Source organism: Pecten maximus, chromosome 1 (assembly GCF_902652985.1).
Source record: "Pecten maximus chromosome 1, xPecMax1.1, whole genome shotgun sequence".
Classification (NCBI taxonomy): Eukaryota; Metazoa; Mollusca; class Bivalvia; order Pectinida; family Pectinidae; genus Pecten; species Pecten maximus.
Window position 1 is genome coordinate 17,368,222 of NC_047015.1, and position 288,358 is coordinate 17,656,579.

Genomic DNA, 288,358 nt, shown 5'->3' on the forward strand with positions numbered 1-288,358 from the left:
ATGTCATCCAGATACATACTATACAAATATTCCCATAGCATCATCATTATAAAACAGTCTGATGGGCGTGCGTCATGTCAGCCTCTCCGTTATAACTGATCTAGTAAGGAGGGGTAACATATCATGTCAGCCCCTCCGTTATAACTGATCCAGTAAGGAGGGGTAACATATCATGTCAGCCCCTCCGTTATAACTGATCTAGTAAGGAAGGGTAACATATCATGTCAGCCTCTCCGTTATAACTGATCCAGTAAGGAGGGGTAACATATCATGTCAGCCTCTCCGTTATAACTGATCCAGTAAGGAGGGGTAACATATCATGTCAGCCTCTCCGTTATAACTGATCCAGTAAGGAGGGGTAACATATCAAGTCAGCCTCTCCGTTATAACTGATCTAGTAAGGAGGGGTAACATATCATGTCAGCCCCTCCGTTATAACTGATCTAGTAAGGAGGGGTAACATATCATGTCAGCCTCTCCGTTATAGCTGATCTAGTAAGGAGGGGTAACATATCATGTCAGCCTCTCTATTACAGCTGATCTAGTAAGGAAGGGTAACATATCATGTCAGCCTCTCCGTTATAACTGATCCAGTAAGGAGGGGTAACATATCATGTCAGCCTCTCCGTTATAACTGATCTAGTAAGGAGGGGTAACATATCATGTCAGCCCCTCCGTTATAACTGATCTAGTAAGGAGGGGTAACATATCATGTCAGCCTCTCCGTTATAGCTGATCTAGTAAGGAGGGGTAACATATCATGTCAGCCTCTCTATTACAGCTGATCTAGTAAGGAGGGGTAACATATCATGTCAGCCTCTCTATTACAGCTGATCTAGTAAGGAAGGGTAACATATCATGTCAGCCTCTCCGTTATAACTGATCCAGTAAGGAGGGGTAACATATCATGTCAGCCCCTCCGTTATAACTGATCTAGTAAGGAGGGGTAACATATCATGTCAGCCTCTCCGTTATAACTGATCTAGTAAGGAGGGGTAACATATCATGTCAGCCTCTTTATTATAACTGATCTAGTAAGGAGGGGTAACATATCATGTCAGCCTCTCCGTTATAACTGATCTAGTAAGGAGGGGTAACATATCATGTCAACCTCTCCGTTATAACTGATCTAGTAAGGAGGGGTAATATATCATGTCAGCCTCTCTATTACAGCTGATCTAGTAAGGAGGGGTAACATATCATGTCAGCCTCTCCGTTATAACTGATCTTGTAAGGAGGGGTAACATATCATGTCAGCCTCTCCGTTATAATTGATCTAGTAAGGAGGGGTAAAATATCATGTCAGCCTCTCCGTTATAACTGATCCAGTAAGGAGGGGTAACATATCATGTCAGCCTCTCCGTTATAACTGATCCAGTAAGGAGGGGTAACATATCAAGTCAGCCTCTCCGTTATAACTGATCTAGTAAGGAGGGGTAACATATCATGTCAGCCCCTCCGTTATAACTGATCTAGTAAGGAGGGGTAACATATCATGTCAGCCTCTCCGTTATAGCTGATCTAGTAAGGAGGGGTAACATATCATGTCAGCCTCTCTATTACAGCTGATCTAGTAAGGAAGGGTAACATATCATGTCAGCCTCTCCGTTATAACTGATCCAGTAAGGAGGGGTAACATATCATGTCAGCCTCTCCGTTATAACTGATCTAGTAAGGAGGGGTAACATATCATGTCAGCCTCTCCGTTATAACTGATCTAGTAAGGAGGGGTAACATATCATGTCAGCCTCTCTATTATAACTGATCTAGTAAGGAGGGGTAACATATCATGTCAGCCTCTCCGTTATAACTGATCTAGTAAGGAGGGGTAACATATCATGTCAACCTCTCCGTTATAACTGATCTAGTAAGGAGGGGTAATATATCATGTCAGCCTCTCTATTACAGCTGATCTAGTAAGGAGGGGTAACATATCATGTCAGCCTCTCCGTTATAACTGATCTTGTAAGGAGGGGTAACATATCATGTCAGCCTCTCCGTTATAATTGATCTAGTAAGGAGGGGTAACATATCATGTCAGCCTCTCCCGTTATAACTGATCCAGTAAGGAGGGGTAACATATCATGTCAGCCTCTCCGTTATAACTGATCCAGTAAGGAGGAGTAACATATCAAGTCAGCCTCTCCGTTATAACTGATCTAGTAAGGAGGGGTAACATATCATGTCAGCCCCTCCGTTATAACTGATCTAGTAAGGAGGGGTAACATATCATGTCAGCCTCTCTGTTATAGCTGATCTAGTAAGGAGGGGTAACATATCATGTCAGCCTCTCTATTACAGCTGATCTAGTAAGGAAGGGTAACATATCATGTCAGCCTCTCCGTTATAACTGATCCAGTAAGGAGGGGTAACATATCATGTCAGCCTCTCCGTTATAACTGATCTAGTAAGGAGGGGTAACATATCATGTCAGCCTCTCCGTTATAACTGATCCAGTAAGGAGGGGTAACATATCATGTCAGCCTCTCCGTTATAACTGATCTAGTAAGGAGGGGTAACATATCATGTCAGCCTCTCCGTTATAACTGATCTAGTAAGGAGGGGTAACATATCATGTCAGCCTCTCTATTATAACTGATCTAGTAAGGAGGGGTAACATATCATGTCAGCCTCTCCGTTATAACTGATCTAGTAAGGAGGGGTAACATATCATGTCAACCTCTCCGTTATAACTGATCTAGTAAGGAGGGGTAACATATCATGTCAGCCTCTCTATTACAGCTGATCTAGTAAGGAGGGGTAACATATCATGTCAGCCTCTCCGTTATAACTGATCTTGTAAGGAGGGGTAACATATCATGTCAGCCTCTCCGTTATAATTGATCTAGTAAGGAGGGGTAACATATCATGTCAGCCTCTCCGTTATAATTGATCTAGTAAGGAGGGGTAACATATCATGTCAGCCTCTCCGTTATAACTGATCTAGTAAGGAGGGGTAACATGTCATGTCAGCCTCTCTATTATAACTGATCTAGTAAGGAGGGGTAACATATCATGTCCGCCTCTCTATTATAACTGATCTAGTAAGGAGGGGTAACATATCATGTCAGCCTCTCCGTTATAACTGATCTAGTAAGGAGGGGTAACATATCATGCCAGCCTCTCCGTTATAACTGATCTAGTAAGGAGGGGTAACATATCATGTCAGCCTCTCTATTATAACTGATCTAGTAAGGAGGGGTAACATATCATGTCAGCCTCTCCGTTATAACTGATCTAGTAAGGAGGGGTAACATATCATGTCAGCCTCTCCGTTATAACTGATCTAGTAAGGAGGGGTAACATATCATGTCAGCCTCTCCGTTATAACTGATCTAGTAAGGAGGGGTAACATATCATGTCAGCCCCTCCGTTATAACTGATCTAGTAAGGAGGGGTAACATATCACGTCAGACTCTCCGTTATAACTGATCTAGTAAGGAGGGATAACATATCATGTCAGCCTCCCCGTTATAACTGATCTAGTAAGGAGGGGTAACATATCATGTCAGCCTCTCCGTTATAACTGATCTAGTAAGGAGGGGTAACATATGTCAGCCTCTCTATTACAGCTGATCTAGTAAGGAGGGGTAACATATCATGTCAGTCTCTCTATTATAACTGATCTAGTAAGGAGGGGTAACATTTCATGTCAGCCTCTCCGTTATAACTGATCTAGTAAGGTGGGGTAACATATCATGTCAGCCTCTCCGTTATAACTGATCTAGTAAGGAGGGGTAACATATCATGTCAGCCTCTCCGTTATAACTGATCTAGTAAGAAGGGGTAACATATCATGTCAGCCCCTCTATTACAGCTGATCTAGTAAGGAAGGGTAACATATCATGTCAGCCTCTCCGTTATAACTGATCTAGTAAGTAGGGGTAACATATCATGTCAGCCTCTCTATTACAGCTGATCTAGTAAGGAGGGGTAACATATCATGTCAGCCTCCCCGTTATAACTGATCTAGTAAGGAGGGGTAACATGTCATGTCAGCCTCTCCGTTATAACTGATCTAGTAAGGAGGGGTAACATATCATGTCAGCCTCTCTATTACAACTGATCTAGTAAGGAGGGTAACATATCATATCAGCCTCTCTATTACAGCTGATCTAGTAAGGAGGGGTAACATATCGTGTCAGCCTCTCCGTTATAACTGATCTTGTAAGGAGGGGTAACATATCATGTCAGCCCCTCCGTTATAATTGATCTAGTAAGGAGGGGTAACATATCATGTCAGCCTCTCCGTTATAATTGATCTAGTAAGGAGGGGTAACATATCATGTCAGCCTCTCCGTTATAACTGATCTAGTAAGGAGGGGTAACATGTCATGTCAGCCTCTCTATTATAACTGATCTAGTAAGGAGGGGTAACATATCATGTCAGCCTCTCTATTATAACTGATCTAGTAAGGAGGGGTAACATATCATGTCAGCCTCTCCGTTATAACTGATCTAGTAAGGAGGGGTAACATATCATGTCAGCCTCTCTGTTATAACTGATCTAGTAAGGAGGGGTAACATATCATGTCAGCCTCTCCGTTATAACTGATCTAGTAAGGAGGGGTAACATATCATGTCAGCCTCTCCGTTATAACTGATCTAGTAAGGAGGGGTAACATATCATGTCAGCCTCTCCGTTATAACTGATCTAGTAAGGAGGGGTAACATATCATGTCAGCCTCTCCGTTATAACTGATCTAGTAAGGAGGGGTAACATATCATGTCAGCCTCTCCGTTATAACTGATCTAGTAAGGAGGGGTAACATATCATGTCAGCCTCTCCGTTATAACTGATCTAGTAAGGAGGGGTAACATATCATGTCAGCCTCTCCGTTATAACTGATCTAGTAAGGAGGGGTAACATATGTCAGCCTCTCTATTACAGCTGATCTAGTAAGGAGGGGTAACATATCATGTCAGCCTCTCTATTATAACTGATCTAGTAAGGAGGGGTAACATATCATGTCAGCCTCTCCGTTATAACTGATCTAGTAAGGAGGGGTAACATATCATGTCAGCCTCTTTATTATAACTGATCTAGTAAGGAGGGGTAACATATCATGTCAGCCTCTCCGTTATAACTGATCTAGTAAGGAGGGGTAACATATCATGTCAACCTCTCCGTTATAACTGATCTAGTAAGGAGGGGTAATATATCATGTCAGCCTCTCTATTACAGCTGATCTAGTAAGGAGGGGTAACATATCATGTCAGCCTCTCCGTTATAACTGATCTTGTAAGGAGGGGTAACATATCATGTCAGCCTCTCCGTTATAATTGATCTAGTAAGGAGGGGTAAAATATCATGTCAGCCTCTCCGTTATAACTGATCCAGTAAGGAGGGGTAACATATCATGTCAGCCTCTCCGTTATAACTGATCCAGTAAGGAGGGGTAACATATCAAGTCAGCCTCTCCGTTATAACTGATCTAGTAAGGAGGGGTAACATATCATGTCAGCCCCTCCGTTATAACTGATCTAGTAAGGAGGGGTAACATATCATGTCAGCCTCTCCGTTATAATTGATCTAGTAAGGAGGGGTAACATATCATGTCAGCCTCTCTATTACAGCTGATCTAGTAAGGAAGGGTAACATATCATGTCAGCCTCTCCGTTATAACTGATCCAGTAAGGAGGGGTAACATATCATGTCAGCCTCTCCGTTATAACTGATCTAGTAAGGAGGGGTAACATATCATGTCAGCCTCTCCGTTATAACTGATCTAGTAAGGAGGGGTAACATATCATGTCAGCCTCTCTATTATAACTGATCTAGTAAGGAGGGGTAACATATCATGTCAGCCTCTCCGTTATAACTGATCTAGTAAGGAGGGGTAACATATCATGTCAACCTCTCCGTTATAACTGATCTAGTAAGGAGGGGTAATATATCATGTCAGCCTCTCTATTACAGCTGATCTAGTAAGGAGGGGTAACATATCATGTCAGCCTCTCCGTTATAACTGATCTTGTAAGGAGGGGTAACATATCATGTCAGCCTCTCCGTTATAATTGATCTAGTAAGGAGGGGTAACATATCATGTCAGCCTCTCCGTTATAACTGATCCAGTAAGGAGGGGTAACATATCATGTCAGCCTCTCCGTTATAACTGATCCAGTAAGGAAGGGTAACATATCAAGTCAGCCTCTCCGTTATAACTGATCTAGTAAGGAGGGGTAACATATCATGTCAGCCCCTCCGTTATAACTGATCTAGTAAGGAGGGGTAACATATCATGTCAGCCTCTCTGTTATAGCTGATCTAGTAAGGAGGGGTAACATATCATGTCAGCCTCTCTATTACAGCTGATCTAGTAAGGAAGGGTAACATATCATGTCAGCCTCTCCGTTATAACTGATCCAGTAAGGAGGGGTAACATATCATGTCAGCCTCTCCGTTATAACTGATCTAGTAAGGAGGGGTAACATATCATGTCAGCCCCTCCGTTATAACTGATCTAGTAAGGAGGGGTAACATATCATGTCAGCCCCTCCGTTATAACTGATCTAGTAAGGAGGGGTAACATATCATGTCAGCCTCTCCGTTATAGCTGATCTAGTAAGGAGGGGTAACATATCATGTCAGCCTCTCTATTACAGCTGATCTAGTAAGGAGGGGTAACATATCATGTCAGCCTCTCTATTACAGCTGATCTAGTAAGGAAGGGTAACATATCATGTCAGCCTCTCCGTTATAACTGATCCAGTAAGGAGGGGTAACATATCATGTCAGCCTCTCCGTTATAACTGATCTAGTAAGGAGGGGTAACATATCATGTCAGCCTCTCCGTTATAACTGATCTAGTAAGGAGGGGTAACATATCATGTCAGCCTCTCTATTATAACTGATCTAGTAAGGAGGGGTAACATATCATGTCAGCCTCTCCGTTATAACTGATCTAGTAAGGAGGGGTAACATATCATGTCAACCTCTCCGTTATAACTGATCTAGTAAGGAGGGGTAACATATCATGTCAGCCTCTCTATTACAGCTGATCTAGTAAGGAGGGGTAACATATCATGTCAGCCTCTCCGTTATAACTGATCTTGTAAGGAGGGGTAACATATCATGTCAGCCTCTCCGTTATAATTGATCTAGTAAGGAGGGGTAACATATCATGTCAGCCTCTCCGTTATAATTGATCTAGTAAGGAGGGGTAACATATCATGTCAGCCTCTCCGTTATAACTGATCTAGTAAGGAGGGGTAACATGTCATGTCAGCCTCTTTATTATAACTGATCTAGTAAGGAGGGGTAACATATCATGTCCGCCTCTCTATTATAACTGATCTAGTAAGGAGGGGTAACATATCATGTCAGCCTCTCCGTTATAACTGATCTAGTAAGGAGGGGTAACATATCATGCCAGCCTCTCCGTTATAACTGATCTAGTAAGGAGGGGTAACATATCATGTCAGCCTCTCTATTATAACTGATCTAGTAAGGAGGGGTAACATATCATGTCAGCCTCTCCGTTATAACTGATCTAGTAAGGAGGGGTAACATATGTCAGCCTCTCTATTACAGCTGATCTAGTAAGGAGGGGTAACATATCATGTCAGTCTCTCTATTATAACTGATCTAGTAAGGAGGGGTAACATATCATGTCAGCCTCTCCGTTATAACTGATCTAGTAAGGTGGGGTAACATATCATGTCAGCCTCTCCGTTATAACTGATCTAGTAAGGAGGGGTAACATATCATGTCAGCCTCTCCGTTATAACTGATCTAGTAAGAAGGGGTAACATATCATGTCAGCCCCTCTATTACAGCTGATCTAGTAAGGAAGGGTAACATATCATGTCAGCCTCTCCGTTATAACTGATCTAGTAAGTAGGGGTAACATATCATGTCAGCCTCTCTATTACAGCTGATCTAGTAAGGAGGGGTAACATATCATGTCAGCCTCCCCGTTATAACTGATCTAGTAAGGAGGGGTAACATGTCATGTCAGCCTCTCCGTTATAACTGATCTAGTAAGGAGGGGTAACATATCATGTCAGCCTCTCTATTACAACTGATCTAGTAAGGAGGGTAACATATCATATCAGCCTCTCTATTACAGCTGATCTAGTAAGGAGGGGTAACATATCGTGTCAGCCTCTCCGTTATAACTGATCTTGTAAGGAGGGGTAACATATCATGTCAGCCCCTCCGTTATAATTGATCTAGTAAGGAGGGGTAACATATCATGTCAGCCTCTCCGTTATAATTGATCTAGTAAGGAGGGGTAACATATCATGTCAGCCTCTCCGTTATAACTGATCTAGTAAGGAGGGGTAACATGTCATGTCAGCCTCTCTATTATAACTGATCTAGTAAGGAGGGGTAACATATCATGTCAGCCTCTCTATTATAACTGATCTAGTAAGGAGGGGTAACATATCATGTCAGCCTCTCCGTTATAACTGATCTAGTAAGGAGGGGTAACATATCATGTCAGCCTCTCCGTTATAACTGATCTAGTAAGGAGGGGTAACATATCATGTCAGCCTCTCTGTTATAACTGATCTAGTAAGGAGGGGTAACATATCATGTCAGCCTCTCCGTTATAACTGATCTAGTAAGGAGGGGTAACATATCATGTCAGCCTCTCCGTTATAACTGATCTAGTAAGGAGGGGTAACATATCATGTCAGCCTATCCGTTATAACTGATCTAGTAAGGAGGGGTAACATATCATGTCAGCCTCTCCGTTATAACTGATCTAGTAAGGAGGGGTAACATATCATGTCAGCCTCTCCGTTATAACTGATCTAGTAAGGAGGGGTAACATATCATGTCAGCCTCTCCGTTATAACTGATCTAGTAAGGAGGGGTAACATATCATGTCAGCCTCTCCGTTATAACTGATCTAGTAAGGAGGGGTAACATATGTCAGCCTCTCTATTACAGCTGATCTAGTAAGGAGGGGTAACATATCATGTCAGCCTCTCTATTATAACTGATCTAGTAAGGAGGGGTAACATATCATGTCAGCCTCTCCGTTATAACTGATCTAGTAAGGAGGGGTAACATATCATGTCAGCCCCTCTATTACAGCTGATCTAGTAAGGAAGGGTAACATATCATGTCAGCCTCTCCGTTATAACTGATCTAGTAAGTAGGGGTAACATATCATGTCAGCCTCTCTATTACAGCTGATCTAGTAAGGAGGGGTAACATATCATGTCAGCCTCTCTATTATAACTGATCCAGTAAGGAGGGGTAACATATCATGTCAGCCTCCCCGTTATAACTGATCTAGTAAGGAGGGGTAACATGTCATGTCAGCTTCTCCGTTATAACTGATCTAGTAAGGAGGGGTAACATATCATGTCAGCCTCTCTATTACAACTGATCTAGTAAGGAGGGTAACATATCATGTCAGCCTCTCTATTACAGCTGATCTAGTAAGGAGGGGTAACATATCGTGTCAGCCTCTCCGTTATAACTGATCTTGTAAGGAGGGGTAACATATCATGTCAGCCCCTCCGTTATAATTGATCTAGGAAGGAGGGGTAACATAGCATGTCAGCCTCTCCGTTATAATTGATCTAGTAAGGAGGGGTAACATATCATGTCAGCCTCTCTATTATAACTGATCTAGTAAGGAGGGGTAACATATCATGTCAGCCTCTCCGTTATAACTGATCTAGTAAGGAGGGGTAACATATCATGTCAGCCTCTCCGTTATAACTGATCTAGTAAGGAGGGGTAACATATCATGTCAGCCTCTCCATTACAGCTGATCTAGTAAGGAAGAGTAACATATCATGTCAGCCTCTCCGTTATAACTGATCCAGTAAGGAGGGGTAACATATCATGTCAGCCTCTCTATTACAGCTGATCTAGTAAGGAGGGGTAACATATCATGTCAGCCTCTCCGTTATAACTGATCTAGTAAGGAGGGGTAACATGTCATGTCAGCCTCTCCGTTATAACTGATCCAGTAAGGAAGGGTAACATATCATGTCAGCCTCTCCGTTATAACTGATCTAGTAAGGAGGGGTAACATATCATGTCAGCCTCTCCGTTATAACTGATCTAGTAAGGAGGGGTAACATATCATGTCAGCCTCTCCGTTTTAACTGATCTAGTAAGGAGGGGTAACATATCATGTCAGCCTCTCCGTTATAACTGATCTAGTAAGGAGGGGTAACATATCATGTCAGCCTCTCCGTTATAACTGATCTAGTAAGGAGGGGTAACATATCATGTCAGCCTCTCCGTTATAACTGATCTAGTAAGGAGGGGTAACATATCATGTCAGCCTCTCTGTTATAACTGATCTAGTAAGGAGGGGTAACATATCATGTCAGCCTCTCCGTTATAACTGATCTAGTAAGGAGGGGTAACATATCATGTCAGCCTCTCCGTTATAACTGATCTAGTAAGGAGGGGTAACATATCATGTCAGCCTATCCGTTATAACTGATCTAGTAAGGAGGGGTAACATATCATGTCAGCCTCTCCGTTATAACTGATCTAGTAAGGAGGGGTAACATATCATGTCAGCCTCTCCGTTATAACTGATCTAGTAAGGAGGGGTAACATATCATGTCAGCCTCTCCGTTATAACTGATCTAGTAAGGAGGGGTAACATATCATGTCAGCCTCTCCGTTATAACTGATCTAGTAAGGAGGGGTAACATATGTCAGCCTCTCTATTACAGCTGATCTAGTAAGGAGGGGTAACATATCATGTCAGCCTCTCTATTATAACTGATCTAGTAAGGAGGGGTAACATATCATGTCAGCCTCTCCGTTATAACTGATCTAGTAAGGAGGGGTAACATATCATGTCAGCCCCTCTATTACAGCTGATCTAGTAAGGAAGGGTAACATATCATGTCAGCCTCTCCGTTATAACTGATCTAGTAAGTAGGGGTAACATATCATGTCAGCCTCTCTATTACAGCTGATCTAGTAAGGAGGGGTAACATATCATGTCAGCCTCTCTATTATAACTGATCCAGTAAGGAGGGGTAACATATCATGTCAGCCTCCCCGTTATAACTGATCTAGTAAGGAGGGGTAACATGTCATGTCAGCTTCTCCGTTATAACTGATCTAGTAAGGAGGGGTAACATATCATGTCAGCCTCTCTATTACAACTGATCTAGTAAGGAGGGTAACATATCATGTCAGCCTCTCTATTACAGCTGATCTAGTAAGGAGGGGTAACATATCGTGTCAGCCTCTCCGTTATAACTGATCTTGTAAGGAGGGGTAACATATCATGTCAGCCCCTCCGTTATAATTGATCTAGGAAGGAGGGGTAACATAGCATGTCAGCCTCTCCGTTATAATTGATCTAGTAAGGAGGGGTAACATATCATGTCAGCCTCTCTATTATAACTGATCTAGTAAGGAGGGGTAACATATCATGTCAGCCTCTCCGTTATAACTGATCTAGTAAGGAGGGGTAACATATCATGTCAGCCTCTCCGTTATAACTGATCTAGTAAGGAGGGGTAACATATCATGTCAGCCTCTCCATTACAGCTGATCTAGTAAGGAAGAGTAACATATCATGTCAGCCTCTCCGTTATAACTGATCCAGTAAGGAGGGGTAACATATCATGTCAGCCTCTCTATTACAGCTGATCTAGTAAGGAGGGGTAACATATCATGTCAGCCTCTCCGTTATAACTGATCTAGTAAGGAGGGGTAACATGTCATGTCAGCCTCTCCGTTATAACTGATCCAGTAAGGAAGGGTAACATATCATGTCAGCCTCTCCGTTATAACTGATCTAGTAAGGAGGGGTAACATATCATGTCAGCCTCTCCGTTATAACTGATCTAGTAAGGAGGGGTAACATATCATGTCAGCCTCTCCGTTTTAACTGATCTAGTAAGGAGGGGTAACATATCATGTCAGCCTCTCCGTTATAACTGATCTAGTAAGGAGGGGTAACATATCATGTCAGCCTCTCCGTTATAACTGATCTAGTAAGGAGGGGTAACATATCATGTCAGCCTCTCTATTACAGCTGATCTAGTAAGGAGGGGTAACATATCATGTCAGCCTCTCCGTTATAACTGATCTAGTAAGGAGGGGTAACATATCATGTCAGCCTCTCCGTTATAACTGATCTAGTAAGGTGGGGTAACATATCATGTCAGCCTCTCCGATATAACTGATCTAGTAAGGTGGGGTAACATATCATGTCAGCCTCTCTATAGGGCTGATCTAGTAAGGAGGGGTAACATATCATGTCAGCCTCTCCGTTATAACTGATCTAGTAAGGTGGGGTAACATATCATGTCAGCCTCTCTATTACAGCTGATCTAGTAAGGAGGGGTAACATATCATGTCAGCCTCTCCGTTATAACTGATCTAGTAAGGTGGGGTAACATATCATGTCAGCCTCTCTATTACAGCTGATCTAGTAAGGAGGGGTAACATATCATGTCAGCCTCTCCGTTATAACTGATCTAGTAAGGAGGGGACATATCATGTCAGCCTCTATTACAGCTGATCTAGTAAGGAGGGGTAACATATCATGTCAGCCTCTCCGTTATAACTGATCTAGTAAGGTGGGGTAACATATCATGTCAGCCTCTCCGTTATAACTGGTCTAGTAAGGTGGGGTAACATATCATGTCAGCCTCTCTATTACAGTTGATCTAGTAAGGAGGGGTAACATATCATGTCATCCTCTCCGTTATAACTGATCTAGTAAGGTGGGGTAACATATCATGTCAGCCTCTCTATTACAGCTGATCTAGTAAGGAGGGGTAACATATCATGTCAGCCTCTCCGTTATAACTGATCTAGTAAGGAGGGGTAACATATCATGTCAGCCCCTCCGTTATAACTGATCTAGTAAGGAGGGGTAACATATCATGTCAGCCCCTCCGTTATAACTGATCTAGTAAGGAGGGGTAACATATCATGTCAGCCTCTCCGTTATAACTGATCTAGTAAGGAGGGGTAACATATCATGTCAGCCTCTCTATTACAGCTGATCTAGTAAGGAAGGGTAACATATCATGTCAGCCTCTCCGTTATAACTGATCTAGTAAGAAAGGGTAACATATCATGTCAGCCTCTCCGTTATAACTGATCTAGTAAGGATGGGTAACATATCATGTCAGCCTCTCCGTTTTAACTGATCTAGTAAGGAGGGGTAACATATCATGTCAGCCTCTCCGTTATAACTGATCTAGTAAGGAGGGGTAACATATCATGTCAGCCTCTCTATTACAGCTGATCTAGTAAGGAGGGGTAACATATCATGTCAGCCTCTCCGTTATAACTGATCTAGTAAGGAGGGGTAACATATCATGTCAGCCTCTCTATTACAGCTGATCTAGTAAGGAGGGGTAACATATCACGTCAGCCTTTCCGTTATAACTGATCTAGTAAGGAGGGGTAACATATTATGTCAGCCCCTCCGTTATAACTGATCTAGTAAGGAGGGGTAACATATCATGTCAGCCTCTCTATTATAACTGATCTAGTAAGGAGGGGTAACATATCATGTCAGCCCCTCCGTTATAACTGATCTAGTAAGGAGGGGTAACATATCATGTCAGCCTCTCCGTTATAACTGATCTAGTAAGGAGGGGTAACATATCATGTCAGCCTCTCTATTACAGCTGATCTAGTAAGGAAGGGTAACATATCATGTCAGCCTCTATGTTATAACTGATCTAGTAAGGAGGGGTAACATATCATGTCAGCCTCTCCATTACAGCTGATCTAGTAAGGAAGAGTAACATATCATGTCAGCCTCTCCGTTATAACTGATCCAGTAAGGAGGGGTAACATATCATGTCAGCCTCTCCGTTATAACTGATCTAGTAAGGAGGGGTAACATATCATGTCAGCCTCTCCGTTTTAACTGATCTAGTAAGGAGGGGTAACATATCATGTCAGCCTCTCCTTTATAACTGATCTAGTAAGGAGGGGTAACACATCATGTCAGCCTCTCCGTTATAACTGATCTAGTAAGGAGGGGTAACATATCACGTCAGCCTCTCCGTTATAACTGATCTAGTTAGGAGGGGTAACATATCATATCAGCCTCTCTATTACAGCTGATCTAGTAAGGAGGGGTAACATATCACGGCAGCCTTTCCGTTATAACTGATCTAATAAGGAGGGGTAACATATCATGTCAGCCTCTATGTTATAACTGATCTAGTAAGGAGGGGTAACATATCATGTCAGCCTCTCTATTATAACTGATCTAGTAAGGAGGGGTAACATATCATGTCAGCCTCTCCGTTATAACTGATCTAGTAAGGAGGGGTAACATATCATGTCAGCCTCTCTATTACAGCTGATCTGGTAAGGAATGGTAACATATGTCATATAACATTGTTGATGATGATGTTGGAACTCCTACTGCTGAGTTAAATGATGACCTTGAGTCTATTAATAATTGGGCTAAGAAATGGAAAATTGATTTTAATCCTAATAAAACAGTTGCACTAACTGTAAGTAAAAAAAAAATAGGATACATCCTCCTTTAGTTTTTGATGATCAATTAATTCAACAACATTCATTCCATAAACATTTGTGACTTATATTTAATTCAAAAGGTACATGGGGGATCATATTAATGATATTTACAATAAAGCATGTAAAAGACTAAATCTATTGCGTATGATAAAGCATAAGGTGGATAGAAAAACACTTATGACATTATACTGTTCATTTGTCAGACCTATTTTGCAATATTCAGATTCTATTTGGGATAATGGCACTATTGGTGAATCTAAATTATTAGAATCTGTTCAGATTGATGCAATGAAAATTATCACTGGTTTAAGAAGTGGCACTTCTCATTATAAACTATATAAAGAAACGGGTTTGGAAAAAATAGAATCAAGGCGTCATAAGCACAAATTAATTTTAATGTATAAAATCATAAATCACATGACCCCTGACTATCTGTTTAATATCATCGAACCATTTATAAATCAGCAGCAAAATACTCGTAACCTGCGTCATCATAGATTTTTTAATATACCAAGATCAAGAACCATTATCTATGACAGTAGTTTCTTTCCAAGCACTATGCAGGCATGGAATAATCTTGATCCTTCACTAACCAAGGCTGTAAGTCTAAGTTCCTTCAAAAACAATCTTAATCGAACTTTAGCAAATCCTAATAATGATGCTATATCTACTAAATTTAAAAACTGTATACCTCGTAAATTAAATATTATCTTGTGTCAATTAAGAAATAATGCAAGTGACTTGAACCATCATAAATTAATAGATCATCTGATCCCTGATTCAAGTTGTACCTGTGGCTCACCTAGTGAAAATAATGATCATTTCTTTTTTACTTGTCCTAATTTCTCTAATTCTAGGTATTTAATTAATGAAATTAATGACCGTATTGGTTATTCGAATTCAATCGTATTAACTTCAGGTGACAATACACTATCGGATGATATCAATGAATTTATCTTAACTACTGTACAACATTATATAAATAGTACAAACAGATTTTAGTAATTATGTTGAATAATTAAAAATGTATTAGTACAGTCTGATAGTATAAATAAGATTACAAGTTATACAAGTAGTATTCACTGAGGCTGAGTACACGAGTACACATCTTTAGATGTGTTGTGTGTGAGTGATTGTGAGGGTGTGTGTGTGTGTGTGTGCAAGGATGTATGTGTGTGTCATGTAGGATGTAAGTATGCAAGTCTGTATCATAAAGAGTACATGTTTATAGAATCGATTATAAATTATCATTCTACTCTGAATATCTTTGTAATATAACCAATGACGCTTACATTCTTTCAACTATTCCTTTATATATATATATATATTCACTTTACTCTGTATATATGTGGTACCTTTGGAGAGGACTTATATAGGCTTGCCTGTTGTCCAATCCATTTGTTTTATTGCAATAAAATTTGAAATGAAACATATGTCAGCCTCTCCAGTCACAAATGTGAATTGTTTCTGTTTTTTTTTTTGTTTTTTTCCCCCGTTTTTTTATGCGCGTTTGTGCGAGTGAAATAACTTCCAAAACTGCAAACTCATATATTATGTGTAAAGAATTTTTTTTTCTGAACGAGGGCCTCGCAGCAACCAGATTTAGTTACGGATAGTAACTTTTTGTGTTTAAGTACAGTATAACCTTCGTCCAACTGAGTCGGCACTGTCTTTATAGTCTTTGAGATGTTCCATTTTGGATCATATGGAAACCCAGCACACTTCACTTGTCTAGAGAGCGAAGTCGGGAAGTTATTTTTATCGAGTTAGTCCCGCTTGGTTAAGTGGGAGACCCCAGCACACTTTATCGGTTTGGTCCCTCTGGTAACTGGGAGATCTGGTAAAACTTCATTAGAGGTAAGTTGAGTTGGTTTTGCCATTGAGTTGCTCCCTTGTAGAGTCAGTATTTTCATCACTTAGTTGATCCCCGTTATATACATTGCCAGCGTCATCTGGTACTGGTGTAGATAAATGATCAACGATTTGTTCCTGTGTAGGTAGAGTAGAATTCTTGGTCCAGAGTTGTTGTTCCATTGTGTGGTTAGGAATTCTGTTGTCCTCGAGTTGTTCCTCTGTTGAGCGAGTATCTATGTTATTACATTCCTGTAATGAGGTCACGATTGTATTAGCGGTAGCTCCTTCATCATCTTTGTGATTCAAGTAAAGACTCCTCAGCCAAGCTGTTCTCTGTAAGGATACATGTGGAAACTATGTTAAATATATGACATTATGTTGATTTTAATCTTATATGTAGATAAGAATCCCCGCGTTATATAAATCCCCGTGTTAAACATACTTTTGAGTTGACCGAGCTTACACCATCTTCAACAAAACGGTTGGCCATGCAATAGTTTTAACAGATTTATGGTAATGGATGTTATAATAACCACATATGATAGTTATATAGAGTGTATATCATAAAGATGTATCATAGTTTACACTTTGGAGGTATGTGTACATACTTGTACATGTATATAAATTGTGTCGTAGCAGCAACGTTAACATATTGGTAAACTATAGCAGTACCTTAATATGTATCGAAATAGAGGTGAAATAAAACAGGGAAGCAAACATAAAGAGAAAAAACCTTGATGATACAGTAAGGGCTTACAAATGTTATGATAATAGATGTACCATCACAAGCTAGTTCTACACACCTCCTGAAATCGGACTCCACCATACAGACGTTTCCGTACTGCCCGAGGAAGACAAGGACAACAGTGATCAAAGAAAGGTAGAATGTAGCGGACGTCAACATCGGCAGGGTCCGGTCGTCCTGGTCAACATCACAACAATAAATGTATACATGTACAGCTCTATCAGAGTCAGAGAAGTAAATAAATCTCTGAAGGTTGCACGGATTTGAATAATAATGATGTTCTAAGCAAGCCAGAAAACTAACAGTACACTGCGTCGAGTGATACAAGTAAGAATGGGTGGCTTTGTCCTTTTATGTTTTTAGAGTAAAACTAAATAGAATTAAAGTTCATTGTCCAAATACAAAGTTAATATTAACATTGTAATTGCGTCTGACTGCACGTGAATTATCTGAGTGTGTACCGTCTGGTCGGAAAATCAAATGAAACTGGATCCCTATACAATCTATCATTACCACCCGTTAAAGCTAAATTTCTTGCATTTGCGAAAGTAATATTTCATTATAATCATAAATAAATGCTGATACCTTACTACAATAGTAGAACCTGATATATTGGCGTACCTCAGAAAGGAGGACTTTCTTAGTAGGAGATACCTTAATGATATTATGATTTAGGATTGATAAATTGTTTGAGCAAATTTCGTTATTGTAAAAGGTTTAGACATACCGGTCAGGACAGATACCAAAGACCCCACAACAATTGTCGTCAGCATACATAAGGGGATCAGCCAGAAGTATGATATGGAGTACAGAACGTCAATACCCTCGCTGTAACAAACAGAAACATCAATATAGATGAATAATGAACAACGGGCTTGTTGGCGTCAAATATATATATAAACATATACCATATGTAAATCGAGATTTCACTGGTGACGCATTATCATTTACAAGAATTGGACCTGTTAAACTAATCTCAATCTTATTTAACATTTATATTTTAACACCAATATATCGATAATACTTGTGCTCTAGATCTCCTATAGAGACGGTCGAAGTTAGGTCTTGTGACGGCAGTGTTGTGATGTTCCCTAGGAACAGACTGTGGTTATGACTCCAGCACAGTTCTGTGGAGACTGGGGGTAATGTCTGTGCTCTGGTGCGTGTCGGGGAAAAACTCTGTCCGAGGGCTATCCACATCACAAGTCCCATACCCGTCAATCCTCCGGTAATAACTCCCTGGCGGTAAAAGATCAATTTCTAGTATCAGATCAATTGAGTTTAAGAGAGCTACGGTTAAACCTAAAGGAGGGGTTCTTCCAGAATTTGATTTCAATTTTTTTTGGTGAGGTGTCTGTATAAAGATTTAAAGCCTCTCTTTATAACCATGACATTATAACAAAAACTTTTTAAATGGTAGAGTTTATACCCTAATGATGATATAAAGTCAGAATCAATACCGTAGTTTTCCATAATTGCAATTAAAAGCTGGAAACTGTTCACTGATGAAGGGGGTGCTCCATTCTCTATATGTAAATGAACCACGGAAAATAAATCATGCACACAAGCGCAAAGTGGTTTGTTTAAAAGAATGGCGGAATCAAAGCCACGCACCAGAAGCCTGAAGTCGATCTGATGTACCGGTTGCTTCCGCGAAGGGCAAAGACCACAATATCATCTACGATTTACAGGGTCAACGTTAGTCTGTTAGACACAAATTAAAGATACCTTTAACGTGAAAGTCGCCATGAATTGGCAGTGAAATTTCTCGGCATTTGATAAACAAACCAGTGCTTTTCTGTTTATCATCCGGGGTTGTAACTCAGCGCAAGCAGGGCTGATTCACGCTCTGTTTTTAGATGTTTGATTTAACCTAACAGATTTGACGGAAATTAAGATAAACCCATGAGGGATCATGAAGTTTGATTTCAGGTTTTATATCTATAAACAAAAACAGGCTTTGTAAAGACACTGGATTTGTGTTCCGTATAAGCATAGAGACGAATGCTGTCAAACTGACAACACATTGAAGGACCTGTTGACAAAAGGTAAAGATCGAATGATACAGACAAAGAACCAGAATTCATCTCTAGCATTGAAAATGTCCATACAAAAATGTGTTCGTCTTACAAAAATAAAACGTATGTTTGTTTTCCAAAAATAGTTTGATTATATTAGGAATAGGTCATGGAATTCAAAAATATCGATGCAAATCCAAAAAAGTATTTGAGAATATTCTAAGGGAGGCTCGAATGACCACCACATGGGCTATAACTGGAATTCAGGAGTATACTGTAGACATCATGATTAACATAAAGGTATATTTCATAATTGCCATCGTGAATGAAGTGTTCATTGCCATCGCTTGGAGCTAATGTTACGTGACAAGTAAGTGTGTCTAAATGTTTCAAATAGCGATCTATGTTGGTCTAGAAACACGAGTGAATATATGTCAACCATAACGAATTATGACTTTGCTCCGTCGTGAGAGCTCTCTATGGTTCAAAAGCCAAACAGTTTGTTTTTGTACGTCAAGAGTTTTTTGTGTGAAATTTCTTTGTAAGTCCGATGCTTATTGATAAATTGGCGTATCCCAATGAACCATATTTTTAGCGTTTCCTCAGGCATATCGATATAGCGATACTTTACTTGAGTTCTAAAAATGTCCGATTATGAAAGCGACCGTCAAGTTTTGCCTGTAGGTAAGTGTGTCGACTCCTTCCAGGTTAGGAAGCTTATTGTCAGTAGTTAATCCTGTGATTTGAATTTATTCGTTTTAGCACTACTGTACCTAACTCGCAATTTGTTTTGAAAGCTGCTTTTGTATAAGAACATTCACAAAACAAAATGTTTTAAATAAACTGTATGACGTTTTGAGAAAAACAAAACATACCTTACTGTTAGCCCAGGGACAGTAGGCCGCAAAGAAGAACATCCCGGCAGATGCTCCACCGAAACTAGACAACATGCTGTATATGATCTGTTCAAATTAAACAGAAAGCAGATTTCGCGTTTAGTGAAAACCTGTACAAATTCAACTTATAGCGATCTTACCACAAATTATATATAAATAGAGGATATTGAATAGCTTCCTGTTCGCATTCGAGAAAAATATCGATATTCTCTCATACTCGTGAAATATATTCAACGGGAAACCATTCATTTTTTTTTCATTTTTTAAAGACGGAAAAAGAGAATGAAATCTGTTTCTGTGACGTTATTCCATTATGACGCTACGCTACATAACATGAGAGCGCAATTGTGAGTAGATAGACTGAATTACCTGCCTTAGTACCATTTCTCTCCGCATGGCTGCGCTCATGAATACCAAGACGTATTTTCGAAGCGAAGCCTAGCAGAGAGTAGAAAAACTACGGCAGATAATCCAGTCTATGTGAGTGGACTGCTTAATCAAATTTCAACGTATTTCTGTTGTTTCCTGGGAAGTTTTGCTTACAAACCTTCTGTGAAATGAGAAATAGCCACTTATTCTACATTAGCTTCTGTTGGATCTTAACAGAAAAATCGACGGATTTCAATGTGGTGAATAGAAAAACCTGTTTTGATTGGTAAAAAACAAAAGTTACATCATCTCTGTGATGATACAGAGAGTCTTTATCATAATTGTGATGATATCAGCAGTGGCGAGATATGTTTTTATCGTTGATAATTTCTGATATTTCACAGGTATTTAACAAATTGAGAATACACACCCCACTCTGCATCTTCTATGCCACTTTGAAGTCCTTGTTATTTAGATTCAACTTTGTAATGTAATATTATAAATCGAAAGAGATTATTTATCGTTTTCGGTACTACATGTGTTATAGAAGATTCTTATCATATGTATACCTCTGACAAGGGGCCTTCTACTTTTGCAATCAGGAAGGAAACACCTATTCCCATGACTCCGTACACTGGTACTGAAACAGAATATCATGGACACGGTTCATAAACTTGTATAAATGGTCATTTTTATGAGAAAAACAATCGCATAGGACATATCTTTCATTCAGAAAAGTGATAAGGTTGACTTTTCCTCTTGTTAAACTGAGATTTATTTTTACCTATTTTAAGCAGTGAATTTTGTTTCTCCCTAGCATGGAACTGATCTTTTATTATCAAGAAAAAGATGTGTGCAAAAGATACAGTATATTTCAAAAGGGAGACAAATCATGACGACTCGCAAAACTGAAAGTAGTCTAAAAGAAGTTGTTACCGGGGCAAAGTTGGCTTTCCAGCTCGGTATATGTTTATGAGGATTCATGGGCACAAGATCAGATCACATGTGATCTGTCCTGTCGTTTCTACGTGGAAAAGGTAACAAAGATAGCGGAATGTGGTCGTTTTATACCAGATGTCTGTGTTTTGACAAAAAGACTCATAATCACATATGATGTGTTTCTGTGCTCCTCACAGAGTTGTGAAGAGAAGAGCAATTTGATCGAAAGAAAAATTAAAGAACGATGTCAGGAAATCATGGAATGCTACGAATCAAAGAACCAGAGTTATTGGTTATAAACATGAAATAGCGCAGGGGCAGAGCAAAGCAAGACGGGAGATCAAAACAAGTACAAACAGGAAACCAAATACTGATCTCGTAATATCAGAATTAAAGAAAAATGAACAGAAAGAAAATAACCTTATCGTGTTTGGTATCCCCCAACAACGCGACCCACGCGGAGAGATAAGAAGCCGACACGTAGGTAATCAAGGAAATGTACTGTACTGGATAAAGTTACATTGCTACAGAAAGAGAATTATCCAACAATGTTTTAGGGTAGGTATAATTTAAGAAAAGTCTTAAGCCTAACAAAAGGGAAGACCCATTCTCATTACCATAAAATCTATAGAAATAAAAATTGATTTTCGGCGACATCAACTGACTTTGAAGTTAAATGGGAAATTCTTCTGTTCAGGTACGGAGTGATCCAACAAATAAAGGAAAGGGGAAAAAGGAAAATAGAAGCAAAAAATAAAGTAGATACTGAAAGAGATGCGTTTCTATATGGAGACCATGGACCACCCTGGGACAGAACAACCAACGCCTTCACAAAATTCATGAGTCTTGTTAATATTAAAGTATCTGTTTAGCATTCTGTTGCCTTATATTTGTATCCGAATTCACGATATCGATCCTGTTATTTTCAATATTTACTTTGCGTAGTTAGGATTCGATTTAAAGTGTATGTTTCTAGAATGATATAGAGGCATGCTTTGCCTGTGTCCGTCAATTAACTAACTACGTTGTATGTATAGCATAGCAACACAATAACAACGACCTAACCCAACCCAAGTTTATGATCCTGACGCTCTATGAATGGTAACTAGAGCGATAACAATGGTGTTCATTGTCAAGACTTGTGATAAGATAACTGTCTACAGGTAATATATGTGTGTAGTTTCATTTATACATCAAATGAAGAAGTTCGGGATTTTAAACGTAATAGTTTGTCTGAAAGCAATGACACGTGGCGCGCTGTCAAAAGGTACTGTCAGCTTCACAAAATATCTGCAACAATTAATGAAACAAATGAAACAGAGGACGTATTGATGGACAGATGGAACAATACGCCGGATGTGGGAAATAGTATTCAAGTTTCCGTTTAATTCTAGACAGAGCCAAAAATAGATGAAGCATATGTTAAACCTTACTGCATAGTTTAGCTATAAGTGTAGCTTTGGCCTCTGAGATGTCCTTCGCAAGAGGTTGAACGATGTCCACCACTGTCTGGGCAGATAAACTACTCAATAATGACGTAATGGCACTGTAAAATAAGTGTAATACAATGTTAGACATGAATATTACTGTCAGTGTTTATGTCGTAACAATTTTTTCAAAGTACACCATGAGTACTGTGACATGAACTTTTTACATATAGGTGATGAAAGCGAGAATTTGTCTTGATCAACGTGAGAGCGCCGACTGGACTCAATTGTTGCTTGAAAATGAATTCGTTTTTTTTTTTTCAATTTCTAATAAAGGATCTAACCAAATATTAAGGTGATATTGTCTATAGGGAAAAGGTCATCATTCGCTAAAGGACGCACTCATGAAATCTACTAAACCGCCTTTCAAAAATACACGTTTTAAAAACATAACCCCTACACAGACCCAGTTATTGAACCATACATTGGCGAACCTAATGGAAATGAAAGTTACATACTACACCACCAAATAGAACAATATTACTTTCACAGAGTGAAGAAACGCAAGTTGGTTTTCTACCTCCGATTTATATGTATCGTTCATCTGGGATGACATTCATTAACTTTAATCAGAAAAATGAATAGTAAACCATCTGAATACGTTTTCAGTAGCATTACCTGAGTGAAGCGCTTAAAACCGCTGCCACGAATACCCCTGCCATTCCAGGCATTTCGCGGAACAATAACACCACCAGGTAGGGGAGGATCTGCTCATATATATAAAAGTGTGTGTTATAGATCTAAATAACAAACAAGAAGAGGTTCATCAGACCAAACGAAAGAAACATCTTCATTTTTTCCACATTTCGGAACATACCTGGTTCGGATTGTCGATTACTCCAGACTTCAAGGGATCACATCTGGTTTTATAGAAGAAAGCAAAGGCAAAAATCCCCACACTACAGGTGAGCAAGAAGTTGAGAACTGTTGTCATCGCCGATACCATAACCACTCTGGAAGGATTTTATAGTTTATTGACGAAATAACTTTAAGAATTTTAAATCATCACAAAAGAATTGTCCTTTTTGTCATTGACATTTGGAAATGACTATTGAGTCTATTAAATTCAGAGGTATCTTTATATTTTTATATTATGGTTTTTTTCAGCATCACGTGTTGCTACAATTTTTATATTTTTACATTCTCCCTGAATGACATTCATATATAACTTATATGTACACAAGTGACGCCACTTCTCCTTAACTAAAGCTACAAAGATATATACAGTATATATGAGTTAAAACTTACTTTCGTGCATCCTTCTGAGTAGGAACTGAGCATAGGTAGTTGGCAGGTGAGAGAGATAAATGATCCTATGATTAGTGTCCAATAGGAGTGTCGTACAGTAGGATTAGGACTGGTGCTGAAATATAAAATACCCATATCAAACACAACATTGACCAATAATGAGTCGGTAGTGAGCCGAAAGTGAGTCGACAATGAGTCAGTAAATTGCTGGTGTTGGTTAGTTTGGGTAGTTTATCGCCAACAGCAGGACAGAATTACTAAAAATATATATTATCACAGTATTCCGAAAGAGTCAATCATTGTCATCAATGCCCAGACGAAATAATAACCCCGAGAAGTAAGGAAATTAAAAAAAGAACAATTAGATACACGAATATTATAATAACCAATGGCTGAATACTTACAACGGTAATCGCAGCCGCATCCCGTCGTAAGCCATATCAAAGACTGACTGAACACTGCCGACCTCTATTGTACACTGTTGAAATAAGTGATAGTAATTGTATATTGGTCAATAAAGAGTCTGATACACTTAGTATTCTAGTTCTCTTTGTAGTGACATGGGCTAATTCAATATACACTAATTTGAACACGATGTGACATAATGTTGATTGTCTGGACGTTTCATTTCTAATCGAATAAGTGACACATTACAGTCATTTTAAAATATACCTGTATGATGATACTGAATATTCCAACAAAGACAACCAGGAACTGGAACACGTTACTCCACACCACCGCCTTAATACCTCCCTGTAAAATATAATGTAATGTCCCTGTAAAATATAATGTCATACCTCTCTGTAAAATATAATATCAAAATCCTGGTAAAATAGAATATCTTCATTCTTTGTAAATATGTCATATATACCTTTCTTATATTACATATTTACTCTACGCATTTGTCCATACACGTACCGTAGCCGTACCAATGATGGCTGTCAGGGTTACCGCCAAGACCGAGGCCCACATTGGAAAATCTGTGACTGTGGTAACAAAAAACAAAACAAAAACGACACATACATAGAAAAGTAGAAAATGTAGTCAATGTAATAAAAATGTAATTCTGACTAAAAATCGATATGTTGATTGAAAAAAGGCGAATACAACGGAGGCTTCGCAGGGAACCATCTTTACTTATTTTTCAAAAGTTATAAAAAAAAAACCAACAATAACCTGAGTGAAAGAAAACCATAAGAACTCGTTTTGTAACCTCTATGTGTTACTTAGCTCGTTTATGTCATTCTATGAGTTATGCTAGGAAAAAGTCGGGGATATGAAAATATACATACACAAGTGTTGAAATAGATCTGGGGAGGTCATCAGCGGCCAAAGATCACACACTATGTGTGCTCATTATTATTATCTATATCTGAATTGATAAAAAAATATAATCATATCATATACCTGTCTCAATGGCTATCCCTGGTCCAAACAAAATGATTCCAATGTAGACGATCTAAAAAGGAATTAATTGCCACCATCAACCTCAGAAAAAGAAAGAATTCGGCGATGTTTTCACATATTATTGTGTGTTGAATGTAACAATTCGTATTGTGTGACACGGTATGTTAAAAATGAATGTTTCCTGATGACGGTCGTATATAGTTGGCGCCGTGTAAATTTGATTAAATGTATTTTCTAGTCGATTGTAATCAGGTGGGGTACCGTTTTCACGTGAAGGAATTGCCGCCCGTTTAGTTTTCACAGTACACATACTACTACCATATCTCACAAATTCATATTTTCTATGCAAGCGCCTATGCTGCAGACCTGTCATAAACCTAGTAAACATAGAAATTGTGTACCAATGTCATTGTACAAGCTTAGAGGGGGCATAGTGAGAAATATATTGACTGACTGAAGGGCCTGTCACACTACGACGTTCTCACCAGCGTTCGAGTAACGTGTTGCGAAACGCAGAGGAACGTCGAGAACGTTGGAAACAAGTTATAAGAAAGTTAGACGAGCGTCGACAAACGTTTAGGAACGTTGAGGGACGCCGACGAACGCTGAGGGTGAAAAATATTTTTGGGTGTGCACAAAAATTCACGACGTTCTACCAAAACGCTACTTACGCGTAAGAGGAACGCTACACGAAAGTTGGCGGGCGTTACTCGAACGTAACTCGAACGTCAGGACGTTCCCTGGACGCTAGGCGGACGACGGTCCATCAGGATCGAGTGTCCAGCGCGTGGCTAGCGCTTGGGTAACGCCTGTGTAACGTCCGTCGAACGTCTATTCAGCGTGTCGCCAACGTTTCTCAGCGTTCACTGAGCGTTCACTGAGCGTTATTAACGCTCATGCAACGCTCTTTTAACGTATGTCAGCGTTCTGAATTTTTTCCAACGTCAGTGTAACGTCCATGTAACGTCCTTGTAACGCGCCTGTAACCTACTGGTAGCGTTCAGGAGCGTTTGACAGGAACTTGCCATATATACATGTAAGGGGCTTGCAGAGGCCACGCCAGCCCTGTTGGAACTTTCACAGAGTCAAAAGCCCTCAGAAGAATGACAGAGAACGCAATGGAACGCTAGATTTTGCTGCTATTTTCGACCACAAATGTCACCTGACGCTGAGTGAACGTTGTCTGAGCGTTACCCAAGCGTTACAAGAACGTTATAACAACGTTGACCTAGAAACTCAATTTGAAGAACGTCGACGTTCCCCGACGTTTCTCCAATTTTTCAAAACGCAACCAAACGTCCAACAAAACGCTATAGTGTGACAGGGCCTTAAGAACGCAGTGTGAACACAATAGTATCCATTCCGTCTGAGCTAACCTTCTACTGCGTTAATGAAGTCAACACTAGGTTTTGTTTAAGCCACTGCCGTCCTTACTACGTCCTTTTAAAGTTCTTACTACGTTCTGACTTTTTTTAATATGTTGAAAGTTCGCCCATGCTCTCCACGTCCATGAAGATTACGTACATTTTTTGTACTTATCGGTTTCTACTGTGTTCTTACTACACACGTACGATATACAAGTTCTTACTGCGATCTTACTACACATGTACGATATACAAGTTCTTACTGCGATCTTACTACACATGTACGATATACAAGTTCTTACTGCGAAATACTACTACACATGTACGATATACAAGTACTTACTGCGATCTTACTACACATGTACCATATACAAGTTGTTATTGCGATCTTACTACACATGTACGATAAACAAGTTCTTACTGCGATCTTACTACACATGTACGATATACAAGTTGTTATTGCGATCTTACTACACATGTACGATATATAAGTTCTTACTGCGATCTTACTACACATGTACCATATACAAGTTCTTATTGCGATCTTACTACACATGTACGATATACAAGTTCTTACTGCGATCTTACTACACATGGACGATATATAAGATCTAACTGCGATCTTACTACACATGTACGATATACAAGTTCTTACTGCGATCTTACTACACATGTACGATAAACAAGTTCTTACTGTGATCTTACTACACATGTACGATATACAAGATCTTACTGCGATCTTACTTCACATGTACGATATCCAAGTTCTTACTGCGATCTTACTACACATGTACGATATACAAGTTCTTACTGTGATCTTACTACACATGTACGATATACAAGTTCTTATTGCGTTCTTCACAATTTTTCTGGAAGTGGTTGATCGTTGTAGGAAAGTGGCCGTGAGTGCTTTGGGCTTTAACCTCTGCGTAAATTACTTGATGGCTTTATCTATATCATTATGTTAAAGGCAGTATATATTTTCAAAGCAGCAAGACATCAGACAATACAAATGTTAAGTATAGGCTTTACTGTTGAAACTAATTAGACAAGAACACATTGATATAATACATTGTATGTCTAATCTAGTAAGCAATGTATAGTAAAACTATCCCGAATGCAGTATAGCTACGACAAGAAATGACAAAGAATCGTTGTATATACTGTACTTTATAATACAGCTTACCAAGCTTAGTAAACATTACGTTACTTTAGTATATCTGATTACATACAAAACTTACATGTATAAATGAGCCGTATGAAACATAAACCATAGGTCTTATGTTACATATATAATGTAAATAAAAAATGCATGCAGTGTAATAATGAACATTACATGAATCGAAATAGCTTGCATTGAAACTAAAATAATCTCGACTTACACATTTTATAATTTTACGAAAGACGAAATCCTGATTAAATTAAGCACAGACTTCTGAAACATCAAAATGATCCTTTTAAACAATGTTCATTCATTTCCTTGTAGACTCGTTCTCCAATGTCTTAACACAAACTTATTATGTAATATTCTATAAGACATTGTTTACATTTCCCTTTTTATTATTCAATTTTACTCTAGAGAGAAGCATACACTAGTTGTCCAAAGTCCATGTTACTTACATTGAATAAAATACCTATACTGCTGGCGACCATCCGAGGTCCGTTGCTCTGGAAACGGAGCTGAAAATACTAAATCGAAACGAACATTCACAAATAAGCTAGGTACGTCTGCTAATATCAGAATCTATTAGAGCATAATGTCACCCGGGCTTCTGAAGAATATTGGTATGTCTTCCTGAAATGGCTTGAGTACATTGTATAACAAAAAATCCCATAAATCTTGTAAATTTAAAGTTGGAAACAGAATATTTCACATTTAGGTTATGGCGCCAAAACCTCTCATCCATAATTGCATCTCGTTATACCGCAAGCTTTTGTAATAAGTTTAATCTCTCATGAAAATTGTGTTTTTTCTTATAAGCATTTGCATACAGTAGGTGCAGAGACAGGAATTCAGACAGTTTATAAAAGCGACAGACCAATCAAGCACGTTTCGCTTTTCATAAAATATGGTATTTGTTGATCTTAAAGATAGGTCGAAGTTGATGGAACCTACGTAATCGATGTGACTTTTGTCATTTTGACAATATTTTCTCAAATACAGGCCTGTCTTTTTCATCCAAATTTTTAAGTGAAATCTTTAGCATGGGTATTCGATAAGACTAAAAAAAATAATACAACAATTCAAGAGAAGGATATAGTTTTTTTTGTTTTTTGTTTTTGCATATGCCTACAGCTTGCCAGAAAATCAAGGGAAGTCTTTACGAATAAAAAGACATTATTGTAAGCCAAATAACCCATCTTGTCCTGTGGGGAGAGGTAGGTGTAGAGTAGAGGTGGAGAGATGGTCTTACCTCATAGACACTGGTAATTTTAAGGGGGTGAATAAGTGGAATAATGGAACACATGGCGAACAGATTGGAGAGTACCAGTCCAATGGCCTGCCACATGAAGGGAACACCATACACATACATCTCTGCTGGGTTGCCGAGCAGCATGATAGATGACTGAAAGGAGACTGTCATCGACAAGGCCACTGGTAGGATGTTCAACTTCCTGTCCGCCAGTATATATTGCTTGATGGTGTCTTGTTTCGGTTTGCAACATGCCTGGTAAACGCCGATTCCTATGGATATCAGTAGGATCGAGACAAAGACTACGTAGTCTAAAGCCACAAATCCCTGGACCTCAGAGTCGGTCATCATGTCCGTTAGGAAACCAGAAAACTGCACCGTCGGTAAGTTTTCGTCTTCTGATATAGATAAAACCGATGATATGAATGAATTGATGAATTAATGACTTAATGATTTTAGTATAATTGTTAAGTAGTAATAACTACAGTACAGACAAGTAAATTGTCGACCTTTCGACGCAATCTGCCCTTTTATCAAGACACAGGTAAATTACATACGATCACATATAGACATAGAACATGGAACAGTTACACAAATATATAATGCGTATAAACAACAATAAATATCGTTATGTTGTAAAAACGAACCCCCTCGGCCGATAATTAATTCGAGGGCCTATTATGATTAATTAGAAAACATCTTAGGTGGTGAACAGATGGTAAAAGTAAATAAATAAATAAATAGATAAATAAAAGGTTTAACAAAATAACATCGCGAGTTGATTCGATGTGATTGCAGCGTAATGGAAGTCAGTAGAGTCAAAATAGGCCTTAATATGTTCATTAAAACAACAGAAAATACCAACATACAAATTGAAACCTTAGATAGCTTAAAATCGATGGAACGAGGGCAAAATACGAAAAACAGCATATAGACCAAGTGTTCCGGAAGAGTAAGCAACATCTGCTTCATCTACAAAAGTCGCCATACTAATCCAATCTGAGTTTAGTCGACATTCTCAAAATGAGAACTAAGATGTGGCAAAGAAACCACTGGGTATGTCAACAATCATCACATTTGATGTCATATCACATAGGAAAACGTAAATGACATCATGATGACGACCTTAACACTTTCCAATGGTTTTCATCAACCTGCATCACTCGAAACTTTGTGTTGTTAATTTCCACATCAGTTGTCAACATCTGACACGTAAATCCTGATAATTGGAAGAAGTCTTTGAATGTTTAATCAACTGGGACATTGGAAAAACATATGCATGCAAAGCAGGACGTTTGTATCTAGAAACGAATAATTCACAATTGGGAAAATAACATATTCAGGATAGCAAGAGCTAAGAAAGAGGGACCAATTCATTTACGCACAGTACATACAACCCAAGCAATTATACTATATTTCCTATTTTTAGAGGTAGCGCGGATTTTTTGAAAAACAGCTAAAGAATGAAATCTATACTCAATAAAAAGAAAATCATAAATTGTAAATGTCAACCAAAAAATCTTAAGCGTATCTTATGTGCTTCAAAATTTGATTCTGAAGTAAGAGAAACATCTGTCACAAAATGTATGCAAAAGCGATGTAAAACATGCGATATTATCATAGACTGTCAAAGTTATACATTCAAAAATGGTTTTCATTTCAAAATTAAAACTGATATGAATTGTACTTCAAAAAATGTTATATATGCTCTAATATGCAGTAAATGTGCATGGAATTACGAAAACGTATGACCTTACAACGCCAGCAAACAAAAACGAACGGAACACTTGCGATATTTGACGGTTAACAAACACTGTCATATATGTGCTGATGACAATTTTGCCAATTTACCAAATGTCCAACTCTGATGTATTACAAAGAGAGAATACAGAAATGTATTTTATACAGCTAATGAAGCCAATGTTAAATTATGAACGTGATAGGACAAAATAAATTATGTATACAATAGATTTCTCAGTAACTTAACGAATGTACATGTACATGTACATGTATATTATCTTGTACATTTTGTATGTACTGTTTTTATGTACAAATATGAATTTTATGTTTGAAAGTGTTTACTAACGCAATTTACTATTGAAAGTTTACATTATTTCAAGTTACCGCATCTATTTTACATGTACTATACGGCAAAATCTTTGTATACCAAGACCAGTTTTAGTACGGAGTACGGATCTATAGATTTGTTGTACAGATCTATACGATGTAATTGCTCCAATCAAGTTTTTAATGGATTGGTTTGTTTAAACCGTATCATATAGTTGGTCTCAACCCTTTAAAACTGGACAAATAAATGTTTTATAAATTATGTACCCTAATATTATGACGTCATCAAACTATGACGTCATAAAATGATGTACCGAATAAAATTCATAATCCCCTGAAGAGCGGCACGATGTAGCCGCGAAAGTACTAGGGAGACATCAGATATGTGTTTGACTTTTTTTTTTATATTATTACCCTTTATCAAGACACAGGTAAATTACATACGATCACATATAGACATAGAACATGGAACAGTTACACAAAAATATATATCACAGCTTGTGAGTTTAACTCTGCTTAGTCAGATCAGCATTCAGTAATAATTGCGGCAGGTGGAGCTAAACAGTCCCAAATTGATCAGTTTACGACACACTATTGTATGTGATCATATACGTCATTTAACAAGCCATTCAGATGTCCTTGGACATGTTTTATTTTCTTGCTGATTGATATAATCTATGTTGTGACAAAATGTCCAACCACGATAAAAAAAATGCAATGATAAAGCACAACTATGTATCATCCAAAAGGCACGAAAATAGGTATTATATATCTTAATGAAGTAACGGGGTCTAGGATCTCCTAGGTACTGCCATAAGTGACCTCATTAATCGTCACAATATAGACGCTGATTCTATAAAACACGACGCAGAATGTCTGGTTATTTTATCTTATTGATTCTTGCATACGCGCCCACAAACAGTACCGTTGCCCACTATTTTCACGTGCACTTTATGTACGCCTGATGTCGGGTGCCTCCCATGATAAGGCGATATGCCGTTTGAATAAAACTGTGAATGCTGTAAATTTTTCTTTTTCAAATCAATGTCGATCGGCAGACCTTTAAAACAACTTAGCAAAGGGCACAGTTGCGACGTATTTAATAAGCAATTGCATGTAAATATATTTTTAAAAACTTTTTCCCTCTCTATATATTCAGAAATGTTTATGCAATTGAAATAGATATTTTCTTTATTAGACTTGAAATCACATTAAAAAAAAGAGTGAAAACACTTTTTTTGGTTTGTTTCTTTCTTCGCTCGATCGATTTCGAACTAATAATTGGCCAGATAATAAATGTAAAGTTTGAGACGCTGTCTCTGAATTAGATATTATATTGTACCAAGGTACGCGCGATGTTGTCGATGACGCCCACAATTAATGCAATACCACACAGGTTTTTTCAGCTCGCTCGCTTTCTCCTAAAACGACTACACGCATAATGATTTTTTTCCTTCCCAGTTTATACTTTCGATAGTTCATACATTAAATGTAAGGAAACATCAATTCACTATGACTTGACAGGTAAAATATGTCATGTTTTCATAAGTCTATAATTAAAAATGTTACCAGTTTATCTATTAAACTCCAGAATATTTCATTATTGTTGTTTGTGTCACATTTCTCGATAATAGAACGCCAACCAAACTGCATACAGGGATATGTGATCTTACACTCGTAGCTATGTTATAAAGAGTTCAATAATTGTATATGCCATGAGTCTTTAGGCGATTCGCATATAAAATTATTTAACGATTTAACTAGAATACCAGTAAAGAAATAAAATCATTTCTATATAAAACAGGCGATTTCCGCCAATAATGATTGTTCTCTACAGAGATAATCGCGTGACATCACAAATTCATTCTTAGATTACAGTTGTATTATAAAACATGTGTCTTACGATATATATGACATGGCCGTATTACATGGTAGAACGTGCTAGTTATATCGGGAAATTTACCAGAGATGTTTGAGGATTATCGAACTTAATCTGGGAAAAATGGGATTTAGATATTTTCGTTTGGAAATGAAATGCGAAATGAGCCCTCTTTAAAGGTTTACGCAGCAGACTATGCCATGGTAACAAAACACTTTTCCAGTAGTTATAGGACTTATCCGGTAATTCATACCCTATAGTAGTTGTATTCGTTGCCCTATATTTTTATTATACATTAATGTATTAATCCGGTCTAGTACTAACATTGATTTATATCTAAGCACACTATCAAAGGGACTATAACTGTCAATGTATAATCACTAAACGGTGATTTCTCCTTATATATATTAACGTGTATTAAGGTTAAGCTATCTCTGAGACTATACCGTAAACCTATAAATATATGTTTTAAAAATTGTTTACCTAGGTTAATGTTTGTCAAGAATACTACACAGAGAACACCTAATGGAGTAACGTAGATCAGAGTGAGATCGTTCTGCTTACGAAAGGTAACATGCGCATTCGGACACTTCATTATCATAATCAAGGGAAATTCTTTGTTTTATAATATATTTTCTAAAAATATTACGCCTGAAGATATTTCCCATGAGTGATTTTTACAGTTATAGTAGCTTTAACACGAGGTTTTAAATAAAAATGCATAGCAAACGATACATATCCTTTCGCGTACCAACACGAAAATATGTTTCTTATCGACTTTAAAATGTTACAGACAAGCAGTGTTAACGTCTAGGTCGATATCCCATTTAGCAGTAGTAAATCATTCGGCTGATAATTACATTTTCGGCACTAAAAGTATCTGGAACGGCATGTATATCATAGTTTGCTTTGGTGAAGATTTTTCGAAAAACGAACAAAATGAGATAATACTATTTTTGAAACATTCATAGTAGTCAATCGACGGTTTTATGGTAGAAATACATTGGTATTAATTATTTCATTATTCTATATAAACATGTACATTACCCAATAGTGAATATATCTACTCCAGCTGTAACGGTATGCCTATATAATGGGTCTAAACGACAATAAATATCGTTATGTTGTAAAAACGAACCCCCCGGCCGATAATTAATTCGAGGGCCTATTATGATTCATTAGAAAACATGGTGGTGTACACATGATTAAAGTAAATGAATAAATAAATATACAAATAAAAGGTTTAACAAAATAACATCGTGAGTTGATTCGATGTGATTGCAGCGTAATGGAAGTCAGTAGAGTCAAAATAGGTCTTAATATGTTAATTTGAACAACAGAAAATACAAAAACAAAAAAACATACAAAATGAAACTTAAGATAGCTTAAAATCGATGGAACGAGGGCAAAATACGAAAAACAGCATATAGACCAAGTGATCCGGAAGAGTAAGCAATATCTGCTTCATCTACAAAAGTCGCCATACTAATCCAATCTGAGTTAATTCGACATTCTCAAAATGAGAACTAAGATGTGGCAAAGAAACCACTGGGTATATCGACAATCATCACATTTGAAGTCATATCACATAGGAAAACGTAAATGACATCATGATGACGACCTTAACACTTTCCAATGGTTTTCAACAACCTGCATCTATCGAAACTTTGTGTTTTTAATTTCCACATCAGTTGTCAACATCTGTCACGTAAATCCTGATAATTGGAACAAGTCTTTGAATGTTTAATCAACTGGGACATTGGAAAAACATATGCATGCAAAGCAGGACGTTTGTATCTAGAAACGAATAATTCACAATTGGGAAAATAACATATTCAGGATAGCAAGAGCTAAGAAAGAGGGACCAATTCATTAACGCACACAGGAGAAGCTAAGTTCCTGTAATATTATTCCTTTTGTAAGTACATACAACCCAAGCAATTACACTATATTTCCTATTGTTAGAGGTAGCGCGGATTTTTTGAAAAACAGCTAAAGAATGAAATCTATACTCAATAAAAAGAAAATCATCAATTGTAAACGTCAAACAAAAAATCTTAAGCGTATCTTATGTGCTTCAAAATTTGATTCTGAAGTAAGAGAAACATCTGTCACAAAATATATGCAAAAGCGATGTATAACATGCGATATTATTATAGACTGTCAAAGTTATACATTCAAAAATGGTTTTCATTTCAAAATTAAAACTGATATGAATTGTACTTCAAAAAATGTTATATATGCTCTAATATGCAGTAATTTTTTATATTGGTCAGACTTGCATGGAATTACGAAAACGTATGATCTTACACCGCCAGCAAACAAAAACGAACGGAACACTTGCGATATTTGACGGTTAACAAACACTGTCATATATGTGCTGATGACAATTTTGCCAATTTACTAAATGTCCAACTCTGATGTATTACAAAGAGAGAATACAGAAATGTATTTTATACAGCTAATGAAGCCAATGTTAAATTATGAACGTGATAGGACAAAATAAATTATGTATACAATAGATTTCTCAGTAACTTAACGAATGTACATGTACATATATACATGTATATTATCTTGTACATTTTGTATGTACTGTTTTTATGTACAAATATGAATTTTATGTTTAAAAGTGTTTACTAACGCAATTTACTATTGAAAGTTTACATTATTTCAAGTTACCGCATCTATTTTACATGTACTATATGGCAAAATCTTTGTATACCAAGACCAGTTTTAGTACGGAGTACGGATCTATAGATTTGTTGTACAGATCTATACGATGTAATTGTTCCAATCAAGTTTTTATTGGATTGGTTTGTTTAAACCGTATCATATAGTTGGTCTCAACCCTTTAAAACTGGACAAATAAATGTTTTATAAATTATGTACCCTAATATTATGACGTCATCAAACTATGACGTCATAAAATGATGTACCGAATAAAATTCATAATCCCCTGAAGAGCGGCACGATGTAGCCGCGAAAGTACTAGGGAGACATCAGATATGTGTTTGACTTTTTTATATTATTACCCTTTATCAAGACACAGGTAAATTACATACGATCACATATAGAATAGAACATGGAACAGTTACACAAAAATATATATCATAGCTTGTGAGTTTAACTCTGCTTAGTCAGATCAGCATTCAGTAATAATTGCGGCAGGTGGAGCTAAACAGTCCCAAATTGATCAGTTTACGACACACTATTGTATGTGATCACATACGTCATTTAACAAGCCATTCAGATGTCCTTGGACATGTTTCATTTTCTTGCTGATTGATATAATCGATGTTGTGACGAAATGGCCAACCACGATAAAACAAATGCAATGATAAAGCACACCTATGTATCATCCAAAAGGCACGAAAATAGGTATTATATATCTTACTGAAGTAACGGGGTCTAGGATCTCCTAGGTACTGCCATACATGTAAGTGACCTCATTAATCGTCACAATATAGACAAAGGGACTATAACTGTCAATGTATAATCACTAAACGGTGATTTCTCCTTATATATATTAACGTGTATTAAGGTTAAGCTATCTCTGAGACTATACCGTAAACCTATAAATATATGTTTTAAAAATTGTTTACCTAGGTTAATGTTTGTCAAGAATACTACACAGAGAACACCTAATGGAGTAACGTAGATCAGAGTGAGATCGTTCTGCTTACGAAAGGTAACATGCGCATTCGGACACTTCATTATCATAATCAAGGGAAATTCTTTGTTTTATAATATATTTTCTAAAAATATTACGCCTGAAGATATTTCCCATGAGTGATTTTTACAGTTATAGTAGCTTTAACACGAGGTTTTAAATAAAAATGCATAGCAAACGATACATATCCTTTCGCGTACCAACACGAAAATATGTTTCTTATCGACTTTAAAATGTTACAGACAAGCAGTGTTAACGTCTAGGTCGATATCCCATTTAGCAGTAGTAAATCATTCGGCTGATAATTACATTTTCGGCACTAAAAGTATCTGGAACGGCATGTATATCATAGTTTGCTTTGGTGAAGATTTTTCGAAAAACGAACAAAATGAGATAATACTATTTTTGAAACATTCATAGTAGTCAATCGACGGTTTTATGGTAGAAATACATTGGTATTAATTATTTCATTATTCTATATAAACATGTACATTACCCAATAGTGAATATATCTACTCCAGCTGTAACGGTATGCCTATATAATGGGTCTAAACGACAATAAATATCGTTATGTTGTAAAAACGAACCCCCCGGCCGATAATTAATTCGAGGGCCTATTATGATTAATTAGAAAACATGGTGGTGTACACATGGTAAAAGTAAATGAATAAATAAATATACAAATAAAAGGTTTAACAAAATAACATCGTGAGTTGATTCGATGTGATTGCAGCGTAATGGAAGTCAGTAGAGTCAAAATAGGTCTTAATATGTTAATTTAAACAACAGAAAATACAAAAACAAAAAAACATACAAAATGAAACTTAAGATAGCTTAAAATCGATGGAACGAGGGCAAAATACGAAAAACAGCATATAGACCAAGTGATCCGGAAGAGTAAGCAACATCTGCTTCATCTACAAAAGTCGCCATACTAATCCAATCTGAGTTAATTCGACATTCTCAAAATGAGAACTAAGATGTGGCAAAGAAACCACTGGGTATGTCGACAATCATCACATTTGAAGTCATATCACATAGGAAAACGTAAATGACATCATGATGACGACCTTAACACTTTCCAATGGTTTTCAACAACCTGCATCTATCGAAATTTTGTGTTGTTAATTTCCACATCAGTTGTCAACATCTGTCACGTAAATCCTGATAATTGGAACAAGTCTTTGAATGTTTAATCAACTGGGACATTGGAAAAACATATGCATGCAAAGCAGGACGTTTGCATCTAGAAACGAATAATTCACAATTGGGAAAATAACATATTCAGGATAGCAAGAGCTAAGAAAGAGGGACCAATTCATTAACGCACACAGGAGAAGCTAAGTTCCTGTAATATTATTCCTTTTGTAAGTACATACAACCCAAGCAATTACACTATATTTCCTATTGTTAGAGGTAGCGCGGATTTTTTGAAAAACAGCTAAAGAATGAAATCTATACTCAATAAAAAGAAAATCATCAATTGTAAACGTCAACCAAAAAATCTTAAGCGTATCTTATGTGCTTCAAAATTTGATTCTGAAGTAAGAGAAACATCTGTCACAAAATATATGCAAAAGCGATGTATAACATGCGATATTATTATAGACTGTCAAAGTTATACATTCAAAAATGGTTTTCATTTCAAAATTAAAACTGATATGAATTGTACTTCAAAACATGTTATATATGCTCTAATATGCAGTAATTTTTTATATTGGTCAGACTTGCATGGAATTACGAAAACGTATGATCTTACACCGCCAGCAAACAAAAACGAACGGAACACTTGCGATATTTGACGGTTAACAAACACTGTCATATATGTGCTGATGACAATTTTGCCAATTTACCAAATGTCCAACTCTGATGTATTACAAAGAGAGAATACAGAAATGTATTTTATACAGCTAATGAAGCCAATGTTAAATTATGAACGTGATAGGACAAAATAAATTATGTATACAATAGATTTCTCAGTAACTTAACGAATGTACATGTACATATATACATGTATATTATCTTGTACATTTTGTATGTACTGTTTTTATGTACAAATATGAATTTTATGTTTGAAAGTGTTTACTAACGCAATTTACTATTGAAAGTTTACATTATTTCAAGTTACCGCATCTATTTTACATGTACTATATGGCAAAATCTTTGTATACCAAGACCAGTTTTAGTACGGAGTACGGATCTATAGATTTGTTGTACAGATCTATACGATGTAATTGCTCCAATCAAGTTTTTATTGGATTGGTTTGTTTAAACCGTATCATATAGTTGGTCTCAACCCTTTAAAACTGGACAAATAAATGTTTTATAAATTATGTACCCTAATATTATGACGTCATCAAACTATGACGTCATAAAATGATGTACCGAATAAAATTCATAATCCCCTGAAGAGCGGCACGATGTAGCCGCGAAAGTACTAGGGAGACATCAGATATGTGTTTGACTTTTTTATATTATTACCCTTTATCAAGACACAGGTAAATAACATACGATCACATATAGAATAGAACATGGAACAGTTACACAAAAATATATATCATAGCTTGTGAGTTTAACTCTGCTTAGTCAGATCAGCATTCAGTAATAATTGCGGCAGGTGGAGCTAAACAGTCCCAAATTGATCAGTTTACGACACACTATTGTATGTGATCACATACGTCATTTAACAAGCCGTTCAGATGTCCTTGGACATGTTTCATTTTCTTGCTGATTGATATAATCGATGTTGTGACAAAATGGCCAACCACGATAAAACAAATGCAATGATAAAGCACAACTATGTATCATCCAAAAGGCACGAAAATAGGTATTATATATCTTACTGAAGTAACGGGGTCTAGGATCTCCTAGGTACTGCCATACATGTAAGTGACCTCATTAATCGTCACAATATAGACGCTGATTCTGTAAAACACGACGCAGAATGTCTGGTTATTTTATCTTATTGATCCTTGCATACGCGCCCACAAACAGTACCGTTGCCCACTATTTTCACGTGCACTTTATGTACGCCTGATGTCGGGTGCCTCCCATGATAAGGCGATATGCCGTTTGAATAAAACTGTGAATGCTGTGAATTTTTCTTTTTCAAATCAATGTCGATCGGCAGACCTTTAAAACAACTTAGCAAAGGGCACAGTTGCGACGTATTTAATAAGCAATTGCATGTAAATATATTTTTAAAAACGTTCTCCCTCTCTATATAATCAGAAATGTTTATGCAATTGAAATCAATATTTTCTTTATTAGACTTGAAATCACATTAAAAAAAAGAGTGAAAACACTTTTTTTGGTTTCTTTCTTTCTTCGCTCGATCGATTTCGAACCAATAATTGGCCAGATAAGAAATGTTAAGTTTGAGACGCTGTCTCTGAATTAGATATTATATTGTACCAAGGTACGCGCGATGTTGTCGATGACGCCCACAATTAATGCAATACCACACAGGTTTTTTCAGCTCGCTCGCTTTCTCCTAAAACGACTACACGCATAATGATTTTTCCCTTCCCAGTTTATACTTTCGATAGTTCATACATTAAATGTAAGGAAACATCAATTCACTATGACTTGACAGGTAAAATATGTCATGCTTTCAATAGTCTATAATTAAAAATGTTACCAGTTTATCTATTAAACTCCAGAATATTTCATTATTGTTGTTTGTGTCACATTTCTCGATAATAGAACGCCAACCAAACTGCATACAGGGATATGTGATCTTACACTCGTAACTATGTTATAAAGAGTTCAATAATTGTATATGCCATGAGTCTTTAGGCGATTCGTATATAAAATTATTTAACGATTTAACTAGAATACCAGTAAAGAAATAAAATCGTTTCTATATAAAACAGGCGATTTCCGCCAATAATGATTTTTCTCTACAGATATAATCGCGTGACATCACAAATTCATTCGTAGATTACAGTTGTATTATAAAACATGTGTCTTACGATATATATGACATGGCCGTATTACATGGTAGAACGTGCTAGTTATATCGGGAAAAATAGTATGTAACGCTTGATACATTTTTACCATAGATGTTTGAGGATTATCGAACTTAATCTGGGAAAAATGGGATTTAGATATTTTCGTTTGGAAATGAAATGCAAAATAAGCCCTCTTTAAAAGTTTACGCAGCAGACTATGCCATGGTAACAAAACACTTTTCCAGTAGTTATAGGACTTATCCGGTAATTCATACCCTATAGTAGTTGTATTCGTTGCCCTATATTTTTATTATACATTAATGTATTAATCAGGTCTAGTACATTGATTTATATTCAAGCACACCATCAAAGGGACTATAACTGTCAATGTATAATCACTAAACGGTGATTTCTCCTTATATATATTAACTTGTATTAAGGTTAAGCTATCTCTGAGACTATACCGTAAACCTATAAATATATGTTTTAAAAATTGTTTACCTAGGTTAATGTTTGTTAAGAATACTACACAGAGAACACCTAATGGAGTAACGTAGATCAGAGTGAGAGCGTTCTGCTTACGAAAGGTAACATGCGCATTCGGACACTTCATTATCATAATCAAGGGAAATTTTTAGTTTTATAATATATTTTCTAAAAATATTATTTCCCATGAGTGATTTTTACAGTTATAGTAGCTTTAACACGAGGTTTTAAATAAAAATGCATCGCAAACGATACATATCCCTTCGCGTACCAACACAAACTCGTTCGAGATATTTTGAAATTTTAACAAAATATGTTTCTTATCGACTTTAAAATGTTACAGACAAGCAGTGTTAACGTCTAGATCGATATCCCATTGAGCAGTAGTAAATCATTCGGCTGATAATTACATTTTCGGCACTAAAAGTATCTGGAACGGCATGTATATCATAGTTTGCTTTGGTGAAGATTTTTCGAAAAACGAACAAAATGAGATAATACTATTTTTGAAACATTCATAGTAGTCAATCGACGGTTTTATGGTAGAAATACACTGGTATTAATTATTTCATTATTCTATATAAACATGTACCTTACCCAATAGTGAATATATCTACTCCAGCTGTAACGGTATGCCTGTCCAGGTATCTCCGCAAGTGTATTGAAATACGTGTTATCCAATGAAATGATTGTGAAGTCGGTGACGTGTTGTGGGTTGAGATAATCCTGCTCGTTGCTATCATGGGATCACACCCAAGGCCTCTGATTGGCTGCTTTATGCGTACGAGCAAAAATCAAGTCAATCTAATATTCAAGTGATTGCATTTAAAGTCCACTAAATATGAAAGTTGATCGAAATGAACATGACTATTTAAAGGTACAAAACGAAGCAATGCATATCGTTAACAATCTAATAACCTACTTACATGCAGAAAGTATTAGTACTAAGGATGTAAAGGTGATACCGAAAGAAAGTATTAGTACTAAGGATGTAAAGGTGATACCGAAAGAAAGTATTAGTACTAAGGATGTAAAGGTGATACCGAAAGAAAGTATTAGTACTAAGGATGTAAAGGTGATACCGAAAGAAAGTATTAGTACTAAGGATGTAAAGGTGATACCGAAAGAAAGTATTAGTACTAAGGATGTAAAGGTGATACCGAAAGAAAGTATTAGTACTAAGGATGTAAAGGTGATACCGACAGAAAGTATTAGTACTAAGAATGTAAAGGTGATACCGACAGAAAGTAAGCGAGAGTTGGATTAGTGTTACTCGTAAAAACGTATCCTTAATATTACAAGTAGGGGCTTAAATTTAGGAACATCTGTTTTACCATTTCAACCACCTTTGTTGGGAATAAAATGCAGTTGTACAGTTTTCGCTTTGTTTTCAATTTAGCTTTCAGTTCCTGATTATGATTAATAAGGAGAGACAAAAGACAGGTAATTCACCTTGTGTCTGTGTAAGGGTGTTATTCCGGTATGTATTGTTTTCAACATCTATTGTATATTCTTATGGCTGGAGGAATATGAAGTTTGTTGAACTGAAAAGAGCTTATACCTGATTTTGGACATTCAATGTTCCATCCTGAATTTAACATACAATTGTAGCTCTATCTGAGTTACTGAAGGAAAGGAAGCATTTGGTCTAATCCCATTAGTTAAATATTACTGTCATATTTTTCTGTAATTATATACTACTGTTTCATCCTTGTTGCATCAACAATAAAATGTTTTGAAAGGAAGATATGAATGGCCACGTAGTTCTATTATTATAAAAAAAATCGTCTTGAAAAACGAACCGCAATACAAACATATTTTATGGTCAGTGTTTGTTTCGTCTGAACAGGAACTGTTATAGTATTGGTTTATTTCTATGGCATTTTTGTGGGCTGTTGATGCATGTTACTTTAAGATACAGAGAAATAAATGAAAATGTCAAGTGCGTCAATATACAAACAAAATTACAAAATTCGTGTTGGTTTAAACTGTATTTTATTCAATGCCCATCAATGTCAAAAATTGATACATAATGAACAATGATGATTCGAAATCAATTTCATAGGAACTTAAATCAATCAGACTCCTTATTGTAAATTGGTTGTAGGACAGTAGAGTTACATACATCAAGGTGGTAAAGAAAGAAGAAGAATAAATACATCGGGGGAAAAGAGAAGAATAGGTAAGAGAGTGACTGAAAAAAGTTTACAGTATATAGCCAAGAACAATTTAGGTTACTTTTAGAATAAGAATTTAGGACAGATGTCATTATTAAACCTGTCAACCAAGGTCATTTATGAGATAGAACCTTACAAGCACAACTATTTTGAAGTAAACTTGGAGCAACAATGTGCCTTCTTGTGAGATAGAACCGTGTCGCATTATCGAAGTCACAATTATTAACTGATAATATGACTAAACTTACATTTGATTGAGAAAATGGGTATAGATTTGAAATAAATATTGTCTTTATCCGCTAGCATAAGCCGAATATACACTTATTCTTAGTTACAAGTATACCAGTATTTGACCAGAGTATTATGGTATGGCGTTGTCCTTCCATCAGTTCGACATTTGTCATTTGTCCAGAGGTGTCCTACATTTTCCGCCAAGTTTCTATGTAATTTGGTAGAGTTTACCATCATGGTATCTTATTGTGATTCCCTGAAATGAGTTAAGATTTTACAATGTTTGTAGAAGTTATTGAACTTTGTTTATTCCAGTAATGGATTTTTGTCTAGATATTTCCTCCTACATTTTACATCCAATCTCTTTCAGCCTTTGTAGGCTTTATATACATGATATGTAATTGTTTCTTTTAATGACATTTTGATTCTGCTTTATTTAAAAAAAGTTATTGCACTTTGATTTCTGCTTCTACATTTAAGTCGATCTCTTCAACAGTTAGTAGGCTTTATAATTATGATAAGTAAATGTGTGTTGTTTCGGTTTTTGTTTGTGTTTTGCTTCTTTTTTCATTAAATGTTGGACATTTTGATTAGACAATTTATGTTGTTTTTTTTATATCTAATTAATTTTGATATCTTATATATATATTTTTATGGGACGGGCTTATTCCGCCCTACTGTTCTCTTGTTATATATCAAATATCGAATATAAGGAAAGCCTACAAAATGATTTATTAGTTGCACTGCGAATTCTGTCATAAGCAACTCATGTGATATTCCTATGTATACCTGCACGTCATTATATTTTACTCCTCATTCAACACCATCCACCTACTATTCTCTCATCAGATAGCATTCTGTATCACATTCGTTGTGATTATGATTGTGTTATTATTCTGATTTACTAATTAAATTTGAATCCAACTCCACCAACACTCATGTTATTTGAAAAATCGATTGCCCTTGGATCTTTAAGATGATAAAATTCATTGTATTTCAGTTGAACTAAGGCTTCGTTTCTGATTGGCATGCCAATGTTTGTCAACTGACTAGTGACATGAACTGGTCAGGATTGTTTATCACTACATTATCTATATGAAGCTGATTATTTTTCATTGATATGCAATAAGCCACTAGCCATGAACTGATTTCAATTCTGTCCTCCACAAATATGATATAGTAGGTGACTTTTTCACCTAATAATTTCCGCAGCAACAGAATATGTATTACAGTTTACCAATTTTCGCCCTTTGAAGAGGTAATAACCCATCATCACGCAAAGAACCTGTACAATTGTACACGTTACACGTGTAATACCTATCCTCACACAAAGAACCTTTACAATTGTACACGTTACACGTGTAATACATATCCTCACACAAAGAACCTGTACAATTGTACAAGTTACACGGGAAATAACCCATCATCACACAAAAAAACCTGTACAATTGTACACGTTACACGTGTAATAACCTATCCTCACACAAAGAACCTGTACAATTGTACACGTTACACGTGTAATAATCCATCATCACACAAACAACCTGTACAATTGTACACGTTACACGTGTAATAACCTATCCTCACACAAAGAACCTGTACAATTGTACACGTTACACGTGTAATAATCCATCATCACACAAAGAACCTGTACAATTGTACAAGGTACACGGGAAATAACCCATCATCACACAAACAACCTGTACAATTGTACACGTTACACGTGTAATAACCTATGCTCACACAAAACACCTGTACAATTGTACACGTTACACGTGTAATAACCTATCCTCACACAAAGAACCTGTACAATTGTACACGTTACACGTGTAATAATCCATCATCACACAAACAACCTGTACAATGGTACACGTTACACGTGTAATAACCTATCCTCACACAAAGAACCTGTACAATTGTACACGTTACACGTGTAATAACCTATCCTCACACAAAGAACCTGTACAATTGTACACGTTACACGTGTAATAATCCATCATCACACAAAGAACCTGTTACACGGATAAATGCCATTATAATCTAAAATACCAGTCAAACCAAACACAGTGACAAACAGGTTACACGAGCCTTGCAAGCATATACAGGGATAAAACACGTTGTACACAAGGGATGATATTTCTAACGCTTAGTTAAGTGCAATCAATGTGATATAACACTATTCAGAACTTCCATCTTATAATCACAATCAGGTGCTATAAAGACACTTTCAGATGAAAATCGTAAGTGTCTGTGATCCTGACCACAACACGGTTTTACGTGTAAGTTAGAAACAGGTTTAAGTGATGAACTGTCCGTTTATGCATTAGTTTACATATTTAACTAGCCATATTACTGATTACAAAGAGGTACTAGATATACACTTTGATCAGAATGTGCCATTAAGGGAGACATTTTGAACTGGAGGGGCGGGAGTACTGTCGTGCCTCAATATGTACCGATACGAATGTTTTACTGCACAATACAATTTTGTGATCAACTTGGACCCAAATTTGCGTTATGAAATATCATCTTTACATGTCAGTGTGCAATGCTGCCGACACTACAAAGGGCAGGTAACTCATCCAAAACTCATTGAGAATAAACGAATGTAGTAAGGGAACCAAACAGATGCACGTACAGCCCAATATATATCACTGGATACTGCAGTGTATACGGAACAATATTTTACATTTCAGTGTTATTTTTATGGTTATAGCTATAACTAATAGAAAGTTATGTTGATTTCTTGGATATGTTCATCTTCGCCTACTGGGAACTTTGGTAATCAATGAGTAGCCATGACATATTTCTAAATATCTTACTTCATTCTAAAATTGAATTGCTTAACATACATGTAGGACTGTGCACGTGTTCCCTGCTCCCCGTTTTACTAGATGCTAGTTCAGTAAGAATATTCATTGCGTTTGTCCCTCTTGGGTAACTGGGAGACTCAGCAAAACTTCACTAAAGGTAAGTTGAATAGGTATTGTCATTGAGTTGCCCCATTGTAGAGTCAGTGTCTTGACCACGTGGTTGGTTCCTTTTTTCGTTTTGAAGTATGTGACCATTGGTATGTTCCCGGTTTATCACTTGTGAAGATAAATGATCACCGATTTGTTCCTGTCTAGGTAGAATTAATATATCGGTACCGAGTTGTTGTTCCACTGTGTGGATATGGCCTGTATCGTCCTCACGGTGTTCCTCTGTTGAGGGATTATCCATCTTACCCTGGAATTGTTCCTCTGATGACCTAATTTTTCCGTTAGCGGCAGTTCCTTCATTATCAACATCATTTAAATCAAGATTCGTCAGCCAAGTTTTTCTCTGTAAGGATATGAATTGAAACTACAAAATCCCACATGAAATAACCAAAAACGATACTTTTTATTACAGCGGAGGCAGCCATTGTTTGCCCTATTAATTAATCTTGATAAGTCGTTTGTCCATATTATGTCATCGCGATCGGCAGCAAATGAAAAAGAGTCCCAGGTTTATATTCCACGAATGCTCAAAACATGCGATATAAATGTAAATTAAATGAATGTATCAATTAAAGTAAATCATTCTCATTAACCAGTATATGTGTAAATATCCTTTTTAGTTATCTGCATTTTTTTAGATCAACAAATTATTTTGATTAAACCGCACGTCCATGAATTAGTCGACACATGCTTATTTAAATGGATATGATAATAGCCGTATATGATATTTATATCATACTAACCTGCAATAGATAACCTTATATTTCATGTGTGTTGCTGAGCATGTCGTTGTATGTTATAAAGAGAAATTGATTAAAGGAAAATAGGCAACTAAACATAAACAAGAGATAAACCTGAGTGATCAGGTAATAGTAACCATACAAACCTCCTCAAATCGAACTCCACCATACAGACGTTTCCGTGCTGCCCGAGGAAGACATGGACAACAGTGATCAAAGAAAGGTAAAATGTAGCGGACGTCAATATCGGCAGGGTCCGGTCGTCCTGGTCAACATCACAAAAGGAAATGATGGTATCACAGAAATGTTACACTACTTTACTATTAATAAGACTAATCCAACTTAGTTTCCTTTTCATCTATCAATATAAAATCCTGTTTGTAATTTGAAAACAATACTTTAATTGAGATTGATTTTTCCAATATATATATATATGTAGAAGTACACTTCACTCGGGGTCACTCGTACCCCAGAAAGGTACACAAAACGGAAATTTGTTTTCAATGACGTCAACGTAGAAACTTCTTGCAGGATAATCAGAATAAACGACTAGTATGTTATGATGCCTGGTTACTTTTTTGTGCTCGACGAGATAAGCTGAATGAATCGACAAATCGTCGTCATTTCGGTGCACCAAAATGAACCTTGTATTGTAGCACACTAGCCATGTATTCTTTATACATGTATATTGATACGACATAAAAAAAAAAGAACATTTCAATGGCGCAGTGATGGTCGGCCCGATACCCTGACATGATCATTGTGGAAGTCGTCTATAAGATGATATGAATACCAGGGTATTCATATCATCTTATAGACGACTTGGTATTCATATCATCTTATAGACGACTTCCACAATGATCATGTCAGGGTATCGGGCCGACCATCACTGCGCCATTGAAATGTTATTTTTTAAGAACGCCGATGTGGTACAGCGGTATAAGCTGCGGGTATTTCTGGCTAGGCGATTGGGTGCCGTAGATCGTGAATTCGAGGCCCGGTCAGGACACGAGTCAAAAAGTTGTCTTCCTTCGTCATTTGTGTTGCTAAGTTATATATCTATTTATTAGCACAATGTATCATAGACACTATGTGTTGATGATCCGAAGATATAGATTTTAATTTCCTGTCGTAGGTGTACCGAGAGAAATATATATATATATAACTTAGCAACACAAATAAAGAAGGAAGACAACTTTTTGACTTCTGACCGGGCCTCGAACTCACGATATACGGCACCCAATCGCCTAGCCAGAAATACCCGCAGCTTATACCGCTGCGCCACATCGGCGTTCTTAAAAAGAACGTTTCAATGGCGCAGTGATGGTCGGCCCGATACCCTGACATGATCATTCTGGAAGTCGTCTATAAGATGATATGAATACCTATATATATATTTGTGCTTTACTTACCAGTCAGGACAGACACCAATGACCCCACAACAATTGTCGTCAGCATACATAAGGGGATCAGCCAGTAGTATGATATGGAGTACAGAACGTCAATACCCTCGCTGTAATATGGAGCAATGATAGAAATATTGTCTAACTTACCATGTTTGGTATGTGGTACATTGAACAGCCCTATCCTTTAACTATATATACTATCCTTGTCAACATCTTATCATATTTTAGGTCACGTTTCAATATAACGTACTTGTTGATATGTACTCCGTTATGACAAAAACGTTATTCTTCACATAACCGGCCGTGAATTCGCCCGTGTAATAGTTTTGTATGTGTCACTAGTTCCTTATACTTGGGCCGATTTACATTGGTTGCGCGGATCAGAAATTGTTTGTGACGTTATAATATGGAAAATAACATGACGTCACAAATGAAGAATGTCGCAATAAAATGGTTGTCCCTAGTTGATTAAGCCCTCCATATTTTGACTTTACAACCTGTCATGTATGTTTCTGAGCCAAGGCTCTCATAGTTAAGCAATATATCAAACATTATTCTAAAGCAACAAGAAAATATACATTAGTCTATCAATAATACTTCTGTTCTAGATCTCCTATGGAGACGGCCGAAGTTAGGTCTTGTGGTGGCAGTGTTGTGATGTTCCCCACAAACAGACTCCGATTATAACCCCAGCACTGGTCTGTGGAGACTGGGGGTAATGTCTGTGCTCTGATGCGTGTCGGGGAAAAACTCTGTCCGAGAGCTATCCACATCACAAGTCCCATACCCGTCAATCCTCCTGTAGTAACTCCCTGACGTAAGAAACATCAACTCCCGACATTAGCATGTGTATCCTACTGTGTGTGCTATTGCAGATTTGTAGATTCTAAGATGGAATTGAAATTTAATCGAATCTGACAGAAGTCATTATCTTAAATGTCCTGTTATATCTTACATCAAATACATAAAAAGAAATTATTATCATTATCTGAATATACTTCACACGTGTTTATAGTAGACGCCTACCTTACTGTTAGCCCAGGGACAGTAGGCCGCAAAGAAGAACATCCCGGCAGATGCTCCGCCGAAACTGGACAACATGCTGTATACGATCTGTTTCAAGTGAAAATTAAAACTATCAAACGATTATCTAAATTGACATGAAAAACTGGAAAGGAAACAACACGTGAAAAGGTTACAGATACTGGAGGAGTTTGTGGAAAGGAAGTGTAAACATTGTGGAGAACAGAAATCAAGCACAATCGTTAAGGAGGGATGAATTAAAACCACCGATGCGGTACAAGTTATTCAACACAAAACACCAGACAGAAAAACAATTTTGATTCAAACGATGATGTAGCGAAAGTAGTTAAAAACGAAATCAAGAGAAGAGAAAGAAAGATATTATTGTTTTTGATATAAGGGAAACAAAGACACCAGAAAGAAAATGGTGAAATGAAAACAAAAAATAGACAAAGTAACCAAATTCCAGCGCCGGGAAAAATAGAACATTAAAAGAATCACCAAGCACAATTTTAGTGTCATTTGGCAACTTAATATATAAAGATTTTAAGAAATAGTAAACAATAAGGGACAATTCAAACCGTCAGAAATAAGAAAAAGTCTAACCATGAAAGAGAGATGCTGTCTCAAAATTACAAAAGGAAGTAACGAAACGAACCTAAGCATAGGAATGCACAGCTTCTGATCACTCGTGAGTGGATAAGGCAAGTATGCGTATGACAATAAAAACAATGATCAATTCTTAATTCTCTATTTTTGATGTCCAAATTTATGCGGTGCACTAAATTAGAGGATAAACAATTCTCTGTGTATGTATTGGACTCTATGCAACTCACCGGAAGCTAGGTATAAAGGACACAGCGAGGTTTTAATATGATTTGAATATAGAGGCCAACAGGCTAGGTCCTTTATATTTATAATCATATTCCCCACGTTTCTCACATTTTATCTCGAATGTCCCCGACAGAAAGAGGCTCATTCCTTGATAAATATGCATACCTCTGACAAGGGCCCTTCTATTTCTGCAATCATGAAGGAAACACATATTCCCACCACTCCGTACGCTGGTACTGAAACAGGAAAGCACGAATCTATCAGATTAAACAGACACCGCCAAGCTCCAATGATGACGAGATATTTTTCAATAGCATACATAATTATATCACATATAACTGTACATCTATTGATTTCGTTTCGTTACTTTGTCGGTTCGAAAACAGAATTTGATTTGAATATGTCTTTCATTGCGACATAGAGCATTAAAAGATGTCGACCCTCACCGCATAGTTTAGCTATGAGAGTTATTTTGGCCTCTGAAATGTCCTTGACGAGGGGTCGAACAATGTCCACCACTGTCAGGGCCGATAGACTGCTCAGTAACGATGTAATGGCACTGTAAAACAAGTGTAACACTATGTCTTGTCTTAATGGTGTATTAGTATTAAATATTGTAATTTTAAATTCTTTCATGGTATAAATGATATATTTTGCCACAATTCTACGTCAAAATAGACAAAATGCACACAAATTGTGAACGAAAAATAAACAAATTACACGAGTACAAATTTACAATATGTGCCTTTTTCATCGATTTTACCCGCCATGTCAACGTAGATTAAGTCCAAGCAATGTTGCAGTCAAAAAAGGATAATCATGGCAATGTCAGGGTCTCACATTTACAGTCGGAGCAATTACAGCGAAACAATTAGACGCCTAACGAGTATCCATCACGTTACCTAAGCGAAGCACTAAAGACAGCGGCGATGAATATTCCCGCCATCCCCGGTATGTCACGGAACAGCACCACCACCAGGTAGGGTAGAATCTGTAAATGTAGATGGAAGGTCAAGAAAAACGTGCCTGCAATATCTCTGGTATAAAACCCTTACCTTATTCAACATTGGTCAAAATATGCATATGGATATAAAAGCATATATTGTAATTACGGTGAGAATCAAATATATCTGAACATTTCATAATACTTTTTTTTTTTTTTTTTTTTTTAGTACATATAAGTTTAGTAAGATAGGATAATAAGATAATCAATAGAGGATTCTCTTACAGCTTCTCATATCAACTATCTTATCAATAACCAAGGTACCTGGTTCGGATTGTCGATAGCTTTTGACTCCAAGGGATCACACCTACTTTTATGGAAGAAAGCATAGGCGAAAATCCCCACACTGCAGGAGAGCAAGAAGTTGATAACTGTGGTTACCGCAGATACCATTACCACTCTGAAAGGACATTTTTCAACTGAACGCCCCATAAAAACATAGAATATCATAATAAACTTATCAAAGATAGGTATGTTTCACAAGTGATTTTTGAAAAGTCAAATTAGAAATCATTATTTTAAAAAGTGCCTGTATATCTGATGGCAATGTTTATATTACAATCATTCCTTAAAATGCCTAAAAGCATTATTTGATTTCAGGAAAGTCTTAAGTTACGGAAACGTTCTTTAGTTTTTGGAATGACCTTTATCGTACTCTGTTGAAATGATATATACGTATGTTATCCCAATAACTACACGAGTTAAAGTTCAATTAATATTCAAATAAACAATATATACACTATCTTCTATATAGGGTTACAATTAGTTTAATACTAAAACACAAAAATGCAACACAATAACTTTACTTTCAGGGATAATTATAAAATCTGAGGTCTAGAAGCATTCAGGAAAACTAGGACTTCTATGGAATAATGATATTAGCGTTGTCACGTACTTCCGTGCATCCCTTCGGGTTGGCACTGAGCAGATCCTCTGAGTGGTTGTCTGGGTAGGTAGGAGGTAGGCCAGAGATATAGACGAGCCTATGATCAGAGTCCAGTAGGAGTGTCTCACTGTCGGATTGGGGCTCGTGCTGAAATATATACCTAAATATAATATACACTAGCAGAATAACACATAATTATATATTTCGCGTGTCTCCACTTCCTCGTATCATTTAGATTAAGTCAACATGTAGTATTTATTGTACATTGTATTTTGTTGTAATTACCTGAACAGATTTAGATTTTATTACCACGATGTATTTCCCCAAATATGAAAAGAGAAATCAATCTCAACCCCCAGTGAATCAAAACCTTTAACATTGTACAATTAATTAACGAAGTCCAATTAACGGTAAACTGTTTGTGAAATACAAAATCTGAGATGTGGTTAGGGATGCCCAACCATGGATGAAAGTGTTTTCCAGGTTTGGCTATGACAACTCTATTACTTTGTGAGAAATTAATCGTCGCAAGCGAGATAAAAACGACTACTTAATCAGATTATCATCTATTTTTAAATAAGTATGTGAAATCAAATAAAAAGGGAAACAACTAAGTCAGTGCATATGAAATTATAGTTAACTGTTTTTTTATCCGGACGTATACGTACAATGGATACCGGAGTCGCATCCCTTCGTTCGCTATATCAAACACTGACTGCACACTGCCGACCTTTATCGTACTCTGTTGAAATGATATATACGTATGTTATCCCAATAACTACACGGGGTAAAGTTCAATTAATATTCAAATAAACAATATATACACTATCTTCTATATAGGGTTACAATTAGTTTAATACTAAAACACAAAATGCAACACAAATATTAAATGTTTAATACTAAAACGTTTGGTTTTAAATGCTTTTGACCGGTTATGCCTGTATCCTTATACTAATGTTGCAATGTTTTCAACGGTATACCTGTATAATGATACTGAATATTCCAACAAAGACAACCACGAACTGGAACACGCTACTCCACACAACCGCCTTCATACCTCCCTGTAAAATATAATGTCATTTCCCTATGAAATATAATGTCATACTTCCCTGTAAAATATAATGTCATACCTCCTTGCAAAAATAAAATGTCATATCTCATCTCTGTAAAATATATTCTTCCTGTAGATATAATTTCATACATCCCTGTAAGATAAATGTCATATATCACTATAAATATATGTATACATACCCGCAAATTATAATATCATACCTCCCTGAAAAATATGATGTAATTCCTTCATGTAAGGGTAATGTCATACCTCCCTGTAAAATATAATGTCATACCTCCCTGTAAAATATAATGTCATACCTCCCTGTAAAAAGAATATCAAACCTCCCTGTAAAATATAATGTCATACCTCCCTGTAAAATATAATGTCATACCTCCCTGTAAAATATAATGTCATACCTCCCTGTAAAAAGAATATCAAACCTCCCTGTAAAATATAATGTCATACCTCCCTGTAAAATGGAATAGCATACGTCCTCGTAAAATAGAATGTCATACCTTTATGTAAATCTAATGTCATACCTCCCTGTAAAAAAGAATGTCATACCTCCCTGTAAAATGGAATATCAAACCTCCTCGTAAAATAGAATGTTTTATTACATTTTTACCAGTGAAATATCAAAAATTATTTATTCTATAAAAGTGATAAAATATCTAGTGAAAAATATCACTTTTGCTGATTTGACCAATCAAATTAATGATTAGAAAATACCAAAATAATTGACCAATCAGAAAGCCCGACATATATGTCAGCACCTGGACAGGGGGAACTACTATTTTTTTAGGGAACTGTAGGCCTAGTTAGCATACGGGGTAGGTTTGTCGTTGATAAAAAATGTAATAAACAGAATATCTAACGGTGTCTTCAGTAATACCAAATATATTTCACTCGTGTGGCTAATATTTTGATATTTTTCACTCGTGCTGCGCACTCGTGAAAAATATCAAAATATTAGCCCCACTCGTGAAATATATTTGGTATTACTGAAGACACTGTTAGATATCCTCTATATATCTTCCTGTAAGTCTCTTGTCATACCTTCCCGTAAAATAGAATGTCATACATCCCTGTAAAATGGAATGGCATACGTCCTCGTTAAATAGAATGCTATATCTTCCTGTAAGTCTATTGTCATACCTTCCCGTAAAATAGAATGCCATACCTTTATGTTAATCTAATGGCATACCTCCCTGTAAAAAAGAATGTCATACCTTCCCGTAAAATAGAATGTCATACCTTCCTGTAAATCTGATGGCATATCTCCCTGTAAAATATAATGTAATCTCTCCCTTTCTTTAATGTGTTCATTTCACTAGGCTTTTAATAAAAAAAATGTTGGTATTGTGGAACAGGTTTATTCTTGTAAAACTATGAACTAAAGAAAGATATTATTAATTATGTTCACCAAGAAAAGTACACGTAAATACCACTACAACACAAACTCAACAGATGCTGTATAGTAAATTATCAATTACCTCCCTTACATTGTGATTAACCTCATACAATGTTTTAATGGATTAGTCAGCCTTAATGTTTTCTTTATTGTTTCCAGAAGTTAATAATGTGATTGATTAATAGACAGAATACGTCTGAAGGTATCAAATTATAAGCTCAGTGAAAATAGGACATTTTAATCTGATAAGTCATTCCTATGCGAATAGCATTGACTTCCAGCTTATTCCAGCTGGTTGTGTGAAACAGACGCAATTTTACAATTGCTTTTTCATATTTTTCGGGACAGGAGAAAGCTTTATCAAACAACGCTGTAAACAGACATGATCAATGATGTGTTGATTTTAAACACTTCGAAAGCTTCACAATCCTGTTTTAAAAATATCAATAATCTTCTATAGAACCAAAAATGAAGACTGTAAAATCAACTCTGTAAATGTCAACAATCGGACATACCACTTTGACTTTGGAAATCCCCACACGTCACAGACTAAGTTAGCTAACATACTGCCATAAAGTGACAAAAAACACAAAGCGTCAACAGCATAGACTCATATTTCAGTTGAAAAGAATATGGAGATTCCTAAACATGTGACGCAAACGTTTGATTAAAATTTCAATTTGGATTTGAGTTTCACTCCCAAATAAGAAAAGGATTTATAGACTGAAGAGCGACGCTGTTATATTGCCATTTTTATTTTTCTTGTTTTTTAAACTCCACCATTTTTGTTTTCGATGAGTTAAATGTCCAGTCCACTTCCAAGTACACCGTTTGGTAGTAAACGATCCAACATATCATGTTGTAAACCGTCAATACTTTCCAACAACAGCGTGCTTGAGTAATACTAATAATGTTTACAGCCTAGAAGGCTGAACACCATGATAAAGAAATTCATATCACAGTCATTACATAAATACTAAAACGAATCGGGAATTTCCCTTGTAAGATTCCGGTCTTTTATCAAAACAATCTGGCAGTTCCAAGTCTACTAATAACACATGGATTGATACACTTATACAAAGATACAAAAATTTGATCGCATTCAAAACCTTACCCCTGTCTCCAAGTCAAATGCCTTCTCAAACAACAATAAAGTCTGCTAATATTGCCGTTTCTTTTGGTCTTCTTGGAGAGGATGACAAAATGCATTATCTTCTCAGTATTAAAATCTAGGAAAGGTCACTGTTTTCTCATAAATTAATGGCCGAAACAGAGTAAGATGAATTATCTTGATGTGATTTTATTACTGCCCTGTTATATTGGTGGCATACAGACAAGAAATCGACCTCAAGCGTGTACGTAAATGATGTCACCGGAAGCTTTCAGAAACCTTCCGGCAGCGACCATGTCTTTAATGCGAGTTCTCCGCAGTAAGTTACAAGAGGACGTTTCCTGTTAAAAAAAGTAAATGTGTGATCAGATTACTAAAATTCTATGTTGTTAAAAAATAATGACGTTCAATAATGCCTAATGTCAGGAATAGAAAAAGGGAGAAAAAGTTAAACAAGGGGCAATATCTCTCAGTGTGTACTGAGACATCACAGGGGCAAAACATGGGCCAGAGTATACCGAGACATAGCAGGGGGAAAACATGGGACAGCAGCTTTCAGACAGAGTGTGCAGAGACATTAAAGTGTCAATGCAGCCGTTGTAACATTTCGTCTTTAAACGATTTCAAGTCTAGTCTGTACATTGTTTCTGTAGTGGCAACTTAATCACTTGTTGTTGAGATGTTAGTTGCATTTCCAAAAAATGTACTTGAAAAAGCAACCATCACAGGGGGGAAATGTCGAATGTCCATGACTTGAGATCTCTTATGATTTTAGATACTACATATGATGTTTGATCATAACAATAATGTGTGTGTGAACTGTACTGAAGTGAATATAAATCCTGATTGAAAATGTGCTATGATTCGCTTAGACGGGAAACCAACCATACCAAGTTGTTCTTCTTAAATGCATTGTATCACTTACGAAAAGAAAAAAATAAACCATTATAAATTTTCTTTACAAAAGACACGTTAATGTTACAAAATTAACAATTACAATTATTAGTTAATACTTCCAAAGTGCTTTCCTTCTATGTCGTCTATCGTGGAAGCTGAAATATGTTCTGATAAAATTCTCTCACTAAGCATGCTGTTCAAATAAACAAATACTCGAATAGGTGATGGTTACAATAATACACATGTTCTAGAAATTGTTTAAAACGACATTCAATAGCAATCTTGCACCACACACTGAAATATATTTTGTTCCTTGTACGTACCGTTGCCGTGCCAATAATGGCGGTCAGAGCTACTGCCAAGACGGAGGCCCACATAGGGAAATCTGTAACTGTGGTCACGAAAACAATGTAAGAAATAATGATATCTATAAAGGTAGATGTATTTATTATCATACCTCTTTTTTGACCTGGGCCAATGTCAGTTCTGTACCGTCAACACCTCCACGTTTGCTGTATTTCTACAGTTAACCAAATCGACACGAGATAAATCACAAGAAATAACTAAATAAAAAAAATGCTAGCTGATATCACATACCTGCCTCGATACTATTCCGGGCCCAAACAGAACAATCCCCATATAAACGACCTGAAATGAAATTAATTCAGCATGAATTACTAAATTGTTATACAAAAAGTCCATGAACATTACCGGCGACTTGATTAGCTGTGTGACATGTTGGAGCAAAGAATTAAATGTGATTAATTTCCATAATATTTATGAGTACGCTACCCAACACCGACTGTGTTTTTATGACAGTTATATATCGCCCTTGACGCGCTATGATAGCTGTTTACATCTGCGTTCGCATTTGTTGATCTAAACCGAAAAAATAAATGTGGCACCACTTGAGTTGTTGTTATTCTTTATGTCGGACTTTCACCTATGATGTAGTTCATGTACCGCGGTGGTCATCAAATGGTAAAGCCTTTAGGAACCTTTTGATTGAAATTAAATATTAAGATTACTGAAGTACAAATCAATCTAAATCTAACTCGATAGGCATTTTATAAATGTTTTTTACATTGTACTTTTATGCCGCCTTGTATACAGATATATACCATTATACAGGGTATGATATTGAATACATTTTCTCACATACTTCACAAGGTTATCCTGAGGTTGGGTTAAAGTCAGGTGGCATGCGCAATATGACGCTGCTCACAATAAGGCAAGCCTCGTGCTGATTGGCCAAACTCTTACACTCGGGTTGAGATATCCCTGCCCATGGAACAGACCCATGTTAGATTCTAGTAATCCCTATCCCTTTATACAGAATGTACATTGTAAAGGGTATGATATTAAACACATTATATCTAGCCCTATATACAGAATGTACAATGTACAGGGTATGATATTAAACACATTATATCTAGCCCTATATACAGAATGTACATTGTACAGGGTATGATATTAAACACATTATATCTAGCCCTATATATAGAATGTACAATGTACAGGGTATGATATTAAACACATTATATCTAGCCCTATATATAGAATGTACAATGTACAGGGTATGATATTAAACACATTATATCTAGCCCTATAAATATAATGTACATTGTACAGGGTATGATAATAAACACATTATATCTAGCCCTATAAATATAATGTACATTGTACAGGGTATGATATTAAACACATTATATCTAGCCCTATAAATAGAATGTACATTGTACAGGATATGATATTAAACACGTTATATCTAGCCCTATATACGGAATGTACATTGTACAGGGTATGATATTAAACACATTATATCTAGCCCTATAAATAGAATGTACATTGTACAGGATATGATATTAAACACATTATATCTAGCCCTCTATACGGAATATACATTGTACAGGGTATGATATTAAACACATTATATCTAGCCCTATATACAGAATGTACATTGTAAAGGGTATGATATTAAACACATTATCTATAGCCCTATATACTGAATGTACATTGTACAGGGTATGATATTGAACACATTATCTCTAGCCCTATATACAGAATATACATTGTACAGGGTATGATATTGAACACATTATATCTAGCCCTATATATAGAATGTACAATGTACAGGGTATGATATTAAACACATTATATCTAGCCCTATATATAGAATGTACAATGTACAGGGTATGATATTAAACACATTATATCTAGCCCTATAAATATAATGTACACTGTACAGGGTATGATATTAAACACATTATATCTAGCCCTATATACGGAATGTACATTGTACAGGGTATGATATTAAACACATTATATCTAGCCCTATATATAGAATGTACAATGTACAGGGTATGATATTAAACACATTATATCTAGCCCTATACATAGAATGTACAATGTACAGGGTATGATATTAAACACATTATATCTAGCCCTATAAATATAATGTACATTGTACAGGGTATGATAATAAACACATTATATCTAGCCCTATAAATATAATGTACATTGTACAGGGTATGATATTAAACACATTATATCTAGCCCTATAAATAGAATGTACATTGTACAGGATATGATATTAAACACATTATATCTAGCCCTCTATACGGAATGTACATTGTACAGGGTATGATATTAAACACATTATATCTAGCCCTATATACGGAATGTACATTGTACAGGGTATGATATTAAACACATTATATCTAGCCCTATAAATAGAATGTACATTGTACAGGATATGATATTAAACACATTATATCTAGCCCTCTATACGGAATGTACATTGTACAGGGTATGATATTAAACACATTATATCTAGCCCTATATAACGAATATACATTGTACAGGGTATGATATTAAACACATTATATCTAGCCCTATATAACGAATATACATTGTACAGGGTATGATATTAAACACATTATATCTAGCCCTATATACAGAATGTACATTGTACAGGGTATGATATTAAACACATTATCTATAGCCCTATATACTGAATGTACATTGTACAGGGTATGATATTGAACACATTATCTCTAGCCCTATATACAGAATATACATTGTACAGGGTATGATATTGAACACATTATATCTAGCCCTATATACAGAATGTACAATGTACAGGGTATGATATTAAACACATTATATCTAGCCCTATATACGGAATGTACATTGTACAGGGTATGATATTAAACACATTATATCTAGCCCTATATATAGAATGTACAATGTACAGGGTATGATATTAAACACATTATATCTAGCCCTATACATAGAATGTACAATGTACAGGGTATGATATTAAACACATTATATCTAGCCCTATAAATATAATGTACATTGTACAGGGTATGATAATAAACACATTATATCTAGCCCTATATACAGAATGTACATTGTACAGGGTATGATATTAAACACATTATATCTAGCCCTATATATATAATGTACAATGTACAGGGTATGATATTGAACACATTATATCTAGCCCTATATATAGAATGTACATTGTACAGGGTATGATATTAAACACATTATATCTAGCCCTATACACGGAATGTACATTGTACAGGGTATGATATTAAACACATTATATCTAGCCCTATAAATAGAATGTACATTGTACAGGGTATGATATTGAACACATTATCTCTAGCCCTATATACAGAATGTACATTGTACAGGGTATGATATTGAACACATTATATCTAGCCCTATATATATAATGTACAATGTACAGGGTATGATATTGAACACATTATATCTAGCCCTATATACGGAATGTACAATGTACAGGGTGTGATATTGAACACATTATCTCTAGCCCTATATAAAGAATGTACATTGTACAGGGTATGATATTAAACACATTATCTATAGCCCTATATACAGAATGTACATTGTACAGGGTATGATATTAAACACATTATCTATAGCCCTATATACAGAATGTACATTGTACAGGGTATGATATTGAACACATTATATCTAGCCCTATATACAGAATGTACATTGTACAGGGTATGATATTGAACACATTATATCTAGCCCTATATACGGAATGTACATTGTACAGGGTATGATATTGAACACATTATATCTAGCCCTATATACAGAATGTACAATGTACAGGGTATGATATTAAACACATTATATCTAGCCCTATATACAGAATGTACATTGTACAGGGTATGATATTAAACACATTATATCTAGCCCTATATACAGAATGTACAATGTACAGGGTATGATATTGAACACATTATATCTAGCCCTATATACGGAATGTACATTGTACAGGGTATGATATTGAACACATTATATCTAGCCCTATATACAGAATGTACAATGTACAGGGTATGATATTAAACACATTATATCTAGCCCTATATACAGAATGTACATTGTACAGGGTATGATATTAAACACATTATATCTAGCCCTATATATATAATGTACAATGTACAGGGTATGATATTAAACACATTATATCTAGCCCTATATATAGAATGTACAATGTACAGGGTATGATATTAAACACATTATATCTAGCCCTATAAATAGAATGTACATTGTACAGGGTATGATAATAAACACATTATATCAAGCCCTATAAATAGAATGTACATTGTACAGGGTATGATATTAAACACATTATATCTAGCCCTTTAAATAGAATGTACATTGTACAGGGTATGATAATAAACACATTATATCTAGCCCTATAAATAGAATGTACATTGTACAGGGTATGATATTAAACACATTATATCTAGCCCTATATAACGAATATACATTGTACAGGGTATGATATTAAACACATTATATCTAGCCCTATATATAGAATGTACAATGTACAGGGTATGATATTGAACACATTATCTCTAGCCCTATAAACAGAATGTACATTGTACAGGGTATGATATTAAACACATTATCTATAGCCCTATATACAGAATGTACATTGTACAGGGTATGATATTGAACACGTTATCTCTAGCCCTATATACAGAATGTACATTGTACAGGGTATGATATTGAACACATTATATCTAGCCCTATATACGGAATGTACATTGTACAGGGTATGATATTGAACACATTATATCTAGCCCTATATACAGAATGTACAATGTACAGGGTATGATATTAAACACATTATATCTAGCCCTATATACAGAATGTACATTGTACAGGGTATGATATTAAACACATTATATCTAGCCCTATATATAGAATGTACAATGTACAGGGTATGATATTAAACACATTATATCTAGCCCTATATATAGAATGTACAATGTACAGGGTATGATATTAAACACATTATATCTAGCCCTATAAATATAATGTACACTGTACAGGGTATGATATTAAACACATTATATCTAGCCCTATAAATAGAATGTACATTGTACAGGATATGATATTAAACACATTATATCTAGCCCTATATACGGAATGTACATTGTACAGGGTATGATATTAAACACATTATATCTAGCCCTATATATAGAATGTACAATGTACAGGGTATGATATTAAACACATTATATCTAGCCCTATATACGGAATGTACATTGTACAGGATATGATATTAAACACATTATATCTAGCCTTATATATAGAATGTACAATGTACAGGATATGATATTAAACACATTATATCTAGCCCTATATACGGAATGTACATTGTACAGGGTATGATATTAAACACATTATATCTAGCCCTATATACGGAATGTACATTGTACAGGATATGATATTAAACACATTATATCTAGCCTTATATATAGAATGTACAATGTACAGGGTATGATATTAAACACATTATATCTAGCCCTATAAATATAATGTACACTGTACAGGGTATGATATTAAACACATTATATCTAGCCCTATAAATAGAATGTACATTGTACAGGATATGATATTAAACACATTATATCTAGCCCTATATACGGAATGTACATTGTACAGGGTATGATATTAAACACATTATATCTAGCCCTATATAACGAATATACATTGTACAGGGTATGATATTAAACACATTATATCTAGCCCTATATATAGAATGTACAATGTACAGGATATGATATTGAACACATTATATCTAGCCCTATAAACAGAATGTACATTGTACAGGATATGATATTAAACACATTAAATCTAGCCATATATACAGAATGTACATTGTACAGGGTATGATATTGAACACATTATATCTAGCCCTATATACAGAATGAACATTGTACAGGGTATGATATTGAACACATTATCTCTAGCCCTATATACAGAATGTACATTGTACAGGGTATGATATTGAACACATTATATCTAGCCCTATATACAGAATGAACATTGTACAGGGTATGATATTGAACACATTATATCTAGCCCTATATATAGAATGTACAATGTACAGGATATGATATTAAACACATTATATCTAGCCCTATAAACAGAATGTACATTGTACAGGATATGATATTAAACACATTAAATCTAGCCCTATATACAGAATGTACATTGTACAGGGTATGATATTGAACACATTATATCTAGCCCTATATACAGAAGGTACATTGTACAGGGTATGATATTAAACACATTATATCTAGCCCTATATATAGAATGTACATTGTACAGGGTATGATATTAAACACATTATATCTAGCCCTATATATAGAATGTACATTGTACAGGGTATGATATTAAACACATTATATCTAGCCCTATATACAGAATGTACAATGTACAGGGTATGATATTGAACACATTATATCTAGCCCTATAAATATAATGTACATTGTACAGGGTATGATAATAAACACATTATATCTAGCCCTATAAATAGAATGTACACTGTACAGGATATGATATTAAACACATTATATCTAGCCCTATATACGGAATGTACATTGTACAGGGTATGATATTAAACACATTATATCTAGCCCTATAAATAGAATATACATTGTACAGGGTATGATATTAAACACATTATATCTAGCCCTATATACGGAATATACATTGTACAGGATATGATATTAAACACATTATATCTAGCCCTATATACAGAATGTACATTGTACAGGGTATGATATTGAACACATTATATCTAGCCCTATATACAGAATATACATTGTACAGGGTATGATATTAAACACATTATATCTAGCCCTATATACGGAATGTACATTGTACAGGGTATGATATTAAACACATTATATCTAGCCCTATATAACGAATATACATTGTACAGGATATGATATTAAACACATTATATCTAGCCCTATAAATAGAATATACATTGTACAGGGTATGATATTAAACACATTATATCTAGCCCTATATACGGAATGTACATTGTACAGGGTATGATATTGAACACATTATATCTAGCCCTATATACGGAATGTACATTGTACAGGGTATGATATTGAACACATTATATCTAGCCCTATATACAGAATGTACATTGTACAGGGTATGATATTAAACACATTATATCTAGCCCTATATACAGAATGTACAATGTACAGGGTATGATATTAAACACATTATATCTAGCCCTATATACAGAATGTACATTGTACAGGGTATGATATTGAACACATTATATCTAGCCCTATATACAGAATGTACATTGTACAGGGTATGATATTGAACACATTATATCTAGCCCTATATACAGAATGTATATTGTACAGGGTATGATATTAAACACATTATATCTAGCCCTATAAATATAATGTACAATGTACAGGGTATGATATTAAACACATTATATCTAGCCCTATATATAGAATGTACATTGTACAGGGTATGATATTAAACACATTATATCTAGCCCTATATACAGAATGTACATTGTACAGGATATGATATTGAACACATTATCTCTAGCCCTGTATACAAAATATACATGCAATTATACATGAATACAATACATTTCAGAAGTACTCAATAGTTTAACAAAAAATCTCAAGGAAATTAAAGCAAAATAATTTGATAACAGGTTATATATTCTGCAATACTTACATTAAATACAATTCCCAAGCTCGTAGCGACTATCCGAGGTGCTTTACTTTGGAAGCGGAGCTGAAAATACTAATACAGAAACACACGGTGACAAACTAATATATATATGTCAAAAAGTAAAATATTCACTGGTGGGGTTGAGGTAAGGTGGATGGGGAGGTAAAGGTGTGGGGTAGAGTTGGAGAGATGGTCATACCTCGTACACACTAGTGTTGTTGTGGTGGGGAGGGGTCGGTGTGGGCTGGAGTTGGAGAGATGGTCTTACCACGTAAACACTAGTGTTGTTGGGGTGGGGAGGGGTAGGGGTGGGGTTTGGTGGGGTGGGGTGTTGAGGGGTAGAGTTGGAGTGATTGTCTTACCTCGTACACACTGGTGATTTTGAGGGGATGGATGAGTGGAATGATGGAACACAGGGCGAACAGATTGGAGAGTACCAGTCCAATGGCCTGCCACATGAAGGGAACACCATACACATACATCTCTGCTGGGTTGCCGAGCAGCATGATAGATGACTGAAAGGAGACTGTCATCGACATTGCCACTGGTAGGATGTTCAACTTCCTGTCCGCCAGTATATATTGCTTGATGGTGTCCTGTTTCGGTTTGCAGCATGCCTGGTAAACGCCGATTCCTATGGATATGAGTAGGATCGAGACAAAGACTACGTAGTCTAAAGCCACAAATCCCTGGACCTCAGAGTCGGTCATCATGTCTGTAAATTGAAAAACGACAGATTGGAAACATAGAAAACATCAAATTCAACATACACATTGGTAAAGTTGGACTATCTATCTAATTTTTAAAGAAAGCACGAACTATGACAATATAAATGAGTCCTAGCTGCTCTTTTGTCTTTCAATGGTTGTACATATGTTACCCTTTGCCGCCCTGCCATTGCGATAACGATTAAACTTCGTTCATGAGCATGCTTGATTTCTCTTCCTAAGTCAGCGTCTGAATTATGTTACATATACAATGTATGACTGTATATAACAAACGTTTTATCTAATAAGTTATCATCTTAGTATACATTTAAACGACATTCATTCCAATTTTATTGAATAAAAAGTGGTTGAGTTCATACCAAGTCGTTTTTAGTTTGAATATGATGATATGGATTATGTATTGTCATTTACTGTGTACATTTTCTCTCCGCTCAGCCTCAATGAAACTAGAAAATTCTGATCATCTCATTTGCCGATGAAGACTGTGGTTCGCGTTCTAACCAGTAAATCACTTGTTGCCGGCGTGTGGATACATTTACGTTAACGATCTAGTTTTACACCGTCTCATACTTTAATATATGTATCCTTGAATTTTTGTACATTTTGTAGCATTGTTTGGAACATATATACAAAATGCCGGCATAGTGTGATTGTGTGTCGAGTTCAAGAAATGCTCGTTTCAATAGAGGCTATTTTATTGACTCCGTCACATTTATCTATAGGAGTTTCAACTAATCAGATTGAAGGTTACATACGCTTTATAGAAACTGCATATCAACAACAGTGCCGACGAGTGATCTAAAAAGCGTTTTTCAGAAATTACATAACCCAACTATAATATATGTCTAATACTACATAACCCAACTACAATTTATATCTAGTACCACATAACCCGTGCCCTGCAGGTAGGGCGTAAGAATTGTAACTGCTGCCCCCATTGCATGGTCGAAAGAGGCGACTAAATTTGGGATATTATCTTTTCTCTTCTTTCTGAACAACTTTCTTCTTCCTAATGTCTCCCTTGACAATGCCTCACTTTTGGCCTTTAGTTAAGCGTTCGCCGCTGTGAGGAAGGCTTTGGGTTCTGTCCCCTAGCCGAGACATACCAGAGTCTTTAAAAATGGTAGTTGATACTCCTGCTTAGCACTCAGCATATTAGGAGTGGGATGACTGGTTCGCCCGTTGTCAGTATAATGTGACCGGGTGGGGTTTGCTGCTGGGTGTCTTTGACAGTATGCTTCAGTGAGGTGGCACTATAAATCGGCAAAAGTTCCGGCCTATCACAAGGAGACTTAACACGAACATACCGCAGCCTCCCGAAACACACATACCCAATCACCACACGCATGCATGTCGCACGCATGGGAGGCCGTCCTTAAATGACCTTAGCTGTTAATAGGACGTTAAACAAAATAAACCAAACCAAACCAAACTACATAACCCAACTACAATTTATATATACATAGTACTACATCACCCAACTACAATATATATCTAGTACTACATTTCCCCGACTACAATATATATCTAATACTCCATCTCCGACTACAATATATATCTAGTACTACATTTCCCCGACTACAATATATATCTAGAACTACATTTCCCACACTACAATTTATATCTAATACTACATTTCCCCGACTACAATATATATCTAATACTACATCTCCGACTACAATATATATCTAGTACTAGATCATCCGACTACAATATATATCTAGTACTACATTTCCCCGACTACAATATATATCTAGTACTACATTTCCCCGACTACAATATATATCTAGTACTACATTTCCCCGACTACAATTTATATCTAATACTACATCTCCGACTACAATATATATCTAGTACTACATTTCCCCGACTACAATATATATCTAGTACTACATTTCCCCGACTACAATATATATCTAGTACTACATTTCCCCGACTACAATTTATATCTAATACTACATCTCCGACTACAATATATATCTAGTACTACATTTCCCCGACTACAATATATATCTAGTACTACATTCCCCGACTACAATATATATCTAGTACTACATTTCCCCGACTACAATATATATCTAGTATTAGATCATCCGACTACAATATATATCTAGTATTATATCATCCGACTACAACTTATATCCGACTACAATATATATCTAGTACTACATTTCCCCGACTACAATTTATATCTAATACTACATCTCCGACTACAATATATATCTAATACTACATTTCCCGGCTACAATATATATCTAGTACTACATTTCCCCGACTACAATATATATCTAGTATTAGATCATCCGACTACAACTTATACCCGACTACAATACATATCCAGTACTACATTTCCCCGACTACAATATATATCTTGTATTAGATCATCCAACTACAATACATATCTAGTACTACATCTCCGACTACAATATATATCTTGTACTATATTTCTCCGACTTCACTACATATCTGACGTTGTCATTATCTGGTGCTTTATTTAAAGAGTTTTTAATTGTTTTGACTGAATGACACCGATAACGAGGGTTTTACCCGCACATCTTGTCACAGTGCTTCGTCATCGACATTTTTTATTTGTTTACTAAACATATCATACATATGAGGCCAGTATATTTCACTGTGTGTTAGACGTATCTTCTTACCTGTTTATTTCGAAGCCAGTCGACCATGGTGGACGGTAAACAACGTCTGTAAACAAGACGTTCCGATGGATTGTTTTAAATGAAAAAATCCTTAAAATATATAGAAGTACCATGCTCTTCAGGCTTGAAGTGAGGGCAATGATAAGGCTCATGATATCATTACATAGTCGATGAACTCCAGACAGGATTTCGACATTCACAATAGCGGTTTCAATGTTTAAAATATGTAATAAGCCAACCACGCAAATGTGTAATCATTTGTAGGGGATTTTATATAGAGAGGTTCCCCAACGAGTGGAGGTTGCTAATAATTTGTTCCAACTTGAATTAGTTAATTTTCTAATTTCGAAAAGACACTCGCTTGAGCGATAGCGAGTGTTTTTTTCAAAATTAGGAAATTAACTTACGAGAGTTGGGTAAAATTGTTAACAATCGTCACGAGTTTGGGAACTTGTTTATCCCTTAACGCCCTTATTTACTAATCCAAGCTTGTCGAGTTCAAATTCTCCCATCGTAGCAGTTAAGTTCTGTGAGCTGAATCACGACGCGACAAAATATAGTTCGTAAAGAAGGAAAGCTTATTATCTATTTTAGATGCACGATTCATTCTTCTGTACTATATTTGTAAATTATATAATTTTACAAAACGACATATTAGTTTGACAAGCCTTGTGTCTGTGTGTTTTATTGATAGGTCACTTGCTTAAATGTATCTAAAGACGACACCGTCATTGGTAAGTCGAACGTCACCGCTGAATGTTAGACTTTTGATTGATCATTGCCAGATTTGAATATCGGTCCTTTCCTGGATTTCGTAGGTATGGTATTACTGATTATGACAATGATAAATGTTCATCTTGAAATATATTCATTCTTTTGGAAACCGAGCAGGAGTACTGAGCGATGTGTGTGTTTTAAGTTTGTTATTGGGTTTACACGAAATCTCTTTTCATTTTGCGGACATAAGACAATTGTTCCAAAATGGATTTTTACGCTTTTGTTTTTGGGATATATATTCGTAATAAAGGTATATGGAATGATAAGAAAGTCTTTATTTGTTGTTGTTGTTGTTTTTTGTTTTTTGTTGTACATTATCCGTACCGAATGACACCGACCCAGCTTCTGCGCGTACCAGGGAAAGGGAAGCTCTAGGCTTACGTTAGATGCCGTGACCGTTTCATTCAAACGACTACGAATTAACCATGTTGTCGTACATTTGTTCATTGAGCTGATAATTCATCCATAGCTTTCGGGGTCCACAACATATCGATAATCACGGGGGAGGTAGGGTGTCAGCTTTGGCACGCTATGATCAATGCAATATCTCGCTACATTGCGTAGTCCACTTAACCACCATTAAATTCTATTTACTTCTATTTTGTACGACTTAAAAATCAAGATCGACCTTTCCATGAGGGCAATCCGTACCCCTTCAGTATTATAACAATTCAGTCCCATTTTGATGACCGATCCTGACAAAAACAACTTCAATTTAAGGATATTGCTGGACAACATCTAGTTTCAGAGAGTAAGACTTCGATATTGATACTAAATCTGATGTACAATCGTCTGTACTAGTGTAAATTGCAGTGTTTACATATGCACCACAAATATTTATACGATACATATTTGTTGTTTAACCGGTGTAAAAGGTAAGTAAAATCCAGCCGATCATGCTACAACATTACCCGAGTTATTGATGGTGTGGTACAACATTACCCGAGTTATTGATGGTGTGGTACAACATTACCCGAGTTATTGATGGTGTGGTACAACATTACCCGAGTTATTGATGGTGTGGTAAAACATTACCCGAGTTATTGATGGTGTGGTACAACATTACCTGAGTTATTGATGGTGTGGTAGTTGTGTATGTCCGTTTCCTCCTTGTGTTCCACTCAATATGTAACATCTAGTAACTATTCTATATATAGAAGTAGACAAGCTCCCTCGTCAGCTCGCTTTACTAGAGTTTTCAAGAAAAGGTAGGTAAAGGATAACAAATAGACCGTATCCTAGGGTTAATAGTAGGCTTTACTGTCTTTATACTGTCTATAGGTACACATACATGTATATTTTTTGTTTAGAATGTGGAACAAAAGAAGCTGTGAGCATTCGTATACCCGCTCAAGCATAGCGTATGATATAAAGCTTAAGGCGTATATGTATTTTAAAACATTTTTGTGGACATTTCAACAGTAAAATATTTCTCTAACTCAACCAAACTGGCGTTATATCATTGTATAGACATCAATAACTTACCTTACAGAATAAACACATAATCTTCTACTCTTGACGAAAACGAACAATATGATTTTGATGCATAATAAATATTCCACCAACTAAAAAAAATGTACTGTGTGTGACCTAATCGGGATATTGGTATACCGATCCAAGTAACGACAAGTAGGGTTTCAGAGAAACTATCGACTGCAGCAGATCCCCATAAAATGGCCAGTTACGTTAGTGTTCCCGTCCCTGTCACTCCAACTGTCCCATGTTTTTCGGTCGGGTGGTGGCACGTTATCTACTAAGATTTAAGCTCATCTTGTCTTATTAACATGTTTAATAGTACCGCATGCAGCTCTGAATTAAATATTCTATAATGTAACTTTCTATCGTACTACATCTTCGGATTGATGGCACTACGCTACGCTACACTTATAAAGTAGTGCAATAATAAATCGTGGGTATCCGATGATGATCTTTTTGGGGTTACGGGGGTTTCCCTGTGTCACGTGATGCTTCAGTAGATATACTTGTATATTATATACTAAATAGTTTTGTACAATTTCTACTCAAGTTGGACTCAATGGAACTACCAAATAACATGTTTCCTTTGTCCATGAATTTGACCAGCTTGGCATCAATCTGTGCGTATTTAAAAGAATTGCAGTGCCCTCTTCTGTCCGATCCTGTAGGCCTAACCCAAACGGACATTAAGCCTATGTTGAATTTTTTTTTTTTAAATAGGCTGATTTTTCAGGAATAATCATGGGTCAGAAATAGCATGCATCAGAGATTATACGAGTTTTGGAGGATATGAATGGGACTTTTCTAGATCAACATAATAGGCCTCATTCACATTCAGACTTTGAGAATTTCAGGAGATTTTCAGCAAAAACACAGGGTAATATCCCTAATTCAAGCCTCAAATTAATCCCAGATTTTGCTCATAATGCTTTAGATATGCTCATTTATAGTCACACTCAATGTAACATTATCCTTTAAACGGTCCGACTCTACCCAATCTTTGTAAATCGCCCGAGTGGAAAGTATACTCATCCCAGTGTGTCAGGCGGTCAAAATAACGCCTTCACTAGAGCCATACAAACTGTTTAATCGATTTAAAGTGTTATCAGTAAACGTTTGATAAATGAAGACTGATCCTTAATCAGATGTAGAATATGGCGATTTTTTTAAGGCTTGGCTTCTTAATATTGTTTTCCTATCATAAACGAAGACGAAAGTAAGCTATAGTTCCATCCCTTGAATCTTAAACTAATAGTAAAGATGTGTTGGAAGTATTAAAATGAGGTAAGGCTCCTGGTACAGATGGTATTAGTTACCATCAGTTACAACATAGCGCAAATATATATATAAACCTTCAATATGTCATTGTCCAAATATTACATACGCGACTTTGTGGACACCAGCCATAGTAATGTCCTTGTCTAAATGTTATATACTCGACTTTGTGGACACGAACCATAGTAATGTCCTTGTCTAAATGTTATATACTCGACTTTGTGGACACCAGCCATAGTAATGTCCTTGTCTAAATGTTATATACTCGACTTTGTGGACACCAGCCATAGTAATGTCCTTGTCTAAATGTTATATACTCGACTTTGTGGACACCAGCCATAGTAATGTCCTTGTCTAAATGTTATATACTCGACTTTGTGGACACGAACCATAGTAATGTCCTTGTCTAAATGTTATATACTCGACTTTGTGGACACGAACCATAGTAATGTCCTTGTCTAAATGTTATATACTCGACTTTGTGGACACGAACCATAGTAATGTCCTTGTCTAAATGTTATATACGCGACTTTGTGGACACGAACCATAGTAATGTCCTTGTCTAAATGTTATATACTCGACTTTGTGGACACGAACCATAGTAATGTCCTTGTCTAAATGTTATATACTCGACATTGTGGACACCAGCCATAGTAATGTCCTTGTCTAAATGTTATATACTCGACTTTGTGGACACGAACCATAGTAATGTCCTTGTCTAAATGTTATATACTCGACTTTGTGGACACGAACCATAGTAATGTCCTTGTCTAAATGTTATATACTCGACTTTGTGGACACGAACCATAGTAATGTCCTTGTCTAAATGTTATATACTCGACTTTGTGGACACCAGCCATAGTAATGTCCTTGTCTAAATGTTATATACTCGACTTTGTGGACACGAACCATAGTAATGTTCTTGTCTAAATGTTATATACTCGACTTTGTGGACACCAGCCATAGTAATGTCCTTGTCTAAATGTTATACTCGACTTTGTGGACACCAGCCATAGTAATGTCCTTGTCTAAATGTTATATACTCGACTTTGTGGACACGAACCATAGTAATGTCCTTGTCTAAATGTTATATACTCGACTTTGTGGACACGAACCATAGTAATGTCCTTGTCTAAATGTTATATACTCGACTTTGTGGACACGAACCATAGTAATGTCCTTGTCTAAATGTTATATACTCGACTTTGTGGACACGAACCATAGTAATGTCCTTGTCTAAATGTTATATACTCGACTTTGTGGACACGAACCATAGTAATGTCCTTGTCTAAATGTTATATACTCGACTTTGTGGACACGAACCATATTAATGTCCTTGTCTAAATGTTATATACTCGACTTTGTGGACACGAACCATATTAATGTCCTTGTCTAAATGTTATATACTCGACTTTGTGGACACGAACCATAGTAATGTTCTCGAATGAAAAAAAAAAAGAGATCAACGTCTGCCTTCAAATTACATTATTACTCTAAGCTATAGGACATGTTTTTAAACGAGTAACTGTCAAACATATCCACAATGGAGGAACATACACACACTGTTTTGTCAATTATCACGGATCAACAATTTTTCAAAACAACGAAAATTTTGTATTTGTGATTCTTTTTCGAAATGTCAGTTTTTGAAAAATAAAGTTTCTTAAAGTCAAGGCTCGGTGATCGGTCTCATTTTTATTCTTTATCTATATCGATGATATTTCTGAAAATTTGATGATACTTCTTTGATATTTGGTTCTAATCCTTACAACGAAATTGATCAAGTGATGAATCATGATCTCCAATATATAAATGGTCCAATCAATGGGTAGTAACTTTTCATCCAATAAAACAGATCTTTTTCTCAAATATTTCTCACATAAAAAAACTCAAGATCTGAAGTTCCTGTTTGGTGACAGCATTCTAAAAGTTTCTGATAACCATAAGCATATAAGGGTACCTTCAGTGTTAAAGCTGAATGGGGTGACCATGTTGAAAATATTAACAAAAGTGCATCAATAAAAAAAAAGGCTGAAATACAATTAAAATTTCTAGTGAACAGGAAAATTCTTAGTAAATTCATTCTATCTATCAAGGAATACGCGTATGAACTTTCGAGTGGATTTTCAAAATTTAACATTTATTTCGTAGAAAAACTTCAAATGGACGCTGCTATATCTGGGTTGCCGGTATATGCCAGTACTCAGTCTCTGTTTTTTTTTCATATCGGATAAGGTACTCTAAAAATTAGAAAAGAACGAAGAAATCTTACTTTATTTTACAAAATGTACTCTATCATATCTTTATACGGTACTAGGTTTAGTAGTTGATAGAATTCCATATCCTCTATGAAATAACAGCACTTATACCATGCATAACTATAGCCTAACTAGTACTAGATCTTCTTTCATACCAGCAATTACAGAAATCTGGAACAATCTTTCTAAAACTACAAGGAATCAGGCTACAGTTGGCATATTGAAAACTGCCATAAATCCGATACATAATAAGCCGTCGTGTTTCTTTTAACTACCTCGCCTTCTTTCGCCAATGGCTAACCCTGTAAAAACTCATCATTATTTTATCCAATGTCCACAGTGCAGGAACATAAACAAGAGGCCCAGAGGGCCTGTATCGCTCACCTGGATTTCATGAGATATGAAACAAGAATGATGATTAAGTATATTTGTCACTGGTATTGCTATGTCAACATATCATAGGCATTTTATATGGGTACGTGAGGTTTTTATGCCAAAAAATGCATTAATCCATGAAATGAAATTGACTTTTGGCGCAACCCCTGATGCTACCATACAAATGTGAGCGATATCCATTGCTTAGTTTCAGAAAAGAAGTTGTTTAAACCAATTGACCCCTTTTGACCCCGCCCTCTGCACCCCGGGGTCAGTTCCTTCCGTTATAAAATTTTGAATCCCTACCCAAAAGGATGCTACCAGTCAAATATGAGCTGTTTCATAGAAGAAGTTGTTCATATCAATTTAGCCGAATTGACCCCTTATGGCCCCGCCCCTCAGCACCCAGGGAGGTCGGCCCCATCATTTGTACAATTTTGAACCCTGACCCCAAAGGGATGCTCACAGTCAAATACGAGCAATATCTATTGCTTGATTTCAGAGGAGAAGTTGTTCATATCAATTTAGCCAAATTGACCCCTCTTGGCCCCGCCCCTCAGGCCCCCGTGGGGTCAGCCTCACCATTTGTACAATTTTGAATCCCCACCCCATAGTGATGCTACCAGGCAAATATGAGCAATATCCATTGCTCGGTTTCAGAGAAGAAGTCGTTTATATCAATATAGCCCAATTGACCACATTTGGCCCCGCCCCTCAGGCCCCTGGGGGGTCAACCCCGTCATTTGTACAATTTTGAATTCCCACCCCATAGTGATGCTACCAGGCAAATATGAGCAATATCCATTGCTTGGTTTCAGAGAAGAAGTCGTTAATATAAATATAGGTATATTGACCCATTTTGGCCCCGCCCTCAGGCCCCCAGGGGGTCAGCCCCACCATTTGTACAATTTTGAATCCTCATCCCATAGTGATGCTACCAGGCAAATAGGAGCGATATCCTTTGCTTGGTTTCAGAGAAGAAGTCGTTTATATTAATATAGCCAAATTTATTGGTGACCAGAGGAGGGATTAACAGAATGTGTATGTCATGTAGTAGTTTAAGTCTAACTGGTTTGAAATCATACATAACTTAGATGAACCCTTTGAATCATTCGAAGTACACTTCATCTATTATCTTCCCTGTCGTCTTTCAATATACTCTTGTCTTACTTTTGCTAAGCTCCTTTCTTTAACTCAATTTAATTATTATCAGTTATGTATATAGAGGATATTGAATGGTTTCCCGTTTAATATAACATATATTTCACGAGTATGACAGAATATCGATATTTGCATGAGTGCAAAACACGAGAATACAAAGGTCCGCTCTGTTTGGTCAAAAACGGAAAACTTATATTTTCACTCCAAAACTTATATTTTCACTGTAAAATCTTATATTTTCACTGCTCATCGCTGCAGTGAAAATAAAAGTTTTATTTGTTTGATAAATTTCTATATTTCAGTGACAGAAATGCAATGAATGTCGTTATCACCAGAGTTGTAATACAATAGTTGAGGAGAAGGCTTTTATACGTTGTTATAACTTGTGCCCAATCCATTTGTTTATTCGAATAAAATATGTTTAAATAAATAACTATAACTATTGATTGGTCCGATGTCGGCTTTCCTGTTATTATCAAATTTACAATTGTGGTGATCTGTATTGTCAATGTAAGTTATAATGTATAATGTTGTGTTAGATAAAATAATACGTAGTGTAAATCATTATATAGACTGTGATAGTCCAACGTACCTATATTATATTTTATATTTCTGTTTTGAAGAGCCTGCATGATCGTCATACTTATGATGATGTATGTGTCGTAAATAAAAATGATCCAGAACTTAACACAGGCATTGGTCTTATTTTGTGGAACGAAAGCCAACCTTTGGAATGGTAGGACACTGTTATAGATTTAAAATAGGTTTCTATCAAACTATCGCTAACGCGCGTTATTCAATTTGTCTGCCTTCCTGTGAGAATTATGGGACAATAACTTTCTATTACTGTAGTGTATGTCGTGCCATGGGGATACATAATTATACGGTATGTATCTGTGTATTAACCGAACTCAGCATTCCAACACGCCAGACAATACCCAGACAAAGGCTAAGGATAGATAGTATTTAAATGAACATATTTACGAAGGAATAAAAATGCACAACTGTTTATTTTATACAATTATTCTAATAACATAGCATACATGATGATAATGGTCACAACGAAACGATCGAAAAAGCACACAATATGACATGTATTTGTTAGGACTTTGTTAGCGACGTCAATATTTGTAAGATCCCCCGACGTGGAGCATTCAATTAGATAATTTCAGACCTATCAATCAGTTTAACTATTAACACATATATACGTAGAGCCGACACAAGCAACTATTTACATGTCTATGTTTCCACGAATGAATTTCACTGGCACCTGTATATTAACACTTCCAATGACCACCCATTATAGCGCTCTCCCACTCACACCTTAATACCCTCTCATGATTAACACCTTCCACACCTACATCTTCCCACACACTCACATCCATTTCCCCACACAATAACACACACTTAAAACACACTACTCGTGGTACAACACTGGAGGATGACGCACCCTAACAATCACATGCATGTCTTAATTACCTTGGTCGATAAAACAGGCTGCAATGACATTTTAACTAAATTTACGACACAATACTTCATTGGTGTTTCAATTACAGGTGTCGTAGTGTCACTGGCTGATAGTTGCTTCTCGTTCAGTCAGTACCAGCTACAAATCTACATAATGTTTGGCATTTCGTACCATTTCAGCATTATTTGTATAACTGTTTGACGTGGAAGAAAATGATATTAGATCTTAACGAATGATAACACAATATGTCAGATCATTAAGATACATTCAGCATCCAATAGTTCGGGGGTTTATGTACCCGAAGTCCTCTGTACAAGCTACGCAAGATATTGATAGTCATCCCCGTTAGTGTCGACCTCGCCCTGGGGAAACCACTAGGCATGACCTGTTGGTTTGGTTTGTTTTTGTTTAACGTCCTATCAACAGCCAGGGTCATTTAAAGACGTGCCAGGTTTTGAAGTTGGATAGTACCCGGAGAAAAACCACCGGCCTACGGTCAGTACCTGGTGACCTGTTGGTTCCTCGCAAGAGCTAAATAAAAGTAATATTACCTTAAAGTCACAAATACATTGTACAGAGCGTATTTTTTATTCCTTGTTACTTATGGTGACTGTTACCTGTATAAAGTACCTCTAGGTATATTGAAGGCACCGATGAGAACTTTTACTGTGTATAACACGCTCACTTGGATACATAATATAATGTTTACACGAGATAAACATCTTCTCCCTTGTGTAAAGCATATACACAAATCAATAATATATATATAAAGCTGTTTATATGGAGATCAATTGACACTTGTGTTAATGTTACACTAAGCAGGTATCTATCTAGTGTCTAATGTCTACTGGTTAGAACATTATCTACTGACGATACTGTGTACGTACCTAGTGCAATGTCTACTGACGATACTGTGTACGTACCAAGCACAATGTCTACTGGTTAGAGCATTGTCTACTGACGATACTGTGTACGTACCAAGCGCGATGTCTACTGGTTAGAGCATTGTCTACTGACGATACTGTGTACGTACCTAGTGCAATATCTACTGACGATACTGTGTACGTACCTAGTGCAATGTATATTGGTTCGATCATTGTCTACTGACGATACTGTGTACTTACCAAGCGCGATGTCTACTAGTTAGAGCATTGTCTACTGACGATACTGTGTATGTACCTAGTGCAATATCTACTGACGATACTGTGTACGTACCTAGCGCATTGTATATTGGTTCGATCATTGTCTACTGACGATACTGTGTACGTACCTAGCGCGATGTCTACTAGTTAAAGCATTGTCTACTGACGATACTGTGTACGTACCTAGTGCAATGTATATTGGTTCGATCATTGTCTACTGACGATACTGTGTACGTACCAAGCGCGATGTCTACTAGTTAGAGCATTGTCTACTGACGATACTGTGTACGTACCTAGCGCATTGTATATTGGTTCGATCATTGTCTACTGACGATACTTTGTACGTACCTAGCGCATTGTATATTGGTTGGAGCGCCGTCTACTGTCTGTGCCTTGTGTACCTAACTAGGGCAACGCCTACCAAGGATACACTGTATTCCTAGCTAGGGCAAACGCCTACCCATGACACTGTGTATCTCACTAGGGCACTGTCTACCTAGTGAACTGTGTACCTAAGATAGTCTACCTAGTGTACTGTGTACCTAGGACAGTCTACCTAGTGTACTGTGTACCTAGGACAGTCTACCTAGTGTACTGTGTACCTAGGACAGTCTACCTAGTGTACTGTATACCTAGGACAGTTTGGTTTGTTTTTGTTTAACGTCCTATTAACAGCCAGGGTCATTTAAGGACGTGCCAGGTTTTGGAGGTGGAGGAAAGCCGGAGTACCCGGAGAAAAACCACCGGCCTACAGTCAGTACCTGGCAACTGCCCCACGTAGGTTTCGAACTCGCAACCCAGGGGTGGAGGGCTAGTGTTAAAGTGTCGGGACACCTTAACCACTCGGCCACCGCGGCCCCCTACCTAGGACAGTCTACCTAGTGTACTGTGTACCTAGGACAGTTTACCTAATGTACTGTGTACCTAGGACAGTCTACCTAGTGTACTGTGTACCTAGGACAGTCTACCTAGTGTAATATGTACCTAGGACAGTCTACCTAGTGTACTGTGTACCTAGGACAGTCTACCTAGTGTACTGTGTACCTAGGACAGTCTACCTAGTGTACTGTATACCTAGGACAGTCTACCTAGTGTACTGTATACCTAGGATAGTCTACCTGGTGTACTGTATACCTAGGACAGTCTACCTAGTGTACTGTATACCTAGGACAGTCTACCTAGTGTACTGTATACCTAGGATAGTCTACCTGGTGTACTGTATACCTAGGACAGTCTACCTGGTGTACTGTATACCTAGGACAGTCTACCTAGTGTACTGTATACCTAGGACAGTCTACCTAGTGTACTGTATACCTAGGATAGTCTACCTAGTGTACTGTGTACCTAGGACAGTCTACCTAGTGTACTGTATACCTAGGACAGTCTACCTAGTGTACTGTATACCTAGGATAGTCTACCTGGTGTACTGTATACCTAGGACAGTCTACCTAGTGTACTGTATACCTAGGACAGTCTACCTAGTGTACTGTATACCTAGGACAGTCTACCTAGTGTACTGTATACCTAGGACAGTCTACCTAATGTACTGTGTACCTAGGACAGTCTACCTAGTGTACTGTATACCTAGGACAGTCTACCTAGTGTACTGTATACCTAGGACAGTCTACCTAGTGTACTGTATACCTAGGACAGTCTACCTAGTGTACTGTATACCTAGGACAGTCTACCTAGTGAACTTTGTACCTAGGACAGTCTACCTAGTGTACTGTATACCTAGGACAGTCTACCTAGTGTACTGTATACCTAGGACAGTCTACCTAGTGTACTGTGTACCTAGGACAGTCTACCTAGTGTACTGTATACCTAGGACAGTCTACCTAGTGTACTGTATACCTAGGACAGTCTACCTAGTGTACTGTATACCTAGGACAGTCTACCTAGTGAACTTTGTACCTAGGACAGTCTACCTAGTGTACTGTATACCTAGGACAGTCTACCTAGTGTACTGTATACCTAGGACAGTCTACCTAGTGTAATATGTACCTAGGACAGTCTACCTGGTGTACTGTATACCTAGGACAGTCTACCTGGTGTACTGTATACCTAGGACAGTCTACCTAGTGTACTGTATACCTAGGACAGTCTACCTAATGTACTGTGTACCTAGGACAGTCTACCTAGTGAACTTTGTACCTAGGACAGTCTACCTAGTGTACTGTATACCTAGGACAGTCTACCTAGTGTACTGTATACCTAGGACAGTCTACCTAGTGTACTGTATACCTAGGACAGTCTACCTAGTGTACTGTGTACCTAGGACAGTCTACCTAGTGTACTGTATACCTAGGACAGTCTACCTAGTGTACTGTGTACCTAGGACAGTCTACCTAGTGAACTTTGTACCTAGGACAGTCTACCTAGTGTACTGTATACCTAGGACAGTCTACCTAGTGTACTGTATACCTAGGACAGTCTACCTAGTGTACTGTGTACCTAGGACAGTCTACCTAGTGTACTGTATACCTAGGACAGTCTACCTAGTGTACTGTATACCTAGGACAGTCTACCTAGTGTACTGTATACCTAGGATAGTCTACCTGGTGTACTGTATACCTAGGACAGTCTACCTAGTAGAACATCTCTACCTAGTGGACTGTGTGTCTACCTAGAACAGCGTCCACAGCCACGCCGGTCACACTCTGACATACACAATTCTTCTACAGCGTCCGGTATAGACATCAATAGTTGATAAATAGCTAGCTCCATTCCCATTCGTACTAATAATTACTTATTCTGTATCTGCTAAATATAGATCTATTCTCAAACATATACTACACAATTATTTATGTCTAATACTTACATTCGTGTCTGTATCAATCTCAATATCTCAACACTATTAATTGATGTATACATATATGTATGTATACAAAGTGTATAAAACCTTATCAATGTTGTTTCGAAACAGAAACAGTACCAAGTGATCTTTAGGATTTGACCGCCACAGTTTACTCAAGTCGACTAGAATATTAAACACTACGTTTACCTAGGAAGTAATAATCGTACATATACAAATTGTATTTGGCAGGATGTGTGCTGTGGATACTGGGGTATGAGTTTAAAACACTCAATGTTTTAATACGGTTTATACATCACCGCGGAGGTTATACGTCAACGATTGTACCAAATGAAACATACATGTCACGTGGTATACACTTAATGTCACGTAATGAAACATTTTAAAATATATAAACAATTTGTACATGAAGACGAGGTTATAGTGATTCCCTAAATGATTTAAGCTGAAACAGACAGGCAATTAGCGAGTTTATCTCACTTATTATTGTTCTGGTCGTGTATCAGTTAATAATATATGAGATACCACTGGCCAAGTTACACACGTCAGTTCTCATACATTGGACTGGCATTTATATTGTATTGATCATTCATGCTTTAGTATTATAGTCAGTACACAAATGTTCCTGTGATATTCAGCACCGGAGCTCATAGGCTAGTAATCATTTCACAGTCCGATCCTTCCCGCTCGATCTCTTCCTCACTACTAGCCTCGATCTGGGATTTTCTTTCACGAGTACGATCTCTACCCATGCGCTTTTTCTCCAAAGGCAGTGCTTCTTTAATGTCCTGAAAATACAGTGAAGCATAGTTATCAATTTTCTTTCCGTAATCTGCCTTTCAAAAGTTCGTTATTTCCAGACAATATCTAACCTATGATTCCAACCTGCGATTTTTTTTTTGCTTCAAACACGATTTTATTATTACAATTATCATTATTTCATGGAAATTGGTCAAGAACTACGATATAAAGAGTGCAGTGGATAAATATGCAATTTCCACCAGGAGAGTGGGGACACCGACCATTTCCACTCGGAGAGTGGGGACACCGACCATTTCCACTCGGAGAGTGGGGATACCTACCACATGAACAATGAGTTAAGTGAGTTCAAGAACAAAATAACACATATAGAACAAACTTTTGCTGCCGTAGTGAAAACGCCAGCTGATACAAAAACATGTAGTGTGATAATACGAAATCTGCACGAAGAAAGGGACGAGACGTCGGAGAACGGAGCGGCGATAACCCTGCGAAAGGTGAACTCGATGGTCCGCGACGGATTAAAACTGGCTAGTATAAACGTAAAAACTGCTCAGCGGAAAGCTTCCAGAGGTGACAAACCTGGTATTGTGATGGTAACATTTCACACACAGAAACAAAAAGAAGACGTTATGAAAACCAAGCAAGTTCTCCGGTCAACACGGAACTATAAAAATGTGTACATTGACCATGTGCTTTCCAGAGAGGAACTTAACACTCAGTCCAATCTTCGAACAATTATCAAGGAGGTAGGGAAGGAACGGGACCTCAAACTTATCGGTAACCGCGTAGTTAAAACAAACAGAGATGGTTTCGGTGAAGCAACCCCCGGCCATGGGCCACAACGGAATCCTGGTCGGTTCCAGGGTGGACGGTCTCCACCGAGGCAAGATCCCCAGGGGCGGAGGAGCCAATCACCACACGGACAACGCTGGCGGGATAACGGAGAAAACCGACGTGTTTTCAGGAGGTAGGACAGATTCCGACTCGCTTTCTGGAATGTTGGTGGTCTATCTATGAGTGACAATGATAATTCTCGTTTCCGGTTCTCTACTATTCTCTCTATGGATTGTGACGTTTTCACTTTATGTGAAACGTTTCTACGTGATAATAACGTTATCAATTTAGACGGTTATACGTGGATAGGAAATAACCGTACATCTATTCATCGCAACGCTCGACGTGGAAGTGGTGGGGTAGGAATGTTAATAAAAAAACTCTCTATATGCAAGATATACATTGGATGTTGTTGACAAGTCTAACGAGGATATACTATGGGTGAGATTTAGGAACAACATCGACAGAGACCTTTACCTTTGTGTATGTTACCTTCCTCCAGAAGGAACTACACGACCCGTGGACAGTGATAAATTCTATGGCACATTGTTAGAAAACGTATATTCGTTCCAGAATTTGGGATCCGTGTGTATAACGGGGGACTTCAATGCCAGAACTGGTGATCTCTCGGACTATGTTGAGGGAGTGGATGTTGTTACTCCCCGGGCACATATAGACGACGGCGAGAACCGTCTTGGTGTAGCGTTCATCGACTTTTTAGTTGACACCAACATGTGTATGTTAAATGGGAGACTAGGATCAAATGATAACTTCACGCATGTGTCCACTAGAGGTCGGTCCGTTGTTGACTATGTCGTGGTGCCACACGAACAGTATACGCAATACACAGATTTTAAAGTACACATCATGTCCTCTGTGATAAATCAAATACCCAATTTGGTGGCAGACAGCGCATCGGATCACTCCATTTTAGAATGGGTAATGTGTACATGCAATTCCACTTCCGGAACTATCGAGGAACCGGGCCTTGAGCGTAAACGTCATATTATGTCTACAACGCCACACGACTTTTTACAAGATGACGCGACGCGGGATCTCATCCAAGCAACGATCGACAAAATCGACAACGATCTCCATACATCGAACGATGTCAACTCAGCCTATGCGGATTTTATTGCCCTTGTGTCCGGTGAAATGGATAAAAGAATTAAAGTAAGCTGCTCGTCAGGCAACCGTCGTCCGGGTGGTAAATCTAGAGCGAAGCCTTACTGGAATACGGAGTTACAGCAACAGTGGGATATAGTGTGTAAATGTGAAAAGGAATGGCTTTGTTGTAAACATAGCAATTCTAATAAAAGGCGGCTAAAGGAAGTGTATTGTAGTGAAAGATCAACATTTGATCGTTTAAATAGAAAAGCCAAACGTCGGTACCAACTAAGTGAGCAAGCAAAACTACATGATTTACATAAAACCAACTCCGGTGAAATGTGGCGGGAAATAGGAAAGCTTGGCATGGCCAATAATAGAATGTCTAAAATTCCAATGGAAGTGGTCAATGACGGAAGTGTAATTTGTGACGTTCCGGGTGTCCTCCGATGTTGGAAGTCTAAATATGAGTCGCTCTACAATGCGACGCCTGTTGATTCTGGTTTTGATGATGTACATTTGGATAACGTAAATCGTCAGTTACAGGAGCATAATTTTCAAAGTAATATTGATATATCTATGTTAAACATTCCAATTAATTATGAGGAAGTTCGAAGTGCGGTTTTTCGAGCAAACCTCAGGAAATCCATCGGTGCAGATTGTATCCCAGCGGAGGTCCTTCGTAACAAAGCCTGTGTTGATATGTTGTTCAAAATATTTTCATATTGTTTTGAGCGCAGTGTTATTCCTTCGGAATGGTCAAAGTCTATTATTAATCCAATCCCGAAACCGGATACGCAGGATGCCAGGGATCCATTGAGCTACAGAGGATTATCGATATTGTCTATTCCCAGTAAAATTTACACCGATATTCTTGGAGTACGGCTCAACAATTGGTTAGAGCGAAATAACGTCATTTCCGATGAACAAAATGGTTTTAGAAGAAAGCGGAGCTGTTTGGATCATTTACACTCCTTGTATAGTATCGTCAATAACCGTAAATTATCTAAACTTTCGACATTCGTGTGTTTTGTCGACGCGAGGAAAGCTTTTGACACTGTAAACCAAAAATGTCTTTGGTTCAAGCTGCTATCCATTGGTGTTTCTGGGAAAATGTTGGGAGCAGTACAAGCCTTGTATCGTGATGTTAAATGTGCAGTGAGACTTAATAACCACCTATCGGAATGGTTCACTGTGTCACAAGGGGTAAAACAGGGCTGTAATATCTCCCCGACACTTTTTTCTATATACATCAATGACCTTGTGCATGACATAAATGGTCTGAACTGTGGCATACCGGTAGATAACATTTACATTTCACTCCTCCTATACGCCGATGATATCGCGCTGATGGCCCCGGATGAACACTCTCTCCAACGTATGTTAGACAGTCTCGGCGAGTGGTGTAGAAAGTGGCGCTTACAGGTTAATCAGTCAAAAACCAAAGTGATTCACTTCAGAAACCCGTCGGTGCCTCAATCTCTCGTGAGCTTTACCTGTGGCGACCTTGACATTTCGACCGTGGACCGTTATAGGTACCTAGGACTATGGTTCACTGAACACCTTGATATGACTATTACTGCACGTGAACTCTCAAAATCAGCGGGTAGAGCTTTATGTGCCCTATATACTAAATTTATACTAGCTGGTGGAATGACATATTCAGTTTTTAAATCATTGTATGAATCGCTGGTTGAGCCTGTTTTATTTTACGGCGCGGGTATATGGGGCCTAAATACGTACAAGTTTATACAAACTGTTCAAAACAGAGCATGTAGATACTTTCTTGGCTGTGGAAAAAACGCATCAAATATCGCAACGCGTGGCGACATGGGCTGGGATTCCTGTATGGTGAAACAAAAACTTGAAGTGTGTAGATTGTGGCTAAGACTTCGTAGTACAGATATGGACAGAATAACGTATAAGATACATGCATGGTCTCTGTCTACTCCAAAGAGTTGGGAAACCAAAACTAAGAAATTTCTCCAGGATCGTGATCTTACAGACTTTTTAATACATGATGTTGATAAAATTCATTGTTTAAATATTGCTAAAATAGTATTAAGTAATGAGGATAGAGGAAACTGGTATAGAGATTTATGGAATGATATTGGTAATGAGAACGGAAACAAACTTAGAACTTACAGAAAGTATAAATATTGTGTTACACCTGAATATTATGTCACCACGATTATCAGTAGGCACCACCGTAAATGTTTAGCGAAATTTCGCTGTGGTAACTTAAAATTGAATATAGAGACCGGTCGGTACACTGTTCCAAAAACTCCATTACAAGAACGAGTTTGTCGATTATGTAGTTCAAACCATATTGAAGATGAAACTCACTTCCTGATTGATTGTGATTTTTACGATGATTTAAGAAATACTTTGTTGGAGCAAGCAGGAGTGTTTAATCCTACTTTTTTTGAGCTTGACTCCCAACATAAACTTATATATTTAATGAATAATAATGCACTACAGTGCTCATTATCATCTGTTTTATATAAAATGTACAGAAGACGGCAATGCTTTTAAGGGTGAGATATTTTAGAAATTGTGTCAGATTTATCTGATTTTATCATAGTTGAATATTTTATGAATTGGATCAGGTTTATTGTACATTTTAAAATTGTAATATATTGTAAGCAAATGTGACAATACTTTAGAATATTTTAGCATGTATTTCTTAAATTTAGTTAATGCATAGCTCTTATTAGATGATGATATGACAGTGTCTCATAGGTCGAAATCGGCCGGGTGTTTTAATAACTCAGTGATGAAAACTGTATTTTATGTATTGTATTGAAACATGTGACACTTGAATAAACTATTTACTTACTTCCTACCTTTTCCACTCGGAGAGTGGAGGTGTCTACCATTTCCACTCAGAGAGAGGAGACACCTATCATTTTCACTCGGAGAGACGGGAAACCTATCATTTTCACTCGGAGAGAGGGGAAACCTATCATTTTCAATCGGAGAGTGGAGACACCTACCATTTCACCTGAGAGGATGGAGACACTTTCCCTTTTCCACTAGAAGGTTGCAAACATATTTTTTCCCGTTTGGAGGGTACAGGTATATACCTTTTCCGTTTGGAGGGTACAGGTATATACCTTTTCCGTTTAGAGGGTACAGGTATATATATTTTCCAATAGAAGGGTGCAGACACCTACCTTTTCCACTAGAGGTGTTGACGCCAATGAGTCGATGGAGCGTTCGTCTACTTCTGGATCAATTCCCGGAGTTGATAATGTCTTAAGTTTCTCATTAGCCTTCAGTACATTTCGAATCTGACAAAGAACAATGACATTATGTCTAACAACGTGCAAAGATAAAGTATACATAATTAGTTTGGTTTGGTTTGTTTAACGTCCTATTAACAGCCAGAGTCATTTAAGGACGTGCAAAGTTTTGGAGGTGAGGAAAGCCGGAGTACTCGGAGAAAAATCACCGGCCTACGGTCAGTAACAGGCAACTGCCCCATGTAGGTTTCGAACTCACCACCCAGAGGTGGAGGGCTTGTGATAAAGTGACGGGACACCTTAACTACTCGGCCACCGCGGCCCCCTAAATAATTAGACCGGGAAAGAAGAATGTCATTATGTCTTTTAACGAGGTGAAGGTAATAAACATAACTGAACATCAAAGACAATACATAATACAAAACATGTCCCTTTCACTTGCATACCGCCACTTAACACAACCAACAATAAATGTTAATATATACTAGCGTTAAAAAGAAACGCAAGTTCGGTTTTTCTTATATAACTTTTAGACACGTGTTCTAAATTCAATTTAATATCCGACTTAGCTAACTCTGTGCACTGTGAAAATATTCTTAAGTTAAAATCCAGTCAAACTTGACCCCAACGACGCTGCATGCCTGCAGCATAGTTTCAAAGGAAGTGTGTATCCGTGGTACTCTTGAACCATTTGTGCTAGTAAATATTTACAAATCGAACATTGGAACAGTACAGAACAGTTACACATTTCTTTTAGAAACAATTGCACAGCGAAATGTCGCGTTTGAGTTAAGTCGATAGGTATAGGGCCATTCCTCTGATAATGCAGGGACATTCGCTTTGTAGCCCAGCAATATGGTGTTCATTAGATAATAATATCCCGTCACCGATTGCAGACGGCGACGCAGACGGCACGTCAAGTTGTCGGCACTCATGGTCGGCCAGCGTGTCCAAGAACGGTTAGAAGTCGGATGCGGGAGTTTCATTTCAGGCTACGACGTCCCTATGTTAGTCAGCCACTTACGCAGAGGCGACGCCAACATCGAATGCAGTGGCTGCTTGCACTTGCACATCATCGGTTTGGTTTGGCCTATTGAAGATGCGTGTTGTTCACTGACGAGTCTCGCTTTACGCTTAACATACTGGTGGACGATACCGTGTCTATCGACGTCGTGGTGAGCACAAGTCTGACGCTAGCATAACGGAAAGCGACAGATTTGGGGGAGGGTATGTTATGGTATAGGCAGGGATATTTCAAAGCCTGAAAACCGTGGTAATCAATGGTAATCTTACAGCAGTAAGATACCGGACTCAGGGCGTGAGACCCACACGTTCCTCCTCTTATCCATCAATCAACGAAATCTTACGTTGCATCAGGACAACGCTAGGCCCCATATTGCTAGGGTTTGTCGTGACTTTCTGGCTCAAAACAACGTTCCAGTTCTTGATTGGCCACCCACCATACTGTCAGGATAACTATGTCTCCAATTGAGCATTTGTGCGGCGAGCAAGTCAAGAGGGTTAGGAAGGGCGTCAACGTCCCATATACCGTCGCTCAACTCACACAGGCCCTTATTCAGGAGCGGAATAATATTCCTCAAAGGACAATAAACACCTTTATGGGGTCAATGTTAAGGAGAGTAAGAGCAGCGACTGATACCAGGGTGGGCACACACGCTACTGATTTGGATAAGGAATCGGCGTATGGTACCATTGTTTTAGCGTTTGTGATAGGACAACAAAAATCATCAAATATATATTCAGTAACGATGAAATAATCGATAAACCCACACCATGAACACATCATTAAAGAATCAGGTAAAATTATAACTATCGAAAATTAACTTGCGTGTCTTTTTTCCGCTAGTATATTACCTATATACGTGACGTACATATTTTAGTGAGGCCTATACGACACGTGGCGACCTACAATGTATGTAACATACAGATTTTAGTGAGGCCTATACGACACGTGGCGACCTATGTAACATACAGATTTTAGTGAGGCCTATACGACACGTGGCGACCTATGTAACATACAGATTTTAGTGAGGCCTATACGACACGTGGCGACCTATGTAACATACAGATTTTAGTGAGGCCTATACGACACGTGGCGACCTATATAACATACAGATTTTAGTGAGGCTTATACGACACGTGACCACCTATATAACATACAGATTTTAGTGAGGCCTATACGACACGTGACCACCTATATAACATACAGATTTTAGTGAGGCTTATACGACACGTGGCGACCTATATAACATACAGATTTTAGTGAGGCCTATACGACACGTGACCACGTATAATACCGACTAGTGTATACGTAACATCAATGTGAACCAACTTTCCATCTATTTTCCGTATCTGTTCCCTTCCCCCTGTCTCCAAAGTTATCGTCTACTTTTTTCGAGCAAAAGAATGATATTTAACTCTATTTCTCCTTTTAAAGGGCATTATCACAGCGATACTACGGCCGCAAACACCTAGGCACTATAACAGAGAATAACGTTTGATAATTACTATCTGTATATAAACATGTAGAAGCTGAGTTCTGTGTTACACATCCCGCTACCACCTACTTTAATCATTTTCTTTGGTGTTAATTGGAAGGTGAAAACAGTGGATTGACGAAATAGTGTCTAATTGTACTTACATATAATATTTACTTAGTCTAAGGTAGATTTCAACACTCACCTCTTCATGAAGAAGGTTAAACACCGTGAAAAACATCGCCTGAAACACGCATTAAAGCAATTCATAATTATAGATACACAGCTTAGTGTCGGGTTACCCCGTAGTAAAACATATTACATCCACTTCGTCAGACCAATTTGTACTGTAAACCTATAAATAGAAATGTAAGAGCTGAATAGCACAGGGTAAACCAACCCCCTATCAATAAAAATACAATAGCTAAAAAAACACAGGGAAAAAACCCCTATCAATAAAAATACAATAGCTAAGAAACACAGAGTAAACCCCCCATCAATAAAATACAATAACTAAAAAACACAGGGAAAAAAACCCTATCAATAAAAATACAATAGCTAAGAAACACAGGGTAAACCCCCATCAATAAAAATACAATAGCTAAGAAACACAGGGTAAACCCCCCATCAATAAAAATACAATAGCTAAGAAACACACAGAGTAAACCCCCATCAATAACAATACAATAGCTAAGAAACACACAGAGTAAACCCCCATCAATAACAATACAATAGTTAAAAACACACAGAGTAAACCCCCCATCAATAACAATACAATAGCTAAAAACACACAGAGTAAACCCCCTATCAATAACAATACAATAGCTAAACACACAGAGTAAACCCCCATCAATGAAAATAGAATAGCTAAATAGCACAGGGTAAACCCCCTATCAATAAAAATACAATAGCTAAGAAACACAGGGTAAACCCCCTAAATATGAAATATCACAGCTTGATAACACAGGGTTAACCCCCTGTCAATGTATATGAGAGGAATAATTAAGAGTTTCGATTTCGTTTAAATCTAAACCATTTTTTTTATTGTGAATTGTTCATGGATAATTTCAGTATATTGAGCCATACCTGTAAAACATTCATCAGAGCGTAGAGGTACTTGATAATCGAGTCGTGCATCTTAAGGGACAGGAAGGCGAAGGACCAGTTAACTGTGACCAGTATAATCTGTGTCCACATCCCTTTCATTTGTATTCTGCAATAACAGTTATGACAGCCGTGTATTGCTAAGATGAGTTATGCTAGTCCACAAACTTTGCGATTAGAAGAAAATCGTGTGATCAATAGCCAGGATAACCCTTTTAAATAATTAACTCGATATAGATAAAAAAAAATATCATATATATTTAGAATAGGTATTGATTCGAGGTTTTTCCTCTACAGAACACTGTATCAATATTGTGGTTACAATTGTTTATAACCCAGAACTTATTATGATGAAATGTTGTGACATTTTATTAATTATTATAATTGAGGCTACTGTATCCTTTGCCAAGCACTTACGTGAGAACTTTGTTGGTTTTTTCACTTTTAGTATACGAGTTTTCGTTGTGTTCCTTCGCTGTTAATATCAAAACCATGATTGCCACCTAAAGAAAAGAGACACTGTTACTCACAATGTCATAATTACCTAAGTCGTTTACACGTGCCCTCGGTAAAGAACTACATATACAAGGTATTGTATCCTTATATCATTGTTAATCTTCGTTTATACTTTGCCCTAGTTTCATCAGCTGTGAGTTAAAATCCCTGATTTGTTTACAATATGTCATCAGCTGTGAGTTAAAATCCCTGATTTGTTTACAATATTTCATCAGCTGTGAGTTAAAATCCCTAATTTGTTTACAATATTTCATCAGCTGTGAGTTAAAATCCCTAATTTGTTTACAATATTTCATCAGCTGTGAGTTAAAATCCCTAATTTGTTTACAATAATCTCTCGTTGTTCCTATTGTAATACTTCCATGATTCTGGATTATGTGTAGTTGATTTTTTTTCTTCACTATCTTTTTATTTAAAATTAAACAATGATAAATCATACACAAAGAGCATGTTTTACGAGGTGTATCAACTCTAACTCAAAACATCAATTTTCAATAGGAAACAATTCTGTTGAGAATTTTCCATCGCAGTGTATGCAGCGTTAACACTGAATTCTACCCACCGTAACTATACCAAGTGTCGGCCCGACAAATAACCACAGGTTGTCCCATGCGATCCAACACCTAGAATCACACAAGGAATACGTCAAACTAACATAGATAACGATGTACAGGGGGTTTCATCGTATACTTCTGTTGTAATAATGGGATGATATAAAGTTACAAAAATGTTTAGATACTTGTAAATTATGAAAAATTTGAGATATTTTATAAAATTTGGCAAACGTACGTTAACAGCGCAGAGTATCTGATAAGCATGTATTATATTTTAAAGTATTATGACAAAACTATGTTACAAAGCAAATCAGAAAAATATCAAAACTGACATGTTTCGATGAATTGCAAGTTCAATCTCCCAGGTGGAAAACCTTGGCTGTAACAGTTATTGAGCAGCTTTAGACGTTCCGCCCCGGGATAACGAATTCAACTTTGATATGTAAATCCGCGCAAAAATGACATATGCACAAAGATAACAAAGCAGTGATTTAGTAAAGTGTAATTAGTGTGATCAGTCTTTTGTTTATTTCCAGTTACAACTCTGTACTTACATATCTTTAGCGTAGTACGTTTCACCTTGCGATCCAACAAAAGCACCAACAAACACGCCTGGAAGGACTAAACGGAAAAAAAAGGTTTTGAGCTATTTCTCATACAGGGATAGCAAATCATCTTGAGTGTTTTTATTTCATTTTTTATGTAACAGAATGTCAATAAAAAAACAACTTACTCCATCCTAAAAATGTGTAGCGCAGGAAAGAGCCGGAATCTGAGAGGTCTTGATGTTGCGCATGTGCAGAGTATGTCACTGTGGTATATAGGTTAAAAGTTTCGTTCATCAACCAAGAATATGTTGAAAGTACGAAATAGTGGATTAGGACAGCAAACACCTCGCACACGACCTGGAATGTAAAAATGTAAAGTAAAGATGTAAAAGCAGGGAATAAATGCATAACAGAATTTAACAGACCGTAGGCTTACGTACAAAATATTACCAAGGGATTACCTCACGTACACATTGTAAGGTACACAAAATATTAGCAAGGGATTACCTCACGTACACATTGTAAGGTACACAAAATATTACCAAGGGATTACCTCACGTACACATTGTAAGGTACATCAAATATTACCAAGGGATTACCTCACGTACACATTGTAAGGTACACAAAATATTACCAAGGGATTACCTCACGTACACATTGTAAGGTACATAAAATATTACCAAGGGATTACCTCACGTACACATTGTAAGGTACATCAAAATATTACCAAGGGATTACCTCACGTACACATTGTAAGGTACATCAAATATTACCAAGGGATTACCTCACGTACACATTGTAAGGTACATCAAATATTACCAAGGGATTACCTCACGTACACATTGTAAGGTACATCAAATATTACCAGGGGATTACCTCACGTACACATTGTAAGGTACATCAAATATTACCAGGGGATTACTTCACGTACACATTGTAAGGTACATCAAATATTACCAAGGGATTACCTCACGTACACATTGTAAGGTACATCAAATATTACCAGGGGATTACCTCACGTACACATTGTAAGGTACATCAAATATTACCAAGGGATTACCTCACGTACACATTGTAAGGTACATCAAATATTACCAGGGGATTACCTCACGTACACATTGTAAGGTACATCAAATATTACCAAGGGATTACCTCACGTACACATTGTAAGGTACATCAAATATTACCAGGGGATTACCTCACGTACACATTGTAAGGTACATCAAATATTACCAGGGGATTACCTCACGTACACATTGTAAGGTACATCAAATATTACCAAGGGATTACCTCACGTACACATTGTAAGGTACACAAAATATTACCAAGGGATTACCTCACGTACACATTGTAAGGTACACAAAATATTACCAAGGGATTACCTCACGTACACATTGTAAGGTACATCAAATATTACCAAGGGATTACCTCACGTACACATTGTAAGGTACATCAAATATTACCAAGGGATTACCTCACGTACACATTGTAAGGTACATCAAATATTACCAAGGGATTACCTCACGTACACATTGTAAGGTACACAAAATATTACCAAGGGATTACCTCACGTACACATTGTAAGGTACACAAAATATTACCAAGGGATTACCTCACGTACACATTGTAAGGTACACAAAATATTACCAAGGGATTACCTCACGTACACATTGTAAGGTACACAAAATATTACCAAGGGATTACCTCACGTACACATTGTAAGGTACATCAAATATTACCAAGGGATTACCTCACGTACACATTGTAAGGTACATCAAATATTACCAAGGGATTACCTCACGTACACATTGTAAGGTACACAAAATATTACCAAGGGATTACCTCACGTACACATTGTAAGGTACACAAAATATTACCAAGGGATTACCTCACGTACACATTGTAAGGTACACAAAATATTACCAAGGGATTACCTCACGTACACATTGTAAGGTACACAAAATATTACCAAGGGATTACCTCACGTACACATTGTAAGGTACACAAAATATTACCAAGGGATTACCTCCCGTACAAATTGTAAGGTACATCAAATATTACCAAGGGATTACCTCACGTACACATTGTAAGGTACACAAAATATTACCAAGGGATTACCTCACGTACACATTGTAAGGTACACAAAATATTACCAAGGGATTACCTCACGTACACATTGTAAGGTACACAAAATATTACCAAGGGATTACCTCCCGTACAAATTGTAAGGTACATCAAATATTACCAAGGGATTACCTCACGTACACATTGTAAGGTACACAAAATATTACCAAGGGATTACCTCACGTACACATTGTAAGGTACACAAAATATTACCAAGGGATTACCTCACGTACACATTGTAAGGTACACAAAATAATACCAAGGGATTACCTCCCGTACAAATTGTAAGGTACATAAAATATTACCAAGGGATTACCTCACGTACACATTGTAAGGTACATAAAATATTACCAAGGGATTACCTCACGTGCATATTGTAAGGTACACAAAATATTACCAAGGGATTACCTCACGTACACATTGTAAGGTACACAAAATATTACAAAGTGATTATTGTAACGTACATCAATCATTACCAAGTGATTACCTACCTCACGTACACATTGTAACACACACCAAAGTTAACGAATTGATTATTTTACGATCACATTGTAACGTATACGTATAATGTGGGATGTAATGTTTAAAAGCCTTCAAATTTACATACATCATGATATGTTATACAAAGACTTGCATGTCCCATATAGGATGTAATGTTGTACAAGTCACAAAGAGGATGTAATGTTAAGTCACATACCTAATGTAATATTGTACAATTCATAAACAGGATGTAATGTACAAGTCACATACCTGATGTAATGTTGTACAAGTCACAAACAGGATGTAATGTTGTACAAGTCATAAACAGGATGTAATGTTGTACAAGTCATAAACAGGATGTAATGTACAAGTCACATTCCTGATGTAATATTGTATAAGTCACATTCCTGATGTAATGTTGTACAAGTCACATACCTGATGTAATATTGTACAAGTCATAAACAGGATGTAATGTACAAGTCACAAACAGGATGTAATACTGTACAAGTCACAAACAGGATGTAAAGTTGTACAAGTCATAAACATGATATAACGTTGTACAAGTCACATTCCTGATGTAATGTTGTACAAGTCACATACATGATGTAATGTTGTACAAGTCATAAACATGATGTAATGTTGTACAAGTCACATTCCTGATGTAATGTTGTACAATTTTCATACATGATAAAACGATGTACAAATCACATACATGATATAATGTTGTATAAGTCACCTACATGATATAACATACAAATGAAGCTAATGTTAAAATGCAGACTGTAACAACGTAAAACACAAAGAATTGAGACTGTAAACATCTAACAAACACGCTGTAGTGCACAATAACATTAACAGAGTCACTTGGATTAATTTTATTTTCAGTTAGATTTTTGGCTTGAACACTGTCACTTAATGGGTTTAGAGCCAATTATACCAATGTAATTTAATGTAATAGTTTGATTTTACTATAGTTGGAATCAATACAGTATAAGTGGCCGACTGGCGTCCTTGTGGAGGGGGCGCCGTAAGCTCGTTTTGGAGCCGTGTGTTTTGTACTTACTTGATTTTCATATCGATCTATTCCTATCATGAATACGATCTGACTGAAGAAAATCGATAACGCTAGATTTTTATGAAGCGAAGCTATGGCAGACGATGTTCTGAAAAAGTAGAAAAAAACCCTGTTATATTTGTAGCTGTGGCAGACGATTTTCTGAAAACAAGATGCAAAACAGAATTAAATAAATAAAAATGCATTATCAATATAGAGCAATTACAGGTACAAGAACTACAGTAACATATATGTCTTACATGCATACAAGGATGCCAACGTGTAACCAACAAGACGCTCGCGAGTCACATATACATTTGTCTTAATAAAAACCAGTACAGCACCAATTCATCTTAATGTACACCTATTTCATTGAAAATATAGCTAAATGTAAACCAGAACATCAACGATGTAATCTACATCATCAAACATCCATCAAAGAGGATACATAGCTTGCGGTTTTGTTGCGTATATTACTATATTGTTCAGTGCAAGTGGTTTGCGTTAATTTCTATGTAGCAGCGTAAGAGGCCTGCGTTCATTACTATGCTGCAGTGTAAGTGACTTGCGTTCATTACTACGCTGCAGTGTAAGTGACTTGCGTTCATTACTTTGCTGCAGTGTAAGTGACTTGCGTTCATTACTATGCTGCAGTGTAAGTGACTTGTGTTCATTACTATGCTGCAGTGTAAGTGACTTACGTTCATAACTATGCTGCAGTGTAAGTGACTTTCGTTCATTACTTTGCTGCAGTGTAAGTGACTTGCGTTCATTACTATACTGCAGTGTAAGTGGCTTGCGTTCATTACTATACTGCAGTGTAAGTGACTTGCATTCATTACTATACTGCAGTGTAAGTGACTTGCGTTCATTACTATACTGCAGTGTAAGTGGCTTGCGTTCATTACTATACTGCAGTGTAAGTGACTTGCGTCCATTACTATACTGCAGTGTAAGTGACTTGCGTTTATTACTATACTGCAGTGTAAGTGACTTGCGTTCATTACTTTGCTGCAGTGTAAGTGACTTGCGTTCATTACTATGCTGCAGTGTAAGTGACTTTCGTTCATTACTTTGCTGCAGTGTAAGTGACTTGCGTTCATTACTTTACTGCAGTGTAAGTGACTTGCGTTCATTACTTTACTGCAGTGTAAGAGGCCTGCGTTCATTACTATGCTGCAGTGTAAGTGACTTGCGTTCATTACTATGCTGCAGTGTAAGTGACTTTCGTTCATTACTTTGCTGCAGTGTAAGTGACTTGCGTTCATTACTTTACTGCAGTGTAAGTGGCTTGCGTTCATTGCTATGCTGCAGTGTAAGTGACTTGCGTTCATTACTTTACTGCAGTGTAAGAGGCCTGCGTTCATTACTATGCTGCAGTGTAAGTGACTTGCATTAAGATTATTTTACAATTGAGGTGAGGTCTCTCTAAATAGGGATTTTGTCTGATTGATACTTAATTCATTTCTGTTGTTACTGTAATTCATTTATCATTATAGGAAATAAAATATATGCCATAACAATAAATGAATATAGAGTCTATAATTACAAAATAACCCAATGTGTTTATTCTTCTGTTGTAATGTGTCGCACATGTACATGTACCACTTGAAGGTCAAAGCCGTCATGTTTCATACACCCACAGTGAACACATTGCATTACACTTATTTTTTCTAGTACGTTACATCAAAGACATCTTACTTGCAGTAAAGATGGATAGCTAACGTCGCAAGGCACAATAGGGCGGACAGTGCACAACCAATGTAGGACGCGGCATTCATCAGTATTGGACGTTTTTCTCCCTTGTCCCACTGAAACAGAGGTTCTTTATATTATATAAACCCTAGTGGGCTGTGGATACCCTGTACAGCTATTACCAAGCAACGAAACAGACTAGGTAAGCAATGTGCCATTGTCCGTGGACTTCAAAGTCACATTGTTATTACTTTTATGCTAACAGTTTTCAGTTCAGAAATCTATACGAAAATTAAATATTAACATAGAAAATGTTAAAAAAATAAGATGAATGATCAAACCAATAATGTTTTTGTTGGAAAGAATTACTTAAAATTTTAGTCGTAGACGGGTACATATCGATTGGCTGATCCTGAAACGTCCGTGACGTCACACTTACGTGGTCGTTGTACATGTCTGTAGTAATGGCGTAGACACCAGGGATGGAACAGCCACAAAGGGCCGAGATACCGTCCTGCCAAATGAGATGACAATCATTTCGCAGCCAGCGCCACTCAGCGGATCTATAAGACAATGACTCGTGTTGATGTGATTTGAAATAATTTCCAAAGTAAAAACAAATTAATCAGACATAATGATTTTCATTTCATACTTCATTTATACATTTATATCTATTTGTTACACTTCAAGTATACATTTTCACTGTATCGTTTCCGTATTTAGAAATGGTGATACTTAGAGTTTGTGTTTCACTTGGTGCCATCTCCGTATATTTTCGTTTAGCGTTCTTGTGACAGAGATTATCAACAGCATATAAAATGTGGGGAGGAAGACATTATATATTCAAAGTTTAAATCAATCTCTACCTTTAAAATTGCTGCATCGACAAATCGTCCCATTTCCAGACACTAATACTAACACCAAACACTACCACTATAGCCAAACACAAACACTACCACCAGACACTCGTACTACCACCAGACACTCGGACTAACACCAGACACTCGTACTACCATCAGACACTCGTACTACCATCAACCCGACTACCACCTAGACACTCGGACTAATTCTACACCAAAGATCTACCACAACCGAACCTCTCCCAGACACTCATCACCACCTCGACTACACGACCTCTATAACATATAATCTACCGTGTTACTAAATATTTCAGAAGTATAAACAAATTATAACATAATGACCATAGACGTCTTATACAAACCCATTGTATACTCATTCACTGTACTAACAAGACACTTTTCTACTAAGACACTCGTCTACAAAGCACTACTTATAAAGAAATAACGTATACCATAGACACTGTACACCATGGACACTATACTACTCTTACTAACATAGATCTTATAACCCGTGTACACTAGACATTACCAAGAATCTACAACAGAACTAAACAGCCACCATAGACACTCTATACTACTTCAACATTTTACATCAGAACTCTACACCATTAACACCAAATGTATAGAACTGATCACAAATCGTACACAGACATTTACTAACAAAGCATAGACGTAACACCGACACCAAATACTCCATCGTACTACACTACAACTCGTAACACGTATACTAGACACCTATGACCCTCTACACACAGAACTCGCTATATACTCATCGACACTCGTACTCCCAACACTCAGCTAACCAAACTCGTACTACATCAGACACTCGTACTACACGTATACCAACACTAAACACTATATCTTCACCAGACATCTTACTACCCAGACACTCTGTACTACCACCAGACACTATACTATCATCAGACACTGTACTACCATCTGACACTCGTTACTAAGACATCGACAAATCAAACCTACTAACCACCAGACACTCGTACTACCACAGAACACACTCCCGTACTACCACACAGACACTGTCACCATCAGACACTCGTACTAACACACCAGCACACTACTACTACACCACAACATCGTACTACCACCAGACACTATACTACCATCAGACACTCGTACTAACACCAGACACTCGTACTACCACCAGACACTCGTACTACACACCAGACACTTAATAACCATCAGACACTCGTACTAACACCAGACACTATACTAACCATCAGACACTCGTACTACCCATCAGACACTCGTACTACCACCAGACACCTAATACTACACCATCAGACACTCGTACTACCCAACACTCTACTACCCCAGACACTCCGTACTACCATCAGACACTCGTACTACCACCAGACACTAATACTACCATCAGACACTCGTACTACCACAGCACACTAACAAGACAGACTATACACCATCGACACTATACTACCACCAGACACTCGTACTACCACAGACCTATCCACTCAGACATAATACTACCACCAGACACTCGTACTAACACAGATCCACCTCGTACTACACCAGACACTATCTACTCCATCAGACACTCATACTACCATCAGACACTCGTACTACCATCAGACACTCGTACTACCACAAGACACTAGTACTACCATCAGACACTCGTACTACCATCAGACACTAGTACTACCACCAGACACTCGTACTACCATCAGACACTCGTACTACCATCAGACACTCGTACTAACACCAGACACTCGTACTACCACCAGACACTAGTACTACCACCAGACACTCGTACTACCATCAGACACTAGTACTACCACCAGACACTCGTACTACCATCAGACACTCGTACTACCACACCACTCGTACTACCATCAGACACTCGTACTACCACCAGACACTCGTACTACCATCAGACACTCGTACTACCACCAGACACTCGTACTACCATCAGACACTCGTACTACCATCAGACACTCGTACTACCATCAGACACTAATACTACCATCAGACACTCGTACTACCACCAGACACTAATACTACCATCAGACACTCGTACTACCACCAGACACTCGTACTACCATCAGACACTAATACTACCATCAGACACTCGTACTACCAATCAGACACTAATACTACCATCAGACACTCGTACTACCATCAGACACTCGTACTAACACCAGACACTCGTACTACCACCAGACACTCGTACTACCATCAGACACTCTTACTACACACAGAACACTCGTACTACCACCAGACACTAGTTACTACCATCAGACACTAAGTACTACCATCCAGACACTCGTACTACATCAGACCACTCGTACTAACACCAGACACTCGTACTACCACCAGACATTCGTACTACCATCAGACACTCGTACTACCACAAGACACTAGTACTAACCATCAGACAACTCGTACTACCATCAGACACTCGTACTACCACCAGACACTCGTACTACCATCAGACACTCGTACTAACCACCAGCACTAGCTACTACCACTAATACTATACTCCCACAGAACACTCGTATACCATCAGACACTCGTACTAACACCATCAGACACTCGTACTACCACCAGACACTAGTACTAACACCAGACACTCGTACTACCACCAGACACTCGTACTAACACCAGACACTCGTACTAACCATCAGACACTCGATACTACCATCAGACACTCGTACTACCATCAGACACTCGTACTAACACCAGACACTCGTACTACCACCAGACACTCGTACTAACATCAGACCTCGTACTACCACCAGACACTAATACTATCATCCAGACACTCGTACTACCACCAGACACTCGTACTACCATCAGACACTCGTACTACCACCAGACACTCGTACTACCACCAGACACCAATACTACCACCAGACACTCGTACTACCACCAGACACTCTACTACCACCACAGACACTAATACTACCATCAGACACTCGTACTACCACCAGACACTAATACTACCATCAGACACTCGTACTAACACCAGACACTCGTACTACCACCAGACACTCGTACTAACACCAGACACTAATACTACCATCAGACACTCGTACTAACACCAGACACTAATACTACCATCAGACACTCGTACTACCATCAGACACTCGTACTACCACCAGACACTAATACTACCATCAGACACTCGTACTAACACCAGACACTAATACTACCATCAGACACTCGTACTACCATCAGACACTCGTACTACCACCAGACACTAATACTACCATCAGACACTCGTACTAACACCAGACACTCGTACTAACACCAGACACTCGTACTAACACCAGACACTAGTACTACCATCAGACACTAGTACTACCATCAGACACTCGTACTAACACCAGGCACTCGTACTACCATCAGACACTAATACTACCATCAGACACTCGTACTAACACCAGACACTCGTACTACCATCAGACACTCGTACTACCACCAGACACTAGTACTACCATCAGACACTCGTACTACCATCAGACACTCGTACTAACACCAGACACTCGTACTACCATCAGACACTCGTACTACCATCAGACACTCGTACTACCACCAGACACTCGTACTAACACCAGACACTCGTACTACCACCAGACACTCGTACTACCATCAGACACTCGTACTACCACCAGACACTAATACTATCATCAGACACTCGTACTACCATCAGACACTCGTACTACCATCAGACACTCGTACTACCACCAGACACTCGTACTAACACCAGACACTCGTACTACCATCAGACACTCGTACTACCACCAGACACTCGTACTACCACCAGACACTCGTACTACCACCAGACACTAATACTACCATCAGACACTCGTACTACCACCAGACACTAATACTACCATCAGACACTCGTACTAACACCAGACACTCGTACTACCACCAGACACTCGTACTAACACCAGACACTAATACTACCATCAGACACTCGTACTAACACCAGACACTAATACTACCATCAGACACTCGTACTACCATCAGATACTCGTACTACCACCAGACACTAATACTACCATCAGACACTCGTACTAACACCAGACACTAATACTACCATCAGACACTCGTACTACCATCAGACACTCGTACTACCACCAGACACTAATACTACCATCAGACACTCGTACTAACACCAGACACTCGTACTAACACCAGACACTAGTACTACCATCAGACACTAGTACTACCATCAGACACTCGTACTAACACCAGGCACTCGTACTACCATCAGACACTAATACTACCATCAGACACTCGTACTAACACCAGACACTCGTACTACCATCAGACACTAATACTACCATCAGACACTCGTACTACCATCAGACACTCGTACTAACACCAGACACTCGTACTACCACCAGACACTCGTACTACCATCAGACACTCGTACTAACACCAGACACTAATACTACCACCAGACACTCGTACTACCATCAGACACTCGTACTACCACCAGACACTAGTACTACCATCAGACACTCGTACTACCACCAGACACTAGTACTACCATCAGACACTAATACTACCACCAGACACTCGTACTACCATCAGACACTCGTACTAACACCAGACACTCGTACTACCATCAGACACTCGTACTACCACCAGACACTAATACTACCATCAGACACTCGTACTAACACCAGACACTCGTACTACCACCAGACACTCGTACTACCATCAGACACTCGTACTACCACCAGACACTAGTACTACCATCAGACACTCGTACTACCATCAGACACTCGTACTACCACCAGACACTCGTACTACCATCAGACACTCGTACTACCACCAGACACTAATACTACCACCAGACACTCGTACTACCATCAGACACTCGTACTAACACCAGACACTCGTACTACCATCAGACACTCGTACTACCATCAGACACTCGTACTACCACCAGACACTCGTACTACCATCAGACACTCGTACTAACACCAGACACTAGTACTACCACCAGACACTCGTACTACCATCAGACACTAATACTACCATCAGACACTAATACTACCACCAGACACTAATACTACCACCAGACACTAATACTACCACCAGACACTCGTACTACCATCAGACACTCGTACTAACACCAGACACTCGTACTTCCACCAGACACTCGTACTAACACCAGACACTAGTACTACCACCAGACACTCGTACTAACACCAGACACTCGTACTACCATCAGACACTCGTACTACCACCAGACACTAATACTACCATCAGACACTAGTACTACCATCAGACACTAATACTACCATCAGACACTCGTACTACCATCAGACACTCGTACTACCACAAGACACTAGTACTACCATCAGACACTCGTACTACCATCAGACACTAGTACTACCACCAGACACTCGTACTACCATCAGACACTCGTACTAACACCAGACACTAATACTACCACCAGACACTAATACTACCACCAGACACTAATACTACCACCAGACACTAATACTACCACCAGACACTAGTACTACCATCAAACACTCGTACTAACACCAGACACTCGTACTACCACCAGACACTCGTACTAACACCAGACACTCGTACTACCATCAGACACTCGTACTAACACCAGACACTCGTACTACCACCAGACACTCGTACTACCACCAGACACTAATACTACCACCAGACACTAATACTACCACCAGACACTCGTACTACCACAAGACACTAGTACTACCACCAAACACTAATACTACCACCAGACACTAATACTACCACCAGACACTAATACTACCACCAGACACTAGTACTACCATCAGACACTCGTACTAACACCAGACACTCGTACTACCACCAGACACTCGTACTAACACCAGACACTCGTACTAACACCAGACACTAGTACTACCATCAGACACTAATACTACCATCAGACACTAGTACTACCACCAGACACTCGTACTACCATCAGACACTCGTACTACCACCAGACACTCGTACTACCACCAGACACTAATACTACCACCAGACACTCGTACTACCACCAGACACTAATACTACCACCAGACACTAGTACTACCATCAGACACTCGTACTAACACCAGACACTCGTACTACCATCAGACACTAGTACTACCACCAGACACTCGTACTACCATCAGACACTCGTACTACCACCAGACACTCGTACTAACACCAGACACTAATACTACCACCAGACACTAGTACTAACAACAGACACTCGTACTACCACCAGACACTCGTACTACCACCAGACACTAATACTACCACCAGACACTCGTACTACTATCAGACACTCGTACTACCACCAGACACTCGTACTAACACCAGACACTAATACTACCACCAGACACTAATACTACAACCAGACACTCGTACTAACACCAGACACTCGTACTACCACCAGACACTCGTACTAACACCAGACACTAATACTACCACCAGACACTCGTACTACCACCAGACACTAATACTACCACAAGACACCCGTACTACCATCAGACACTAGTACTACCACAAGACACTAGTACTACCACCAGACACTCGTACTACCACAAGACACTAGTACTACCACCAAACACTAATACTATCACCAGACACCAATACTACCACTACACACTAATACTATCACCAGACACTCGTACTACCATCAGACACTAATACTACCACCAGACACTAGTACTAACACCAGACACTCGTACTACCACCAGACACTCGTACTAACACCAGACACTCGTACTAACACCAGACACTAATACTACCACCAGACACTAATACTACCACCAGACATTAGTACTAACACCAGACACTCGTACTACCAACAGACACTCGTACTAACACCAGACACTCGTACTAACACCAGACACTAATACTAACACCAGACACTAATACTACCACCAGACACTAGTACTACCATCAGACACTCGTACTAACACCAGACACTCGTACTACCACCAGACACTCGTACTAACACCAGACACTCGTACTACCATCAGACACTAATACTACCACCAGACACTCGTACTAACACCAGACACTCGTACTACCACCAGACACTAGTACTACCATCAGACACTCGTACTAACACCAGACACTCGTACTACCACCAGACACTCGTACTACCACCAGACACTAATACTACCACCAGACACTCGTACTACCACCAGACACTAATACTACCACCAGACACTCGTACTACCATCAGACACTAATACTACCACCAGACACTCGTACTACCATCAGACACTAGTACTACCATCAGACACTAGTACTACCATCAGACACTCGTACTAACACCAGACACTCGTACTACCACCAGACACTAATACTACCACCAGACACTCGTACTACCACCAGACACTAATACTACCACCAGACACTCGTACTACCATCAGACACTAATACTACCACCAGACACTAGTACTACCATCAGACACTCGTACTAACACCAGACACTCGTACTACCACCAGACACTCGTACTAACACCAGACACTCGTACTACCATCAGACACTAATACTACCACCAGACACTCGTACTAACACCAGACACTCGTACTACCACCAGACACTAGTACTACCATCAGACACTCGTACTAACACCAGACACTCGTACTACCACCAGACACTCGTACTACCACCAGACACTAATACTACCACCAGACACTCGTACTACCACCAGACACTAATACTACCACCAGACACTCGTACTACCATCAGACACTAATACTACCACCAGACACTCGTACTAACACCAGACACTAGTACTACCACCAGACACTCGTACTACCATCAGACACTAATACTACCACCAGACACTCGTACTACCATCAGACACTAATACTACCATCAGACACTCGTACTAACACCAGACACTCGTACTACCATCAGACACTCGTACTAACACCAGACACTCGTACTACCACCAGACACTAATACTACCACCAGACACTCGTACTACCATCAGACACTCGTACTAACACCAGACACTCGTACTACCACCAGACACTAATACTACCACCAGACACTAATACTATCACCAGACACTAATACTACCACCAGACACTAGTACTACCATCAGACACTCGTACTAACACCAGACACTCGTACTACCACCAGACACTCGTACTAACACCAGACACTCGTACTACCACCAGACACTAATACTACCATCAGACACTAGTACTACCACCAGACACTCGTACTACCATCAGACACTCGTACTACCACCAGACACTCGTACTAACACCAGACACTAATACTACCACCAGACACTAGTACTAACAACAGACACTCGTACTACCACCAGACACTCGTACTACCACCAGACACTAATACTACCACCAGACACTCGTACTACCATCAGACACTCGTACTACCACCAGACACTCGTACTAACACCAGACACTAATACTACCACCAGACACTAATACTACCACCAGACACTCGTACTAACACCAGACACTCGTACTACCACCAGACACTCGTACTAACACCAGACACTAATACTACCACCAGACACTCGTACTACCACCAGACACTAATACTACCACAAGACACTCGTACTACCATCAGACACTAGTACTACCACAAGACACTAGTACTACCACAAGACACTAGTACTACCACCAAACACTAATACTATCACCAGACACCAATACTACCACTACACACTAATACTATCACCAGACACTCGTACTACCATCAGACACTAATACTACCACCAGACACTAGTACTAACACCAGACACTCGTACTACCACCAGACACTCGTACTAACACCAGACACTCGTACTAACACCAGACACTAATACTACCACCAGACACTAATACTACCACCAGACACTAGTACTAACACCAGACACTCGTACTAACACCAGACACTCGTACTAACACCAGACACTAATACTACCACCAGACACTAATACTACCACCAGACACTAGTACTACCATCAGACACTCGTACTAACACCAGACACTCGTACTACCACCAGACACTCGTACTAACACCAGACACTCGTACTACCATCAGACACTAATACTACCACCAGACACTCGTACTAACACCAGACACTCGTACTACCACCAGACACTAGTACTACCATCAGACACTCGTACTAACACCAGACACTCGTACTACCACCAGACACTCGTACTACCACCAGACACTAATACTACCACCAGACACTCGTACTACCACCAGACACTAATACTACCACCAGACACTCGTACTACCATCAGACACTAATACTACCACCAGACACTCGTACTAACACCAGACACTCGTACTACCATCAGACACTCGTACTAACATCAGACACTAGTACTACCATCAGACACTAGTACTACCATCAGACACTAGCACTAACATCAGACACTAGTACTACCATCAGACACTAGTACTACCATCAGACACTAGTACTACCACCAGACACTCGTACTACCATCAGACACTAGTACTACCATCAGACACTAGTACTAACACCAGACACTCGTACTACCATCAGACACTCGTACTACCACCAGACACTCGTACTAACACCAGACACTAATACTACCACAAGACACTGAGTACTACCATCAGACACTAGTACTACCATCAGACACTCGTACTAACACCAGACACTCGTACTACCATCAGATACTAATACTACCACCAGACACTCGTACTAACACCAGACACTCGTACTACCACCAGACACTAATACTACCACCAGACACTCGTACTACCATCAGACACTCGTACTAACACCAGACACTCGTACTACCACTAGACACTCGTACTAACACCAGACACTAATACTACCACCAGACACTAATACTACCACCAGACACTAGTACTAACACCAGACACTAATACTATCACCAGACACTAATACTACCACCAGACACTAACACTACCACCAGACACTCGTACTAACACCAGACACTCGTACTAACACCAGACACTCGTACTAACACCAGACACTCGTACTAACACCAGACACTAATACTATCACCAAACATAAGTACTACTACCAGGTTTCGTATCTTACTCCTGAGCCGTTGTGCTCGTCATTAGTAGGTTTTAATGTATCATTAATTAAGAGAACATGAGTTGTGTTAACATTTAACTTGCTACTCACATTGAATTGTGTCTAATACGAACACATTCCGGATTTGATATGTTGAATGTCTGAAACAGGAAAAAATGTATATTTTTAGAAACAGAGAGATGTGGTTGTCTCCACGTTAACATCGGCCCAAATTCTATCTAGTTTCTTCAGTCAGCATTTCCTTCGCCCTCTCCAGCCACCCCACTTCCCGGGCCACCCCACTTCTCAAGCCTACCCACTTCCCGGGCCACCCCACTTCCCGTACCAACCCACTTCCCGGACCACCTCACTTCCCGGACCTCCTCACTTCCCGGACCACCCACTTCCCGAGCCACCCCACTTCCGGGACCATCCCACTTCCCGGACCACCTCACTTCCAGAGCCTACCCACTTCCCGGGCCACCCCACTTCCCGTACCAACCCACTTCCCGGACCACCTCACTTCCCGGACCTCCTCACTTCCCGGACCACCCACTTCCCGAGCCACTCCACTTCCGGGACCATCCCACTTCCCGGACCACCTCACTTCCAGAGCCTACCCACTTCCCGGGCCACCCCACTTCCCAAGCCTACCCACTTCCCGGGCCACCCCACTTCCCGGACCACCTCACTTCCCGAGTCAACCCACTTCCCAAGCCTACCCTCTTCCCGGGCCACCCCACTTCCCGTACCAACCCACTTCCCGGACCACCTCACTTCCCGGACCTCCTCACTTCCCGGACCACCCCACTTATCGGACCACCCCTCTTCCCGGACCATCCCACTTCCCGGGCCACCCCACTTCTCGAGCCAATTTTCTGAGTTTATTCTAAGAAACTTACAGTGCCAGAATACAATGTTTCCATTCTATATCATTAATTATAGATTTCGACAGTTTAACACTATTGGGTACAGCATTTAGTACACCTGTGTCTGGGTTTATGGCGAGTATCACGAGCACTGGTGTTAAGACATTGTATAACACTTAACAGACTCTTCGGAGGTACCAACACATGCTTCGGAAGAGAACACGACCTGCAGTCGATCAATATTTACGTTTAGTTACAATCAATAGTGTTTCATTTATTAGATCAGGAGGCCAATATAACGAACATATACATAATACATGGGTCGATGGCCGTATACTTACCTCTGTGGCTTGGACACTATAAAGGGTGCAACAAATCCTTACGGTATACGTAAGTCCAGAAATGGTGGTTTAAACACATTAAAAAACCCAACTAATTGATACGTCTAAAAACGACAGCATCAGCACTGGAGCCATTGACATATTCTTTGTATAGGAACAAAACAACATGTGTAGGAGGGAGGAATGTAGCGAAACTGGACTGGGATGAACGCCGGCGCCCAGGTAGCTCAATTGGTAGAGCATCCGGCTAGTGTTCGGAGGTCCGGAGTTCAAACCCCGGTCTGGTCGTGCATTTTTCCTGTCCTAATGCTTTGGCCGTCCATATATATATAGTGTATGCCCATGGGTAGGAATGGTGGGTATGAGCCCTGGAGCCGTCTATATATAGATAGTGTATACCTATGGGTAGGAATGGTGGGTATGAGCCCTGGAGCCGTATATATATAGTGTATACCTACGGGTAGGAATGGTGGGTATGAGACCTGGAGCCGTCTATATATATAGTTATATCTACGGGTAGGAATGGTGGGTATGAGCCCTGGAGCTGTCTATATATAGATAGTGTATACCTATGGGTAGGAATGGTGGGTATGAGCCCTGGAGCCGTCTATATATATATAGTGTATACCTATGGGTAGGAATGGTGGGTCTGAGCCCTGGAGCCGTCTATATATATATAGTGTATACCTACGGGTAGGAATGGTGGGTATGAGCCCTGGAGCCGTCTATATATATAGTGTATACCTACGGGTAGGAATGGTGGGTATGAGCCCTGGAGCCGTCTATATATATATATATATAGTGTATACCTACGGGTAGGAATGGTGGGTATGAGCCCTGGAGCCGTCTATATATATATATAGTGTATACCTACGGGTAGGAATGGTGGGTATGAGCCCTGGAGCCGTCTATATATATAGTTATATCTACGGGTAGGAATGGTGGGTATGAGACCTGGAGCCGACTACATATATATATAGTTATATCTACGGGTAGGAATGGTGGGTATGAGCCCTGGAGCCGTCTATATATAGTGTATACCTACGGGTAGGAATGGTGGGTATGAGACCTGGAGCCGTCTATATATATAGTTATATCTACGGGTAGGAATGGTTGTTATGAGCCCTGGAGCCGACTGTATATAGATAGTGTATACCTACGGGTAGGAATGGTGGGTATGAGACCTGGAGCCGTCTATATATAGATAGTGTATACCTACGGGTAGGAATGGTGGGTATGAGACCTGGAGCCGTCTATATATATAGTGTATATCTACGGGTAGGAATGGTTGTTATGAGCCCTGGAGCCGACTGTATATAATATACTTACGTCAAGGAATGGTAGTTTGAACACTATAGGGGATGACAGATTGTGGACGAAGGGGGCCTCGCCGGCAAACACATACAGGGCAATTATAGGAGTGTTCACATTGTCCTCCTTACTTTTCCTGAAAGATAAGCCAATGTCCACATTAACAGTATATAGTCATATATCAATAATACCATGACTACATTATCACTATCTAACAGTCGATATTAATTACAAGGGTTTGTTTATTAGTTTTAATGAATGACAGTATTCAACGTCCATATACATTTTTTTCTTCTTACGTCACCAAATTGCCACTTACGTTAAGAGATCGTGATTTGGCAGGTACATGGCAAGATGTTTGAAGCGAAAACTGGCAGTCAAAATAAAGCCTGGAATAAAAACAAATAATACGATATAATAGAATACTGAGGAAACCACACATAGTTGTTTTAGTTCTGTAATCAGCTAAACGGAAATGTTTAAATATTAAATATGCCACATATACAATATACAGTCAGTATGATAACCAAGTGTCTCACACAGTGAAATAGATAGGTTTGATATATGGTATCAAAGAGCGTGCTTTAAATTGTGTTTTATATTCAAATTCTTCATGTGCGTTCCATTTAAAAGCAAACTGCAACTTTACTTTCTGCAGAACGCCTGATATCTAAGTATATAATTGTCATTGTAACATTGTATCCTACCAGGTATAGACGAAGCGTTCTGCGTCTTTAAAATATCTGGTAACCGTATCTCTCCAATATTGTTGGGGGTTTCCATCATTTTCTTGTCAAGACTGGAAGGGTAGGTATATCCCCGAAATAGACTCGATTCTTGCACGTCAACTTTAAATTCTGGAATGAAATTGTATTACAGTAATCCATAAATATAGAAATGTCGTTAATATTATTTATATACAAGCAGTAAACGTTAGCGTTATGATGGGCATTATTTTACACGTAAGCACCTAGGTTATTACAGGTCTATGTTCATATCAGTCCACATAAGTTAAATATATGTCTCGTGTTACGTAAGCATTCCCGCATACGAAATGCTCATACCGATGTTGCCTCTGGCCTCGAAAATGGAGGCGTCGTTGACATCTACCGTGCCTATATGGATATTGTACTGTATGGTCTTGGCCACGGTCCTAGCGAATGCCTCCAGAGCGCTGAGCAGATTGTCACCCTCCACACCGGCCGGTTTGGTAGCGTTCCAGCCTACGTCATTTCTTCGTGACAACAGGTTGTCAACCGTCCGAATGATTACCTAAACATAACAGAAACAATTTAGCGTATCAGTGCAATTTTCAAGTAACTGTCTAAAATTACATATTCCAAGGCGCAATGCACCATAACTGTTCTCGATTCTCTCTCGATATAATGACAACGATAGCGACCGTAGGAATAATAGAATGAAAGACGCCACAAACGTTCAATAACATGCTAAGCTAAATTATGTGTGTAGATAGTGTTGCTTCTAAGGCATATGTTCGTTGCCAAAATGCTTTCCAAAACCGAATATAAATTGCACCACTTTGGGTAATGCTAAAGTATCCTGTCCGCAGGTGAATGTAAAGGGCACAGCTGAGAGAGGACTTCGTCTAGCATCAACTTACATGTATATCTGGCGCAGTTGACTGCTCAGCAGATTGTTATTATCATTATCCACTCTTACATAACTAAATTGTCACCAGTTGTAAAAGCTATATTGAGATAATATTATCACATTAAAGCGCTAGTTTACCTCTGTCGTCATGTCCGAAGACAAGACTTTTCAAGTGAGAGGATACATTTGAATTAAAGCGTCGTTATAACCCGGACGTCATTACCAAATACCATACTGATTCAGTGAGGAGGATGCTTTAAATCTCAAGAGCAAATTTAATTTTGACTTCATGACCAAAGAGCAGACTGTTCTATTGTGGAGGACATGTAAGGACTAAAGCACTGATTAAACTCTGACGTCATGACCAAAGACCAGACTGTTTTATTGCTGAGGACATATTAGGACTAAAGCGCTGATTTAACCCTGAAGTCATGACCAAATACCATAATGTTTTATTGAGGACCAAAGCGCTGATTTAGCACAGACGTTTTGACCAAATATCTCAGTTTTATTCAGTCAAAACATCTAAAATACATTACAGGAATGGGTATTTGTGGATACCCTGTAGGTTTGTGATATTATAAGGCGGCGTTTATGCTATAATACGGTATGTGATACTTTCGTCACTGTTCAGTGCTGGCTAACGGTACAGATAACAGTGTTAGGCTGTCTGCCTTAGATTTACTTAATCAAGCCGTGTTCAAAGAAATTGCGTTATTTTAAATGCATGCTTTGCGTCCCACCCAGCAGCTGTAAATAGTTGTATAATCATATAATAATATTGATTTCCACTGAAACAGCTTTTAGTATGTATACAATGTATTTGTTTTCCGCGTGAACCTATCCTATTTAATGCATGACTACACGAACCTATTTGTATTTACATAAACAGCACATCAAGCAGTCACGTTTGATTTTTACGCACATCCCCGATAACAAGGCCTTCATGAAAACAAAGACAACGTTTGATTATAACGGTCAACAGAAATTAGCCAATATAATGGATATTGTTCATCGGTAGGTAACACAGAACAGAATGAAAGGTCACCGAGGGGCTGCTAGTTCTTCATTTACTTGGACAGACAAGTATCTTCAAGGATTAGTAGTATTGGCTAACACAGATCAGAAATCAAGTCAATGAAGGCGAAATTAGACAGGCATTGAGGGGATAATACTTATTTGGGAACATCTTGGGCATTTGAGGAGATAAAGGGGAGTTCACTTTACGGGCAAACACTTATATAGATCAGCTGATACAATCAACAGGATAACATTAATATATATATATAACTCTAACAGTGCTACGTACTGAAATGACACAAACACGAGTTACTTGGATACAATTCGGAAAGCATAAGGGAAGTAAACGATTTACTGAACATAAAGAGTGTAAAAGATAATTTCGACGACAACACCGCAAATCTTTTGAATCTTACATCAAAAATAAATTTCCTGAAATTGATAAATAGTGGGAATTAGATCAGAACGTCTTTTGGCAGCTCTTCAAAAGCAAAAACAGAAAGCCAAAAGTCAAACAAACCGAACTGAGATACGAAGGGGACATTTTAAGAGATACCGACAGCATTTTGAGAGGTTGGTCTTTACAATGTAGACTTTCAAAATCTATTTAAAGACCATGATGTGGAATAGTCTGATGGGGGTTTTTTTTCGCAACGAAATCAAAGAAAAGAAAAAGACATGTTTTATATAATGCTTTTACGTCAAATGAAATCAAACTTATCTGTAAAAATATAAAGACAAATAAAGTAGGTCGGCATGAAGGTCTTGTAAATAAACATAGTAAAATGTGCAGGGCGATCTGTGATTGACCATATATACAGAATCCATTCAAATTTGGTGTAAAATATGAATATATTCCTCGAAATCGGAAACAAGGCATTATAGTAACCATACATTAAGGTCAGAGAAAGCCGAAAGAAGAGCCAAACAGTTATAGAGGAATATCGCCTTTTGTCGGTATGACTATTGCGAATAGAATCAACAATATAATTGATTATGATGTGTTTCCTAACAAGCAACTGTCAGCATACCAGAAGAATGTATGTAGTCTTTGTACAGCGTTTAATATACAGGAATATGTTAATTATAATATGGAAAATAGTTCTGATTTATATGTCCGTTTTAGATAGCTAAAAAGCATTCGACACCGTTTGGAACGACGGTCTCTTAGATTATATGGCATTGACCTCACAGGTAAATTATGGAATATTCTGAGGAATATTTTGTATATATTTATACAGACGTAGAAAGTTCTGTAATGTTTAATGGTGTAATATCTCCATCGGTAAAATATACTTAGTCTTTATTGATGGCTTCGTTTTATTCTATTGAGCTGTTGAGTGAAGTTGAAAACTGTGGATGGGGAGAAGCAAAGAGACTACACAAAACTGTAAATGTTTGGTAAGCACTAGTGTTAACGTTACGAGCCTACAAAACATGATGCACAGTTGTGAATTGTTATTCGTCTCGGTGTCGTGTTACATTCTAGACATAAGTTCATTGAAAGGAAAAAACAGGCTTGTAATGGATCAAAATGTGGTACTATGGCTCTGTTACATCACTCTTAACCTATTAACTGCTAAGATTATAGAAGTCAAAAGTCTATCCTTGTTCACTATACGAAAACGAAATCTGGATACTTTCAAATACTGAGATATTGATATTAGAAAGAACCCAACATTTCATTTTAAAGTCAATCCAAGGTCTTGATAAAAGAACAAGAACAGATATGTGTACCTCCTTACATGGATGGACATCTATTCAACCATACATAGATATCAAAAACATTTGTTTCTAGGTAGGGTGTGTAGAATGAAAAGAAGGTAATTTAACGCTATTTTTTTTATTCTAAGATGTTTTTGTATGAAATAAATGAATGTATTCAAAATGGTTATATACCAGATATGGTCGGAACACTTAAAAAGTATCAATTAGATGACGGTACATTTCTTAACAAAGTTCATTGTTTCTATTCGAAATGTAAATTCAAAATCTTTATGCCATTATTGTGGATATTTTTTATACTGATATTGGGAACCATGCATTTTGAAACTGTTGATTAATTTGAACGTATTTTATTGTTTATTTTTAACAACTTATAAAAGCCCTCTCCACAGATATATATTTCCAAGATCGTGATAGCGACACAGTATACTTATAATGATCATAAAGAAAAAAAGCAAAGAAGAATGACAGGAAGAAAGACATATCTAGAGATCTAAGAGTAAGATGAATGTTGCCACATTAGGATATACTACAAAGTTGGGTTCATAAACTCACAAACACAATCTATTAATGGCAAATTGTGGTGTGCTATTTATCTATTTCAGATATTGAATATAAATGTCATTTTTGCATTCATTGCTAGAATATATATAAGTTACATTTTACTTGGGAGGCCCTATGACCTTTCAAGTGGAAACACGTATACTAGATCAGTTTACGCTGAATACAATATATCAAGTAAAACGTATGCTTGACTTGTACGGTGCTATTCAATGCTAGCTTCTAGCAAAGTAATCTATAGTTCTGTTCATTATCAAACTTAAACTAATAAACTACCATTAATGTTTACCAAGTGTATATATATTCTATGTTCATTAATCTTTATCATTTGTTTTTTCTTTAACATATATGTGATTTGAATATTATTATGTCATGCTCTTCATTTTGAACAAAATAAAGGCAATAATAATGAAATTAATAATAAGAAGAATCCACGTTCTTAAAAAGGAAAAACTTTTCAACGGTACAGTGATGGTTGGCCCGATACCCCGACATGATACGCACCAAGACTGTATTTATTCAACTTCATTGTCAACACAGCAGAATTTTAATTACACTGACCATATCTTTTTAGAGCAACACAACACTGATCATACATCTGTAGAGTTTTAATTACTCTGACTATATACCTCTGTAGAATTTTAACAACAAACCTGTAACACTGATCATACATCTGTAGATTTTTAATTACTCTGACTATATCTCTGTAGATTTTTAATTACTCTGACTATATCTCTGTAGAATTTTAATTACTCTGACTATATCTCTGTAGATTTTTAATTACTCTGACTATATCTCTGTAGATTTTTAATTACTCTGACTATATCTCTGTAGAATTTTAAGTACTCTGACTATATCTCTGTAGAACTTTAATTACTCTGACTACATCTCTGTAGAATTTTTAATTACTCTGACTATATCTGTGTAGAACTTTAAGTACTCTGACTATATCTCTGTAGAATTTTAATTACTCTGACTATATTTCGGTAGAATTTTAATTACTCTGACTATATCTCTGTAGATTTTTAATTACTCTGACTATATCTCTGTAGACTTTTAAGTACTCTGACTATATCTCTGTAGATTTTTAATTACTCTGACTATACCTCTGTAGAATTTTAATTACTCTGACTATATATCTATGTAAAACTTTAAGTACTCTGACTACATCTCTGTAGAATTTTTAATTACTCTGACTACATCTCTGTAGAATTTTAATTACTCTGACTATATCTCTGTAGAGTTTTAATTACTCTGACTATATCTCTGTAGATTTTTAATTACTCTGACTATATCTCTGTAGAACTTTAATTACTCTGACTACATCTCTGTAGAATTTTTAATTACTCTGACTACATCTCTGTAGAATTTTAATTACTCTGACTATATCTCTGTAGAATTTTAATTACTCTGACTATATCTCTGTAGAATTTTAATTACTCTGACTATATCTCTGTAGAACTTTAATTACTCTGACTACATCTCTGTAGAATTTTTAATTACTCTGACTATATCTGTGTAGAACTTTAATTACTCTGACTACATCTCTGTAGAATTTTAATTACTCTGACTATATCTCTGTAGAATTTTAATTACTCTGACTATATCTCTGTAGAGTTTTAACAACAAACCTGTAACACTGACCATACCTCTGTAAGTTTTCACTTCACTGAACATACGTATGAAGAGGTTTTACTACACTGACCATACTTCTGTAAAGGTTTCACTTCACTGAACATACATCTGTACAGTTTTCGCTATAATGGCCATACCTCAGTAAAGTTTTTACTTCACTGAACATACCTCTGTATCGTTAGACGGGTGTAACCGTGCTGGCTTAGTGAATGTATTGTTGTGTATCATACCAACGTAAAAGTATTGTAAAATGTAATTCAGTAACTGTATATCACTTTAGGATGATTGTTTTAATTTGAACAGTGTATGGATATTGGCTTTGAATAGTGTTGAGGAGTGTAGAAGATGAAGATGTGTGCTTTACTGTCAATCCTATCATTGTATTATTGTATTTCATATTGACCTCTTGCCGCGCACAATATAAAGTCCGCCTGAGTGAAATAAATAAATTGAATTGAATTTGTACAGTTTTCACTACAATGACCATACTTCTGTAGATTTTTAACTTCATTGACCATAACTAAATCGTAACTAAACAGACCATACTTCTGTAAGTTTTGATAACTAAACTGACCATACTTCTGTAAGTTTTGATAACTAAACAGACCATACTTCTGTAAGTTTTGATAACTAAACTGACCATACTTCTGTAAGTTTTGATAACTAAACAGACCATACTTCTGTAAGTTTTGATAACTAAACAGACCATACTTCTGTAAGTTTTGATAACTAAACTGACCATACTTCTGTAAGTTTTGATAACTAAACAGACCATACTTCTGTAAGTTTTGATAACTAAACTGACCATACTTCTGTAAGTTTTGATAACTAAACAGACCATACTTCTGTAAGTTTTGATAACTAAACTGACCATACTTCTGTAAGTTTTGATAACTAAACAGACCATACTTCTGTAAGTTTTGATAACTAAACTGACCATACTTCTGTAAGTTTTGATAACTAAACAGACCATACTTCTGTAAGTTTTGATAACTAAACAGACCATACCTCTGTACATTTTGATATCTAAACAGACCATACCTCTGTAAAGTTTTTCGTTTCTTCCTTTGTTCTGACAACATTTACAGTTTGAGCATACAGATTCCGTCCTTCTCTCCATTTCTTCTCTTGGAGAATAGCAACCTGAAAAATCCAGACAGTTGTTAAATTAACGATAGAAATGTTCGTGTTGGAGCTAAGGACGTTATTAGGGCGGCTTCGACAAAGTTTGTATGGGTGAATTTCACTTTGGTATAAGTTATTTAAAATGTGAATAGGGTTGAACTTGGTAAATGGTCAAACATCCTCTTCGTCAGACTTAGATGTAATTTAAGCCTTGCAAGTGCTTTCAATTTCAATTAGTTGTAAAGTGCACTTATCACGTGACACCCACCTCGTCCTGAGTATCCACCACGAGAGCCAGCAGGTCTATGACCGTGGCAACGTCTATGGGGTTTGTGTACACATTGTTTATGGTGTGGTTTAGCAATAATTCCGCCAGGTAGAAGACAATGCTTTCGTTCAAGTCTGCTCCTTTAAAAGCTCTCTTAACCTACAACAAATGCAAAAAAAATGCATATATTGACGTCCTGGAAGTGTTGGCTGATGCGCCGCAATAGCTGTCCGGCCAGATCGATGAGGATGGCTTTGGCTAATTGATCAAATACATCGATTTTTCACGGAACAGCTAGTTCTCAGCAATTCGTCATTTTTTATCAACAAAGTGTCTGAACATTCGCTGTCACATGTCAGTATTAAGTTCAAGATAAATGTGGCTAGCTCTAAAAGCAGGAAAAGCAGAAGATTCCTTTACATGCAAATTGTACTAAGATTGGTTTGTACAGTCGATGTGATTCTCTACTAAACTTTGTAGCGGTGTATCGGTCTCGATGGCTTCTCTACGTTTACAATACACACCTGATGTATAGCAATGTCGTTGGCGGTGTAATATCACAGTATGAGCCAGCTATCCCCTCTAATCACATAGTTACACCATGGCGGTGTAATATCACAGTGTAAACCAGCTATCCCCTCTAATCACATAGTTACACCATGGCGGTGTAATATCCCAGTGTAAACCAGCTATCCCCTCTAATCACATAGTTACACCATGGCGGTGTAATATCACAGTGTAAGTCAGCTATCCCCTCTAATCACATAGTTACACCATGGCGGTGTAATATCACAGTGTAAGCCAGCTATCCCCTCTAATCACATAGTTACACCATGGCGGTGTAATATCACAGTGTAAGCCAGCGATCCCCTCTAATCACATAGTTACACCATGGCGGTGTAATATCCCAGTGTAAGTCAGCTATCCCCTCTAATCACATAGTTACACCATGGCGGTGTAATATCACAGTGTAAACCAGCTATCCCCTCTAATCACATAGTTACACCATGGCGGTGTAATATCACAGTGTAAACCAGCTATCCCCTCTAATCACATAGTTACACCATGGCGGTGTAATATCACAGTATGAGCCAGCTATCCCCTCTCATCACATAGTTACACCATGGCGGTGTAATATCACAGTGTAAGCCAGCTATCCCCTCTAATCACATAGTTACACCATGGCGGTGTAATATCCCAGTGTAAGCCAGCTATCCCCTCTAATCACATAGTTACACCATGGCGGTGTAATATCACAGTATGAGCCAGCTATCCCCTCTAATCACATAGTTACACCATGGCGGTGTAATATCCCAGTGTAAGTCAGCTATCCCCTCTAATCACATAGTTACACCATGGCGGTGTAATATCACAGTGTAAACCAGCTATCCCCTCTAATCACATAGTTACACCATGGCGGTGTAATATCACAGTGTAAACCAGCGATCCCCTCTAATCACATAGTTACACCATGGCGGTGTAATATCACAGTGTAAACCAGCTATCCCCTCTAATCACATAGTTACACCATGGCGGTGTAATATCACAGTGTAAGCCAGCTATCCCCTCTAATCACATAGTTACACCATGGCGGTGTAATATCACAGTATGAGCCAGCGATCCCCTCTAATCACATAGTTACACCATGGCAGTGTAATATCACAGTGTAAGCCAGCTATCCCCTCTCATCACAGTTACACCATGGCGGTGTAATATCACAGTGTAAGCCAGCTATCCCCTCTAATCACATAGTTACACCATGGCGGTGTAATATCCCAGTGTAAGCCAGCGATCCCCTCTCATCACAGTTACACCATGGCGGTGTAATATCCCAGTATGAGCCAGCGATCCCCTCTCATCACAGTTACACCATGGCGGTGTAATATCACAGTGTAAGCCAGCTATCCCCTCTAATCACATAGTTACACCATGGCGGTGTAATATCACAGTATGAGCCAGCTATCCCCTCTCATCACAGTTACACCATGGCGGTGTAATATCCCAGTGTAAGTCAGCTATCCCCTCTAATCACATAGTTACACCATGGCGGTGTAATATCCCAGTGTAAGCCAGCGATCCCCTCTAATCACATAGTTACACCATGGCGGTGTAATATCACAGTATGAGCCAGCGATCCCCTCTAATCACATAGTTACACCATGGCGGTGTAATATTACAGTATGAGCCAGCTATCCCCTCTCATCACAGTTACACCATGGCGGTGTAATATCACAGTGTAAGCCAGCTATCCCCTCTCATCACATAGTTACACCATGGCGGTGTAATATCACAGTATGAGCCAGCTATCCCCTCTCATCACATAGTTACACCATGGCGGTGTAATATCACAGTATGAGCCAGCTATCCCCTCTAATCAAAGTTGTCATTTCCTCATTATACACCCTTTGAACGCCTTCTCACCGGAATCAACCTGACATTAAACGGGAAACAATCGATACTGTTGAAATTGGGGACAGCATTTTAAATTGGGGACAGCATTTTAAATTGCAATTGGAAAATTGGATTGAACTTCGTCGCAATGACTTGCATCATGTATTCATGACAACCGTACCAGTCCATCGTCCCCTCCGGTATCAGCAGCAGGCTGGTGGAGAATAATTTGATAGAATTTCTGTTTGTAGCACCAGTTTGTATTTATCAACAAACGCGAGACTCACTTTGTCTTTGATTTCCATCAGGTCCTTGGAGATACACTTGTCTATGAAAGGCTTTCCCCATATCCCGTCATTCTGTTTGGTCTGGTCACATAGTCTGGTGGCGTTTTCTGTGCCAACATATACCAATAGTCATTGTACCCGTCTTCACACACACACAAATATGATACTGAAACATTATATAAACTGGCAACATAACTTGTAGCTACAGGTTTTGAAGCAGATATCGGTGTACTCACTTTCCTACAAAATGCTTCTTCGATGAAGAGTTATGCATGACAGTCCTGTTTCGATTTGGTGTTTAGAAATAATTAATTATAGGATGATGACTGAGAGCTTATGTACGAAAAGCATACACGACACAAAATGATAGTGATAGCAGTCGGCACCAAATAAACAAATCATTGAGTTTAACTTTATAAACGAGCTGTGAAAATGTGTTGTTATACTATACCACTAGTTGTATGAGTGTCATGTCTCCTCTGGTTTTTATTGGGAAATGTACGGTATAAACTACAGTATAGAACCCACCCACTGTGTCGTTGGTAGCCTCCATGTGTTCCTGGCCAGGACATGACACGTTGAGATAATTGACAGCTTTCGTCCGTTCCCAAACGATGTTTTCAACAATGACCTTGTTGCATTGTGCACCTGCAAATTGAAACAAGTAAGAACTGCTGGAAGTAAACCTCGACTGGCACACGTCGGAAACTCTAAATGACTTAAAACAAAGACTTTACTTTACAAAGACTTAACAAACATATAGAACGGTCATCAGGCCAGCTTACACCCGACATTTCTTGTTCTGCCCTAACACGTACTAATACACAGTTGAATCGACTTGAACACAGGATACAATACAGCGCCCGTACCGGGATTCGAACTAACGACCCTTCGGTCACGTAGCCCTGCTTCCTACCACTTAACGCATGTAAGTTTATGCAGAGTTAAGAGTTAGTTTATAAAACAATATTGTTATTGACATCCGAGTGTTTATAAGCTTATAGAACTATTTTAATGCAAAAATGTTAAAACTTTAAGTAAATTTGGTAAATTTTTTATGCAAGCAACAGATAAAAGAAAATGTCTTATGAATCTGTATTTACAGTACTTTCGTAGTTAGTGATTATATAAAGTTCGTTCATTCAATTTAATTGTATTTAGTAATAATGTAAGGAATTATCCTCCGCCATCTTGAGATGTACGTTCAGTATGATAACTGTATTATGTATTTGTATAACCTATATGCTGTATTGCATTTGGTAAATAATTAAAAAAAAAACATGAAGTAACATTTACCTATAGTTAAACTGCAGTGCTTGTTACACGTGACCGCCTCCTCTTCAGCTGTTTTACATTTCTCTTCTGGAAAATAAACTCTGACATTAGATTCCGTAATTACTCCTTCATTCACTGATGTCATAACGGTCATCATCAATTAATGTCAAACTTAAGATGAAATTAATCTCAAAATAATACTTTTTTTTGCATTTGCTTATAACCATACCAAACGCCATACATTTTATATACCTATATATAGAGGAACAGTTGCGTACACCACTCTCAAAAGTTTATAAAATTGTTTTTTTCGAATAGATTGCTTCCATGGCCTACATTGATATGATTTCGTTTAACTAGTTATACATTTAATAAAGTAATAAAATGAATAAGAAACAAATGATAATATTAGCATAGAAAAGAAAATGTAAAGTTGCAAAATTACTTTTTTTTTTACTATGAAACAAATCTCATAAAAATCCGTGCAGCGCTTTCCTATACATATCTCGATAGTGGAAAGTTGACTAGATTGTAAGAGAGTTCGTTATAGTGTATCAGTCTGTAGTCAGATCACAAGTCTACCGTCGTTTAACAGTCAACATCCAGCCTGGTATCTGATGGAGACTCCCGAGATGACGCCATAAATCGGTCAATAATACTTGGGTATTGATTTTTAACCATCGATGATTCAATAAACACTCGGAGAGATAAGAAAGATTGGCGTTACAGACGAGATAAGGGGCAACAATGATTGGCCGGCGGAAAACCAGCATGTCTTAACGGCTATATTACAAAGATTACGACTTATTGGGAAGGGTTAAATAGTTCCTCGAAACACGGGCAACAGGAAGAGAAGGCAAATTAGATAAAACATATACCTCAAGGCGACGGGACATCCCCAAATTGAAGCACAGCTTTCGCGATTTGAATTTTGTGTAAGTCCTAAGAAGTTTCAAGATGGAGGGGATAACAAAGAACCTCTATATCATCAGCTGTAACGATCACTAGGGAATGGTAACAATGACCAGGCCAGGTAGTATAAATAGTTAGTTTCTGTGTAGGATTCGGAGGTCCAGGTTACTGTACTGGTTAGGTAGTATAAATAGTTAGTGTCTGTCTAGAATTCGGAGGTCCCGGGACTGTACTGGTTAGGTAGTATAAATAGTTAGTGTCTGTCTAGAATTCGGAGGTCCCGGGACTGTACTGGTTAGGTAGTATAACTAGTTAGTGTCTGTCTAGAATTCGGAGGTCCCGGGTACTGTACTGGTTAGGTAGTATAAATAGTTAGTGTCTGTCGGTCCAGGTTACTGTACTGGTTAGGTGGTATAAATAGTTAGGTAGTATAAATAGTTAGTGTCTGTCTAGAATTCGGAGGTCCAGGTTACTGTACTGGTAAGGTAGTATAAATAGTTAGGTAGTATAACAAGTTAGTGTCTGTCTAGAATTCGGAGGTCCAGGTTACTGTACTGGTTAGGTAGTATAAATAGTTAGTGCCTGTCTAGAATTCGGAGGTCCAGGTTACTGTACTGGTTAGGTAGTATAAATAGTTAGGTAGTATAAATAGTTAGTGTCTGTCTAGAATTCGGAGGTCCCGGGTACTGTACTGGTTAGGTAGTATAAATAGTTAGTGTCTGTCTAGAATTCGGAGGTCCCGGGTACTGTATACTGGTTAGGTAGTATAAATAGTTAGTGTCTGTCTAGAATTCGGAGGTCCAGGTTACTGTACTGGTTAGGTGGTATAAATAGTTAGGTAGTATAAATAGTTAGTGTCTGTCTAGAATTCGGAGGTACCGGGTACTGTATACTGGTTAGGTAGTATAAATAGTTAGGTAGTATAAATAGTTAGTGTCTGTCTAGAATTCGGAGGTCCAGGTTACTGTACTGGTTAGGTAGTATAAATAGTTAGGTAGTATAAATAGTTAGGTGGTATAAATAGTTAGGTGGTATAAATAGTTAGTGTCTGTCGGTCCAGGTTACTGTACTGGTTAGGTGGTATAAATAGTTAGTGGCTGTCTAGAATTCGGAGGTCCCGGGTACTGTACTGGTAAGGTAGTATAAATAGTTAGGTAGTATAAATAGTTAGTGTCTGTCTAGAATTCGGAGGTCCCGGGTACTGTACTGGTAAGGTAGTATAAATAGCTAGGTAGTATAAATAGTTAGTGTCTGTCTAGAATTCGGAGGTCCAGGTTACTGTACTGGTTAGGTAGTATAAATAGTGAGTGTCTGTATAGAATTCGGAGGTCCCGGGTCAACGTTTGGCAGAGTTGCATGTTCTATCTGCCTTCACCAACAAAATAGATATTGTTGTCACAAAAATGTCTCCCTCGCGTGAAATATTTGTATCATGTTTAATAAGCTTTGGACATCAATATTACACGCATACACCGTATTGTTATCTTAGCACAATAACTGTAATCTTGGATGACGTTATATACATTATGATTATCTGTAGACTCACACCAATACATATCTAAAGTTCAGTTAGAATCGGATGAGAAATTTGGTAGAAACTTGAATGATATCTTAAAGATGCTACACCTCCGACAGAGTGTAATAATTTTTTATTATTTTGACAATAAATGAAATTCAGTCCATGTATATATGCCTATTTAAGACCTACAAACAAAAAAAATTTATACCGTCAAAAATTGTCGTAATGAAGCCAAGAAGCTACGAACTTTTGAACATTATAATCTACTTTGCATACACTTGACCTTGAATCGCAGTGCATTCTGGGAGAAATTTACATACAGAAGAAAACACACATGGTGGAGTTATTTTTATTCAGCTTGGACAACAATATATTGCCTGTTGCCTATCATAACTACAGATTTTAATTGCGAATTTTTAATGCAAGCAGAAAATAAAAACTAAAACATTTCAATATTATCCGTTGCGAAAAATCACGATCCTGTGCATGTTGTCGCCCACGAACCGAAACGCTTTCTTAGCGTTATCCCCTTCGGACCTATTTCGCTGGATTGATACAAGTGTGATTTATCAACAGGTTTAAGCTGATGAACTATAAATAGTGAATCTGCAATCACTACATATCACAAAAGAAATCTTAACCATTGATTCAATCGCATCATATGCTTACAGTTTTCAGTAAAGATGACAACAGACCGAACGTTACACTACGTACGTGTGTACGTTACACACTTGCCTCTCCAATAAAAACTCAACTGTGTCATTTCCGCATGAGTTCCGATTCCGTTGTCGTTTATAATTCCACCTATCTGTTCTCCGATTGAAATCTTCCCTTTCTTCGTTCTCTTTCATAATCTAATTTATGCTTCCTTCTTTCTGGAGATGTTAGGCTTGCACATGTTACCTTCCTCGCTTCGCCATGTGGTTCCTACTCGTTTGTGTTTCTGTTTTCGGCGCATGCGCAATCAGTATTTCATTCAATATGGAGGCGGAGCGAAATGGAATTTCTTCGGGACGCAAATAATTATTTTATTTTTTCTAATTTTAAAGATAAATAAGAAGATGAAACTTTCCGAGGGTGGTAATATTGTTAAGTGTGTAACTTTTATTGCTGAAGAAAAATACATACGAATCTATTCGTGTTTTTAATTGATAAAAAATACGGTCTGTCGAAGGTGTAGCACCTTTAAAATAACAGATCACATGACCTTTGACCTGTTGACCCGAAAAGCAATCCCATGTCACCATTCCACACAGGCAACCTGTTTACTCTATATGGTCATGATTGTCCTATAAGAACATAAAACCAAAGTGTTACTGTTATACTATCGTTATATTAGTACATGTACGTCGTGACATTTGACATTCAAAACTGAAAATCAATACCTTGTTTCCCCTTCACAAAAAGTAATGTGTGGCGCCTGATCGACCAAGAAAAGATAGAACTTATATGGCACCGAAACCAAAGCTGACAGTCTGAGATAGATGGACAGTCGAACAACTTTTCTTCCCCCATTAACCGACAAAACTTATAAGACTGTGACGGTGGAGGAACCCGGGCCAGTGACGACACTGATTAGGCTCTGACGGGGTGGAACCCAGGCCAGTGACAACACTGATAAGGCTCTGACGGGGTGGAACCCAGGCCAGTGACAACACTGATAAGGCTCTGACGGGGTGGAACCCAGGCCAGTGACAACACTGATAAGGCTCTGACGGGGTGGAACCCAGGCCAGTGACAACACTGATTAGGCTCTGACGGGGTGGAACCCAGGCCAGTGACAACACTGATAAGGCTCTGACGGGGTGAAACCCAGGCCAGTGACAACACTGATAAGGCTCTGACGGGGTGGAACCCAGGCCAGTGACAACACTGATAAGGCTCTGACGGGGTGGAACCCAGGCCAGTGACAACACTGATAAGGCTCTGACGGGGTGGAACCCAGGCCAGTGACAACACTGATAAGGCTCTGACGGGGTGGAACCCAGGCCAGTGACAACACTGATAAGGCTCTGACGGGGTGGAACCCATGCCAGTGACAACACTGATTAGGCTCTGACGGGGTGGAACCCAGGCCAGTGACGACACTGATAAGGTTCTGACGGGGTGGAACCCAGGCAAGTGACGACACTGATTAGGCTCTGACGGGGATGGAACCCAGGCCAGTGACGACACTGATAAGGCTCTGAGGGGGTGGAACCCAGGCCAGTGACGACACTAATAAGGCTCTGACGGGATGGAACCCAGGCCAGTGACGACACTGATAAGGCTCTGACGGGGTGGAACCCGGGCCAGTGACGACACTGATAAGGCTCAGACGGGGTGGAACCCAGGCCAGTGACGACACTGATAAGGCTCTGACGGGGTGGAACCCGGGCCAAGTGACGACACTAAGTAGGCTCTGACGGGGGTGGAACCCGGGCCCAGTGACGACACTGATAAGGCTCAGACGGGGTGGAACCCAGGCCAGTGACGACACTAAGTAGGCTCTGACGGGGTGGAACCCAGACCAGAGACGACACTGATTAGGCTCTGACGGGGATGGAATTGGAACCCAGGCCAGTGACGACACTGATTAGGCTCTGACGGGGGTGGAACCTGGGCCAGTGACGACACTGATTAGGCTCTGACGGGGACGGAACCCGGGCCCAGTGACGACACTGATTAGGCTCTGACGGGGACGGAACCCGGGCCCAGTGACTACACTGATTAGGCTGTGACGGGGATGGAACCCAGGCCAGTGACGAGACTGATTAGGCTGTGACTGGGGTGACACCCGGGCCAGAGACGACACTGATTAGGCTGTGACGGGGGTGGAACCCAGGCCCAGTGACTACACTGATTAGGCTGTGACGGGGCTGGAACCCGGGCCAGTGACGACACTGATTAGGCTGTGACGGCAGCTATTTGCTCTTTATTTTGGTTACTCCTTTCATAACGTTTGATGTGTATTACACACGTAATTACCTATTTCGATGTGTATTAGACACGTAATTACCTATTTCGATGTGTATTAGACACGTAATTACCTATTTCGATGTGTATTGTACGCGTAATCAATATTTCGATGTGTATTACACACGTAATTACCTATTTCGATGTGTATTACACACGTAATTACCTATTTCGATGTGTATTAGTATTACACACGTAATTACCTATTTCGATGTAGCACACACGTTATTACCTATTTCTATGTAGCACACACGTAATTACCTATTTCGATGTGTATTCGGACTAACTATCTATTTACTGTTTCTGATAGATCACACGAAATTTGTAGTTATTGATGAAATTTCTCACCTAAAACACCTAAGATTGAATACATTGTATTATAAAAACTGACTAGAAAATAAAACTCTGCTTATCTGAAAAACATATTTCTGAAGTAACAAAATTGAAATATCTTGAAATCTTGCTTATTTTTGTGGTGGTTTGATATAAGAAATATCAAACAACTCTGTAGTTCTGATAAACAAAACTCATTTCTTTCTTTCCTATTTCATACAAAGTAACACTCTCTTACTTCTCACTTATTATATTATTATTTCTTTCATATTGTTTATATGTCTTACTACAATGTATTTTTTCTTGCTCATATTTAAAAGATATTTACAACATTACAAGTATATATAATAAAAGATAATAATATAAAGATAGAAACGTTGTCTTGAATTGAAAAAAAAAGTAAAAAAAAAAAAACAATCTCTTAAAAGTAAATTTTAAACAAACTGCCACGTCGACAAGACACATAATTGATTAATAAGTGGAAATTCCTGTTTAATTTGTCACTTTAACTGGGTTTTATAAGGCATCGATCGACTACATATATAGGTCACATAAATAAACAAGAGGCCCATGGGCCTTAACGGTCACATGAGATTTGAAATATTTCAGTTAATTAAATTGACCCTTTTTGGCCCCACCCATCAGCCCCTGGGGGTCAGTCAAGGCTAACATGTGTATACCAACAAACTGTTATCTCTGGCTATGATTAATAATGTTAACAAAGTTAGAATGAATTCCAATAGAAATCCAACAAATCATAGTCAAAAATGTGATTTCCCTATATAAACTATAGTAATGTGTATCCCCTCCCCAGGGGTAAACGTGAGAAACCAGGGTCATGAAATTCACAATTTTGGTAAAGTACCTTAGGACCCTTTCATCTTTCATCTATGAAGAGTGTTTGATTCCACCATGAAGATTTTTGAAATCTCAGTCAATATGACCCTTTTTGGCCCCGCCCCTCAGGCCCCTGGGGGTGTGGACCATATAATTAAAAATTTTGGTTGACCTTTAACCATAGAAGTTTCCTGTCAAATTTCATCAAATTTGGTTCAGCGCTTTTGGAGAAGAAGTCGAAAATGCAAATTGGTTACGGACGCACGACGGACGTCGCACGACGCACGAGGCACGACGACGGACAAAGGGCGATTAGAATAGGTCAATTGAGACTTCGTCTCAGGTGACCTAAAAAAATTATTCTCGTGGTTGGGGTGCTGGGTGGTGGGGGGAGGGGGTCAGATATTCTTTCTCTAGTTGTACATATATGGCCTCACACATTAATTGTGGGTAAAGATTGATACTTAACAAGAGTCATTGACCGTTGACCGTAGACCGTAGACCGTACCCACGACCTCCAACCGGAATCAATTTTGTTCGTTACGCTGTAGTGTAGACACGTTGTCTCACGTATGCTTGCCGTCCGTTACGACGTAGACATTTGTCTCACAAATTCATGTCGTCCGTTACGCTGTAGACACGTTGTCCCACATATCCTTGTCGTCCGTTACGCTGTAGACACGTTGTCTCACGTATCCTTGTCGTCCGTTACGCCATAGACACGTTGTCCCACGTATCCTTGTCGTCCGTTACACCGTAGACACGTTATTCCACGGATCCTTGTCGTCCGTTACGCCGTAGACACGTTGTTCCATGTATCATTGTCGTCCGTTAAACCGTAGACACGTTATTCCACGTATCCGTGTCGTCCGTTACGCCGTAGACACGTTGTTCCACGTATCCTTGTCGTCCGTTACGCCGTAGACACGTTTTCTTACGTATCCTTGCCGTCTGTTACGCCGTTGACACGTTGTCCCATGTATCATCGTCTTACACATGCTTACACACAGGTGTGCGGCTATAGCCTATAGAACTACAAGTCTAAAAATGGAGACATGATTTTGTAAGGAAAAAAGTAACAGAGCATTCCAAAATCACTACGTAGACCATCCTTATATCAACACAGAGTAAAGAAAGTCGTAAAAAGTCATTTCAATGTAAATCTAGAGAATATTAAAGTATATGTTTAAAAAGAATGACTCACCGTAAATAGTTTTGATAATAACCCTGACTTGATAAAAGTCATGCAAAACCAGCTAGGATCTACGTGTGACCTTTCGTGACCTTAAAAGAGTTACGGAGCCAATCACATTGGCTACAATCTATATGCAGGTAGACTAGGCAGTGAGGCTGATTGATACCATTGTTTGCTTTTCGGGTCGTTATCTCGGTAAGAAGTAGAACGTTAAAAGTTTAAATTTGACAACAACAAGATAAAAAAGACAACATGGAAAAAATGAGTTCAAATTTGGACTAGTATAAATGATTCACAACAGTAATAGGGTCTCGAAGTGCACGTGTGGCGACACGTGTTGCCGTAGTAACGCTCGTGTATTACCTGGCAGCTTACATGACAACTACACCACACGTACATGTCCACTAGTCAACAGTCGTAAAAAGATATAAAAATAAAAAAGAGAAAACATACAACATACTCTGAATAGTTGATAATATTCCACCTGTAATAGAATAGGATTGAGAGTAAATCGTCGGCACCGGGGATACCACTACGCACGCCTGTAATAAGCTGGATTCAATAACAGGTTTCATGATAATGCTTGTAAAATGTTCAGAATTAGCCCCTTCAACACCAAACATAACGGTAAGGTCGTGACCATAGATTGCGACCAATGGAATAACTCTTTCACACGATTTACTTCTGAATCATTATTTACAAAAATGAAATCTTTTCTGAAATAATGCCATTTTTGATGTGTTTTAGATATATCACAACATTACGTCATATTTAAACATGGTCTCTGTCAATGGCTACATAGTTTAAGTGATAGAAAGTCAATGATGATGGAAACAACTATCTAAAAATTGCCATTCTCTCTAATATCATCTTCCTCTACCACAACCGTCTGCCAAATATAGGTTTAATGTATACATGTACTTTGAAATCTAGTTACCGAATAAAAGTTCCACACTCTAATATTTATATGAAAATGAGAAGAGTGCGTCCATTTCAGGAATACTTTGGTCACATAGTGTATCAGTATATGTGTTCTTATATCTTTTATATGTTTTCAATATTCATGGAACTTTAACAGCATGGAGGTTTTTAAACTGCGTTTATCATACAAATGTGGTATCACACGACACATATTGTATGCTTAATAAAATCTAATATCCCTGTGTGTAGCTACACTGTTTTCTCTACTCTAACTTCACATCACTTACTTAGAATACCGGAAGGCCATCTCATGCGCATGGCACCTCGTGTTCCACTCCGGAAGTCAGCCCACTGCGCGACGTTCCCGCAATACATAAATGTACAGGAGGTATTCAGCCAGACGATGTCATCATGACTCATGACAAAGTCCCACACATGCAGATGGGCAAGGTCACCCATGAATGCCACACTTGAGTCAAAATCGAAGGCCTCTCGAGACGCCTGGCCTAATACAAACTCCCCTCCCCCGGGCACAGGCTTCCGGAACGCGCTTCGCCGGCCACTGTTGACCTCTTTTGTATTCCAGTACAGTTTCCATGAACCATCTGAAATGGAGATTGAACAGCCAGTAAGTTATGTGTTTACACGGTATCACTGACATCAAAATAAAATCGGGAAAATGGATCGGAAGAGAATAAGAATGAACTGATGATCTAGAAGTACAGAACCCGGAAAGGTATGTTGATAAGTTGTCAGTCTAAAGTATAATTATTTCTCAAACTATTTGTATTACTTTCCCCTTATATTTGTATGCTTTTCAACACAGAATCACAAAGATATACCCTTCCCGTTCCATGTCCAAGCCACGTGGGCCCACTCGCCGGCAGGAAGAATGATCCTGGTATATTTCACTCGGTCAAAGAGGCGAAACCAGAGTCTGTGGTCGACTCCCATCTGTATGATATCGAGGGTGGTGCCCTGTTTGTAGGAGAGAATGGTGCCATTATCGGTGGAGGAATGGTTCTTACTCAGACGAATCCAATACACTATGGTAAAAGCCTTCACCTGTGGGAAACCTTTCCCTAGTAACAGCGTGTATCGCTTTGGCCGTTTCTCCTTGAATTCCAGGCGCGAGTCTATGGCAGTAGCTGAAAAATAGACACAGCATAACATTTCCATATACATCAAAATACCAAGTACATGATCATGTCCGCAAAATATACAGTTCTTTAAACAGATTAATTAATGGTCAGGGCTTTCAGATGACCTGTTTCATCTAGCAATTTCAGAAGACAACTAACAAATCTGAACGGCCAAATAGAAATGGCCTAGCAAATACCAAGTGAAAATATTGTTGATGTGCATAATATGATATTCTTGAGGTGGTACGAGTCTACAGAAAAGAAACCCTTCACTTTAAACATTCAGATTGACAGCCCTGTCCGTCCATACTTACACATGCACTTCTCTGTGTTCCAGTGGAAGCCGGAGCCACACTCGCATCCATAGCCGTCCGGGTGGTCTATACACTCGGGAGTATTATAGTAGGACGTATGACAGGCGGAGGCGAAATCGGTGGCTACAATATATAGACAGGTGTTTACCAGACTGAGGAATCTTATGGAAGGTATACGTACTTTGGTTCCATTGCGGGTATTAAAATCAGCTTTGGTATCCGTTTTCGAAGTCACAACCTGACAATTTTAAACAGTCAAATAGCTCGTAATCAATGTGGATGCAGATATGTGTCGTTACGACCGCATTGGTTTCGAGCAGACAGATCGCGTACGGACGTACACTGTACATGTATGCATTGGAGCAGACGCGTTCGATCGGACGTACATATTTACTTACCAGCCGAGACGCCATGTCTGCCCACACAGGACAAGCCAAGCCCACATAGGATTGTGATTCCTAGTCCAACTCCACAGAATGCCCCTGCCACCCTCTCAAAGTAACCGAATCTCCGCCCATAGGTCATCGCGCCATTCTTCGTCGTCGCCCCCGCCGCCGTCGTCGTCAACTGGGAACAGCAGAGCAGGTGCTGGCTGCTGCGAAGGTTGATGTTTATCTGAGGAAGAGAGTGGCGTGTGAGAGATTAGAAACTGTATTGATCCCCCTCCATACCGAGGCCCTACCGTCTGTCCGTCAGTTGTACGCCAATCTGTATACAGCAGTTATTACCTTTGTGAAGCCCCGGGCTCACGACCATCAGAATGAGTATTATACCCTACAGAGATTTGGTATGTTCTACGCTCCAGACACACCAGAGACACAGGGCGGGTCCAGACGCGGTATGTGACGCTCGTCAATTCACTAGAGTTGATTTCCGGTAGTATGTCTGACGGTTATTTGTGACGATAACCACCTATTACATGTCACGTTGCCGTCGACCAAATTACACTTTCTATTCATTATGGCCAGAGACCAGCTTCTCAGCAAAATCAAAATCAGATATCAATTTGAGGGAAATCATTGTTATTCGTAAAATACCAATGTCATATATACACCTTGAGAAAAGGATTCGTGGGACTGTTTTAAGTGTCATATTGAAAACGTAAAAATTGAATGTTGAAATTCTCAACAAAATCTAGAGCGTTATCAACAAAATCTAGGGCGTTATCAACAAAATCTAGGGCGTTATCAACAAAATCTAGGGCGTTATCAACAAAATCTAGAGCGTTATCAACAAAATCTAGCAAATCCTCATTTCTTTGATACATTGACCAACTCTCGACTGACATTTAATATACACTTACTTATTGTTGTCTTTGTTTTCTTATTCATCTAAAAATATAAATATCAAAAATAAATCGTTGACGTAGAACGATACCAGAAAAAAATATAAAGAATCTTTTATGCTAAGAAAGAATCAGCATTTATGCATCACGGTACATTTGTGTCAATACCTCTCTTATTAATCTCGATGGTGAATATTTTGGGGGTTCTATCAGATGAACACATTAAAACAAGACGGGAAATGGATATGACGCCGCCAATTTCAATGCGACGCATATAAGACTTAAACATAGATTGTGTTGACCACATACACAGTAGTATGAACGCAGTCGGCATCGGACGTATGTGTATGATGAATGCTAGCCTCCATAAAGGGAAAACATATATGCTTGATATATGGTGAATGTTGGCCTCCATAAAGGGAGAACATATATGTTTGATATATGGTGAATGTTGGGTTCCATTATGGGTACTTACAATGATGGAATCTATCATCACACATACAATGATGGAATCTATCATCACACATATAATGATGGAATTTATCATCACACATATAACGATTGAATCTATCATCACACATACAATGATGGAATCTATCATCACACATATAACGATGGAATCTATCATCACACATATAACGATGGAATCTATCATCACACATATAATGATGGAATCTATCATCACATATAATGATGGAATCTATCATCACACATATAATGATGGAATATATCATCACACATATATGATATAATGATGGAATCTATCATCACACATATAACGATGGAATCTATCATCACACATATAATGATGGAATTTATCATCACACATATAATGATGGAATCTATCATCACACATACAATGATGGAATATATCATCACACATATAATGATGGAATCTATCATCACACATATAATGATGGAATCTATCATCACATATAATGATGGAATCTATCATCACACATATAATGATGGAATATATCATCACACATATATGATATAATGATGGAATCTATCATCACACATATAACGATGGAATCTATCATCACACATATAATGATGGAATATATCATCACACATACAATGATGGAATCTATCATCACACATACTGTTACAATGATGGAATATATCATCACACATACAATGATGGAATATATCATCACACATATAATGATGGAATCTATCATCACATACAATGATGGAATCTATCATCACGTACAATGATGGAATCTATCATCACATACAATGATGGAATATATCATCACACATACAATGATGGAATCTATCATCACACATACAATGATGGAATCTATCATCACACATACAACCATTGAATCTATCATCACACATATAATGATGGAATCTATCATCACACATATATGATATAATGATGGAATCTATCATCACATACAATGATGGAATATATCATCACACTTATAAGATGGAATCTATCATCACACATACAATGATGGAATCTATCATCACATATAACGATGGAATCTATCATCACACATATAATGATGGAATCTATCATCACACATACAATGATGGAATCTATCATCACACATACAATGGTGGAATCTATCATCACACATACAATGATGGAATCTATCATCACACATACAATGATGGAATCTATCATCACACATATAACGATGGAATCTATCATCACACATATAACGATGGAATCTATCATCACACATATAATGATGGAATATATCATCACACATATAATGATGGAATCTATCATCACACATACAATGATGGAATCTACCATCACACATACAATGGTGGAATCTATCATCACACATATAACGATAGAATCTATCATCACACATATAACGATGGAATCTATCATCACACATATAATGATGGAATATATCATCACACATATAATGATGGAATCTATCATCACACATACAATGGTGGAATATATCATCACACATACAATGATGGAATCTACCATCACACATACAATGGTGGAATCTATCATCACACATATAACGATTGAATCTATCATCACATATAATGATGGAATCTATCATCACACATATAATGATGGAATATATCTTCTCCCACCTTTCACTGATTTGTCTCCCGTTTTGAGTGTACAAGATTTCTCTGTCTTTTTTAGCGCGTGCAATCTGTCATACCCTAGAGTGTGACAGATTGCACGCGCTCACTTTCTTCACCGGAAGTACTACCGGAACTACTTTTTTTGTTTACATTACGTCGTCTGCTACGTCAACAAACAAATTGTGTACACAATAATACAAAAATCCCCAGTCTCTAAACAACTACAGACAACTGAACAGTTTCCAAAAACAAAAAATGTCTGCCATTCTTTCAAATACAAATGAATCCCCCAACTGTAGGCCTACAACTGAAACTGAGAGCAAGTGCACCTACCTGCACCGATCGCGACAAAATTGTTCAACTGTCACAAGTAAAAAATTCGCACAACAGCATTTCCTTGTGCCCAACTCCGTCCGATGTCACAAGATCGGTGTTTTATGGATCCACAATCAGTGGGGGAACATTTAACATCCATTTCCACAGCCATAATGACAACACAAAGTCGATTTCAAAGCGACCTCGTGTGATTTACTCCGAGTCGGACAGTGATGAGTGAGTGACGTCACCCCACGTGAAATGGATGAATGGAAATGTGTGCATATTTCCCGCGGTTTTTTTGACATGTGTACTTGTTTACAAACAGACGGAGATCGCCGATGGGAAAGCACATAAAGAAAAGAGGTGGGAGAAAAATAATCATTCCCTACCTTGAGGGTGTAACAAAGAAATCTCAACCTTCGGGGGAGATTCTTGAATTTCCAAACCCTCGGCAAGCCTCGGGTTGGACATTCAAGAATCTCCCCCTCAGGTTGAGATTTCTCTGTCACACCCTCAAGGTAGGGAAAGATTCTATTAATCACACATATAATGATGAAATATATCATCACACATATAATGATGGAATCTATCATTACATACAATGATGGAATCTATCATCGCATATAATGATGGAATCTATCATCACATACAATGATGGAATTTATCATCACACATATAACGATGGAATATATCATCACACATATAACGATGGAATCTATCATCACACATACAATGATGGAATCTATCATCACACATATAATGGTGGAATCTATCATCACACATACAATGGTGGAATCTATCATCACACATACAATGGTGGAATCTATCATCACACATACAATGATGGAATCTATCATCACACATACAATGATGGAATCTATCATCACACATATAACGATGGAATCTATCATCACACATACAATGGTGGAATCTATCATCACACATACAATGATGGAATCTATCATCACACATATAATGATGGAATCTATCATCACACATATAATGATGGAATCTATCATCACACATACAATGATGGAATCTATCATCACACATACAATGGTGGAATCTATCATCACACATACAATGATGGAATATATCATCACACATACAATGATGGAATATATCATCACATATATAACGATGGAATATATCATCACACATACAATGATGGAATCTATCATCACACATATAACGATGGAATCTATCATCACATATAATGATGGAATATATCATCACACATACAATGATGGAATCTATCATCACACATATGATAATGAATATATCATCACATAAAATGATGGAATCTTTCGTCACACATACATCACACATACAATGACGAGTTTCGCTGAATCATGAAAAAAAACCGTGAAGAAAGTATCCTGGTGCCATAATCTAACAATTCCGCCGAGTATCTGTGTAACAGATATTACACAGATACTATTGTCCCGAATAACAATTAGCCTAGCTTTTCTCTGTCTGTGGGGCAGACTTACGGGTTAACTCATATATTTCATATCAAGCAAAGTTTGTTTGTGTGCGTGCGTCTATTTGAAACAATCTAGATATAGGCGCCTTTTCACGCGCCCGGTAGGCTTCCGTGAGTTATAACTAATGACAAACGGCGATGTTGTTTCAAATGCAACACGTACTCAAATAACACTAGCTTGTGAGAGTAATCAAGTGAACAATGCGTTCTATCATCTAATGTCATAAAAAACAATTACTTCCCCGAGTATAGGGCAACATATTGCTTCTCTTCAGGTCATATCTCACCATCAATCATTGTAAAGGCTTCATCAGAGTTTGACATGGACTAACAATGTAGTCCATTGTTGTCTCAAGTACTCGTCCGTCCACACATTCAGAGAGCTATTGTGAGTTTGACATGGACTAACAATGTAGTCCATTGTTGTCTCAAGTACTCGTCCGTTCACGCATTCAGAGAGCTATTGTGAGTTTGACATGGACTAACAATGTAGTCCATTGTTGTCTCAAGTACTCGTCCGTCCACACATTCAGAGAGCTATTGTGAGTTTGACATGGACTAACAATGTAGTCCATTGTTGTCTCAAGTACTCGTCCGTTCACGCATTCAGAGAGCTATTGTGAGTTTGACATGGACTAACAATGTAGTCCATTGTTGTCTCAAGTACTCGTCCGTCCACACATTCAGAGAGCTATTGTGAGTTCGACATGGATAAGTAATATAGTCAGTTGTTGTCTCAATTACTATCCTTTCACACATTTCAGATAACATTTTTTTACAGAAAGATGTAATGATGTGTCAACTGGCTTGAATGTATTGTCAACATCATTTGAGTTCTAGTGTGCTGACCGTAAGTTTCATTTCCATATGTTACACTTCTAGGTCTATAAACAAGGCAACACCATCGGCTTAATAATGACAGCCGACTCGCCTGCCTTTACCATCAGCTTGGAATTCTAGGAGATTTACAATGATATATTGTGCAATTTGTGTTTTCAAATTCGCTAGATAAACAAGAATCCGCATGCAAGATATCGCTAATATCTCGAACGCATGTCATTATAATGAAGACATCGGTGTAACCAGGCACACGGCTAATGTAATACTGGGATATCAGGAGTAAGCCGGTATTTATCGGTAGTTTAAGCGCGTCCGTCACTCTGAAGGCACTCACAATCACGCGCTCGGTAACTGCCTTATTAAAGACACAACGAAAAGAGAAACCATGCATCAGCGCAAAGACAAAAAATGAAATAAATTATTCATATGATCAAAACGATACTGAAGTGACACGTCTTACATCACACGTAAATGGACAGGGATTTCGGTAAATACTAAAAAATACATTGTCTTGTTAACCAAGTTCTTTCTGTTTATGTGTTACTTTGCAAAATATTCTTGCAGTGTGTCGCGTGAATATCGAAAGGTGTAAACGCTATGAGCAGAATGTATACCGTGCAAACACTGCATCATGTCGCACGAATCCTTTTCGCAAGAAGTGTACATGGCGTCGGTTTCTCTAACGTATAGAACTGATACACGTGTAAACACTATCTTGTATGACGTGAAAACACCGAAGCGTGTTGAACGTACATGTATCAACACTGTGACGTGTAAACAATGAAGCGTGTCGAACGTATAACACTAGATTGTCGGACGTGTAAACACTAGATTGTCGGACGTGTAAACACTAGCGGGTCGGACGTGTAAACACTATAGCGTGTCGGACGTGTAAACACTAGCGTGTCGGACGTGTAAACACTATAGCGGGTCGGACGTGTAAACACTATAGCGTGTTGGACGTGTAAACACTAGCGTGTCGGACGTGTAAACACTGTAGCGTGTCGACGTATAACACTGTAGCGTGTCGGACGTGTAAACACTAGCGTGTAGGACGTGTTAATACTGTGGCGTCTCGGACGTGTAAACACTGTAGCATGTTGGACGTGTAACCACTATGGTGTGCCAGACGTGTAAACACTGTAGCGTGTCGACGTATAACACTGTAGCGTGTCGGACGTGTAAACACTGTAGCGTGTCGGACGTGTAAACACTGTAGCGTGTCGGACGTGTAAACACTATAGCGTGTTGGACGTGTAAATACTGTAGCTGTCGGACGTGTAAACACTGTAGCGTGTCGGACGTGTAAACACTGTAGCGTGTCGGACGTGTAAACACGGTAGCGTGTTGGACGTGTAAACAATGTAGCGTGTTGGACGTGTAACACTGTAGCGTGTCGGACGTGTAAACACTGTAGCGTGTTGGACGTGTTAACACCGTAGCGTGTCGGACGTGCAAACATAGCAGCGGGTCGGACATAAAATCACTGTAGCGTGTCGGACGTGTAACCACTGTAGTAAACCGCCGTATGAGCACAGGGTCGTGTTTTTCCAGAGATAGACGAACTATGCATTCTGGACGGACGGTCTGATATAATATAGTAACATTATTTTGCTGTACTTTTATTTAAAAATGTACAAACATCATACATTACAGTGTCCAGGAGGGACTCTGGGTAGTCAACTAAATACACATGTAAGCAGGTCAATTCTGCTAACACGTACAATTCTGCTGGCGCGTACTATATTAAACTTTTCAAATCTATTACATCAAACTAGTATACATGATCTTATAGGGAAATAACTAACCAGCCGATTCTAAACACATACAAAGGTCAAAGGGTCGGTAATTACGTAAGTAAATCAATATTAGTGTCCATGAGCACTTTGACCAGGTAAATGCAAGGGTCAGGCAGTTTATATATTAATCAATTTTACTTATTACACTACTATATCACGTAGTAACGTAATGTTTTTTTGGTACATTTACTGTACTTTTATTTAAAGCGTACAATCATCATATATCTGTACTTCATAAATGCCTATGTACATGTTATCCTGTCCCGGGAGAGAGCCCAGGACAGGACAGGGTCGAACTACCTGGAAACTGTCCTGAGCTTGGCTCTCGCCCAGGACAGGACAGAGTCGAACTACCTGGACACTGTCGTGAGTATGGCTCTCGCCCAGCACAGGACTGAGTCGAACTACCTGGACACTGTCCTGAGTTTGGCTCTCGCCCAGGACAGGACAGAGTCGACTACCTGGATACTATCCTGAGCTTGGCTGTCGCCCAGGACAGGACAGAGTCGAACTACCTGGACATTGTGTCCTGAACTTGGCTCTCGCCCAGCACAGGACAGAGTCAAACTACCTGGACACTGTCCTGAGTTTGGCTCTCGCCCAGCACAGGACAGAGTCGAACTACCTGGATACTGTCCTGAGCTTGGCTGTCGCCCAGGACAGGACAGAGTCGACTACCTGGATACTGTCCTGAGCTTGGCTCTCGCCCAGGACAGGACAGAGTCGAACTACCTGGATACTGTCCTGAGCTTGGCTCTCGCCCAGCACAGGAATGAGTCGAACTACCTGGATACTGTCCTGAGCTTGGCTCTCGCCCAGCACAGGACTGAGTCGAACTACCTGGATACTATCCTGAGCTTGACTCTCGCCCAGGACAGGACAGAGTCGAACTACCTGGACATTGTGTCCTGAACTTGGCTCTCGCCCAGCACAGGACAGAGTCGAACTACCTGGATACTGTCCTGAGCTTGGCTGTCGCCCAGGACAGGACAGAGTCGACTACCTGGATACTGTCCTGAGCTTGGCTCTCGCCCAGCACAGGAATGAGTCAAACTACCTGGATACTGTCCTGAGCTTGACTCTCGCCCAGGACAGGACAGAGTCGAACTACCTGGACACTGTATCCTGAGTTTGGCTCTCGCCCAGGACAGGACAGAGTCGAACTACCTGGACACTGTGTCCTGAGTTTGGCTCTCGCCCAGCACAGGACAGAGTCGAACTACCTGGACACTGTATCCTGAGTTTGGCTGTCGCCCAGGACAGGATAACATGTATATATGCATGTATGAAGTACATATGCATGATGACTGTACACTTTAGATAAAAGTACAGTAAATGTACCAAACACTTAACATTATTATACTGATTCCATTCATTGGATAAAGGTGGGACTAGCACTGCGAAGAGCGATATTTGTACGTACGTCGCCGATGTACCGCAGTGAAATTGCTGGAGACGGTCCGGACCCTCTCTCGCTCACTGATTAGTCACTTTATATGAAAATAAATTCTCCTCGACTTGTACGCCCGATTAGGTCCCTATCGCGCAATCGGGGCACTGTCTCGAAAAGAAAGAAATGGTTATCGATCCCGCCGGGTAAATAAACAGCTACATCATTTATTAACCGTACGATCTACAAAGGTTACATATTACACTATATATTATTACGTTGAGTCATTAACACATTTATTTGTCTTGCTGTTACTTAAGGGGCAAGCCAAGACACGTTCAATTTATCATATAAACAGAAAGTTTATAAAGAAGGGTCATCAAATCACTTTTGCTATTCGCTGGGAAACGCCCACTTCAGACATTGCATTACTCACACATTCTACTTCAGACATTTTATTACTCTCACATTCTACTTCAGACATTGTATTACTCTCACAATCCACTTCAGACATTGTAATACTCTCACAGTCTACTTCAGACATTGTCTTACTCTCACAGTCCTCTTCAGACATTGTAATACTCTCACAATCCACTTCAGACATTGTAATACTCTCACAGTCTACTTCAGACATTGTAATACTCTCACAATCCACTCCAGACATTGTATTACTCTCAAACTTTACTTCAGACCTTGTGTTGTCCTCACAGCCTACACCAGACATTGTGTCGTCCTCACAGCCTACATCAGACCTCGTGTTGTCCTCACAGTCTACTTCAGACCTTGTGTTGTCCTCACAGCCTACACCAGACCTTGTGTTGTCCTCACAGCCAACATCAGACCTTGTGTTGTCCTCACAGTCTACTTCAGACCTCGTGTTGTCCTCACAGCCAACATCATACCTTGTGTTGTCCTCACAGCCTACATCAGACCTTGTGTTGTCCTCACAGCCTACACCAGACCTTGTGTTGTCCTCACAGCCTACACCAGACCTCGTGTTGTCTCACAGCCTACATCAGACCTTGTGTTGTCCTCACAGTCTACATCAGACCTCGTGTTGTCCTCACAGCCTACATCAGACCTCGTGTTGTCCTCACAGCCTACATCAGACCTCGTGTTGTCTCACAGCCTACATCAGACCTTGTGTTGTCCTCACAGCCTACACCAGACCTTGTGTTGTCCTCACAGCCTACATCAGACCTTGTGTTGTCCTCACAGTCTACTTCAGACCTTGTGTTGTCCTCACAACCTACTTCAGAATTCATTTTGCCCTCACAGCCTATCTATCTCAGAACGTGTGCTACCTTCATAGTCTACTTTAGACCTTGTGCTACCTTCAGTCTCTTTCAGACCTTGTGTTGCCATAACAGTCTACTTCAGTCCTCGTATTACTTCCATGTCTACTCCAGAGTTTGTCCTACCCTTACACTCTACTTCAGACCTCGTGTTACCCTCACAGCCAACGTCACAACTTTTGTTACCCTCACAGCCAACGTCATACCTTTTGTTACCCTCACAGCCAACGTCATACCTTTTGTTACCCTCACAGCCAACGTCATACCTTTTGTTACCCTCACAGCCAACGTCACACATTTTGTTACCCTCACAGTCAACGTCACACATTTTGTTACCCTCACAGTCAACGTCACACATGTTGTTACCCTCACAGTCTATTTCAGACGTTGTACCCATGTAGTCTACTTCAGACCTTGAACTACCCTCGTAATCTCTGTCAGACCTTGTGCTAACCTCACAGCCTACTTTAGAAATGTGTTGCCCTCACAGTCTACCTCAGACCTAGTATTACCCAGTCTACACCAGACCTTGCGTTGCCTTATCTTTACTATATAATAAGATGTTTTATTTTCCTAAAGTCTAGTTCAGACCCTGAGTTATCCTCACCTTCTACCTCAGACCTCGCGTTACCCTCAGTGTTCCTCAGACTAGCACAACACATTGTTATAAGTTCTACTTGCACGCCGAGTCTCATGTCTTTATTTCAGTAAGCGAGACATATAAACCTGTTCCAGATCGCTTTGTACAAATTAGGCTCTAATGTTTTCTTATCTTTCTCGATCGTGACGCCGAAGTTACTATTTGTGTCCAAATCAAATCAACCTTCCATGTGTGTTTCATCTCCATTTAGTCCTCACGTGACCTTGTGCGAGTAGACAAACTCGGACAATACTACCATCAACTCGCTACCAGTTCACACCATACAACTATATATATCATTTGACCCTGGTCCGAACTTCACTGTCTCAAGAGTTGTGTATGGCATTGTTTTTGAAGTTTCAAGACGACCACCGTTAGATACCGTGACCTACAATCAGTTAATACAGTGGCACTACATACAAGTGGCTCAGTTCGCCCGGATCCATTTAATGTATTTTCTTGAGAGAAAAGACCTATACATTTTGTACATATAGATTTTATTCTCCGCGCCACTTTCTCTTGCCCGTGCTGGCGTGTTGATTCCTGATAATCCAATTGTAGAAGTTCATCAACATCAAATTACGATGGCCGATACATAGTAGTCCTATCCATCAGCAAATCACTCAATTAAACTAATTTTGTATTAATTGATATCAGACCGATTCATTAGGACGTGTGTACACACAATTACGATAGATGTCGCTACCAGCATTGATTAACTTGTGACGGCAGGGCACATGAATGCTCAGCCGGATGAATTTGACGGATTGGTGTGGGGAGCACAATGTGCTTTCGTGGCTATTTTAGGGGTTTATAATTACATGGAGTTCTCCTGGAGCTCACTATAATTGACAGGTGAGCCGTCTTTATTTTCATTTGATATTTATAAACCCATGACGTGAAAAAAAAAGAATAAAATTACCCCAAAAGATGTAAACATCATATCAAAGACTACAATTATTGTAACACCAAACAAGGTTCTGTATTAGACAACAGTACATACCAGTATTGTGACGTACTGGTAATGAAGACAATGATGAAATGACATTAAGCATTGAACTCCTTTCAGTTGAAACGCACGAAACATGCCGCCATATTGGCGAGGAATATCATTTGATACTTGCAGTAGTCAAATACGTATATTCCACTCTTTTTTTTCCGAAATAGCATATCACATTATCACAACTCATTATTAGCAAACCCATATCCTACACCTTAAAATATATATCTATAATGAATATCATTGTAACTTATATCAGTTACCGGTAACACTATATCACTCCGTACTGTGTATGTAGTGGGGATCTCTATATTACTCCGTACTGTGTAGGTAGTGTGGATCTCTATATTACTCCGTACTGTGTATGTAGTGTGGATCTCTATATTACTCCGTACTGTGTATGTAGTGGGGATCTCTATATTACTCCGTATTATGTAGGTAGTGTGGATTTCTATATTACTCTGTACTGTGTAGGTACTGGAGATCTCTGTATTACTCCGTACTGTGTAGGTAGTGTGGATCTCTATATTACTCCGTACTGTGTATGTAGTGTGGATCTCTATATTACTCCGTACTGTGTATGAAGTGTGGATCTCTATATTACTCATAACTGTGTAGGTAGTGTGGATCTCTATATTACTCCGTACTGTGTAGGTAGTGTGGATCTCTATATTACTCCGTACTGTGTAGGTAGTGTGGATCTCTATATTACTCCGTACTGTGTAGGTAGTGTGGATCTCTATATTACTCCGTACTGTGTAGGTAGTGAAGATCTCTATATTACTCCATACTGTGTATATAGTGTGGATCTCTATATTACTCCGTACTGTGTAGGTAGTGTGGATCTCTATATTACTCCGTACTGTGTATGTAGTGTGGATCTCTATATTACTCCGTACTGTGTATGTGTGATCTCTATATTAATCCGTACTGTGTAGGTACTGGAGATATCTGTATTACTCCGTACTGTGTAGGTAGTGTAGATCTCTATATTACTCCGTACTGTGTAGGTAGTGTGGATCTCTATATTACTCCGTACTGGGTATGTAGTGTGGATCTCTATATTACTCCGTACTGTGTATGTAGTGTGGATCTCTATATTACTCCGTACTGTGTATGTAGTGTGGATCTCTATATTACTCCGTACTGTGTAGGTAGTGTGGATCTCTATGTTACTCCGTACTGTGTATGTGGTGGGGATCTCTATATTACTCCGTACTGTGTAGGTACTGGGGATCTCTGTATTACTCCGTACTGTGTAGGTAGTGTGGATCTCTATATTACTCCGTACTGTGTATGTAGTGTGGATCTCTATATTACTCCGTATTGTGTAGGTAGTGTGGATCTCTATATTACTCCGTACGGTGTAGGTAGTGTGGATCTCTATATTACTCCGTACTGTGTATGAATTAAGGATCTTTATATTACTCCGTACTGTGTAGGTAGTGTGGATCTCTATATTACTCCGTACTGTATAGGTAGTGTGGATCTCTATATTACTCTGTACTGTGTAGGTAGTGTAGATCTCTGTATTACTCCGTACTGTGTATGTAGTGTGGATCTCTATATTACTCCGTACTGTGTATGTAGTGTAACCAAATAACCCTTGCTGTTAATAGGACGTTAAACAAAACAAACCAAACATACACAGTACGGAGTAATATAGAGATCCAAACTTCATATACAGTACGGAGTAATACAGAGATCCCCACTACCTACACAGTACGGAGTAATATAGAGATCAACACTACCTACATAATATGGAGTAATATAGAGATCCACACCTCATACACAGTACGGAGTAATATAGAGATCCACACTTCATATACAGTACGGAGTAATACAGAGATCCCCACTACCTACACAGTACGGAGTAATATAGAGATCAACACTACCTACATAATATGGAGTAATATAGAGATCCACACTACATACACAGTACTGAGTAATATAGAGATATACACTATATACACAGAACGGAGTAATATAGAGATCCACACTACATACACAGTATGGAGTAATATAGAGATCCACACTACATACACAGTACGGAGTAACATGGAGATCCACACTACATACACAGTACGGAGTAATATAGAGATCCACACTACCTACACAGTACGGAGTAATAAAGAGATCCACACTTCATACACAGTACGGAGTAATATAGAGATCCACACTACCTACACAGTACGGAGTAATATAGAGATCCACACTACCTACACAGTACGGAGTAATATAGAGATCCACACTACCTACACAGTACGGAGTAATATCGAGATCCCCACTACATACACAGTACGGAGTAATATAGAGATCCACACTACCTTCACGGTACGGAGTAATATAGAGATCCACAGTACATACACAGTACGGAGTAATATAGAGATCTGCACTATATACACAGTACGGAGTAATATAGAGATCCACACTACATACACAGTACGGAGTAATATAGAGATCTACACTACCTACACAGTACGGAGTAATACAGAGATCCACACTACCTACACAGTACGGAGTAATACAGAGATCACCACTACCTACACAGTATGGAGTAACATAGAGATCCACACTACATACACAGTACGGAGTAATATAGAGATCCACACTACCTACACGGTACGGAGTAATATAGAGATCCACACTACCTACACAGTACGGAGTAATACAGAGATCCACACTACCTACACAGTACGGAGTAATATAGAGATCCACACTACCTACACAGTACGGAGTAATATAGAGATCCACACTACCTATACAGTATGGAGTAATATAGAGATCCACACTACCTACACAGTACGGAGTAATATAGAGATCCACACTACCTACACAGTACTGAGTAATATAGAGATCCACACTACATACACAGTACGGAGTAATATAGAGATCCACACTACCTACACGGTACGGAGTAATATAGAGATCCACACTACCTACACAGTAAGGAGTAATACAGAGATCCACATTACATACACAGTACGGAATAATATAGAGATCCCCACTACATACACAGTACGGAGTAACATAGAGATCCACAATACCTACACAGTACGGAGTAATATAGAGATCTTCACTACATACACAGTACGGAGTAATACAGAGATCCACACTACCTACACAGTACGGAGTAATATAGAGATCCACACTACCTACACAGTACGGAGTAACATAGAGATCCACAATACCTACACAGTACGGAGTAATATAGAGATCTTCACTACATACACAGTACGGAGTAATACAGAGATCCACACTACCTACACAGTACGGAGTAATATAGAGATCCACACTACCTACACAGTACGGAGTAATACAGAGATCTCCAGTACCTACACAGTACGGAGTAATATAGAGATCCCCACTACATACACAGTACGGAGTAACATAGAGATCCACAATACCTACACAGTACGGAGTAATATAAAGATCTTCACTACATACACAGTACGGAGTAATACAGAGATCCACACTACCTACACAGTACGGAGTAATATAGAGATCCACACTACCTACACAGTACGGAGTAACATAGAGATCCACAATACCTACACAGTACGGAGTAATATAGAGATCTTCACTACATACACAGTACGGAGTAATACAGAGATCCACACTACCTACACAGTACGGAGTAACATAGAGATCCACAATACCTACACAGTACGGAGTAATATAGAGATCTTCACTACCTACACAGTACGGAGTAATATAGAGATCCACACTACCTACACAGTACGGAGTAATATAGAGATCCACACTACCTATACAGTACGGAGTAATATAAAGATCCACACTACCTACACAGTACAGAGTAATACAGAGATCGCCACTACATACACAGTACGGAATAATATAGAGATCCCCACTACATACACAGTACGGAGTAACATAGAGATCCACAATACCTACACAGTACGGAGTAATATAGAGATCTTCACTACATACACAGTACGGAGTAATACAGAGATCCACACTACCTACACAGTACGGAGTAATATAGAGATCCACACTACCTACACAGTACGGAGTAATATAGAGATCCACACTACCTATACAGTACGGAGTAATACAGAGATCCACACTACCTACACGGTACGGAGTAATATAGAGATCCACACTACCTACACAGTACGGAGTAATACAGAGATCCCCACTACCTACACAGTACGGAGTAATATAGAGATCCCCACTACCTACACAGTACGGAGTAATACAGAGATCCCCACTACCTACACAGTACGGAGTAATACCGAGATCCACACTACCTACACAGTACGGAGTAATACAGAGATCCACACTACCTACACAGTACGGAGTAATACAGAGATCCCCACTACCTACACAGTACGGAGTAATATAGAGATCCACACTACCTACACATTACGGAGTAACCGAGGAGTCTGTACTAAAGGAATTACCACAGTATGAAGAATTTGCAGATTCACAGTACATAGCATGCCCCACTTTGTATGAAACAGTGTTCCCCTTTCGTAGTACAGTATACATATATAATATAAGATAATGCCATTGGTCGAGAACATTACACATACTTGGCAGTATCGTGATATATCATGCTTACCTTGTAGATCTTCCACCCATGATTCTGTATGATTCACTTCCGCCTAATCTTTCTGTCACATGAAACAAACAATATTGGAATCAGTTTTTGTTCCTAGTCCATTCAACAGTAGTCACTATATAGTTCCGCTAGTAAAGCTCAGCAACAGATACCATTGACACCGTCTGGCCTGAACACAGTCGTGTGTCGCTTCACTTCCTATGTAGCTGGATGGAAGCACAGTTGTGTGGATTTCCACTGCCACTTGACTTTGTACTTGTTGTGGTCTGTCTGGACAAGTAGGACAGGATTTGTCTGATTCTCAAAGAGTAACATGGACGATGTGGATCCCTTCAAGGAGACCAGGCGATAGTGACATTCCGGCAGCCTTCGCGCTAACAAGCTTCCCGGCACGACCGGCGATCGATCGAACCTAGAAATGCGAACAAAAGCATGTTCCAATATTGAACCGCCCAGATGTGGCTGCTCCACGGCGATCGATAACTTGAGGGCCTCTTCCGCAGTCAAATGACTCTTTCGCTGTTCCATTCAATTTTAAAGAAATCCAATGTATCTATAGATATTGGTTTCGGAAAGAGAATGACTTCTCCATTCAAATCAGAGGCTGCACTTGCCCTTAATACAAACTTTCATGATTTTCTAGCCATGATTCCTGACGTCTCAGATAAAATGTATGTTGTTGAAATGTCCACTTGCTCTTATTACGTAACGTCGGTGACGTCGAAATCCACGAAAATAAGCATTCTTCCTTCGGTTCACTTAGTGACGCACGGTCCGACACGTTTCATAGGAGACCTGTGTTTAAACAATATTTTATTGATATTTAAATACTTACACACAACATCACAATACAAATCATATAAATATAGGATTGGAAAACAAGCTAAAAGCTGATACTAATTCTGAGACCTTGATGAATTACTGATAAAGTGTGGATTGTAAGCACAGGCGTCGGCTTCTGGTTAGTATTTAATGGGGAAATATTAGACCCTACTCCTACTATAGTAGTAGGAGTAGGGCTAATTTGTTTTTCTATTAATACTAACCAAAAGCAGACGCCTGTGTTGTAAGTGGACCGTATCAAATGGGAGAGGATATCCCTACAACATGATCGATATCTAAAGGAATATTGGATTTCTTTCTTAAATGGGTATTCCGTCGTTGAAGTGAGTTTGTGCTATGAAAACAAAAGTAAACGGAAATCTCGTATTTTCCTCAACTAGTAAAAGTTATAAACTTTACCGTAATACAACACCCAAAGCCCGAAGATAACCCAGTTCTTAAAAACAGTGTCTTCGAACCGAAGTGCGAAAATGTATCGCCATCAACGACTATTAATACGAGCATGCACAGACAAGTTCACAAACACAAGCTAAAATGGCGTACACGGCTGCCCGAGTAAACGTTTAGCTAATGGGTAAATCGGCGAGAAAATGAGGACACGACAAGATAGCGAACGTCATAAAAAAAACTACATTCTAGTTGGGAAGATGGAAATGAGCGAAGGAGGCCGTGTCAGTCGAATCGCACGAGGAATTCGCATTGCTTCTGCATGGGAAGTTCTGCGGGATAAATTGATAGTTGACACAACAGACTGACTACTTAGCTAGCTAAGGTCTATGGCTATTTTTTGGTTCTGGCGCCAACCGACCTTTAGCAACCGAACCCTATTGCCGATTGACACTGCGCTGTTCCGCTCTGATTTCAGGACGGAAAGAAAAATACAATAACATAAGTATTTGCAACTCTAAACTTGGTGACAACGGTTTCAACACTCGAATCACTAATTCACGCCTAATCAATAATGATTTGCCTCAAAATACTTTGCTACATCATTTCACCGCTTCAAGTAACCTATTTCGAACATGGCGGCATTGGTTGTTAAAAATACGGAATGTGTGTACCAAGCGGAACAAATACAAAGTACGAAGCAAATAGCTTTTCGTATGTTTTTATCGAACCACCATTTTCAATCAGAGTGAACCGGAGTGAAGCCCGGAAATGTAAATAATCGTGATTGTGTCTCTTTTATTGCAATTTTTGTGGATTTAATGATGGATTCATGAATATAGGTAATAACATAACATCGTAAGTAATTTAAATGTAATTTAACTGTTTTATATAATCAAAATCCTAACTTAGAACATTTGACATTCTGCGCAGTGCAGAGACGTTTGGGAAGTTAGAGGTTAGTCTGTGGCGTCTGTCATAAGTTTCTCGCCTTGTAATCCTCTAACACTGTTGGAGTACAGACTCTTAATGAAGTTACCATGCTCACAAATCAGACACTCTAACAAAATATAACCTCATCGAACCACAATAAATGATTTTACAAGTGCATTGTTATCATGTACACATCAGTTTGTAAACACGGCACACGTGTTTGCGCCCTTTGATGCTCATATTTATGCGACTTTGTACACACAGATAATGTTTGTTTGTAATATCTTAAATGTTTTTTTTCATGTTCATTTACTAGCTATGCAGGTTACCTTAACATAAGTAATTTATGTAAACGAGCTATAAATGGGGTTTATAATCACAACAAAAAATGGTACACCTACATCACTCGCTATGCATGTCGTGATAAGCTTTACCCAATCATGTGATTTTTAGCGAACTGATGGTGTCACAATGAAGCGTAGGAGGCGTAGCTGAATATTCCAGTTCGGATGCAGAGCGGCAGAGTTTTGTGGATTTTCTGTACAAATATGATATTTATTCCATCACAGCTAATCATAAATATGAGTTTAAGCTACATCTTATAGATAACTGCACAACACACATCTGGCGTTCGAACAAAGGAATACCCCTTTAATGAATGGACACCGGCAGACTTTGTCAGCAATATGTATATACCTATACCTGATCGCAATATTATATTAGCAATTGTTTGTTTATGACGTCACATATTGTCAAATCATTGTTGCATTTAATCAATGGCTGCAATCCCATGAGGTCTAGACCTATATACGGGAATTTCTACCAAATTTTGACCTTCAATATTTTGAAGATTTAATATGCCAATGCCAATGCCATACAATGTAAGTCGCCTCTTACAGCAAGCATATTTTGATGTTTCAAAGTGTTGGAATGTTATCACTGGTATATTTGGGTCTCATCATTTATCACAGTTTAAAACAGTTTAAAATACATGGTGCCGAGACTACCTCTTCTGACAATTTATTCCAAGGCTGGATGCATGACACGATGAATGAAGTCGCCATATTGTAATAATTCGACTCTTTCTCCAGCTTAACGATGCCAGTGCTCTCTCTCTCTCTCTCTCTCTCTCTCTCTCTCTCTCTCTCTCTCTCTCTCTCTCTCTCTCTCTCTCTCTCTCTCTCAATACATCTACAAACATACATCTCAGAGTTTTATGTGACAAAATGGTAATCAGATTGTTATCTTCTGACATAATTAGCTTTATTTTTTCAATATGCATTATGGACAGTTTAGTGTAGGCTAAATTGCACGTGAAACTGTGTTGTAAGGGAGATAACCCAAGTTAACTTATAACAAGGCCGTTTTCAAACGGTTGGTAAGGACGGACCTGGTGATTTATTTGTTTTGATTTTATTTGTTTTGAGACGAACTTTGACAAAGAATTTTAAGGCCTGTATTAGCACCGGCAAGTCCATCGAGATTTATGCCTGAAAAATACATAAAAACAGACGTACCGGTTTGTCCGTAAGCTTATCTGTCAACTCTATCAATGTGTATACGAACGCACCCTTCCTAAGCCTTTCACTTCCGGGATATCATGACTGTCAAAACAGAATCTAGAAACATCTTTCTGAAGCTATATAGTCGATGACAGACTGAAAACGGTAGTGACGACGGTTCTGTTCCAGATTCAGAAAAAATCATCAAACTGTAATGGCGTCTTATTTTGATGAACATGATTGTGAGCCTCTGAAAGATGGCGAACAACCGAATCACTTGTTACACATGGCAAGGTAGGTGTAATTAATTATACGTGTGCAGCAACAACATTGTAATGTACTGTATATGTCTTGTAATTAGAGCTGCTGTGTTTTTCACACGTATTGACGTGTCATATGTCGACACTATAGCAAATACAGTTTTTGATAGTAATTGGACACGCATTTCAGTGATTATCACAATGTAATTTTACACCAGGCTACCAGGGCCCAGTTTAAAGGTGATTATAGCTTAATCACTTGATCCCCTAGTGAAAAAATTACTTAAAAATTTCAGTTTTCATTTCTTGCAACTTTTGTGAGTATATCATCTTTAAATTATGCCAGTTGGTATTACAGAATTTCCTAAAATTTTGTCAAGTTAATTCTACCAGAAATTGTTATATCAGGATTGGAAAATGTTAAAATGTGATTAGTCTATAGTTGATCACCTTTTGAACAACTTGACCCAGATGGCAGAAATTGAAATCTGACAGGAGGCCTTGAATGCATTATAGTTTAAATACATGTACAGTTGTATGTCCATTACATTAATTATTAGTGAGGCCATACATTGTAATTTATGTTTCTTCTATTTTTATTTATTTAAACTAAATATATAGTCTAGATTACTGATTGCAATTGAATTGTAATATGACTATCCTATTAAATACTTCACAAACCTTTTCTTTACTTTCCAAATTATAATAACAGATATGAAGAACATATAATAAGGGTATCACCGTATCGGTATTATGTTTCAGATTACTCCTGGACAGCGGACTTGCAGCTGAATGGGATCTAGAATATGGCAGGTAATTAAGACAACAGCAGAGAATGTATACTGAGATATTCATGTTATTGGAAACATTAAGAAGCTCCGGTCATGTCTTTGAAATATAGTGTACTTTTTATACAAATTATAAATAAGTTATTAAACATACTAAACTTACGTATATTTCTTTTCATTATAACAATATAATTTATATCAGAAAATTGAGAACGAAACCTGTTCATTTTTCACTGAGGCCAAGAATGGACATATTAGGCCTATATCAAGAAAACAAAACATTGTAACACATTAAATTGATTTTAATGAAAGTTGATTTGTGACTTATATTAAAGCTACTAAAATGGAAGAAAATACCAAGCAAGTTTTTGCCCTAAATTTTCAGTTAGGGCGAGACAACGTAGGGCAAACAGGATTTAGGGCAAAGCGAACCAGATTAAAGAAAAACAAGCACCAGGTGTTTTGAAAGCAATCTAATTAAAATTAGACTTGTAATTTCCACTCCTCTAAGATACTCTATGATACACTTCAATACAAGATCTAACGACGCCCCGTAGGAGGTGATCTCATCATGACCTTTGAGCTCAGTCAATCAACGCGCTGCCTATAAAATTTTCAGAGTTATTTCTTTCTTCGGAAGTATGAATACTTACATAACATTCCCGAGGTAACCGAGGTTGATAGCAATGGTAAACAACATGGCTTCGCTCACTCCGGCTCACCAAGAAACCTCAACGAATTTAAAATTTAACAATCATGTGCTGTCCGTTTGGTTTTTCCTTCATTGTGCAAGAGATAGACAGCGAAGGCAACAGCGTCATAAAAAAAAACTTTGAAAGGGAATATAATTATAACATGTACGGTAACGCTTTTCGAAATCCAGATGGCAACACAATCCGTCCTATGAGATATTGTTTAAACGTTTTCTATTCTTCTTTAAATGTAACATCCAGAGGATTAGCAATATTTCTATTACCGTGGCCATGCATTAACATAATGCAGTTATGTTTGTGAAGTTTTGCGTAAATGTATTTCAAATCAAGCGTTGAATTGAGTCGTAAATGCTAAGGAGACGCAACCGAAGGCTCGTATAAGACTCTTTTGTCATTGGTTGATTAATGATGTCATTGACCAGTTTTCATTGGCTTATATTTGAAGCTCAAAGGTCAGCTGAGATGACCTTCTACAGGGCATCGTTAGATCTTGTATTGAAGTGTATCGTAGAGGAGTGAAAATTACAAGTCTAATTTTAATCAGATTGTTTGGAAAGCTATTATCACTAATACACTGATTGTAGAATCAATTGTAGCTTCAGACCACTCTCCCTTAGAACATGGCAGCCTTGGCTTCGAGATGCATTCGCAATAGGGGACAATGCTGGTATTTTACTCAAAATGAGTAATTACATCCCTGCAGCAGACACTTGTATTCCAACTTTGGTTGTGGTTAACTTAGTTTACCCCAGATGTGGTCTTGGAGTAGAGCAAACTGATTATTTTGCCTTCCCATTTTGTCAGTGGTCAACAGGTGCTGGAATTGGCCACTTTCCGTCGGACGTCTTTGTCAAGACAAATTTTCTGAAGGCTTTGCAGCGGTTTCAGCACATTTTGTCTTACCTTCAATGTTAGTTTTTCCACACCCACCAACCATTATTTACTTAATTTTAGATAGGGGGGGGGGGGGGGGGGGGGGCATGTTTGAGGCTGGGGGTTTTTGGTGTAATATTTCATGTATAGACATCTGATGTTTTTTTTATATGCTTATATGTACAGAGAAGTTCTCTTTATGTAAAGACGAAATTCACAAGTTATATTACATTGATATAAAGGGAATCTGATGTAAATATCTTTTATTTATTATTTTAGTGTTGTGGATCTGATGATATTTGATATTCAGATATAATTATTAGAGAAAATTTGTGTATCTATATTCTATAATGAACTGAATTATGTAATGACATTATGTAGTACTGGTTATTTATTAATACTATGAATGACTGATTATGAGAAATGTTCATAAGACTAATTTATTTTTCACACCCAATCTATTTTTCACACCTAATCTATTGATTATTCGACTATAGTTTGGTTGACAGTTCAGTGTGCTTTGTTGAATGTGTGCTTGGTGTGTTGCATATTAAATTTGTCACATATGTATTGTCTTTACTCGTTGTTACTTGTGATAAATTCAGCCAAACACCTTTCTTGTTTGTTTGTATCTTGTTGTGGGGTCAGTGTTTTTTTTCTGTAGGGTTAGTTATTTCCCCACTGATGGCATATTGCTTTTCCAATCTGATTAAAATCATATCTTGAACTCCTGTTCCGTAAACTACAGTCTGCTTCATCTTGACATAGTGCATAGTAGTTTTTATGGAATGAGACAACAGATCAAGATATGGCGTAGCAGGCTGCTGCAGCAGCGTGTAATTTACAGAATGGGAGTACAGATCAAGATATGATTTTAATCAGATTGGTTGCTTTTTCCTTGTTGGTTTTCTTCCAATATCCAAAACAAACTTTGTTACCTTGAAGTTATGTTGATTGTTATACCTTGTAAACAACATGAAATTAGATTACATATTTTTGTATTTTCATTTTTCGTTTTCAAATATTATGATTTGCATAAATCATATAAGTCAGGAAGATGATATTCAGTGTTACCGAAGTCAAGACAAGATTGTCATGTTTACAGGGTTTTTGGAGGAGAGGGGAAATCTCCACCTGCTTCAAAGAAGGTTGTGGAATCATTACCTACCCACCTGGTGACACCTGCTGAAGCTGGTAAGTCTATACATAGTACATGTATTGGTCATAACAGTTCATCAACAGCTCAGTAGAATATGTTTTGGTATTCATAAAGAATTTTAAAGAAAGGATGAAGAGATTGTAACTAGACTTAATAAGTCAGCCATTCTTTGAGCAAGGAACATGCAATTGAATTTACTTTGCCAAGTCCATTCAGGAAAGCATGTATCTCTGTTTTCCAGAAGTTGAAATTTATGGAAATTTTATGCAAAGCATCCTTGAATCATGGTAATGACAAAATATGAAGATCGACTATGCATTATTAATTAGATACAACTTAAAAGATATTTCAGTGCGTAAAGAGATTCATACAAGTTAAAAAAGAAATACTGCAGCATATTTCATGGCCTGTTTTTTATATTTTGTTTCCACTCTATTTTTCAGCTCTGGAGAAGAAATGTCCTGTGTGTTTAGGTCTGTTTGATGAGGAGGATGAACTTAAGGAAATACCATGCTGTCATCGGTTCCACTCCAAATGTATCCTACCCTGGCTAGAGAAGGTGATGATCTACCTACTTAACATCACATGCAATTAATCATAAATCAATAATTCCTTATAGCATATAACAACCAAATTTGATAAACTGAACTATACACAATAGTTACAACATATTAATCAGCAGTAAATAACATGTAAGTTCAAAATTGAATAAACTTTCTTTTTTTTCTTTTTTTTTGTGCGGAGATGGGGGGTGTTCCAGAAGGCAGCAGAGAGACATGGCTGATAATGATGATAAGCTTTTACAGATTAATTATAACATGACTGAATGAGCTCTGTTGATATTTATTTACAGGTAAACAGTTGTCCTCTATGTCGTTATATTTATTTACAGGTAAACAGTTGTCCTCTATGTCGTGATATTTATTTACAGGTAAACAGTTGTCCTCTATGTCGTGATATTTATTTACAGGTAAACAGTTGTCCTCTATGTCGTCATGAATTACCTACTGATGATCCTGATTATGAAGCATACAAAAAACACAAAGTAAGTCTACTCACCCTTCCTTCCACAATCTGTCACACTGATTTGTCCAGATTATCCACCATCCCTCCCCATCCATCCACAATCCCTTCCAACCCCTCCCCATCCTTCCAGAATCTGTCACACTGACTTGCCCAAATTATCAACCATCCCTCACTATCCCCCTTCCTTCCAAAATCTGTCTTTCTGACACACCCAGATTGTCCACCGTCCCTCTCCACATTTTCTGTCTCTGTCTGCTAATTTCTTAATACAATCTCTAAATAAACCTAGTTTCAAATGCTTTGAAATCTTCATAATTTGAGGGGGTTTTTTTGGTTTTTTTTTCAGGCTAGAGCAAAACAGCGAGAATTTGAAATGGAAGAGCTGCACAACTCCATGTTCGGATGAGATTGTTACAGGAAAGTGACTAGTAAGAACTGAAGGATATGATATAAAATTATCAGTCTCCAAATCAAAACTGACAGTTTGGTTTACACAGAATTCACATTGGAAAACTAGAGTAGCTAAAGACAGGCTAGCCATTGGCTTTCTCTGTGAAGACCTCTGACAATGTGCGAGTCTACCTACTGCCACATTCCAATCCTTATAGGTGGAATTAAGTGTACCAGCTGGGAGCTACTCATGGGAACTGCTGGTCATTCTCTGAGGGAGAGATGATTACTTAGTACTCGTGAGAAAAGTGATATAGAGTACACCAGATATAATTTATTTATAATGCAGCAGGACTGTTAATGATCTTATTCCACAGACGTTTTCATATATGTGTACGCTTTGTACCTCCCTGAACACTTCAGTAATAAAGATTGTGTTCATCACAGTATTGTGTTGTTGTTTTTTGTTATTCAATTATTTCTTGACAATCATATGTATAAGATATCCTCCGTCATAGGAGAACCTGTAGTACATGTACGTTTATATGACCTTCCTTCATGAATCTTGTCACATTTTATAGTATTAAAATAATGTATTGCTGAAGACACTAATTTGCCCTCTCGGTTCATTTTCCAGTGACTGTTTTGTCTTTTTCAGTAAAGGTGACATTGACATCTGACTGTCAACCTTTCAATTTGAAAACCAATTATGAGCAAGCACTTCCAATAAGAAAGCAGCCTGTGATGTTTGAGTTAGATTGGTCCAATTGAAGTTAACTTTTTTGACAGAATTGATGATCCCAACCAGTCCCAACCAAGAGATCTGTCAAATGAACTCTGGCTTTAAAAGGGTAGCACAATTTTCTATAAATAGTAACAGTGACCTTTGACCTTTCATATTAAAAAGTCATCCCAAGCAAATGGCGTCCATAGTGAAGCACCATGTGATGTTTCAGGTTATTCGGTCCAAGGTAAGTTTAGTTATTATGTAGTTGAAAATCAATTTCTATTCATAATAATAATGACTTTATGACCAAAAAATAAATCTTAGATTAGCAGTCCCAATAAGAAGCAGTGTGTGAAGTTAAGTTATGGTCCAGAAATGGTGATACATTCAGACAGATGTGTACTTTGTAAGAAGGGGAAGGGCAGTTTTCATCAACTCTTCCTTGGAATTCACATACGCAAGAAATCTTTTCGAAATCAAAGGAAAGCTCTAAACATTTTCCTGTAAATCCAATTGATAATGAATCTACGGCCACAATGATAATGGGTTCTTCATTTAAAAGTAAATTAAAATGCCATATAGTATATCTCTTAAAAGATAGTAATAGCCGCTTCTAAAACCAGGGTTTTAGAGATAAAGTTTGCCTTTCCTCAATGTTGCAAACCAACAGGACTCTTCCCTATCGTTTGAGTCAGTCTGTTTCTCAAATGACGGATCAGAGTCTCATGAGTTTCCCAATCAAATGACAGAGCATGCAAATTCTTGTTAGGTTTCCTATGATGACATTTCCTGACCCTAATAACTATGTAAAATTAGTGGTCCTGACCACTGGGACATGGCAGAATTTTTAACTCGCCTGCCCAGCTTATGTTGTGGTGCAGAATCAGTTTCTGTCTGGCCTGCTGGTGTCAACTGTCAACTGGTGCTGGTGCTGACTTGATGCATTAAAGAATTTGATTAAACCTCCAGCACTTGGTCAAACCTCCAGCATTGGTCAAACCTCCAGCATTGGTCAAACCTCCAGCACTTGGTCAAACCTACAACACTTGGTCAAACCTTCAACACTTGGTCAAACCTACAACACTTGGTCAAACCTACAACACTTGGTCAAACCTACAACACTTGGTCAAACCTCCAACACTTGGTCAAACCTACAACACTTGGTCAAACCTACAACACTTGGTCAAACCTTCAACACTTGGTCAAACCTACAACACTTGGTCAAACCTTCAACACTTGGTCAAACCTACAACACTTGGTCAAACCTACAACACTTGGTCAAACCTCCAACACTTGGTCAAACCTACAACACTTGGTCAAACCTACAACACTTGGTCAAACCTTCAACACTTGGTCAAACCTACAACACTTGGTCAAACCTACAACACTTGGTCAAACCTACAACACTTGGTCAAACCTTCAACACTTGGTCAAACCTACAACACTTGGTCAAACCTACAACACTTGGTCAAACCTCCAGCACTTGGTCAAACCTACAACACTTGGTCAAACCTACAACACTTGGTCAAACCTTCAACACTTGGTCAAACCTACAACACTTGGTCAAACCTCCAGCATTGGTCAAACCTATAACACTTGGTCAAACCTACAACACTTGGTCAAACCTACAACACTTGGTCAAACCTACAACACTTGGTCAAACCTACAACACTTGGTCAAACCTCCAACATTTGGTCAAACCTCCAACACTTGGTCAAACCTACAACACTTGGTCAAACCTCCAACATTTGGTCAAACCTCCAACACTTGGTCAAACCTACAACACTTGGTCAAACCTCCAACACTTGGTCAAACCTCCAGCATTGGTCAAACCTACAACACTTGCTGGTCAAACCTCCAACATTTGGTCAAACGTCCAACACTTGGTCAAACCTACAACACTTGGTCAAACCTACAACACTTGGTCAAACCTCCAACATTTGGTCAAACCTCCAACATTTGGTCAAACCTCCAACATTTGGTCAAACCTCCAGCACTTGGTCAAACCTCCAGCACTTGGTCAAACCTCCAACACTTGGTCAAACCTCCAGCATTGGTCAAACCTACAACACTTGCTGGTCAAACCTCCAACATTTGGTCAAACCTACAACACTTGGTCAAACCTTACAACACTTGGTCAAACCTCCAACACTTGGTCAAACCTACAACACTTGGTCAAACCTACAACACTTGGTCAAACCTCCAACACTTGGTCAAACCTACAACACTTGGTCAAACCTACAACACTTGGTCAAACCTACAACACTTGGGCAAACCTACAACACTTGGGCAAACCTCCAGCATTGGTCAAACCTCCAGCACTTGGTCAAACCTACAACACTTGGTCAAACCTACAACACTTGGTCAAACCTACAACATTTGGTCAAACCTACAACACTTGGTCAAACCTACAACACTTGGGCAAACCTCCAGCATTGGTCAAACCTCCAGCACTTGGTCAAACCTACAACACTTGGTCAAACCTACAACACTTGCTGGTCAAACGTCCAACACTTGGTCAAACCTACAACACTTGGTCAAACCTCCATCACTTGGTCAAACCTCCAACACTTGGTCAAATCTCCAACACTTGGTCAAACCTACAACACTTGGTCAGTCTGTATTAAAACTTTGAAAGAAACAAATTCAATTTAACATCTAATTGAACAGGTCTGGCCGCATTATTTGAAAAAAAACAAGTTCTGATCAATCGTAAAAATTACTGCATTTAATTTGATGTATGAGGTAAATTTTCCTGAGAAGAAAATTATTTATATATTAAAGAACTTTATCCACTTTGATTAACCTTCATGTAATTGGTAAGTCTGAGGCAATAAAGGTATCAAATTGTAAGGGCGATGTACATACAATGAAGGTGGTTGGAATGTCTCTGATAATTTTGAGAAACACGGCCAAACACAAAACTCAACAGTCGAGATTCCCAGCATCACAGCGTCACTGGACCACAGTGTAAGAAGTAAGTGTAACTTGGATATTTTGCATGCACGATATGGACCTGGTTGTGTCTCCATTGCTTCCATATTCTAGCGAATTATAATCACACGAACAATTGTAAGTAAATGGTTCAGAGGAATGCTGGACTGTTTGAAATGGCAATATTTCTATGAACTGATAAAGAGATATATCTGTTACAATGAAAACAGAAATAATGTGAGCATCAGTCGACATTTCCTGTGAAATAGATATAATTTAGTGAACTAACCCTCTGAATCGTCATTGTGTTTCTGTGTCGTTAGTTTACATCACTACTGAACCGTTAGTTCTACTGTCAATGAAAACAACTATTACCGTTATTCATCTCTTTTTTTAATTTTCAGTCGAATTGAATCTCCCAAATTCTAACCCTAATCCTAAGGTTACAGGGGTCAAATTTGGTTTTTTAAAAAAATCAAACGTCTTCTAATTAACATAAAGCCCTGAAATCAAGATGGCTGATAGGTTCCCATCATGGTATCCGACAAAGTTTTTCATCCAGTTAAAGTTTAAGATCAGAAACATTACCAACCTATAACGTCTGCATCTTCTACACAAACTTACGTACTCCATACCTCGAGTTCCGTTTGCTACAAAAAATGTAGAATATAAAATACATGTACCAAACTATCTAAATGGATGATAAATAATGGCATACCCCTAGATAAAGGGGAAGGCGTTTATCATAATCAGGTACGTTAACATATATTTTAGAATTAAAACCTAAATTTTAGTTCTCTACGTCATACTGGCATTAGAAGGCCTAGCGCCACCCATATTGAAGGTCACAAAATATTCAAATGCCGTCTTCTGATTAACTGAAATACATAAAGCCACTTGGTGTTGAAAGCAGGCAAGCAATGTGAACCCATTTGGCCTCTTCTTGTACAGTTAGGGACCAAGGGAAATACATTGTGATCAAGGTATTCATATCATGTAATAGACGACTTGTCACCATGATCATGTCCGGGTATTGGGCCGACCATCACTGCGCCATTGAAACGTCCATTTCAAGAACGTGGATGTCAATGGATGTGGCGCAGCTGTATATCAGCTGCTGGTATTTCCGGCTTGGATGGTTGTATAGCCCGTAAGTAAGGATAGGTCATTATAGTCGGCTAACTATACCTCGTTATGTAGGTAAGGATAGGTCATTATAGTCGGCTAACCATACCTCGTTATGTAGGTAAGGATAGGTCATTATAGTCGGCTAACCATACCTCGTTATGTAGGTAAGGATAGGTCATTATAGTCGGCTAACCATACCTCGTTATGTAGGTACGGATAGGTCATTATAGTCAGCTAACCATACCTCGTTATCGTAGATAAGGATAGGTCATTATAGTCGGCTAACCATACCTCATTATGTAGGTAAGGATAGGTCATTATAGTCGGCTAACCATACCTCGTTATGTAGGTAAGGATAGGTCATTATAGTCGGCTAACCATACCTCGTTATGTAGGTAAGGATAGGTCATTATAGTCGGCTAACCATACCTCGTTATGTAGGTAAGGATAGGTCATTATAGTCGGCTAACCATACCTCGTTATGTAGGTAAGGATAGGTCATTATAGTCGGCTAACCATACCTCGTTATGTAGGTACGGATAGGCCATTATAGTCGGCTAACCATACCTCGTTATGTAGGTAAGGATAGGTCATTATAGTCGGCTAACCATACCTCGTTATGTAGGTAAGGATAGGCCATTATAGTCGGCTAACCATACCTCGTTATGTAGGTACGGATAGGCCATTATAGTCGGCTAACCATACCTCGTTATGTAGGTAAGGATAGGTCATTATAGTCGGCTAACCATACCTCGTTATGTAGGTAAGGATAGGTCATTATAGTCGGCTAACCATACCTCGTTATGTAGGTAAGGATAGGTCAGTATAGTCGGCTAACCATACCTCGTTATGTAGGTAAGGATAGGCCATTGTAGTCGGCTAACCATACCTCGTCATTATAGTCGGCTAACTATACCTCGTTATGTAGGTAAGGATAGATCATTATAGTCGGCTAACCATACCTCGTTATGTAGGTAAGGATAGGTCATTATAGTCGGCTAACTATACCTCGTTATGTAGGTAAGGATAGGTCATTATAGTCGGCTAACCATACCTCGTTATGTAGGTAAGGATAGGTCATTATAGTCGGCTAACCATACCTCGTTATGTAGGTAAGGATAGGTCATTATAGTCGGCTAACCATACCTCGTTATGTAGGTAAGGATAGGTCATTATAGTCGGCTAACTATACCTCGTTATGTAGGTAAGGATAGGTCATTATAGTCGGCTAACCATACCTCGTTATGTAGGTAAGGATAGGTCATTATAGTCGGCTAACCATACCTCGTCATTATAGTCGGCTAACTATACCTCGTTATGTAGGTAAGGATAGGTCATTATAGTCGGCTAACCATACCTCGTTATGTAGGTAAGGATAGGTCATTATAGTCGGCTAACCATACCTCGTTATGTAGGTAAGGATAGGTCATTATAGTCGGCTAACCATACCTCGTTATGTAGGTAAGGATAGGTCAGTATAGTCGGCTAACCATACCTCGTTATGTAGGTAAGGATAGGACATTATAGTCGGCTAACCATACCTCGTCATTATAGTCGGCTAACTATACCTCGTTATGTAGGTAAGGATAGGACATTATAGTCGGCTAACCATACCTCGTCATTATAGTCGGCTAACTATACCTCGTTATGTAGGTAAGGATAGGCCATTATGGTCGGCTAACCATACCTCGTTATGAAGGTAAGGATAGGACATTATAGTCGGCTAACCATACCTCGTTATGTAGTTAAGGATAGGTCATTATAGTCGGCTAACCATACCTCGTTATGTAGGTAAGGATAAGTAATTATAGTCGGCTAACCATACCTCGTTATGTAGGTAAGGATAGGTCAGTATAGTCGGCTAACCATACCTCGTTATGTAGGTAAGGATAGGACATTATAGTCGGCTAACCATACCTCGTCATTATAGTCGGCTAACCATACCTCGTTATGTAGGTAAGGATAGGTCATGATAGTCGGCTAACCATACCTCGTTATGTAGGTAAGGATAGGTCATTATAGTCGGCTAACCATACCTCGTTATGTAGGTAAGGATAGGTCATTATAGTCGGCTAACCATACCTCGTTATGTAGGTAAGGATAGGTCATTATAGTCGGCTAACCACACCTCGTTATGTAGGTAAGGATAGGTCATTATAGTCGGCTAACCATACCTCGTTATGTAGGTAAGGATAGGTCATTATAGTCGGCTAACCACACCTCGTTATGTAGGTAAGGATAGGTCATTATAATCGGCTAACCATACCTCGTTATGTAGGTAAGGATAGGCCATTATAGTCGGCTAACCATACCTCGTTATGTAGGTAAGGATAGGTCATTATAATCGGCTAACCATACCTCGTTATGTAGGTAAGGATAGGTCATTATAGTCGGCTAACCATACCTCGTTATGTAGGTACGGATAGGACATTATAGTCGGCTAACCATACCTCGTTATGTAGATCAGGATAGGTCATTAAAGTCGACTAACCATACCTCGTTATGTAGGTAAGGATAGGTCATTATAGTCGGCTAACCATACCTCGTTATGTAGGTAAGGATAGGTCATTATAGTCGGCTAACCATACCTCGTTATGTAGGTAAGGATAGGTCATTATAGTCGGCTAACCATACCTCGTTATGTAGCTAAGGATAGGTCATTATAGTCGGCTAACCATACCTCGTTATGTAGGTAAGTATAAGTCATTTTGAAATGTTTCTGTCGACATTCAGAAAAGGTTAAATTAATTTTGATTGAGAAAAAAAAAGAAAAAGAAAAAAACTTTCAAAGTATACACTACATATGCATGTGCTCATTTGCTTGAGACACAATATGTTAATATGTCATCGAAGCACCGAGTCGAAGAAGAACTTCATTAACAAAATATTGCCATGGTCTGCCGACCGCATGATCTCATCTAATTTCTGGGTCTTGTGCAAGGCTGTCTACTTTCATTTTGTTATCACGTGGGAACGATGTAGCCGGAAGTCGGCCTACACAACATGTACAGTTGGCAAAATGATAGCCGGTTACAGCGCTACTGTCCAGACAATTCTGGGAACATTGTTTACATGGGGACTCACAGCAGCTGGAGCAGGACTGGTGTTTGTGTTCCAGAGCAATCAGGTACGTTATTGCGTCTGAAATCGGCACAGGTGTGTTTACTATACTGTATTACTGGTGTGTGTTACGTTACGTATCTTCTTCTTTAATGATGAAACCTGCCATACTATGGCAAGCCGTTTTAACATTTAATCCCATTTCCTCTTAAGGGGATGTTTTTTCACTTAAGTGAAAAAATAATTTCACTTAAGTGAAAAAAACATAATGCAAATAATTTATTCACCTTAAGGTGAAAAGAATTTCACTTAAGTGAAATTCTTTTTCACTTAAGTGAAATAAAACATAATGCAAATAAATGTTAATATCCCTTAAGACAAAAAGAATTTCACTTAAGTGAAAAAAAATTATGTGCAGACATAATGCAAAATACTTGTCCCTTAAGTGAAATTCTTTTCATCTAATGTAAATAAAACTGACCATATGTCCATAAAGTCACTCTGTCCTCCTATCCACCCCATGGTATAATGGAATGAACCCCTTGGACCTGTCAACTAAGAAACAGCTTGAGTAAACTTTAACTTTGATACGTTCTTATCACTTATCATAATGGAAATAAATAAAACATATATTTAATGGAATTAAAACATAAGTGAAAGTAAATCATATGGGAAATAGTATTGATTTTACTAACAACAAATGAAGTAGAGAAAAGGTCTCGAATTGGTCAGAAATTAAACACCCAATGCTTGGTCAATAGATGGACTAGTCCTTATCTGATTCATGAGAGTGGGTGTCCTATCTACGCAACAGTAGCATTTGCATTATGTTTTATTTCACTTAAGTGAAAAAGATTTTCCCTTAAGATGAATAAAATTTATTTCACTTAAGTGAAATTCTTTTTCACTTAAGTGAAATTCTTTTTCACTTAAGTGAAATAAAACATAATGCAAAAAAAAGTCTTTTAACCTTAAGGTAAAAAGTATTTCACTTAAGTGAAATGAATTTGAAGCATATTTTGCCTTAAGAGGAAATGGGATTAAATGTTAAAACGGCTTGCCATAAACCCGTCAAAAATGACGATTACGGTCACTGGATCGTTGGATGCTTTTAAAAGAAATAAAAAGTGCGGGGATTTGGGTACAGTGAGAGGGTTATTTTTTTTTTATTAATTTTTTAGTGGAAACTATAGGATAAAAACATCTGCGTTAACGAAGCTGTGGGCGACGGACGGACGATATCTAGCAAATGTCCGAAAGCAGTGTAGGCAGGGTATGGACATCGTCGGATACCCACGGCTAATTGCACTACGCTTACACTACAATTAACACTGGGAGATAAGTATAATTTAGCGTCCGACGATATGTAATACCATGAACAACAAAATGTATTAAGACACATTGTATTTTACAATAATATTCATATAAGAGACTGTATTTTACAATAATATTCATATCAGAGACTTGGTAACGCTATCCACTGACTGACTGAGACTACACTCGCTTTATGGATATTGACAGCTTGGCTATCATATTAACATACTAGGTGGCGCGGAACTGGAAATACGTCAATTTAATTTTAAAATTATAATGGACATTTTATGACAGCATCGCACAAAAAGTCATCTGGAAACTTTTTTGCAGTTTATCGAAAAATTAGTATGGAAAATATTAATTCACTGCCTTGGCTTCAATTTTCAATGAATGAATTACTCAAAGATTGAAATTTGGATTTGTGAGAATAAAAATTCAATATTTTCAAATTGTTAAAATGAATTTTTTTTACAAAATATCACAAGTTCCACAACAATTTTATATGGAGAATCATCCACAGTATGTCTATAGTTATAAAACTATAAATAACAAGAAATTCTTATAATAAATATTAATTATGCATTTGTGTGTAGATAATCCGGATTTCCGTTTTCCTGTTGCTTTATTTACTCGCGCCCAATGCGGAAACGAAAATTGGGTCGTGGGGTGTATTTTGATAATCATTTTAAAATACTTCTTGAGAAAATAAATCAGAAATATTTAACAGGTGACCTCTATAAATGCCAAAGAACACTATTTTGGGTCCATTATCTCGTAAAAATATTGATTTCAGGTCCGTTATGTCGTAAATCAGATATTTTGACAATTATTTTAAAATACTTCTAGTGAAAATTAATCTAAGATATTTTACATATGACCTCTATACACACCAAAGAATACCATATGGTGTCCATTCTCTTCTGAAAATATCGATTTCGGGTCCATTATTGGCCATTTCTGTAATTCAACTCCGACGACAATCGGGCTGCGAATCGCGAATGATTAAAACATTGATTTAAAATACTTCTCAGTCAAATAAACCCCTAATCTTTTGCATATGATCCAGTTGGGCATTTCAGAACATATATTTGGGTCCGTTCTCTGAAAATAATTCTTTTTTAAGCCCCATTTCGAATTCCCTCCATTTCGATAATTCCAAGTCAATTTCGGTAAAGCCTAAATATCCCAACCGATCTGGGTATCATAGTTTGCAAGATCACAGCCGTATTCGCACATTAATGACCATGTTACGCACAAAATGAGGTTATGTGTGTGAAATACGTTTGTATTTGAGTATATTTTTTTGTATTTGAGTATTTGAGTGTATTTGAGTAAAAAGTCAAGCCGCATTGCATGTACCTGTTTAAACTGTATATTATAAAGTGACGTTACTCTATCTTGTCGGTTTCTTCCCCGACTACAGCTTAAAATGGCACTTTTTTTGTAACATGTAATGAAAGAAGCAGCGACACGTGGAATATGAAAATATTCAGTATCTGCCTGCATTACTTTAGGGTGTCGATATACATATATGTATACGTGTGTAAAGTTTTGCGTTTTGTAGCAACAAACAAATGCATATGATTACCTGGCTATGAGGTACATTGTGTTGTTTATGATAAAACAGACTTATTTATAAAACCACATATATGTATTTTTGGCACAGGTACATTGTACTTGATCATTTTATAAGAATAAGATGCTTTAATTTCTCAAAATTTTATTAATAAAACCAAAAAAAAAAACATAGCGGCCTTCAAAATTTTAAGACCATTATATGGATTGTTATCTTTATAAACTTTTGAAATTATAAGCATCTGATTCTTATAATACAATGACAGTGCTCTCTACTCCCCTGTCAAATTTAATGGAAAAGTCTCGCCTATATCCAGAGGTACCATGTACATGTATATGTGATTTTGGGTATAGCACATGCGAAAATAATAAAAACTACATGTACATATGAAATATTTACGTACCCAATAAAGGAACATTATAATTGTCTCACCAAAAATGCACATTATATATGAGAGTGTAGAAATATTAAAGTAATACAGTGTTATGTGTGCATGTTTAATGGTCCTACCTTTAATTTGATCAGCTGATTGTAATGTTCAATGTTCATAGATAAGGAAACTGACAGCTTGTATACTGGCTCAGTAAAAGTGAAGCCTATAAGTATTGGCTCTTTTTATTGCAAAATATTTTATTGTTAACACAACAAGGATAATACAAGTGGTACAATGTATAATGTAGAAAATATTACAGTTGTGTATTAACTAAAGGGAGCAAACCTTTTATAATTATTTACTCTAATGACATACCTTACAGGGTGATCCTGTGATTCCTTAGGGATGAGATAACTCATTCTCACACGGGGTAGGAAAAGATAACTGGCAAGCGCTATGATACAACTCACAATAGTGTAACGTCATAATTTATGTACAGTAACCATATGCATGCCGCAAATTCATAACGTTATCAATTCCAACACATATTTTCATGGGACATTGATGATAATGTGATGAAAAAGATTTACAACTCCTTACAATTTGTCACTGTAGACAGTGATATCTCAACCTGTGTGTAAGAATGTAAGATTCTATTATTCTAGCTATACATACTGTAATCTACACCAAATGTATTGTCCTTACATAAAATACAGATAAATTTGGGCAATATCCATGTATTTTCACCCTCATTTTGTTTGGCTAAAAGTCATTACACATGTACTAAGTAGTAACTATAATGTAGTACGTGTTTAGTAGATTTTAATTAGAACAATACAAACAGAAAGCTCTTAATCATTCTTATTCATGTTTCAAAGTCAGATATTGGTTTGTTACAGAGAAAGGTGTTGGATGCCAGCCTGGGCTTTGCTGCTGGTGTAAGTATACTTATCCTACAAGAATAAAGAATATTTTCAAGAAACATTTTTCAGAAATGTTGGATTCTTTAATCAATAATACAGTACTGAATACATTCTCTCATTATCTCTGCTTAATTATGTCACCCTCACTCTATGAAAACTGTTGTTTATATTATCACACAATTTTATTGTGTAGTAATGTTACTATCTATGTCACTCATTATGACCATTCACTCAGTAAGGGTGTTCAGACATACATGTAATGGTGTAGAGTATATATATAAGGTCACCTTACTGGCTCAGACTGGTATGACTTGTTCTGTAGTCTGGTGGTCAGGTGGCTGCATATAGGGGGTACAGTCGTTTTGGTTTTTGGTCGTTTCGGTACTTCAAATAAACAGTTGTTTCGTTTCTTTTTGGAAGTCACTCAGTTCGGCATATTTTTTTTCAAGTCGTTTTGGTACTCTAAGAGTTGTTTCAGTATTTCGTTGAGTTTTCATTAATAATGGTAACTAACTGGTTGTTGATTTGTTCATACATGCAATCATGCACATCGCACTTCAAACTTATCCCGTCGTGCAACACTTGTTTCCTTAACTGAGTAGATCAGAGTACATTGTACAGAAAATCAAAAAGATCTATATAATTTGGCCAAATATATAAAAACTGCTAATAGAAGACGTGATATTGCATTAAATTAAGCTAACTTCTTGAGAGTTTATTAATCACAATATAGTTATTATTATATGCAGTGCTAGATATCTCTCTACACTTCTAGGCGTACTGTAGGTGCGATAGTGGTGAGTGTGTGTTTTTGTTTATATGTTAAATGTTATATTGCACTGTATATATGCACAACTGATGAGCGGTATAGCTCAAAGTAATAAATGAACTTGAAATTGTAGCTAGAAGTAATTATCAACTTGTCATAAAAATGTGAGTATCACTCACAAAATTATCAATATTATCATCATGGCGTCGGCTGATATAAGTATCAGATGTGACATCATTGTTCGGCCTAGACAGGAAGAGATACAGTAGTGAAGCAGATGGCAGCACCGAACTTGCGGAAGCATTTAAATGAATACAATTTATTTGATTGAAATATACGTGTTATATATACGTCCTGTTATACTAAGCAATTTATTTGATTGAAATAGTGGATTAATGTAATATCATGTATGTTTATGATATTAACGTTAACTGATACCTTTTTATATCAACGTGTAATCTAAATCTATATTATTTGCTTAAAATAAAATCTGCTTTCATCATTTTCATTGTAATTTGGCAACAAGTAAAACTTGTTCAAACAACCAAAATTGGTGGGAATAGATATATGTGGTACAATTTTAGATATAGTGAGGTCATCTAACCTCGGACCAGTACGTTTGTATAGGGACTCTAATTGTAGCTTGTGATGGATACAAGGTGATGATAATAGGAGATACTGAAATCATTGAACAATAATGCAATTCCATTTACAGTTGAGTGTAAGCTAACCTTTACACCCTAGTCCTAGTGCACTATGTTTAAACTAGTATTGCACTTCGTTTAAGCTACAGGTAAACTAGTAGTGCACTACGTCCAGTCAGGTGTGACCACAAATCCCCCTATACAGGTAATGGACAGTGCCACTGGACACCTGTGTTAGATACCTGTAGTTGTTACTTTATATCTGTCATCCTGACTTTACCATGTATATTTAAATTTTGATGAAATTTTATCTAATATTAACTCAAAATAAAATTGGCTGCGGTTCTTATATTACATATTTTTTTTTTATAATTTACTTTTTATTACTTTTTAAGCAATACAATGTACATACATTATATATATGATTTGCTCATCAGGTCAGTTACTGCAAAATCAATCGCACACTGCATCACATATATGCACCCACCCATTCTCAAACACTTTGCTAGAAAAAACATTCATGTTTCCAATATCTGTAATATATGTCATTTTATCATCCATTATAACTATACACGTCACTCCATACATGCATACAAATATGCTAGAAAACATATCACTATTTTCCACATCATTCCATATACACATGCACAATATATGCTAGAAATCATGTCAATCTTATACACATCACTCCATACATACATACAAAGTTTGCTAGAAATCATAACAATCCTGTACACATCACTCCATACACACATAAAAAATATGCAGGAAAACATATCAATGTTTCACACTCCATACAAACATACACTAAGCTGAAAAACATATCAATGTGACACTTCACTCCATACATACAGAATATGCTGGAAGACATATCAATGTAACACCTCACTCCATACATCAATGTAACACCTCACTTAATACATACAGAATATGCTGGAAGACATATCAATGTAACACCTCACTCCATACATACAAAATATTCTGGAAGACATATCAATGTTACACATTACTCCATACATACAAAATATGTTAGAATAACTACATATACACACATATGCTAGGAAACATATCAATGTTACACATAATTCCATACATACATATAAAATATGCTGGAAGACATATCAATGTTGTAGAGTAACTACATATATATATATACAATATATTAGGAAATATATTAATGTTTTATAATTAATGTATACAATAAATATATCCATCAAATCTAACATAAAATATCCTAGAAACATCAGTATTTTAGTATCCACATAACTTATAGAAGGACATTAGAGACATTAGAAAGGAGACAAAAAGAGAGAAAAAGAAAAATAATAATAACAGGGAAAAAGGGTTCTTTTTTTAGAAATTTAATTTCAGCAACATTATTGATTTATCTTTAACTGTTTAATTAATCATCAGTACATTGTATTGACTATGAAAGGGAGAGAAATAAAGACAGGGAAAGAAAGAATGAATAGAGAGGAGAAGAAAGTTTAGATACTTATATCTGTTTAGATGAGTTGAGATGGTGGAACACAGGATGACTGTATGCATGTATAATATAATTTATTTATTTTTTTCGTACAAATAAGGTAAATCGGCTATATGAGAAGGGCGATCAGATTACTAATTCACTGAAGGAAGCTAGCAACTTAACCTGCAAGTAATGGAGATGCTAAAGTTCAAATAAAAGAATAATGACAATAATAATAGTGTAATGAAACAACATAACTATAACATAATAAGTCTGTCCCATTTCTTCCATTCATTTTCAAATTTATTTCTAGCATTTTCACCCTTACCTATAGCGATGTATTTTTGAATCATATAATTGTCCTTTATTATGTTAATGAGAGAGTTTATATTTAGTGAGCTATGTAGACATCTCACTCTGTAAATGTATTGCTTTATGATGATGATAATTTCATTATCTACTCTGTTACTGGGAAGTAAATTCTGATGAAGGATGCCAAAAAGAAAAGTTTTTTTATTTACAGAAAATGGGATTATCAGAGCTTCCATTAATAAATCTAGACTATTAAGTAATTTTTGTACTTCTCGACAGTCCCATAAAAGATGGGTTATAGTTTCTGGTTCAAAATTACATAGTACTCTATCAGAGCAATGAGAAATGGCAGGTCATATTAAAAACTTACATCAATATGGATTGCCTTTCAAACTGTGGTTCAGAATATATTCAGGTGTGTATTAACAAGTGTAAAAATAAATTTTGGAAAGATGTTTTAAAATCATGGTACATTTTAATTTCAAAATATCATAATAAATTTATCCAGGAAAACTTGCTGAAATTTCCTATTTGGTATAACAGTAAAATCAAAATAGGAGGGAAAGCTATCTTTTATAAGAAATACTACAAGAAAAACGTTTGTATAATAAATGATTTGATAAAAGAGGCTAACACAGGTATATTTTACACATTTGTTGAATTTATTAATAAGTACCAAGTAAACACAAATTTCTTGCAATATCATGGCCTAATTTCTGCAGTTAAAGATTTTATCTCATCATATGATATACATAATCATAGGATATTTTATCCATATGTACCTGGATAAACTGACTTGGTGCAAAATTTACAAAATGCCATTTCATGTAACATCAAACACAAAACTTCAGTGGTTCCAGTTTAGAGTAATTCATCATGTTCTAACCACTAACTCATTCTTATTTAAAATTGGAGTAGTTACCTCCCCTCTTTGTCTTATATTACATACAATGTATTGCACAAGAGGAATTGAAACTGTCAATTGGTTTGTAGTGGGGTTTTTTATCATTGATTTAAAAAAAATCATTATAGTGTAAAATTAAGGTTATCTTCCTGATTTCAAAATTTTGATTCTGTTCATTTATTTTTTTAGATGTAATTAATATACATTTTATATAAATGATTAATTCTACCTTACATGTAGGCCTTGATGACTGTTTGTAGATTTTTTTTCTCAAGTACACTGTATATGTACATGTATTTTAATATTTATTATTTTATCAGACAAAAATATTTTTTAATTCAATGTATTGTTACTTAATTCACTAATATCTGTTAATTCAACCATGAAATTATTTCATAGTACATAATCAAGAATCAGAAGTTTCATATATACTTTATTCTCATTTATGTTCTGTAAGAGACATATAATATCTACACAACAAGTTATGTACTTGTACCTGTATGTATAATTGGTACTCTCAGGACATGCCTGTTGTCATGGCCACGTGGGCCCCAGGGCCCAAACCCCACCTCACCACCACCTTATGGACCTCCATAACACCTTACCTATATATGTATCAGATGAGGATCAGTCTTAAGGTGTGCCTGTTTTAACACCTGGCTATAGTTTTGTCAAGTCCCCAATTACCCCCCAGGGGTCCATTTATAGCATGCTGTGCCAGGCCCCTCTACCTTACTTACCTGTAATTAGCATCTACTACCCATATATAATATCTAACTGTGGATGTTTTTCAAAAAATCATTTTTTTTGCGAATCATCAAAAAAAAAAAATATTTATACACATTTTCCTTCACAATAAAGATATTCAATAAATATAGTTTATATGCTGATTTTCTTTGATTACAAAAAGAGGTAAAATCCCCATCAGTTATACATTTTAAGGTAAAGAACAATTAATAATTTTCTTAATGCAATAGGGAAACACTTAAATGCTGATCAAAATGTATCCCAAAATTTTGTTTTTAAACAATATTGCAAAAAACATGTTAGCGTGAACTGTAAAAAAAAAACCTTTGGCTAAGGTCCACATGATCCACATGTGTATGTAATATATTTGTTAGCAGGTAACTTATAGAAGAAAATTATGAAATAACAAATACAAGCGTTGTATAATTCAAGTGTTGTATGACAAGTACAGCTTCAGATACATGAACATGTATGTGTGTTATATAAGCTTAAAACTGTTGCCCTCCCCCTACCCAAGTTGGCCAGTATAACAAAAATGACATTAATTGTTCCCTCAGGCCATTATCTCATTCTGTGTTACCTGTAACTGATACATGTACCAGATCCAGTATGTTGGATCTTCATCAAAGTATTAGATACCCGCACACGGGTACATGTACAGAAATTTCAACTATTTCAGTAAGGAAGATGGAAGGTGTATTACAAGTAACATATACCTTTAATAAACTTAAAATTTTTAATGTAGAACTGTTATGATCACTTAATTACCAGTACATTCAAAGAATCTCTTTCTTTACATGTTAAATCAATGTTTAATTAATTTCTTTATGTGTCCAGGTTTCTGACTTTAAGCATTGGATGTATATACATAGAATGTACAACATATATTATGGGCTGAATTAGGTTTTAATAAGCATATATCACATCAAAAATGAAATTATGATTATGCTGCTTAATTTAATCTGAAATTAAAGTACAATATAAATTAAATGTATCAAATTGAAAATGTTCAAGTAATGATAATTGTTTTCAAATGTTTTATTATATACTTTCAGGTGATGAAAACAAAATTAATGGAATTAAACATGTAAAATATATAACTGATTAATCAATACAAAATATAAAGTACCAAAAGATAAATGAAACTTGGCTTAAACAATTTAACTTAGTTAAAGGATTTATAAAGTAAATCGGTCTTAACTTAGTTACAGTGTATAATTAACAAGAAAAGAAAGGTTGAAATATAACATCAAACTATTCAACTTCCAAAACCTTTTTAATAACTCTTTGAATATAACTGCTAGATAGCCTTACATATACGAGGTACGGACAAAAGCCCCCTTCACACTAATCAAAAAGTGGACAAAAGCCCCTTCATGAAAAAAAATGATATTTATTTTTCTGATGATTTTTAATTGCTACATATACATATGTCATCAGTGGCTTCGGCAATGTAAACAACCGGTTCCAACAACAAGTACTTGAACTGTCTGTTACACAAACAATAAGCTGTTAAACAGGTGTTTGGTAGGTTTTTCATTGATGTTGTATTCTCTTGGAAAGAAATATATCATTAATGGCTTCATTGTTTCTTTGATTTTAATCATTCCTAAAATTAAACGTATTACAACGCAGAGCAACATGTTTGGTTAGGTACTTATTATATTGTAATTTGAGACACCGTAAATAGGGATCAAAATTTAATGTTTATTGCTTTTGTAGGCATTTCTTTGATTAGCAATATTTGCAGTATATTAGGAAGTCAAAAATTATGTGTTATCAGTAACAATTTGTTCATCATGGAGAACTTTCCTGAAATTTTTAGCTGACTCTCCAAATTTCAGAGATAAAAACAACAATATAAATATATAGTTTCTGTTTTTCAAAAGTACAGATTTATTTAAAGTATACCAATTTATAAAGAAGGGGCTTTTGTCCGGGGGGGGGGCTAATGTCCAGGGGGGCTTTCGTCCGGAGGGGCTTTTGTCCTAGGGGCTAAGGCTAATGTCCGGGGGGGGGGGGGGGGGGGGGGGGGGGCTTTTGTCCTACACTCACATATACAGTACAGGTAAAATCACAGAGGTAGCCTTGGGTACTGCCCATTACCTGTATGGGGGTTTTGCTGGTCATCACCTCTTAGGGTGTAGTGCACTACTAGTTTACCTGTAGTTTAACTGTAGTGCACTACTAGTTTAAATGTAGTGGGTACTAGTGCACTAGGTGTAAAGGTTAGCTTACACTCAACTGTAGCTTGAAAGGGAAGACTATTATTGAATATTACAAGCATAGTCTATCTCAGGGACATTTTTCTGTTAGAGTTTTCTCCCTTAGTTCATTCAGAATACTTTATAAAAATATCATTACAATTGTCTATCTAAAAAAAACAACTCTTAAGACGTTTATTATTGGTATAAATTAACACTTATGCAATTACTGAAACTACTTTTGTAAGTACCGAAACGACCGAGTACCAAAACGACTTTAATTTGCATATAGTATGTGCAAGTTAGAACCTTGGCACGGACAGATTATTTCTCAGTACTGCTCTTTCCTATTACAGATTTGGTGCTATTGACCACTTAAATGTAAGCTATAGGCAATTGAAAAACTTCCTCAGAGCCAAATTTAACTTTGGTTGTTGTTGCCTTTAGTGCATAAACTTTGTATAAGAGGGATTCATGTAAAAATGAAGAGCATTAGGTCATGCTAACCTGGTTGGATGTCTGTAAGAGAGAGAGATGTTACCAGTTCCACCCCAGAGTGAACAGGATAATTTGCATTACTCTTTCTGTTACATACACATTATTAATCTATGCAGCTCTCTTGTTACACTCTCAAGAATCACTCAAAATTTTCCCCCTCAAATCTCCAGGTGACGTCACAGATTCATGAGTTGTTGGGATTTCACCATGTTTACCTGTAACACCTGATAGTGTAATTACATGTTGTAATTCTCATGTTGCCTTTCAGGTGATGACCGCAGCATCCTATTGGTCACTTCTGGCCCCAGCCATAGAAATGGCTGAACGTTCTGGTCTGTACGGAGAACAGGGCCAGTGGGCCTTCCTTCCTGTCAGTATAGGGTTTATACTAGGGGCCATCTTTGTGTATGGTGCCGATGTTCTCATGCCATATATAGTAAGTATTATTTTATATAGTCAGCTTACATTTCCTGAAATGATTGACAGGATATATACATGTAGTTTATATCTCTCACATATGTCTGTTAGTAAAACTACTACAATGCTGTACTTGTTTGTTTCAGGGAGCCAACAGTTCTAACCTCATTGTCACACTAGAAGCAACTTCATCTAAAGTCGAAAAGGAGGATAATGTACATATAGACTTTAACCAAACTAATTACACATCTCGTAAGTATAGATTAATAGAATCTATCATGGGTCTGTTCCGTGGACAGGGATATCTCAACCCGAGTGTAAGAGTTTGGCCAGTCAGCACGAGGCTTGCCGAGTGCTGGCCAGCCAAACTCTTACATGAGGATTGATATATCCTTGTTCACGGAACAGACCCATGATTGATTATTTTGCTCAAATACTTGCAACCAAACGTAAGTTTTTATGAAAGTTTTTCATCACACCATCTTCAATGCTCCTTGGAATGTGCGTCAAAATTTATGACGTCATCATTTACGACTTGGTTACTTAACGTAAAATGATGATGTTACGTTATTGTGAGCAGCGTCATATAGCGTGTACCAGCTGTTTAGCAACTTAAGATCTCCTCCCTCAGGTTGAGATCCCTGTCTCACTCCCAAGTGGGTGAAAGATCATTTCTAGAAAAATATTAAACTGCTGATGAAAAAAACCCTGCTGTACCTGTTATATATAGATATGATATACAGGTGTATTTGATGTTTCAGGAGAACCATTTTCATTAACAACGAATCCTGCCCAGCGTAGGAAACAGCCCAGTATAGGCCCAGAGTCACACAGGGATGATATAGACATAGAGGAACACAACCTAGGAGGGGCGACCTCTGTAGGCATTCAGTGGAAACGCATACTGTTACTAATTATAGCAATAACTATACATAACATTCCAGGTAAGTGTAAATGGCTATTGTTCTGACAAGACTTGACCTGTCCTAATGAGCACACCCCACCATTTATTATTGGGAGTCAGTGTGCTGTTGGTGTACCAATATAAAAGATGGGTGAGGGGTGTGGGAGGGGAAGTACAAACCTCCACCGTTTATTTAATAGGTCAACTGAGCAAAGATGAATGACATTTTCAAATCCAGCTTCATCTGTCATTACATTTTAGACTTCTCAAAAACTCCAGAATCATTTTAGAGGAATTTTTGCAGAAACCTTCCTTGGCCAAAAGCATTAATTGTATGATCCCCATGCCCCAGGGGCCATAATCATAATCACTGATCAGAATTTGACGAAATTTTGTCAGAAGCATCCCTATGGGGTGGGGACTTAAAATTGTACAAATGGTGGGGCTGACCCCCCAGGGGTCTGAGGGGCGGGGCCAAAAGGGGTCAATTTGGCTATATTAATATAAAAGACTTCTTCTCTGAAACCAAGCAGTGTATATTGCTTATATTTGCCTGGTACCATCACTATTGAGTGGGGATTCAAAATTGTACAAATGACTGGGCTGACCCCCCAGGGGCCTGAGCCAAATGTGGTCAATTGGGCTATATTGATATAAACGACTTCTTCTCTGAAACCAAGCAATGGATATTGCTCATATTTGCCTGGTAGCATCACTAAGGGGTGGGGATTCAAAATTGTACAAATGGTGAGGCTGACCCCACGGCTGCCCTGCAGGTAGGGCGTAAGAATTGTACCTGCTGCCCCCATTGCATGATCGTAAGAGGCGACTGAATTTGGGATCTTATCTTTTCTTTTCTTTCTTACAAACTGTCTTCTTCCTAATGTCTCCCTTGACAATGCCTCACTTTTGGCCTTTAGTTGAGCGTTCGCCGCTGTGAGGAAGGCTTTGGATTTTGTCCCCTGGCCGAGACATACCAGAGTCTTTAAAAATGGTAGTTGCTACTCCTGCTTAGCGCTCAGCATATATAAGGAGTGGGACGACTGGTTCACCCGTTGTCAGTATAATGTGACCGGGTGGGGTGTACTGCTGGGTGTCTTCGGCAGTATGCTCCAGTGAGGTAGCACTATAAATCGGCAAAAGTTCCGGCCTATCACAAGGAGACTTAACACGAACATACCGCAGCCTCCCAAAACACACATACGCACTCACCACACCCATTCATGTCGCACGCACGGGAGGCCGTCCTTAAATGACCTTAGCTGTTAATAGGACGTTAAACAAAATAAACCAAACCAAAGACCCCACGGGGGCCTGAGGGGCGGGGCCAAGAGGGGTCAATTTGGCTAAATTGATATGAAGAATTTCTTCTCTGAAACCAAGCAATAGATATTGCTCATATTTGACTGTGAGCATCCCTTTGGGGCTGGGATTCAAAATTGTACAAATGGTGGGGTCGATCCCTACCTGGGGCCTGAGGGGCGGGGCCAAAAGGGGTCAACTTGGCTAAATTGATATAAACAACTTCTTCTCTGAAACTAAGCTATGGATATCGCTAATATTTGCCTGGTACAACCCCCGGGGTAGGGATTCAAAACTGTATAAATGACAGAAGCTCGACCCCCGGGGAGCTAAGAGGCGGGGCCAAAAGGGGTCATTTTTGCAGAATTGATATAAACAACTTCTTTTCTGAAACTAAGCAATGGATATCGCTCACATTTGTGTGGCAGCATCCGGGGTTGCACCAAAAGTCAATTTCATTTCATGGATTAATGCATTTTTAGCCCACCATCATCAGATGGTGGGCTGTTCAAATCGCCCTGCGTCCGTGGTCCGTCGTCCGTCCGTCCCTCCCTCCGTCCGTCCCTCCCTCCGTCCGTCCGTCCGTCCCTCCGTCCGTAAACAATTCTTGTTATCGCTATTTCTCAGAAAGTACTGAAGGGATCTTTCTCAAATTTCATTTGTAGGTTCCCCTTGGTGCCTAGTTATGCATATTGCGTTTTGAGACCAATCTGAAAACAACATGGCCGACAGGCAGCCATCTTGGATTTTGACAATTGATGTTTGTTATCGCTATTTCTGAGAAAGTACTGAAGGGATCTTTCTCAAATTTCATAAGTAGGTTCCCCTTGGTGCATAGTTATGCATATTACGTTTTGAGACCAATCTGAAATCAACATGGCCGACAGGCAGCCATCTTGGATTTTGACAATTTAAGTTTGTTATCGCTATTTCTGAGAAAGTACTGAAGGGATCTTTCTGAAATTTCATATGTAGGTTCCCCTTGGTGCCTAGTTATGCATATTACGTTTTGAGACCAATCAGAAAACAACATGGCCGACAGGCAGCCATCTTGGAATTTCACAATTGAAGTTTGTTATTGCTATTTCTGAGAAAGTACTGAAGGGATCTTTCTCAAATTTCATATGTAGGTTCCCCTTGGTGCCTTGTTATGCATATTGCGATTTGAGACCAATCAGAAAACAACATGGCCGACAGGCAGCCATCTTGGATTTTGACAATTGAAGTTTGTTATCACTATTTCTGAGAAAGTACTGAATGGATCTTTCTGAAATTTCATATCTAAGTTTTCCTTGGTGCCTAGTTATGCATATTGCGTTTTGAGACCAATCAGAAAACAACATGGCCGACAGGCAGCCATCTTGGATTTTGACAATTGAAGTTTGTTATCACGATTTCTGAGAAAGTGTTTAAGGGATCTTTCTTAAATTTCACATGCAAGTTTCTCTTGGTGCCTAGTTATGCATATTGCGTTTTGAGACCAATCAGAAAACAACATGGCTGACAGGCAGCCATCTTGGAAATTTGACAATTTCAGTTTGTTATCACTATTTCTGAGAAAGTACTGAATGGATCTTTCTGAAATTTCATACGTAGGTTTCCCTTGGTGCCTAGTTATGCATATTGCGTTTTGAGACCAATCAGAAAACAACATGGCCGACAGGCAGCCATCTTGGATTTTGACAATTGAAGTTTGTTATCACTATTTCTGAGAAAGTACTGAATGGATCTTTCTGAAATTTCATACGTAGGTTTCCCTTGGTGCCTTGTTATGCATATTGCGTTTTGAGACCAATCAGAAAACAACATGGCCGACAGGCAGCCATCTTGGATTTTGACAATTGAAGTTTGTTATCACTATTTCTGAGAAAGTACTGAATGGATCTTTCTCAAATTTCATATGTAAGTTTCCCTTGGTGCCTAGTTATGCATATTGCGTTTTGAGACCAATCAGAAAACAACATGGCCGACAGGCAGCCATCTTGGATTTTGACAATTGAAGTTTGTTATCACTATTTCTGAGAAAGTACTGAATGGATCTTTCTCAAATTTCATATGTAAGTTTCCCTTGGTGCCTAGTTATGCATATTGCGTTTTGAGACCAATCAGAAAACAACATGGCTGACAGGCAGCCATCTTGGATTTTGACAATTGAAGTTTGTTATCACTATTTCTGAGAAAGTACTGAATGGATCTTTCTCAAATTTCATATGTAAGTTTCCCTTGGTGCCTAGTTATGCATATTGCATTTTGAGACCAATCTGAAAATAACATGGCCGACAGGCAGCCATCTTGGATTTTGACAATTGAAGTTTGTTATCGCTATTCCTGAGAAAGTACTGAATGGATCTTTCTCAAAGTTCATATGGAGGTTCCCCTTGGTGCCTCATTATGCTTATTGTATTTTGAGATCAATTGGAAAACAACATGGCCGACAGACCGCCATCTTGGATTTTGACAATTGAAGTTTGTTATCTCTATTTCTCAAAGTACTGAATGGATCTTTCTCAAATTTCATAAGTAGGTTCCCCTTGGTACCTTGTGTCCTGAAAACAACCTGGCAAACAAACAGCCATTATCGTTTAATCTCAAATTTCTTATATAGCTAGGATTCCCTTGTGTGAAAAGTACTGGAGGGATGTCTCAATTTGCACAGATTAGTAAAATGAAGGGAAAAGTAGAGAAAAGATCAATCTGACATGGTACCTATGAAGATCATTCAATGGTGGGCGCCAAGATCCCTCTGGGATCTCTTGTTTGGCATAAAAACCTCACGTACCCATATAAAATGCCTATGATATATTGACATAGCAATACCAGTGACAGATATACTTAATCATCATTCTTGTTTCATATCTCATGAAATCCAGGTGAGCAATACAGGCCCTCTGGGCCTCTTGTTTTGGAAATATGATTCTAAATTGGTAAGAATTATGGGGAGAGGCTTAACTTTACTATTAAATTGTGTTTTGGTATGCTGACAGGACTTTGACTATTAGCCAGTGAGACGAATTTTTATTTGAGAAAGATGGAGAATGGGTGTTTTCTAGAAAAATCTCTTGTGGTTTTGTAACCATGCATACCTATTACTGTAGGTAAAATACATGTATATTTATGAATTATGCAATTCTAGAAATAGAATAATGAACCACAAACTGAGCTACAATATATAGAATTAACTAAAGTTTTTGTTCCTGTTACAGAAGGGTTAGCTGTGGGAGTGGGGTTTGGTGCTGTAGGTAAAACACCTTCTGCTACATTTGAAAATGCCAGGTAAGAAAATCAATAGTGCTCCTCCCAGTTCATACTTCACAACATCCTAGTATTCAAAATCCCTCCCCCATTCTTTTGTGTTTTTATATAAAAACAACTTCTTCATTTCTGTTATTACTAGGATACTTCTAACTTCATCTTTACTGATATGTCAATTCTTTAGTTAGTAAGAGAACTGTATGTGAAAAAGAAAACCCTAAATATGGATATGCGAATGTCAAAATAATATACATATATATGTATAAAGAAACTATATTGTTTGAACTGTGATACAAGTTATCAATGTGAGCTACACTAGCTCTTCCATGTCACTTCTTCCCTCTCTACCCTAGCTATTCCATGTCACTTCTTCCCTCTCTACCCTAGCTATTCCATGTCACTTCTTCCCTCTCTACCCTAGCTATTCCATGTCACTTCTTCCCTCTCTACCCTAGCTATTCCATGTCACTTCTTCCCTCTCTACCCTAGCTATTCCATGTCACTTCTTCCCTCCATACCCTAGCTATTCCATGTCACTTCTTCCCTCTCTACCCTAGCTATTCCATGTCACTTCTTCCCTCCATACCCTAGCTATTCCATGTCACTTCTTCACTCTCTACTCTAGCTATTCCATGTCACTTCTTCACTCTCTACTCTAGCTATTCCATGTCACTTCTTCCCTCTCTACCCTAGCTCTTCCATGTCACTTCTTCACTCTCTACCCTAGCTCTTCCATGTCACTTCTTCACTCTCTACCCTAGCTATTCCATGTCACTTCTTCCCTCTCTACCCTAGCTATTCCATGTCACTTCTTCCCTCTCTACCCTAGCTATTCCATGTCACTTCTTCACTCTCTACCCTAGCTATTCCATGTCACTTCTTTCCTCTCTACCCTAGCTATTCCATGTCACTTCTTCCCTCTCTACCCTAGCTATTCCATGTCACTTCTTCCCTCTCTACCCTAGCTCTTCCATGTCACTTCTTCACTCTCTACCCTAGCTATTCCATGTCACTTCTTCCCTCTCTACCCTAGCTATTCCATGTCACTTCTTCCCTCTCTACCCTAGCTATTCCATGTCACTTCTTCACTCTCTACCCTAGCTATTCCATGCCACTTCTTTCCTCTCTACCCTAGCTATTCCATGTCACTTCTTCACTCTCTACTCTAACTATTCCACGTCACTTCTTCCCTCTCTACCCTAGCTATTCCATGTCACTTCTTCCCTCTCTACCCTAGCTATTCCATGTCACTTCTTCAGCTATTCCATGTCACTTCTTCCCTCTCTACCCTAGCTATTCCATGTCACTTCTTCCCTCTCTATCCTAGCTATTCCATGTCAATTCTTACCTCTCTATCTTAGCTATTCCATATCACTTTTTCCCTCTCAATCCTAGCTAATATTCCATATCACTTTTTCCCTCTCAATCCTAGCTATTCCATGTCACTTCTTCCCTCTCTACCCTAGCTATTCCACATCACTTCTTCACTCTCTACCCTAGCTATTCCATGTCACTTCTTCCCTCTCTACCCTAGCTATTCCATGTCACTTCTTCCCTCTCTACCCTAGCTATTTCATGTCACTTCTTCACTCTCTACCCTAGCTATTCCATGTCACTTCTTCCCTCTCTACCCTAGCTATTCCACGTCACTTCTTCCCTTTCTATCCTAGCTATTCCACATCACTTCTTCCCTCCCTACCTTAGCTATTCCATGTCACTTCTTCCCTCTCTACTCTAGCTTTTCCATGTCACTTCTTCCCTCTCTACCCTAGCTATTCCATGTCACTTCTTCCCTCTCTACCCTAGCTATTCCACATCACTTCTTCACTCTCTACCCTAGCTATTCCATGTCACTTCTTCCCTCTCTACCCTAGCTATTCCATGTCACTTCTTCCCTCTCTACCCTAGCTATTTCATGTCACTTCTTCACTCTCTACCCTAGCTATTTCATGTCACTTCTTCACTCCCTATCTAGCTATTCCATGTCACTTCTTCACTCTCTACCCTAGCTATTCCATGTCACTTCTTCACTCTCTACCCTAGCTATTTCATGTCACTTCTTCACTCCCTATCTAGCTATTCCATGTCACTTCTTCACTCTCTACCCTAGCTATTCCACATCACTTCTTCTCTCTCTACCTTAGCTATTCCATGTCACTTCTTCACTCTCTACCCTAGCTATTCCATGTCACTTCTTCACTCTCTACCCTAGCTATTCCATGTCACTTCTTCCCTCTCTACCCTAGCTATTCCATGTCACTTCTTCCCTCTCTACCCTAGCTATTCCATGTCACTTCTTCCCTCTCTACCCTAGCTATTCCATGTCACTTCTTCACTCTCTACCCTAGCTATTCCATGTCACTTCTTCCCTCTCTACCCTAGCTATTCCATGTCACTTCTTCCCTCTCTACCCTAGCTATTCCATGTCACTTCTTCACTCTTTACCCTAGCTATTCCATGTCACTTCTTCACTCTCTACCTTAGCTATTCCATGTCACTTCTTCCCTCTCTACCCTAGCTATTCCATGTCATTTCTTCACTCTCTACCCTAGCTATTCCACATCACTTCTTCACTCTCTACCCTAGCTATTCCATGTCACTTCTTCCCTCTCTACCCTAGCTATTCCATGTCACTTCTTCCCTCTCTACCCTAGCTATTCCATGTCACTTCTTCCCTCTCTACCCTAGCTATTCCATGTCACTTCTTCCCTCTCTACCCTAGCTATTCCATGTCACTTCTTCCCTCTCTACCCTAGCTATTCTATGTCACTTCTTCACTCTCTACCCTAGCTATTTCATGTCACTTCTTCACTCTCTACCCTAGCTATTCCATGTCACTTCTTCCCTCTCTACCCTAGCTATTCCATGTCACTTCTTCACTCTCTACCCTAGCTATTCCACGTCACTTCTTCACTCTCTATCCTAGCTATTCCATGTCACTTCTTCCCTCTCTACCCTAGCTATTCCATGTCACTTCTTCTCTCTCTACCTTAGCTATTCCACGTCACTTCTTCACTCTCTACCCTAGCTATTCCATGTCACTTCTTCCCTCTCTACCCTAGCTATTCCATGTAACGTCTTCACTCTCTACCCTAGCTATTCCATGTCACTTCTTCTCTCTCTACCCTAGCTATTCCATGTCACTTCTTCACTCTCTACCCTAGCTATTCCATGTCACTTCTTCTCTCTCTACCTTAGCTATTCCATGTCACTTCTTCTCTCTCTACCCTAGCTATTCCATGTCACTTCTTCCCTCTGCCCTAGCTATTCCATGTCCCTTTTTCACTCGATCTGCCCCACCCTTTTGCCTCTTTCACTCTACTGAACTCCATGATATCTACACCCCTCCCCAATCTCTTTCACATTTGACTTTACTCGCTTTGTCCCCACTCTGCAATACTTCTTCAAACTGCCCCTTCTTCAAGCACAGGCATCCTTGTCTGTTGTTTTTCTATCTCTGTCTCCCTGAGTCTCACTCACTCCTAGGTGTTTTACTAGGATTTAAATTTACATGCAAATTATCTAACTGATATGTTCCTATTGGTAAACTACATAATATGGGTGGAGTTATCTTCATTAGGGGGACTATCATCAGGTGGTCCATTGTCCACAACTCAATCCCAGACTGATCTTTACCCTCGGTAATATTTACTGAAGCCATAATCCCTTGATCTTTTCATCACAGGAAGGCCTATTCATCACAGGAAGGCCTATTCTTTACAGGAAGGCCTATTCTTTACAGCATACTTTCTCACAATAATACCTTGTTGTTAACTTTCTGTCTCCCTTTCTATCACTGTCATCTGACATTGATTACTTCTCTCTTTCTATCACTGTCATCTGACATTGATTACTTCTCCCTTTCTATCACTGTCATCTGACATTGATTACTTCTCTCTTTCTTTCACTATTTCTGATTGTATACCATATTGGCCTCGCACTGTCCCATTCTGTACTGTTGGTATGTGGAATTTTATCGTTATGCTTGTTTGTTTTACCAAATAAAGCTACTTTTTCAAGGTTCATACAAACTGAAAGGCCTAGAGTGATGATTTGTAAGCCTTGAAAAGACCCTTTTATACACTTGTATTTGTATGAACATTGTTTCTAATTTTGATTTTTCAGAAATTTAGCCGTAGGAATAGGTATACAGAATTTTCCTGAGGGACTGGCAGTCAGTTTACCATTACGTGGCTCTGGCATGTCAGTGTGGAAAAGTTTCTGGTGAGTGTACACTTCTCCTTAACTGTCGTCTCCTGGTGTAGTATAGATTTGAAACCTTCCAGATATAGAAGTTGACTCCTGTTGTAGTATAGATTTGAAACCTCCCAGATATTTTCTGATATTGAAATGACAAAAACCATGAAAATTATGTACAAACTACATAAGTTGTCAAACACAAATACTCTAGTGTTTTACTGTGTTAGCTCTTTACCTAAATGTTACAGGAATGATATTGTCTGATACTTATATACTATGAGCTAATTCAGTGAAAATGTCTGTAAAATGTGATGTGACCAAATACAGCCTCTTGTGTATCAGTGGTACTGTCGGTTAACAGACAAATCCACACAAACCCTGCTTTAAATTCTTTATGTTTGGACTGTTATTTTTTATCGTATTAACTATTAGGTATGGACAGCTGAGTGGGATGGTGGAGCCAATAGCAGGTCTGTTTGGAGTGGTGGCCGTTTCTATAGCCGAGCCTCTCCTACCCTACTCTTTAGCCTTTGCTGCTGGGGCCATGATATATGTAGTTGTTGATGACATCATACCAGAGGCACAAACTTGGTAAGTAAATTTGTTATGGTGATGTCCGCTAGAGAGCCTTTGATGTTCGCTGACTTTATAGCCTTTTTGGTCATCTGATTGGAAATGCCATAATGACCTGTAGTTATTATTTCACTTTTTAAACTTCTTTATGTGTTTCACAAAAGGGATTTACAAATGTACTTGAAACTTGCCAGGAATGTTCCTGAAGAACTCCTGACCAATTGCTGTTATATTTTTGGTTTGTAGGAAATTCAAGATGACCACCTTAACCATCATCTTGTTATACTTATTTTTTTATTAACTTCTCCTGCTCTAGCTCCAGTTTAGGACCCAGTTGTAAAAATCATATAGAAAACAAGATGTTCCCAGCATGTTTTTAGAAAATGAGATACAGTAAAACTCGCATGTGTGGAACTCAAATACAGTACATCGGATGAGTCAGATGTTTCATTCCGTCCCGATTTTTTCCCTTCTTTATCTTAGTAAATTAAACACGGATGATTCGAACACTGTTGAGTTGAATACTGCAGGTGTGTCGAATATATTTTGTGGTCCCTCTCTTCTAAACAATACCAAAATTTTCATTTTTGTGTCGAACATCAAAGACGTCATGCTTTCTCAGGTAAAATTTGCTGACTTCGGCTTGATTGACCGAGTGTGACCAATAAGCCGTAATTACCAGAGCCTGTTGTTAGTTTCTAGCTGTTGGTCACACATCATCCCATTGTTTATACAGTGCACAGGTGTAGTTTGTTTGTTTGTTTATTTACTTTAAGCCTTGCGGCCCATCGGTATTACAGCAAAAACAGAATAATGTCATGTGCATGTACAATAAGGATATCAAAAACATATACAAAATGTTAAGTATGATATGAAAAATAACCTACATTGTACAAGACAAGAATGAATTTGATAGAATGGCAGACAGCTGTGAAATATATATGAGATAATTGTATGAAGTCATATTCATAATTTGATAGATTGGAAGACGACAGGCATAACATATGTGTCAGAAAATGTCATTTGCAGGAGGTAACCGGAAGAAAATACATGGTAATTAAACAATACATATTACATATTAAGCTTGAAACGTTGAACGTAATAATAAACTTGATTGTAAATATTTACCTATAAATGACAAAGTTCCTTACTATTACGTCCTGCTAGGAGTGCTAGTAACTGTACAAGTTTATACGACGACAGACGGTTCCAATAGTATTTTTTGATAAAATTTTTACGTAAAGTTGCATACAGAGGACAAATAAGAATAAAACGTTAGGGTATACATAACTTAGAATAAAATGTTTTAAAGTTTTAGTCTTCAAACCATAACATCATGACCTACTGTGTTCTGTTTACTGTTTTGATACGTATGGCCCGCTGAAAAATTTAAGGAAAAAATAAAACGATAAATTACACCCAAAAAATGCACAGTAAAAATACTTGTCTGTCATTGATTTATTAATCTATGCCTCAATTCTGAGTGCATTGATGAAATGGTACCAATAATATGCGGGATGTTTTTTATTTATGTACAAAACATCGTGGAAATGCATAATCATGCAGCCGATAAACACTGGCCGCGGCCTTCACCTTTTATACAAAATCAGCACGGGTACGGTCGATCAAATAGTCCTGAACTGTTTATTGTTTCATAAAAGATTTTAAGAGAAATAATGTGAGTACAATATATACACTATTGTTCTGATGATGTATGTATCGTTTTCATAGAATATGCTGTAATGTGTACGACTCTGTGTGTAAATCACTTGTCTGCATGGCAAAGACAAATTAACCCATGAATTTTGTTTTGATCTGTAACCGTGCACGATATTGTTTATTAGATAAATAAATAATTGTTATCATGTACAATTAATTTCTTTCTTTGCTATTATTTATTGTTTATTTTTGACCATGTTTCAAGCACTTGTTCGGCATACAACCAATGATATTCGGGTATTTTGTCTCTGTATACAAATGGACACGAATAAGTCGAACCATCAGATAAGTGGAATATTTTGTTTGGTCCCGTCAACTTCGACTTATCCGAGTTTTACTGTATTTCAATCTTAGTATAGAAAAAGGACAATCATTTCATTTCTTGTTATTTCAAAACTTGTCTTATCATATTCACAATAACAACTTTAATATATGTTCCAATAGTATACATATGAAGTTGTCTCCCCTCCGCTGTACACTGTTTCTCACAGACTAAATATAACAAATTGTCTTTCACACATAATACAGTTATCTCCCCTGCACTGTCACAGACTACACGGTATAGAATCAGGGTTAGCGGAAATAATAGAAAATTTAAATAAAAACATAAGTTCTTTCCTTGTTTTTTTTTTTTTTTTACTTGATTGATTCCTATATGGTACAGTCAAACCTGCCTTATAGTGACCACCTGAATTAAGCAGCTTCCTCTAACATGTAACAGTATTTTCTCCTCCAGATGTACTGTACTTACTATAGCAGCCTACTTCTATTTTACCATTAATATTGAATAGTTGATTTATTTAATTGCTGTAATCTCTGTGAATAATCTGCAAAGTGTTCACTAGGTTTTACAGTTCTGTTCTGATGTTGAAATAGATTGTGAACAGGTATGTTTAGACCACATGTAGAGTAACTGTTTAGTGAACCATTTACACCTTCTTCTGTGAACAGGTGTGTTTAGACCACATGTAGAGTAACTGTTTAGTGAACCATTTACACCTTCCTCTGTGAACAGGTGTGTTTAGACCACATGTAGAGTAACTGTTTAGTGAACCAATTACACCTTCCTCTGTGAACAGGTGTGTTTAGACCGCATGTAGAGTAACTGTTTACTGAACCATTTACACCTTTCTCTGTGAACAGGTGTGTTTAGACCACATGTAGAGTAACTGTTTACTGAACCATTTACACCTTCCTCTGTGAACAGGTGTGTTTAGGCTACATGTAGAGTAACTGTTTAGTGAACCATTTACACCTTCCTCTGTGGACAGGTGTGTTTAGACCACATGGAGAGTAACTGTTTAGTGAACCAATTACACCTTCCTCTGTGAACAGGTGTGTTTAGACCACATCTAGAGTAACTGTTTACTGAACCATTTACACCTTCCTCTGTGAACAGGTGTGTTTAGACCACATGTAGAGTAACTGTTACCGAACCATTTACACCTTCCTCTGTAGACAGGTGTGTTTAGTCCACATCTAGAGTAACTGTTTACTGAACCATTTACACCTTCCTCTGTGAACAGGTGTGTTTAGACCACATGGAGAGTAACTGTTTAGTGAACCAATTACACCTTCCTCTGTGAACAGGTGTGTTTAGACCACATGGAGAGTAACTGTTTACTGAACCATTTACACCTTTCTCTGTGAACAGGTGTGTTAAGACCACATGTAGAGTAACTGTTTAGTGAACCATTTACACCTTCCTCTGTGAACAGGTGTGTTTAGGCCACATGTAGAGTAACTGTTTACTGAACCATTTACACCTTCCTCTGTGAACAGGTGTGTTTAGACCACATGTAGAGTAACTGTTACCGAACCATTTACACCTTCCTCTGTGGACAGGTGTGTTTAGTTCACATCTAGAGTAACTGTTTACTGAACCATTTACACCTTCCTCTGTGAACAGGTGTGTTTAGACCACATGGAGAGTAACTGTTTAGTGAACCAATTACACCTTCCTCTGTGAACAGGTGTGTTTAGACCACATGTAGAGTAACTGTTTACTGAACCATTTACACCTTTCTCTGTGAACAGGCGTGTTTAGACCACATGTAGAGTAACTGTTTACTGAACCATTTACACCTTCCTCTGTGAACAGGTGTGTTTAGACCACATGGAGAGTAACTGTTTACTGAACCATTTACACCTTTCTCTGTGAACAGGTGTGTTTAGACCACATGTAGAGTAACTGTTTACTGAACCATTTACACCTTCCTCTGTGAACAGGTGTGTTTAGGCCACATGTAGAGTAACTGTTTAGTGAACCATTTACACCTTCCTCTGTGGACAGGTGTGTTTAGACCACATGGAGAGTAACTGTTTAGTGAACCAATTACACCTTCCTCTGTGAACAGGTGTGTTTAGTCCACATCTAGAGTAACTGTTTACTGAACCATTTACACCTTCCTCTGTGAACAGGTGTGTTTAGACCACATGTAGAGTACCTGTTACCGAACCATTTACACCTTCCTCTGTGGACAGGTGTGTTTAGTCCACATCTAGAGTAACTGTTTACTGAACCATTTACACCTTCCTCTGTGAACAGGCGTGTTTAGACGACATGTAGAGTAACTGTTTACTGAACCAATTACACCTTCCTCTGTGAACAGGCGTGTTTAGACCACATGTAGAGTAACTGTTTACTGAACCATTTACACCTTTCTCTGTGAACAGGTGTGTTTAGACCACATGGAGAGTAACTGTTTACTGAACCATTTACACCTTCCTCTGTGGACAGGTGTGTTTAGACCACATGTAGAGTAACTGTTTAGTGAACCAATTACACCTTCCTCTGTGAACAGGTGTGTTTAGACCACACGGAGAGTAACTGTTTAGTGAACCAATTACACCTTCCTCTGTGAACAGGTGTGTTTAGACCACATGTAGAGTAACTGTTTACTGAACCAATTACACCTTCCTCTGTGAACAGGTGTGTTTAGACCACATGTAGAGTAACTGTTTACTGAACCATTTACACCTTCCTCTGTGAACAGGTGTGTTTAGGCTACATGTAGAGTAACTGTTTACTGAACCATTTACACCTTCCTCTGTGAACAGGTGTGTTTAGACCACATGGAGAGTAACTGTTTACTGAACCATTTACACCTTCCTCTGTGGACAGGTGTGTTTAGACCACATGGAGAGTAACTGTTTAGTGAACCAATTACACCTTCCTCTGTGAACAGGTGTGTTTAGACCACATGTAGAGTAACTGTTTAGTGAACCATTTACACCTTCCTCTGGACAGTGTATAAGAAAGAAGTATATATGGAATTTATAAATCATTGAAATCTATTTCTTTTTAAATAATGTTAAGAAATCAACCAGGAAAATTGTCTCATTATAATACTGTATGCAAGTAGTTAGAAGATTTGCAGTGTAGCCCAGCTTCCTGTGCTGGGGTACTGGGTGTCCTGAGAACATTCCCAAAATTCCTCTGTTGTTTAGCTGACAGTTGGCCTAGAATACTTCCTGTCCTCAATCTGGGCCCTGGAATAGAGAACAGGGGAGGGGGAGGTGTCGTTGGTATGGCTGATAATGGCAACACACCTACAGTTAAACCAACATTTACACAACACACCTACAGTTAAACTAACATTTACACAACATACCTACAGTTAAACCGACATTTACACAACATACCTACAGTTAAACCAACATTTACACAACATACCTACAGTTACACCAACATTTACACAACACACCTACAGTTAAACCGACATGTACACAAACACACCTACAGTTTAACCAACATTTACACAACATACCTACAGTTTAACCAACATTTACACAACATACCTACAGTTAAACCGACATTTACACAAACACACCTACAGTTACACCAACATTTACACAAACACACCTACAGTTACACCAACAGTTACACAAACACACTTACAGTTACCCTAACACCCTAACAGCTACACACACACACCAACAGTTACTCAATGTTGTGTGCCTCTCTCCATGTAATGTGTCACTCCATGTGATGTGTCACTCCATGTGATGTGTCATACAATGTAATGTGTCACTCCATGTGATGTGTCACTCTATGTAAAGTGTCACTCCATGTAATGTGTCACTCCATGTGACGTGTCACTCTATGTAAAGTGTCACTCTATGTAATGTGTCACTCCATGTGATGTGTCACTCTATGTAAAGTGTCACTCTATGTAATGTGTCACTCCATGTGATGTGTCACTCCATGTGATGTGTCACTCCATGTAATGTGTCACTCCATGTGATGTGTAACTCCATGTAATGTGTCACTCCATCTAAATGTCACTTCATGTGATATGTCACCCCATGTGATGTGTCACTCCATGTGATGTGTCACTCCATGTAATGTGTCACTCCATGTGATGTGTCACTCCATGTGATGTGTCACTCCATGTGATGTGTCACTCCATGTAATGTGTCACTCCATGTGATGTGTAACTCCATGTAATGTGTCACTCCATCTAAATGTCACTTCATGTGATATGTCACCCCATGTGATGTGTCACTCCATGTGATGTGTCACTCCATGTAATGTGTCACTCCATGTGATGTGTCACTCCATGTTATGTGTCACTCCATGTGATGTGTAACTCCATGTAATGTGTCACTCCATGTAATGTGTCACTCCATGTGATGTGTCACTCTATGTAAAGTGTCACTCCATGTGATGTGTCAACCCATGTGATGTGTCACCCCATGTGATGTGTAACTCCATGTAATGTGTCACTCCATGTGATGTGTCATACAATGTAATGTGTCACTCCATCTAAATGTCACTTCATGTGATGTGTCACACCATGTAATGTGTCACACCATGTAATGTGTCACTCCATCTAAATGTCACTTCATGTGATGTGTCACACCATGTAATGTTTCACACCATGTAATGTGTCACTCCATCTAAATGTCACTCCATGTGATGTGTCACACCATGTGATGTGTCACTCAATGTAATGTGTCACTCCATGTAATGTGTCACTCCATGTGATGTGTCAATCCATGTGATGTGTCACTCCATCTGCTGTGTCGCTCCATGTAATGTCACTTCACCTCCACTAATTAATTCCTGGAAGTGTTCTATATCTGTAATTTAGTGTAACATTTCACAGCCTGATGTGTATTGTCAACATGTATACTGTATGTTACCCTGGTAAATACTTGCTGAAATATAACACTTGGCTAGAGAGAACTTGTCTTTAGTAAGAAAGAGGTTCCATGTTTGATTCTTAGCAGAGGCATTGTAATTGTAATTGATCATGCTCTTTGTTTCCATTAGTTTGATATGAAGTGTGTTCTTCAGGTAAGACTTCATAATTATAATAGAATAAATGCCCAACCTTTCAAATATTGAATAATGTTGTTTAATTTCATTGTGCTAATTTGTTCCATCATTTTTTTTCAGTGGGAATGGTCGTCTATCCACCTGGGGGACAATTGTAGGCTTTGTGGTGATGATGTCATTGGATGTTGGTTTGGGCTAGGAAGATATGTAAGTATTGGTTTGATTGATGTTTTTGGGTAGGAAGATATGTAAGTATTGGTTTGATAGATGTTTTTGGGTAGGAAGATATGTAAGTATTGGTTTGACAGAGTTTTGATTTTGGGTAGGAAGAAATACCATTTAAGTAAGAATTGAATATGTACCTTGTAAACATATATATAAAGTATATAGGGTTACTACGTAGATACATATATATATATATAAATACAGTATAAATTTTAGGGTTACTAAGTAGATACATATGTTTATTACATTTTTACCAGTGAACTATTAAAGATTATTTATTCTATAAATATCATTTTTTCTGATTTGACCAATCAGAACACTGCTTACAAACAACTGCATACCTCTCTGCCATGTTGTATGACGTCACAATGCAAGATATAAATACATAATGTCTCAATTTAACAGGGGAACGCAATGAATTCTGGGAGAGATTGAGCTACTTCAGTAAATTTTACTATAAAATGTAATAAACAGAATATCTAACAGTACCATCAATAATACCAAATATATTTCATGAGTGTGGCTGAACTATTAGCCACACTCATGAAATATGTTTAGTATTACCAAAGACACTGTTAGATATACTCTATTTATTATACAGTATAGAGGGTTAGTAGATACATATTATACAAATGTATCATGCTCGTGTCTGTGCAATAGTCCAGAATATTTGACCCTCGGTACTGGTAATTGACTGATGTTCTATTGCACGAGGCCGAAGTGCAACAGAACATCAGTCGATTAGGGTCAAATATTCTGGCCTGTTGCACAGACACCCATGATATACTTGTTTTATTACATAATCACTAAAACACCCTTAGAATCATGAAAATCTCGACTTTCCTGTAAGCCTAGAAGTCGCCATGACTGTTATCTGACAGTATTGACATCTGAGTGACTTAGACGCTTGACAGGGAAGGACTAAATTTCAAAACGTCACAGGTGTTCAATAGTTCGCACTTGACCAAATTCCGAAATGTTACAGGTGTTCAATAGTACGCACGTGACTGTGCAATAGTCATTATAGCCATGCAATATTTCAAAATATAGCTTATAGTTAAGGAAAATTAAATACATTATGTAATTAATATATATATATACAGTATATAGTGTAAATCTGTAGATACACATACAGTATAAAGTGTTACTAAGGATAGGGGTAGTCCGTAAAACTGTTACTAAGGATAGGGTTAGTCCGTAAAACTTTCTAATGGTATTTAGTTAAAAGGTCTATCCATCTGTTTACCGTATAAGGTTATAGGGTTTTTCAGCAAGTATGTCAGTAGTCAAATTTTGAACTCTAGCCAGGATATGACATTATTCCATCATTCCATATTCATATTCATGCAGTGTAGCCTGGTTGTTTGTTTGATGAAATGGAAATGTTCCATTGACAGTGTCCGGTATTAGATGTGTACAGTCTATTTCTGGCCTCAGTGATCTATGGCTGTCACCAATGTTCCTAATTCTGTACATTGTTTAATTCACTTTTAGACTGTTGATGTGCTATTGTCACACCTGTCCCCTTCTCTTAAGGGCAGTGAATTGACTTACCTGAGACAGGTGGGGTGATAAGTCAGATATGTATATGACAATACACAGTGATGGGCAGGTATCTTCCCCTGTGTCTACCACAAACTGACATCACCAGTGATAGCGTATTGGAGACAGGTTTCTCAATTAACTTATTCAAGCTTTGTTTTATATGTATTTTGAAATTTCTAGACAGGTGTTATATAAGATTCATGTGCCTCCACCTCAACTGCATTGGATCCACACATAAAATGTAGTGAGATTTAATGTACCTGTTGTACACATCAATGGCAACATCTAGTAAGATGAGGTGGGAATCACGTCTGTACCTCTATCAGCCCATGTCTGGCTGGCTCTTAGTCAAACGGCTCTGATTCTAAAAAATAATTAAGTCTTTCTAATTCTTTTGATGATGGTCTGTGTCCTATAACTGTCTGACTGTGTCCTCCTATAACTGTCTGTCTGTGTCCTATAACTGTCAGACTGTGTCCCCCTATAACTGTCTGACTGTGTCCTCCTATAACTGTCTGACTGTGTCCTCCTATAACTGTCTGTCTGTGTCCTCCTATAACTGTCTAACTGTGCATGTCCTCCTATAACTGTCTAACTGTGCATGTCCTCCTATAACTGTCTGTGTCCTATAACTGTCAGACTGTGTCCTCCTATAACTGTCTGACTGTGTCCTCCTATAACTGTCTGTGTCCTATAACTGTCTGACTGTGTCCTCCTATAACTGTCTGACTGTGTCCTCCTATAACTGTCTGTGTCCTCCTATAACTGTCTGTGTCCTCCTATAACTGTCTGTGTCCTCCTATAACTGTCTGACTGTCCTCCTATAACTGTCAGACTGTGTCCTCCTATAACTGTCTGACTGTGTCCTCCTATAACTGTCTGACTGTGTCCTCCTATAACTGTCTGTGTCCTATAACTGTCTGACTGTGTCCTCCTATAACTGTCTGACTGTGTCCTCCTATAACTGTCTGACTGTGTCTCCTATAACTGTCTGACTGTGTCCTCCTATAACTGTCTGACTGTGTCCTCCTATAACTGTCTGTGTCCTCCTATAACTGTCTGACTGTGTCCTCCTATAACTGTCTGACTGTGTCCTCCTATAACTGTCTGTGTCCTCCTATAACTGTCTGTGTCCTCCTATAACTGTCTGACTGTCCTCCTATAACTGTCAGACGGTGTCCTCCTATAACTGTCTGACTGTGTCCTCCTATAACTGTCTGACTGTGTCCTCCTATAACTGTCTGTGTCCTATAACTGTCTGACTGTGTCCTCCTATAACTGTCTGACTGTGTCCTCCTATAACTGTCTGACTGTGTCTCCTATAACTGTCTGACTGTGTCCTCCTATAACTGTCTGACTGTGTCCTCCTATAACTGTCTGTGTCCTCTATAACTGTCTGACTGTGTCCTCCTATAACTGTCTGACTGTGTCCTCCTATAACTGTCTGACTATGTCCTCCTATAACTGTCTGTGTCCTATAACTGTCTGACTGTGTCCTCCTATAACTGTCTGACTGTGTCCTCCTATAACTGTCTGTCTGTGTCCTCCTATAACTGTCAGACTGTGTCCTCCTATAACTGTCTGACAGTGTCCTCCTATAACTGTCTGACTGTGTCCTCCTATAACTGTCTGACTGTGTCCTCCTATAACTGTCTGACTGTGTCCTCCTATAACTGTTTGTGTCCTATAACTGTCTGTCTGTGTCCTCCTATAACTGTCTGTGTCCTCCTATAACTGTCTGTGTCCTCCTATAACTGTCAGACTGTGTCCTCCTATAACTGTCTGACTGTGTCCTCCTATACCTGTCTGTGTCCTCCTATAACTGTCTGACTGTGTCCTCCTATAACTGTCTGTCTGTGTCCTCCTATAACTGTCTGACTGTGTCCTCCTATAACTGTCTGTGTCCTCCTATAACTGTCAGACTGTGTCCTCCTATAACTGTCTGACTGTGTCCTCCTATAACTGTCTGTGTCCTCCTATAACTGTCTGGCTGTGTCCTCCTATAACTGTCTGACTGTGTCCTCCTATAACTGTCTGTGTCCTCCTATAACTGTCAGACTGTGTCCTCCTATAACTGTCTGTCTGTGTCCTCCTATAACTGTCTGTCTGTGTCCTCCTATAACTGTCTGACTGTGTCCTCCTATAACTGTCTGGCTGTGTCCTCCTATAACTGTTTGTGTCCTATAACTGTCTGTCTGTGTCCTTCTATAACTGTCTGACTGTGTCCTCCTCTAACTGTCTGACTGTGTCCTCCTATAACTGTCTGTCTGTGTCCTCCTATAACTGTCTGTGTCCTCCTATAACTGTCTGACTGTGTCCTCCTTTAACTGTCTGACTGTGTCCTCCTTTAACTGTCTGTCTGTGTCCTCCTATAACTGTCTCTGTCCTATAACTGTCTGACTGTGTCCTCCTATAACTGTCTGTCTGTGTCTTCCTATAACTGTCTGACTGTGTCCTCCTATAACTGTTTGTGTCCTAAAACTGTCTGACTGTGTCCTCCTATAACTGTCTGTCTGTGTCCTCCTATAACTGTCTGTGTCCTCCTATAACTGTCAGACTGTGTCCTCCTTTAACTGTCTGTGTCCTCCTATAACTGTCTGACTGTGTCCTCCTTTAACTGTCTGACTGTGTCCTCCTTTAACTGTCTGTCTGTGTCCTCCTATAACTGTCTCTGTCCTATAACTGTCTGACTGTGTCCTATAACTGTCTGACTGTGTCCTCCTATAACTGTCTGACTGTGTCCTCCTATAACTGTCTGTGTCCTCCTATAACTGTCTGACTGTGTCCTCCTATAACTGTCTGTGTCCTCCTATAACTGTCTGTCTGGGTCCTCCTTTAACTGTCTGACTGTGTCCTCCTATAACTGTCTGTGTCCTCCTATAACTGTCTGTCTGGGTCCTCCTTTAACTGTCTGACTGTGTCCTCCTATAACTGTCTGACTGTGTCCTCCTTTAACTGTCTGACTGTGTCCCCCTATAACTGTCTGTCTGGGTCCTCCTTTAACTGTCTGACTGTGTCCTCCTATAACTGTCTGACTGTGTCCTCCTTTAACTGTCTGACTGTGTCCTCCTATAACTGTCTGTGTCCTCCTATAACTGTCAGACTGTGTCCTCCTATAACTGTCTGACTGTGTCCTCCTATAACTGTCTGACTGTGTCCTCCTATAACTGTCTCTGTCCTATAACTGTCTGACTGTGTCCTCCTATAACTGTCTGTCTGTGTCCTCCTATAACTGTCTGTCTGTGTCCTCCTATAACTGTCTGTGTCCTCCTATAACTGTCTGACTGTGTCCTCCTATAACTGTCTGTGTCCTATAACTGTCTGACTGTGTCCTCCTATAACTGTCTGACTGTGTCCTCCTATAACTGTCTGTCTGTGTCCTCCTATAACTGTCAGACTGTGTCCTCCTATAACTGTCTGACTGTGTCCTCCTATAACTGTCTGACTGTGTCCTCCTATAACTGTCTGACTGTGTCTCCTATAACTGTCTGACTGTGTCCTCCTATAACTGTCTGACTGTGTCCTCCTATAACTGTCTGTATCCTCTATAACTGTCTGACTGTGTCCTCCTATAACTGTCTGACTGTGTCCTCCTATAACTGTCTGACTATGTCCTCCTATAACTGTCTGTGTCCTATAACTGTCTGACTGTGTCCTCCTATAACTGTCTGACTGTGTCCTCCTATAACTGTCTGTCTGTGTCCTCCTATAACTGTCAGACTGTGTCCTCCTATAACTGTCTGACTCTGTCCTCCTATAACTGTCTGACTGTGTCCTCCTATAACTGTCTGACTGTGTCCTCCTATAACTGTCTGTGTCCTCCTATAACTGTTTGTGTCCTATAACTGTCTGTGTCCTCCTATAACTGTCTGTGTCCTCCTATAACTGTCAGACTGTGTCCTCCTATAACTGTCTGTCTGTGTCCTCCTATAACTGTCTGACTGTGTCCTCCTATAACTGTCTGACTGTGTCCTCCTATACCTGTCTGTGTCCTCCTATAACTGTCTGACTGTGTCCTCCTATAACTGTCTGTGTCCTCCTATAACTGTCTGACTGTGTCCTCCTATAACTGTCTGACTGTGTCCTCCTATAACTGTCTGACTGTGTCCTCCTATAACTGTTTGTGTCCTATAACTGTCTGTCTGTGTCCTCCTATAACTGTCTGACTGTATCCTCCTCTAACTGTCTGACTGTGTCCTCCTATAACTGTCTGTCTGTGTCCTCCTATAACTGTTTGTGTCCTATAACTGTCTGACTGTGTCCTCCTATAACTGTCTGTCTGTGTCCTCCTATAACTGTCTGACTGTGTCCTCCTATAACTGTTTGTGTCCTAAAACTGTCTGACTGTGTCCTCCTATAACTGTCTGACTGTGTCCTCCTATAACTGTCTGTCTGTGTCCTCCTATAACTGTCTGTGTCCTCCTATAACTGTCAGACTGTGTCCTCCTTTAACTGTCTGTGTCCTCCTATAACTGTCTGACTGTGTCCTCCTTTAACTGTCTGACTGTGTCCTCCTTTAACTGTCTGTCTGTGTCCTCCTATAACTGTCTCTGTCCTATAACTGTCTGACTGTGTCCTATAACTGTCTGACTGTGTCCTCCTATAACTGTCTGTGTCCTCCTATAACTGTCAGACTGTGTCCTCCTTTAACTGTCTGTGTCCTCCTATAACTGTCTGACTGTGTCCTCCTTTAACTGTCTGACTGTGTCCTCCTTTAACTGTCTGTCTGTGTCCTCCTATAACTGTCTCTGTCCTATAACTGTTTGACTGTGTCCTATAACTGTCTGACTGTGTCCTCCTATAACTGTCTGACTGTGTCCTCCTATAACTGTCTGTGTCCTCCTATAACTGTCTGACTGTGTCCTCCTATAACTGTCTGTGTCCTCCTATAACTGTCTGTCTGGGTCGTCCTTTAACTGTCTGACTGTGTCCTCCTATAACTGTCTGTGTCCTCCTATAACTGTCTGTCTGGGTCCTCCTTTAACTGTCTGACTGTGTCCTCCTATAACTGTCTGACTGTGTCCTCCTTTAACTGTCTGACTGTGTCCCCCTATAACTGTCTGTCTGGGTCCTCCTTTAACTGTCTGACTGTGTCCTCCTATAACTGTCTGACTGTGTCCTCCTTTAACTGTCTGACTGTGTCCTCCTATAACTGTCTGTGTCCTCCTATAACTGTCAGACTGTGTCCTCCTATAACTGTCTGACTGTGTCCTCCTATAACTGTCTCTGTCCTATAACTGTCTGAATGTGTCCTCCTATAACTGTCTGTCTGTGTCCTCCTATAACTGTCTGTCTGTGTCCTCCTATAACTGTCTGTGTCCTCCTATAACTGTCTGTGTCCTCCTATAACTGTCTGACTGTGTCCTCCTATAACTGTCTGACTGTGTCCTCCTATAACTGTCTGTCTGTGTCCTCCTATAACTGTCTGTCTGTGTCCTCCTATAACTGTCTGGGTCCTCCTTTAACTGTCTGACAGTGTCCTCCTATAACTGTCTGTGTCCTCCTATAACTGTCTGTCTGGGTCCTCCTTTAACTGTCTGACTGTGTCCTCCTATAACTGTCTGACTGTGTCCTCCTTTAATTGTCTGACTGTGTCCCCCTATAACTGTCTGTCTGGGTCCTCCTTTAACTGTCTGACTGTGTCCTCCTATAACTGTCTGACTGTGTCCTCCTTTAACTGTCTGACTGTGTCCTCCTATAACTGTCTGTGTCCTCCTATAACTGTCAGACTGTGTCCTCCTATAACTGTCTGACTGTGTCCTCCTATAACTGTCTGACTGTGTCCTCCTATAACTGTCTCTGTCCTATAACTGTCTGACTGTGTCCTCCTATAACTGTCTGTCTGTGTCCTCCTATAACTGTCTGTCTGTGTCCTCCTATAACTGACTGTGTCCTCCTATAACTGTCAGACTGTGTCCTCCTATAACTGTCTGTGTCCTCCTATAACTGTCAGACTGTGTCCTCCTATAACTGTCTGACTGTGTCCTCCTATAACTGTCTGACTGTGTCCTCCTATAACTATAAGATTCATGTGCCTCCACCTCAACTGCATTGGATCCACACATAAAATGTAGTGAGATTTAATGTACCTGTTGTACACATCAATGGCAACATCTAGTAAGATGAGGTGGGAATCACATCTGTACCTCTATCAGCCCATGTCTGGCTGGCTCTTAGTCAAACTGCTCTGATTCTGAAAAATAATTAAGTCTTTCTAATTCTTTTGATGATGGTCTGTGTCCTATAACTGTCTGACTGTGTCCCCCTATAACTGTCTGACTGTGTCCTCCTATAACTGTCTGACTGTGTCCTCCTATAACTGTCTGACTGTGTCCTCCTATAACTGTCTGTCTGTGTCCTCCTGTAACTGTCTGTGTCCTCCTATAACTGTCTAACTGTGTCCTCCTATAACTGTCTGTTTCCTCCTTTAACTGTCTGTCTGTGTCCTCCTTTAACTGTCTGACTGTGTCCTCCTATAACTGACTGTCAGCCTGTATCATGTCTTAGACTGTCTGACTGTATCCAGTCTATGACTGTCTGGCTGTATCCTGTCTGTGACTGTCTGGCTGTATCCTGTCTGTGACTGTCTGGCTGTATCCTGTCTGTGACTGTCTGACTGTATCCAGTCTATGACTGTCTGGCTGTATCCTGTCTTTGACTGTCTGACTGTATCCAGTCTGTCACTGTCTGGCTGTATCCTGTCTGTGACTGTATGACTGTATCCTATCTGTGACTGTCTGACTGTATCCTGTATGTTACTCTCTGACTGGCTGGCTTGCTGTATCCTGTCCGTGACTGTCTGGCAGTATCCAGTCTATGACTGTCTGACAATATCCTGTCTGTGACTGTCTGACTGCATCCTGTCTTTGACTGTCTGACTGTATCCAGTCTATGACACTGTCTGGCTGTATCCTGTCTGACTGTATCCTGTCTGACTGTATCCTGTCTGGCTGTATCCTGTCTGACTGTATCCTGTCTGTGACTGTCTGACTGTATCCTGTCTGACTGTATCCAGTCTATGACACTGTCTGACTGTATCCTGTCTGACTGTATCCTGTCTGGCTGTATCCTGTCTGACTGTATCCTGTCTGTTACTGTCTGACTGTATCCTGTCTGTGACTGTCTGGCTGTATCCTGTCTGGCTGTATCCTGTCTGACTGTATCCTGTCTATGACTTTCTGACTGTATCCTGTCTGACTGTATCCAGTCAATGACTGTCTGACTGTATCCAGTCAATGACTGTCTGACTGTATCCTATCTGTGACTGTCTGACTGTATCCTGTCTATGACTGTCTGACTGTATCCTGTCTGTTACTGTCTGACTGTATCCTGTCTGTGACTGTCTGACTGTATCCTGTCTTTGACTGTCTGACTGTATCCTGTCTGACTGTATCCAGTCTATGACTGTCTGACTGTATCCTATCTGTGACTGTCTGAATGTATCCTGTCTGTGACTGTCTGACTGTATCCTGTCTGTGACTGTCTGACTGTATCCTGTCTGTGAATGTCTGGCTGTATCCTGTGTGTGACTGTCTGACTGTATCCTGTCTGGCTGTATCCTGTCTGTTACTGTCTGACTGTATCCTGTATGTTACTGTCTGACTGTATCCTGTCTATGACTGTCTGGCTGTATCCTGTCTGACTGTATCCTGTCTGACTGTATCCTGTCTGGCTGTATCCTGTCTGTGACTGTCTGACTGTATCCTGTCTGTGACTGTCTGACTGTATCCTGTCTGTGACTGTCTGACTGTATCCTGTCTGGCTGTATCCTGTCTGTGACTGTCTGACTGTATCCTGTCTGTGACTGTCTGACTGTATCCTGTCTGTGACTGTCTGACTGTATCCTGTCTGGCTGTATCCTGTCTGACTGTATCCAGTCTATGACACTGTCTGACTGTATCCTGTCTGTGACTGTCTGGCTGTATCCTGTCTGACTGTATCCTGTCTGGCTGTATCCTGTCTGTTACTGTCTGACTGTATCCTGTATGTTACTGTCTGACTGTATCCTGTCTATGACTGTCTGGCTGTATCCTGTCTGACTGTATCCTGTCTGTGACTGTCTGGCTGTTTCCTGTCTGACTGTATCCTGTCTGACTGTATCCTGTCTGTGACTGTTTGACTGTATCCTGTCTGTGACTGTCTGACTGTATCCTGTCTATGACTTTCTGGCTGTATTCTATTTGTGACTGTCTGACTGTATCCTGTCTGTGACTGTATCCTGTCTGTGACTGTCTGGCTGTATCCTGTCTGTGACTGTCTGACTGTATCCTGTATGTTACTGTCTGACTGTATCCAGTCTATGACTGTCTGGCTGTATCCTGTCTGGCTGTATCCTGTCTGACTGTATCCAGTCTATGACTGTCTGACTGTATCCTGTATGTGACTGTCTGACTGTATCCTGTCTGTGACTGTCTGACTGTATCCAGTCTATGACTGTCTGACTGTATCCTGTCTGTGACTGTCTGACTGTATCCTGTATGTGACTGTCTGACTGTATCCTGTCTGTGACTGTCTGGCTGTATCCTGTCTAAGACTGTCTGGCTGTATCCTGTCTGTGTCTGTCTGACTGTATCCTGTGTGTGACTGTCTGACTGTATCCTGTCTGTGACTGTCTGACTGTATCCTGTGTGTGACTGTCTGACTGTATCCTGTCTGTAACTGTCTGACTGTATCCAGTCTATGACTGTCTGGCTGTATCCAGTCTGTGACTGTCTGACTGTATCCTGTCTGTAACTGTCTGACTGTATCCAGTCTATGACTGTCTGGCTGTATCCTGTCTATGACTGTCTGACTGTATCCTATCTGTGACAGTCTGTCTATATCCTGTCTATGACTGCCAGCCTTAATCCGGTCGATGACTGTCTGGCTGTATCCTGTCTGTGACAGCCTGGCTGAATCCTGTCTGTAACTGTATTGACTTCTTCTGTCTCTGACTGTCTGGCTGTATCCTGTCTCTGACTGCCTGCCTGTATCCTGTCTGTGACTGTTTAGCTGTATCCTGTCTATGACTGTCTGGCTGTAACTGTCTGGCTGTATCCTGTATGTGACTGTTTGGCTGTATCCTGTCTGTTACTGTTTGGTTGTATCCTGTCAGACTTTATCTAAATCATCAATAACTGCTATCAAAACAATATCTGATGATAAACATGTGCTTTAGCATTCCTGTAACAATACCTAATGCAGAAAACTTGCCTTTAGGGTTCAGCTCTTTAAAGCTCTTGTAGTTTGTAAAGCAAATCTGTTTAAATTCTGAATGTAATATTTGGATAATAATATTGAAATTCACAGCTAAAACGTTTTGTAAAAGAATTCAAATTATTTATTAATACTGATCGTAACAAAAATATTATCAAATTTACAGAGTTGTCCTTGATTATACACTGGTTAAGCTGTTAAGGCTTTGGACAGCTGTATTTATGTAACACCTCTAATTGGTGGAGTTTAAACCTAACCAACTTGATACAGTAATAGCATAAACCAGTGTATAAGGGTCATTGAGTAATGATGAAGGGCATTCAAATGGCCCAATTGTGTTGCAGTAATAACAATGCATTAAACATGTGTTCACATATATTTTATGTATGAATTGAATTTTTTGCCTCACCCCATATATCACTGACAAGTTCTGGTATGTCTAAGGTGTCATATTTATATTATGTCTAAGGTGTCATATTTATATTGGCATGTCTAAGGTGTCATCTTTATATTGGCATCTAAATTGAAACTGCAACACAATGTTTCAAAATCAATCATGTTTTGTCTCAGTATATCATCACTAGTCTGTCTCAGTATATCATCATCACTAGTCTGTCTCAGTATATCATCTCTAGTCTGTCTCAGTATATCATCTCTAGTCTGTCTCAGTATATCATCTCTAGTCTGTCTCAGTATATCATCACTAGTCTGTCTCAGTATATCATCACTAGTCTGTCTCAGTATATCATGTCTGGTCTGTCTGAGTATATCATCACTGGTCTGTCTGAGTATATCATCTCTGGTCTGTCTCAGTATATCATCTCTAGTCTGTCTCAGTATATCATCACTAGTCTGTCTCAGTATATCATCACTAGTCTGTCTCAGTATATCATCACTAGTCTGTCTGAGTATATCATCACTAGTCTGTCTGAGTATATCATCTCTGGTCTGTCTCAGTATATCATCTCTAGTCTGTCTCAGTATATCATCACTAGTCTGTCTCAGTATATCATCACTAGTCTGTCTCAGTATACCATCTCCAGTCTGTCTCAGTATATCATGTCTCATTATATCATCCCTGTTTTGTCTCCTATATTATAAGCTGTTCTCTCATCATGAGTATTTTAAAGACAGGGTCACCTTCACTATTTATAAAAAATATCATTGTAAGCATCCTAACGACTTCATTTTTAATGGATTTTAATCAATCTTTATATAATTGGTCAAGTATGAGAATATTCGAACCAGTTTGCCTGAAGACATTTACATGATATACTGGTTGGTGTACTTGGCCCGTGAGGGGATTTGTATCGGTTGTGATGCCTTGATTTAAAACTGCTCTACTACCAAGACATCAGGTGTTCATACCCGTAGTAAAGTAACGAGTGTAGGGATGTAAATCGCCGGAAGCTGAAGATTAAAAGTGCTTTATAACTCTTAGTTTAGTAACATATATTTATTGACATTTGAATATTCACACATATTAGTTTGTGTGCGATATAACTTTATTTTTATGATTGTGGTTCAGTCTTGATATAGCCACTAGGTGTGTTAGGAACAGGTAGTAGATGGTTTAGTTGATAAATGTGAAGATGATTCACGTTGCTGTGGTACCTAGAGCCAACAACTCCCACTGGTAACTGGCACATTATGGGAATGGTTCCCAATTCAATAAGATTTTGTAAAATAATCAGCTTTATCATGATCCATCACGTTACTGACTATCTACATACACATGTACTCAAAACCATGTTGTTTTTAATAATCTAATGTTGTGCTTTAACTAAACTTTGGAAACAAAATTCCCCCTTAGGTTTTGTTGTAGGTATCTATTTTTCATGTGCATGTCAAATTTGATGGAAGTATTACGGTATGGCCTTGTCCATTAGTCTATCCAGCATAAGCTTTCCATTGATATTCATTTCTTTGAAACTTATAATCATTTTATATAGTTGTTCCCCTAAGAGTCATTTTGATTTGACTATTTCACCTTTTAATTTTGAGTTCACCTGCCCAAAGGACAAGTGACCTGATACTTTGGCTTGGCGTCCGTCGGCCATGTCCTATTACCACTTTTCCTTACCCCCACCCTCTCACAGCTGTATGTCATATTACCACTTTTCCTTACCCCACCCTCTCACAGTTGTCTTTCCTGTTACCACTTTCTCTTACCCCCACCCTCTCACAGTTGTCTTTCCTGTTACCACTTTTCCTTACCCCCACCCTCTCACAGTTGTATGTCCTATTACCACTTTTCCTTACCCCCACCCTCTCACAGCTGTATGTCCTGTTACCACTTTTCCTTACCCCCACCCTCTCACAGCTGTATGTCCTATTACCACTTTTCCTTACCCCCACCCTCTCACAGCTGTATGTCCTATTACCACTTTTCCTTACCCCCACCCTCTCACAGTTGTATGTCCTATTACCACTTTTCCTTACCCCCACCCTCTCACAGCTGTATGTCATATTACCACTTTTCCTTACCCCACCCTCTCACAGCTGTATGTCCTATTACCACTTTTCCTTACCCCCCACCCTCTCACAGTTGTATGTCCTATTACCACTTTTCCTTACCCCCACCCTCTCACAGCTGTATGTCCTATTACCACTTTTCCTTACCCCCACCCTCTCACAGCTGTATGTCCTATTACCACTTTTCCTTACCCCCACCCTCTCACAGCTGTATGTCCTATTACCACTTTTCTTTTCCTCCTCTCATTACCGTTTTTATGTAGTTATCGTGTCATACCTGTCTTATCCCCTTTGATCTCCCATTAATCTTTTGTTGATACTGTATGTACGAGTTCCAGTCTCCCATAATGAAGTGTCTATGTATAGAACTAGAACAACTTTAGCCTGTATCATCTATAATCATCACTGACGTCATGCTTTTGAAATGATTTGTGTTTTATGATGTTCAGCACAAATGAAGATTCATTATTGCCAGCAATATCAGCCATATAGGGTATCTATAAAAGATTCTAATATATTTTTGTTTCCTACACTATGTCAAAACTATTAATGGTACCATATCATTGTCAAGGTCCTTACTGTGAGTGATTGTTACAACGTGACACATCAAACCATGGTCTTTACACATCAGTGATCACAGTGACATATCTTTACACCATAATGGATCATTACACTGGGACAGCTCATCACAAGGGACCTTACCATGTGTACATCATTACAGCTGACAGATCATTACAGCTGACAGATCATTACACTGTGACAGGTCATTACACTGTGGCAGATCATTACACTATGTCAGATCATTACACTGTGACAGGTCATTACACTGTGACAGATCATTACACTGTGGCAGATCATTACACTATGTCAGATCATTACACTGTGACAGATCATTACACTGTGACAGATCATTACACTATTTCAGATCCTTACACTATGTCAGACCCTTACACTATGTCAGATCATTACACTATGTCAGATCATTACACTGTGACAGATCATTACACTATGTCAGATCATTACACTATGTCAGATCATTACACTATGACAGATCATTACACTGTGACAGAACATTACACTATGTCAGATCATTACACTGTGTCATATCATTACACGGTGTCAGATCATTACACTGTGACAGATCATTACACGGTGTCAGATCATTACACTGTGACACATCTTAACACTGTGTCAGATCATTACACTATGTCAGATCATTACGTTGTGACAGACTATGACAGATCATTACACTGTGACACATCTTAACACTGTGTCAGATCATAACACTGTGATAGATCATTACACTGTGACATATCATTACACTGTGACAGATCATTACACTGTGACAGATCATTATACTGTGACAGGTCATTACACTATGACAGATCATTACACTATGTCAGATCATTACACTATGTCAGATCATTACACTGTGACAGATCATTACACTGTGACAGATCATTACACTATGTCAGATCATTACACTGTGTCAGATCATTACACGGTGTCAGATCATTACACTGTGACAGATCATTACGCGGTGTCAGATCATTACACTGTGACAAATCTTAACACTGTGTCAGATCATTACACTATGTCAGATCATTACGTTGTGACAGACTATGACAGATCATTACACTGTGACACATCTTAACACTGTGTCAGATCATTACACTGTGATAGATCATTACACTGTGACATATCATTACACTGTGACAAATCATTACACTGTGACAGATCATTATACTGTGACAGGTCATTACACTATGACAGATCCTTACAGATCCTTACTCTGTGTCAGATCATTACACTGTGACATATCATTACAATATGTCAGATCCTTACACTGTCAGATCATTACACTGTGACATATCATTACACTGTGACAGATCATTACACTGTGACAGATCATTATACTGTGACAGGTCATTACACTATGACAGATCATTACACTATGTCAGATCATTACACTATGTCAGATCATTACACTGTGACAGATCATTACACTGTGACAGATCATTACACTATGTCAGATCATTACACTGTGTCAGATCATTACACGGTGTCAGATCATTACACTGTGACAGATCATTACGCGGTGTCAGATCATTACACTGTGACAAATCTTAACACTGTGTCAGATCATTACACTATGTCAGATCATTACGTTGTGACAGACTATGACAGATCATTACACTGTGACACATCTTAACACTGTGTCAGATCATTACACTGTGATAGATCATTACACTGTGACATATCATTACACTGTGACAAATCATTACACTGTGACAGATCATTATACTGTGACAGGTCATTACACTATGACAGATCCTTACAGATCCTTACTCTGTGTCAGATCATTACACTGTGACATATCATTACAATATGTCAGATCCTTACACTGTCAGATCATTACACTGTGACATATCATTACACTATGTCAGATTCTTACACTATGTCAGATCATTACACTATGACAGGTCATTACACTGTGTTAGATCATTACGTTGTGACAGACTATGACAGATCATTACACTGTGACAGATCATTACACTGTGACAGATCCTTACACTGTGACAGATCATTACACTGTGTCAGATCATTACACTGTGACAGATCATTACACTGTGACCGATCATTACACTGTGACAGATCCTTATACTGTAATAGATCATTACACTGTGACATATCCTTATTACAACTTTTGTTACATAGCTTATCTGTATAAATGTTTTACTGATTTAATGGCACATATATTTTATAACAGTATTTCACTGTTTTATGACAATCATTGTTTATTTTGATTTCAGAAATTATAAAGATACATTCCTGTGACAAAACAGCTGCAAGGAAACCTTACACACAACAAACACGTACAACATGACAACAAAGTGCCTTCAATACCAGATGTATATGGATTTATGTCATTGATATATTTAGATCTGTTCATTATTTGTATTTCGAAATAATAAAACTATTTCATTGATGCTGTTTTCTTATCTATTCTTATCACAGTTCATAATCTCTGAATCAAAAATATCTCCATTTCTTCACCATAAATTAATAAGTAAAACTGTCCTCACTGTATTACAGTAATAAGACGAGAGATATAAGGTAAACTGTCATCACTGTATTACAGTAATAAGACGAGAGATATAAGGTAAACTGTCCTCACTGTATTACAGTAATAAGACGAGAGATATAAGGTAAACTGTCCTCACTGTATTACAGTAATAAGACGAGAGATATAAGGTAAACTGTCCTCACTGTATTACAGTAATAAGACGAGAGATATAAGGTAAACTGTCCTCACTGTAATACAGTAATAAGACGAGAGATATAAGGTAAACTGTCCTCACTGTATTACAGTAATAAGACGAGAGATATAAGGTAAACTGTCCTCACTGTATTACAGTAATAAGACGAGAGATATAAGGTAAACTGTCCTCTCTGTATTACAGTAATAAGGCGAGAGATATAAGGTAAACTGTCCTCACTGTATTACAGTAATAAGACGAGAGATATAAGGTAAACTCTCCTCACAGTAATACAGTAATAAGACGAGAGATATAAGGTAAACTGTCCTCACTGTATTACAGTAATAAGACGAGATATAAGGTAAACTGTCCTCACTGTATTACAGTAATAAGACGAGAGATATAAGGTAAATTGTCCTCACTGTATTACATTAATAAGACGAGAGATATAAGGTAAACTGTCCTCACTGTATTACAGTAATAAGACGAGAGATATAAGGTAAACTGTCATCACTGTATTACAGTAATAAGACGAAGATATAAGGTAAACTGTCCTCACTGTATTACAGTAATAAGACGAGTGATATAAGGTAAACTGTCCTCACTGTATTACAGTAATAAGACGAGAGATATAAGGTAAACTGTCCTCACTGTATTACAGTAATAAGACGAGAGATATAAGGTAAACTGTCCTCACTGTATTACAGTAATAAGACGAGAGATATAAGGTAAACTGTCCTCACTGTATTGCAGTAATAAGACGAGAGATATAAGGTAAACTGTCCTCACTGTATTACAGTAATAAGACGAGAGATATAAGGTAAACTGTCCTCACTGTATTACAGTAATAAGACGAGAGATATAAGGTAAACTCCTCACTGTATGACAGTAATAAGACGAGAGATATAAGGTAAACTGTCCTCACTGTAGTACAGTATCACAGTAATAAGACGAGAGATATAAGGTAAACTCCTCACTGTATTACAGTAATAAGACGAGAGATATAAGGTAAACTGTCCTCACTGTATTACAGTAATAAGACGAGTGATATAAGGTAAACTGTCATCACTGTATTACAGTAATAAGACGAGAGATATAAGGTAAACTGTCCTCACTGTATTACAGTAATAAGACGAGAGATATAAGGTAAACTGTCCTCACTGTATTACAGTAATAAGACGAGAGATATAAGGTAAACTGTCCTCACTGTATTACAGTAATAAGACGAGAGATATAAGGTAAACTGTCCTCACTGTATTACAGTAATAAGACGAGAAATATAAGGTAAACTGTCCTCACTGTATTACAGTAATAAGACGAGAGATATAAGGTAAACTGTCCTCACTGTATTACAGTAATAAGACGAGAGATATAAGGTAAACTGTCCTCACTGTATTACAGTAATAAGACGAGATATAAGGTAAACTGTCCTCACTGTATTACAGTAATAAGACGAGAGATATAAGGTAAACTGTCCTCACTGTATTACAGTAATAAGACGAGACATGTAAGGTAAACTCCTCACTGTATGACAGTAATAAGACGAGAGATATAAGGTAAACTGTCCTCACTGTATTGCAGTAATAAGACGAGAGATATAAGGTAAACTGTCCTCACTGTATTACAGTAATAAGACGAGAGATATAAGGTAAACTGTCCTCTCTGTATTACAGTAATAAGACGAGAGATATCAGGTAAACTGTCCTCACTGTATTACAGTAATAAGACGAGAGATATAAGGTAAACTGTCCACACTGTATTGCAGTAATAAGACGAGAGATATAAGGTAAACTGTCCTCACTGTATTACAGTAATAAGACGAGAGATATAAGGTAAACTGTCCTCACTGTGTTACAGTAATAAGACGAGATATAAGGTAAACTATCCTCACTGTATTACAGTAATAAGATGAGAGATATAAGGTAAACTGTCCTCACTGTATTACAGTAATAAGACGAGAGATATAAGGTAAACTGTCCTCACTGTATTACAGTTACAAGACGAGAAATATAAGGTAAACTGTCCTCACTGTATTACAGTAATAAGACGAGAGATATAAGGTAAACTGTCCTCACTGTATTGCAGTAATAAGACGAGAGATATAAGGTAAACTGTCCTCACTGTATTACAGTTACAAGACGAGAAATATAAGGTAAACTGTCCTCACTGTATTACAGTAATAAGACGAGAGATATAAGGTAAACTGTCCTCACTGTATTACAGTAAAAAGACGAGAGATATAAGGTAAACTGTCCTCACTGTATTACAGTAATAAGACGAGAGATATAAGGTAAACTGTCCTCACTGTATTACAGTAATAAGACGAGAGATATAAGGTAAACTGTCCTCACTGTATTACAGTAATAAGACGAGAGATATAAGGTAAACTGTCCTCACTGTATTACAGTAATAAGACGAGAGATATAAGGTAAACTGTCCTCACTGTAATACAGTAATAAGACGAGAGATAAAAGGTAAACTCCTCACTGTAATACAGTAATAAGACAGGAGATATAAGGTAAACTGTCCTCACTGTATTACAGTAATAAGACGAGAGATATAAGGTAAACTGTCCTCACTGTATTACAGTAATAAGACGAGAGATATAAGGTAAACTGTCCTCTCTGTATTACAGTAATAAGACGAGAGATATAAGGTAAACTGTCCTCACTGTATTACAGTAATAAGACGAGATATAAGGTAAACTGTCCTCACTGTATTACAGTAATAAGACGAGAGATATAAGGTAAACTGTCCTCACTGTATTACAGTAATAAGACAAGAGATAAAAGGTAAACTCCTCACTGTAATACAGTAATAAGACGAGAGATATAAGGTAAACTGTCCTCACTGTATTACAGTAATAAGACGAGAGATATAAGGTAAACTGTCATCACTGTATTACAGTAATAAGACGAGATATGTAAGGTAAACTGTCCTCACTGTAGTACAGTAATTAGGCGAGAGATATAAGGTAAACTGTCGTCACTGTATTACAGTAATAAGACGAGATATAAGGTAAACTGTCCTCACTGTATTACAGTAATAAGACGAGAGATATAAGGTAAACTGTCCTCACTGTATTACAGTAATAAGACGAGAGATATAAGGTAAACTCCTCACTGTATTACAGTAATAAGACGAGAGATATAAGGTAAACTGTCCTCACTGTATTACAGTAATAAGACGAGAGATATAAGGTAAACTGTCCTCACTGTATTACAGTAATAAGACGAGAGATATAAGGTAAACTGTCCTCACTGTATTACAGTAATAAGACGAGAGATATAAGGTAAACTGTCCTCACTGTATTACAATAATAAGACGAGATATAAGGTAAACTGTCCTCACTGTAATGCAGTAATAAGACAAAGAGATATTAAGTTTTTTATTACTCCTCTAATATACCTTTACAATACCACTCTTTTATTTCTCTCACCATGTGTAAAATATAGCTTTTAATTCCCACGAAGAATATAATATAAAAGATATTTAGGAAGGATGCTAGACTCTTGTGTAGCATTAAGTGCTGATCTTTTATTATCAGATAACTGGGGATTTCTTATTTTTACCAATGTATATCAGGGTAATCATATAAAAAAAGACAAATAAGACACAATAAATCCCATGGAGATCGCCCACCATAGTTGGTAGGTAGGTGTCGTGGCAGTCACGCATGCCTGTATTACATAGATGACATTCTTAACGTGTTTTAAGGATACCTTACCTTATGGTGGAGGTCACCTTGAGATAATCAACTAAGTACGTCTGTACAACCAAGAAAAATTCATACTCTAGGAGAGTAAAACTTATATAAGAACCTCGTTATATTGCTGATTTCCCCAAAAAGTACACACAGGTTATTTCCAAGAAACATTTGTCATGTGAGATACAGGAAATAATGTCATGTCAAGTTGAGTAAATGATTGAATGTCATATCTGGTACAAGAAATGAATGTCATGTCAGGTACAGGAAATTAATGTCGTGTAAGGAAGAGGATATGAATGTCATTTGCTTTACAGGAAATTAGTGTCATGTAAGTTACAGGAAACAAGAGGCCCATGGGCCTTAGTGGTCATCTGACTCAAAGATCATTTTACTATTGTAGTATACATACTCGGTAGCAAGTATAGTGGTATTTTTGGCCATGGCGGCCACCTTTGTTTTTCGACCGACACGAAAAATAACATTTTGTCATGACCATCTTAAGATCATTGCGGTTTGAGTTGAATGATACTGTTGGATCTTGAGAAGTTTGAAATAGCTGTTGTTCGGGAAAACCATGATTGGGCAATCATGTTACAAAATGGCCGCCGTGGCAGCCATGTCACAGTTTTTACGAGGTTGCAAAATAACAACACTTATTTGTCTCCCCTTTCTTAGCATCCTCACCAATTCCAAGTTTCAAGATGATTGCCATGGCGGCAATTTTTAATTTCGGACAGGCCTTAGAAATAACAACATTTGGTCAGGACCATCTCAGGATACGTCCAGGAAAATTTCAGCTCATTCCCAACAATGGGACTTGAGAAGAAGTTTGAAATGTGAAAAGTTTACGCACGGCGCACGACGATGGAAGAAGAATGATGACTATAGGTCATATTGACCCTTCGGGTCAGATGACCTAAAAAGCATTATGTGAGGTACAGGAATTTAATGTCATGCTTGGTAAAGGAACGTAGTGATATACAGGAAATCAATGTCATGTCAGGTAAGTGAAATAAAAAGCATGTGATGTACAGGAAATTTATGTCAGGTGAGGTATAAGAAAGATAAATCCTGTGATGTATAGGAAATGTCATGGGATGGACACGAAAATAATGTCATGTGATGTACACGAAATTGATGTCATGTGATGTATAGGAAATTAAGGTCATGTGATGTATAGGAAATTAATGTCATGTGATGTACACGAAATTGATGTCATGTGATGTATAGGAAATTAATGTCATGTGAAATTGATGTCATGTGATTATAGGAAATTAATGTCATGTGATGTACACGAAATTGATGTCATTTGATGTATAGGAAATTAATGTCATGTGAAATTGATGTCATGTGATGTATAGGAAACTAATGTCATGTGATGTACATGAAATTAATGTCATGTGATGTATAGGAAATTATTGTCATGTGATGTACACGAAATTGATATATTGTGTATATGACGTTAATGTCACGTACACGGGAAATTAATATCATTTTGAGGCACAGGAAATTAATGTCATATGAGGTACAAGAAAGATACATCATGTGAGATACAGGAAAGTAAAGTCATGCTTATGTAGTTTCCGGCCGCAGAACCTATTTGTCCTCTATAGGCAGCTCAGAGTTTTGTTTTAATGTTGCGTAAATTATCGTCCTTTAGTATCATACCTGCGTGGGTGGTTCTCCCATAGCTTGTCTAGCCTGTTTTTGAACTGGTTTGTTGATCTGACAGAGATATGACTTGCTCCGGTAGGCTGTTCCATGTCTTCACAACCCTATGTGAGAAATAGGATTTCCTAATGTCTTTATTACACTGCTGCTTGGCTAATTTCAGTGAGTTTCCCCTTGTTTTGATGGCTATGTTAAGCTGCACTAAGTTCTCTGATTTTCTGGTCATATATCCCCTTCAGTATTTTAAATGCTTCTATCATATCTTCCCTCATTCGTCTGTTTTTCAGTGTCAACAACTGTAGGCACTTTAGACGTTGTTCATAGTCCGTGTTTTTCATTTGTGGTAGCATCCTTGTTGCTCGTTTTTGTACATTCTCTATCGTTTCAATGTCTTTTTTTCTTGTACGGTGACCAGACAGAACTTGCATACTTCACGAACAAATGTTTTAAATAATAAACGAAATGTCCTGTTACCTAGACGAATAAATGTTCATCTCATTAGCACACATTAAGGTATCAGTCATTGGTTACTCCAATATCGTTTTCACTTTCAATGTTCTCCAGAACTTCATTTCCACCATCATATGTGCTCATGCTGTATTTTGTTTCCTCGTATCTTTTCCTTTATTCTGAATAGTTGAAACCTTGCACTTACTGGATGAGGCCTTAACAGTCATGTTTTTGCTCCACTGGTAGAGTTTGTCAAGATACTCTTGAAGTTCTATAGTGGTTTTTACATCTTTTATCTCTGTAAAACATTTCGTGTCATCCGCAAATAAGAACACTTCAGTTGAAACACATTCGGGTAAGGCATTAATATAAATGACAAATAGCAACGGCATAAGCACCTGTGGTATTCCCCTAGTGACGCTATGCCATTTGGATTGAACTCCATTCACTTATACACATTGCTTCCTATTTTCAAGAAAATGGTTTATCATGTCCCGTAGGTTTTTGCTTATTCCATACATTTTAAGTTTCTTAATTAGCCTAGGGTGTGGCACTTTATCAAAAGCCTTCATGAAATTTAAGCAACAAGTATTTATGATTCCGCCTTTATCTAGAATCCCAGTGCAATTATCTAACACTCTCGATAATTATAATGCCGTTGATCTCCCTCCTAAAAATCTAAATTGTTTTACTAAATTCTTCCATGTATTCTATTATTCTTGATCTGATAAACTTTTCCATCGTTTTTCACAAAATACTGTTAGCTGACTGGTCTGTAATTTTAAGCTAGCCGTTGTCTCCTTTCTTGAATATGGCTGTGATATTGGCAGTTCTCCAAGGCTCTATTATGTTCCCTGTTTCCAGCGACTTTTTGAATATAAGAAATAATGATTTGTTTATCACCGAACGTAATTCATGTAGCACCTTTGGATATATTTTGTCTGGGCCGGGTGCATTTGTAACATTCAGCTTTTGGAGGAGTTGATTAACTTCATCTTGTGTTGTGTATTTACATTTTCGTACTGGTATATCATTACAGTCTTCTTCAGTGAAAACACAACTAAAAAATTTAGCTAGTACTTCTGCTTTCATCTTTGCATGCAATGAAGTTCTGGTACCCCACTCTTTGATTTTGTTTTAGAATTTACATATTTCAAAAAAAAAATACAATTTGTTTTAGCAGATTCAGCCACTTGTCTTTCCTTACTTTTATGTTCCTTATTAACCTTGTTCCTGGCTTTACAATATTCCCGATGCTTTTCTTTACTACGATTTTGCATATACCTCTCCCACAGAATATTTCCTCTTTATGCTTGACACAGTCTCTTTACTGAGTGGCATGGATCCTTTCGTGTTTCTCGGCATACTTCTGGGAACATGTTTTCCTTAGCTTATGAGAGCTTGTCTAAGAATATATCCCACATTTTCTACATGTCTACTTCCTTAAACTCATTTTCCCAGACTATGTCTCACTCATCCCGTATTGCATCATCGTCGCCTTTCTAGTAATTTAATCTTTCAAAATTGCTTGTCTCATAGTTGAAGAAACAGTTGTATTCGAATTTAATACACTGTGATCACTTGATACTAATGGGTCTAAATAGTCAATCGTTACAATATTGTTAAGATCATTCAACAGCAGGTCTAATAACGAGATTCTTGGCTATGTCTTTCTAGTTGTTTTTTTTATCAAGTGCTTTGAGGCATTCTATGAATTTAGCACTATTTGCATCTTTTGCACTCTAAGCACTCCAGTCTATGTCTGGGAAGTTGACAGTCTAATTAAAATCAGACTTGTAAATTCCGCTCCTCTACGATACACTGCAATACAGTATTGCGGTGTATGGAAGATGAGCGAAAATTACAAGTCTAATTTTAATCAGATTAGGAAGTTGAAGTCCCCAGTTATAATTGTATGTGAATAGCTGCATGCACACACTTTGTTCAAAAGTTCCTTTAGGTCCACTAGATTTTGCTCATTAGATGAGCGGCTTTTGTAAACACAGCCAAAGAACAGTGTGTCTTCCTTGTTGAGTCTTATTTTACCCGTACTTTCTTGGAAATCTGCCTCTAGTTGAATTTCTATTGCACTCGGTCTTTTTGCAACACAAATGAATCAGCCTCTTACTTTAGCTAGGGATACTGTTTCCATGTGTTAAATATATTTAACTGACTCTGTATCTTGTTGCTTCCTTTGCAATTTGTTGTTTGATTCTACTTCCTCTATTCTGTGAACAACAATGTTGTTTTCTCTGCATGGACTTCCTCTCATTCATCTCTGATATAGTTACACAGTCAACATTCTCATCATTGTTCTTGTTTTCCTTTCTTCCACTTCCTTTGACTTGCCCAGCTTGTATTTTTTCTAACATATTTTCTTTAACAATTTCTTAAACCTTTGCTTCGTCACATTTGCTATCTATTTTCAATTCAATTCCTGATATCCTTCCCTCATAAGCTTGCATGCTTACAGTAGCCTGCATCGCTCCTCAATCTTGCGGTCTGTTACAATGTTCCTTTCAATGAATTCACGACAGTTCGCACAGAAACCAAATTGAATCTGAATATTGTAGGAATGTGTATTCCTCCTCTTCTGTCTTACTTTAACGCCATGTACAGAAATGATGTTTATATATTTAACACTCCAGCATCTTCGTTATTAGCTCTGTAAATGTTTTTTTTGCATTTTTCACACTTCCATATCTCAACTACTTCCTCGTAGTCACATCCCGCTGGCGTCCTGGATGTTGAATCGACTTGGGATTGCGTCCTTGAACTAGAGTTTGTCTCTGTTTTTACTTTCTTTTTCTTTGTGTGCTCACCGGAGGCTGGAACGCCATCGTGTTTACTTCTGCTTGCCACAGTTACTTCTTCCCGAATATGATATAACTCTTACTAGATAGTGCTTCTCCAGCGACCTTCTTTATGCAAGCCCAAGCCACTGGATAAAAAGTTTAAAAGTAATATGTTTGTTGTTTTGCTGCTATGAGATAAAATCAGTTCATCTTCTAATGCCTGCTGATGACCAGGAGGTCTATAGCTGATATCCTGGACTTGAATGCTGGCATATCCTGTATACTCTTGATGTCGTTTGGGAGGCTGTTCCTCATGTTGTCGGTGCTTGGGAGCTAACTATATAAGAAAATATCTAGCCGGGCTGGTATCTGTTGTAAGTTATGTATTGATCTTCTTGTTCTAGAGTCCGGGTTTAAATAAGGTTTTAATAGATGGAACAGGTTGCTGTCCACATGATTATACAGGATTTTGTGGAACAGCAACACCCTGGCTCTTGCTCTGTGGAGTTGTTCCCATCCTAGTCGCTGGAGCATGGCTGTTACGCTTTCTGTAGATATATAGATGCATACAATTCGGGAATGAATGTAGGGAACACATGTTGCAGCATACTCTAGAATTGTTGGGGGCGTAGGTGGTCCAGAGTGTTCTTGATGGTCCTAAAGATGATACAGTCATCGGTCAAGAGCCGGACTTTCGATGTTACTTGGTCTGGCAAGTTGATAAATAGTAAAAACAGCATAGGTCCTATCACCGTCCCTAGGGGGACTCAAGATATAGTCTTGGAGGGTGAAGACTGTTGCCCTTCCATGTTAACTGCCTGTTATGTAAGAAATCTGCAATCCAACCGTTGGTGTTTTACGGATGCCGTAATAATGGTGTTTCCGGAGAAATCTTTGATGTGTGCCTTACTGAAGTCGAGAAGCACTAGGTCAGTCTGTTCACCTCTGTCTAGGCTGCTGGCAAGCTTGTTGGTGGTATGGATGAGCTGCGTCTCGCAGGATCTTTTCTTGTGGAAGTCGTGTTGGGCATCAGGTAGGATGGCATGATGACGAAGATGCTGTAAATGATGTACTAGGCAAGCTTGGAGCAGATGGATGTAAGGGACACTGGTCTGTAATTAGCCGCGCAGGCCCTGTCACCTTTCTAAAAAAAATACTAGCACGATATGTGCGTTCTTGCAATCGTCCGGGACAGTTCAACTATCTAATGATAGTTGATATAGCCTGTGCAGTGCTGGAGCCAGTTCGACAAATAGTTTCTTTATTAGTCTTGGAGGTATCTAGTCTGAACCCACAGCCTTGTGTGGATTTAGGCTTTTCAAGAACTTATCAACCCGTGCCGTGGTGATTGCAATGCTTGGCATAGATGGTGTGGGGTCGCCTACAGGGGATGGAATGTCTTTGGTGTCCTCGTGAGTGAATGCTGATTGATATTATGAGTTTAGGATTCCTGATTTTAATTTGGCATCACTATAGACTAAACCATCAGTGTTCCTAAGCGGTGATACCCCGACGGCCCCCTGTCGGTTTCTTTAAATGAGAGACCAGAACTTCTTTGGATTTTGTTTGTAGTCATAACTAATGCTATTGTGGATGTAGATGCTGTGAGGGCGTCTGATGGATCGCTGAGTATCTGTGTCTTAGCCAGTCCTTTTCGGTCTTCGTAGACTTTGCCTTCTTGTGACGTTGATACATTCGTTAAGACCGTAATTTTCCAAAAGTAACCAGAAAATAATATTCTAATTACCTAACAATTAAATTGATACGCTTACCACTTTACAACTATGAATTAATTTGTCATTTCTCTATTTTGTCGGAAACATTAATCTAGAGCTGGCTGGCGCAGCTACAAAGCAAAAAAAACCCAGCTTTACCAGTTAACCGGAAGTGATGTCACTTGATGTTATGTGATGTTCAGGAAAATAATATCATGCGATGTACAGTAAAGTAATGTCATGTGATGAACAGGAAATCACTGTCATGTGGTGTACAGGAAATTAATATCATGTAATGTACAGTAAAGTAATGTCATGTGATGAGCAGGAAATTAATGTCATGTGATGTACAGGAATCAATGTCATGTGATGTACATGAAATTAATATCATGTAATGTACAGTAAAGTAATGTCATGTGATGAACAGGAAATTAATGTCATGTGATGCATATGAAATTAATGCCATGTGATGCATAGGAAATCAATGTCATGTGAGATGTACAGGAAATCAATGTCATGTGATGTACAGGAAATCAATGTAATGTGATGCATATGAAATCAATGTCATGTGATGCATAGGAAATTAATGTAATGTGATGCATAGGAATTTAATGTCATGTGATATAGAGGAAATAAATGTCATGTGAGGTAAGGGAAATAAATGTCATAGTGAAGTAGAGGATATGAGTGTCACATTTGGTGTACTGCGGATGTATGTTACGTGGTTTACCACTGTTGTATTCGATGCCTTGTTCTGTAACGCAGCCAGGATAATGTCTAACAGTTGAGCAAGTTTCACAAAACAGACAAACAGCATCGTGAACACATTATACAGACAGTGTAATTACATGTAGTACCTTCCAGACGTTATGGCCGTGTACTCCCGTTGTTTGGGAGGGCTTGGTATCTGGAGCAGTGGGCCACAGCTATTAATATAGCCTCCTTGATCCTCTCGGGTAGCCTAGTTTGGTCTCTGTTGCCTCTACACTGGGGATTTTCTTTATCTCGGTATGCATAATACATATAACATCCTTATTAACGTTATCTATTAAAGATCAATGGTTATTAGGTATGCATTTAGTAAAATCACATCTCTCTGTGTCACATTTAACGTGTCAATCAATCATGTATTTCGGACATGTCTCTGTCACGCATCTATACATGACATGTCTGTCACACATTCATACTACACATGGCCCTGTCACGCATCTATACTGGACATGAATCTGTCACACATTTATACCGGACGTGTGTCTGTCACACATTTATACCGGACATGTATCTGTCACGCATTTATACCGGACGTGTGTCTGTCACACATTTATACCGGACATGTATCTGTCACGCATTTATATTACACATGGTCCTGTCACACTTTATAATGCACATGACTCTGTCACATTTATACCGGACATATCTATGTCACACATTTTATACTACACATGGCCTGTCACGAATTTATACTGGACATATATCTGTCACACATTGTATACTACACATCTCCCTGTCTCACATTTATACTACACATGGCCATGTCACACATTTATACTGGACATGTCATTGTCACACATCTATATCGGACATGGCTTTGTACCACATTTATACAGGACATGCTTATGTCACACACTTATACTGGACATATCTCTGTCACACATTTATACTGGACATATCTCTGTCACACATTTATATCGGACATATCTCTGTCACACATTTATATCGGACATGGCTTTGTACCACATTTATACAGGACATGCTTATGTCACACATTTTGTACTATACATGGCTATGTCACACATTTATACTGGACATGTCTCTGTCACACATTTATACCGGACGTGTTTCTGTCACACATTTATACCGTACATGTCTCTGTCACACATTTATACCGTACATGTCTCTGTCACACATTTATACTGGACATGTCTCTGTCACACATTTATACCGGACGTGTGTCTGTCACACATTTATACTGGACATGTCTCTGTCACACATTTATACCGGACGTGTGTCTGTCACACATTTATACTTGACATGTCTCTGTCACACACCTATATCGGACATGTCTCTGTCACACATTTATACCGGACATGTCTCTGTCACACATTTATACCGGACGTGTCTCTGTCACACATTTATACTACACGTGTCTTTGTCACACATTTATACCGGACGTGTTTCTGTCACACATTTATACAGGACATGCTTATGTCACACATTTAAACTGGACGTGTTTCTGTCACACATTTATACCGGACGTGTCTCTGTCACACATTTATACTACACGTGTCTCTGTCACACATTTATACCAGACGTGTTTCTGTCACACATTTATATCGTACATGTCTCTGTCACACATTTATACCGTACATGTATCTGTCACACATTTATACCGGACATGTCTCTGTCACACATTTATACCGGACGTGTGTCTGTCACACATTTATATCGGACATGTGTCTGTCACACATTTATAATGGACGTGTTTCTGTCACACATATATATCGGACATGTCTCTGTCACACATTTATACCGGACGTCTGTCACACATTTATACCGGACATGTGTCTGTCACACATTTATACCGGACATGTCTGTCACACATTTATACCGGACATGTGTCTGTCACACATTTATACTACACGTGTCTCTGTCACACATTTATACTACACGTGTCTCTGTCACACATTTATAATGGACATATGTCTGTCACACATTTATACTTGGCATATGTCTGTCACATTTATACAAGGACATGTCTCTGGCACACATTTATACTACACGTGTCTCTGTCACACATTTATACCGGACGTGTTTCTGTCACACATTTATACTACACGTGTCTCTGTCACACATCTATATCGGACATGTCTCTGTCACACATTTATACCGTACATGTCTCTGTCACACATTTATACCGGACATGTGTCTGTCACACAATTATAATGGACGTGTTTCTGTCACACATTTATACCGGACATGTCTCTGTCACACATTTATACCGGACATGTCTGTCACACATTTAGACCGGACATATATCTGTCACACATTGTATACTACACATCTCCCTGTCTCACATTTATACTACACATGGCCATGTCACACATTTATACTGGACATGTCATTGTCACACATCTATATCGGACATGGCTTTGTACCACATTTATACAGGACATGCTTATGTCACACACTTATACTGGACATATCTCTGTCACACATTTATACTGGACATATCTCTGTCACACATTTATATCGGACATATCTCTGTCACACATTTATATCGGACATGGCTTTGTACCACATTTATACAGGACATGCTTATGTCACACATTTTGTACTATACATGGCTATGTCACACATTTATACTGGACATGTCTCTGTCACACATTTATACCGGACGTGTTTCTGTCACACATTTATACCGTACATGTCTCTGTCACACATTTATACCGTACATGTCTCTGTCACACATTTATACTGGACATGTCTCTGTCACACATTTATACCGGACGTGTGTCTGTCACACATTTATACTGGACATGTCTCTGTCACACATTTATACCGGACGTGTGTCTGTCACACATTTATACTTGACATGTCTCTGTCACACACCTATATCGGACATGTCTCTGTCACACATTTATACCGGACATGTCTCTGTCACACATTTATACCGGACGTGTCTCTGTCACACATTTATACTACACGTGTCTTTGTCACACATTTATACCGGACGTGTTTCTGTCACACATTTATACAGGACATGCTTATGTCACACATTTAAACTGGACGTGTTTCTGTCACACATTTATACCGGACGTGTCTCTGTCACACATTTATACTACACGTGTCTCTGTCACACATTTATACCAGACGTGTTTCTGTCACACATTTATATCGTACATGTCTCTGTCACACATTTATACCGTACATGTATCTGTCACACATTTATACCGGACATGTCTCTGTCACACATTTATACCGGACGTGTGTCTGTCACACATTTATATCGGACATGTGTCTGTCACACATTTATAATGGACGTGTTTCTGTCACACATATATATCGGACATGTCTCTGTCACACATTTATACCGGACGTCTGTCACACATTTATACCGGACATGTGTCTGTCACACATTTATACCGGACATGTCTGTCACACATTTATACCGGACATGTGTCTGTCACACATTTATACTACACGTGTCTCTGTCACACATTTATACTACACGTGTCTCTGTCACACATTTATAATGGACATATGTCTGTCACACATTTATACTTGGCATATGTCTGTCACATTTATACAAGGACATGTCTCTGGCACACATTTATACTACACGTGTCTCTGTCACACATTTATACCGGACGTGTTTCTGTCACACATTTATACTACACGTGTCTCTGTCACACATCTATATCGGACATGTCTCTGTCACACATTTATACCGTACATGTCTCTGTCACACATTTATACCGGACATGTGTCTGTCACACAATTATAATGGACGTGTTTCTGTCACACATTTATACCGGACATGTCTCTGTCACACATTTATACCGGACATGTCTGTCACACATTTAGACCGGACATGTCTCTGTCACACTTTATACCGGACATGTCTGTCACACATTTATACCGGACATGTCTCTGTCACACTTTATACCGGACGTGTCTCTGTCACACATTTATACTACACGTGTCTCTGTCACACATTTATACTACACGTGTTCCTGTCACACATTTATACCGGACATGTCTCTGTCACACATTTATACTGGACATGTCTGTCACACATTTATACCGGACATGTGTCTGTCACACATTTATACTACACGTGTATCTGTCACACGTTTATACTACACGTGTCTCTGTCACACATTTATAATGGACATATGTCTGTCACACATTTATACTTGACATATGTCTGTCACATTTATACAAGGACATGTCTCTGTCACACATTTATACCGGACGTGTCTCTGTCACATATTTATACTACACGTGTCTCTGTCACACATTTATACTACACGTGTCTCTGTCACACATTTATATCGGACATGTCTCTGTCACACATTTAGACTGGACATGTCTGTCACACATTTATACTACATGTGTCTCTGTCACACATTTATACTACACGTGTCTCTGTCACACATTTATAATGGACATATTTCTGTCACACATTTATACTTGACATATGTCTGTCACATTTATACAAGGACATGTCTCTGTCACGTATTTATACTACACGTGTCTCTGTCACACATTTATACTACACGTGTCTCTGTCACACATTTATACTACACGTGTCTCTGTCACACATTTATAATGGACATATGTCTGTCACATTTATACAAGGACATGTCTCTGTCACGTATTTATATTAAACATGTCACGGTCACACATTAATGCTATACATGTTCCTGTCACACAATGAACTGGACACGCCTCTATCACACATTTATACTGGACGTGTCTCTGTGACAAATATTTATACTGGACATGTCTTTGTGACACATATTTATACTGGACATGCCTCTGTGACAAATATTTATACTGGACATGTCTCTGTGACAAATATTTATACTGGACATGTCTCTGTGACAAATATTTATACTGGACATGTCTCTGTGACATATTTATACTGGACATGCCTCTGTCACACATTTATACAAGACATGTCTCTGTCACAGATTTATACTACACATCTCCCTGTCACACAATCAATTGATATCTCTCTGTCACATATTCATATTGGAAATGTCCCAGTGACACATTTATACCGGACATGTCTCTGTCAAATGTTTACAATAAACACATTTTATTTGCCTAAATCGACCTACAAATAACACGAGATCTTTTTTTTCCAAACGATAGCAAATCTCGTGTTGGTGTATTGGCGCTTTATGCGTGTCGGGGCCGTATCGCGGTTTGAAAATGCGACAAGACGACATTTTATCTCTTAAATCCCGCTTTGACGTTTTTGAGAACGCGCCAATTAAGCGCCAACACGCAAAAGCGCCAACTCGCCAACACGAGATGGCCGTAATCAGCCACCATAGTTTTACCTTTTTATTGTTTTTATCTTCCTGTTATACCTTTATTGATTCTTTCTATTTATTGGTCCTAATACTTTTTCCTGTGTTGATGGGCCATAAGAGCTATACAATACAATAAATGTCACATATTTATACTCGACATATATATATAGTAGACGCAGCATCAGGCTATGTGACACTATCTTTAGTAACACGTTTCTGTGAGCAAATCCAACACTATACGTACGTCAATAGTTCGTAAAACAAGGAAACGATGGTGTTTATAACTGTCTACAACACGTCTTTTTCACAATGCAGTACCTGGCATGTCTGTTCGTGCTGGGGGTTTCAATGCATGTTAGTACACGGGTACAGTTGACACTGCATGTGTTTTATATGAACTGTTGTGTTTACAGAGAATACCTGTGTCACTGTGCTTTATTGATGTATCAACAGCGATCTGTAATATCTGATAACAGCCTTATCAGAAAGATACCTTCCTGTTGGAAAAACACTTCATGTTTTAAGGTCAAACTTGAAAAGTGGAATTGTAAGACCATTGGCCTGCGTAGCTACTGCGTAGGTCTAATTGTCACAAAGTGCCCAGTCTCTGTTACCGCCAATGATTGCCCTTTAATTGTTTCCGTGGTTCTCACTTCTCCTGGCGCCTCGGGATTTCCGTTTCTATCAATGATTGGCTGATTCAAATCTGAGAAATGCTTGACTCGAGATTGCCAATGATACAAACATCCTACGGGCAGATCATGACAAAGGTTAGAAATCACCAAGTGGTTCCCTTCTCTGTCTTCTAGGTGTGCAAAAAAAACACGTGTCTGGTGACGATGCTGCGAGTGGGTCAGCTGTAGGTGGGCGGGGTAAGGGTGGGTCAGCTGTAGGTGGGCTGGGTAAGGGTGGGTCAGCTGTAGGTGGGCTGGGTAAGGTGACAAGGGCAGGCTGAGTTGAAGTAGACCCTTTTGGGCCACTGTCGTGTTATATATAGTGTATGTGGGCACCAATAAGTAGGCGGGCCATTAGCAGGGCCAAGTGCGTGGGGGCGGGATAAGTGGAATTAAAGGACCATAACGGACTAGCATCGGGCGTTATCCAGTATGTGGGCCAGGCTACACAGGTACTTGAACTGGTATTAAAATTTGTACACTTCAGCTGTTTTTTGTTCTTAATGTGTCTGTCGTTCAGTTTTACTGGCAGTCCTAGTCACGTGAGTACGCAATGTAATCATCCTACTGTATCTAAGGGAATCAGTAGGCACATCGCGCGAATACAGCAGCTTAGCATCATCGCACCTAAAGTGTACAGAAATTACAATGGCAGACATTCAGTCGAAAGTATGAGTGTACGGGATACGTCATTCAGCTGTGTGATGTATGCGGGATACGTTATTCAGCTTGATGGTGTATGCGGGAGACCGCATTCAGCTGGGTGATGTATGCGGGATGCGTCATTCAGCTGGGTGGTGTATGCGGGATACGTCATTCAGCTGGGTGGTGTATGCGGGATACGTTATTCAGCTTGATGGTGTATGCGGGAGACCGCATTCAGCTGGGTGATGTATGCGGGATGCGTCATTCAGCTGGGTGGTGTATGCGGGATACGTCATTCAGCTGCGTGGTGTATGCGGGATACGTTATTCAGCTGTGTGATGTATGCGGGATACGTCATTCAGCTGGGTGGTGTATACGGGATACGTTATTCAGCTGGGTGATGTATGCGGGATACGTTATTCAGCTGGGTGGTGTATGCGGGATACGTCATTCAGCTGGGTGGTGTATGCGGGATACGTCATTCAGCTGCGTGGTGTATGCGGGATACGTCATTCAGCTGGGTGATGTATGCGGGATACGTCATTCAGCTGGGTGGTGTATGCGGGGTACGTCATTCAGCTGGGTGGTGTATGCGGGATACGTCATTCAGCTGCGTGGTGTATGCGGGATACGTCATTCAGCTGGGTGATGTATGCGGGATACGTCATTCAGCTGGGTGGTGTATGCGGGGTACGTCATTCAGCTGGGTGGTGTATGCGGGATACGTCATTCAGCTGTGTGGTGTATGCGGGATGCGTCATTCAGCTGGGTGGTGTATGCGGGATACGTTATTCAGCTGGATGTTGTATGCGGGATACGTCATTCAGCTGTGTGATGTATGCGGGATACGTCATTCAGCTTGATGGTGTATGCGGGAGACCGCATTCAGCTGGGTGATGTATGCGGGATGCGTCATTCAGCTGGGTGATGTATGCGGGATGCGTCATTCAGATGGATGTTGTATGCGGGATACGTTATTCAGCTGTGTGGTGTATGCGGGATACGTTATTCAGCTGGGTGATGTATGCGGGATACGTTATTCAGCTGGGTGGTGTATGCGAGGTACGTCATTCAGCTGGGTGGTGTATGCGGGATACGTCATTCAGCTGTGTGATGTATGCGGGGTACGTTATTCAGCTTGATGGTGTATGCGGGAGACCGCATTCAGCTGGGTGATGTATGCGGGATGCGTCATTCAGCTGGATGTTGTATGCGGGATACGTCATTCAGCTGGGTGATGTATGCGGGATGCGTCATTCAGCTGGGTGATGTATGCGGGATACGTCATTCAGCTGGGTGGTGTATGCGGGATACGTCATTCAGCTGGGTGGTGTATGCGGGATACGTCATTCAGCTGGGTGATGTATGCGGGATACGTCATTCAGCTGGGTGGTGTATGCGGGATACGTCATTCAGCTGGGTGGTGTATGCGGGATACGTCATTCAGCTGGGTGGTGTATGCGGGGTACGTCATTCAGCTTGATGGTGTATGCGGGAGACCGCATTCAGCTGGGTGATGTATGCGGGATGCGTCATTCAGCTGGATGTTGTATGCGGGATACGTCATTCAGCTGGGTGATGTATGCGGGATGCGTCATTCAGCTGGGTGATGTATGCGGGATACGTCATTCAGCTGGGTGGTGTATGCGGGATACGTCATTCAGCTGGGTGGTGTATGCGGGATACGTCATTCAGCTGGGTGGTGTATGCGGGAGACCGCATTCAGCTTGGTGATGTATGCGGGATGCGTCATTCAGCTGGATGGTGTATGCGGGATACGTCATTCAGCTGGGTGATGTATGCGGGAGACCGCATTCAGCTTGGTGATGTATGCGGGATGCGTCATTCAGCTTGATGGTGTATGCGGGATACGTCTTTTAGCTGGGTGGTTGGTAAATGCGAGAGGCATCATTCAGCGCGATGATGCATGTGACATGGGACATGGGTGGTGTATACGGGGAATAGCATGCAGCGAGATGATGTATGCGGGATTCCACATTCAACAGGGTGACGTATGCGAGATTCCACATTCAACAGGGTGACGTATGCGGGATTCCACATACAACAGGGTGACATATGCGGGATTCCACATACAACAGGGTGACGTTTGCGAGATTCCACATACAACAGGGTGACGTATGCGGGATTCCACATACAACAGGGTGACATATGCGGGATTCCACATACAACAGGGTGACGTATGCGAGATTCCACATACAACAGGGTGACGTATGCGAGATTCCACATTCATCAGGGTGACGTATGCCGGAAACAGAGATGGGATTATACATGTTACCAACTAGCGTTTACCTGCAAAGCTGTCATTTATAACGACCATACTACATCAAGACAGTTCTATACTTGACTAAATGACGAAAATAACCGAATCGTCCTGGACGTGTTACCTTAACTGAAATTACATGTCAGTCATATAAATGTGTCGTCAGACATCCGCATAAAACATTTTGAAGGTCAGTACAGTCTTTATAAACAATATAATATGTATTATTTTAGTTCCTGTGTGAAATGGCACGAAATACTAAAATTTTTTACCAAAACGACATTGTATTGTGTACTATCTAATGAAAGTTTGTATCGTCCCTACCTCTCATCACTTTCCTCCCTTTCATCAATAATCTGTCATTGCCCTCTGCTGTCATTAATCACAATAATACCCCCCTCTGCCCCTCCCTGTAATCAATTCTACTTAACTTAACTACAGTCATTGATCCAGTCATAAACAATAAAAGATTATCTATTTGTAAAGTTTCTACGTGTTTGTTAGATAATATAGGTGATGGACTTAAAAACCATGCATTGCTAACCATGTATATATAGCATGCATATATCTGTATTAAATTGAAAATATTCGAACAAACATCATCGTTTTATTTTCTCGAATTGTTTTTTCTTTATTTTGAGTGATTAATATCATTAAAAGATACCTCACAATTGATTACTCGAAAATATGTGCTGCTTTCATTTTTTTAAAGACTTCTTAGTAATAAAACATTTTTTTAAACATTCGTTTAGGTTAATTAACTCTTAAATGGCAGCATATTTTTTCTTGGTTTTAACAAGGTTCAAATAGCTTAACACATAATTAATTCACAATCTATTAAAGGTGTATTATGTTCACACTTTAATGGGTCAAGGACCGTTGTTACCAGAGTTACTGGACCGGGAACTCATACTACTACCCACTGATTGGGTGAGAGCACAACGACCTGAGAATTTGTTACAGATTATATGTATTTGAGCTTATCCTAATGTGAACAGCATATTTTCAAACATCTTAGTAACATGCTTTATAAATTTCAATGAATGGTAATCTACTCCATCAAAAATAAATACCCGAAAATGTGCTATAAACACAAAGATAAGTCCAAATATACACTGTAACAAATATTCTCAGGTCTCTCTGACGGTGGAAGTGTTGTCATACTGGCCGATTTGGATATGAGGGTGTTGTCATGCTGGTTGAGTTGGGTGAGAGGGTGTTGTCATGCTGGTTGAGTTGGGTGAGAGGGTGTTGTCATGCTGGTTGAGTTGGGTGAGAGGGTGTTGTCATGCTGGCTGAGTTGGGTGAGAGGGTGTTGTCATGCTGGTTGAGTTGGGTGAGAGGGTGTTGTCATGCTGGTTGAGTTGGGTGAGAGGGTGTTGTCATACTGGTTGAGTTGGATGAGAGGGTGTTGTCATGCTGGTTGAGATGGATGAGAGGGTGTTGGCATGCTGGTTGAGATGGGTGAGAGGGTGTTGTCATGCTGGTTGAGATGGGTGAGAGGGTGTTGTCATGCTGGTTGAGATGGGTTAGAGGGTGTCGTCATGCTGGCTTACTTGGGTGAGAGGGTGTTGTCATGCTGGCTGAGTTGGGTGAGAGGGTGTTGTCATGCCGGTTGAGATGGATGAGAGGGTGTTGTCATGCTGGCTTACTTGGGTGAGAGGGTGTCGTCATGCTGGCTTACTTGGGTGAGAGGGTGTTGTCATGCTGGCTGAGTTGGGTGAGAGGGTGTTGTCATGCCGGTTGAGATGGATGAGAGGGTGTTGTCATGCTGGCTTACTTGGGTGAGAGGGTGTTGTCATGCCGGTTGAGATGGATGAGAGGGTGTTGTCATGCTGGTTGAGTTGGGTGAGAGGGTGTTGTCATGCTGGTTGAGTTTGGTGAGAGGGTGTTGTCATGCTGGTTGAGTTGGGTGAGAGGGTGTTGTCATGCTGGTTGAGTTGGGTGAGAGGGTGTTGTCATGCTGGCTTACTTGTGTGAGAGGGTGTTGTCATGCTGGCTGAGTTGGGTGAGAGGGTGTTGTCATGCTGGCTGAGATGGATGAGAGGGTGTTGTCATGCTGGTTGAGTTGGGTGAGAGGGTGTTGTCATGCTGGTTGAGTTGGGTGAGAGGGTGTTGTCATGTTGGTTGAGTTGGATGAGAGGGTGTTGTCATGCTGGTTGAGTTGGATGAGAGGGTGTTGTCATACTGGTTGAGTTGGATGAGAGGGTGTTGTCATGCTGGTTGAGATGGATGAGAGGGTGTTGGCATGCTGGTTGAGATGGGTGAGAGGGTGTTGTCATGCTGGTTGAGATGGGTGAGAGGGTGTTGTCATGCTGGTTGAGATGGGTTAGAGGGTGTCGTCATGCTGGCTTACTTGGGTGAGAGGGTGTTGTCATGCTGGCTGAGTTGGGTGAGAGGGTGTTGTCATGCCGGTTGAGATGGATGAGAGGGTGTTGTCATGCTGGCTTACTTGGGTGAGAGGGTGTCGTCATGCTGGCTTACTTGGGTGAGAGGGTGTTGTCATGCTGGCTGAGTTGGGTGAGAGGGTGTTGTCATGCCGGTTGAGATGGATGAGAGGGTGTTGTCATGCTGGCTTACTTGGGTGAGAGGGTGTTGTCATGCCGGTTGAGATGGATGAGAGGGTGTTGTCATGCTGGTTGAGTTGGGTGAGAGGGTGTTGTCATGCTGGTTGAGTTTGGTGAGAGGGTGTTGTCATGCTGGTTGAGTTGGGTGAGAGGGTGTTGTCATGCTGGTTGAGTTGGGTGAGAGGGTGTTGTCATGCTGGCTTACTTGTGTGAGAGGGTGTTGTCATGCTGGCTGAGTTGGGTGAGAGGGTGTTGTCATGCTGGCTGAGATGGATGAGAGGGTGTTGTCATGCTGGTTGAGTTGGGTGAGAGGGTGTTGTCATGCTGGCTTACTTGGGTGAGAGGGTGTTGTCATGCTGGCTTACTTGGGTGAGAGGGTGTTGTCATGCTGGCTGAGTTGGGTGAGAGGGTGTTGTCATGCCGGTTGAGATGGATGAGAGGGTGTTGTCATGCTGGCTTACTTGGGTGAGAGGGTGTCGTCATGCTGGCTTACTTGGGTGAGAGGGTGTTGTCATGCTGGCTGAGTTGGGTGAGAGGGTGTTGTCATGCCGGTTGAGATGGATGAGAGGGTGTTGTCATGCTGGCTTACTTGGGTGAGAGGGTGTCGTCATGCTGGCTTACTTGGGTGAGAGGGTGTTGTCATGCTGGCTGAGTTGGGTGAGAGGGTGTTGTCATGCCGGTTGAGATGGATGAGAGGGTGTTGTCATGCTGGCTTACTTGGGTGAGAGGGTGTTGTCATGCCGGTTGAGATGGATGAGAGGGTGTTGTCATGCTGGTTGAGTTGGGTGAGAGGGTGTTGCCATGCTGGATGAGTTGGGTGAGAAGGTGTTGTCATGCTGGTTGAGTTGGGTGAGAGGGTGTTGTCATGCTGGTTGAGTTGGGTGAGAGGGTGTTGTCATGCTGGTTGAGTTGGGTGAGAGGGTGTTGTCATGCTGGCTTACTTGTGTGAGAGGGTGTTGTCATGCTGGCTGAGTTGGGTGAGAGGGTGTTGTCATGCTGGTTGAGTTGGGTGAGAGGGTGTTGTCATGCTGGCTTACTTGGGTGAGAGGGTTTTGTCATGCTGGCTGAGATGGATGAGAGGGTGTTGTCATGCTGGCTGAGTTGGATGAGAAGATGTCATGCTGGCTTACTTGGGTGAGAGGGTGTTGTCATGCTGGTTGAGTTGGGTGAGAGGGTGTTGTCATGATGGCTGAGTTGGATGAGAGGGTGTTGTCATGCTGGCTTACTTGGGTGAGAGGGTGTTGTCATGCTGGCTGAGTTGGGTGAGAGGGTGTTGTCATGCCGGTTGAGATGGATGAGAGGGTGTTGTCATGCTGGCTTACTTGGGTGAGAGGGTGTTGTCATGCCGGTTGAGATGGATGAGAGGGTGTTGTCATGCTGGCTGAGTTGGGTGAGAGGGTGTTGTCATGCTGGTTGAGTTGGGTGAGAGGGTGTTGTCATGCTGGTTGAGTTGGGTGAGAGGGTGTTGTCATGCTGGTTTACTTGTGTGAGAGGGTGTTGTCATGCTGGCTGAGTTGGGTGAGAGGGTGTTGTCATGCTGGCTGAGATGGATGAGAGGGTGTTGTCATGCTGGTTGAGTTGGGTGAGAGGGTGTTGTCATGCTGGCTGAGTTGGATGAGAAGATGCCATGCTGGCTTACTTGGGTGAGAGGGTGTTGTCATGCTGGCTTACTTGGGTGAGAGGGTGTTGTCATGCTGGCTGAGATGGATGAGAGGGTTTTGTCATGCTGGTTGAGTTGGGTGAGAGGGTGTTGCCATGCTGGCTGAGATGGATGAGAGGGTGTTGTCATGCTGGCTTACTTGGGTGAGAGGGTGTTGTCATGCTGGCTGAGTTGGGTGAGAGGGTGTTGTCATGCTGGTTGAGTTAGGTGAGGGGGTGTTGCCATGCTGGCTGAGTTGGGTGAGAGGGTGTTGTCATGCTGGCTGAGTTGGATGAGAGGTTGTTGTCATCGGCATCGTCATATCTGATTGTGAAATGCCGGTAAAACATCAGAAGCCTTTTGTAGGGGTGCCGTTAAGATAGACAACAGACGCCAGGCTTCAAAAATGGCTTGAACTGAAGACAGACAGAAGGCAAGATATGAATTCGATGAATTCCGTGTCACAACAGATTGTTCGGTAAAATAAAGCGGACAATTACTCCTTGAACTATAGTATTCCATGACACGACAGAATGCAAATGAGAGCTTCCCCAGGACATTGCAGACACTTTTTGATGATATTCCATAATACAACTATTCCATCTGATTCCATATCAACAGTAGAAATATTTAGTAACCACATAACAAGAAAAGTCGTGGCAGAAATTTAAAAAAAAATGTTCCACTCATATATTATATATTTTATGTCCGCTACATGGAGAGAGTGGTTTGGTGATAACGGAGATGTATTTTAATATACCGATATTTTCCGCAGTAGAAGAATATTTGTAAGAAATGATCTGAAAGCCTGTTGACATCATGAAGATTATTGGAACATTAAAGCGATCCAGGTAAAATAAATAGTGACCCGGTATGTTTATAACTACGGTTATGAATGGGAACAGCGAGCCGAGTCAGTACGCGGGCCGGGCCGTGGTGGAGCGAAGCTGGTATGTGTGGTATTTTAGTCTGTGTTGGAGTACACCAATCGCTGCTAATCCCGTGAATTAACCTTAGAAGGGGCGGGGCTATCGTGGCTTGCTGTCAGTGAGTCGGGAGGGGACACATCGCCACGGCCGAGGCTGGGAACTCCGCTCGATCACCCATCGCAGGCTAAATTGGGGACAGGAAGTGGGACTCGGAGTGACAGAGGCTGAGTTTGTTTCTTCTCACGGGACACGAGCAGACGACGGTCATACATGCTGACGGAGTGACTTATAAGGAACAAGCGATGCACGTGCTGTATCTTGACGTGTCTTGTGGGACTTGTAAGGTAAACGGCGTATACTTCTTTACAATAGCTCATTAAACACACACGAACTATCTACGTTGTCATCCTACAAATACACTAACCAAGTTACATTTGAAAAGTTGAAATTTTAAAAATTCATAAAATGTTGATTATTAACTTTATTATCTGTAGGTTTGAACAATGTATTTGGGAAATATTACCGGATTGTTTCCATCGATCGTGTTATTGTAAGTGTAAGTTGTATCCCTTCAAGGAACGGCGCCCCATAGGCTTAGTCCATTATTTATCGGCTGGCAGCACTGACCCCGAGATGTGATAACACTTGGCCATGTGCCAGACTCTCTATGTTAATTGCGCACGGACACACACATAAAGGGAGATAAAGTCTGGCCACACAGCTGACCACTCAAACTCACACCCCAATGAACGTCCTGGGATACTAACTGACCAGTTATTTACATCCGATGAGTACGTTTATCAGTGGTCGATTTACTTGACCAATACGTGGCTATTTTAGATACAGAGTGTGTTTTGCCCCGATACACATTTTCCATGACCAGGCCAGTGTTGGAGAGGGAAGTAATATAAATTGTGACATTTTATATTTAGTGGTTGTGTTGAAATCTGATGACAGATTTAAATTGGTACTTAGATTGTGCATTGTTTGGATATTTGGTGACCTCAATCCAAATGATAGGAACAAAGATACCAGTGGATCATATGACTTTAAATTAACCATTTATGTTAATTTGAAAACTGAATATAAATTTAATTAAATTTGGGTTTTAAAATGTACATTTTATATTAAGTGGACAGTTTGCGTAGGACAACTGGTTGTAACTGTAGCCTGCAAAACATGTGATGAACAATTCAATTTAAATATAGGCACTGAGCCATCAACTGGCACACTTTGTGGTTTTTAATTTCGTGTCGTTGCATGGCCTTCTAATATTTATTTAAATTTAAAAAGAAGATACATATTTATTACTAATATTTGCATTTCCCTACATATCTAAGTCCTGACTATATATATCTACAATAAACAGGTAATCTATGAAGAACTAGCTGCAGAAATTCCTAATACTAATTGTATCTAACACGTTTCCTATATCTGAGGACTATTCAACATATCTAGCCTTCTACCAAATAAAATATGACCAATGTAGATTATTACAGTGTAATATAGATCGCCTACAACACAATATTTTATTTTTATATATATATGCTCAGGGAAGGTCACTGGTCCCTATATAGGCCACCCTGTACAAATTCATATGTAGGTAGCAACTACAACCTATCCTAGGTCACCTACAACAGGATATTTTATATATTATAGAACAACTACTACAGATATTCTTTATAAAGGTCACCTGCAAAAACATATTTCATACAAGTATTGTAGGCGAACTACCAAGGAATATTCAAATTATACATGTAGGTCACCTACTTCAGCCTATTCCATATATGTAGGTCACCCTCTACAGAATTATATATTTCAGGTATAGGTCACCTACAACATAATATGCCATATACAGTTTATCAATATATACATCTACACAACAAGGTATGCCATATTTATATCACTATAACTGAATATTTCCTATCTATAAGCCCTAGGTGATATACAGAATATTCCATCTATAGGTCACTAACTACAGAATATGCCATAGACACATCACCTAAGCTACTACAGTAGGTCACCTACTGTACTATAGAACATTCCATATATAGGTCACCTACTGTACCACAGAATGTTCCATATATAGGTCACCTATTGTACCACAGAATGTTCCATATATAGGTCCTCTACTGTACTACAGAATGTTCCATATATGGGTCATCTACTGTACTACAGAATGTTCCATATATAGGTCCTCTACTGTACTACAGAATGTTCCATATATAGGTCATCTACTGTACTACAGAACATTCCACAAATAGGTCACCTACTGTACTATAGAACATTCCATATATAGGTCACCTACTGTACTACAGAGTGTTCCATATATAGGTCACCTACTGTACTACAGAATGTTCCATATATAGGTCACCTACTGTACTATAGAACCTTCCATATATAGGTCACCTACTGTACTACAGAATGTTCCATATATAGGTCACCTACTGTACTACAGAATGTTCCATATATAGGTCACCTACTGTACTATAGAACATTCCATATATAGGTCACCTACTGTACTACAGAATGTTCCATATATAGGTCACCTGTACTACAGAATGTTCCATATATAGGTCACCTACTGTACTACAGAATGTTCCATATATAGGTCACCTACTGTACTACAGAATGTTCCATATATAGGTCACCTACTGCACTACAGAATGTTCCATATATAGGTCACCTACTGTACTATAGAACATTCCATGTATAGGTCACCTACTGTACTACAGAATGTTCCATATATAGGTCCTCTACTGTACTACAGAATGTTCCATATATAGGTCACCTACTGTACTACAGAATGTTCCATATATAGGTCACCTACTGTACTACAGAATGTTCCATATATAGGTCACCTACTGTACTACAGAATGTTCCATATGTAGGTCACCTACTGTACTATAGAACATTCCATATATAGGTCACTTACTGTACTACAGAATGTTCCATATATAGGTCACCTACTGTACTATAGAACATTCCATATATAGGTCACCTACTGTACTACAGAATGTTCCATATATAGGTCACCTACTGTACTACAGAATGTTCCATATATAGGTCACCTACTGTACTATAGAACATTCCATATATAGGTCACCTACTGTACTACAGAATGTTCCATATATAGGTCACCCACTGTACTACAGAATGTTCCATATATAGGTCACCTACTGTACTATAGAACATTCCATATATAGGTCACCTACTGTACTACAGAATGTTCCATATATAGGTCACCTGTACTACAGAATTATCCATATAAAGGTCACCTACTGTACTATAGAACATTCCATATATAGGTCACCTACTGTACTATAGAACATTCCATATATAGGTCACCTACTGTACTACAGAATGTTCCATATATAGGTCACCTACTGTACTATAGAACATTCCATATATAGGTCACCTACTGTACTAAGAATAGTCCATATATAAGATGCCTACTTGAGAATTTTAGGTCATATTACAGAATTTTCCTCATATAGGTCGCCTTCTGCAGAATATTTCAAATTTAGGTTGTCTACTTCAGAATATTCCACATAGGTTACCTACTCTACTAAAGAATATTTCCTATATGGGTCACCATACGGTATTACAGAAAGGGGCCATGGTGGCCAAGTGGTTAAGGTGTCCTGACACTTAATCACTAGCCCTTTTCCTCTGGGTTAATTTTGCGAGTTCGAAACCCACATAGGGCAGTTGCCTGGTACTGACCATAGGCCTGTGGTTTTTCTGCAGGAACTCTGACTTTCCTCCACCTCAAAAACCTGGCACATCCTTAAAATGGCTGGCTGGAAATAGGACTTTAAACAAAATAAACCAAACCAAAGTAATATTGATAAGATGCCTACTATGTAGGTCACCTATAGAATATTTCATATATAGATTGTCTACTATAGAACATTTTAAATGTAGGTCACCTACTGTACCACACAATATTCTGTATATAGGTCGCCTCCTACAGAATATTTCATACAAAGGTCACAAACTGTAGAATATTTTATATAAAAGGCCACCTTCTACAGAATATTTTGCATATAGGTCACCTTCAACAGCGTATGAATATGCGGACTCACTAGAGTCACTACAAGGTATGTTGCATTTATATATTACCTATAAGCAGCATATTCCCGATATAAAGTAACCTTCTAGAGAAAAACTCATTGCACTTTATATTTAGGGCATTATCTCAACCTGACAGGTCTGCTCTTAATATGACCCTAGTTAAACCTAGAACTTAAGTAAATAATGTCTTCAAATAAATGTTTGTGTGTGTCTGTTCACTAGTAGATGTAGCTTGGTACAGCAGAGTTATTTGTATAGGTCAGCTACCACTGGATACTTGCTATAAGCTAAGGCGTTGTCCAACTGCCCCTGTGTAGGAATGTATGTACTGTATTTTGTGCTTTAGGTTACACTGTCATCGACACAAACAAGGATACACTGTTAACATGTTACCATTGTAAGACCTTCATGTAAATACTGATAGGATTCCTCTTGACCAACATCTACATATATGTGAATGCAATCCGTTATTACCGAGCACTGCAGTAGCATAGTGTCTGAAGTGGACACTGTGTACAAGTCACATTAGTATAGTACACAGGTTATTTGTGTCAAAATGTTATTCCAAAACTGATCCAATAAGAAACGGACAAAAATAGCTATGTTGTACTGGTATGTTAGATTTAAATGGAAAATGTTTCAAGGCCATACTGATCCTGAGATACAGTATATGTGTCTTTAGATATAACATAGCAACTAACACAAATGACAATGGAAGACAATTTTATGACTCTTGCCCTGACCAGGCCTCGAACTCAGGATCTATGACACCTAATCACCTAGCCAAAAATATTCGCAGATTACACCACTACACCACATCCATGTTCATGTATAAACTCTACAAATTTTGGCATAAGAAGTCATTTTCTAAACACCATTTACGACTCGTACAACAATATGTTGAGCACCGCGACGTGGCATGGTATGACGTCACAATGATTCTCCGTTGAATCCGAAGTAAGGCAAGGTGGTGTCCTATCTACCTTTCTCTATCAAACGTTTATTGACAACCTACTCGATTGCTTTGGAAAAAGTAAACATGGTGCCTATATCGATAAAGTAAACTCTGGGAATCCAACATTGGCAGATGACATTACCCTCGTCGGCACTTCCTCGCGTTTGCAACAAAACCTATTGAACTTTTGCCAGGAATACGGAGTGAAGTGGAAGTTTGAGTTAAATGATTCCAAGTGTAAAATTTTGGTAATATGTTGCTGCATTCCAAGGAATCTGAATGAAACATGGACTCTAGGTCCACATATCCTTGGTAGCTCCCATTCCTAAACCCACCTGAGAACACTTATTCTGCCAAATTGACTGACACAGAACGTGCAGTTAATGCATTTGAATGCAGGTAGAAGAACCTTAGATTCTATTGTCGGTATAGTTTCTTCTTCATCTACAATAAATCCAATCATTAAAAGCAAGTCTCTACAAGAAAGTCGTCTTACCATCTATTCTTTATGGATGAGTCAATATTGGGTTCATCTTACTGTTAATGACATGTCCAGGATCGCACATACTTGGTTTACCATTACGTACAAGATCAGATATGGCGAAGTCTTGAATGTTTGAAAAATCGTCCCTCAAGGAATGTACTGCAAATGATCAAGACTTTACATTTTTTTCGGAAAAATCATCTTCTCATACATCCCATACATGATGTGACTTGCCGCATAATCTCCGTCCCACATTCAAACCACCTACTCCCTATATGTTCCCTGTTGGCACTACGAACAGATTTTGGCGGTAATCTGTGTCCACACTGCTCACAGAATTTTGACATTGCTGAAGTTCATCTCTCTTCTCTGTGTACAAGCAACAAAATTCTACGACAAAACTTTATGAACGATATTCTGACTGAATTTGTCACCAATGTTCTTATGTCAATTGAGAGCATGGATACTATCTCCTTTACTCTCAGCTTATCAGGAGTGACCACAGGAATCTCCTTCACAGATGATGTGGTCCAAAGACAATTCCTCACGAAGTCTACTCGATTTGTTGTAACTTTGACTGATTCACGTGGTAGAGGAATTTATTTCTGTAATTTTCCTTACTGCACTAGTACTTGTACCTTAATGTATTAATTATTTGTTGTCTTTCTTTTTTTTCTTTTGTTGATTTCTTTTTATTCAAACATCTCCTACCGGAGGAAACAAAGTATGATGATGGTTATATTATGTGAAGGTCATACTTAGTAACTGGTTATGTGAAGGTCATACTATGTATCTGGTAAAAGGTTATGTGAAGGTCATGCCATGTATTTGGTTATGTGAAGGTCATGCTATGTATTTGGTTATGTGAAGGTCGTACTATGTATCTGGTTCGTATGTGAAGGTCATGCTTAGTATCTGGTTTGTATGTGAAGGTTATGATATGTATCTGGTTAAAGGTTATGTGAAGGTCATACTATATATCTGGTTGGTATATGAAGGTCATACTTCAATTGTATGAGTATCTGGTTATATGAAGGTTAGATGTAGTTGCATTTCTAAAATTGATGAGGACAAATGCAATCAGATTCACTGTTTAATGGTGAAGTTAAGCAAATGATATATCTATGGATAGTGAAATGTGTACAAATTTATCTAGGTTATAGACATATGAAAGGAACACAAATGTATTTTTAGTCCAGAAAGTTGTAATAGTACAGATATAGACAGTGTTATACAGATAGATATAGGCCTAGTTCAACAGAAACAAGACAGGAAAGTGAACAGCACACACCTCCTCAGCTGTCTCAACAGGTGCTTATCTATACCAGTACAATTATAATGCTAATGTGATTGGTGTTAGGTGCCAGGGCCATGCTGTTACTAACTCAGCCCTGTGTAGAGGTTGAACTGTTACTACAATGTACCTTGGCTCTGTTTAGAGGTCAACTTATTATTGACTCATTCCTGTAGAGGTCGATCTGTTACTGACTCAGTCCTGTGTAGAGGTCGATCTGTTACTGACTCAGTCCTGTGTAGAGGTTAAACTGTTACTGACTCAGTCCTGTGTAGAGGTCGAACTGTTACTGACTCAGTCCTGTAGAGGTCGATCTGTTACTGACTCAGTCCTGTAGAGGTCGATCTGTTACTGGATCAGTCCTGTAGATGTCGATCTGTTACTGACTCAGTCCTGTAGAGGTTGAGCTGTTACTGACTCAGTCCTGTAGAGGTCGATCTGTTACTTACTCAGCCCTGTGTAGAGGTCGAACTGTTACTAACTCAGTCCTGTGTAGAGGTCGAACTGTTACTAACTCAGTCCTGTGTAGAGGTCGAACTGTTACTGACTCAGTCCTGTGTAGAGGTCGAACTGTTAGTAACTCAGTATGTGTGTGCATGTTGTGTTATAGAATTAACTAATTACATCTAGAGTTTACCCATTCAATAAAGTACATTAGTGCATGACCACTTTTTCACAGACCTATAGAGTAACCTGTATCTGGAGTGTTAGATGTTCCCTTATTGGAGTTTCCTCCCCTGTCTGGAGTGCTCTCCCCCTGTCCGGAGTGCTCTCCCCCTGTCAGGGTTGCTCTTGCTTTCTGGAGTACATGTCCTCAGTGTGGAGTTCTGTGCCTGGAGTAGTCTCCCCTGTCTGGAGTGCTCTTACCGAGGCTAGTTTCCTAGGTCAATCATCTTGAGTAGAGTTTCAAATATATTGAAATATTTCAGGTACAGTTAATTCCACTTTGTGTGGAGGTAGAGATCTCTATATATAGTACCTTACTGATAACAACACAGGAAATGGCCATTTATATTGTAGCAAACTCCCTCTGGATATTTCCACTGAAGTATTCAGAGTCTATATTTTATATGTTCTGGTAATATAAAGCGTGGTGTAGAGAAATAGCTGACTAGGCAACCTTCCTATTAATGTTTGGTGGATGATGTTACCTGTAGCATAGTGTATTATCTCGCAGCAGTCTTACCAGAAAATACCTAGTGAAACTGTTACCATTTAAAACTATTGATTATAAGGCTAATCAGCACATGTTTCTAAACTATTAGATGTGATGAACGTATCATAAACATACCGGAGACAGGTATTTTATAACTTATAATAAACTAAACATTACATCAATTGATTGAGATAATCTGATACAAAGTTTTACCGATATATTAATATAAAAGTATCAAATACCATGAGGAATCCAAACTTGTACTATACTATATCATATTGCTATGAGAGTTTAAATCACATGGATATATATTCAGTGGCATTTTTGGAAAACTATTTTTGTTGCCTCGAATATTGACTTGTGTATAAGTAGAATACAGTAAGGCAATAAATTCCTTAACAGTATGTAGGAGAAGCCATTTACGATTGATGATAACAACATTTTGCTGTCAACCCTAATTCCATTTTCTGCAAGATATGGGTTTTATTGTTTTGTATATAGTACACAGGTATGGCATATTTTGGATGTAAATAAGTACAGGTGAGGACTGGTGAATGAAGGGTCATGACTCCAATGATCTAATTATAGACTGGGTGTGGTTGGTAAAGATGGCCTATATATCATGCAATGTATGTATCATATAAAACGTAAATTAAGTAATCCAAATCTATACCTGTATACCTAATATACATACAGTATAAATGTAATTTATATGGCAGGTAATCACCTAAGATATATATGAATACTCAATCAGATATATGTACCAGTGTGTTGAATATGTCTGGTAAGGTATGTACCATATACATTCAGGTATGACATACAATGTAAAGCTAAACTGTATTTAAATCATTCATGTAATATATTATGTGTAAACAGGTAAGATATTTAACTGTAACATAATCACATATATCAGATACGGTCCAACATTCCTCAATTTTCATTGGCTAAAACATGGTCATGTGGAGGTCAATATTTTATTAACCTGATCGATGTTTCTATTTCAAGAAACACTGCAATTAATATTGCGTTGATGATATCAAAATGTCCCAGTGTAAACTTGCTGTTATCAAGATAAATATAATGCAATTCCACTCTTTTGCCAACAAGTTTCATATCTAAATAGAAATAAAGGATCAGTCAGAATGGTTAGTACTGACCTGGTAGAATCTAACATATTGACCTTGGGGAAATATTGACCTCGCCAAAGGTCCATAACTGATAAATAATGTATAAATAGGTTTTAAAACAGGTGGTTGTTGGATGTGGTTTTATTGCACTCTTGTTAGTTAACTCTTAAAAGATACAAGCACACTTAATTGTGCAAGTGTCTTGTAAGATTTGAACTCACTAATGCCAGTGCATTTTGTAACTTTTGAAATTAACTTAGGAGAGTGAGATAAATACTGATCCTCCAACCATGAGTCATGTGACTAGTTTTTACCACAATGATATGAGTCGGAATTATTTGTTAATTATAGATGTCCACCATATATAAGATCTCTTAATGCGTTTTGTTCGTGTGACAGATATTGTTTCAATTAATCTGTCACTTTACCTTGGGAAAATTTTGAAATCCTGACTTTCTTCCTGTCACTAGTACTGACAGATTTTATGTTTACCTCTGATGCAATAAAGCTGCATTATTGAAATTACATTTATCAAGAAAATATTTGTCAGACATATCATAGCATTGACCATGAATATTTTGAGACGGGTGGGGAGAATGTAACAGTTTGCCCACCCAGTAATAGAGGCAAGAGCAGTCTGTGTATCAAGTCGCTACCTGGACTTAGGGGTATGACGTCAAAGCAAACCTGGACTTGGGGGTATGACGTCAAAGCAATTCCTGATGACGTAAGCAAAAAGATCACGTGACACAAAGCATGCGAGAATAACATTCAGATTCATAACCAATCAGAGGACCGGAAGGTCATATACCACTAGAGCCACTATTTATACAACAGTCAGAATGTTTACACTGTGGTCCAAGAGTGGAATAACACAGGGTATAGTGGCAGAAAAAAAATATACTGTACATAATTATAGTGTGTATGGTATACTATACATAAATATATACAATCATATGTAACAATACCTGTATGTACAATCAGGTATATTATACAGGTAGGTAGTAACCTCTAAAGGTGGGTACCTGGGACTGTACTGTGTAGGTATATAACCCAGGGTCTGTACATGTGTTCCCACGCTATCGGCTTGTGAACGCTTTCACTCTATTTACATAATAACATGCAGAAGAATTTTCCTAATTTGAGAGAAAAGGGCTTCTCCACTTGGCCTCTACCTGTTGGTATGTCGACCACAGCCATGACTAAGGCCCCAGCCATCTATTGGGGGACCATACTCATCTATCTTATACTGTCTTCTCACCTCATGAGCATGCTTCAGTGTGTGTTAGGTGGTTGGAAGGAAAACCTGGACTAGACTTGTAACTGAGGACACACTTATATAGCATATCTAAGGACACGTTTTTTTGTGAAATCTTTCTTACAATACTACAATAATTCTTGTTTCTCCAAGAAAGAAATTGTCTGGTACGCATGAATCAAAGTCTGTAAGCATTACATATGCCTTAATAAATTCATTTCTGAAGTTCCCTAGAGTTTTTTCTATACATAGCCATGAAGTTCTTCAGTTTGTCTCATTCTATATACAGCACCCTGTGTCCAGTCTGTCTCGTTCTGTATCCAGTTTTACAGCCCCCTGTGTCCAGTCTGTCTCATTCTGTATACAGCACCCTGTGTCCAGTCTGTCTCGTTCTGTATCCAGTTTTACAGCCCCCTGTGTCCAGTCTGTCTCATTCTGTATACAGCCCCCTGTGTCCAGTCTGTCTCGTTCTGTATCCAGTTTTACAGCCCCCTGTGTCCAGTCTGTCTCATTCTGTATACAGCCCCCTGTGTCCAGTCTGTCTCGTTCTGTATCCAGTTTTACAGCCCCCTGTGTCCAGTCTGTCTCGTTCTGTATACAGCCCCCTGTGTCCAGTCTGTCTCATTCTGTATACAGCCCCCTGTGTCCAGTCTGTCTCGTTCTGTATACAGCCCCCTGTGTCCAGTCTGTCTCATTCTGTATACAGCCCCCTGTGTCCAGTCTGTCTCGTTCTGTATACAGCCCCCTGTGTCCAGTCTGTCTCATTCTGTATACAGCCCCCTGTGTCCAGTCTGTCTCGTTCTGTATACAGCCCCCTGTGTCCAGTGTCTCATTCTGTATCTAGTTTTACAGCACCCTGTGTCCAGTCTGTCTCGTTCTGTATCCAGTTTTACAGCCCCCCGTGTCCAGTCTGTCTCGTTCTGTATACAGCCCCCTGTGTCCAGTCTGTCTCATTCTGTATACAGCCCCCTGTGTCCAGTCTGTCTCATTCTGTATACAGCCCTGTGTCCAGTCTGTCTCATTCTGTATACAGCCCCCTGTGTCCAGTCTGTCTCATTCTGTATACAGCCCCCTGTGTCCAGTCTGTCTCATTCTGTATACAGCCCCCTGTGTCCAGTCTGTCTCGTTCTGTATACAGCCCCCTGTGTCCAGTCTGTCTCATTCTGTATACAGCCCCCTGTGTCCAGTCTGTCTCGTTCTGTATACAGCCCCCTGTGTCCAGTCTGTCTCGTTCTGTATACAGCACCCTGTGTCCAGTCTGTCTCATTCTGTATACAGCACCCTGTGTCCAGTCTGTCTCGTTCTGTATCCAGTTTTACAGCCCCCTGTGTCCAGTCTGTCTCGTTCTGTATATAGCAACCTGTGTCCAGTCTGTCTCGTTCTGTATACAGCCCTGTGTCCAGTCTGTCTCGTTCTGTATCCAGTTTTACAGCCCCCTGTGTCCAGTCTGTCTCGTTCTGTATACAGCAACCTGTGTCCAGTTTGTCTCATTCTGTATACAGCACCCTGTGTCCAGTCTGTCTCGTTCTGTATCTAGTTTTACAGCCCCCTGTGTCCAGTCTGTCTCATTCTGTATACAGCCCTGTGTCCAGTCTGTCTCATTCTGTATACAGCCCCCTGTGTCCAGTCTGTCTCGTTCTGTATACGGCCCCCTGTGTCCAGTCTGTCTCATTCTGTATACAGCAACCTGTGTCCAGTCTGTCTCGTTCTGTATCCAGTTTTACAGCCCCCTGTGTCCAGTCTGTCTCATTCTGTATACAGCCCCCTGTGTCCAGTCTGTCTCGTTCTGTATACGGCCCCCTGTGTCCAGTCTGTCTCATTCTGTATACGGCCCCCTGTGTCCAGTCTGTCTCATTCTGTATACAGCCCCCTGTGTCCAGTATGTCTCATTCTGTATACAGCCCCCTGTGTCCAGTCTGTCTTATTCTGTATACAGCCCCCTGTGTCCAGTCTGTCTCGTTCTGTATACAGCCCCCTGTGTCCAGTCTGTCTCGTTCTGTATCCAGTTTAACAGCCCCGTGTCCAGACTGTCTCATTCTGTATACAGCCCCCTGTGTCCAGTCTGTCTCGTTCTGTATACGGCCCCCTGTGTCCAGTCTGTCTCATTCTGTATACGGCCCCCTGTGTCCAGTCTGTCTCATTCTGTATACAGCCCCCTGTGTCCAGTCTGTCTCATTCTGTATACAGCCCCCTGTGTCCAGTCTGTCTCGTTCTGTATACAGCCCCCTGTGTCCAGTGTCTCATTCTGTATCCAGTTTTACAGCCCCCTGTGTCCAGTCTGTCTCGTTCTGTATCCAGTTTTACAGTCCCCTGTGTCCAGTATGTCTCATTCTGTATACAGCCCTGTGTCCAGTCTGTCTCATTCTGTATACGGCCCCCTGTGTCCAGTCTGTCTCGTTCTGTATACAGCCCCCTGTGTCCAGTCTGTCTCATTCTGTATACGGCCCCCTGTGTCCAGTCTGTCTCATTCTGTATACAGCCCCCTGTGTCCAGTGTCTCATTCTGTATACAGCCCCCTGTGTCCAGTCTGTCTCGCTCTGTATACAGCCCCCTGTGTCCAGTCTGTCTCATTCTGTATACAGCCCCCTGTGTCCAGTCTGTCTCGTTCTGTATACAGCCCCCTGTGTCCAGTGTCTCATTCTGTATCCAGTTTTACAGCCCCCTGTGTCCAGTCTGTCTCGTTCTGTATCCAGTTTTACAGTCCCCTGTGTCCAGTATGTCTCATTCTGTATACAGCCCTGTGTCCAGTCTGTCTCATTCTGTATACGGCCCCCTGTGTCCAGTCTGTCTCGTTCTGTATACAGCCCCCTGTGTCCAGTCTGTCTCATTCTGTATACGGCCCCCTGTGTCCAGTCTGTCTCATTCTGTATACAGCCCCCTGTGTCCAGTGTCTCATTCTGTATACAGCCCCCTGTGTCCAGTCTGTCTCGCTCTGTATACAGCCCCCTGTGTCCAGTGTCTCATTCTGTATCTAGTTTTACAGCACCCTGTGTCCAGTCTGTCTCGTTCTGTATCCAGTTTTACAGCCCCCTGTGTCCAGTCTGTCTCATTCTGTATACAGCCCCGTGTCCAGTCTGTCTCGTTCTGTATCCAGTTTTACAGTACCCTGTGTCCAGTCTGACCCTGTGTCCTGCCTTCTTATTTTAGACAGTCAATATTTGACCTTTCCCTGCTGGGTAACAATCAATGTACATCTTGGTCCATTGGAAAAATAAAGTAGCTCATTTTATATTATTAGTACGTTTGTATGAAAATATATTAGACCATATGGCTTTTTCTAAACATTGGCTTTTGAATCCAAAGGTTTTGAAAAAAAATTTTGAGGAAATTAAATATTAGAGGGAAATAATGGAAAGATAAGGAATATATGGAAGATAGCTCCCATGATTTACTGAGTATGATTTCCCAAAATATTGATTATTCACATCAAAATATGGTGAAAATAACTTTGATTTTCTCACTCTACAATCAAGGATTAAAGACTATGTTATATATATACTATAATACCTAGCCTTTATACATATACTACTATGAAAAATCTTCCCTGGCTGAAGTCTTTTTGTAGCAAATCTTCTACACATATATTTCGGTTTTTATTTCCACTTGAAACTTATCTATCAATAAAACCATAAAGGACTGCCTTAGATTATAACATGATATAGATGGCATTTCCTACTTCATTGTAATGTGGTTTAGCTTTTACTCATACTATTCTGTATGAATATAATCTAGATTGATTTTGTTTGTTTAAACTGAGCTTACAATTACAGTCCTTGTAGCAGCCAGGGTCATCTGAGGTTGGGAATTTAGACTTACTTAGCCTCAAAGATCAATAAATCAACACAACTTGAAATAATAAAATCAGTTTTATGAAATACAAGCTTGAAATAATAAAATCAGTAAGAATGCATATTTTGATGATTATCTTATTTTAGCACTGTTTGCATTGGAAACATTAATTAGGATTGGGCTAATTGCACCTTTTATATCATGGTAAATAATGTAAACGTGCTAATTGTTAAAATTTGGAAATGCTAATGTTTAAATTGCATCTGACAAATTAAGTATGCTTAGAGTACCAAATAAAAACTCACTAATACAATATATGATAGATTTATTGAAGTAGGATGACTGTACCAATTAAATTTCAGCAGTGGTATCAGTTGGGGTATTTCTTTTGTAATGTAGGTCACCACTGTCTGAAGATATTATTAAAATTGTTTCTGCAAAAAGCTTTGAAGGGTGTTTGATTTTGGAACATATGTATGGCAGTATGCCCAGGGTACCTTACAGAGGAAGTCTCAGGCTCCCTAATCCACTTATTACAACACATGTTTGTGTGGACCTCCAACCTCGTCCCCATTCCTCCTGGCTTTCCCAGCTCAAACTGCTTCCTCCTAAACCACAACTCCATTCATAAAAAAGTCTCAATGAAACTTCAGGGTAGTAGTAACATATGGGATCACATTCATAAGAAAATTTCATGTTTGCATAAAAAATGTGAGTTGTATGTGGAGAAAGTGAGCTTGTAGAAAATGGCTTGTGTCATTTCACTGCTACAGTAGGCAAGACCTGGGCCAATTCTGCATTAAAAACTTATTAGCTCCATTCAACCTTGATAATAAACCACCAAAAATGTCTCTGGTTACCACAGAACCAGCTGGCTTGTGGGCTAGCTTTTGATGCTTATCACTACAACAGGAAGTCCAATCAGCACTGCATAGTTCTCTGGGGGGACCCTGCTACCTTCCCCGCAGCCACCACAAAAGGTTAAATCCACTTTAAAAAGATATTTTAATTGGACCAAGCATGGAAGTTGTTGAGAATGGTTATAATTGATGGTATCCTGTTGGTGTATGCCTGTGACGGTCTCCATTGCCAACGCTATAACTTTTAACATTTACAACATTATATTCATGTTCTTTAATTGTCAGTATATGGATCAGAAAGTTTTAGTAAAGATTTATTATTTAATCAAGACTCCATTATGTTTAACATGAGAACATTGTTGCTACTTTTATCACACAAACTACCTCTACCATATGAGAGAGATAACCCTTTACTTCCAAGTAACCTCATCAAGGGTTGAGATAACCCGGTAACCCTAGTAATCTCCTTATTGTTAGATATAACCCTGTATACCCTAGTAATCTCCTTACTGTTAGATATAACCCTGTACACACTAGTAATCTCCTTACTGTTAGATATAACCCTGTATACCCTAGTAATCTCCTTACTGTTAGATATAACCCTGTATACCCTAGTAATCTCCTTACTGTTAGATATAACCCTGTAACCATAGTAATCTCCTTACTGTTAGATATAACCCTGTATACACTAGTAATCTCCTTACTGTTAGATATAACCCTGTATACACTAGTAATCTCCTTACTGTTAGATATAACCCTGTATACACTAGTAATCTCCTTACTGTCAGATATAACCCTGTAACCCTAGTAATCTCCTTACTGTTAGATGTAACACTAGTAATCTCCTTATTGTTAGATATAACCCTGTATACCCTAGTAATCTCCTTACTGTTAGATATAACCCTGTATACCCTAGTAATCTCCTTACTGTTAGATATAACCCTGTAACCCTAGTAATCTCCTTACTGTTAGATATAACCCTGTATACCCTAGTAATCTCCTTACTGTTAGATATAACCCTGTAACCCTAGTAATCTCCTTATTGTTAGATATAACCCTGTATACCCTAGTAATCTCCTTATTGTTAGATATAACCCTGTACACACTAGTAATCTCCTTACTGTTAGATATAACCCTGTACACACTAGTAATCTCCTTAGTGTTAGATATAACCCTGTACACACTAGTAATCTCCTTACTGTTAGATATAACCCTGTAACCCTAGTAATCTCCTTACTGTTAGATATAAGCCGGTAACCCTAGTGATCTCCTTATTGTTAGATATAACCCTGTAACCCTAGTAATCTCCTTACTGTTAGATATAACCCTGTAGTATACCCTAGTAATCTCCTTATTGTTAGATATAACCCTGTATACCCTAGTAATCTCCTTACTGTTAGATATAACCCTGTACACACTAGTAATCTCCTTACTGTTAGATATAACCCTGTACACACTAGTAATCTCCTTAGTGTTAGATATAACCCTGTAACCCTAGTAATCTCCTTACTGTTAGATATAACCCTGTATACCCTAGTAATCTCCTTATTGTTAGATATAACCCTGTACACACTAGTAATCTCCTTACTGTTAGATATAACCCTGTACACACTAGTAATCTCCTTAGTGTTAGATATAACCCTGTAACCCTAGTAATCTCCTTACTGTTAGATATAACCCTGTATACCCTAGTAATCTCCTTATTGTTAGATATAACCCTGTATACCCTAGTAATCTCCTTATTGTTAGATATAACCCTGTATACCCTAGTAATCTCCTTATTGTTAGATATAACCCTGTATACCCTAGTAATCTCCTTACTGTTAGATATAACCCTGTACACACTAGTAATCTCCTTACTGTTAGATATAACCCTGTATACCCTAGTAATCTCCTTACTGTTAGATATAACCCTGTATACCCTAGTAATCTCCTTATTGTTAGATATAACCCTGTATACCCTAGTAATCTCCTTATTGTTAGATATAACCCTGTATACCCTAGTAATCTCCTTACTGTTAGATATAACCCTGTACACACTAGTAATCTCCTTACTGTTAGATATAACCCTGTATACCCTAGTAATCTCCTTACTGTTAGATATAACCCTGTACACACTAGTAATCTTCTTACTGTTAGATATAACCCTGTAACCCTAGTAATCTCCTTACTGTTAGATATAACCCTGTATACCCTAGTAATCTCCTTACTGTTAGATATAACCCTGTATACCCTAGTAATCTCCTTATTGTTAGATATAACCCTGTGACCCTAGTAATCTCCTTACTGTTAGATATAACCCTGTAACCCTAGTAATCTCCTTACTGTTAGATATAACCCTGTATACCCTAGTAATCTCCTTACTGTTAGATATAACCCTGTAACCCTAGTAATCTCCATACTGTTAGATATAACCCTGTATACCCTAGTAATCTCCTTACTGTTAGATATAACCCTGTATAGCCTAGTAATCTCCTTATTGTTAGATATAACCCTGTATACACTAGTAATCTCCTTACTGTTAGATATAACCCTGTACACACTAGTAATCTCCTTACTGTTAGATATAACCCTGTACACACTAGTAATCTCCTTACTGTTAGATATAACCCTGTATACCCTAGTAATCTCCTTACTGTTAGATATAACCCTGTATACCCTAGTAATCTCCTTATTGTTAGATATAACCCTGTATACCCTAGTAATCTCCTTACTGTTAGATATAACCCTGTACACACTAGTAATCTCCTTACTGTTAGATATAACCCTGTACACACTAGTAATCTCCTTACTGTTAGATATAACCCTGTATACCCTAGTAATCTCCTTACTGTTAGATATAACCCTGTATACCCTAGTAATCTCATTACTGTTAGATATAACCCTGTAACCCTAGTAATCTCCTGATTGTTAGATATAACCCTGTAACCCTAGTAATCTCCTGATTGTTAGATATAACCCTGTAACCCTAGTAATCTCCTTACTGTTAGATATAACCCTGTAACCCTAGTAATCTCCTTACTGTTAGATATAACCCTGTAACCCTAGTAATCTCCTTACTGTTAGATATAACCCTGTATAACCTAGTAATCTCCTGATTGTTAGATATAACCCTGTATACCCTAGTAATCTCCTTACTGTTAGATATAACCCTGTATACCCTAGTAATCTCCTTACTGTTAGATATAACCCTGTATACCCTAGTAATCTCCTTATTGTTAGATATAACCCTGTATACCCTAGTAATCTCCTTACTGTTAGATATAACCCTGTACACAATAGTAATCTCCTTACTGTTAGATATAACCCTGTATACCCTAGTAATCTCCTTACTGTTAGATATAACCCTGTACACACTAGTAATCTCCTTACTGTTAGATATAACCCTGTTTACCCTAGTAATCTCCCTACTGTTAGATATAACCCTGTATACACTAGTAATCTCCTTACTGTTAAGATATAACCCTGTATACCCTAGTAATCTCCTTACTGTTAGATATAACCCTGTATACCCTAGTAATCTCCTTACTGTTAGATATAACCCTGTACACCCTAGTAATCTCCGTACTGTTATATATAACCCTGTATACCCTAGTATTCTCCTTACTGTTAGATATAACCCTGTATACACTAGTAATCTCCTTACTGTTAGATATAACCCTGTATACCCTAGTAATCTCCTTACTGTTAGATATAACCCTGTATACACTAGTAATCTCCTTACTGTTAGATATAACCCTGTTTACCCTAGTAATCTCCCTACTGTTAGATATAACCCTGTATACACTAGTAATCTCCTTACTGTTAGATATAACCCTGTATACCCTAGTAATCTCCTTACTGTTAGATATAACCCTGTATACCCTAGTAATCTCCTTACTGTTAGATATAACCCTGTACACCCTAGTAATCTCCGTACTGTTATATATAACCCTGTATACCCTAGTATTCTCCTTACTGTTAGATATAACCCTGTATACACTAGTAATCTCCTTACTGTTAGATATAACCCTGTATACCCTAGTAATCTCCTTACTGTTAGATATAACCCTGTATACACTAGTAATCTCCTTACTGTTAGATATAACCCTGTACACACTAGTAATCTCCTTACTGTTAGATATAACCCTGTAACCCTAGTAATCTCCTTACTGTTAGATATAACCCTGTATACCCTAGTAATCTCCTTACTGTTAGATATAACCCTGTATACCCTAGTAATCTCCTTACTGTTAGATATAACCCTGTACACACTAGTAATCTCCTTACTGTTAGATATAACCCAGTAACCCTAGTAATCTCCTTACTGTTAGATATAACCCTGTATACCCTAGTAATCTCCTTACTGTTAGATATAACCCTGTATACCCTAGTAATCTCCTTACTGTTAGATATAACCCTGTACACACTAGTAATCTCCTTACTGTTAGATATAACCCTGTACACCCTAGTAATCTCCTTACTGTTAGATATAACCCTGTACACACTAGTAATCTCCTTACTGTTAGATATAACCCTGTATACACTAGTAATCTCCTTACTGTTAGATATAACCCTGTACACACTAGTAATCTCCTTACTGTTAGATATAACCCTGTATACACTAGTAATCTCCTTACTGTTAGATATAACCCTGTACACACTAGTAATCTCCTTACTGTTAGATATAACCCTGTACACACTAGTAATCTCCTTACTGTTAGATATAACCCTGTACACACTAGTAATCTCCTTACTGTTAGATATAACCCTGTATACCCTAGTAATCTCCTTACTGTTAGATATAACCCTGTACACCCTAGTAATCTCCTTACTGTTAGATATAACCCTGTATACCCTAGTAATCTCCTTACTGTTAGATATAACCCTGTATACACTAGTAATCTCCTTACTGTTAGATATAACCCTGTACACACTAGTAATCTCCTTACTGTTAGATATAACCCTGTATACCCTAGTAATCTCCTTACTGTTAGATATAACCCTGTATACCCTAGTAATCTCCTTACTGTTAGATATAACCCTGTATACCCTAGTAATCTAATTACTGTTAGATATAACCCTGTAACCCTAGTAATCTCCTGATTGTTAGATATAACCCTGTAACCCTAGTAATCTCCTGATTGTTAGATATAACCCTGTAACCCTAGTAATCTCCTTACTATTAGATATAACCCTGTAACCCTAGTAATCTCCTTACTGTTAGATATAACCCTGTATACCCTAGTAATCTCCTTACTGTTAGATATAACCCTGTATACCCTAGTAATCTCCTTACTGTTAGATATAACCCTGTATACCCTAGTAATCTCCTTACTGTTAGATATAACCCTGTACACCCTAGTAATCTCCTTACTGTTAGATATAACCCTGTATACCCTAGTAATCTCCTTACTGTTAGATATAACCCTGTATACCCTAGTAATCTCCTTACTGTTAGATATAACCCTATATACACTAGTAATCTCCTTACTGTTAGATATAACCCTGTATACCCTAGTAATCTCCTTACTGTTAGATATAACCCTGTAACCATAGTAATCTCCTTACTGTTAGATATAACCCTGTAACCCTAGTAATCTCCTTACTGTTAGATATAACCCTGTAACCATAGTAATCCCCTTATGTTAGATATAACCCCGTATACCCTAGTAATCTCCTTACTGTTAGATATAACCCTGTACACACTAGTAATCTCCTTACTGTTAGATATAACCCTGTAACCCTAGTAATCTCCTTACTGTTAGATATAACCCTGTACACACTAGTAATCTCCTTATTGTTAGATATAACCCTGTAACCCTAGTAATCCCCTTACTGTTAGATATAACCCCGTATACCCTAGTAATCTCCTTATTGTTAGATATAATCCTGTAACCATAGCAACATCATTTGTTAACTTACATATTTGATAGATGATTCAACCTTCATATGTGAACCTAAAAAAATGGTGAAAACCACCATATAGTAATCAACCCTGGATGTTTTCCAACAAACATATCCAACACTTGTAAAATCAGCCTAAATAGGAAGATTGTAGACGTGTGGCTATTTATGGAAATGCCATTGAGATGATATGTCCCAGCAATTTGTCTTATATACCACGCTATACCTCATTTCTAGACCACACTAGGAACTCTTGAGACATTCCTAAACCAGAATTATATCCTGTGACATCCTAAGACTAGTATCCAACATTTTCCATCTTCTAATCAAAATATAACATCCACGATCCTAGATAGATACCAAGACAAAGATATACCCTCTGTCACTGTAACACTGGACCAGAAATATAACCTCTTTCACAGCCCAAGAGTGAGGTTAACCTCTCTCACATCCCCAGACTAAGGTATACCTGTGTCACATCCCCAGACTAAGGTATATCTCTGTCACATCCCCAGACTAAGGTATACCTCTGTCACATCCCCAAACTAAGGTATATCTCTGTCACATCCCCAGACTAAGGTATATATCTGTCACATCCCCAGACTAAGGTATACCTCTGTCACATCCCAGACTAAGGTAAACCTCTTGTCACATCCCCAGACTAAGGTATATCTCTGTCACATCCCCAGACTAAGGTATATCTCTGTCACATCCCCAGACTAAGGTATACCTCTGTCACATCCCCAGACTAAGGTATATCTCTATCACATCCCCAGACTAAGGTATACCTGTGTCACACTCCAGACTAAGGTATACCTGTGTCACATCCTCAGACTAAGGTATACCTCTGTCACATCCCAAACTAAGGTATATTTCTGTCACATCCCAGACTAAGGTATACCTCTGTCACATCCCAGACTAAAGTATACCTCTGTCACATCCCCAGACTAAGGTATACCTGTGTCACATCCCAGACTAAGGTATACCTCTGTCACATCCCCAGACTAATGTATATCTCTGTCACATCCCAGACTAAGGTATATCTCTGTCACATCCCCAAACTAAGGTATATCACTGTCACATCCCCAGACTAAGGTATATCACTGTCACATCCCAGACTAAAGTATACCTGTGTCACACCCCCAGACTAAGGTATATCTCTGTCACATCCCCAGACTAAGGTATATCTCTGTCACATCCCCAGATTAAGGTATATCTCTGTCACATCCCTAGACTAAGGTAAACCTCTGTCACATCCCCAGACTAAGGTAAACCTCTGTCACATCCCCAGACTAAGGTATATCTCTGTCACATCCCAGACTAAGGTATACCTCTGTCACATCCCCAGACTAAGGTATACCTCTGTCACATCCCCAGACTAAGGTATACCTGTTTCACATCCCCAGACTAATATATATCTCTGTCACATCCCCAGACTAAGGTATACCTCTGTCACATCCCCAGACTAAGGTATACCTCTGTCACATCCTCAGACTAAGGTATACCTCTGTCACATCCCCAAACTAAGGTAAACCTCAGTCACATCCCCAGACTAAGGTATATCTCTGTCACATCCCCAGACTAAGGTATATCTCTGTCACATCCCCAGACTAAGGTATACCTCTGTCACATCCCCAAACTAAGGTATACCTCTGTCACATCCCCAAACTAAGGTATATCTCTGTCACATCCCCAGACTAAGGTATATCTCTGTCACATCCCCAGACTAAGGTAAACCTCTTGTCACATCCCCAGACTAAGGTATATCTCTGTCACATCCCCAGACTAAGGTATATCTCTGTCACATCCCCAGACTAAGGTATACCTCTGTCACATCCCCAGACTAAGGTATATCTCTATCACATCCCCAGACTAAGGTATACCTGTGTCACACTCCAGACTAAGGTATACCTGTGTCACATCCTCAGACTAAGGTATACCTCTGTCACATCCCAAACTAAGGTATATTTCTGTCACATCCCAGACTAAGGTATACCTCTGTCACATCCCAGACTAAGGTATACCTGTGTCACATCCCAGACTAAGGTATACCTCTGTCACATCCCCAGACTAATGTATATCTCTGTCACATCCCAGACTAAGGTATATCTCTGTCACATCCCCAGACTAAGGTATATCACTGTCACATCCCCAGACTAAGGTATATCACTGTCACATCCCAGACTAAAGTATACCTGTGTCACACCCCCAGACTAAGGTATATCTCTGTCACATCCCCAGACTAAGGTATATCTCTGTCACATCCCCAGACTAAGGTATATCTCTGTCACATCCCCAGACTAAGGTAAACCTCTGTCACATCCCCAGACTAAGGTAAACCTCTGTCACATCCCCAGACTAAGGTATATCTCTGTCACGTCCCAGACTAAGGTATACCTCTGTCACATCCCCAGACTAAGGTATACCTCTGTCACATCCCCAGACTAAGGTATACCTGTGTCACATCCCCAGACTAATATATATCTCTGTCACATCCCCAGACTAAGGTATACCTCTGTCACATCCCCAGACTAAGGTATACCTCTGTCACATCCTCAGACTAAGGTATACCTCTGTCACATCCCCAAACTAAGGTAAACCTCAGTCACATCCCCAGACTAAGGTATACCTGTGTCACATCCCCAGACTAATATATATCTCTGTCACATCCCCAGACTAAGGTATACCTGTGTCACATCCCCAGACTAAGGTATACCTGTGTCACATCCCCAGACTAATATATATCTCTGTCACATCCCCAGACTAAGGTATACCTCTGTCACATCCCCAGACTTAGGTATACCTCTGTCACATCCCCAGACTAAGGTATACCTCTGTCACATCCCAGACTAAGGTATACCTCTGTCACATCCCAGACTAAGGTATACCTGTGTCACATCCCCAGACTAAGGTATATCTCTGTCACATCCCCAGACTAAGGTAAACCTCAGTCACATCCCCAAACTAAGGTTTATCTACTCTATTTGTGTTTTCCTCAGTAAAGGAACGTATTAACATTTCCATCTTGAATTAAAAAATGATGTATTTGTTATAAGGATGCTTATATTGCAAACATTTCATGGTCATCATTCTCTACAAATATAACACAAGTATTTTCCTTTACTATTCCCTACTACAAGAAAAGACATGCTTATTCAGACCCCATTGGCCTGTTATAATTCAAGTTTTGCATCTTAATGCTGGCCAGGAAACTCATAAACCAACAAATGAAGACTTTGTGTTGTGTGGATTCTTTGATAATATGAATATTTTAAACTGTAATGGACCTGAGGCTATGCAGAAGTTGAGACTTGCAAATACTTTGTCTATGTTAGTGTACATGGGAACTTTGTCCAGTAAAGTATGCAAAAAATGTGCTTATGGGGCAAACGCATTGTTACACATTCATAGGACCTATCAACACGACTTTTAAAGCTTTAAGGTTGATTTGCTCCACAAACAATTACCCACTGAAATTGGAGAAGGATAGTCCATACTCTGGCATATGTAATTTAAACATAATCCTGTTCTCAGATAAGACAATTATTTGGGACGAAGCTATTGGAATTTACGAGGTCATTGACAATCCCATTAAATTGTTTATGATATAAACAATAAAAGGTTTAAAGGGGTAAAAATCAGTTGTGAGGAATGTTATCTTTTAGGATTATAATCTTGCTTGTCAATACACAAGTTTGGCTGGAGTCATACTGAAGCAGGATGGTAATTATAACTTATATTGAGGTTGGTGAGGCTCACTGAGGCTAATGAGTGATGGGGACCTTTGAGGGAGAAACACTGGGTTAGTCCCCTTGTCAAAAGCTATATAGGTTTCAGCAAGGGCTGGTGAATCACCAAACCTGACTTGTCCTTTGGACATCATCATTTGACTGTTAAATTGTCAGTAAATTGCTTACATACAGATATATGACATGTTAATGATAATCAAAGGGATAAGGACTTCACTAATAACCTGTCAGCAAATTACATTTACACTAGTGTTGTGAACTTCCATGCAAAATATTGCTGACCATGGATTAGAGATTTGGAACAGCCTATTGTGAGATGGGCAATTAATGCCTGTTGTAGGGTGGGTACAGCCTGTTGTAGGGTGGGTACTGTCTGTTGTAGGGTGGGTACAGCCTGTTGTAGGGTGGGTACAGCCTGTTGTAGGGTGGGTACAGCCTGTTGTAGGGTGGGTACTGTCTGTTGTAGGGTGGGTACAGCCTGTTGTAGGGTGGGTACTGTCTGTTGTAGGGTGGGTACAGCCTGTTGTATGGTGAGTACAGCCTGTTGTAGGGTGAGTACTGCCTGTTGTAGGGTGGGTATAGCCTGTTGTAGGGTGGGTACAGCCTGTTGTAGGGTGGGTACTGCCTGTTGCATGGTGGGTACAGCCTGTTGTAGGGTGGGTACTGTCTGTTGTAGGGTGGGTACAGCCTGTTGTATGGTGAGTACAGCCTGTTGTAGGGTGAGTACTGCCTGTTGTAGGGTGGGTACAGCCTGTTGTAGGGTGAGTGCTGCCTGTTGAAGGGTGGGTACAGCCTGTTGTAGGGTGGTTACAGTCTGTTGTAGGGTGGGTACTGTCTGTTGTAGGGTGAGTACAGCCTGTTGTAGGGTGAGTACAGCCGGTTGTAGGGTGGGTACAGCCTGTTGTAGGGTGGGTACAGCCTGTTGTAGGGCGAGTGCTGCCTGTTGAAGGGTGGGTACAGCCTGTTGTAGGGTGGGTACAGCCTGTTGTAGGGTGGGTACTGTCTGTTGTAGGGTGGGTACAGCCTGTTGTAGGGTGGGTACTGTCTGTTGTAGGGTGGGTACTGTCTGTTGTATGGTGGGTACTGCCTGTTGTAGGGCAAGTACAGCCTGTTGTAGGGTGGGTACAGCCTGTTGTAGGGTGGGCACAGCCTGTTGTAGGGCGAGTACTGCCTGTTGAAGGGTGGGTACAGCCTGTTGGAGGGTGGTTACAGTCTGTTGTAGGGTGAGTACAGCCTGTTGTATGGTGAGTATAGCCTGTTGTAGGGTGGGTATAGCCTGTTGTAGGGTGGGTACAGCCTGTTGTAGGGTGGGTACCACCTGTTGTATGGTGGGTAAAGCCTGTTGTAGGGTGGGTACAGCCTGTTGTAGGGTGGGTACAGCCTGTTCTATTGTGGGTACAGCCTGTTCTATGATGGGTACAGCCTGTTATATGATGGGTACAACCTGTTATATTGTGGTTACAGCCTGTTGTATGATGGCAACAACCTGTTGTAGGGTGGGTACAGCCTGTTGTAGGGTGGGTACTGTCTGTTGTATGGTTGGTACAGCCTGTTGTAGGGTGGGTACTGTCTGTTGTAGGGTGGGTACAGCCTGTTCTATTGTGGATACTGCCTGTTGTATGGTGGGTACAACCTGTTGTAGGGTGGGTACAGCCTGTTCTATTGTGGATACTGCCTGTTGTATGGTGGGTACAGCCTGTTGTAGGGTGGGTACTGTCTATTCTATTGTGGGTACAGCCTGTTGTATGGTGGGAACAGCCTGTTGTATTGTGGGTACAGCCTGTTGTAAGGTGGGTACTACCTGTTATATGATGGGAACTCTGTTGTATGGTGGGTACAGCCTGTTGTAAGGTGGGTACTACCTGTTGTATGATGGGAACTCTGTTGTATGGTTGGTACAGCCTGTTGTAGGGTGGGTACTGTCTGTTGTAGGGTGGGTACAGCCTGTTGTAGGGTGGGTACAGCCTGTTCTATTGTGGATACTGCCTGTTGTATGGTGGGTACAACCTGTTGTAGGGTGGGTACAGCCTGTTCTATTGTGGATACTGCCTGTTGTATGGTGGGTACAGCCTGTTGTAGGGTGGGTACTGCCTGTTGTATAGTGGGTACTGTCTGTTCTATTGTGGGTACAGCCTGTTGTATGGTGGGAACAGCCTGTTGTATTGTGGGTACAGCCTGTTGTAAGGTGGGTACTACCTGTTATATGATGGGAACTCTGTTGTATGGTTGGTACAGCCTGTTGTAAGGTGGGTACTACCTGTTATATGATGGGAACTCTGTTGTATGGTTGGTACAGCCTGTTCTATTGTGGGTACAGCCTGTTGTAGGGTAAGGACAGCCTGTTGTAGGGTGGGCACAGTCTGTTGTAGGAAAGATATACAGTGTTTGATACAACAATGACTGATGTGTTTTATGTGTGTGATAGTTGATGGTTTGAGACTTCCACAGGTAACCAGGTACGTGACATTTGCTTTGACTGTTCTTAGCTACATCAAACAGATTGTTATCTTCCATTGTAATAGACGCTATTGGGAAACACACAAATGGACATATAAAGTATTGATACATGTCCCTAGTTACTGGTCCTGATAGTTCTCTGTTCCCCTAGGTCCCTGGTCCTGATAGTCCTCTGTTTCCCTTGGTCCCTGGTCCTGATAGTCCTCTGTTCCCCTAGGTCCCTGGTCCTGATAGTCCTCTGTTCCCCTAGTTACTGGTCCTGATAGTCCTCTGTTCCCCTAGTTACTGGTCCTGATAGTTCTCTGTTCCCCTAGGTCCCTGGTCCTGATAGTCCTCTGTTCCCCTAGTTACTGGTCCTGATAGTCCTCTGTTCCCCTAGTTACTGGTCCTGATAGTCCTCTGTTCCCCTGGTCAGATAGTCCTCTGTTCCCCTAGGTCCCTGGTCCTGATAGTCCTCTGTTCCCCTAGGTCCCTGGTCCTGATAGTCCTCTGTTCCACTAGGTCCCTGGTTCTGATATTCCTCTGTTCCCCTAGTTACTGGTCCTGATAGTCCTCTGTTCCCCTAGGTCCCTGTCCTGATATTCCTCTGTTCCCCTAGGTCCCTGGTCCTGATAGTCCTCTGTTCCCCTAGGTCCCTGGTCCTGATATTCCTCTGTTCCCCTAGGTCCCTGGTCCTGATAGTCCTCTGTTCCCCTAGGTCCCTGGTCCTGATAGTCCTCTGTTCCCCTAGGTCCCTGGTCCTGATATTCCTCTGTTCCCCTAGGTCCCTGGTCCTGATAGTCCTCTGTTCCCCTAGGTCCCTGGTCCTGATATTCCTCTGTTCCCCTAGGTCCCTGGTCCTGATAGTCCTCTGTTCCCCTGGTCAGATAGTCCTCTGTTCCCCTGGTCAGATAGTCCTCTGTTCCCCTAGTTACTGGTCCTGATAGTCCTCTGTTCACCTAGTAACTGGTCCTGATAGTCCTCTGTTCCCCTAGTTACTGGTCCTGATAGTCCTCTGTTTTTCACTAGTTACTGGTCCTGATAGTCCTCTGTTCCCCTAGTTACTGGTCCTGATAGTCCTCTTTTCCCCTAGATCACTGGTCCTGATAGTCCTCTGTTCCCCTAGTTACTGGTTCTGATAGTCCTCTGTTTCCCTTGGTCCCTGGTCCTGATAGTCCTCTGTTTCCCTTGGTCCCTGGTCCTGATAGTCCTCTGTTCCCCTAGTTACTGGTCCTGATAGTCCTCTGTTTTCCTTGGTCCCTGGTCCTGATAGTCCTCTGTTCCCCTGGTCAGATAGTCCTCTGTTCCCCTAGTTTCTGGTCCTGATAGTCCTCTGTTTTCCTTGGTCCCTGGTCCTGATAGTCCTCTGTTCCCCTGTCCTGATAGTCCTCTGTTCCCCTAGTTTCTGGTCCTGATAGTCCTCTGTTTCCCTAGTTACTGGTCCAGATAGTCCCCTGTTCCCTTGGACCTAGCTCACAGTCCAGTATCCTACATGCCCTTCATATCAGGTGTTATTTATATCGGTATGGGATTTCGAAATCATAATCATTGGTATGTGTGTCAGGTCTGCAGCTTCAGTTGTGTATTGGGTTTTAAGATGAGAGGATATTACCAAGGATACTACATGCTAGGGGCAGCAATGCAGAACAGAACTAGAGAAAGGGGACATTGTGGTTAGGATTTGACACACAGATGAGTACTTGTATGTCATTGGGTCAACTTCATTGATAAATATGAGTGGATTTGGCCATCTGCCAACTGTATAATACTCTACAGGAATAAATACATTAAGTCCTTGTTATATTCTGTTTTATCAGGAATGGGAGATCACTGTATATAATCCAGTACTCATCTGAATCACTATGTGATTTGTAGTCATACAATACCATGTACTTCATAACCATATTTCTACACACTTTTACAGAACTTGAATGACCTTTGCTTCCTTAATTCACTAATGACCTATGTAATATAATTGACAGCTTACCTGACGCATCCTACTTTGTATTTACAGATCCTAGACTGCTGAGATGAAAACCTCCTGTGTTTAAAAGTACCAGAGGTGAGTCACAGACACTTTTTGAAAATGATGTGTTAACTTTGGTATATATATGGCAAGGTTATAGATCCTAGAGAACTTCAGTTGTTATATATATGGCAAGGTTATAGATCCTAGAGAACTTCAGTTGTTATAAATATGGCAAGGTTATAGATCCTAGAGAAGAACTTCAGTTGTTATATATATGGCAAGGTTATAGATCCTAGAGAACTTCAGTTGTTATAAATATGGCAAGGTTATAGATCCTAGAGAAGAACTTCAGTTGTTATATATATGGCAAGGTTATAGATCCTAGAGAACTTCAGTTGTTATAAATATGGCAAGGTTATAGATCCTAGAGAACTTCAGTTGTTATATATATGGCAAGGTTATAGATCCTAGAGAAGAACTTCAGTTGTTATATATATGGCAAGGTTATAGATCCTAGAGAAGAACTTCAGTTGTTCTGAATTTGGTCGTCTTAACTCACTACTGTAAGAAATGAGATCATTTGTTAATGTAACTGGAATATGGATCATCAGATGTATAGGGATATACACCCCTGTATACATCTCTGTATTGTGTTAAGGAACCCCAACCCCCTGTATTGTGTATAGGGATATACACCCCTGTATACATCCCTGTATTGTGTATAGGGATACACCCCTATATTGTGTATAGGAATACATCCCTGTATTGTGTATAGGGATACACCCCTGTATTGTGTATAGGGATACACCCCTGTATTGTGTATAGGGATACACCCCTGTATTGTGTATAGGGATACATACATGTATTTTGTATAGGGATACACCCTTGTATTGTGTATAGGGATACACCCCTGTGTTGTGTATAGGGATACATACCTGTATTGTGTATAGGGATACACCCCTGTATTTTGTATAGGGATACACCCCTGTATTGTGTATAGGGATACACCCCTGTATTGTGTATAGGGATACACCCCTGTATTGTGTATAGGGATTCACCCCTATATTGTGTATAGGGATACACCCATGTATTGTGTATAGGGATACACCCCTGTATTTTGTATAGGGATACACCCCTGTATTTTGTGTAGGGATACACCCCTGTATTTTGTATAGGGATACACCCCTGTATTGTGTATAGGGATTCACCCCTATATTGTGTATAAGGATACATCCATGTATTTTGTGTAGGGATACATCCCTGTATTCTGTGTAAGGATACATCCCTGTATTCTGTGTAGGGATACATCCCTGTATTTTGTGTAGGGATACATCCCTGTATTGTGTATAGGGATACATCCATGTATTTTGTGTAGGGATACATCCCTGTATTCTGTGTAGGGATACACCCCTGTATTGTGTATAGGGATTCACCCCTATATTGTGTATAGGGATACATCCATGTATTTTGTGTAGGGATACACCCCTGTATTCTGTGTAGGGATACATCCCTGTATTCTGTGTAGGGATACATCCCTGTATTCTGTGTAGGGTTACACCCCTGTATTCTGTGTAGGGATACATCCCTGTATTATATGTAGGGATACATCCCTGTATTCTGTGTAGGGATACACCCCTGTATTCTGTGTAGGGATACATCCCTGTATTCTGTGTAGGGATACATCCCTGTATTATATGTAGGGATACATCCCTGTATTCTGTGTAGGGATACATCCCTGTATTCTGTGTAGGGATACATCCCTGTATTATATGTAGGGATACATCCCTGTATTCTGTGTAGGGATACACCCCCGTATTTTACACTGTAGAGTACCCATCCTCTGTAAGAGTAGGTGGTTGGAGGCTAAGTGTGCTGGGGATCCACTGCTTATGCACCACTCCAGTTGGTGTTGGCTGAGTGTAGGTGACGTTTCATCCATTCATAAATCCACACACACACTGTTCTTATTGACTCTGGGTCTGATGTCGACATGGATCTACTACCCTACTTCCAGGTAAATGTGATGTTTCAGATTCATTCATAGAAACATTTGTTATTTAGAATCCCTTGAAAACTGTACTCTAGGTCTGTTTACAACATCTGTTGTTTGAGATCTGTTGATTGAAATATCTTATACGTAAGATCAATTGATAGAAATAAGTATTAATTAGTTTATTTATGTAAGATAAATTGATAGTGTACATTACTTAGAACCGCTGACAGACAGATATCGGAAGGACCGTACCACAGCTGTCAGACTAGGTCGGAGGTTTCTGTGGGAAAATCTACCTGTTCTGTATTTACCTGTCATAGAATCACATGGGAAAATCTCATTTAGGTATGAATTGTTAGGTATGAGTGGCGGGATGGGACAGCGCTGGTGTCTAGGTATGAATTGTTAGGTATGAGTGGCGGGATGGGACAGCGCTGGTGTCTAGGTATGAATTGTTAGGTATGAGTGGCGGGATGGGACAGCGCTGGTGTCTAGGTATGAATTGTTAGGTATTGGTGGAGGGATGGGACAGTACTGGTGTCTAGGTATGAATTGTTAGGTATGAGTGGCGGGATGGGACAGTACTGGTGTCTAGGTATGAATAGTTAGGTATTGGTGGAGGGATGGGACAGGACTGGTGTCTAGGTATGAATTGTTAGGTATGAGTGGCGGGATGGGACAGTACTGGTGTCTAGGTATGAATAGTTAGGTATGAGTGGCGGGATGGGACAGGACTGGTGTCTAGGTATGAATTGTTAGGTATGAGTGGCGGGATGGGACAGCGCTGGTGTCTAGGTATGAATAGTTAGGTATGAGTGGCGGGATGGGACAGTACTGGTGTCTAGGTATGAATTGTTAGGTATGAGTGGCGGGATGGGACAGTACTGGTGTCTAGGTATGAATAGTTAGGTATGAGTGGCGGGATGGGACAGTACTGGTGTCTAGGTATGAATAGTTAGGTATGAGTGGCGGGATGGGACAGTACTGGTGTCTAGGTATGAATTGTTAGGTATGAGTGGCGGGATGGGACAGTACTGGTGTCTAGGTATGAATTGTTAGGTATGAGTGGCGGGATGGGACAGTACTGGTGTCTAGGTATGAATTGTTAGGTATGAGTGGAGGGATGGGACAGTACTGGTGTCTAGGTATGAATAGTTAGGTATGAGTGGAGGGATGGGACAGTACTGGTGTCTAGGTATGAATTGTTAGGTATGAGTGGCGGGATGGGACAGTACTGGTGTCTAGGTATGAATAGTTAGGTATTGGTGGAGGGATGGGACAGGACTGGTGTCTAGGTATGAATTGTTAGGTATGAGTGGCGGGATGGGACAGTACTGGTGTCTAGGTATGAATAGTTAGGTATGAGTGGCGGGATGGGACAGGACTGGTGTCTAGGTATGAATTGTTAGGTATGAGTGGCGGGATGGGACAGCGCTGGTGTCTAGGTATGAATAGTTAGGTATGAGTGGCGGGATGGGACAGTGCTGGTGTCTAGGTATGAATTGTTAGGTATTGGTGGAGGGATGGGACAGTACTGGTGTCTAGGTATGAATAGTTAGGTATTGGTGGAGGGATGTGACAGTACTGGTGTCTAGGTATGAATTGTTAGGTATTGGTGGAGGGATGGGACAGTACTGGTGTCTAGGTATGCATTGTTAGGTATTGGTGGCGGGATGGGACAGTACTGGTGTCTAGGTATGAATTGTTAGGTATGAGTGGCGGGATGGGACAGTACTGGTGTCTAGGTATGAATAGTTAGGTATGAGTGGCGGGATGGGACAGTACTGGTGTCTAGGTATGAATTGTTAGGTATTGGTGGCGGGATGGGACAGTACTGGTGTCTAGGTATGAATTGTTAGGTATTGGTGGCGGGATGGGACAGCGCTGGTGTCTAGGTATGAATTGTTAGGTATGAGTGGCGGGATGGGACAGCGCTGGTGTCTAGGTATGAATTGTTAGGTATTGGTGGAGGGATGGGACAGTACTGGTGTCTAGGTATGAATAGTTAGGTATTGGTGGCGGGATGTGACAGTACTGGTGTCTAGGTATGAATTGTTAGGTATTGGTGGAGGGATGGGACAGTACTGGTGTCTAGGTATGAATTGTTCGGTATGAGTGGAGGGATGCGACAGTACTGGTGTCTAGGTATGAATAGTTAGGTATGAGTGGCGGGATGGGACAGTACTGGTGTCTAGGTATGAATTGTTAGGTATTGGTGGCGGGATGGGACAGTACTGGTGTCTAGGTATGAATAGTTAGGTATGAGTGGCGGGATGGGACAGTACTGGTGTCTAGGTATGAATTGTTAGGTATTGGTGGCGGGATGGGACAGTACTGGTGTCTAGGTATGAATTGTTAGGTATGAGTGGCGGGATGGGACAGTACTGGTGTCTAGGTATGAATTGTTAGGTATTGGTGGCGGGATGGGACAGCGCTGGTGTCTAGGTATGAATTGTTAGGTATTGGTGGCGGGATGGGACAGTACTGGTGTCTAGGTATGAATTGTTAGGTATGAGTGGCAGGATGGGACAGCGCTGGTGTCTAGGTATGAATTGTTAGGTATGAGTGGCGGTACTCCTCTAGGTATGAATAGTTAGGTATTGGTGGAGGGATGGGACAGGACTGGTGTCTAGGTATGAATTGTTCGGTATGAGTGGAGGGATGCGACAGTACTGGTGTCTAGGTATGAATTGTTAGGTATTGGTGGAGGGATGGGACAGTACTGGTGTCTAGGTATGAATAGTTAGGTATGAGTGGCGGGATGGGACAGTACTGGTGTCTAGGTATGAATTGTTAGGTATTGGTGGAGGGATGGGACAGGACTGGTGTCTAGGTATGAATTGTTAGGTATGAGTGGCGGGATGGGACAGTACTGGTGTCTAGGTATGAATTGTGAGGTATGAGTGGAGGGATGGGACAGTACTGGTGTCTAGGTATGAATAGTTAGGTATGAGTGGAGGGATGGGATAGTGCTGGTGTCTAGGTATGAATTGTGAGGTATGAGTGGAGGGATGGGACAGTACTGGTGTCTAGGTATGAATAGTTAGGTATGAGTGGCGGGATGGGACAGGACTGGTGTCTAGGTATGAATTGTTAGGTATGAGTGGAGGGATGGGATAGTGCTGGTGTCTAGGTATGAATTGTTAGGTATTGGTGGCGGGATGGGACAGTACTGGTGTCTAGGTATGAATTGTTAGGTATGAGTGGAGGGATGGGACAGTACTGGTGTCTAGGTATGAATTGTTAGGTATGAGTGGCGGGATGGGGTGGTACTCCTCTAGGTATGAATAGTTAGGTATGAGTGGCGGGATGGGGTGGTAATCCTCTCGGTATGAATAGTTAGGTATTGGTGGAGGGATTTGGGGCAGTACTGGTGTCTAGGTATGAATTGTTAGGTATGAGTGGCGGGATGGGGTGGTACTCCTCTAGGTATGAATAGTTAGGTATTGGTGGAGGGATTTTGGGCAGTACTGGTGTCTAGGTATGAATTGTTAGGTATGAGTGGCGGGATGGGGTGGTACTCCTCTAGGTATGAATAGTTAGGTATTGGTGGAGGGATTTTGGGCAGTACTGGTGTCTAGGTATGAGTGGCGGGATGGGGTGGTACTCCTCTAGGTATGAATTGTTAGGTATTGGTGGAGGGTTCCTGCTTTACTGGGTGTATCTGATACTGCATATCATCTAAAAAAAAAAATTTTGTGATCAAAGCCCATAACTGTGTGTGTTATGTCCACAGTTGTGTGTTAAGTCCACAGTTGTGTGTTAAGTCCACAGTTGTGTGTTATGTCCACAGTTGTGTGTGTTATGTCCACAATTGTGTGTGTTATGTCCACAGTTGTGTGTTATGTCCACAATTGTGTGTGTTATGTCCACAGTTGTGTGTTATGTCCACAATTGTGTGTTATGTCCACAGTTGTGTGTGTTATGTCCACAGTTGTGTGTTATGTTGACAGATGTGTGTTATGTCCAAGGGTGTGTGTGTAATGTCCACAGTTGTGTGTTAAGTCCACAATTGTGTGTTGTGTCCACAGTTGTGTGTGTTATGTTCTCAGTTGTGTGTGTTATGTCCACAGTTGTGTGTTATGTCCAAGGGTGTGTGTGTAATGTCCACAGTTGTATGTTAAGTCCACAGTTATGTGTTATGTCCACAGTTGTGTGTTATGTTCTCAGTTGTGTGTGTTATGTCCACAGTTGTGTGTTATGTCCACAGTTGTGTGTTATGTCCATAATTGTGTGTTATGTTGACAGATGTGTGTTATGTCAACAGATGTGTGTGTAGTGTCAACAGTTGTATGTTTTGCTGACATATGTGTGGATGTGCCATATTGATACTTTTGTTTATGTTTGGTATCATTATGTTGATAATTTTGCGTACAGATTTATGTATGTGTTTTTTATTGACATGAGGATATATAAGTAACCATCTTTGATGTCAGTGATGACTAGCCTTTGAGCAAAGCTGTGATTTATACAGTCTGTCAGCTAGGGTTGATTTGTAAACAAATGTTCACCTCTATCCATCCATCACACTTGGTAACCTTGGTGATGGATGACCCCCTGGTAACCTTGGTGATGGATGACCCCTGGTAACCAAGGTGGTTGGGACACAGCCCTTGTCACAATGTTTCTAATTGATGGTAGATGAAGAGAGAACGAGATGTCAAGGAAACAATAGTTTGAAATGTTATATACTAAATCTCAGAATGTTTAAAACTTTCACTACACTTTAAAGTTCATTGGGTAAAGTAAGCTAATGTTGGGTATTGGTATCCATCAGGAATATGTCCTCAACTTGTCAAGCATAGCCGAAAGAAATTGATATAAATTAGTATCTAACTACAGGGAAAAAATTTATACGAAGATGTGGATCATTAGAATCGGTTTATTCATCTATCTGCATTCTAATCACCTTTTGTCCATCGTCCGTCCATAAACAATTATAATATATCATATAGTTTGCTCATCTGCCCAATGAGCAAGTGAGCTTGTGCGGCGTCCACCTTCACCCCCCCCCCCCCCCCCCCCCCCTTTAAACAACTTTGTCTCAATAATCATGAGGCACAGGGGCCTGATATTGGGCCCGCAGAATGCTTCGACAATGGGCTAGCAAGTTTGTTGAAATAAATGACCTTAACCTACATTGAAGGTTAAAGGGGTCAAAAGTGCTAAAATCTTTAAACAACTTTTATCAATAACAAAAAGGCCCAGGCTCCTGTAGCATAATGAGGTGAAGGGCTAATAAGTTTGTTTAAATGAATAACCTTGACCTACATTCAAAGTGACAGGATCGAGTCTAATATGCTAAAATCTTCAAACAAATTTTTCTCAGTAACCAAGATACACAAAGACCTGATAAGACTCGCATCATGCTGGGATGGAGGGCTACTTATTTTTCTTCAAATTAATGACCTTGACTTACTTTACTTACTTGCATGTGTCAAATGTGTTTAAATCTTCAAAACCAGGATACCTAGAGATGTTATATTGGGCCTGTAGCATTCTGGAATGTAGGGCTATCATTTGTTCAAATTAATGATCTTGACTTACTTCACGATCAGAGTAAGGTCACATAGTCAAAATGTGCTAAAATCTTTAAAAAAAACTTCATCTCATCAACCAAGAAGCCCAGACACCTGATATTGGACCTATAGCATACTAGAGTGAAGGGCTATAATGTTTTGTTCAAATGAATAACCTTGACCTACTTTAAAGTTACATGGGTCAGATGTGTTTTAATCTTAAAACAATATTCTTTCAATACCTAAGAGGCCCATGCAGAGACCTAAAGTTGGGCTTTAGCATGCTGGGATGAAGGGCTAGTTCAAACATGTTCAAATTAATGCTGCAGACCTCAACTTACTTTCAAGGTCACAATGCAAGGTCACAGGGGTCTAAATGGGCTAAATCATTTTAAAGTCTCTCTATGTTTTTGTTAATTATAATATGAAACTTTATCAAGCTAAACTTCATCATCTCCTATGGGTACATCTTCATTTTGTTTCCATCAGTTCTACTCAGTTGTGTGAATAATTTATAAGTAGAATACCGTATGTAATAGATATCTTGTGCACCCTTAGTTACATCCCTGTATGATAGACAGAAAAAAGCATGGGTTTGTTTATCATATGCCGGGAAATTTCTCTGCCAATTCATGGCTTTTCATTCTTAATCTATCTTTTATTTGCCTTTGCGGCAGCAATCAGTACATCTGATTGACTTTGGGCTTGTGGTACATGACTTTGACCACCAGTCCACCATTTAAAAAAAAAGTTTTCACATATGTGTGTATGACATATTTTCTGTGGCTCATTTACATAAAGAAGAGTGGAGCATCCCATAAGAGATGCGGCGTAATCTGTGGGTAGTTTCCTGATTTTAATTGTAATTATGAAGAACTACGTTATTGGTTCTTATATTATATTGTCATTAGGGTTATATTCTGTTTCAGTCTATTTTTGTAATTTTGTCATAATACATATGTTACAAAAACATGGCCTTTAAACAGCATCTCAATAATACAATCAAAACTAAAAAAGCTTAGAGTAATGACATTTGGCTAGTGATATGCTGGATAATATTAAAATCAATTCATTATATATATCTTAATGTGATTTCAAGGTCATTGAAATTTAAAATGTTGAGAATATTTTGACACCTTCTTAACCAAAGACCAAGCTGTCTTGTATAGAGTTTCTAACTGCATTCATACAGTAGATTTGTACTACTGCATGTATATGTAATTATGTCATCAAAATATGTGTTGTCCTATATACTACATATCTGGAAATAAAATCCAGAACAACCAACTATCAAGACTTCTGCTTTACAAAACAAATTCATTATATTTAACAAATAGATGTTTCACCTTAAACCCACCTCTTGCATAAAATCCCTGGTGAGCAATACAGGCCAATTGGGCCTCTTGTTTGACTTATTCTTTAAAGAGGGGAATTGAAATGATCCAGAGTCATTGTAAATGCCTACTGTATGCATTTGTCACAGCCTGTATTTGTCATTGTCACAGCCTGTAGTTTGTAATTGTCACAGCCTGTATTTGTCATTGTTACAGCTTGTATTTGTCATTGTCACAGCCTGTATTTGTCATTGTCACAGCCTGTAGTTTGTCATTGTCACAATATGTATTTGTCATTGTCACATCCTGTATTTGTCATTGTCACATCCTGTATTTGTCATTGTCACAACCTGTATTTGTCATTGTAACAGCCTGTTGTTTTTCATAGTCACAGCCTGTACTGTATTTGTCATTGTCACAGCCTGTATTTGTCATTGTCACATCCTGTAGTTTGTCATTGTCACAGCCTATAATATGTCATTTTCACAGCCTGTATTTGTCATTGTCACAGCCTATAATATGTCATTGTCACAGCCTGTATTTGTCATTGTCACAGCCTGTACTGTATTTGTCATTGTCACATCCTGTATTTGTCATTGTCACATCCTGTATTTGTCATTGTCACAACCTGTATTTGTCATTGTCACAACTGTATTTGTCATTGTCACAGCCTGTATTTTGTCATTGTCACAGCCTGTATTGTATTTGTCATTGTCACAGCCTGTACTGTATTTGTCATTGTCACAGCCTGTAGTTTGTCATTGTCACAGCCTGTATTTGTCATTGTCACAGCCTGTATTTGTCATTGTCACAGCCTATATTTGTCATTGTCACAGCCTGTATTTGTCATTGTCACAGCCTGTATTTGTCATTGTCACAACCTGTATTTGTCATTGTCACAGCCTGTATTTGTCATTGTCACAGCCTGTATTTGTCATTGTCACAGCCTATAATATGTCATTTTCACAGCCTGCATTTGTCATTGTCACAGCCTATAATATGTCATTGTTACATCCTGTATTTGTCATTGTCACAACCTGTATTTGTCATTGTCACAGCCTGTATTTGTCATTGTCACAGCCTGTATTTGTCATTGTCACAGCCTGTATTTGTCATTGTCACAGCCTGTATTTTGTCATTGTCACAGCTTGTATTTGTCATTGTCACAGCCTGTATTTGTCATTGTCACAGCCTATATTTGTCATTGTCACAGCCTATATTTGTCATTGTCACAGCCTGTATTTGTCATTGTCACAGCCTGTATTTGTCATTGTCACAGCCTGTATTTGTCATTGTCACAGCCTATAATATGTCATTTTCACAGACTTGTTATGTTGAACACTCCCAGTTTACATTGATAACCTATTAACACACAGTCAGAATAACATGGGAATTGAAGCTGATACAGATTTATAAATAGCATTTGTAGTACCACAGTACACAGGAAGGAAGTTCCACTTGACATGGAAAACCATTTGAGAACTAGATCCGACTGCCCTTCAGGCTATAGAGCTTGAATGGGGTCATCCATAACCTACAGGTCCAAAGGCTGGAGGTGATCATGTGATGGACACCACCACCAGGTACTTGAGGTCACTAAATATTATAAGAAAGTTGTACCCACAAAGTTTGTGGGGACACGCAAAAATGAAGATTAGTTTGAGTGGACATGTCCAGGTCAGGACCTGTCTCTAAATGGACACAATTATCATGACCTCTTTGATTTGAGAAATAAAGGTCATGACCTGTTTCAGTAGCTACATAACGGCCATTACGTTTTTGATGGGACACATACAGGCCATTAACTGTTTGATTGGACATACAAAGGCCATGACCTATACATCTAGACACATATGGAAGTCACAACTTGTTTAATTGGGCATATACAAGCCATGACCTGTCTAAATGGACACAAAGGTCATGACCTATTTGATTGAACTTATATAGGTCATTGCTTGTTTTAGTAGATACATTGACCTATTGGAATAGACACATCAAGGTGGCTACCTTATTTAGTGATCAAAATAATGTGTATTTCTTTACTTGCTTTTTAAATTAAAGACTTCATGAAATTTGTAATCATGTAATGTATAATGTATGTATAAATGGAAAACTATAAAAAAAAGAATGATGTCACATGTATTGTCAGGAGGGCATGTGATTGGTCCCTATGGTAACAACACCATGTCTGTCACTCACATGCTTGTTTCAGTCTGGCAGTGTTTGCCCTTTCTGTGGAATCCATGGAATTTTTTGGTTTCCGGTGTAAAATGGAACACCCTGGGATAAAGTCATTGAGATTTTTTTTATGAATAGGCTTTAAATCTGCAGAGAGGTTGGTGACCTGGATTCTAGTGTCTCGATTACATGCCAGTATACTGAGAAGCTACCTCAATAACACAGCCTAGTACTGGGCTAATACATACATGCATACTGATAGTTTAATAACATAGTATATACCAACACATTCCTTCATGTTTCCTCTGGAGGCCTGTGTTCCAACACTGATGCATAGTGTATGGCTAATATATATATATATATATACTGTGTATACTGTGTACATAAATTCATTATAAGAAAAAGAATGCACAACATCTGCCATGTCTGTCCATCATCAAATTTTAAAGCAACAATTTTTTCCACAGAAAACTACAGTCTTGATAAAGTATGGTAGTAAAGTTAATTTGGACCCCATTTCAGCATCAGAGAGGGGAAAATAAAGAAAAAAACGATGGCGGTGATATAGATAGTATATATAGAGAGAAAGTTGTAAAGGATATAGAGGTAAAGACATTGGAAGAAGAATCTAGACAGATAAAGAGACAGAATAATGAGAGAGAAAGGCAGAGGAAACAGAGAGAAAAATGGAAAGGATACAGAAAAAAAGATAGTAGAAGAAGAACAAGACAGTATGGAAAAAGAGATGAAAGGAAGATAGAGAGAAAGGTGGAGAGGATGCAGAGATGAAGTCAAAGGAAGAAAGATACAGTGATGCAGAGACAGCATAAAGAAAGAGTGATGGGGGAAGGAATAAAGATGGAGAAAAAGGTGGAGAGGATACAGAAATAAGGACAGTGGAAGAAGATATAGAGACAATATAAAGACAGAGACAGGGAGATAGAAAGAATGTCATAGAGGATACAGAAATAAAGACAACGGTAGGAAGTGAAAATGTAAGAAGTAGTTTGAAAAATGTAGATTAAATACAAAAGAGTGATAGAGCGATTGTGAAGGAGAAAGGTAATTTACCGGAGGTGAGAAAATAAGCAAAAGGATGAGTATAAGACAGAGTGTAGCAGAGCGATATGGGAGACAGACAGAGTAATAGGATAGAGGGAAGGAATAGAGATACTGTAGTTGTATTTAGGAACAGAGGTGTTTTGGCTGTACTGGAGGATTTATAGCTATGGAGTTGGTACAACCTGTTGATTGTGGTGGTCTGTTATACAGGCTAGGTGTAGTGGCTCTGTGGAGGAGTGATTGACTGGCCCACTGACCTACATAACTCTCTGCCACTCAACCAGGGAGGGGCACACTGTCAGGTATGGACTGGCTCCTCAGGTATGAGCTGGGTCTGTGTCTTTGCTACAGTTTATGTCCAGGCAGCTGCCAAGTGCTGACTTTGTACGAGGTCAATAGTGTATAGACTATTTAATTTCCCTCAGTACAAGATGATTTTATAGTGTGGACAGTCTAGTATCAACTGTGGTGGACAGTCGAGTATCAACTGTGGTGGACAGTCAAGTATCAACTGTGGTGGACAGTCGAGTATCAACTGTGGTGGACAGTCTAGTATCAACTGTGGTGGACAGTCTAGTATCAACTGTGGAGACTCAAAATATATAACAAAAAGTGCAGAGCTAATGATACTTTGTCCTAGGGGACAGAAGAGTTCTCCATAGTTTATAGATTCAACAGAAAACCTGTTCATATATCAAAACTGATGCCAATATTTAACACAAACCTGGTCAGAAGGGCCAGAAAGGCTCTTCATAGTTTGTCTGCCATATACTAATCTACCTAATGGAACCGAAAATTACACTTAAAGTTCGTACAGGAGCTAATGGTACAAATTACACACAGATTACAGGATACAGGAGATTGTCTGAAGGAAGGACAGAGGTGGTCAATATAGACATGGAGGATCTGAATAGAGAGGAGAGGTCAATATAGACAGGGAGGACCTGTGTAGAGAGGAGGTCAATATAGACAGGGAGGACCATGTGAGAGAGGAGGTTTATATAGACAGGTAGGACCTGTGTAGAGAGGAGGTCTATATAAACAAGGACCTGTGTAGAGAGGGGAGGTCAATATAGACATGGAGGATCATGTGAGAGGGGAGGTCAACATAGACAGGGAGGACCTGTGTAGAGAGGTCAATATACACAGGGAGGGCCTGTGTAGAGAGGAGGTCTATATAGACAGGGGGGACCTGTGTAGAGAGGAGGTCAATATAGACATGGAGGACCTGTATAGAGAGGTCAATATAGACAGGGAGGACCTGTGTAGAGAGGAGGTCAATATAGACAGGGAGGACCATGTGAGAGGGGAGGTCAACATAGATAGGGAAGACCATGTGAGAGAGGAGGTATATATAGACAAAGACCTATGTAGAGAGGTCAATATAGACAGGGAGGACCTGTGTAGAGAGGTCAATATAGACAGGGGGGACCTGTGTAGAGAGGAGGTCAATATAGACAGGGGGGACCTGTATAGAGAGGTCAATATAGACAGGGATGACCTGTGTAGAGAGGAGGTCAATATAGATATGGAGGACCTGTGTAGAGAGGTCAATATAGACGGGGAGGACCTGTGTAGAGAGGAGGTCAATATAGACAGGGAGGACTTGTGTGAGAGGAGGTCAATATAGACAGAGGGGACCTGTGTAGAGAGGTCAATATAGACAGGGAGGACCTGTGTAGAGAGGAGGTCAATATAGACAGGGAGGACCATACAAGAGTATGGCTGTATTCTTCTCAAGCTGAAACTAAGAAGATCATTTTATGTATCTTATCACCATTATGTGTCAGGTATATATACACACTAAGTATTGAAATCTGAATTTTTTTTCACACCTGATATTTATCTCTTACTTTGTGTATTCCCTATGTTAAAGAATGCCTGCCAGTGGTATAAGATTCCTTTGTGGTGAGTTGTTTCACTGGTGTGTGTAAAAACACAGGCTATTTTTGGTGCATCGCAGCTATGCTCAGTGTATTGCAGAACAGTTGCACAACCCCCATCTCTTGATGTATTTGAAATAAAAAGAAATGTGTCTGGGGGGTACAAAATTACTGCTCTACCTTTGTCTGAAGGTACATAATCACTGTAATCACTGTACTGACTTTGTCTGAGAGGTACATAATCACTGTACTGACTTTGTCTGAGGGGTACATAATCACTGTAATCACTGTACTGACTTTGTCTGAGGGGTACATAATGACTGTACTGACTTTGTCTGAAGGTACATAATCACTGTAATCACTGTACTGACTTTGTCTGAGGGGTACATAATCACTGTAATCACTGTACTGACTTTGTCTGAGGGGTACAAAATTACTGCTCTACCTTTGTCTGAAGGTACATAATCACTGTAATCACTGTACTGACTTTGTCTGAGGGGTACATAATCACTGTACTGACTTTGTCTGAGGGTGTCTGAGAGGTACATAATCACTGTACTGACTTTGTCTGAGGGTGTCTGAGAGGTACATAATCACTGTACTGACTTTGTCTGAGGGGTACATAATCACTGTACTGACTTTGTATGAGGGGGTCTGAGGGGTACATAATTGCTGTACTGAATTTGTCTGAGAGGTACATAATGACTGTACTGACTTTGTCTGAGGGTGTCTGAGAGGTACATAATCACTGTACTGACTTTGTCTGAGGGGTACATAATCACTGTACTGACTTTGTCTGAGGGTGTCTGAGGGGTACATAATGACTGTACTGACTTTGTCTGAGGGGTACATAATCACTGTAATCACTGTACTAACTTTGTCTGAGGGGTACATAATGACTGTACTAACTTTGTCTGAGGGTGTCTGAGAGGTACATAATCACTGTACTGACTTTGTCTGAGGGGTACATAATGACTGTACTGACTTTGTCTGAGGGGTACATAATCACTGTAATCACTGTACTAACTTTGTCTGAGGGGTACATAATGACTGTACTAACTTTGTCTGAGGGAAACATAATGACTGTACTGACTTTGTCTGAGGGGTACATAATCACTGTACTAACTTTGTCTGAGGGGTACATAATCACTGTAATCACTGTACTGACTTTGTCTGAGGGTGTCTGAGAGGTACATAATCACTGTACTAACTTTGTCTGAGGGGTACATAATCGCTGTAATCACTGTACTGACTTTGTCTGAGGCGTACTGACTTTGTCTGAGGCGTACTTACTTTGTCTGAGGTGTACTGACTTTGTCTGAGGGGTACATAATCACTGTAATGACTTTGTCTGAGGGGTACATATTCACAGTACTGACTTTGTCTGAGGGGTACATAATCACTATACTGACTTTGTCTGAGGGGTACATAATCACTGTAATGACTTTGTCTGAGGGGTACATATTCACAGTACTGACTTTGTCTGAGGGGTACATAATCACTGTAATCACTGTACTGACTTTGTCTGAGAGGTACATAATGACTGTACTAACTTTGTCTGAGGGTGTCTGAGGGGTACATAATTGCTGTACTGAATTTGTCTGAGGGGTACATAATCACTGTACTGAATTTGTCTGAGGGGTACATAATCAATGTACTGACTTTGTCTGAGGCGTACTGACTTTGTCTTAGGCGTACTTACTTTGTCTGAGGCATATTGACTTTGTCTGAGGGGAACATAATCACTCTACTGATTTTGTCTGAGGGGTACATATTCACAGTACTGACTTTGTCTGAGGGGTACATAATCACTCTACTGATTTTGTCTGAGGGGTACATATTCACAGTACTGACTTTGTCTGAGGGGTACATATTCACAGTACTGACTTTGTCTGAGGGGTACATAATCACTACTGACTTTGTCTGAGAGGTACATAATCACTACTGACTTTGTCTGAGGGGTACATAATCACTACTGACTTTGTCTGAGAGGTACATTATCACTACTGACTTTGTCTGAGGGGTACATAATCACTACTGACTTTGTCTGAGGGGTACATACCAAAAGTTATTAACTAGCTGTCCTTGTCCTACCTACACTGTACATTGTCCCCATCCTACCTACACTGTACATTGTCCCCATCCTACCTACACTGTACATTGTCCCCATCCTACCTACACTGTACACTGTCCCCATCCTACCTACACTGTGTACACTGTCCCCATCCTACCTACACTGTACATTGTCCCCATCCTACCTACACTGTACATTGTCCCCATCCTACCTACCCTGTACATTGTCCCCATCCTACCTACACTGTACATTGTCCCCATCCTACCTACACTGTACATTGTCCCCATCCTACCTACCCTGTACATTGTCCCAATCCTACTTACACTGTACATTGTCCCCATCCTACCTACCCTGTACACTGTCCCCATCCTACCTACCCTGTAAATTGTCCCCATCCTACCTACACTGTACATTGTCCCCATCCTACCTACACTGTGTACATTGTCCCCATCCTACCTACACTGTCTACATTGTCCCCATCCTACCTACACTGTACACTGTCCCCATCCTACCTACACTGTACATTGTCCCCATCCTACCTACACTATGTACACTGTCCCCATCCTACCTACACTGTGTACATTGTCCCCATCCTACCTACACTGTACATTGTCCCCATCCTACCTACACTATGTACACTGTCCCCATCCTACCTACACTGTGTACATTGTCCCCATCCTACCTACACTGTGTACATTGTCCCCATTCTACCTACACTGTACACTGTCCCCATCCTACCTACACTGTGTACATTGTCCCCATCCTACCTACACTGTACATTGATTGTCCCCATCCTACCTACACTGTGTACATTGTCCCCATCCTACCTACACTGTACATTGTCCCCATCCTACCTACACTGTGTACATTGTCCCCATCCTACCTACACTGTACACTGTCCCCATCCTACCTACACTGTGTACATTGTCCCCATCCTACCTACACTGTGTACATTGTCCTCATCCTACCTACACTGTGTACATTGTCCCCATCCTACCTACACTGTACATTGTCCCCATCCTACCTACACTGTGTACATTGTCCCCATCCTACCTACACTGTACATTGTCCCCATCCTACCTACACTGTACATTGTCCCCATCCTACCTACACTGTACATTGTCCCCATCCTACCTACACTGTACACTGTCCCCATCCTACCTACACTGTGTACATTGTCCCCATACTACCTACCCTGTACATTGTCCCCATCCTACCTACACTGTACATTGTCCCCATCCTACCTACCCTGTACACTGTCCCCATCCTACCTACCCTGTAAATTGTCCCCATCCTACCTACACTGTACATTGTCCCCATCCTACCTACACTGTGTACATTGTCCCCATCCTACCTACACTGTGTACATTGTCCCCATCCTACCTACACTGTACACTGTCCCCATCCTACCTACACTGTACATTGTCCCCATCCTACCTACACTATGTACACTGTCCCCATCCTACCTACACTGTGTACATTGTCCCCATCCTACCTACACTGTACATTGTCCCCATCCTACCTACACTATGTACACTGTCCCCATCCTACCTACACTGTGTACATTGTCCCCATCCTACCTACACTGTGTACATTGTCCCCATCCTACCTACACTGTGTACATTGTCCCCATCCTACCTACACTGTGTACATTGTCCCCATCCTACCTACACTGTACATTGTCCCCATCCTACCTACACTGTACATTGTCCCCATCCTACCTACACTGTGTACACTGTCCCCATACTACCTACACTGTACATTGTCCCCATCCTACCTACACTGTACACTGTCCCCATCCTACCTACACTGTGTACATTGTCCCCATCCTACCTACACTGTACATTGATTGTCCCCATCCTACCTACACTGTGTACATTGTCCCCATTCTACCTACACTGTACACTGTCCCCATCCTACCTACACTGTGTACATTGTCCCCATCCTACCTACACTGTACATTGATTGTCCCCATCCTACCTACACTGTGTACATTGTCCCCATCCTACCTACACTGTACATTGTCCCCATCCTACCTACACTGTACATTGTCCCCATCCTACCTACACTGTACACTGTCCCCATCCTACCTACACTGTACATTGTCTCCATCCTACCTACACTGTACACTGTCCCCATCCTACCTACACTGTACATTGTCCCCATCCTACCTACACTGTACACTGTCCCCATCCTACCTACACTGTACATTGTCCCCATCCTACCTACACTGTACACTGTCCCCATCCTACCTACACTGTACATTGTCCCCATCCTACCTACACTGTGTACATTGTCCCCATCCTACCTACACTGTGTACACTGTCCCCATCCTACCTACACTGTACATTGTCCTCATCCTACCTACACTGTACATTGTCCCCATCCTACCTACACTGTACACTGTCCCCATCCTACCTACACTGTGTACATTGTCCTCATCCTACCTACACTGTACATTGTCCCCATCCTACCTACACTGTGTACATTGTCCCCATCCTACCTACACTGTGTACATTGTCCTCATCCTACCTACACTGTACACTGTCCCCATCCTACCTACACTGTACATTGTCCCCATCCTACCTACACTGTACATTGTCCCCATCCTACCTACACTGTACATTGTCCTCATCCTACCTACACTGTGTACACTGTCCCCATCCTACCTACACTATGTACACTGTCCCCATACTACCTACACTATGTACACTGTCCCCATCCTACCTACACTATGTACACTGTCCCCATCCTACTTACACTGTACATTGTCCCCATCCTACCTACACTGTGTACATTGTCCCCATCCTACCTACACTGTACACTGTCCCCATCCTACCTACACTGTACATTGTCCCCATACTACCTACACTGTACATTGTCCCCATCCTACCTACACTGTACATTGTCCTCATCCTACCTACACTGTACACTGTCCCCATCCTACCTACACTGTGTACATTGTCCCCATCCTACCTACACTGTACACTGTCCCCATCCTACCTACACTGTGTACATTGTCCCCATCCTACCTACACTGTGTACATTGTCCTCATCCTACCTACACTGTGTACATTGTCCCCATCCTACCTACACTGTACATTGTCCCCATCCTACCTACACTGTGTACATTGTCCCCATCCTACCTACACTGTACATTGTCCCCATCCTACCTACACTGTACATTGTCCCCATCCTACCTACACTGTACATTGTCCCCATCCTACCTACACTGTACACTGTCCCCATCCTACCTACACTGTGTACATTGTCCCCATACTACCTACACTGTACATTGTCCCCATCCTACCTACACTGTGTACATTGTCCCCATCCTACCTACACTGTACACTGTCCCCATCCTACCTACACTGTACATTGTCCCCATCCTACCTACACTGTACATTGTCCTCATCCTACCTACACTGTACACTGTCCCCATCCTACCTACACTGTACATTGTCCCCATCCTACCTACACTGTACATTGTCCCCATCCTACCTACACTGTACATTGTCCTCATCCTACCTACACTGTGTACACTGTCCCCATCCTACCTACACTATGTACACTGTCCCCATACTACCTACACTATGTACACTGTCCCCATCCTACCTACACTATGTACACTGTCCCCATCCTACTTACACTGTACATTGTCCCCATCCTACCTACACTGTGTACATTGTCCCCATCCTACCTACACTGTACACTGTCCCCATCCTACCTACACTGTACATTGTCCCCATACTACCTACACTGTACATTGTCCCCATCCTACCTACACTGTTCATTGTCCTCATCCTACCTACACTGTACACTGTCCCCATCCTACCTACACTGTGTACATTGTCCCCATCCTACCTACACTGTACACTGTCCCCATCCTACCTACACTGTGTACATTGTCCCCATCCTACCTACACTGTGTACATTGTCCTCATCCTACCTACACTGTGTACATTGTCCCCATCCTACCTACACTGTACATTGTCCCCATCCTACCTACACTGTGTACATTGTCCCCATCCTACCTACACTGTACATTGTCCCCATCCTACCTACACTGTACATTGTCCCCATCCTACCTACACTGTACATTGTCCCCATCCTACCTACACTGTTCACTGTCCCCATCCTACCTACACTGTGTACATTGTCCCCATACTACCTACACTGTACATTGTCCCCATCCTACCTACACTGTGTACATTGTCCCCATCCTACCTACACTGTACACTGTCCCCATCCTACCTACACTGTACATTGTCCCCATCCTACCTACACTATGTACATTGTCCTCATCCTACCTACACTGTGTACATTGTCCCCATCCTACCTACACTGTACATTGTCCCCATCCTACCTACACTGTACACTGTCCCCATCCTACCTTCACTGTACATTGTCCCCATCCTACCTACACTGTACACTGTCCCCATCCTACCTACACTGTACACTGTCCCCATCCTACCTACACTGTACATTGTCCCCATCCTACCTACACTGTGTACATTGTCCCCATCCTACCTACACTGTGTACATTGTCCCCATCCTACCTACACTGTACACTGTCCCCATCCTACCTACACTGTGTACATTGTCTCCATGTGTAGATTGTCTCCATTCTCCACCTTACCTACACTGTGACACTGGCTACAGTAGCCTGCTTGTCAGCCTGTAGATGCTGTGCTTCACAGTATTGATCCTAGGCAAATGCCATCTGTCATGGAGTCGTTATCAGATCATTTGAAAAAAAATGTTTGCTCCACGCCCCCACCCTCCCCCACAAATGTTCTATTTTTGTCGCCTCATTGTGTTTAGTTGGGGAAGGTGGATTGAGCCATATGTGTGTTAGTTAGGGACTTCCCAGACCCGGGAGACATTGACTAAGGTTTGCTGTCACTTCACCAGTTGATACATGAACTGCAAGTAGAAACAGAAGGTTCAAATAACTGATAACTTCGATACATCAGACGAAATTCTGCTGAATCGGCAAGTATTGATTTTGAATGTGAAATGATAATATCTGAATATTCTTACTGTTGGTAATTACTGTGTTTATTTTGATTGACATGTACATATTAGATTCCAAAGTTGTCATATTGATTTCCAGTGAGAGGGAATCACAGCCAGTCAACCTGACCAATTTTTGTCAGGATCATTGACTATCGGGATTAAACTGTAATGAGAGCTTTAAGGATGATGTAGCTTTAACATGATACCATCAGACGACTTCAAAGCATATTGTCTATTTATTAAGTCCTTTTCTAGTGGTGTATTATTTTTGAAACTTGATATGGTTTGTCTTACTATATGCTATGTACATTTATAATATGACCCTAGGCTAGCTTCCTGTTATCCACTTTTCATGACCTAGGTTTATTTAATAGATGCTGGTCTTCATGAACTTGGTAGTTTCTATTGACGCGAGTCATTGTGACCTTGGTTGATCCTATTGACCCAAGTCTTTTGACCT

General features: G+C 39.1%; 8 protein-coding genes across 16 annotated transcripts; 3 read left to right on the forward strand and 5 right to left on the reverse strand.

Annotated features, from left to right (window-relative positions):
* Positions 1-14,841: 14,841 nt before the first annotated feature.
* On the reverse strand, positions 14,842-29,556 carry LOC117331723 (sodium-dependent multivitamin transporter-like). Its single transcript, XM_033890620.1, has 12 exons — positions 29,206-29,556; positions 24,693-24,773; positions 24,425-24,498; positions 24,021-24,135; positions 23,391-23,479; positions 22,719-22,831; positions 20,916-20,986; positions 19,957-20,043; positions 18,088-18,302; positions 17,791-17,891; positions 17,122-17,240; positions 14,842-16,651 (listed from the first exon to the last, which is right to left on the reverse strand). The coding sequence occupies exons 1-12, from the start codon at positions 29,554-29,556 to the stop codon at positions 16,316-16,318; spliced, it is 1,752 nt and encodes a 583-aa protein (XP_033746511.1). The 3' UTR covers positions 14,842-16,315.
* Positions 29,557-43,235: 13,679 nt separating this feature from the next.
* On the reverse strand, positions 43,236-70,429 carry LOC117326586 (sodium-coupled monocarboxylate transporter 1-like). Of its 3 annotated transcripts, none has more exons than XR_004532482.1 (18): positions 70,307-70,429; positions 65,441-65,793; positions 65,082-65,150; positions 57,612-57,662; positions 57,338-57,405; positions 53,522-53,602; positions 53,210-53,283; positions 52,551-52,688; positions 51,920-52,055; positions 51,555-51,643; positions 51,099-51,211; positions 50,818-50,888; positions 49,822-49,908; positions 49,393-49,607; positions 48,802-48,902; positions 47,536-47,654; positions 45,681-46,992; positions 43,236-45,316 (listed from the first exon to the last, which is right to left on the reverse strand). XR_004532482.1 is itself a non-coding variant. In XM_033883347.1 (17 exons), the coding sequence occupies exons 5-17, from the start codon at positions 57,389-57,391 to the stop codon at positions 46,633-46,635; spliced, it is 1,638 nt and encodes a 545-aa protein (XP_033739238.1). In that variant the 5' UTR covers positions 57,392-57,405; positions 57,612-57,662; positions 65,082-65,150; positions 65,441-65,793; positions 70,307-70,429; the 3' UTR covers positions 43,236-46,632. The 3 variants fall into 3 exon arrangements, 1 of the variants encoding a protein (XP_033739238.1); XR_004532483.1 differs by having other exon boundaries at positions 43,236-45,108; positions 45,421-46,992; XM_033883347.1 differs by having other exon boundaries at positions 43,236-46,992.
* On the reverse strand, positions 64,943-65,788 carry LOC117331804 (sodium-coupled monocarboxylate transporter 1-like). The gene is made up of 2 exons (XM_033890742.1): positions 65,441-65,788; positions 64,943-64,948 (listed from the first exon to the last, which is right to left on the reverse strand). Exons 1-2 carry the CDS (start codon positions 65,786-65,788, stop codon positions 64,943-64,945), a joined length of 354 nt encoding a protein of 117 aa, XP_033746633.1.
* A 6,347-nt stretch (positions 70,430-76,776) lies between the features above and the next one.
* On the reverse strand, positions 76,777-150,228 carry LOC117326600 (cadherin EGF LAG seven-pass G-type receptor 1-like). 7 transcript variants are annotated; one of them, XM_033883377.1, is made up of 28 exons: positions 149,872-150,228; positions 133,559-133,775; positions 133,161-133,283; positions 132,547-132,852; positions 131,992-132,309; positions 123,054-123,119; positions 122,286-122,405; positions 121,758-121,864; positions 119,080-119,238; positions 118,728-118,829; positions 112,199-112,406; positions 111,842-111,991; positions 111,454-111,523; positions 111,153-111,270; positions 108,725-108,774; positions 98,171-98,294; positions 97,738-97,847; positions 96,046-96,145; positions 92,564-92,735; positions 92,385-92,451; positions 91,839-91,899; positions 91,178-91,263; positions 90,743-90,869; positions 89,862-89,900; positions 87,090-87,206; positions 80,430-81,998; positions 78,952-79,027; positions 76,777-78,921 (listed from the first exon to the last, which is right to left on the reverse strand). In XM_033883377.1, exons 2-26 carry the CDS (start codon positions 133,683-133,685, stop codon positions 81,858-81,860), a joined length of 3,168 nt encoding a protein of 1,055 aa, XP_033739268.1. In that variant the 5' UTR covers positions 133,686-133,775; positions 149,872-150,228; the 3' UTR covers positions 76,777-78,921; positions 78,952-79,027; positions 80,430-81,857. The 7 variants fall into 7 exon arrangements, with proteins under 7 accessions (XP_033739268.1, XP_033739287.1, XP_033739286.1 ...); XM_033883396.1 differs by having other exon boundaries at positions 76,777-78,322; positions 78,579-79,027; XM_033883395.1 differs by having other exon boundaries at positions 76,777-78,286; positions 78,469-79,027.
* LOC117331867 lies at positions 141,583-143,616 on the reverse strand. Its single transcript, XM_033890853.1, has 3 exons — positions 143,478-143,616; positions 142,788-143,302; positions 141,583-141,933 (listed from the first exon to the last, which is right to left on the reverse strand). Exons 1-3 carry the CDS (start codon positions 143,614-143,616, stop codon positions 141,583-141,585), a joined length of 1,005 nt encoding a protein of 334 aa, XP_033746744.1.
* LOC117331938 (signaling mucin HKR1-like) lies at positions 147,345-149,720 on the forward strand. Its single transcript, XM_033890954.1, has one exon. It carries the CDS (start codon positions 147,345-147,347, stop codon positions 149,718-149,720), a length of 2,376 nt encoding a protein of 791 aa, XP_033746845.1.
* Positions 150,229-153,594: 3,366 nt separating the features above from the next.
* Positions 153,595-159,191, forward strand: LOC117326658 (E3 ubiquitin-protein ligase RNF181-like). The gene is made up of 6 exons (XM_033883397.1): positions 153,595-153,830; positions 154,559-154,609; positions 157,276-157,364; positions 157,773-157,888; positions 158,300-158,374; positions 158,702-159,191. Exons 1-6 carry the CDS (start codon positions 153,751-153,753, stop codon positions 158,759-158,761), a joined length of 471 nt encoding a protein of 156 aa, XP_033739288.1. The 5' UTR covers positions 153,595-153,750; the 3' UTR covers positions 158,762-159,191.
* A 7,318-nt stretch (positions 159,192-166,509) lies between these two features.
* Positions 166,510-212,407, forward strand: LOC117326673 (zinc transporter ZIP11-like). Its single transcript, XM_033883401.1, has 10 exons — positions 166,510-166,661; positions 170,757-170,795; positions 178,595-178,762; positions 178,890-178,995; positions 179,505-179,687; positions 184,153-184,222; positions 188,327-188,425; positions 188,834-188,992; positions 196,098-196,184; positions 212,231-212,407. Exons 1-9 carry the CDS (start codon positions 166,554-166,556, stop codon positions 196,174-196,176), a joined length of 1,011 nt encoding a protein of 336 aa, XP_033739292.1. The 5' UTR covers positions 166,510-166,553; the 3' UTR covers positions 196,177-196,184; positions 212,231-212,407.
* Positions 212,408-288,358: the final 75,951 nt, after the last annotated feature.

Bases quoted from the DNA above. Each gene is read 5' to 3' on its own strand.
- LOC117326658 (XM_033883397.1), top strand. From the start codon at position 153,751: ATGGCGTCTTATTTTGATGAACATGATTGTGAGCCTCTGAAAGATGGC. The intron at 154,610-157,275 runs GTAATTAAGACA...TCATGTTTACAG, and splicing joins TGGGATCTAGAATATGGCAG to GGTTTTTGGAGGAGAGGGGA. The intron at 157,365-157,772 runs GTAAGTCTATAC...TCTATTTTTCAG, and splicing joins GGTGACACCTGCTGAAGCTG to CTCTGGAGAAGAAATGTCCT.
- LOC117331867 (XM_033890853.1), bottom strand. From the start codon at position 143,616: ATGAATTCTGAAGTAGGTTGTGAGGACAACACAAGGTCTGAAGTAGAC. The intron at 143,303-143,477 runs GTGAGACAACAC...GGTCTGGTGTAG, and splicing joins CACAAGGTCTGATGTAGGCT to GCTGTGAGGACAACACAAGG. The intron at 141,934-142,787 runs GTGAGTAATGCA...CCTGGGCGACAG, and splicing joins AAATGTCTGAAGTAGAATGT to CCAAGCTCAGGACAGTATCC.
- LOC117331723 (XM_033890620.1), bottom strand. From the start codon at position 29,556: ATGATGACCGACTCTGAGGTCCAGGGATTTGTGGCTTTAGACTACGTA. The intron at 24,499-24,692 runs GTATATTTTAAA...TTATTTCAACAG, and splicing joins TATTCAGTATCATCATACAG to TGTACAATAGAGGTCGGCAG. The intron at 24,136-24,424 runs GTAAGTATTCAG...TTTATATTTCAG, and splicing joins ATGCGGCTGCGATTACCGTT to CACCAGTCCTAATCCTACTG.
- LOC117326600 (XM_033883391.1), bottom strand. From the start codon at position 133,685: ATGACCTATGGGCGGAGATTCGGTTACTTTGAGAGGGTGGCAGGGGCA. The intron at 119,239-121,757 runs GTGAGTCTCGCG...CATTTGTTGTAG, and splicing joins TGATGGAAATCAAAGACAAA to GTTAAGAGAGCTTTTAAAGG. The intron at 91,264-91,838 runs GTGGGTAGAATT...TCTTTTCTTTAG, and splicing joins CGACACTTGGTATAGTTACG to GTGGCAATCATGGTTTTGAT.
- LOC117326586 (XM_033883347.1), bottom strand. From the start codon at position 57,391: ATGTGGGCCTCCGTCTTGGCAGTAGCTCTGACCGCCATTATTGGCACG. The intron at 51,212-51,554 runs GTAACGTGATGG...CTTGTTTTACAG, and splicing joins GTCTTTAGTGCTTCGCTTAG to TGCCATTACATCGTTACTGA. The intron at 49,608-49,821 runs GTAGGCGTCTAC...TTCTTACGTCAG, and splicing joins GTCCCTGGGCTAACAGTAAG to GGAGTTACTACAGGAGGATT.
- LOC117326673 (XM_033883401.1), top strand. From the start codon at position 166,554: ATGATAGCCGGTTACAGCGCTACTGTCCAGACAATTCTGGGAACATTG. The intron at 179,688-184,152 runs GTAAGTGTAAAT...TTCCTGTTACAG, and splicing joins AACTATACATAACATTCCAG to AAGGGTTAGCTGTGGGAGTG. The intron at 188,426-188,833 runs GTGAGTGTACAC...ATTAACTATTAG, and splicing joins TCAGTGTGGAAAAGTTTCTG to GTATGGACAGCTGAGTGGGA.
- LOC117331804 (XM_033890742.1), bottom strand. From the start codon at position 65,788: ATGACCGACTCTGAGGTCCAGGGATTTGTGGCTTTAGACTACGTAGTC.
- LOC117331938 (XM_033890954.1), top strand. From the start codon at position 147,345: ATGGAGATCCACACTACATACACAGTACGGAGTAATATAGAGATCCAC.